General features: G+C 35.9%; 1 protein-coding gene across 3 annotated transcripts; it reads left to right on the top strand.

Annotated features, from left to right (window-relative positions):
• Window positions 1–48,713: 48,713 nt before the first annotated feature.
• On the top strand, window positions 48,714–259,087 carry LOC148940362 (uncharacterized). 3 transcript variants are annotated; one of them, XM_089106166.1, is made up of 17 exons: window positions 48,714–48,818; window positions 57,504–57,675; window positions 81,655–82,413; window positions 108,456–108,560; window positions 121,011–121,625; window positions 134,416–134,592; window positions 153,057–153,167; window positions 173,404–173,517; window positions 180,834–181,117; window positions 194,694–194,822; window positions 215,342–216,181; window positions 222,155–222,430; window positions 228,728–229,078; window positions 232,638–232,869; window positions 245,944–246,767; window positions 252,353–252,547; window positions 254,832–259,087. In XM_089106166.1, the coding sequence occupies exons 2-17, from the start codon at window positions 57,507–57,509 to the stop codon at window positions 255,027–255,029; spliced, it is 5,379 nt and encodes a 1,792-aa protein (XP_088962292.1). In that variant the 5' UTR covers window positions 48,714–48,818; window positions 57,504–57,506; the 3' UTR covers window positions 255,030–259,087. The 3 variants fall into 3 exon arrangements, with proteins under 3 accessions (XP_088962292.1, XP_088962291.1, XP_088962293.1); XM_089106165.1 differs by having other exon boundaries at window positions 232,638–232,935; XM_089106167.1 differs by lacking the exon at window positions 173,404–173,517 and having other exon boundaries at window positions 232,638–232,935.
• Window positions 259,088–275,000: the final 15,913 nt, after the last annotated feature.

Raw genomic sequence — 275,000 nt, 5'->3', positions numbered from 1 at the left:
AGTTGTCTTATAATTTATTTCTTCTTAAGAAAAACCCCTAAATACAATCTTCTTACCATAGAAGATGCATCCCCACCCTCCCCCTCCTAATGAGAAAAAATTTAGATATAGACTATGTACAAGGTCGGGGAATAGGGGATTTAAATGGAAGTGATTCCAAAAATTTTATTCATAATGAAATTTACATTACAGCTGAAAGAAAAAATATTGTTTTCCTGTCAATTTTTACTTTATTTTTGGAATTATTTATCACGAATTGTTGGTAAATAATGCAAAACTGTGTTAGTGTGAAGAAAGGGAATAAATGATTGTTAAATTATTTGTAGCTTATAGCTATCGTATCTAGGCACTGGATGGAGTGATGTAAAATGTTACTGCAATAAGAATTAAATTTGGGATATGGATGGCCGCAGGATTGATAGGACCATTGGTGGTTAATCGGTGAAAGAACTTGTGCATTATATCTTACACACCGCTATATACTTTACCGGAGAACACTAAAGGAAACCAGTCAAATGAGTATTTTTAATAGAGAAATGGATCACGAAGCTTGTTTTCTCATAGCATTTGCAATATTAAAACTATTGTTTTTGGGGGTTTCGGGGGGGGAAGGTACCGAGGTTAAGTTACGTATTTAATTTATGCTATGCTTTACCCCCACCCACCCCCCATAATTTGCAAATATATAGCCCAAACTTGTTTGTCAACTATTATATTTGCATCTTATTTTATTTTATTTCATTAGCATTAACCAAACTTCACTTCTTTCGTGTTACAGTTATAATGCATAAGTACCTCGGTGACTATATTGTAATTATGAGGTAGCCAAAAGAAAGGATAGCATAGTAGAAAGAAACAATGAAAAACTAGATATTCCGAGACGGGATTTTCCGCAGTGGGGGTGTTTATTTTTCGGGGGTATTTTTAGCGGGGGTACATTCCGTGGGGGGTATTTCCCACGGTGGTACTTTCCGCGGGTAGTATTTTCTGCAGTGGGTTTTTTTGTGAGGGAAGAGGATTATTTTCCGTTTTTTACGTGGGGGATTTCTGGGGGGGGGGGGTAAAGACTTAAGGCCTTAGAATCAGCAGGAAAAACCAATAATGTGTCAATGGTCGTAAACATTCCCTTTTTAATTTAAGATTAAATTTACTTATTCTTGTTACTTGTTAGTTTAGTTCTTGTTTGTTTAAAGTTTTAATGTTGCGCCATACTTATAGGTTTAATCTTATCTATTTGACTTACCTATTTAGAAACCTAAAACAATATTTGCTTTTGTTTTTAAATATTTTTAATGAATTACTGATATTAATGACAATGAAAAATTGTTACTGGTATTTACAGTTCATATGTGTACACTATTTTTTTTTTTAATTTGAAAACAATTTTGAAGTTCTTAATGCAATATAAGCAATAAACGTCTTCAGGTATGGATTCCAATCCCCTGCTATAGCTGTAAGACCGACTTTGTAAAAAGCTTAATCTACTGTGCGGCTCCAAGCCCCTCTTGAGCCTGAAACGGAGCTAAAGCTTCTTGGCTCCTAAACTTTCACAACAAAATCTCATTTTTTTTTTTTCCCGAAAATTCCCTGAATCTTGTAGACTTGTCCCCGAAAACTCCCCGAATGTTTAAGACTTGTCTCTGAATTTTAATATTCGAGAGTGGAAGCCCTGTCCACAGGGGCACTTTGATGTGCTCTTTCGAATGAGACTGGGACAGAAGCGATCCGACCATCTAAGAGGGGGAAACAGGGAGTAAAAGTCAGCCAAAAGATTGAAAAGCAAAAAAAAATTCTTTTTCCCTATTTTAGCTTGATATTCGGTGTGTAGCCTATACTCGGTATTAGAAAGAAATTGAAGCAGTGATGGAAAATGGAGTGTCCCACCATCAAATTGTGGTTTGGTGGGGGGAGGGGGGTAAAATTCACCTTATAGGAGGGAAACGGGAAACATTTGCTTACTTAAAATTTGTATTCGGTTTGTTTATTCAATTGTATATAGTCACTGATATAATGTCAGGTTGAAAATGCAGAGTATGTCCGGGGGGGGCAGAAACGAGGGTAAATATTTCTCCCTGAGGAAACGCTGAAGACGGGAAATTTTTGATCTGCTGTCTCTCAATTTGTTCTCGCCGTTTCAGGAGGCATTCTCAAGATCGAATAGTACAGTATTACATCCTAAATCCTGGATAGGAGTTTCGGGGGGAGGGCAGGGGAAAATGACAAAATGAGTTTCTTTTCAATTTTGGCTGCGGCGGTTATGATCACTGTACTGGGAGTAAGTGGCAAACACTGGACAAAAGAAACCGGGCATGACAGCTGTGACACGCAAAACTACCATTGCCTCCCCCCACCTCGTTGCCCCCCCCCCTTTAAGAGTCAAATCCACTACTACAAATGTCGTTTAAAGATATGACTTTAATCACTGAAGGAAGAAATAAAAAGAGGTTAATATAAGAAAAAAAAGAAAAGTGGTACGCAGTTAGTGCCCTGGTTGAGCAGCCTATTCGTTGCTGGCGTCAGATCTGTATCACGCTCCATTACAGGCACACGGATCAGTGCACGGTAGTGAAGCCTTCATGCACTTGCATGGTGGCTTGCAGGCTTTCTTGCAGCGACATTTGACCAGTTCTTTGCACGCCTTGGAAGCCTCGGGTAGCGTCCTCCAGACAGGACGCCACTCATCATTTACGAGCTTCCATCCAAATTCAGAGGGGGAAGCAGGATTCTGAATGGGGTCGGCTTCTCTTCCCAAAATTCGGCCAGCCTGAAAGTGTGCAACTCTGGTGTGCTGAAGAAGGGCATCGGATGTTGGTGGGATGTGGTCAAGCTGCCCTCCCTTGGCAACAAGCACTTTTCTCGCTTCGTCAATACCCTGGACTTCACTTGTCCGCTCATAGCATAAAACTTCAAATCTCTCCAGTAGTTCTTACGTTCGCGGTCTCGTAGCAGTCGACGCAGACGACAAATCCAAGAACGCGTCAGTTGCATCGGGATAACTTCTCCAGACATCAAAGGCTTTCTTCTTTCCAATGCCAGAAAAGGAAGATACTGTATTGCAGCCTGTAAACGCGTGGAAACCAGGAAAAACTTTTGACTTTTGGGGCCTTTAATTGGAAAAAAAGTCGTAAAAAACCAACCAGATTCTCCCACAACAAGCGTAAAAGACTATTTGACAACCTTTACAGACAGCAAGCCTAAAGGAACATCAGAGCGCTATACCAATTTACGAGGAGATATGAGCTTTAACGCTGTGTGAGGTGTTATGGGGACAGGTGGAGGCTACGCCACGCTATCTGAAATACTGGGCGTCTTAGGCATCTGCCCTATGTCAAAAGAGACTTTCATGAAAACTGAATCGGCAATTGGCACCGTATGGATGGAAGATGGAAACTGACGGAAATCTTACAGCAAAGCGGAGAGGAGTCACCGAAAATGGCAGTTCCCGAAGACAGGTTTCTGAATAGTTCCTATTGGACTATAGTAATGTGTGACGGGGGGTTGGAACAAACACAGGAAGGGCCATGACTACACAGTCAAAGGATGTGTAGGGGTCATTATTGACACTTTCACCAAAAACTATTATATGTGGGGATAAAAAATAAATATTGTTATATTTGCTTCAAAGCTGTGAAAAAGGGCAAAAATCTCGTCAGTCATCTATGCTTCATAAATTATAAGGGTCCATCTGAAAGTATGGAGACAGACATTCTTGTTGAAGGTTTTCGCATTAGTGAAGAGATGCACGGGTTACAATATCTTCGGTGCACTGGTGACGGAGATTCTAGTGTTTTTTATAGACTTAAGCAAAGCGTCCCGTATGGCTCGTTTATTAAAAAAGAAGAATGTGCGAATCGTGGTGCAAAAAAACTATACGAAATACCTCCACGACCTTGTCAAATCTCCTTTCATGGCAAAAAATAGCTAGGAGGAACAGGCTGTTTGAACAGTCAGCGTACAACAAAAAACTATGGAAACAAACCCTCGGCTGAGTGAAACTATACGAATATCCTTTGCCTCAGAGCAGTTCATCACCTAACACAAAGCACCGTAGATGCTAATGGTATAATTCCAAGTTCGCTGGTTGCAAAAGATGTCCTTATTTTTAAACAATAGAATTTATTTTGAAGAAGTTTTTTCTTTTTTGTGTACTCTATCTTTGAGCCTATCGGCTTTTTGTTGGATTAAAAATATAATTATTACCACTAGTATTATACTCTTGTAATAGATTCAATTTCTGATACGCAATGCTGGCCACGATCAAGCGAGTACCCAGACCCCTTCATTCAAATCCTCGGACTTAGGGTAGAACCGTTATTGATAGATTTTTGATAGAAATATCAGATCTCTCACAGCTTTGTTGTTTACTATTCATTGAAAATGTATCGCTGCTCCATGGCAAAGATGGTTCTAGACGTTTACCCTAAAAAAAAAACCCATTCCCCCCCCCAACTGAAAATATATCCCCGCTGACAAAACATAATTCCTGAAAATCCCCCCCTGGCAGAAAACTCCCCCGCGAATAATGTTCGCATGTTTCCCAATAACAAATACTATCTGTAAGCAATGGACAAATTACAAAACTTAAAAAGGCACTTGAACTTCTATAATGGGGTTCTATGATTTTTTGTAGTTAGGGAGGGAGAGAGATACCTCAAAGGGTGCACTTTGATGCCAAACTCTCTTGAGCCATCAGATAAATACAGAATTAGTTCTAACTGGAAGATGAGGAGAGGGTGGAGGTAGAAATTGATGTATAATCCCCAAGGCCATAACCAGGATTTGTTTTGGGGGAGGACGTATTTTTTTAGGGAGAGGGGATACAAAAGGAACTTTAAAAAATGTGAAATGGATGTATACTCCTTTAGGATTTCTGGGAATATTTCTAGTCTATGCTTTTATTATGAATGAAAAGAATAACATTAAACCCCAAAATAAGCATAATTTATTCCGTGTCCTTTGCCTGCTGGTTTGACAAGTGTCAGTCCCCTGTATTATTACCTCTGAAGACGTAGGTTTTTTTATTATGATACCGGCCTACCCGGTGTTTACTATTGACAGGTGATACTATTCGAGTTTTTGGGCTGTGACGTTGTCATCTGAAAGGCTGTCCCAATGAAACAGCTACATTGGCCTCAAAAAGCGGAGAAAAAACCAGAAAATTTTGACTCTGCCCTTGCAGAGCACATTTTTGAAAAAAAACAGATCATATTATTTTGTTTAATCAAGCTAGCCTAATTTCGCATGACAAAGGTATTGTCCAGCACTACAAAGAAGCTGTTGAAATTTATAAATACCAACATTTAGGTCTAGCTTCAAACAGAGATTCCGGTGATTTAAGAATAAACGAGTCATATTTCGGTTTTCTCAAAAGAGAAGCCGATACTTTTGTAATCCCTGAAATTCACCTTGCACCACTTTCCCAGTCATATAGTCAAACACGTTAACAGCCCCTTAGGTCTAAAAGGGTGTCTGCAAGAAATACAATAATTAAAATCCGAAATCAGATGACATAGTTCTCCAACTTATTTAATTGCTGGTTCGTTTTGTTTTTGAGTGAATGAATTGTTTTCTTTTCTTTTATCTCTCAGTTGTTAGCTAGTATCCGTCGATGGCAGTTCATAATTTATTGGATTTTGTGTAAATCGTGGATATTGATCAATAGCTCGCTTCTATGGTTGTTAGGTATTCGGTTTTAATTCTTATAATTTTTGGCTTTTATTGAATTTTATTAATCTTTGAAGTTTTTTTTTTCATATTGAATTTCCGCGTTTGTTTTTTGTTGTTTTCTTCTTCGGTACTTTCCTTGGATATATTATTTAGTTTCGCGCTGACGAAGAGAGGCGTTCGTACCTTTGAAATATTCCCTTTGTTGTTTATTGTCAGTACTTTCATTTTGCTTTTTAAAAAACTATTTTTTCTCGTTTTTCTTTATTTATGAGAGAATAATAAGAAAAAGAAATTGCTATTGTGACAGTATTAGCAGCTTTAATAAGGCTTTCCAATACTAATAAAAACAGATTATCTGCAAGGACAATACAGTGGAAATGTATTCCCTCTCGAGAAATATTTTCCATAGGCCTGAAACTCAAGAATGCTTCGCAGGTTTGAAGTAGCCGACACTGAAGAAGCTGTGACCTTATCTAATGATAAACATAATAGAAGATAGTGAACCATTACACCGGCGGATCTAGGGGGGCTGGGGGTCCACAGGCCCCCCAAATTTTTTCTGGCGCCATCTTTCCCGGTTTTTTCATTCTTTTTTAGAGTAAATTTTTCCATTTGTTAATTATTGGCACCTTTGTCACTTTACCCCCCCCCCCCTAAGATTTTCTCATTGGCATTCTTGTCACATTCGGCCTTCCCCAAGATTTTGTTATAGATCCGTCTCTGAGCCATTACAAGTAGAATTCAGTGATACCGCAGAGTGCTACTTTGACCGCTATTGGAAACACTATTTTTAACATTTTATTTTAAGGTAACTCTAATAAGAGGCCCGTTCTTTTGCATTAGGATCTTACTTCTAAGATCTCACATCTTTCTACAAAGATTTCCGTTCTTTTAACTCATTTTTGTTCCAAGATCTTACAGCTCACTGATGTTAGCAAAAAGTGTGAAATACGCCATCTTTCTACCATATAGAACAATGATGAGAGAACTTTGATGATATACTCATCATTGTTCTCAGACCGCTGATCAGAGCAGAATGATGAATGACGTTTGCAAAAGAACGCCATAAGATCTTAGTGCTAAGATTTCACTTTTAAGCGTTCTTTGTCAAAAGATGTTTTAATAGGGCCGTAAAAACAAAAATTCTCGCCAAAATTTATCCCAAGCCCTACATAAGAAAGCAAATTCTTGCACTTTTGAAGACCGTGATAGATGCCGCTAAATGAAAAAAAAAATAGTTACGTGTTTTCATTTGGCGTTCTACGAAAGAAACATCAAATGAACTCTGTTTTTCTGTGCTATTTTAGGAAAACAGTTTTCGTGCATCCAAATTGTTAGACCACAAAATAGAACCTAAACCTGGGCCAAAGAGTAGGGGCAATTACGGGGGTTTTCAATTTAGCATACGCTGTGAAAATACTTTGCTAGCCTGACCTTAAAATAGCTTGTTATAAATCAGGTTCCCAAATTCTTAAATATCCAACTCTGTTTTGAAAGTGAATGAATATGAGTAAGAAATAAATAGATAAAAAGTTTTATTTCGAGAAAAATAACCAATAATTTGTTTTGAAAAATTGATCATGGCCTTTTTTTATATTAGTTTCGAAATAATATTTATGCAACCGTAAGCCCTGGGGCTGAGAGAAACCTAATATAACACATTTTAATGTGAAGACATAATCAGCTTGTCCTTACCAAAATGGGTCATAGAAAGGGCAATTTATTTTTATTTTAATCGGCTAAAACCTCGTGCCCTGAAATCATTGGGCTAGGGATGACCCCAGCCAAAAAGAAAAAAAAACACTGGCTCCCCCTGAAAAAGAGCCATAAAACTTTTTATTTCGGACGGCCTGAAACTTACACTCGATTTCCTAAGCTAAGCGAACATAATGTACCCAATCCGAAGTCTTAACTGCTAAAAACAAGAAATACAGCAAGTAATTCTATCTAAACAAAGCAGATAAAATTTATGACGACAAAAATTTGAATTTAATTTTGGCTTTACCAATTCGTAAGCCCCAAAGAATTTGATTATTATTTGATAGCGTTGAAACTTGCAGGGCATGCAGATAAAATGAGGTAGACCTCAAATAAGACAAAGCCTTTTGAAGTTTGGTTTATCGACACATGAACAATGAAACTGGGTCAACAAATTTTTATTTTCTCCAAAAGGCTTCACCTTGCAGTGCATCATTGTTGTATTGATTATTGACACCAGTTTATGAAATTTTAAAGCCTAGGAATAAAAATCCCATCCCAATCTATACCATATTTCATAGTAAAAAAAAAAAAAAAATTTTAAACTTAGTATGCTACTAATATAAATGTCACATAGATTTACCATTCTACCACTTTCGACGGCCTCGGGAAAGTACACTGGTATCAAGGGCACATCCAGAATGTTTATTCTTGGGGGGGGGGGGGGGGTCTACATCGAAAAATTTAAAAAATGTATCAAAAATTTATTGATATGCATTTTTGTTACGGTTCTACGAGTCGGCAAAAAAAAATTGAGAAACTTTGTTTCGGACAAAGTTTCGAATCGGAAAACTTTGAGAAGCTTCCTAGACCACAACAAAGGAGTTACTTGTATCTAAGCAGAAATTTGAGGGGCTACTATAGCCAATTAAAGCGCCCCCTCTCCCCTAACTTGGTCGTCTGAATAATAGGGAAACTTTGAGAGCCTACTAAAACACCTGCCGCAAATGCCTCCACCATTAAACGACTAAAGAAGAAACAAGTAGTGGCTATGGGCGTCGTAGTAGCTGAAACCCCTTTACTCATGGGCGTAGGCAGGGCGAGGGGGGGGGGCATGCCCTCCCTGGAAATTTGGGACTACGAAGTAATTATAAAGAAACCAAAAGAAAAAAGCAGAATATGGAAAAACCATTGAAAAAAAATGTTTTTTGCCCTATTGTTGACTGCCTGCCAATAGATTTTGATCCTATAATGAAAGTGTAAGAGCCTAACTATTGATAACATTCAATTAAAGAGTCAGCTTTTTTATGATGATCCTAAATATGTATTTGTTTATTAGTAATTAGCGCAGTTATTAGTAGCCTACACAAGAAAATTCGTATAATTAAAGAAAACACAAAACAACTTAATAAGGGACAATTTTGGTAAAAATTTTGCAGTTATCAGGTATAAAGGTGTCAAATATATTGGTTTTTGGTATTCAAAATTAAATTAAAATATTTAATTAAAAATTTTTATTTGATTTTCTTAATCTTAGTTTTAACGTTTTACTTTGAACCAACTACTTTGATAATGCGTTACTTTTTGTAAACAATTGAGTCTAAAGGCATTAAATATTTTGGTGTTTGATAACCAAGTTCAAACTGTCAATATTGTTAAAAAATATTCGTCAAACTCTTCGGCATTGCTCAACAAAACTGAATGCTGGGACTTTATATCTTAATTTTTGTAAGTAGGATATTTTTTTGTGTCTTTTTTTTTATTAATTACTCTTTCCATTTTTATATACTTTTACTCTGATTGACATACTTTTTTCCCTGCCTTTAGAAAAATGTTTGTCTCTAAGCTTCATTAAATTGAAAAAAAAAGTTTTTTAAACTGAATGTAAGGAGTAACATTAAAACTTAAAACTAACAGAAATTATGACGTATATGAGAAGGGTTGTTCCCCTACTCAATACCTCGCTCTTCACGCTACAGTTTTTCGGCACTTTAAAAAACAGTTCCTTATTTTTCTTATTAAACGACCCTTGTGTTTCAGGATTGGTTTTGAAGAATTGGGACAAAATTTGAAGTTTAGCTTAAAGAGCGAGGTGTTCAGGAGGGGGCACCCCCCCCCCCCTCATACATGCCATAAGTTTTGTTCGTTTCAAGTTTTAATGCTGCTCCTTACTTTCAATTGAAAAAACTTGTTTTTTCATTTAGTTTCTGATCGATTTTTAAATAAACAGGATACCTGGCTCCACCTCAACGGGAAAATTCCCCTCCCCACATAAATGTCATCTGGCCAATTCAATCCTGGCGAGAATTTACTCCGTACAATTACCATTAACATCTCCACGCCTAAAATGAAATCCGTAAAGAAAAAGCAAGACATATAAAGAAATTTTGTATAGGATTTCTGGCAAATTCACCAAGTGTAAAATTTCCCCTGAAAAGTTAACCCCCTGAAAACTTCCCTCTCTATGGAAAATTCTCCCCTCCCCAGAAGATCCTTCCTCCCCTCCCCACTCGAAAAATGTACGCATATTCCCAATAATAAATAAAACAATGGGTAAATTTTATAATTTAAAAACCTTTCCCCAGGGGCTGTAGGGGGTCATTTTATTTCTAAAGACATAATTATTGGACCTTTCAACTATGCTGAAGAAAAAATCTATCAAAATGTTGATCGGGCGATTTTGGGATGAAGGTGGCGTGGGAAGGGGCCTTGTTGCCCTCCAATTATTTTGGTCACTTAAAAAGGGCACTAAAACCTTCCATTTCCATTAGAATTAGCCCTCTCTCGACGTTCTAGGCCTAATGGGTCGATATACTCAAATTTTGTATAGGATTTCTGGCAAATTCACCAAGTGTAAAATTTCCCCTGAAAAGTTAACCCCCTGAAAACTTCCCTCTCTATGGAAAATTCTCCCCTCCCCAGAAAATCCTTCCTCCCCTCCCCACTCGAAAAATGTACGCATATTCCCAATAATAAATAAAACAATGGGTAAATTTTATAATTTAAAAACCTTTCCCCAGGGGCTGTAGGGGGTCATTTTATTTCTAAAGACATAATTATTGGACCTTTCAACTATGCTGAAGAAAAAATCTATCAAAATGTTGATCGGGCGATTTTGGGATGAAGGTGGCGTGGGAAGGGGCCTTGTTGCCCTCCAATTATTTTGGTCACTTAAAAAGGGCACTAAAACCTTCCATTTCCATTAGAATTAGCCCTCTCTCGACGTTCTAGGCCTAATGGGTCGATATACTCACCCCTGAAAAAAAAAATAAAGACGCATCCGTGATCATTCTTCTGGCAAAAATTACAGAATTCCACATTTTTGCAGATGTGAGCTTGATACCTCTGAAATAGGGTTCTTTGATACGGTGAATCTGATGGTGTGATTTTCATTAAAACTCTATGAATTCGAGGGGGTCTTTCTCCTTTTTTTTGAGAAAATCAGACAAATTTTCTCAGGCTCGTTGCTTTTGATGGGTAGAACTAAACTTAATGAAATATATATAGTTGGAATCATTATCATAAGCCTATTCTTTTGATATATGAACTGGTATCACTGTTCAGTCTTTTCTTTTAGAGATTCGGTTATTATTCAGCCGGGTTGCTCCGTGCTTATAGTTCATTACCCCGATCTGTCTGATTACCCATCAAAATCCAAACACAGGTCATTGAAATATTGATCGTTGTTTCTGTGCCACCAAAAGTACTGTATTCATAAAACTTCACAGTTTCATGAAATGTAATTGAACAAATAGAAAAGGGCTTTCAATTAAAGTAAGGAGCAAGTTTAAAACTTAAAACAAATATAAATTACTCAGTATATAAAGGGGGTTGCCCCATCTCAACACCTTGTTCATTGAATAAAAGTATTTTTAATGCTTTGACAAATCTTATCTTTCCAATTGCAAATTTTCTTTAAAAATTTGGAAAAAATCCAAACTTCACAGTAAAGAGTAAGGAGCTAAAGAGGATACAGTCCACTTCATATAAAGAATAATCTGTTCAAATAGGTTTCAAATCTGTTTCTTGCTTTCAGTTGAAAAACCCTTTTTTTATTTAATTTCTAATTGTTTTCCAAATCATACTCAGGCCTAACCAAGATACAATTTGAGGTGCCTGTCCCTTAAATCCCTGGTTAATTGCTTTTAAAATGTGTAAATCAATAACTGTACGTGTATTAGCACCGTCCTACGTTTCAATTTTTAATTTCAATGTTGGATAAAATTTGATGATGACCTGACTTGGCTTTTCCACTTCTGTGCTCGTAGAAATGGGAATGTAACATTTTAGCTGTATAGAGAAATGTCTTTCAACATTTATCTGAAGCCTCGTGAAGAGTAAGCAGTTTGTCGATTAAAATATACCTTTTTAGGAATCTACCCTACCCCGACCTAAACAATTTCTCACCCCCCCACTCATTATAGCTGTTTCGCAATTATAGATCGCCAAACGTAGCCTAATTTCATTACAAAAAAAAGCAAATCAACTTGGTTGAATCCAATACTTTTACTGTGTGGCATTACTTCTTTTACAACTGAAAAGCCTAAATCATAGTTATTCATAATTTTAAATCAATTAGCTTCTCGAATTTTAAATTGATTGCAAATTCATCCTCTTCGGGGTAAAGTCCTGGTTTTGTGCCCTAAGATAGCAAGAAAACCAGACTTTCCCATCTGTATAGTCATAGGCAGCGCGCTAGCGCTGCCTAATTAAAGTACGATGTGGGAACAATGTGTTGTTTTTTTTTTTGTTTTTTTTTCTCCATACCCGGGCACTTCGTATCGAAGGACTCGTCGCAGAAACTTCGAAAATGACTCATTCGATTGGAAATTGGAGGGGCTATTGCCCTTTTTAATAGTCGAGAGTGGTTTGAGGGCAACTAGCCTCCCCCCTCACGCCCCTCCTTCCCCCAAATACGTCCAATCAAAATTTTGAGATAGCCATTTTGTTCAGCGTAGTTTATTTACAGTCAGAAAATATCTTTTTGTGAAGGACACTCCCCCAAAACCCTCGGTGTAAGGGTTTTAATTTATGCCCTGGGGTCACATAAAGTTTTTATAGATATTTTTGTTGTAGAAGCTTCGAAAAAGGCTCATTCGATTGAGAATTCTAAGGGCTAGTGCCTTTTTTAATAGTCGAAAGTGATTGGAGGGCAACTAGCCCCTTTTTTGTAAAAAGTCCTTGTTAATATTACTACAAAAGAATTTTGGTTTGATGAAAAGGAGTATTATTATTTGTATGGATGGAAATTCTATGAAACTTTTGATCTTCTACATAACTGAAGCCATCACAACCTCTACAATATGATTTTCTTTTGGATAAATGCATTACATACATTTGTTTACATACATTGACTTATTTCATATAAATAGAAAAAAATAACACCATTTAAAAGTGCTGAAAACTAAGTTCCTTGCGTTATTTGCTACCCCAAAGAAATTTCTTGGCGGGGCTGATGATCAGCTGACTTGCCTTTTCCACTTCTGTGCTCGTAGAAATGGGAATGTAACATTTTAGCTGTATAGAGAAGCAATTTGATTAATTCCCACTCTCCCCTACCTCTTTCAACATTTATCTGAAGCCTCGTGAAGAGTAAGCAGTTTTTCAATTAAAATGTACCTTTTTAGGAATCTACCCTACCCCAACCTAAATAATTGCTCACCCCCCCCCTCATTATAGCTTTTTCGCAATTTAGATCGCCAAACGTAGCCTAATTTCATTACAAAAAAAGCAAATCAACTTGGTTGAATCCAATACTTTTACTGTGTGGCATTACTTCTTTTACAACTGAAAAGCCTAAATCATAGTTATTCATAATTTTAAATCAATTAGCTTCTCGAATTTTAAATTGATTGCAAGTTCGTCCTCTTCGGGTAAAGTCGTGGTTTTCTGCCCTAAAATAGCAAGAAAACCAGACTTTCCCCTGGTCCAATCTGTATAGTCACTTAAAAAAGAGCTTTAAATTTACGTTTCATTGACCTCCCTAACAATTTTCTTGGACCTTCGGTTTGTTACAATCACCCCTGTGAAAAAGCAAAACAAATGAACATACATCGACGATATTTCTTCTGAAAAAAAGTGAAATTCCACATTTTGAAGATTGGAGCTTGAAACCTCTACGGAAGGGTTCTCTGATATGATGTATCTAATAAAGAGGTTTTCAATATGATCGCTTGCTTCTTTTTTTTTTTTTGGGGGGGGGGTTCCTTTTTCCAAAAATGAAGCAAATGTTCTCAGATATTTGGTTTTGGGTGGGTAACAATAAACTGAAAGGATTGTATATATTTAGAATCCGCACAAAAAGCCAATACTGCCGGTTTAGCAATTATCATGAGAATTCCATTTTTAGTTTTGGTGAATATTGGTCCTAGTCACTTTTTACTGATATTTTGGCGTATGCCCCCCCCCCCCTGGAAAATTTTCTGACGGCGCCCTTGTCATTACTACTGACATGCATCCACGATTTTTCTTTTGAAAAAAAAAAATAAAAAATAAAAAAAAACGAAAATTCCACATTTTGTAGATTGGAGCTCCAAATCTCAACGGTAGAATTCTCTGATAACATAAATTTAGTAAAGTGACTTTCACTAAGATCGCTGGCTTTGTTAGGGGAGTGTTTCCTTCTTTTTTCGAAAATGAGTCAAATTTTTATAGATTTATAGCTTTTGGTAGGTAATTATACAAACTGAATGAACTTTGTATATTAGTTAGCATAAAATGCCAATTATGTTGATGTGTCAATGGTCATGCAATTTCCGCTTTTAGTTGTGGTGAATATTGACATGAATTGCTCCTTACTTACAATTTGTTATCACAAATAATTTGACAAGATTCTCTTGTAATAACCAATTTTATTCAAAACTGTTCTTTTTATTCAGTTGAATTGAAGTATCAAAAGAAAGAGAGTCAATTTGAAAACAGGATTTTAGGTCTAGAGTTAGTTTTTCTTTCGCTACTATATTTTTTTTATGTGTATGAAGATATAAAGGATTTCAGTTCAAGGGGGAGAATTGCCTTGTTATGAAAGAGGTATATTTTACATGGCCATTATAAAATCAAAATGTTGTGTCAATTTTTTTTTATTCCTGTATTCACAGCTCCAGGTACATAAAGGTATCTGATATGCCGCTATTCATTTATCTCGTTCCGAAACCTCAAGGTTTTAAATGTCCGTTGAATCTTCTTTTGAAGAAGTTTTGAAGGGGCTAAGAAGGAAAAAGATCCCCAGGAAGAGGTTTTAATTGACCACTAAACCTTCTTTGAAGGAGTTTTCAAGGGGCTTTGCAGGAATAAGATCCCCAGGAAGAGGTTTTAAATGTTTAAGACCTTGAGGTTTTAAATGTCCACTGAACCTTCTTTTGAAGGAGTTTTGAAGGGGCTTTGCAGGAATAAGATCCCCATGAAGATCGTTCCAGATAGAAGTGCAACTTCAGATGAAGCTGTTCCTCAAATACTTTGTTCTTGGATTGTCCTCCATTTGATAATTGGACCGAGCTATGTGCCTTCATTTCCACCTTGATGGCTGGACAAAGGGATGCACAATGCGAAAAGCTGGTCTGAAGGAGGCGAATTCGTGTACTTGTAGAAATAGCCATCGACGCTTCATCAAACCTTTCATTTAGAGGCTGGAGCAAGTCATGTGTAGAAGCGCAGCCTGTTCTTTTCACCCTATTCTGGTCTTTTGGAATGGTGCCAACAGCGTTTTTGGACTAACAGCCAGGGCTTCCACTATCCCCGAACTTTTGAGGATTTCCCTGAAAATCTATCTGTCTCCCCGAAAAAAAATATAGTTCCCCGAAATTTCTCCAAAAATCACCCAATCGCGGTGTCACCCCTAGTGACTATCCCTAGCAAATATTACTTTATATACCATAATTTTTCACTACTCTCTTTTTCGTTAATTTTTGTCTCTTGTGTTTCTTCGCGTAAGAACCAGACCGATATAATTTAAGTGTAAACGGTTCTTTATGTGTTCACAAAAGTGTCATTTTCCTGATAACTATTTCGAATACAGCATTCCGAATACTATAAGATTCTTACATTTACATAATTCGTGGTCAAGACAATCTTGACAAGTTTAGCCAAAAAGTATGCTTGAAGTTGTTTAAGGGGACGCTCAGTTGGATTTTGGATTTTGAAATTGAACTTGTAAAGAAGGAGGATTGTTTTGAAAGCCAGATCGTGAGTTTAAATTTTTTTTTCTCTTGCTATTTTTGGTTTGGGATATACTGTATTAATGTTTAATACCGAATGCATAAACGCATGATATATTGAAGGAATTGAGCTTTTGTCAGGAATTCTTACTATTTAAATTTTTGTTTCATTCGGTGCGTAAAGATTAAGTTTTTTTTATCTGAGAATTGTATTTGTCATACCACTTTTTATCCTCAAACGTATTCACCTTCCACTCCCCTCACAATTATTATTCTGGTCCTTTCATCCATGTGATACTTTCAGTGAGCGTAACATTTTAAACTGCAGTTTTAGGATCTTTTTACGCTCTTGCAAAGCTGTTAGTTAGGCGAAGGAAATTTTACGAAAAATACGTTCTTCTCAAGTTAGGGGGGGGGGGCTAGTAAATTTGTTTAAAAATCTAGGCCTACCTTTACAACTTCTAATGATTGAATAATTAGTAATCCTACATGAAGGTTAATCCAGAGATAAAAACAAAAGAATTTGAAGAAAATTTGGTGTAATTGTATTTTTTTTAAAGCTATCCCTAGATACAATCTTCTTACCATAAAAATTGCACCACAACCCCTTCCCCCGACCCTTCCCAATGAGGCAAAATTTAGGCTTAGACTATGTACAAGGTTGGGGAATAGGGAATTGAAACGGAAGTGACCCGAAAAATTCATAAAAAAGGTTCCATCACAGCTAAAAGTAAAATTTTGGTTATTAGGCTGGTATTGTTTTCTTTTCAAGTTTTATATTATTTTCGGACTTATTTATCACGAACCGTTGGTTAATAATACAAAATTTGCACTTTACTGAAAAAAATATAAGTGTTTTTACTTTTATAAATTTAAAAAATCAAGTAATATTAACATTTTGATTACTAAATATCAGTATATGTATATTAAACTGACAATGCACATTCATTTGTATTTCTTCAGTAAAGTACAAATTCTGTTCTGGCCTTGGGAAGGCATAGGGGTTTTGTGTCCAACTTATGTTAATTTCTGCTCGTTTTCAGTTTGACTCGGATATTTATTGTAATTTCTGTTCGTTTTGGGTTTCATTTATTTATCGATGCTGATTTGTGGTAGTTTCACGCTTGGTAGATTATTTGATTTTATTTTTTTCCTCCTTTTTTGTTTAATGGAGTTCTTTACTTTTCTTTGAAAAACCTATTTTGTGGAAAAAGTTTTTTTAATTAATTTCTGTTCGTTTTATATTGACATAGTCTTTTCAGGGAAAAATAAAATAACACTTTAAATCTTTTCGTTTTTTAAGACTTTATAGTTTGGCCTTCTATTTGTATGCTGGAGAAAATTTTTCAGTCATTTTTAACAACATACACCCTTTTAAAAATCTGGACACAAATAGTGCTGTTTAATTTAGTTTCATACCTCCTCTAGTTGACCTGAAATGGAAAACTTGATACCATTCGCAAAAAAATCTGTTTACTTTCTTTGATGGCATTGATACACTTACGCTATTTTAATTTGGTTAAATTTTAAGAGCAGAAGTAGCCCAGAAAGTTTGAACATAATACCCTCAGTCGTTCTTGGGATACTGCTGAGACGCCTTATTTGGAATTAGCAATATCACAGTGCATTTTGATTTAATCTTAAGGCAACATTTAGTTTTTAAACATAATGGGCAAATGGGAGGGTGGACGTAGAGGGGTCGGAATGGAAAAGGAATTAGTTGCCATTCAATCACTTTTGACTATTAAAAAGGGGATCAGCCCTTTCTGTTTTCAATTGAGTGAGCCCCTTTCGAAGTTCCCACGACAACTCCTTCGATACGAAGTGCCCTGGTCTAAGTAACAACAACAACAAAAAATATCACAAATCACTTTCGACTATTAAAAATGGTACTAGTCCTTTGAATTTCAAATCGAATGAGCCCTTTTTCAAGTTTCTACGACAAAGATTTCAATAAAAACCAACATGCCCTCAGGGCATAACTTATAACCCTTGCCTTGAGGGTTGTGGGGGAGTGTCCTACTCAAAAACATATTTTCTATCTGGAAATCAACTACGATGAACAAAATGGCTATCTCAAAATTTTTATTGGATCTGTTTGGGGGAATGAGGGCCGTGGGGGGGGGGCTAGTTGCCCTCCAATAACTTTCGACTATTAAAAAGGGCACTAGCCCGTTGAATATCAAATCGAATGAGTTTTTTTGAAGTATCTACAGCAACACCTTCTATAAAAACCTTATATGCCCCCAGGGCATAACTTAAAATCCTTGCCCTAAGGGCTGTGGGGGACTATACTCCTCAAAAACATGTTTTCTATTTGGAAATCAACTACGCTGAACAAAATGGCTATCTCAAAATTTTGATTGGATGTGTTTGGGGGAAAGATGGGCGTGGGTGGGGGGGGGGCTAGTTGCCCTACAATCACTTTCGATTATTGAAAAGAGCACTAGGCCTTTGAATTTCCAATCGAATGAGCCTTTTTTGAAGTTTCTACGACAACGCCTTCTATAAAAACCTTAAATGCACCCAGCGCATAACTTAAAACCCTTGCCCTGAGTGTTGTGGGGGAGTTTCCTCCTCAAAATCATATTTTGTATCTGGAAATCAACTAGGATGAACAAAATGGCTATCTCAAAATTTTGAATTGATGTGTTTGGGGAATAATGGGCGCGGGGGGGGGCTAGTTGCCCTCCAATCGCTTTCGACTATTAAAAAGGGCACTAGCTCTTTTAATTTCCAATAAAATGAGCCCCTTTTGAAGTTTTTACGAAAACGACTTCTACAAAAACCTTGTATGCCCCCAGGGCATAACTTAAAACCCTTGCCCTTTGGGTTGTGGGGGAGTGTCCTCCTCAAAAGCATATTTTCTATATGGAAATCAACTAAGTTTAACAAAATGGCTATCTCAAAATTTAGATTGGATGTAAATAGCGACGAAGACCACACTGGCTTTCCATCATAAACAATAAGTAAAACAACAGGGAAATTTTTATACAAGACAGTGGAACGCAACTTTAAATGAATATTTTAACTTTAAAAGATTTAAAAAAAAACTTTTCAGTTTTAATGATTGAATTTTAATGTAAGTTTCTTTTATATTGTTTTTTTTCTCTTCGTTTGTTTTGCTGAGGACGGCCCTTGGATATAGGGTCGAAATATTCATTTAAAAGTTGCGTTCCACTGTCTTGTATTGCGTTCCACTGTCCTGTTGTTCTACTTATTGTTTAGATTGGATGTGTTTGGGGAAATGTAGGGCGTGGGCGGTGGGGGGGCTAGGTGCCCTCCAATCACTTTCAACTGTTAAAAAGGGCCCTAGTCCTTTGAATTTCCAATCGAATGAGCCTGTTTTGAAGTTTTTACGACAACGCCTTCTATAAAAACTTTATATGCCCTCACGGCTTAACTTAAAATCCTTGCCCTGAGGGTTGTGGGGGAGTGTCCTCCTCAAAAACATATTTTCTATCTGGAAATAAACTACGCTGAACAAAATGGATATCTCAAAATTTTTATTGGATGTGTTTGGGGCAATGATTGGCGTGGGGGGGGGGGTTAGTTGCCCTCTAATCACTTTCGACTATTAAAAAGGGCACTAGCCACTCCAATTTCCAATCGAATGAGCCCCTTTCTAAGATTCTACGACAACTCCTTCAATACGAAGTGCCTGTGGAAGAAAGAAGAATGCCCTTAGGGCATAACTTAAAACCCTTGCCCCGAGGGTTGTGGGAGAGAGTCCTCCTCAAAAAGATATTCTCTATCTGGAAATCAACTACGCTGAATAAAATGGCTATCTCAAAATTTTGATTAGATGTGTTTGGGGGAATGATCGGCGTTGGGGGGGGGGGGGGGCTATTTGCCCTCCAATCACTTTCAACTATTAAAAAGGGCACTAGCCACCTCAATTTCCAATCGAATGAGCCCTTTTCGAAGTTTCTACGACAACTCCTTTGATACGAAGTGCCTGTCGAAAAAGAAGAAGAAGAAAAAAAAAACACATGGTGGCCACATCGTTCTTTACTTAGGCAGCGCTAGCGCGCTGCCTATGATTATTTTTTTTCCCAGAGGCACTTCATATAGAAGGGGTCGTCGTAGAAACTTCAAAGGGGGCTTATTCGATTGGAAATCGAGAGTTCTAGTGCCCTTTTTAATAGTCGAAAGTGATTGGAGGGCAACTAGCCCCCCCCCACGCAAATCATTACCACAAACACATCCAATCAAAATTTTGAGATAGCCATTTTGTTCAGCGTGGTTGATTTACAGATAGGAAATATTATTTTGAGGAGGATATTCCCCCCCAACCCTCAGGGCAAGGGTTTTAAGTTATGCCCTTGGGGCATATAAGGTTTTTATAGAAGGTGTTGTCGTAGAAACTTCAAAAAAGGCTCCTTCGATTGGAAATTCAAACGGCTGGTGGCCTTTTTAATAGTTGAAAGTGATTGGAGGGCAACTAGCCCCCTCCCTACGCCAATCATTCCCCCAAACACATCCATTCAAAATTTTGAGATAGCCATTTTGTTCAGCGTAGTTGATTTCCAGATAGAAAATATGTTTTTGAGGAGGACACTCCCCACAACCCTCAGGGCAAGGGTTTTAAGTTATGCCCTGGGGGCAAATAAGGTTTTTATAGAAGGCGTTGTCGTAGAATCTTAAAAGGGGGCTCATTCGATTGGAAATCAAGAGTTCTAGTGCCCTTTTTAATAGTCGAAAGTGATTGGAGGGTAACTAGCCTCCCCCACGCCCTTCATTCCTCCAAACAGATCTAATCAAAATTTTGAGATAGCCATTTTGTTCAGCGTAGTTGATTTCCAGGTAGAACATATGATTTAGAGGAGGACACTCCCCCATAGCCCTCAGGGTAAGGGTTTTAAGTTATATCATTGAGGCATATCAGGTTTTTATAGAAAGCGTTGTCGTAGAAACATCAAAAACGGCTAATTCGATTGGAAACTTAAAGGGCTGGTGCCCTATTTAAAGGCGAGCGTGTATGGTGTGCTACTAACCCCCCTCCCCCACACGCCCATCATTTCCCCCAAAATATCCAATCAAAATTTTGAGATAACCATTTTGTTCAGCTTAAATGATTTCAAGATAGAAAATAACTTTTTGAGGAGGACACTCCGCCTCAACCCTCAGGGCAAGGGTTTTAAGTTATGCCCTGGGGACTTCTGAGGTTTTTATAGACGGCGTTGTCGTAGAAACTTCAAAGTGGGATCATTCGATTGGAAATCGAGAATTCTAGTGCCCTTTTTAATAGTCCAAAGTGATTGGAGGGCACATAGCCCCCCCCCACGCCCAACATTCCCCCAAACACATCCAATCAAAATTTTGAGATTGCCATTTTGTTAAGCGTAGTTTATTTAAAGATATAAAATTTATTTTTGAGGAGGAGACTCCCCCAAAACCCTCATGGCAAGGGTTTTAAATTATGCCATTGGGGCATATAAGGTTTTTATAGAAGGCGTTGTCATAGAAACTGCAAAAAAGGCTCATTCAATTGGAAATTCAAAGGGCTAGTGCTCTTTTTAATAGTCGAATGTGATTGGAGTGCAACGAGCCCTCCCCCACGCCCATCATTCCCCCAAACACATACAATCAAAATTATGAGATAACCATTTTGTTCAGCATAGTTGATTTCCAGATAGAAAATACGTTTTGGAGCAGTACACTCCCCCACAACCCTCAGGGCAAGGGTTTTAAATTATGCCCTGGGGGCATATAAGGTTTTTATTGAAGGCGTTGTCATAGAAACTTCAAAAGGGGCTCATTTGATTGGAAATCAAGAGTTCTAGTGCCCTTTTTAATAGTCGAAAGTGATTGGAGGGCAACTAGCCCCCCTCACGCCCATCATTCCCCACACAACTAATCAAAACTTTGAGATAGTCAATTGGTTCAGCGTAGTTGATTTTCAGGCAGAAAATGTAATTTTGAGAAAGACACTCACCCACCACCCTAAGGAAAAAGGATTTTAGTTATGTCCTGGGGGAATATACGGTTTTTATAGAAGGCGCTGTCGTAGAAACTTCAAAAAAGGCTCATTCGATTAAAAATTCAAAGCGCTAGTGCTCTTTTTAATAGTCGAAAGTGAATGGAGGGCACATCGCCCCCCCCCCCCCACACGCCCATTATTACCCACAACACATCCCATCCAAAATTTGAGATAGCCATTTTGTTAGGCGTAGTTGGTTTCCAGATAGAAAATAACTTTTTGAGGAGGACACTCCCCCTCAACCCTCAGGGCACGGGTTTAAAGTTATGCCCTGGGGACTTCTAAGGTATTTACAGAAGGTGTTGTCGTGGAAACTTCAAAGTGGGCTCATTCGATTGAAAATCGAGAATTCTAGTGCCCTTTTTAATAGTCGAAAGTGATTGGAGGGCAACTAGCCCCCCCCCCCCCACGCCCAACATTCTCCCAAACACATCCAATCAAAATTTTGAGATTGCCATTTTGTTAAGCTTAGCTGATTTCCAGATATAAAATAAGTTTTTGAGGAGGAAACTCCCCCAAAACCCTCAGGGCAAGGGTTTTAAGTTATGCCCTTGGGGCATATAAGGTTTTTATAGAAGGCGTTGTCATAGAAACTTCAAAAAAGACTCATTCAATTGGAAATTCGAAGGGATAGTGCCCTTTTTAATAGTCGAAAGTGATTGGAGGGCACCTAGCCCCCTCCCCCCACGCCCATCATTTCCCCAAACACATCCAATCAAAATTTTGAGATAGCCATTTTGTTCAGCGTAGTTGATTTCCAGACAGAACATATGTTTTGGAGGAGGACACTCTCCCAAAACCCTCAGGGCAAGGGTTTTAAATTAAGCCCTTGGGGCATATAAGGTTTTTATAGAAGGCGTTGTCGTAGAAACTTCAAAAAAGACTCATTCGATTGGAAATTCAAAGGGCTAGTGCCCATTTTAATAGTCAAAAGTGATTGGAGGGCAACTAGCCCCCCCACGCCCATCATTCCCCCAAACACAACTAATCAAAATTTTTAGATAGCCATTTTGTTCAGCGTAGTTTATTTCGAGATATAAAATATATTCTTGAGGAGGACCCTCCCCCACAACCCTCAGGGCTAGGGTTTTAAGTTATGCCCTGGGGGCATATAAGGTTTTTATAGAAGGTGTTGTCGTAGAAACTTCAAAGGGGGCTCATTCGATTGGAAATCGAGAGTTCTAGTGGTATTTTTAAAAGTCGAAAGTGATTGAAGGGCAACTAGCCCCCCAGGCCCATCATTCCCCCAAGCACATCCAATCAAAATTTTTAGATAGCCATTTTGTTCAGCGTAGTTGATTTCCAGATAGAAAATATGTTTTTGAGGAGGTCCCCAAGCCAATCCGATAAAATTTTTATAATAGCCACTTCATTGAAAATAGTTCAAAGGTCAGATAAGAAAAATTCCTGTGTCGACGGAACCCACCAGGGCCCGGAGGCAGGCGGTATGAGTAATGCTCTAGGGGCATATATAGTTCTTATGGAAGAGATGCTCTTATAAACTTCGGAGAGGGTTCATTTGATTTGAAATTGAAAGTTCTTGTTCAGTTTTTAAGAGTCAAAAGAGATCAGAGGGCAACTGCCCGCCCCCCCGCTTAGCCCTTTTTCTCCAAATACATCTGATTAAAAGTTTGATGTAGCCATTTTGTTAAAAATAGTTCAAAGATCATATAACAAAAACTCCTTTACGTATGGTCATTTCGTTAAACATAGTTCAAAGGTCAGATAAGAAAAACTCCTGTGTTGACATAACCCCCCCCAGGGCCGGGGCAGGCGTTGTAAGTATTGCTCTGGGGGCATATATGGTTCTTATGGAAGGTTTGCTCGTATAAACTTCAGAGAGGGTTCATTTGAATGGAAATTAAAAGTTGTATTTCATTTTCTCAGAGTGAAAAAAGATCAGAGGGCAACTAGCTCCTCTCGCCCTCCACGGCTTTGGGTTTATTGGGTGGATAAACCCATCCGATAACAATTTCAGGTGACCATTTTGTTAAAAATAGTTCAACCATCAGATATAAAAACTCCAAGGTCGACACAACCCCCCAGGGCCCGGGACAGGCATTTTAAGTTATACTCTGGGGATTAATATGGCTCTTACAGAAGGGATACTCGTATAAACTTCAGCGAGGGCTCATTTGATTGAAAACAGAAAGTTCTATTTCACTTTTAAAGAGTCAAAAGAGACCGAAGCTTAATCTAGTCCCCCCTCGCCCTTTTTCCCCAAACCCATCCGATAAAAATTTTGAGATAGTAATTTTGTTAAAAATAGTTCAAACATCAGATAATAAAAACTCCGAGGCTGACACAAACCCATTTTTTCCACTTTGATATTGTTACTTTGACATCAGGTTTGATACTTAGACGAATGTTCAATTTTTTTTTAAGTTCGATATTGAGATGAAGAATTTTTTAAAACCTGAAATTTTTTGAAATGAAAAACAAACAAAAATTAATTAAAAAACTTTCTGAAAAAAAAGTTTTTCAAAGAAAAGTTACGGCCATGTTAAACTTATGCTCAGCAGATACAAATACCTGATAAATTCATACTCAAAACGACCAGAAATTACTATTAAAGAATAAATGAAACCCAAAACGAACAAAAAATAAGTAAAAAATCATAGCAAAAACACAACAAGTAATAATATAAATGAATAAACAGATCTTAAAGCGAGTAATGCTTAGATTGAAAATCAAGCTTAAAACGAAAAACAATATTTTCCTATTGAAGTATAAATGAAACTTAAAACGAACAGAAATTAAATAAACAATCAATGCAAACAAACATACAATAGATATTAATGTAAATGATAAATAAACCTTAAAACGAGTGAAACGTAAATTGAATATGCAAATCAAGCTTGAAACGAACAAAAAACACTACAAACAAGAGTTTGGGTGTGACCTCCTTCTCTCACTGTAAAAGTCTAAAACCTACTGCGTCATTGGCGCTTTACTGAAAACTATATGCGTCTTAAACAATCTTGGAAAGTATAAACAAAATCAAATTGAATATTTGATGTATAATGATATTAATTGTTGAAAGATCCATCAGTTCAAGAATTTGTTTCACTGTGATTGTATTTTGATTTTCAATACTGTAAGAACTGGAAAAGAAAAAAATTGTAATATAATCCGTGTTTGTAATTAATTCCACACAATGAACTAACTGGATCATTACAGTGCGGTCGGGTGCTCGAAACTTTTCTCTGAAAATACTGAACAGAATGCCGCGAACATAAATCGCAAGCTATTGATGATCCTATGATAAATACAGCTAATAATCAATCAGACACTAACTCTTTCAAATAATTTATTTGGCAAAAACTGTAGGATATCCTTCTGCTGAAGTACATGGGAGACAAAACTTAAAGAAATTATCACTTATTACACTCAAAACTTCGTGACTATGAAATAGATAAAAGAAGGAAGTCGTCCAGTAACGCCATTTCAGAAAACCTCAGGGGGGGGGCAAAGATCAATTTTGGGCCCCCGTCCAGACTCAAAATGTAATTAATCAGTTTGGTAGATTACTCTTCAAATTAGTATTCGAATACACATTAAAGCAGCGTAATTTATTTAGATTTTACCTTTTGTAACCTGGCTAGGGACCAAAAAAACCGTTACAAGATGGAACATTTACCACACAATTAAAACTGAAAGTTACGTGCAGTTACTTAAGCAATGGATATCTCCTTAACTTTATTTTTGCGAAGTCGTCCACAAGCTTTTCAAAATCGAGCTCATTCACTGCAGCCTTTTCAGAGAACATAAAGAGCAAATGCGAAAGTCGCTCGTTGTCCACTGTTGTCTGAAGGTAATCCTTCACAATTGTCAACACAGAGAAAAATCGTTCATTTGGGCATGTTGTGAGCGGGAGTGTGAGGACTACCCTCACGACCTCAACAAGATCGATGCCAGCCTTATCGAAGTATGTCGCAATCTCGAGAAGTAAATCTGTGTTCATGAAGAAATGGGGTTAGTCTTCAGATTTGAGGTTAAATCTTCGTGTGGCATCTAATGTTGGCAGCTGGACAGAAAAACACTCTTCAAACTCATTTACCACTCTGTCCAAAACCTCGTAGAACTCTCTTCGCATTTCCTCTTCTGTTTTTGTGCCCTCAAAATCAGTGCTGTGCTTTCCAAGTGTTGATATCGTCAAATAGTCCCTAAGTCTTCTGGATATCTTCTGAACTCGTTTTGATTTTGCTGGTATGGTTGAAGCAAGAGCGTTTGTTTCCGACAGATCAGCTCCGACATTGATAGCCATCTCCTTAGACTTGCCGTATAGGACTCGAAAATACTTGACATCACGCATTGTCTTCAGTTGTTTTTTTTTGTTTTGGTGATTAAAGTGCAGGCTTCTGAAATGATCAGATCTGGGGCCTGCAGTTGTTCAGAAAGAGGGTTGATCACTGCAAGAACTTCGTGAATGACTTGCAAAATGAATATGGAGGGAAACAACTCTAGTTGATTCTTAAGACCTGTAGCTTCTGCTGCTTCCTCCCTGTCAGAAGATTCTTGAGCAACTGACAGAACTGCGAGTATGCAGTCATATCTTACAATAATTTTAGCCATTGGTCTATAACAGCAAGACCAACGTGTCACAACTGCCCTTTCAAGCGTTAGCATGGACACGTTGGCAGTTTTCTGGGCCTCGAGAGACAACTGGTTTCGAGTGTTGCTATTGGATACAAAATCATAAACTGTTTGCAATACTGAAAATACTGACGAAATTCTTTGTATTTTCTGCATACAATCGCCAATAACAAGGTTAAGTCTATGGAAATGACAGTGAGTGTACACTGCTTATGGTGCTTTTTACTGGAGACGGGCCTGTACTTCTGAAAAACGTCCGCTCATTGCACTCGTCCCGTTATAGCATTGTCCGACACATTTTGACCAGTCAAGGCCGATACCCTTTTTTTGTTGTAAATAAAGTCGGCCAAACTCTCAGCATCAAGCTTGCGCACGTGGTAACAGGGCTTCCACTTTTAGGGATATTACCCTATTTTAGGGAGAAATCACTTCTTTTAGGGACACTTATTTTGAATCTAGGGACAAAGGGGTATCTTGGGTAAAGTAAGGATTTTTAGGGAAATCTGGGGTAAAGTAAGGATTTTAAGGAAAAACTTTATGTTTTCAAACAAAAGGCTGAAAAATTGTCAAAGATTGCGTATGCTCGGTTTTTAAAAAAACTTATGTAGTAACACTGGATTACGGTGCTGTAATTGCCGAAATTTCAAAAAGCTGGACCCTGGAACATTATTTAGGTAGTCTAGTATTTATTTTATTTTTTATGCGATGGCTTTGATTGGGGTAAACTACCGACATAAGGGAGTATTGGTTTGGCTATGCAGCAATTGTGGGCAAGGTTTATATTAACGGATTATTCAGGTAGCTAAGAAATAAACTTACCTCTTTAGTCAAAAGTGCATCCTGAATCAAAATTTAACATGCATTTGCATCGGAAATAAACTTTATCCCCTGAACTTTACCATCACTAAAATGAATTTAGTTATGGATTGGCTGAGGGTCTTACTAACTAAATCTAACAAGTCATTGAAAAAAAGACTTAATTCCCTAGCAAAATACTGTTGGATTTTGTACAAATACTACTAAAGTCAGTTTAGAGGCAATAGACCTGCTTCAACACTAATGAAAGCCAATGTGTCCCATGTATTTAATGTGAAATGATTATGCCATCTTATTCACTTATGTTCATCATATGCATGCTTGTCACTTCCCAAGACACAAGAAGACTCGGCGCAAAAATATCTATGCCCACTTTTCGAGAAGCGCTTCCATACGAGATAAGTATCCTGAATTTCAGGAATTTTTTCAATCCAAAGCACTCTCATTTCTTACACCAGGATAAACCCGTTGGTTGTTCCTTCAGGCCTGCATAAAGAGGCTTATTAAGCATCAGGTTGCTATTACTCAGTTTTTCATAAAGACCAATTTTGACGACCCAACTGCAAACCAATGAGGTTATCTTGTCAAAATTGGAAATGAAGTTCACACAGTCGTATCTTGAATTCATAGAGTGCTCTCTTTGTCTCTTCAATGCATTTAAAAAGGATTTTTAATCTGAGCTTCCAGTTCTTCACTCCCTAAAGGCAAACTTGTGAATGATTTGTGATTGATTAAAAGCTGAACTTCTGACTGAAGCAAACTTGTGAATGATGTTGCGTCTAACTCCATGAAACTGGACTATATTCGCAGTTTTGCTTTGTTTACCGAACTGGATCCTTACCTTTCAAGTGAGTACCTGCCTTTAAACCAGACATATGTGGGAATAGCTGTAACCAATGCAATGCAAGGACTCGTAGATGCTCAAGGGCCAAGTGATAATATTGATCTCTTTTACCGGTCTTTTTTAAAATACTATATAGTCCTAATCAAGCAAATCCAAAACCCATCCAGGACGCTTTGGCTGAACCAAGAAATGCAAAAAATTTGAAACCAAAATCTCAAAGACAACTGTTTTTGAGATTTCCTGTTCTAAGAGAAAAGTGTTGTCTCCAGAAAATGGACGTAGAATGGAGGTCACAGTTAATGACTGATGTTACTGAGCTTCATTTGGGAGATGCCCAACTTGAAGACCTGTCAGTTGAGCAGTACTGGATAAAGATATTTAGTCTGGAGACTCGCAGTGACAAAATCAAGTATCCCTAATTAAGGAAGCGCATATATATCATTATCCGAAGTAAAATGATAACAATTTAATCCTGCGCTGTGCAACATCAAATCATGCAATCATGTAGATTGTGTGGAAATGTAAAGCAAAATATCTCTTCTTTCTAGGGAGAAAAATAGGGAGAAATCAGACCTAAACATAGGGAAAATAAGGGAGAATTGATATAAAAATAGGGAAAATTGAAATCAAAAAGTGGAAACGCTGCGTGGTAACAACCTATAGCTATTTCTTTGATTTTCATATCATGAACATAGCGCACTAAGATCGCAAGTTGTTCCTTTTTTGAGAGGTCTTTTGTTTCGTCAGCAAGAACGGCAAAATATTTTGCTTCTTCGACTTCTTTCTCGATATAACTTTAAATTTTATTTCCTATGACCTCAATGTATTCGTTTTGGTACTCGTGTGACAAGTAATGGCTATAGGCCTTGCAAGACTTGTCCATCAGGCCCGGGTTGATTTCCGTTGAAAGACCTACCGTCTCACCGAAATTCCCTCGATTGCCACTGGACTCTCCTTCATCATGGCCACGAATCGCAAGACTTTGCCATCCAAGTAAGACTGTAGTTTTTAGCAGAGCCTTTACATACCGTCTGTTCTCTAATATTTCCTTTCCCCGTTATTTGGAGAGGCAAGAGGCAACAGATTCAGCCGTCTCTGCTGAATAGCTTTGAATTTAGTCCAGGAAATGGTACATGCTTTCTGCTGGTCACTGCTTTTGTGCTGCCTTACCAGCTCTGAAATGTCTTTCCACTTTCTCAATCCTACGTCGATGAATGCTCTTGCGCCATAGATTTCGCCTGATCTTAGCAATGATCCACTGAAGTGTCGGCAACAGAAGCAGAATACCTAGTCCTGTTCTTTTGAATATTCGAGCCATGGATATGGCCTAATGGCCATGGAAATGACTTTACAGGCTGACCGGGTACATAAATTATTGGAGAAAGTATAATGTGACAGGCTGGACCTGATGAAACCATAACAAAGGAGATATTCTGTAAATGAATGATTTTGCTGCAAATCTTTGAGTGTCTTCAATTTTCTGTTTTCTAATGATCTGGTTTTTGGTTTTTCAGGAATAAATCGAAAGCAACCAAAAGAAATTGAAAAAGGAAGAATAAACTAAGAGCTTCAGATTTGAAAATTGGGCCCCTCAATAAATCAGGGGGGCCTTGCCCCCCCTCCTGTCCCCAAAAATGGTGCCACTGAGTGCGTCCAATCCTTTTTTGGTAGTGATTAATCAGCAGGTTTACAAAGTTGATGTTTTTTATGATGAATGTGATGGTGATGAAGCATAAGATTTATGATTAATATGAAGAAGCATAAACATAGCAATAGAGTGCTTCTGAATCTGAAAACAGAGAGATGGAAAAGGAAAAAGGATATCGATGCTTCAACATTGACCGTTTTCCTTCCAGTTTTTTTCTGAAAAAATTTTTGTTTGATAAAAAAGTGCTAATTTGAAAAAAAATACCCCTTTTACTAAAATGTGTCACAATAGTCACGTTTCCCCAAAAATGCCACTTTAAAAAAAGTGCCAAAAATGGTACAAAAGTGTCACAAAAATGAGACTACAATAAGTACTATATTTGGAACATTGACGGCCGCAAGGGTGGTGGGAGGAGTGGTGGTTAATCGGTGACTACATGGTAATTATGAGCTAACCAAAAGAATGGGAAGCATAGTAGAAACGAACAATAAAAAAATGCATGTTCCGAGGAGGTATTTTCCGCAGGGGGTATTTACAGCGGGGGAGTATTTTCTGCGAGAGGTATTTTCTTGGGCAGGGGTATTTTTGTTTTTTTCCGCGGAGAGGATTTAACGGGGGAGGGGGGGAACACTTAGAACCTTAGAATCAGCACGAAAAACCAATAATGTGTAAATTGTCATCAAAACTCCCTTTTTAGTTTAAGTTTGAATTTATTTTTTTAATTTAGTTCATGTTTGTCTTAAGTTCTAATTTTACCCCTTACTTATAGGTTGAACTTTGTCTATTTAATTTACCTATCTAGAAACGGCAAACAATGCTTGTTCTTAAATATTATCAATGAATTACTGAGATTAATGACTTAATGAAAAAATTGCTACTGGTATCTATAGTTCACATGTGTTGACTATTTTTATAAATTTGAAACCAATTTTGAAGTTTTTAGTATAGTCCAAGGTACTATTTCTATGGGTCCCCCGTACCAAACAGGTTGTGTGTGTACTTTCAAGTAATTGGGTTACCAGGGTCATTTGCCTATTACAATGAGCTCTACATGGCTTGGCAGACATGTTTTTTTATATTATGATTTACAGATCATTACACCTTTGCCAAGAGGAACGAGTATAACTTGATTGGTGATTAGGATTTGAATAAAAGGACAGTTTTTTTTTCCTGTTTAGCATTTGCAAAAAAGGGGTAATTAGTGAGTGGAAAATTTTTTAATGCTTTTACAATCGGAGATGTTTGATTAACCTTTGCAAAAAAAAGGGGTAATGGGATTTGTGAATTGGAGGAGATTGGTTGAAAAGTATTTTGAGGGAGTTGAGTTGCACGAGGGTTGACTTGCACGAGGGTTCAGTTACATACGGATTCAGTTACACGGGGATTAGTTAAATGGGGTCGAGTAGCACGGAGTTGAGAGACTCAGTTGCCTAATTCCGTGTGGTTTTACTTTACTTGGGGGTCATTAAAAACGAAATTTTTGTGTTAAATAAGTAGTTTTTGTATCTTTTAAAAGAGCTTTAAGGGGTTTGAGAGACTCAGTTGCCTGATTCCGTGTGCTTTTTCTTCACTTGGTGGTCATTAAAAACGAAATTTGTGTGTTAAATAATTAGTTTTTGTATCTTTTAAAAGAGCTTTACTGGGATTGAGAGACTCAGTTGCCTAATTCCGTGTGTTTTTTCTTTACTTGCTGGTCATTAAAATCGAAATTTTTGTGTTAAATAAGTAGTTTTTGTATATTTTAGAAGAGCTTTACAGGGTTAGAGAGACTCAATTGCCTAATTCCGTGTGGTTTTTCTTTACTTGGTGGTCATTAAAAACTAAATTTTTGTGTTAAATAAGTAGGTTTAGTATATTTTAAAAGATCTTTACAGGGTTTGAGTGACTCAGTTGCCTAATTCAGTGTGGTTTTTATTCACTTGGTGGTCATTAAAAACGAAATTTTTGTGTTAAATAAGTAGTTTTTGTATCTTTTAAAAGAGATTAACAGGGTTTGAGAGACTCAGTTGCCTAATTCCATGTGGTTTTTCTTCACTTAGTAGTCATTAAAAACGAAATTTTTGTGTTAAATAAGTAGTTTTTGTATCTTTTAAAAGAGCTTTACAGGGTTTGAGAGACTCAGTTGCCTAATTCCGTGTGGTTTTCCTTTACTTGATGGTCATTAAAAACGAAATTTTTGTGTTAAATAAGTAGTTTTTGTATCTTTTAAAAGAGCTTTACAGGGTTTGAGAGACTCAGTTGCCTAATTCTGTGTGGTTTTTCTTCACTTGGTGGTCATTAAAAACGAAATTTTTGTGTTATATCAGTAGTTTTTGTATCTTTTAAAAGAGCTTTACAGGGTTAGAGAGACTCAGTTGCCTGATTCCGTGTGATTTTTCTTTACTTGAGGGTCATTAAAAACGAAATATTTGTGTTAAATCAGTAGATTTTGTATCTTTTAAAAGAGCTTTACAGGGTTTTGGAGACTAAGTTGCCTAATTCCGTGTGATTTTTCTTCACTTGGTGGTAATTAAAAACGAAATTTTTGTTTTAAATTAGTTGTTTTTCTATATTTTAAAAGAGCTTTACGGGGATTGAGAGACTCAGTTGCCTAATTCCGTGTGGTTTTTCTTTACTTGGTGGTCGTAAAAAACTAAAATTTTTTGTTAAATTAGTAGTTTTTGTATATTTTAAAAGAGCTTTACAGGGTTGGAGAGACTCAGTTGCCTAATTCAGTGTGGTTTTTCTTCACTTGGTGGTCATTAAAAACGAAATTTTTGTGTTAAATAAGTAGTTTTTGTATCTTTTAAAAGAGCTTTACAGGGTTAGAGAGACTCAGTTGCCTAATTCCGTGTGGTTTTTCTTCACTTGGTGGTCATTAAAAACGAAATTTTTGTGTTAAATAAGTAGTTTTTGTATCTTTTAAAAGAGCTTGACAGGGTTGAAGAGTCTCTGTTGCTTAATTCCGTGTGGTTTTTCGTCACTTGGTTGTCATTAAAATCGAAATTTGTGTGTTAAATAAGTAGTTTTTGTATCTTTTAAAAAGAGCTTTACAGGGTTTGAGAGACTCAATTGCCTAATTCCGTGTGGTTTTTCTTTACTTGGTAGTCATTAAAAACGAAATTTTTGTGTTAAATAAGTAGTTTTTGTATCTTTTAAAAGAGCTTTAAGGGGGTTGAGAGACTCAGTTGCCTTATTCCTTGTGGTTTTTATTTACTTGATGGTCATTAAAAACGAAATTTTTGTGTTAAATAAGTAGTTTTTGTATCTTTTAAAAACGAAATTTTTGTGTTAAATTAGTAGTTTTTTTGTATCTTTTAAAAGAGCTTTAAGGGGTTTGTTGGGATGTGTAGTTTGCTTTTAGGACTTTTCAGAGCTATGATTCTTAGTCTCTCATAGGCGTTTGTTGTCTGAAACTTCTAATTTGGGATGAATAGTTTGCTGAGAAGTTAAATTTTAGTATTTTATGGTTTTATGTGCCTGAAATCATGAATTAGAATAGTTAATTAGCTGTTTAGGTTTTCAGACATAGTTTTTTAGATGTTCACGGGTGTTCGGTTCCTGGAGGGTTTTATGACTCCTCCTCTCAATGAATTCAGATGGTTTTAGGACTCGTCCCCCTAGCCATAACTCCGTTCAACCTTGAGCGAAGTTATAAAAGTTTGATGAAGTATTTCTCTACTTAAAAACTAAATTAATAACTTCCAAGATAATAGGACAGTATGACACAGAATTTATCAGTTACCGAGAGTTCAATGACTCCTCCCCACAATGAATTCAGATGGTTTTAAGACTCATCTCACTAGTCATAACTCAGTTCAGCCTTGAGCGAAGGTATAAAGGTTTGATGAAGTACTTCTCTACTTACCTACTACATTAATAACCTCCAAGATAATAGGACAGTATGGCGCTGAATTTATCAGTTTGAACAAATCATCTTGCGGTGTTCTATTTGAATTGACTTTTTTTATTATTGTCTATGGATCTCGAAGAAATTGACTGTTATCATTGGATAGTGAACTATAATCTGTTTGAGTATGATAAAAGCTTGTGGAGTACTACATTACGTTGTAAAAACACACTGGGATTCTATGATAGAGTGATTACACCACTTAATAATACTGGTCAGGAACTGAGAAATGTCCAGGAGGAAGTCATTGAAATTTGCAGCTTTTTCGGAGTTGAAGCACTCTACGTAAAGGGCAATGTACCTACAGATAAAGTTTTAATTCAAAAGTGTGACCCTAGGATTCCATTTTTCAATCTAGAAGAGTTTAAGTGTCCTAAATTTGAAGGGGGTTATCACCGTCCTGAAGACCAGGTTAGGTTCTTCGCACAGTGGATACCTAAGAACATTCCTGATCGTGATAAATCCAAAAGACATGATAAAAACTTTTTTATATCATGGGACCATCGTGTGTGGATGTTTAAGAGGTAAATATAAGTACTATTTTTACGTAAACATTTTTTGTTGTTTTTTTTTTCTCAAAAGAAAAAAATATTTTTATAAATTTAATAAATAAATATATGTAATCTTAAACCGTCCTTATTATTTATAATGTTTATATTTTTAGCAAGTAACAAACTCTTTCCTGAAGTCACCTCTTGGATACACAATGCAGAAACTTCATTTAAGAAACTATGAAAAAAATTGTAAGTAAGTAAGTAACAAATTCTTTCTTAAAGTCACCTCTTGGATATACAATACAGAAATTTTCATTAAAGAAATTATGAAAAAATTGTAAATAAGTAGCAAATTCTTTCTTGAATTCACCTGCTGAATAAACAAAGACATTTCGTTCAAGAAATTATGAAAAAATTCTAAGTAAGTAACAAACTCTTTATTGTTTACATGACTTAGATACACGATGTAGAAATTTAATTCAAGAAATTATGAAAAAATTCTCAGAAAGTAACAATTTCTTTCTTGAAGTCATCTCTTGGATACACAATATGGAAATTTCATTCAGGAAATTATGAAAATATTTGTAAGTAAGTAACAAACTTTTTATTGATTTCACCTCTTGGATATACAGTTCAGATACTTCATTCAAGAAATTATGAAAAAAATCGCAAGTAAGTAGCTTTTTTTCTCTTTATCACAAAAAATTTTCACTTAGTTAAATGATGTAGACATTATTGAAAAACTCTCAGTAACTAACAATTTATTTCTTGAAGTCAACTCTTGGATACGCAATACGGAAATTGCATTCAAGAAATTATGAAAAGATTTGTTGGTAAGTAACAAACTCTTTATTGATTTCACCTCTTGGATATATAGTACAGATACTTCATTCAAGAAATTATGAAAAAAATCGCAAGTAAGTAACTTTTTTTTCTCTTTATCACAAACAATTTTCACTTAGCTACATGATGTAGAAATTTAATTCAAGAAATTATTCAAAAATTCTCAGTAAGTAACAATTTCTTTCTTGAAGTCAACTCTTGGATGCACAATTTCATTCAAGAAATTATGAAAAAATTGTAACTAAGTAGCAAATTCTTTCTTGAATTCACATGTTCGATTAACAAAAATACATTTCGTTCAAGAAATTACGAAAAAATTCTAAGTAAGTCACAAACTCTTTAATTTTTTCATGAGTTAGACATACTATCTATACATTAAATTCAATAAATTATGAAAAAAATTATATGTAAGTGACAATATCTTTATTGAAGTCAGTTCTTGGATTAGCAATACAGAGATTTCATTCAAAAAACTATGAAAATATTTGTAAGTAAGTAACAAACTCTTTATTGATTTCACCTCTTGGATATACAGTACAGACACTTCATTGAAAAAATTATGAAAAAATCGCAAGTAAGTAACTTTTTTTTCTCTTTATCACAAACAATTTTCACTTTCCTACACGATTTAGAAATTTAATTCAAGAAATTATGAAAAAATTCTCAGTAAGTAACAATTTCTTTTTTGAAGTCAACTCATGAATACACAATAATGAAATTTCATTCAAGAATTTCATGACTTAGATACGCAATTTAGAAATTTGATTCAAGAAATTATGAAAATATTCTCAGTAAGTAACAATTTCTTTCTTGAAGTCAACCCTTGGATACACAATACTAAAATTTTATTAAAGAAATTATGAAAACATTGTAAGCAAGTAACAAACTCTTTCGTAACAAACTCTTTCCTGAAGTCACCTCTTGGATACACAATGCAAAAACTTCATTTAAGAAACTATGAAAAAATTGTAAGTAAGTAACAAATTCTTTCTTGAAGTCACCTCATGGATACACAATACAGAAATTTTATTACAGAAATTATGAAAAAATTGTAAGTACGTAGCAAATTCCTTCTTGAATTCACCTGCCGGATAAACAAAAAGACATTTCGTTCAAGAAATTATGACAAAATTATAAGTAAGAAACACACTCTTAATTGTTTTCACGACTAAGATATACGGTATAAAAATTTAATTCAAGATATTATGATGAGATTCTCAGTAAGTAACAAATTCTTTTTTTTTATTTCACCTCTTCGATATACAGTAGAGATACTTCATTCAAGAAATTATGAAAAAAAAATCGCAAGTAAGTAACTTTTTTTTCTCTTTATCACAAACAATTTTCACTTAGCTACACGATGTAGAAATTTAATTCAAGAAATTATGAAAAAATTCTCAGTAACCCCACCAGTTCCTACACATTGCAAAAAAGTGAGCTGTACGAAAACTCCACGTTTTCAACCAGACTGATTTCTTAGCTAAATCTTTGGAAACAGCCCAGCCTCTATTTCTGATCGTTTAAGTTTTGATGTTAGTGTTGTCCGTCAAAAGCTATGACCTTGAGAAAAAAGCTTGAGAAAATTGCCTGATTATCGAAAAATGAGAAGCCACATCGTGTCTCAGGGACAAGCATAGAGTACAATTCATTCAAGAAATTATGAAAATATTTGTAAGTAAGTAATAAACACGTTTTGAAACTACATTCTATTTGCATACCTTTCCTTGGCACCTTTCCAAATGAGCGGGGATACCCCACTGGTTCCTACACATTGCAAAAAGTGTGCAGTAGGAAAACTTGGCACCTTTCCAAACGAGCGGGGATTCCCCACTGGTTCCTACACATTGCAAAAAGTAAGCAGTACGAAAACTCTACGTTTTCAACCAGACTGGTTTTTTAGGGACCAATCAGGAGAGACATGCCAATCAGGAGAGAATTAACCTTAAAAAATGAAGTTAAAGCTATGTCGACTTTGCATGTCTCTCCTGATTGGTCCCTAAAAAACCAGTCTGGTTGAAAACGTGGAGTTTTCGTACTGCTCGCTTTTTGCAATGTGTAGGAACCAGTGGGGAATCCCCGCTCGTTTGGAAAGGTGCCAAGTTTTCGTACTGCACACTGTTTGCAATGTGTAGGAACCAGTGGGGTATCCCCGCTCGTTTGGAAAGGTGCCAAGGAAAGGTATGCAAATAGCATGTAGTTTCAAAACGTGTTTATTACTTACTTACAAATATTTTCATAATTTCTTGAATGAATTGTACTCTATGCTGGTCCCTGAGACACGATGTTGCTTCTCATTTTTTCGATAATCAGGCAATTTTCTCAAGCTCTTTTCTCAAGGTCATAGCTTTTGACTGACAAAACTAACATCAAAACTTAAACGATCAGAAATAGAGGCTGGGCTGTTTCCAAAGATTTAGCTAAAAAACCAGTCTGGTTGAAAACGTGGAGTTTTTGTACTGCTCACTTTTTTGCAATGTGTAGGAACTGGTGGGGTTACTGAGAATTTTTTCATAATTTCTTGAATTAAATTTCTACATCGTGTAGCTAAGTGAAAATTGTTTGTGATAAAGAGAAAAAAAAAAGTTACTTGCGATTTTTTTTCATAATTTCTTGAATGAAGTATCTGTACTGTATATCCAAGAGGTGAAATCAAAAAAAGAGTTTGTTACTTACTGAGAATTTCATCATAATTTCTGGAATTAAATTTCTACATCGTATATCTTAGTCGTGAAAACAATTAAGAGTTTGTTACTTACTTAGAATTTTGTCATAATTTCTTGAACGAAATGTCTTTTTGTTTATCCGGCAGGTGAATTCAAGAAGGAATTTGCTACTTACTTACAATTTTTTCATAATTTCTTTAATGAAATTTCTGTATTGTGTATCCATGAGGTGACTTCAAGAAAGAATTTGTTACTTACTTACAATTTTTTCATAGTTTCTTAAATGAAGTTTTTGCATTGTGTATCCAAGAGGTGACTTCAGGAAAGAGTTTGTTACGAAAGAGTTTGTTACTTGCTTACAATTTTTTCATAATTTCTTAAATGAAATTTTCGTATTGTGTATCCAAGAATTGACTTCAAGAAAGAAATTGTTACTTACTGAGAAATTTTTTCATAATTTATTGAATCAAATTTCTACATCGTGTATCTAAGTCATGAAATTCTTGAATGAAATTTCCGTATTGTGTATTCATGAGTTGACCTCAAGAAAGAAATTGTTACTTACTGAGAATTTTTTCATAATTTTTTGAATCAAATTTCTACATCGTGTAGGTAAGTGAAAATTGTTTGTGATAAAGAGAAAAAAAAGTTACTTACTTGCGTTTTTTTCATAATTTTTTCAATGAAGTATCTGTACTGTATATCCAAGAGGTGAAATCAATAAAGAGTTTGTTACTTACTTAAAAATATTTTCATAATTTCTTGAATGAAATTTCCGTATTGTGTATCCAAGAGTTGACTTCAAGAAAGAAATTGTTACTTACCGAGAATTTTTTTCATAATTTCTTAAATTAAATTTCTACATTATATATCTAACTCTTGAAAAAAATAAAGAGTTTGTTACTTACTTAGAATTTGGTCATAATTTCTTGAACGAAATGTATTTTTGTTAATCCAACAGGTGAATTCAAGAAAGAATTTGCTACTTAGTTACAATTTTTTCATAATTTATTGAATGAAATTGTGTATCCAAGAGTTGACTTCAAGAAAGAAATTGTTACTTACTGAGAATTTTTTAATAATTTCTTGAATTAAATTTCTACATCATGTAGCTAAGGGAAAATTGTTTGTGATAAAGAGAAAAAAAAGTTACTTACTTTCGATTTTTTTCATAATTTATTGAATGAAGTATCTGTACTGTATATCCAAGAGGTGAAATCAATAAAGAGTTTGTTACTTACTAACAAATATTTTCATAATTTCTTGAATGAAATTTCCGTATTGCGTATCCAAGAGTTGACTTCAAGAAAGAAATTGTTACTTTCTTAGAATTTTTCAATAATTTCTACATCATTTAGCTAAGTGAAAATTGTTTGTGATAAAGATAAAAAAAGCTACTTACTTGAGATTTTTTTTCATAATTTCTTGAATGAAGTATCTGAACTGTATATCCAAGAGGGGAAATCAATAAAGAGTTTGGTACTTACTTACAAATATTTTCATAATTTCCTGAATGAAATTTCCATATTGTGTATCCAAGAGATGACTTCAAGAAAGAAATTGTTACTTTCTGAGAATTTTTTCATAATTTCTTGAATTAAATTTCTACATCGTGTATCTAAGTCATGTAAACAATAAAGAGTTTGTTACTTACTTAGAATTTTGTCATAATTTCTTGAACGAAATGTCTTTGTTTATCCAGCAGGTGAATTCAAGAAAGAATATGCTACTTATTTACAATTTTTTCATAATTTCTTTAATGAAAATTTCTGTATTGTGTATCCAAGAGGTGACTTTAAGAAAGAATTTGTTACTTACTTACTTACAATTTTTTTCATAGTTTCTTAAATGAAGTTTCTGTATTGTGTATCCAAGAGGTGAATTCATTAAATTTTTTTTTACTTACTTAAAATATAAATGTTATAAAGAAAAAAGAGGGGTTACTATTACATATTTTTTTTGATTAATTTTTTTAAAATATTTTTTTTTTTATAAATAAAAAACAACAACAAATTTTTGCATAAAAATAATACTTAGAGGTAATTCTTTAACATTCTACAAACGATGGTCCTATGATATATAATAGTTTTTAACATGTCTTATGGATTTATCACGATCAGGTATGTTCTTAGGTATCCACTGTGCGAAGAACCTAACCTGGTCTTCAGGGCGGTGATAACCCCCTTCAAATTTAGGACACTTAAACTCTTCTAGATTGAAAAGTGGAATCCTAGGGTCACACTTTTGAATTAAAACTTTATCTGTAGGTACATTGCCCTTTACGTAGAGTGCTTCAACTCCAAAAAAGCTGCAAATTTCACTGACTTCCTTCTGGACATTTCTCAGTTCCTGACCAGTATTATTAAGTGGTGTAATCACTCTATCATAGAATCCCAGTGTGTTTATACAACGTAATGTAGTACTCCACAAGCTTTTATCATACTCAAACAGATTATAGTTCACTATCCAATAATAACAGTCAATTTCTTCGAGATCCATAGACAATAATAAAAAACCACATTCGAATATAACACCGCAAGATGATTTTTTCAAACTGATATATTCAGTGTCATACAGTCCTATCATCTTGGAGGCTATTAATGTGGTTGGTAAGTGGAGAAATACTTCATCAAACTTTTATACCTTCGCTCAAGGTTGAACGGAGTTATGACTAGTGAGATGAGTCTTAAAACCATCTGAATTCAGTGTGGGGAGGAGTCATTGAACTCTCGGTAACTGATAAATTCTGTGTCATACTGTCCTATCATCTTGAAAGTTATTAATGTAGTTGTTAAGTAGAAAAATACTTCATCAAACTTTTATATCCTCGCTCAAGGTTGAATGGAGTTATGGCTAGGGGGACGAGTCCTAAAACCATCTGAATTCATTGAGAGGAGGAGTCATAAAACCCTCCAGGAACCCAACACCCGTGAACATCTAAAAAACTATGTCTGAAAACCTAAACAGCTAATTAACTATTCTAATTCATGATTTCAGGCACATAAAACCATAAAATACTAAAAGTTAACTTCTCAGCAAACTATTCATCCCAAATTAGAAGTTTCAGACAACAAACGCCGATGAGAGACTAAGAATCATAGCTCTGAAAAGTCCTAAAAGCAAACTACACATCCCAACAAACCCCTTAAAGCTCTTTTAAAAGATACAAAAAAACTACTTATTTAACACAAAAATTTCGTTTTTAAAAGATACAAAAACTACTTATTTAACACAAAAATTTCGTTTTTAATGACCATCAAGTAAAGAAAAACCACATGGAATCCGGCAACTGAGTCTCTCAACCCCCGTAAAGCTCTTTTAAAAGATACAAAAACTACTTATTTAACACAAAAATTTCGTTTTTAATGACTACCAAGTAAAGAAAACCACACGGAATCCGGCAACTGAGTCTCTCAACCCCCGTAAAGCTCTTTTAAAAGATACAAAAACTACTTATTTAACACAAAAATTTCGTTTTTAATGACCACCAAGTGAAGAAAAACCACACGGAATTAAGCAACTGAGTCTCTCCAACCCTGTAAAGTTCTTTCAAAAGATACAAAAACTACTTATTTAACACAAAAATTTCGTTTTTAATGACCACCAATTGAAAAAAAACCAAACGGAATTAGGCAACTGAGTCTCTCAAACCCTGTAAAGCTCTTTTAAAATATACAAAAACTACTTATTTAACACAAAAATTTAGTTTTTAATGACCACCAATTAAAGAAAAACCACACGGAATTAGGAAACTTATTATAAACAACACTTAAAATAAAAATAAATATTAAAAATCTATAATTATAAATACAATTCTTTTCGTTTTTAATTTCCAAAAACTGAATAAAAACAAAACGGAATCAGGAAACTGAGTCTCTCAAACCCTGTAAAGCTCTTTTAAAGGATACAAAAACTACTAATTTAACGAAAAAATTTCGTTTTTAATGACCACCAAGTGAAGAAAAACCACACGGAATTAGGCAATTGAGTCTCTCCAACCCTGTAAAGCTCTTTTAAAATATACAAAAACTACTTATTTAACACAAAAATTTCGTTTTTAATGACAACCAAGTGAAGAAAAACCACACGGAATTAGTCAACTGATGCTCGCCATCCCTGTAATGAACTATTAAAAGATACAAAAACTAATTATTTAAAAAAAAAATTTCGTTTTTAATGACCACCAAGTTAATAAAAACCACACGGAATTAGGCAACTGAGTCTCTCAAACCCTGTAAATCTCTTTTAAAAGATACAAAAACTACTTATTTAACACAAAAATTTCGTTTTTAATGACCATCAAGTGAAGAAAAACCACACAGAATTAGGCAACTGAGTCTCTCAAACCCTGTAAAGCTCTTTTAAAAGATACAAAAACTACTTATTTAACACAAAAATTTCGTCTTTAATGACTACCAAGTGAAGAAAAACCACATGGAATTAGGCAACTGAGTCTCTCAAACCCTGTTAATCTCTTTTAAAAGATACAAAAACTACTTATTTAACACAAAAATTTCGTTTTTAATGACCACCAAGTGAAGAAAAACCAAACGGAATTAGGCAACTGAGTCTCTCAAACCCTGTAAAGCTCTTTTAAAAGATCCAAAAACTACTTATTTAACACAAAAATTTCGTTTTTAATGACCACCAAGTGAAGAAAAACCACACGGAATTAGGCAGCTGAGTCTCTCAAACCCTGTAAAGCTCTTTTAAAAGATACAAAAACTACTTATTTAACAAAAAAAATTCGTTTTTCATGACCATCAAGTAAAGAAAAATCACACGGAATTAGGCAACTGAGTCTCTCAATCCCCGTAAAGCTCTTTTAAAAGATACAAAAACTACTTATTTAACACAAAAATTTCGCTTTTAATGACCACCAAGTGAAGAAAAACCACACGGAATCAGGCAACTGAGTCTCTCAAACCCCTTAAAGCTCTTTTAAAAGATACAAAAACTACTTATTTAACACAAAAATTTCGTTTTTAATGACCATCAAGTAAAGAAAAATCACACGGAATTAGGCAACTGAGTCTCTCAACTCCGTGCTACTCAACCCCATTTAACTAATCCCCGTGTAACTGAATCCGTATGTAACTGAACCCTCGTGCAAGTCAACCCTCGTGCAACTCAACTCCCTCAAAATACTTTTAGCCAATCTACTCCAATTCACAAATCCCATTACCCCTTTTTTTTTGCAAAGGTTAATCAAACATCTCCGATTGTAAAAGCATTAAAAAATTTTCCACTCACTAATTACCCCTTTTTTGCAAATGCTAAACAGGAAAAAAAAAACTGTCCTTTTATTCAAATCCTAATCACCAATCAAGTTATACTCGTTCCTCTTGGCAAAGGTGTAATGATCTGTAAGTCATAATAAAAAAAAAACATGTCTGCCAAGCCATGTAGAGCTCATTGTAATTGGCAAATGACCCTGGTAACCCAATTACTTGAAAGTACACACACAACCTGTTTGGTACAGGGGACCCATAGAAATAGCACCTTGGAATATACTGTTTTTGCCGCAATATTAGCAATAAGCGTTTTCAGCTATGGGTCCCAATCCCGAGCTTTGGCTCTAAAACCTACTCTGTAAAAGGCTTGATTTACTATGCGGATCCAAGTCCTACTTGAACCTGAAAACGAAGTTAAAACCAATTTTGGCTCCCAAATTTTCGCAACGAAATTCCATTTTGTTTTTTCCCTAAAAATTCCCCGAATCTTGAAGACTTGTCCCCGAAAATTCCCCGAATTTTTAAGACTTGTCCCCAAATTTTAAGATTCGAGAGTGGAATCCCTACCACCAGAATATAGCGGGCATCCATATTCAATTGTTGGTTGGATTCAGGACTTGCATAGTGGGATGATTGTGCTGGATAGTTTTTGCAAGAAGGTTTTTGGAACGAAGATTAACTCCCAGCTTTCTTGCACAGGTTCTCACCCTATCAGGGTGATTATCAAATAGTTCGTGGCAACGAACTGTAAGTAAGGAGCGACATGGCTCAATAGTACCCGAAACTCTAAAAAACGGAATTTCGATATCAATAGATATATCGAAAGAATTGGCTTACTATGCTTAAGTAGGCTACACTTCGAAAGGTTAATTTTTTTTTTAGCACTGAGGACGACTTGGCGGAGGTCCTTGTCGAAATTTTGCTTGTTTTCGTCTTCATATTTATCACTGGCTGATAAAATTCCTCGTTTTCTCACTAATTTTATTTTTTCATTTATTATATCCTTTCCTCTCTTGGTCTCTTACGTCATGTATAGCCAGCGTGGTCTTAGATAGTACTTAAAAAATAGATTAAATGAAAGAGACAGAAAGCCCATAATAAAGGCAAAACAATTTTCTGTCAAATCTTGACAGGTGATGTATGGGTACTTATGTATTATATCAAACACACTCGAAAAGTTTGCCTAATGTAAGATCTGAGAAAACCAGTTTCATAGCCACAAAGACAAATAATGGGTGAAAGAATGCATTGGACTTGTATAATTTGGGCTATATATTTGCACATTGAGGGGGGGGGGTAATATTATAATATATAAACTAACGTATTGTGTTTTCATCATGTTTTGGTATATTTCACTATGATTAACCTAACTACACTTCTTGAGTGTGTTTGGTATAATACATAAGTATCCATTTATGTATGCGATCTTCCAAGATTTAGAAATGAGGGAAATTAGAGATAGATGCTTGAGAACTTCTTCCCAGAGTATATTTTAAGCCCTGGATTGATTCCTGAAAGGGTACTTAGTTTTTAGCCAGTACTCACTCGAGAATTTGGATATACAGGTACGGGGTTCAAACAACTGAGACACCTGGGAAATAGATGGGATACATATAATTTAGGCTGTATATTTGTACATTAGGTGGGGGGGGGGGATAAGTATAGCGGGACTGCATGCAAAATGTAACCTAACATAACCTAACCAAAATACCAACAAAATATTTATTAAAATATAGCTTTCCACTGTAGTTTCCAATGTAGTTTTCCACTGAACCGAAGCTAATTGTCTCCGTATACAAAGAGCAATAAACCGGTTATTTCCTGATTTTATAAATCCAAATTCTCGAATGTGTACTGGCTAAGTATAGATAAGTAGCCTACCCCTGAAAGTTTCATTCACCTACCTTAGCAACTTCCCATGAAATTAGGAGGTCTCTCAAATAGAAGTTCACCCAAATACCGTATTTCAAGCTACCTCATACAGCAGTGAAAAAAAAACGGTACTTATGTACTTACGGTACTTAGCGAACACACTTTGTTCTTGATCTGTAATGAAATTAAATAAAAAAAACAAGTTTTTTAAACTGAAAGTAAGGAGCGACATTAAAACTTAAAACGAACAGAAATTATTCCGTATATGAAAGGGGCTGTCCCCTCCTCAACGCCTCGCTCTTTACGCTAAAGTTTTTTATTGTTTTAAAAAATAAAGTTGTGAGACAGAGTTAAACTTTAGCGCAAAGAGCGAAGCGTTGAGGAGGGGACAGACCCTTTCAAATACGGAACAATTTCTGTTCGTTTTAAGTTTTAATGTCGCTCCTTACTTTCAGTTTAAAAAACTTGTTTTTTTTGTTTAATTTCTGATCGTTTTTTAGTTAATGCAGCTTTTATTTGCATAAAAATTTTACTTTTCTTTTGCTAAATGGATGTCTTTACAAATTAACTTACGTAACTAACTTCTATATTCTTATATTTTACTTCTGGCAAAAAATACAAAGTTGCAGATTTTTGTAGATATGAGCTTGAAACCTATGTAATAGAGTTTTTCGATGCCGTTAATCCAGCGGAGTGATTTTCATTAAAACTCTTTCACTTTTAGGGGATGTTTCCCCCCTGTTTAAGAAATCAGGTAAATTTTTTCAGAATCGTAGCCTTTGATGATTAATACTAAACTAAATAAAATTTATTTATTCATGATCAGTATTATAAACCAATTCTTGTGATCCATTTATTGACATCAAAATTCCGTTTTTAAAAGTTTCGATTACTAGTGAGCCGTATCGCTTGTTTTTTTATTGTTTTTTTTATTACGTATATGTTATTACGTATATGAGGGGGTTCTCCCCTTAGTCAATACCACGCTCTTTACGTTAAAAGTTATAAAAAATTTTGATTCACCAACCCCTGAATCACAAAGGACGTTTAATTAGAATAGATAGCTCTTTTGAAAGCACTAAAAAAAACTGTAGCGTACAGAGCGTGGTATTGACTTGGGGGAGAACCTCCTCACATAAGTTATAATTTCTGTTCGTTTTAAGTTCTAATATTCCTTCTTACATTTCAGATGAAAAAACTTGTTTTTTTTTATTTAGTTTCTGATCGTTTTTTAAATAATGCTTGGAAATCCAGGTCCCCTTCTTCGACATGTCCCTTCCCCCCAAGACACAACCTCCCAGGAACTATTCTCCAGAGTAACCCCCTCCTCTAGCCCCCCCCCTCCAGAAAAAATTCTTCCTGAAAATGGTTGTATACTTCCCAATAACCAATAAATAATGCTGGCAAGTCCGGCGCCCCCTTCATGGCAATTTCCCTTCTCCCAAGAAAACTTCCTTAATGAACAGATTCTCCAACATAACCCCCGACCCATCCTTCCCTCCCACTACCAGAAAAAAAACCTCCTGAAAACTTCTGTATACTTCCCAATAACCAGTACTATATGTTAACATTGGGTAAAGTTCATAACTTTTAGCCCTCCCTCTGGATACTTCGGGGGATTAAATCATCCTAAAAGACATATTTATCATATTTTTGACCATGCTGAACAAAATGGCTATCTCAAAATTTTGATCGGGTGACTTTGGGAAAAAAATAAGCGTGGGAGGGGGCGTAGTTGCACTCCATTTTTTTTGGTTACTTAAAAAGGGCACTAGAACTTTTAATGTCCGTTCCAATGAGCCCTCCTAAGATATTCTACGAGCACTGGGTCAATACGATTACCCCTGTGAAAAAAAAACAAAAAAAAAACAAACAAACAAATAAACACGCATCCGTGATCTTTCTTCTGGCAAAAAATGCCAAATTCCACATTTTTGCAGATAGGACCTTAAAACTTCTGCAGTTGGGTTTTCTGATCCGCGGAATCTGATGGTATGATTTTCATTAAGGTTCTACATTTACTAGGGGGTCTTTCCCCCTTTTTTTGAAAATCAGCAAAATTTTCTCAGGCGCGTAACTTTTGATGGGTAGCACTAAACTTGATGAAAGTTATATATTTAAAATCAGCATTGCAATCTGATTCTTTTGATATATCTATTGGTATCAAAAACCTGTTTTCTAGAGTTTCGGTTACCATTGAGCCGGGTCGCTCCTTACTTACAGTTCGTTACCACGAACTGTTTGATCTGTTTTCTGTTTCCACTCAGAGATAATCAACTTAGCCCGAGCGAGATAAAACATTATGCAGGTATATTTTAATGGAAAGCAGGCCGTGGAGAACGCATTATATTAAATACCTAACCTAATCTTCGACACATAATATAAATAATTCCTTAGACCACACTGCTTTTCCATTTACGAAACATTAAGCAAGAAAAAACGGGTTTTAATTTTAATAAAGCAGTGAAACAAAAATAAGTACAAATAAAAAAAAAACATTAATAAAAAAATATTCCGAATATTTGGCCCCACGTCCGGGAGCCTTTATCAGCGGAAAAAAAAACGTAAAAGCGAAAAAAAAACAAAAACTATTTTATAAGAAATAACACACATAAAAAAAGGACATCTAAACACATGAAGAAGAAAAATATAAATAAATAAGTAAGAAACAAAGTCAAATTAAACAAACTTCCAACACTGGCGTTTTTGGCGTTGTTGTTTGTTTCTTGTGTTAAAACAACAGTGCTGGAAGTTTGTTTAATATATGAGTTTGTTTATTACTTATTTCTTTATATTTCTTGGTACTTATGCATTATATGTAACACAACGCTATAGACTGTACAAGGAAATACAAATGGAAACCCGTCAAACAGGTATTTGCAGAGATAAATTGATGGCAAAGCGTGATTGCTTATTGAGTTTACAATATTTAAAATGTTCATTTTTGGGGTTTAGGAGGGAAAAAGGTACCTAGGTTAGGTTACGTATTTAATATATGCTATATTTAGCCCCCACCCCCCTGATATGCAAATGTATAGCCCAAATTTGTTTCTAAACTATTATATATTCATCCTATTTTATTTCATTAGCATTAACCAAACTTGACTTCTTTCGTGTATAGCAATGTGTTATATATAATGCATAAGTACCTATTTCTTTTCCTTCTTCGTGTGTTTAGTTGTCGCATTTTTTATATGTATTATTTTTTATAAAAGATTTTTTGTTTTGTTTTTTCGTTGTTTTTTTTTCCCATTGAGAAAGGCTCCCGGACATTGGGCCGAAATATTTTTTTTGTACTGTCGCATATCCGGACTTCTCTAAAAAGTCAATTTGGTTAATGCTAATGTAATAAAATAAAATAGGAGAATATATGATAGTTTAGAAACAAATCTGGGCTATATATTTGCACATTAGGGGGGTGAGGGGTGTAAGCTTTTATTTTGTTGAGAAATAGTTGGGCGAGTCCATCCAATGGTGCTTACAAACTAGTATACCATTCTGCAGAGCAATATATTCAAGTCCAATAGAGATTTCATATAAAAAGTCTTTCTTTATTTCAAAGCCATAGCTAGAACAACATACTTATCTCGTGTAATACATAAATTCGACTCTCCCCATCTAGGGGCTCAACACACAAATATATGCTTGTCTTTCTACAGGTTTATGAATATTTTCTAGCAATCTAATCACCTTTCTGGTTAAACATATATTCAAGGAAATCCCTTGGATTCCGTGACAAGCGGAAACTGTTACAACAAGAATATTGACAGCTAGGTTAATCTATTAACACAATTTAAATCAGGAAGAGACTTTACCGGGGTAAAGCATTGCATATATTAAATACGTAACCTAACCTAGATACCTTTCCCCCCCTAAAATCCAAAAAAAACACAGTTTAATATCGTATACACAATGAATACCATGATACCATTGCCTGCTCTACAACAGTTAAGACGTCACAAAACGGGTTTATCTTATTAAAGATAAATCCGTTTTTTCTTGCTTAATTTTTCACATAATATAAATAAGTCTTCGACGCAAATTTTGGAAACGATACCATGTTGAACCACAGTAGACCGAATATAAAGAATCTACAGTGTTGTTGAACAAAGTTTAAATATATATGCGAATATATTTCGTATTTATAGCGAGTGTTGGAATTACAACTTTTAACTGAGAAGAATGTAATGACTCATTTCGTTAGTAGGCGGCAATTCTTCGAAATAAATCGCTTTTATTGGCTAATATTGAAGTAGGCGGAGACAAAATGCTGACAGCCATGCTGCATGTCCTTGCCAAATTCCAGTTTTCGAGAAGAATCCAAAGTGAGAAGTTGTAGGTGAATCTATATTAAAAGAAAACGGATAATGCGCAGTAAATGGATACTTCATATTTTGAACAAATAACACTATTATAAAGTATGTAAAGACGATATTCTTCAAATTTAGGTATTTATTTGCAATGAAAAGCTTAAAAATGGGCTCGATGGGGCGCCCATAAGCAGAAATTTAGGAGGCTTAGCTGGTCTAATCGGCACTTCCTATGCTGTATAATAGAAAAGTAAAATTCTACTTTAGCTACTTTTGGCTATCTTGGAAAAGGGTTAGGTTAGGAAAATGAAACTTTCGGGGATGCATCTACTGGCTAAAATATGTCCCAGGAAAGTATTTTGAAGTAACTACCTCCACTCCTTCTCCCTCTAGAGGGTCCTGGCCTTTAAAAATCTGGGTAAAATTCTACTTTAGCTACTTTTGGCTATCTTGGAAAAGGGTTAGGTTAGGAAAATGAAACTTTCGGGGATGCATCTACTGGCTAAAATATGTCCCAGGAAAGTATTTTGAAGTAACTACCTCCACTCCTTCTCCCTCTAGAGGGTCCTGGCCTTTAAAAATCTGTGTTATAAATATGAAACCTTGCAAAATAGGTCTTATGCCTAAATGAAGTACACCAAAATTGTTTTCAGCTTCACAACTTTGCTCAATCCTAATTTATAAGGTTTTAAAGATGTGCAAATACATTTCCTAAATTTTGGAAAAAAACATAGATTTTGATTGAAATTCTACTCAAATATATGCATTGCATTTTCAGAACTAATGCCAGACAAAAAGAAACAGAAAATTAAAAAGAAAATTAAGGTAAAATGTTGTTTGGTCAAAATTTCAATAGGTAGACCTGTCATGTAGGAAAATTCAAGGACCCTCTAGAAGGAGAAAGAGTGGAGGTAGGTACTTCAATCCCCAAAAGTTTCATTTTCCTAACCTAACCCCTTTCCAAGATAGCCAAAAGTAGCTAAAGTAGAATTTTACCAATAGAAATCTCCAAACAAAAATATTAAAGTATTTGGCAGCATCATTCAGCCTGGGGGGTGGCGCCCCCCTACCCCCCCCCCCCCCCCATAGATGCGCCGGTCAATATATACGAAATCATATTATTCAGTTAGGACTAAAGTGAATACACCATTCGATGCCTTTTTTTATGCTGATTACAAATATAATAAGCATTTCTATCGGAAATGAATTTCAGACCCCCCCCCCCAAATCGGCTATACCTAACCTAACCTAACCCTTAATGGGCATGTTTAGGGGGGGGGGGGCTGAAATTAATTTCTGATAGAAATGCTTGTTATATTTGTAATCAGCATAAAAAAAGGCATCGAATGATGTATTCACTTTAGTCCTAACTGAATAATATGATTTCGTATATATTGACCGGGGCGCCCGCGGAAGGGCGGTTTATTGGGTAGCAGGAAGGCTAGGCTAAGGTAGCTTTGGCTAGGCCTAGGCTTCCAATATTTGGCTCAGCGTTGCCAATTTGTACACTTTCCTAGTTTTTGCACTTATTTTTACCTCATAGCACTCTTTCCCTTGACTTACAGGACTTGCACTCTTTTTGCCATTTTTCAGCTAAAATCACTCTTTTTTACACTCACTTACGTAATTACGATAGAAAAAGGGTACTTGTATGATCTACGCCGTACCGCTCTAGTTGATAGATAGATATTTTATTCAGCTGCTAGGTCATACACAAACATTACAATGATTATATAAGACAACGGCCAGCATACACTTAAATAAATGGTAGAACTACTAACAATAAACCTTAAACCTATTATTTACATCTTTTTAAACCCTCTTTTATAAGTCCAGTCACTGCTATAATCGTCTTCCGGGATGAAGATTTAAGGATCATAGAAAAAAAATTTCCCCGTCACCTAAATACTTCAATCTCAAATCTGAAAGCCCCTGGCACACCGTCAAAAAATGGAGCAAATGTTCTTCCTCCATACCACATAAAGAGCAAGTATAACAGGATCTCGGGCCCTGAGCATTTCTTTCAAATACTTTTAATCTATTTTTTAAGGGCAAACCATTCGCCCGGACCTGGAACCACAGACGTAAGTTTTCCGGTGGCAAATTCAGCTGAAAATAATATTCTAGTCTAAAAGACTCTTTTATCTTAGAATATTGGCGCAAGGTTTCAGAATTTCGAATCCGTTCATGCCAGAGTTGGATCTCTTGATCCTCCTTAACATGTTTTAGCTTCCGATAAATTTCCTCTGGATCGCCTGTTGGACCAAGACCTTCATTCCAAGCGTATGAAAGTCCGGCTTTATCAAGGAGGGCTTTAACATGGAACGGCCACGATCTTTTTCCTCCTTGCTGCAATAATTCAAAATATGAGGCTTTCATAAGCCTCTTATCTGGTAGTTGGATAATTTTCAGTCAAAATTTTACAACTTGTAGTAATCTTTCTTTATGCAGCGAAAACAAACCTAGATCTCCCTTAAGAGCCTGTGTATGAATTGTAGCATGTATCCTAACCAATCTTTTATTATATTGTAATTGAACCATTTCTAATTGCGGGATCATCTCATATCCCCAAAGCTCCGCACCAAAATGAATAGTAGTGCGAATTTTCGATTGAAATAAATACTTGTGCATTTTAATATTTTTAATCTCATTTAAAGCTGAATTCCTTAAAACTGATGAAGAAAACGCTTTACCTCTACCCACCATTTCTTTCACATGATCCTTCCAATTTCCTTTATTAATACAAGCCCTAAATACTTAAAGAGTTGTACTTTTTTTCAACTCAATACCCTTAAATAAAAATTTATCATTATTTTTATTTTTCCCAAAAACTACAATTTTTGTCTTTTAGATATTTAATCTCATTTTCTTTTTTTCCAAAGAAACATCTAATATGTTCAACAATATTTGCAAATCTTCGGCGATTCTAGCTATAAGCGCCGCATCACCCGCAAATAAAAGCAGAGACAAAGCTAAATTTCCTAAACTCACTGTTGGCGCCTAATCAAGTTGTTTATTCATTAACGCATTGCAGAACCGGTTTTTTTCTTTAGCTTCTTTCAGCTTAGCGTGAGACAAGATAAAGAGAAGTGACAAAATAGGTGGAAAATATATAATTTAGGCTATATATTCGTAAATTAGGGGAGAAGGGGTAAAGGTTATGTTAGGTATTGAATATGATGCATTCTGTCTGGCCCCTCTAGCACAATTTTTGGTTGTAGGTTTCCATAATTTTGTTACTATAGCATTATGTTTTCATCATACGTTGGTATAATTCATTATGATTAACCTAACTTCAGTTCTTTCGTGTGTACTGAATGATGCACAAGAACCAAAAAATGTATCAGTGGAACTATTCACATTTAAATCCTGGTAAAACAAAACGGTACTTATCTGTTAGACACTTGTTACACACTTGAGAATTTAGATCTATAAAATCAGACAATAACCGGTTTATTGCTGTTTGTATATAGAGACAATTAGCTTTGGCTCAGTGGAAAACTATATTATAACTGTATTTTATTTAATATTTAGTTTTGTATTTTGGTTAGGTTAGATTATAAATTGCATGCAGCCTCACTAATTTTACCCCCCCCCCCCTAATGTATAACTATACAGGCCAAATTATATATAGCCTATCTATCTCCCAAGCGTCTCAATTGTTTCAACCCCGTACCTGTAGATCCAAATTCTCGAATGTGTACTAGCTAATCATGGGCGGATCCAGGATTTTTTTAGAGGGGGGGGGCAAAACAGGTTTATCTGATAAACTTGCATTAGGAGCAAGTTTAATTAACGCAATCGTGCGTTAATTATGTAAATTACACTACTTTAGATTACGTTACGGGGCACGCAGCCCCCTCGCCCCCTGGATCCGCCACTGTAGCTAACAGATTAGTACCAACAAAACTCCTTATAGTTCTTGTTCCCAATGGGCTTTTCTGTGTGCTCTTTACCGTTGTGCCTAGACATGCCGTTCACAAATTCAAAACTAGCTAGGTTAAAATGTTTTTTTTTCTAAATTATGTAACGTTCAGTGCTGTAATCAAAATAGGACAATCGTGCGATTTCTTTTTGTTTTTCCAGTGTTTTTCTTACGTATTTTGTTGTGGCAATAAACCTACCGCATAATCATTTATGAGAAAAAACCCTGTTAGACGTGCTGTAAAAAATGTCGCCTATTCATACCAAAAGGGGGCTTTTGCTAGGAGGGAAGCAGTAACCTTAATTCACGAAATTCAGGGAAAGGGGAAATTGTTTTTAAAAACGTAGGGGGTACGATTTTTTTCAGTGAAAATACTGAAAAGGGTGAGTTAGCTTAAAAAACTCAAAAGGTATTGGTACTGTTCTATTAGCGAGGCAACACGCGAGACGTTAAGTTTGGTTAATGATAATTAAATAAAACAAAATATGATGAAAATATAATAGTTTAGAAACAAATTTCGGCTATATATTTGGACACTAGGGGGGTGGGGGTAAAGCATATCATATATTAAATGAGAGCGATAGAAAATTCATTTTTATTAAATATCAATATTCACAAAAAAAACCTATCAAACAGACCTACCACATGAAAATCTATACAGATTTGTTTGTGGCAGGACTCACTATTTTACTCACTCATATATATATATATATATATATATATATATATATATATATATATATATATATATATATATATATATATATATATATATATATATATATATATATTTTGAAAAAAACTTACTCGCATATATAATTGAAAAAAAAAATAATAATAATGCAATCATATAAATAAATATGTAGCCTAACCTAACCTAGGTACCTTTCCCCCCCCCCTAAACCCAAAAAAACTAAAGTTTAAATATAGTTCATAAAGTAAGAATTCAGCGTCTGATTGAAATTACCGGGTAATGCCTATTTGATCTTTGCTTTTCTCGAATGGCTGTCTCGCGTGTTGCCTAGCTAATAGAACAGTGCCAAGGTATTTTTCAAAGCCTAGGGTAGGGCAAATGCCTCCTACGTAGCCTACTTAATACAGACATAGTAGAATGACAAAATCTTGCATCCATGTCCAACAGAAAATTATTAGCAGAGGTGGAAGAAACGAGAATTCAGAAAATCTGTTCTTGAAAATATGTATATTCATCTAATTCCCCTGTCCTAAAAAAAAAATATACTATGTTGCAATTGTTTCGAAAAGTTAAACAATGCAGATGCTAGGTTTTGTGAAAGACTGAGAAATGGTTTTCAGTCTAGGTTTTGTGAAAAACTGAGAAATGCTACTACCATTTTTTAGTTTTCATTCCAACCCTTAAGACCCAGGGACGGATCCAGGATTTTTTTAGGGGGGAGGAAGGGCGCAAAATAGGTTGATCCGATAAACTTGCGTTGGGAGCAAGTTTAATTAACGCAAACTTGCGTTGCGTTAATTAGGTTAATTACACTACTTTAGAGTGCGTTAGGGGGAGGCGGTGCCCCCTCGCCCCCCCCCTGCATCCGCTACTGTTAAGACCATTAGGAATGCCAAATGATACAAATATATTTGAAGGAAACTTCCACCTTCTGTAATGTATTAAAACTGGTAGAATTTGACTTTTATTACCATGTATGCTGCTAATGCATTAGTCCCAATATGGTTATGCCCCCGAAGCAGCTATTTACTCTATTATACCCTGTCATCATCACAATAATTAGACGTCAGAAGCATGATAAGAAAAAGGCACTTTCTATTTTATTAATAAAAAAACAGCCAATTTCACTATTAGGGAACACTTAGTAATTGCAAGTCGTTAAGTTTTCGAGCTGATAAATAAACAGGCTGAAGACCAAGCATTTTAAAATAAGTTATTGCTTTCCTGATCCTTAAGGGTTAGGTAAACAATAGGTCAGTAGGTTAGACCTAGTGACGTCGTTGGGGGGCAGTTGGCCTAATAATTTGGAGAGAAAAAGCTGGTATATAGCCCATGCCCCTTGACTCCAGATGTGGACCCCTCTTAACCCCCCCCCCCCACCTCCTCCCCCCCCAAAAAAAAATGCTGGGGATACGCCTCTGGTTAGACTCTTCTGTCAGAGAAGTACACGCAGGATTTTCAGACTGTGAGTCACGGCTCGTAGGGGAGCTGCAGTTTCGTCATAAGTGTGGCGTCAAAATATTTAGCTAAACAATTCGGAAATTTTTCTGGAATTCCCGATTCTCGAAATTTTTATGAGAATATTTCAGCTTTTAGGAAAAAATTGCTGCAGAAAGTAAAAATTAATGAATGTGGGGTCAATTGTTGCTTTTCCTTGTTGCAGCAGTTTATAACTTCCAATGACATTTAATTTGTATATGATTTGGAGATCACGGGGTTTGAAAAATACTTTCAAGCTGATAATATCGAAAAATTTACACAGAGTCTGTTCCAGGTAGAAATATCCGTTTGGTTCGTTCACTTCAAATCTATGCGAATCAACTGCCAACAATTTCAATTAAATTTATTATGATTATTTTTTATTTTTCAATTTATTTTTATTTCAATTTATTTTTTATATCAATTTATTATATTTATAATTAATTTATTATGGCCTCTTGGGGAATGATTTTAACAGTTAAGTTATATTTGTTTAGTTGTAAGGTTTGTAGTGCCGATTAGGATATGCGGTCCAATCAATCAATCAATTTATTCAACCAATAAATTTACGACAAAAACACTTCAACATAGAATCCCCCTATGTTGAAGAGTAAGGCTCTGTGGCCAGGAAAAAACAGGGGAAAACAGAAATGATATAAATACTAAAAAAGGAGAAGAAAAGTATAAAGAGAAAAGTAAAAAAGAGAAGGAGGACATGAAGCGATTCATTCACTAATGCCTCCAAAGTTCTCTTAGTTTGGCAATTTGTCCCCATTTTTACCAATATGATGATAATTTTGCAGAAGTTCATGCACTAAAGATACTACTTAGTCTTATTCACAAAAATTTAATACGAACTTAATTTTCGATTGTTCCATCTGTTAATTCACCCTCGCCTGGAGTGAAAAACTTAATTTTCATTAAATATTAGAGACTTTTTGTCGAGCTTGAAATGCACTCATGAATTCAAGATTCATTTAGAGCCGAGGGTCCCCCTGTGAATTTGCTTCTTTGAAGAATCACTTAGTTGTCTCGCCATAATACATTGAAGGCTAATTTTTTAGCATGGAACTTCCGGATTTTTGGAAAAAGAGATTTTTGGAAAAGGAAAAAGAAAAAGAAAAAGGTAATTGAAAATATTCACTGTTTAGTGGTAAAGCTGTACGAATATTACAAATATTGATTTAATATTAATTAAATTAAATATTATATTTAATTTAATTAATATTTAATTTAATTTAATTATATTTAAAGTAATATTAATTAAATATTAATTTAATAATTTAACATCCCATTCGTCTGAGGCTGCCCCGGCAATAAAAATAAGAATCGATGGGAAATTGACATTGAACGAGAAATGAGGGTAGCCATACCCAATTTTCCCCGAATTTGAGAAGTTGTGTAGTGAACAACAAGGTCATCACTCAAATTAACAATTTTAATATTGGCAATCAAAGTTGACTAAATTGTTTCTGAATTTAAAATGTCTCTTCAATTCATTTTTAAACTATCTAGTGTATTTCAGCTGCGTGTCGAATCCTTATTGAAGGTATTTGCACCACAACCAGCCACTGGAAAAGACGATGGTGGCTGCCCAGATTCAATAGATATTACCGAAATAGTTGAAATTAGATATTTTATTACCCCGAGGGAAATAGCATCCTTTTTAATATTTCGCTGTTAAATGAACACTGTACTCGCTTTCAAAAAAGGCAAGTTTTCTAATTTCTCAAGAATGTCGAAATTTTTGAAAAATAAAACAAAAACCTGGTGTATTAAGGGAGCCGGGGGAAAATTAGATGTGTTTATGGGCTGCAACCCGAAGAAAATTGATAATGTTTGTTTTAGATTTTTTCGTCTCAAAATAAAAATGATGGAGATAATATTGAAGCCTATATCGAATTTTTGTCCGTTCATCTGTTGCACCCGACATGAACATGGCTTATTGCGTAAATCCCTGCAAGTTAGGGTTAAGTTGATGTGGTACCTTGAAGAATCGCCCTGTCTTATTCATCATAAATATTTTTGGTTTGTGCGATTTTTTGGTTTTTGCGATTTTGGTTTTATCTAAATTGATTAGGTGGTCCTGACATAACTTGAAGAGCGTGAATAGGAGATCCGAATAAGTGACAGAAAACTCAAAGCCCACACCTACTTTCTTGGAAATTTTAGAAAAAATATTTAACTTAGTTTTTCTAAAACCTTTTAAATCTTAGAAAAATCCTGGATCCTCTACTGCATACTTCCTTAATTTATACTTAATGCTGACTTTGGCTGCCGAAAATATTCATCAATGTTCATTTTTTTGGTACTGGTGCATTATGTGGGCACTGCCAACTAAGTCAAGTTTGGTTAATGCTAATGAAATAGAATACAATAGGATGAATATATAATAGTTTAGAAACAAATTTCGGCTATATATTTGTACATTATGGGGTGGGGTGGGGGAGGGAGGGGAAGTAAAGAATAGCATATATTAAATACGTAACCTAACCTAGGTACCTCTCCCCCCTCTAAACCCAAAAAATAACAGTTCAAATATCGTAAATGCAATGAAAACCACGCGTTGTGTTTCATTTTTCTATAGCGGTCTCTTGAAAATAACCCGTTTGACGGGTTTCGTCTCTCTTTAGTATATAGCAGTGCCCATATAATGCACCAGTACCTTTTTTTAATCAGTGCTCTTTCCTTATAGAATATGGCCCACTTTGATTTAAACAGAAGGGATATCTATTCAATTTACCCATCGTTTATGTACCCACAAATTCCTGTTGGCAATACTGGCCAGATGCCAATGAATGGAGTTCAGCAGCCGACACTTCATCCTGCATTTTATTCTTATCCACATTTGCCTGGATTATATCGAAGTAAGTGCTATGTTGATTGATCCTTAACAACTGGTTCTCACAATATTTAAATTAGCACCTACGCACGTGGGAGATTATAAGCCCCACCCACCGGCTCATTCTGACTCTCTTTCTGTCTCTCTCTCCCTCATTTTTTTTAAATCATCTATCTATTATATCTCCTTATCTTTGCTTAGAGCTTATGGCCTGTACTGTGTTTTTCCCACAGTATATAAATAGTAGATAATTATAATAGATTAATATATAATGGAATATATAATAGATTATAAAGATAATTATAGTATCTTTATGCAGTGGTTTTTCCAAAGCATATCAACTAGGGCCGTGATTCCCAGTGTGGGGTTCCGGCCCTACCGGTGGGGGCGTGGTATTATTTTTGGTGAGTCTCGGACAAGGACGTGCACCCTTCGGTTGACTATACTTCATGTGAATGATGTCAAATTCAAATACATTTAAAGAGTAAAAAATATGCATAATAGCACTATAATGACGTTATAATGACGTTATGGATTGTTTAAAGGTGTTGTATTCAGACAATATTTTCATAAGTATGAATTAGGCTATGCCTAGAGGACGACCCAAAAAATAGGTACCAAGTTAACTGCCTTTTAAACTTCTTTCAGATTGAATACATGAAACTAATTGAATAACAATATTTAAATACCAGGGGTATCAGGATTTTGGAAATGCCTCTGTGGGGCGTGGTCCAATATCGGCTGGGAACCACTGAACTAGGGTAATGCGGTCATTGTCTCTCAAAAGTGTTCGTGACTCTGGGCCTCAAAGCCTTCATTCAGACTTATGTTGCAGCCTTAAATCTGAGGTAAACCAAATCCCAAATAAAATCCGAATTATTTCAAAAATCTTGGAAATAATGGGAGAAATCAGAAATATTTCAAGATTTTGGGAAAAGGTATTGAATCACGGGGAGGAAGTGTAAACTCTCAAAAATTGTCCTTACCAGTTGCTTCATTCTAAACATGGTGGAAGTGTACCACGCGGGGTGCAAGGAGGCACCACCAAATGAAAGTGCGCAAAGCGTGGTAGCACACTGCGCAAGCATGGTACGAAATATGCCACACACGGCAGAACAATGAGGACTCTAAAATATGCACGGGCTGTTATTTTCACTTGACTCTGTTTGAACACTTTAAAATTCCTATTTTTCACTAATTGTTTAAACCTCAACAGTAAATCAAGATTCGCTTTATATGGGTCTTAGATTAGTATCCCCTCTTCAAGGAAGCAAGGGCGGATCCAGGATTTTTTTCGGGGGGGGGGGGTACTAATTTTTGACTCAGTTTTCGACTAATTTTACTGATTTTTACCTAGGTTTTACTAATTATCGACTTATTTTCGACTCGGTCAAAAATTCCGAGGGGAGTTCAAACCGGCTAACCCCCCCCCCTGGATACGGCCTTGCAAGGAAGACATGTCTGTGAAGCTGTTGAAAGAACAGCTGTTTCGGTCTGCAGAAATTTTGCCAACATAAATATCAGATAGCTGTTTATACATGGTTTTTACAAAAATCAGTTTATGATTTGGTAGGATAATACGAATATAATACATTCATGTTTTTTTCTCAATTTCTTTTTTATCTTCCCTTCGTTTTTGTCTTGTTCCTTTTCATGGTCGCTTCACATACTCAGTGAAGCGGGGACAAGACCCCTAGGAGCTTTCTGGTGCTCGAAGCCGATCCTAGCTGAGCCGTCCCCATTGCACTTCCTAGCTGAAGGGTAATGAAACGGAGATCAGCACCGCCGGTAAGGACTGTAAAGTCCAGTGCCTTATTCTTTACTTACCTTTTTAACCCTTTTCCTTTTGCTACTGTAATCTGTTGTGCGCCTTAGTATGTTCTGACAATGGTTCGATTTATTGTCATGTACTATTTATTTTTCTAAGCGGCAATCATTATGCTTAAATATCTATCAATTTATAAACACATAATTATTCTAACACATGTCCGGTTTGGTCTTGGTTAACTATGTCGCCAAGATTCTGAATTTAAAAAAGAAGAAAAAAAAAACGTTGCCTCCCAGGGCCGTATCCAGGATTTTTGTTCAGGGGGGGTTTTACTAATTTTTGACTTTTTTGGGGGAGTTTTTACTAATTTTTGACTCAGTTTTCAACTAATTTTACTGATTTTTACCTAGGTTTTACTAATTGTCGACTTATTTTCGAGTCACTAAAAAATTTCGGGGGGGGGGGGGTTCAAAACGGGTAACCCCCCCCCCCCCCCTCCCCCCTGGATACGGCCTTGTTGCCTCCACTACTGACTTTATAACTTCAATAATTTAGACTGAAAGCTTTTGCATAATTCGGCTGCAAACGAAGGGCCACTTCTCTGCCAATAAGTCGGCAGTGGGGCAACGCTAAACAACTTACGCAATTTTCAATGCTAAGTAGTTAAGTTACTTTACGTTGAGTATAGCCTTTTAGACTAGACTAACGCAGAAGTCCATAGAATCATCATAATAATCGTCTAAGATCATCAGAGTCAACATGAGGAAACTATTCAAAAGGTAAAAATGTGGAACGGAGATTCAAGCTCTGATCTCATTTTTATTGCTACTATATTTACTTTTCCATAACCTAACATAAATATTAACATTCCATGACGTAACAACAACAATTTTTGGTACTGATGCGTTATGTGGTCACTTGTAAAAAGTCAAGTTTGGTTAATGCTAATTGAAATAAAATAACATAGGATGAATATAGAATAGTTTATAAACAAATTTGGGCTATATATTTGCACATTAGGGGGTGGGGGGGGTAAAGCATTGCATATATTAAATACGTAACCTAACCTAACCTTAGTACTTCCCCCCCCCCTAAACCCCTAAAAACAACATTGTAAAAATTATAAACTCAATGAAAACTACGCTTTCAATTGTATTTCTATATAGCATTCTCTTACAATTAACCTGTCAGTCTGGTTTTTTTTGACTGGTTTCCTTGTACAATATATAAAAGTCACCATATAATGCACCAGTACCCATTTTTTTTTCTTTAAGATTACCTAATGTGTGGTAAGACTTAGATTATGTTAGTGTGAAAGGTTTTACGTGTAATGTGAAAGCAACATAAGTAAATGTTGAACTTGACTCGTTTTTACATTGAATCATGATCCGATCTATTTTCATTGTGCACCACAACAATTAGGTTGTCAACCCCTCGAAATTTTCAAAAGCTTAGTCTTTTTGGGGTGAACCTGTATCTTCCAGGAAATTAATGTTTTGTTTTTATATAATGTAATAAAACTTTCACCGACACAACAACCTTTACAGGCATCGTAGTTTCGACGATATATTTGCTAAATAGAAAGGCTGCATAAGGTTTAATACACAGGTAGTTTTCTTAAGTGGCGTTTTTGGAAGAATTTTAGTTTTTTTTTTTAGTTAGGTGATTTTTTTAGTTTTAGTTAGGTTTTTTAGTTTAGTCTGTTTTTTAGTTAGGTGATGAAATAGACGCATTGTAGTTTGTTGAAAACGCCTCTGCGTAAAAGTTCCAAAGGATTGGGCAGACGTAGCATTTTCTTCCACTGTTTTAACACCGTACGCGCTCGAACGATAAACCGATATTTCTAACAATAAACGATATTTTTCGACAAATATTTTGTATTTACAACACTTAATGCAGAAATTCCTTATTATATTAAAGCTTTCTTTCTGCCTTCAAAATTTTAGCTAACAACTGACTGTTGACTTTGGGAAAAAGCATGAGCGGTACTGCTGCGTTATATGGACACTTTTATATTTTGTACAAGGAAACCAGTCACGAAAAACCCGTCAAACAGGCTATTCTCAAGAGACCGCTATACATAAATGACTGCAAAGCCGTGGTTTCTCAATGAGTTTAAAATATTTAAACGATTGTTTATTTAACACAATCTTTTAATGCACGCTTTGAATTCCATTTCTCTAATGCAAATACTCGTTTGACGGGTTTCCTGTCTGGTTTCATTGTACAATCTATAGCAGTGTTTACCATATAATTCACGAGTACCTTAATATGCGTCTTTTTTTTAAAGTTTTGGAATATGTCGACGTAAAAAAGAAAAGAAAAATGTCCTTAATATTTTATTACCATTTCTTGAACGAGCAGGCGACCTGGTTAGGAAATTTAATGCAGTTTCTGCCATTGAAACCCTCATTTCAAGGAAGATATGTTATTTCTGGGATAGGGGTAATTCTTCCCAACCTAACATCGATTAGAAGGCCCCACTACCCCTCTTAAAAAATACCCCTTTTTCCGTGCCATCACTCTTAAGTCATGTGATTATCCGCTAAGCGTTAAGCCTGTGTGCCTTTATAGAATCCGCATAAAAAGTGAAGAATGAAAAACTATTTCCGCCTGTATAAATTTAGTGTTGAGTGAAAACCAACTTGGGATAGTTTGACGTACGAGGAAGACCAGTAAACATGTTTGCAACGACTTTTTTTTATTAATGAAATGTGATATTGGTGTAAGTTTTGTTGAACGACAAAAAGAGGTAAGAAATAAATAATTAGCAAAAATGAATACTTTTAATTCGTTTTTAAAAAATTCAGATTTGCAAGTTTATTGGCTCTTAAATATAAAAAATAATCCATAAAGCAATTCTTGTTGAATTTTCTATAAATGCAAGTCAGTAGGGATGTCGTTTGGGGGGAGGCAAAGGGGGAGAAATATTTTATCCAGTAATTTCGAGAAAAATTATTATGTAACCTATGCCCCTTGACTATCCGAATATGGACCCTTCTTGCCCCCCCCCCCCAATAAAAATGCTGAAGCTACGCCCCTGCAAGTCACTAGATTACCATAGTCCCACTAACACTAACGAATGGTTTCATGGTAACACATGCATGAATTTATGGTAAAAAGGTAAAAAATGTAAAAAATAGGTAAAAAATGAATAAAGGTAAAAAAAACTATTCTGAAGGCGACATGCTAGAACAAAAGGAAATAATTTTTTTATATTGCTAACTTTTTTTCCCATTTTCTTGGTTTTGCTCGCGTTTTTCACAATCCATCCTCAGCCCCTCTTTAATGGTCTCATATAGCCTTAGGCTATTTTGAATAAAAACTAACATAATAACTGATGCAAACTGATTAAACACATGTAAAAATGGGGAAGAAAACAAGGAAATATGACTCATTGATTCTTGCTGCATTTTGAATTCCATTTTTTTGGTTAGTTTCTTGTATAATATATGGCTATATTAGACCATTAGAGAGGGGACCTTCGTTGAATTTATTTCGGGGGTGGGGGGTAAAATCTTAAATTGGACAAAAACGGGCCATTTACATGAGTAATTTTAAGAAGCAATCCAAGAAGTGTTGACAAGGAAGGGGAACATGGTCGTAAAAATAACATCATCTCTTTGTATGTGTCTGTTAGGTCTGACAAGCATCAGGGTTTAATAGAGGGAAAAACCCCATGTTTCATTCAATTGTTTAATCATTAATACTTTTTTTTAAATATATCAAACAAACACACTTAGAAACAATTGGGAAAAGTTGGTACTTAAGTATTAAACGTATTCCTTGATATACTGCTAAAGAAGTCAAGTTTGGTTAATGCTAATGAAATAAAATAGGATGCATATATAATAGTTTGGAACAAATTTGGGCTATATATTTGCACATTAGGAGGGGGGGGGGTAAAGCATACCATATATTAAACACCTAGCCTAATCTAGATACCTTCCCCCCCTAAACCCCAAAAAACAACAGTTTAAATATCGCTATCGCAATGAAAACCACGCTTTGCATTGCATTGCTCTATAGCGGTCTCTTGAATTAACCCGTCTTTAGCAGGGTTTTCGTGACTGGTTTCATTGCGTTATATAAAAGAGTACGTTTAATACTTAAGTACCGAAAATTTCTTTCAAGACATATATATATATATATATATATATATATATATATATATATATATATATATATATATATATATATATATATATATATATATATATAATATATATATATATATATTGTTTAATTCACTCGAATAAAAAAAACTTTTTTCTTTGAAAATACCGAGGCTCCTTGAGACTATGAAATAATTTTCAAGCTTTAGAAATTCCTTCATCTCCCAAAAAAATCATTTTGTTCTGTCTACAAATAATAGCACATATTGATTTTTACATTTCTTTGTTTAAGTTCTTTAAAACTTATAACATTTCAATGTTATAATGGGGAGTCATATTTTGTGGAGTATGATACCTGAATCAGCTCCAAGGTGCCACTCTTTTAGGTTGTTCAAAAAAGTATTTAAATTTTTTCTGGCTTCTTAGAAGCTATTTTATTTTTTTATCTTTTTTGTGTAGTTTTTTTTTCTGTACTGGTGCGTTAAACGTACACTTTTATATACTAATGAGAGACGAAACCCGCCAGACTGGTTATTTTCAAGAGACCGCTATTGAGAAATGGAATGCAGAGTAGTTTTCATTGCGTTTACGATATTTAAACTGTTGTTTTTTGGGGTTTAGGGGGGAAGGTACCTTGGTTAGGTATGGTATTTAATATATGGTATGCTTTACCCCCCCCCCCCACCCCACCCCCTAATGTGCAAATATATAGCCCAATTTTTTTTAAACTATTATATATTCATCCAATTTTATTTTATTTCATTAGCATTAACTTTCTTTTTTTCTCATATAGCCTAAAGTATATTTAAAAACTACAAGAAAAAATCAAAACAACGAAATAATTATTTTAGGCATTTATTTGTTAGCCAGTGCACACTCGAGGGTACTTATCTGTTATAGCTACAACACTCAAGTTCTTCATCTCACTAGAACCGGTTTTTCTGACCTTGTATGAAATTCATTTAGTCTGTGATCTGTATTCATAGAAGATAGTGTTTGACCATGGATGTTAAAATGAAAATTTGGTTAGATTAGGTTAGGTTAGTTTCCATAGTTTTGATAATGAAGTATTTTCATCATATTTTGATATATTTCATTATATTGAGGTTCAGAGAAACCGGTTCTACTTAGATGAAGAACTTAAGTGTTGTAGCTATAGGAGATAAGTACCCACTCTAGAATTTGGATCTACAGGTACGGGGTTGAAACAACTGAGACGCTTGGGAGATAGATAGGATATGTATATAATTTGGGCTGTATATTTACACATTAGAGGGGGGGGGGGGGGTGCGTGTTAAGTATAGCGGGGCTGCAGGCAAAATGTATTCTAACCTAAACAAAATACCAACTAAATATTTATTAAAATATAGCTACACTGTAGTTTTCCACTGAGCCGAAGCTAATTGTCTCGGTACTGGTGCATTATGCGGGCACCGCGAAGAAGTCAAGTTTGGTTAATGCTAATGAAATAAAATAAAATAGTATGAATATATAATAGTTTAGAAAAAAATTTGGGCTATATATTTGCACATTAGGGTAGGGGTAAAGCATAGCATATATTAAATACGTAACCTAACCTAAGTACCTTTTTTCACCCCTTCAGCCCCAAAATACTGAAGTTTAAATATTCAGAAACCACGCTTTGCCATCAATTTATCTAGCAAATCACCCGTTGTCTGCTAATGAAATAGCAGTTTGACAGGTTTTGTGACTGGTTTGTTTGATACAGTATATAGCGATGCCCGCATAATGCACCTGTACCATTGTCTCCGTATACAAACAGCAATAAACCGGTTTTTTTCTGATTTTATAGATTCAAATTCTCGAATATGTACTGGCTAACACATAAGTACCTTGTTTTATAATATGCAGGATGTTTTTATTAATCAGATTACCATATTCCCCTCCAGTATTATCCACTTTTAAAAATCATTTCAAATAATATTTGATAAATTACGCCCTACAGAGATGAATTCCGGATTGAGATGATAACTGGTTTAACATAGCAGCTATAAGGTTCCTTCACATTGAAAACGTAAGACTTTACGTTACGTTTAGTCCTAAGGTTGTTACGTTTCATGTTACGGGTCTTACGTTTATGTTCCTTCACATCGAAAATCTTCCCTTCACACTGCAACGTCGATTTTCAGTGCTACCCATGCAAAAAAGTGGGTTTCCTTGTTGTGCAAGGAAGGGGGCTGTTTTTTCCCTATTCTAGGTTTTTACCATACTGATTCTAACGGTACACTTTTCATTTTGATCTGATGCCATTTTAGAGGGTCTTCAGCCCTTTTTTTAAACCACCATAGATTTCCTTTTGAAATTAACTTTTACTTTTAAGAAGACCCAAAATAATAGTTACCATTCCTGAATCAGTGTCAGATGGCATATTTTTTCACTAGGTTTTTTTTTCTAAACGCGTTTTTTAACTTTTGGTTACTATGGGCTGTAGCTCGCTCTTTATTCATCCCTGTGGGTATCCCAGTCCAACGCTAAACTTCTAGAAGTTAACACTGGCAAAGGGAAAGGACACTGCATGGCAGTTTCCAAATTTCTTTATTTCTCTAAATCTCTTCATTTTTCTCTTTAGTTTCAGTTTCATGACGGGCATGTCTTTTTACACATTTTTAATAACTTTATGTTAAAAAGCGTCTCTTTACCTTGTTTTTCACCATCTCCCATAGAATTCAGACACATAATTATAGCTATTAGATTTTTTTTTCAAAGAAAATCTAAAACCAGTTACTACATTTCAAAACAAAGCCATAGAAATGTCAAAAATATTTTCTCATATCATGTTACTACTCTGGTACTAGTGTTATTATTGTTAATTATTTATATTGCTGGAATATTTATTTTTTTTAGACCTACTAGCCATTTTTTCATATAATTTAATGCTTACCTTAAAGAGAGAAAAAAAAGCTTTATTAAGTTCGTCTATAAAACTAAAAATACACTGAATGACTAAATTACTTTTTGACTACCTTCATGATCTCCATCTGCCACTCTAACTTTGAGTCATCTGGTACTTTATTCAGATGAGGTAACAGTGATTGTAGAAAGTACCACTCCAGATCATGCTGTTCATCGCTGTTGTTTTTTTTTGTTTTTTTTTTCATGCTTGCTGTTCCTTCAGGTCTGTTTGATCTCTAGACACAATCTTTGTTCTATTATGAGACTGCTAGACTGCAAACAAATTAAACATATGTAATAAATAAGATTGAATTGATCACTACCTAACCATACATCGAAGGGGGGGGATTTCTACGGTATACATTTTTCAAGGGGAGGGATTTTGCGGGAAAAAATAATACATAATAAAAAAATATAGAGATAAGAAAATAATAAAAACTTGGAAACTTTTAATTAACAAACATTTTTATTGTCTTTTTATAGTAGCCAAAGTTATAATACATACGACAAAACATGGTCACCGCTTGATTTCTCCGTAATTTTTCCTGGCCATAATACTGCCCCATCCAATCCAATTTTGCCACAATGGCAATCTAAATTTGCCACTCTAAATTTGAGTCATCTGGTACTTTATTCAGATGAGATAACAGTGATTGTAGCAAGTACCACTCCAGATCATGCTGGTCATTGCTGTTTTTTTTTGTCAATTGCTTGCTGTTCCTTCAGGTCTGTTTGATCTCTAGACCCTGTCTTTGTTCTATTAAGAGTTTGATTTTGGCTTGTTGATGCATATATATGTTGCCTACTAGAAACTTGGGATATCTGTTTAATTGTTAATGAGAATTTCTTCGCTAGGGGTAATGTAATCAGCATCATTCACCTCATCATAGTTACAGGCTGCTAACTGCAGCATGTGAAAACATCTTGATCAGGAGATTTGGCGAAAATACTTGTTGTATAGTTCAAGGGATTCTCACTAGAGACACCCCCTGCACACTCTGAATAAATTTCCACTGATATATCTTGAACAATGTTCCCTGTTGTCTTACGGTTCCTTTCAATTTTGTGTTCAGAAAGTAAGTTCATTCTTTGTACAAACTTTTGGTCTTCTGGCCTTAAGCTTACACTAGCACCAAATCCACATGTAGATCTCCCTTTTTTCTTTAGGTGGACACAGTGGTCTCTGAGGTCCTCAAGCTCCCCCATCTTTTCATAACTAGAAAAAACCACAATGACTACTAAATTTTTCAAGTTTTAAACTTTAAACATACTCATTTTATAGCCCAATTTTTATTGCAGCTTATTCGTAAAATATATTTAGGTAATTTTTCTCCTCAATAGCAAGAACTCCATACCTGATTAATTCTATGGAGCAACAAAAAACGAATTTTTTGGGACCACAGAAAGTCAAGGATCACTTAGAAAAGAAGTAAAATTGATTGTGCCTTACATCAAATTTATTGAAACAAGTACTTTGCCTACACCCAATTATAAAACATTTGTAAGGGTACTAACTGAATTATTATCATTTCTTTGCTACTACAATACTTCAATGCATAAATACTCAATAGACTCTACTGTATTTCCATTTGTTTATCAAAGTTGAGTGTCACTTAAAACCTGTTCGTCATGGACCAAAAAACCATGCATATTCAGTGTCCTGATTGGAAGCTTTAAAATACAATACAATTTGTTGTGTTTGTATCCAATTTTAAGGTTGCTTTGGGTCCAACTAAAATTAGTCAAAATCAACTTTTACTTGAAGACAATATCCACACACAGGTGTTTGGGGAAATGATGACATTGTATTTACTATTCTCTTTTTTTTTCCTTTTTTCAAAGTTCATATTTTTCTATGACATTTTCCTTCTTTTCAGACTTAGTTCTTAAAGATCTCACATTACGTAGATCTAATGACCAAAAATTAATTATAACTGTGTCATTCAAATCTTTGTACTAAATGGTTTTATCCTTCATTTAAATTCATGTTTGGTAGTTGATATATCTTTCTGTGTCAACAAATCCATACAAATATATTTCAACACCACAAAAAAAATTGCTGTAGGCTACTGTGAATACGCTGGCTGTTGTGAATTCCATAAATAAAATTTTTACATATTGGAAATGTAAATAAAGTGGTGTTGTAAAAAAATGATTTAAAATATATAGCCTATGATATAAACAAAACTTTGCAGATCATTTATTCTTGTAATATTTTTGTACTTATTTCCAATCAAAACTTAGGTAATATTGTACACTTTTATCATTTTGAGAAAAAACAAATAGCCTTAAACCCAATCATGGGGAATGGCAGTACAATAGCCCGTATTGAACCCAATCATGAGGATTGGCAGTACAATGCAAGGTAGCATTACAGATCAGCAGCTTTGTAGGAGAATTAAATGAAAAAAACAAGTTTTTTTAACTGAAAGTAAGGAACGACGTTAAAACTTAAAACGAACAGAAATTAGTCCGTATATGAAGGGGGCTGTCCCCTCCTCAACGCATCGCTCTTTACGCTAAAGTTTTTTTATTGTTTAAAAAAATAGAGTTGTGAGAAAGTCAAACTTTAGCGTAAGGAGCGAGGCGTTGAGGAGGGACAGCCCCTTCATATACGGAATAATTTCTGTTCGTTTTAAGTTTTAACGTCGTTCCTTACTTTCAGTTAAAAAACTTTTTTTTTTTTATTTAATTTTTGAACGTTTTTGAATTAATGCAGGTTCTGATTTTGGCTCACCGTACACGAATAATTAATACAAAATTTGCATATTATATTTGGTTAAATGGCTTTCTCGAAACTTGTTTAATTTTATTTATGAACGTTTTTATTAGTAATAAATATACGTAACTTAGAATTAACTTACGTAACGAACTTCTATATTAATAAATTTTTAACACGTATACTAGGGGGTTCGCCCCCTAGTCAATACCCTGCTCTTTAAACTATAGTTCGAATTTTTTTTCAAGTTCTTTAAAAATGACCTCTTAATCACAATAAGTTGATCAGTTGAAAAACTTGTTTTTTTTAATTAATTCCTGATCTTTTTCTTTAATAATGCTGGGAAATCCGGCGCCCCCTTCATAGCAATGTCCCTTCCCCCATGAAAACTTCCTTCATGGAAAGATCCTTCCATATAGCCCCCGACCCTCTCCTTCCCCCACCTACCAGAAAAAATCTCCTCTGAAAAAGTCTGTATACTTCCCAATAACCAATACTATATGTTAACATTGAGTAAAGTTCATAATTTTCAGCCCTCCCCCTGGGGACTTTGGGGGATCAAGTCATCCTAAAAGACATTTTTATCATATTTTCGACCATGCTGAACAAAATGGCTATCTCAAAATTTTGATTGGGTGCTTTCGGGAAAAAAATGAGCGTGAGAGGGGGCCAAGTTGCCCTCCAATTTTTTTAGTCACTTAAAAAGGGCACTAGAACTTTTAATTTCTGTTCAAAGCCCTCACACGATATTCTAAGACCACTGGGTCGATACGATCACCCCTGGGAAAAAAAACAAAAAAAAACCAAACAAACAAACAAATAAACACGCATCCGTGATTTTTCTTCTGGCAAAAAATACAAATTTCCACATTTTTGCAGATAGGAGCTTGAAACCTCTACAGTAGGGTTCTCTGATACGCTGAATATGAGTATAGTCCTTCTATTGAATTCTGCCACTTTATGTTCCTTCCGGTTTTTCTGGTAGGTAAAGATTTCTACAGGTCATTACACCTTTCAAAGAGACGGGTTTTCTATTGTGACATCGATTTTTTGGAGGTCAAACTCATGGATACATGTTTATTTATTTTTTTTTTTTTAAACTGGTATTTTTGAAATGAAGTCAATAGCACTTTTCAGAAAACCGTGAATTTAGGAATGTAATTCCAATTAATAATAAACTTTGTGTGGACTCAATTTTTGATCTGGTTAAGTGGGTATAATCTGGTGTGGTTTGTTATTGCGAGAGGATTACTCAATTTACATCTTAGTGTTAACTGAGCAATGACTAAAGGAACATTTGAAGGTGGAAAAAAAAGGGGTAATTAGCGATTGGATAATTTTAACAAGAAATGACCGAAAAGTGTTTTGGTTTGCACAGTGCTGTCAATTTTAAATAGTTTAGAAATAAAAAAAATTAACAAGAAATGGTTGAAAAGTGTTTTGAGGGACTTGAGTTGCACGAGGGTTCAGTTACATGCGGATTCAGTTACACGGGGATTAGTTAAATGGGGTCGAGTAGCACGGAGGTTCAGTTGTACAGGGTTTCGGTTAGCCAGGGGTTCAGTTACACGGGGGGTTCAGTTGCACGGGGGTTGAGTTAAATGGGGATTGAGTTCCACGAGAGTAGTGCTTTGTCGTGGTTTAGCTTGTCACAGTTTTAAAAGAGCTTTACAGGGATTGAGAGACTCAGTTGCCGGATTCCGTGTGGTTTTTCTTTACTTGGTGGTCATTAAAAACTAAATTTTTGTGTTAAATAAATAGTTTTTGTATCTTTTAAAAGAGCTTTACGGGGATTGAGAGACTCAGTTTTACCTTGGCACAGTTACATTTTCTTGATTTTTCAAAGTTCATTTTTAATTTCTTTCGTTGAAATCCAAGAGTTGGAATATTTCAGTAGTGTTTGGTTGTGGTTTACCTTGTCACAGTTACATTTTCTTGCTTTTTCAAAGTTCATTTTGAATTTGATTCGCTGAAATGCAAGAGTTGGAATATTTCAGTAGTGTTTGGTTGTGGTTTACCTTGTCAGAGTTACATTTTCTTGATTTTTCAAAGTTCATTTTGAATTTCTTTCGTTGAAATGCAAGAGTTGGAATATTTCAGTAGTGTTTGGTTGTGGTTTACCTTGTCACAGTTACATTTTCTTGATTTTTCAAAGTTCATTTTGAATTTCTTTCGCTGAAATGCAAGAGTTGGAATATTTCAGTAGTGTTTGGTTGTGGTTTACCTTGTCACAGTTACATTTTCTTGATTTTTCAAAGTTCATTTTGAATTTCTTTCGTTGAAATGCAAGAGTTGGAATATTTCAGTAGTGTTTGCTTGTGGTTTACCTTGTCACAGTTACATTTTCTTGATTTTTCAAAGTTCATTTTGAATTTCTTTCGCTTAAATGCAAGAGTTGGAATATTTCAGTAGTGTTTGGTTGTGGTTTACCTTGTCACAGTTACATTTTCTTGATTTTTCAAAGTTCATTTTAAATTTCTTTCGCTGAAATGTAAGAGTTGGAATATTTCAGTAGTGTTTGGTTGTGGTTTACCTTGTCAAAGTTACATTTTCTTGATTTTTCAAAGTTCATTTTGAATTTCTTTCGTTGAAAAGCAAGAGTTGGAATATTTCAGTGTCACAGTTACATTTTCTTGATTTTTCAAAGTTCATTTTGAATTTCTTTCGTTGAAATGCAAGAGTTGGAATATTTAAGAAGTGTTTGGTTGTGGTTTACCTTGTCACAGTTAAATTTTCTTGATTTTTCAAAGTTCATTTTGAATTTCTTTCGTTGAAATGGAAGAGTTGGAATATTTCAGTATTGTTTGGTTATTGTTTAAAGTGTCACATTTAAATTTTATTGATTTTTTAAAAGTGAATTTTTATTTTATTTCTTTTAAATGATGTAGTTTTATTAGTTAATAAGTTTCTGTTTGTTTTTTACATTGTCACAGTTAAATTTTATTTATTTTTCAAAGTTCATTTTGAATTTCTTTCGTTTAAATGCAAGAGTTGGAATATTTCAGTAGTGTTTGGTTGTGGTTTACCTTGTCACAGTTACATTTTCTTGATTTTTCAAAGTTCATTTTGAATTTCTTTCGTTGAAATGCAAGAGTTGGAATATTTCAGTAGTGTTTGGTTGTGGTTTACCTTGTCACAGTTACATTTTCTTGATTTTTCAAAGTTCATTTTGAATTTCTTTCGTTGAAATGCAAGAGTTGGAATATTTCAGTAGTGTTTGGTTGTGGTTTCCCTTGTCACAGTTTCATTTTCTTGATTTTTCAAAGTTCATTTTGAATTTCTTTCGTTGAAATGCAAGATTTGGAATATTTCATTAGTGTTTGGTTGTGGTTTACCTTGTCACAGTTATATTTTCTTGATTTTTCAATTTTCAATTAGAATTTATTTAGTTGAAATTAAATATTTTTAATATTTCATTTGTGTTTTTTTGTTTTTTAACTTTTCACATTTAAATTTTATTGTTTTTTAAAAGTTCATTTTGAATTTATTTCTCTGAAAATCAAGAGTTGGAATATTTCAGTATTGTTTGGTTGTAATTTACATTGTCAAAGTTACATTTTCTTGATTATTCACAGTTCATTTTGAATTTCTTTCACTGAAATTCAGGAGTCTAAATATTTCAATTTTGTTTGGTTATGGTGTACCTTGTGAAAGCTCCTTTTTCTTGATTTTTCAAAGTTCTCAGTGACTTTCAGTAGATTTCTATCACTTGTTGGACTATTTCTGTGGTGTGTGGTCGTGGTGTACCTTTTCTAAGTTACATTTTCTTGATTAGTCTTAGTTCTGTTTGAATTTCTGTATTTGTAATGATAGTTTTGGACTATTTCAGTAGTGTTTGCTTGTGGTTTACCTTGTCACAGTTACATTTTCTTGATTTTTCAAAGTTCATTTTGAATTTCTTTCGTTGAAATGCAAGAGTTGGAATATTTCAGTAGTGTTTGGTTGTGGTTTACCTTGTCACAGTTACATTTTCTTGATTTTTCAAAGTTCATTTTGAATTTCTTTCGTTGAAATGCAAGAGTTGGAATATTTCAGTAGTGTTTGCTTGTGGTTTACCTTGTCACAGTTACATTTTCTTGATTTTTCAAAGTTCCTTTTGAATCATTCAAGAAACGTGATTAAACACGTTTTTAAACTACATGCTATTTGCATGCCTTTCCTTAGCACCTTTCCAAACGAGCGGGGATTCCCCGCTGGTTCCTACACATTGCAAAAAAGTGAGCAGTACGAAAACTCCCCGTTTTCAACCAGACTGGTTTTTAGACAACACACCCACAGAGATGACACACACACATAGAGACGAGACACGCACAGACACGACACACAAACAGAGTCATAGTGAGAGAGATATCCAAAAAGCTAGGTTGATCTAGGTTCACTTAGAGTTGCGCGCCACTCTAAGTGAACCTAGATCAACCTAGCTTTTTGGATATCTCTCTCACTATGACTCTGTTTGTGTGTCGTGTCTGTGCGTGTCTCATCTCTATGTGTGTGTGTCATCTCTGTGGGTGTGTTGTCTAAAAAACCAGTCTGGTTGAAAACGTGGAGTTTTCGTACTGCTCACTTTTTGCAATGTATAGGAACCAGCGGGGAATCCCCGCTCATTTGGAAAGGTGCCAAGGAAAGGCATGCAAATAGCATGTAGTTTAAAAACGTGTTTAATCACGTTTCTTGAATGATTCAAAATGAACTTTGAAAAATCAAGAAAATGTAACTGTGACAAGGTAAACCACAAGCAAACACTACTGAAATATTCCAACTATTGCATTTCAAAAAAAGAAATTCAAAATGAACTGTGTAAAATCAAGAAAATGTAACCGTGACAAGGTAAACCACAGCCAAACACTACTGATATATTCCAACTCATGCATTTCAGCGAAAGAAATTCAAAATGAACTTTGAAAAATCAAGAAAAAGTACCTGTGTCAAGGTAAATAACAACCAAACACTACTGAAATATTTTAACTCTAGCATTTCAACGAAAGAAATTCAAAAAGAATTTTGAAAAATCAAGAAAATGTAACTTTGTCAAGGTAAACCACAACCAAACACTACTGAAATATTCCAACTCTTGCATTTCAACGAAAGAAATTCAAAATGAACTTTGAAAAATACCACCCACGCGTGAAATAGTCCAACTCTTGCATTTCAACGAAAGAAATTCAAAATGATCTTTGAAAAAACAATACATTTTAAATGTGACATTTAAACCCTTGACCAAACAATACTTAAACAAACCATATCTTGCATTACAACTAAACAAATTCGAAATAAACTTTTAAAAATCAAAAAAATGTAACTGTGACAAGTTAAACCACGACCAAACACCACTGACAAATTACAACTCTTGAATTTCAAGGGAAGAAATTCAAAATGAACTTTGAAGAATCAAGAAAATGTAACTGTGACAATTTAAACCAAAACCAACATCGACTGATAGAGTAAACATATATATATTAATAGTAAGAAATACAACATGAAAAAAGAAAAATAAATACACATAACAAGTGACATGCACATCCAAAAAAAAAAACTACTGAAATATTCCAAATATTGCATTTAATATAAATAAATTAAAAATTAACTTTTAAAAATCAAGAAAATTTAACTGTGACAAGGTAAACCACAACCAAACACTACTGAAATATTCCAACTCTTGCATTTCAACGAAAGAAATTCAAAATGAACTTTGAAAAATCAAGAAAATGTAACTGTGACAAGGTAAACCACAACCAAACACTACTGAAATATTCCAACTCTTGCATTTCAACGAAAGAAATTCAAAATGAACTTTGAAAAATCAAGAAAATGTAACTGTGACAAGGTAAAACTGAGTCTCTCAATCCCCGTAAAGCTCTTTTAAAAGATACAAAAACTGTTGATTTAACACAAAAATTTCGTTTTTAATGACCACCAAGTAAAGAGAAACCACACGGAATCCGGCAACTGAGTCTCTCAATTCCCGTAAAGCTCTTTTAAAACTGTGACAAGCTAAGCCACGACAAAGCACTACTCTCGTGGAACTCAATCCCCATTTAACTCAACCCCCGTGCAACTGAACCCCGGTATAACCGAAACCCTCGGGTAACTGTACCTCCTTTAACTGAACTCTCATGCAACTCAACCCTCCATGCAACCCATCCCCCGCAAAACACGTTTCAGTCAATTCTCGTTAAATTGACAATACGCTCCAAAACATCACTTGTGTATTATACAGTACATCTCTCAAACCCCTTAAAGATCTTTTAAAAGATACAAAAACTACTGATTTAACACAAAAATTTCGTTTTTAATGACTATCAAGTAAAGAAAAATCACACAGAATTAGGCAACTGAGTCTCTCAAACCCCTTAAAGCTCTTTTAAAAGATACAAAAAAATTCGTTTTTAATGACCATCAAGTAAAGAAAAATCACACGGAATTAGGCAACTGAGTCTCTCAAACCCCTTAAAGCTCTTTTAAAAGATATAAAAACTACTTATTTTAACACAAAATACAAGCAAGCAAATAACATTGGAATTCCTATACACGCAAGCAAATAACTGAGTTATTTTTAAGTCACAATTTTTCAACTTAAAATCATTCTAATTATAGCATCCCATTCCTCATACTTTAATTACCTGTTACGCTTTCTTAACCATCGGAAGTTTAACCAACGTAAATTAAGTTATAGACAATACTGGTTTTTAGAAAAACTGGAATAAAGAAAAACCACACGGAATACGGCAACTGAGTCTCTCAATCCCCGTAAAGCTCTTTTAAAACTGTGACAAGCTAAACCACGACAAAGCACTACTCTCGTGGAACTCAATCCCCATTTAACTCAACCCCCCGTGCAACTGAACCCCCGTGTAACTGAACCCCTGTATAACCGAAACCCCTGTGTAACTGTACCCCCTTTAACTGAACTCTCATGCAACTCAACCCTCCATGCAACCCATCTCCCTCAAAACACTTTTCAGTCATTTCTCGTTAAATTGACAATACGCTCCAAAACATCACTTGTGTATTATACAGTACATCTCTCAAACCCCTTAAAGCTCTTTTAAAAGATACAAAAACTACTGATTTAACACAAAAATTTCGTTTTTAATGACCATCAAGTAAAGAAAAATCACACGGAATTAGGCAACTGAGTCTCTCAAACCCCTTAAAGCTCTTTTAAAAGATACAAAAACTACTTATTTTAACACAAAATACAAGCAAGCAAATAACATGGGAATTCCTTTACACGCAAGCAAATAACTGAGTTATTTTTACGTCACAATTTTTCAACTTAAAATCATTCTAATTATAACACCCCATTCCTCATACTTTAATTACCTATTACGCTTTCTTAACCATCGGAAGTTTAACCAACGTAAATTAAGTTATAGACAATACTGGTTTTTAGAAAAACTGGAATAAAGAAAAACCAAACGGAATCCGGCAACTGAGTCTCTCAATCCCCGTAAAGCTCTTTTAAAACTGTGACAAGCTAAACCACGACAAAGCACTACTCTCGTGGAACTCAATCCCCATTTAACTCAACCCTCGTGCAACTGAACCCCCTTGTAACTGAACCCCTGTATAACCGAAACCCCCGTGTAACTGTACCCCCTTTAACTGAACTCTCATGCAACTCAACCCTCCATGCAACCCATCCCCCTCAAAACACTTTTCGGTCATTTCTCGTTAAATTGACAATACGCTCCAAAACATCACTTGTGTATTATACAGTACATCTCTCAAACCCCTTAAAGCTCTTTTAAAAGATACAAAAACTACTAATTTAACACAAAAATTTCGTTTTTAATAACCATCAAGTAAAGAAAAATCACACGGAATTAGGCAACTGAGTCTCTCAAACCCCTTAAAGCTCTTTTAAAAGATACAAAAACTACTTATTTTAACACAAAATACAAGCAAGCAAATAACATGGAAATTCCTATACACGCAAGCAAATAACTGAGTTATTTTTACGTCACAATTTTTCAACTTAAAATCATTCTAATTATAGCATCCCATTCCTCATACTTAAATTACCTTTTACGATTTATTAACCATCTTAAGTTTAACAAACTTAAATTAATTTATAGAAAATACTGTTTTTTATAAAAACTGTAATAAAGAAAAACCACACGGAATCCGGCAACTGAGTCTCTCAATCCCCTTAAAGCTCTTTTAAAACTGTGACAAGCTAAACCACGACAAAGTACTACTCTCGTGGAACTCAATCCCCATTTAACTCATCCCCCGTGCAACTGAACCCCCCATGTAACTGAACCCCTGTATAACCGAAACCCTGTACAACTGAACCTCCGTGCTACTCGACCCCATTTAACTAATCCCCGTGTAACTGAATCCGCATGTAACTGAACCCTCGTGCAACTCAACTCTCTCAAAATACTTTTCAACCATTTCTTGTTAATTTTTTTTATTTCTAAACTATTTAAAATTGACAACACTGTGCAAACCAAAACACTTTTCGGTCATTTCTTGTTAAAATTATCCAATCGCTAATTACCCCTTTTTTTCTCCACCTTCAAATGTTCCTTTGGTCATTGCTCAGTTAACACTAAGATGTAAATTGAGTAATCCTCTCGCAATAACAAACCAAACCAGATTATACCCACTTAACCAGATCAAAAATGGCGGTCACACTAACTTGATTATTAATTGGACTTTCAGTCCTACATTCACGGGTTTCTGCAAAGTGCTATGGACTTCATTGAAAAAATACCGCTAAAAAAAAAAAAAAAAAAAACATGTATCCATGAGTTTGACTTCCAAAAAATCGATGTCACAATAGAAAACCCGTCTCTTTGAAAGGTGTAATGACCTGTAGAAATCTTTACCTACCAGAAAAAACCGGAAGGAACATAAAGTGGCAGAGTTCAATAGAAGGACTATACTAATATGATGGTGTGATTTTCATTAAGGTTAAATATCTTTTAGGGGGTCTTTCCCCATTTTTTCGAAAATCTACCAAATATTCTAAGGCACATAACTTTTGATAGACAGGATTAAAATTAATTTAACTTATATAATTGAAATCAGAATTAAAATCTGATTAATTTGATGTATCTATTGATATCAAAATCCTGTTTTTTAGAGTTTCGGTTATCATTGAGCCGGGTCGCTCCTCACTTACAGTTCGTTACCACGAACTGTTTGAAATGGCTTCATAAACTTAAAAAAATACCATTAGATTCCTTATTTTATGCTCTTTTCCTGTATCACACTTGTGTTTCTGAAAGTGCACCTTATCTTCCCTAATAAAGGTCCTGGATATATCCTTAAGATAGCCTATATAAAACTTCTACATTGCCAAAGAAATTAACTTCTCAATTTTTCTCAATGATCATAAATCCTTTTCATTTAAGAGGATGTTATGAAACTAGATCAAGGTATATATTTAAGTGTGCCAAAGTAGGTTATATCCTAATCTAAATTTATTCTTGCTTCAACCTCATAAAGAACATTTTAAATCCTGAGTTAAAGTTACAAAACTAATCTCCTAAATATCATTTTAAGTGATTAACCGTACCACAACAGGCTTTATTTTAACCTCAAACCCAAATAGAATTAAAAAACCTAGCAATATTTATCAAAGTATAGCCTATCCTAGCCTAGGCCTACAAATCAAGACAGTCTATACTTACGAATTTCTTCCCTGCTGATGAAAAAATTGGCTCAGACTTTCCAAAGAATTTAGTTTAAATTGCTTGTCCTTGAAAACAGGGTCCTTTGAGCTATATAACATTCTCTAGCTTCTACAAACTCAAATATTTTTTCATCTAAGTTCCATTTTGCTAAAACGTATACCATAGAGACGTAAACGTAAGAAGTTGAAATATTTTGAACTTCTTCCGTCAGAGCTCTAGCATTGCGTTTTGACTTACGGATACGTTAACTTAAGGTCTTACGAAGGGTTATGAGCCTTACGGAAGGCTTACGGAGTTCAGTGTGAAGGGGAGAACGGAAAGCCAAAATTCAATGTGAAGGAACCTATAGTGTATGACTTGATGGCTGTAATGGGGAAGTACATTATTAGCGCTGTATATGGGACAATCAGGAGGGGGAGGGTGCATTTGCCAGTGAATTTATTAGTATATTTTGAATGAGCATAAAAAGGAATCATCGGTAAATGTCAATTATACAATAACCACTCGAGAAGTGAAGTTTGGTGAATGCTAATGAACTTAAACAAAATGTGACGAAAATACAATAGTTTAGTAACAAAATTATGAAAACAACCACAAAGAATTATGGAAGGGGTCCGCCCAGAGCGCATTATATTAAATACTTAACCTAACTTAACCAAAATAAAAACTAAATGTTTAGTTAAACTATAGCTATAATGGATTTTGCAAAGGTAGCCATTGTCTGGTTAAAAAAGTTGCTTAACTAGTTTTTGTCACGTGTTCGCATCACAAATTCTCGAGTGGTTATTGAATAATTGACAAGTACCGAATCATCTAGTGTGTTCGCCTTGTCCTTTTGTCAATTATGGAATTCTTTTAATTTTGCTCATAGATTTCAGAGGTTTTGCCCCATATTTCCATAAGTCAAACACATCATTCCTTAAGCGATGTCAGAAATGAAAGCGAATTAACCCCATTTTTTCTGGTGTTCTGTCAAATTTAAAAATGTCTTAATTCAAATTTAAAATTTTCTTATTTCAAAAATTTCAAGCCAGAGAACGAAGAGTTTTTACATGTAAACTTTCCGTTTCTTAGCCTTATCTGGTGTTCTCTGTCAAATTAAAAAAATTCTGAATTTAAATTTAAACTTTTGTTTCTAACATTTTAAGCCAGAGAACTAAGAGTTTTTATATGTAAACTTTCCGTTTCTTAGTGTTATAGTAGAAAACCGAGTGAAAAAAATTGAATCTCGTCTTGATTCAATTTTTTGTTATTTCAATTGCTAACTTTAAATAATAGTAAACTTCAGTGGGGTATATCTTATTTATTTTATTTTTTCTATTCCAAATCCATCTCGAAAGAGTGCCCAATAGCCTGAATTATAACAACAGCTTTATTTGATTTTTGTTTGGGTATTAGGGAACCGATAATGGTACTCCTATGGTGACTGGTTTGCAATGCAAACCAGTCACGAAATAGACCGAGACGCGTGATGAAAAACAGTTTACGCTGCTTTGTGGGATATTAACATAGGCAAGAACTATATTTAAACTGTTGTTTTTTTGGGGTTTAGGGGGGAAGGTACCTAGGTTAGGTTAGGCTACGTATTTAATATATACAATGCTTTACCCCCCCCCCCCTAATGTTCAAATATATAGCCCAAATTTGTTTCTAAACTGTTATATATTCATCCTATTTTATTTTATTTCATTAACATCAACCAAACTAGCACTATATAAAAGAGTGCGTTTAGTACCATAAAGTCACCATAATGTCAAATAAAGTCCAAGTACCATAGTTAAATAATAGAGTACCATGAAGTCACCATAATGTCAAATAAAGTCAAAGTACCATAGTCAAATAATAGAGTACCATAAAGTCACCATAATGTCAAATAAAGTTCAAGTACTATAGTCAAATACTAGAGTACCATAAAGTCACCATAATGTCAAATAAAGTCAAAGTACCATAGTCAAATAATAGAGCACCATAAAGTCAAATAGCCTTCCAAGCGTAAAACTACCGCAATAAATCACCATCGATAAATAAACGAAACAGAAAACAAACAGAAATTACAATAAACAATCGAGTCAAACTCAAAACGAGCCAAAATTAACACGAGTACAACCCCCATGTCCTCTCAAGACCAGAACATAATTTGAATTTTACTGAAAACAAAAAACCAACGACCGTGGATTGGCAATTTAATATACATATACTGATATTTATTCCTTACAGTTTTAACATATTTTTTTTTATTTATTAAAGTAAGAAAAGTGAAAGTATTTATAATATATTTTTGTTTCAGTAAAATGTAAGTTATGTTCTGGTCCATGTAGTGTATTTACAATAGGTATCCACCGGTAAGAGGGGGAGACTGGAAATCTTACCCTCCTCCATATAAAGACTGATACTATATTTTGAGAAAAATGCAAAAATTCACAATATTTTGAGAAAAACTATTTTTTTTTTAAGCATTGGTATCACCAGGGATTAGAGGGACACAAGAAGGAAATTTTATTTTTGCTACTTATTGTATGATAAAAATTCGGTCTTTTTATATATGTTTTCTTTTTATTTTGGGGGGTAGGGGTGGAACACTTTCCCTAAAGCTGTTGGAATTAAATTAAGTTAGATATACATTTTTTCCCATTCATATTTTTGTAGGTGATACATTATAGCGTTATCATAATAAGCAATCCATGTGAATAGGTTGAGGTTGTATGAATACATTTATCCGGGAATCCCATTTTACCAGAAGCATATTTTAGCTTAGCCACGTGCCCCTATTTGTGACAGGTGGGATTTTTCCACGCATTAATGGTTTCCCCCTTCGCTCGTATTAATTATCTTTCATTTACAGATCAAGTCGTTCCCCAGTTCCTTCCATGTCCGGGTGCAACTCAGGTTGTTTACAATACAGTCCGTCAAATTTCACATTCAGCAGAGGATCTGACGCGTTACCCATTTGATATGGCTGTATTTGACCATCCTCGGATCAGCGATTTGGGATTTTCTCATGGTTTTGGTCCGCCAGGTTTAGCATATTCATCTCCCGTTCCGCCAACTGATACCAAAATTGAAATGCGTAGCTCCTCAGCACTTGATCCAAAGTTTTACGGATGCCATAACGAACAAACTGCGGAAAAAAGACCCGCATCAACTTTAGACATGAAACCAAAAAAGAAAAAACGCTCCAAGTCCCCAGTCAAAGAAATAAATCTAGAAACAAAGATAACCCTAAGTGCTATGATAAAAAGTGAAAAAGCAAATATTGATCTAAGTCCTTTACAAGTCACTCCAATTACTGCCTCTGTCGAAACGAGTCAAAATTCGGGGAACAAAGAGAAAGTCATCAATTCTAGTTCTGCCGTATCAACTGCCACCAGTGATAAGGAAATAAAAGTAGAGAATGTAGAATGGCGTGCAAAGAGCTGTGAGCCAACATTATCAGAACCCCTGGATTTAAGCATTCGACCAAGGAGTAAAACATTACCAACTTGTGCAAAAGACACATCAAAAACCTTTGTATCCAAGAGTGATAGACTGGAACAATCAATAAACAATATTAAGCAACACCAGCACAATCCAGAATCGCTTGAAGATATTCCAAAAGACATAGGTATGTATTATACTTTGATTGATAATTCTACTTCGTGGATTCAGATAAATTGCTCTAGTTTATTTTACTGTACCCTTTGGCTACTGACAGCTTCATGGGTGGTGTAGAGTAAATGCTTTTCACTGTAATAGCTTAATTTTTTGTTTTTGTAATTACAGTCCAAGACTACCGTAAAACTTGATCTTACCCAAGGCCGCCCACTTTCAAGACAAGTGTACATTAGGTGGCGCGCGCCACGGTAAGAGGTGTGTTGTAGCAAGCGGCTTCGCCGCTTTGTTGTAGCAAGCAAGTGGTAGAGAGGAGTTGAGCCCTCTGATCTTAAAGCTTAATCTCAATAGCTCGACTGAATTTTTGTTTGCGTAATTTCAGTCCATAACCTTAGAGCTTACGTGCAGGATTGCCACCAGTGTCTGAAACTTACTACCTTACCAAAATAAAAAATGCTGCAAGCCAAAAAGCTACTGTGTTCAGAACGATGGGATGTCCATTTTCAGCCACTTGGTGTATATCTCAGAAGGACACGTATGTCACATGGCTGCGCCTAGTTTGGCACAGTTTTCGCCACGCTTGGCATAGTTTCCGCCATGCTTGGCACACTTCCGCCACGCTTGGCAAGCACCACCTCGGGTACGTATTTTTTTGTAAATACGTTCTGAGACCGCACGGGCTATACATGACGTTCGACAAAAAAAAAGGAGAAAATATGATTAAATTAACCAAGAACAACCACATAATAACCACTGGCTGAAAATCTCCCTCGTTTCACCCCCTCGCCTTAGAATTGAAATCACCCCCTCGACTTAGAATTTTTCACGTGTGGTACTGGACGGACAAAGTAGCATAAAAACAGGTAAAAAATTGTTAAATTTGTGGATTTTTTTTATTCTTCAAAATCCACTAAGTTTATTGGGAAAATACTGCTTTATTTAGATCTGCTCATAACTCAATACTTTGGAAAAAGATACTACAAATGTGCTGTTTGTGCCATTCCTGCTTACACTACGCAAATTATAGTTGTTGCATTTTCAGATTTCTGTTTAAAATCAAGGTTATTTTTTTGAAAGTAAAGAGCAAACTTGAAACTTAAAGCGAACAAAAATGATTGCTTCGAAGTCAATGCAAAATACAAAACCAGCGCAGATAAACTGAGTTTCAAAATTTCTCTATAATTATGGAATTAAAAAAAACTAACATTTGTGACTTCTTTTTTTACAGTAGAATACTAAAGGACTTCGTATTAGGATTTGAATTTGCTTTATTTGGTACGACCTTTGATTTTGCTTGATTTGTGTGCCGTATTTTTATTTTGTATACAGACCTGAAGTGAAGGTGTCTGTCTAGGACCATAACCTGATTTTAGGATCCACATCAGACCCATGTCTCCCCTAGAATCTCAAGTTTTATAAAGTTTCTCCTACTTTTGTATTTATCATATTTGCCTATTTTTATTTTAATTAGCCCCCCCCCTTAAATAAATTCCTGCGTACATAGCTGGCTGGGAGAAAGAGAAATCACTATGTTGCACCAGCTGACTATGACAATGGGGATATTAGTTTCACTGGAGCAGTACAAGCAGGCACGTGTACATGAATTTATTTAATGGGGGGGGGGAGGTGAAAACTAGAACAGCAGGTGAACTATAGAAAAACATACATATCTGCGGGGGACTTTCGGGTCCTATTTTTGGTAAAAAAAAAAAAAACTATTGTTGCATTTGCGCAGCGCAGCGGTCCTATAAATTGCTTTGTACTTACCTGTCGGAATGCAAACATGTGAAGAGATACACGGCAACCGTGCGAAAGTGTATGGCAACCGCCAGTGGCGGATCCAGAGGGGGGGGGTGAGGGGGGTGCCCCCCCCTCCCTAGCGTAGTCTAAAATAGTGTAATTTACTTAATTAATTCAAGTTTGCGTTAATCAAACTTGCTCCTAACGCAAGTTTACTGCATCAACCTATTTTGCGCCCCCCCCTAAATTTATTTTTTTGATCAACCTATTTTGCCCCCCCCCCTAAAAAAAACCCTGGATCCGCCCCTGGCAACCGGGCATGCAAGGGTATTAGTTCAAAATCAATTGGCTGTTTATGAATTGTGGTTTAAAAATATTTTAAGTATGTCCGGGACAAAATAATCTCCTTTTTCATGGCTCACATTCAAGGCCGTATCCAGGGGGGGGGGTTCAGGGATTTGAACTCCCCCCCCCCCCAGAAATGTTTGTAATACTCATTTTTGTACAATACAAAATTTTGATGCGTTTATAAAGTATTTTTTTTGTAAAACTCCCCGAAAAAAAAAACTGGCACTGGTGCATTATATCCAACACAGCACTATAGACTGTACAAAGAAATACTAATGGACACCCGTCAAACGGATATTTACAAGAGATAAATTGATTGCAAAGCGCGGTTTCTCATTGAGTTTACAATATTTAAAATGTTGTTTTTTGTGATATAGGGGGGGAGGTAGCTAGGTTAAGTTAGGTTACGTATTTAATATATGCTATGCTTTACCCCACCCCCACCCCTACTAATGTTCAAATATATAGCCCAAATTTGTTTATAAACTATTATATATTCATCCTATTTTATTTCATTATCATTAACCAAACGTGACTTCTTTCGTGTGTTGGATATAATGCACAACCGAAAATCCTTTTGTAATCCCCTCCTCGTTCCCCCCGAGACAAAATCTTGGATACGGCCCTTATCACAGTAGCTTAAATTGGCACTTATTTGTGACGCACTCTTTTCTTACTTAAAAATGACTAGAACTTGAATTTTCCCTTCAAATGAGCCGGTTCCAAATGCTTAACGACACAACCGCAGTTTTGGTGCGACCTCCCCTGAAAACAAAACTAATAAACACATATGTATGACTGTTGTTCTAAGAAAAACGAAGTTTACTATTTTCATAGATTAATTAAAACACTTTTTTTTTACTGAAAAAAATGTGGATGTTTTTACTTTTATAACTTTAATAAATCAAATAATATTAACAATTTTGATGACTAAATATCAGTATATGTATATTAAACTGACAATGCACATTCATTTGTAATTTTTCAGTAAAGTGGAAATTTTCTCCTGGCCTTGGGAAGGCTCAGGGGTTTTGCGCCCAACTTATCTTAATTTCTGCTTGTTTTGAGCTTGAATCGATTATTTATTGTAATTTCTGTTCGTTTTGGGTTTCATTTATTTATCGATACTGATTTGTGGTAGTTTCACGCTTGGTAGATTATTTGATTTTATTTTTGCTCATTTTTTGTTAAATGGAGTTTTTTACTTTTTTTGAAAAACTTATTTTGTGGAAAAGTTTTTAAAATTAATTTCTGTTCTTTTATATTGACATAGTCTTTTCAGGGAAAAAGAAAATAATACTTTAAATATTTTCGTTTTTTAAGATTTTATAGTTTTGCCTGCTATTTGTATGCTGGAGAAAAATTTTCAGCATTTTTTAACAACATACACCCTTTTAAAAATCTGGACACAAATAGTAGGGGAGACTGGGGTAATGGCGGTCAGCGGGTAACGGCGGTCACTATGATTTCTCGTAAAGTGGATAACGCAGATTCACACCGATGGGTGCTGCCATCTCGAGACAGTTTATGGAAATACTACTAGAGTGCTCGGCATCTTGCCAGCCTTAGTTTGTCTGTTGTGTAAGAAAGACTGTTTTGACGTTTCACCTTATAAGACAGACAATAGTTTAATCCACTATCAGCTCTTTCTGTTTACATTTCACGGAACGAGACTTATCTCGCAATAACAAGGTAAGTCATATTGTTGTATCATGTACCATTTTATTAAGGTTTAAGTTCTGATATTCTGATTTTTAGTCGTTAAATAATAACCATGCGGTTGGGGTAATGGTGGTCACCGCGCTAGGGGTAATGGCAGTCATGACCGGCATTACCCCATTAGTACTCATTTTTTTTCTATGTTTCAGATGCCCAGAAAATACATAAGGAAAACAGATAAAGCTGCATGGACTGCAGAGGACTTAAAGAAAGCAAAGACAGCCATTTCTAGAAGATTATCCATTCGAAAGTCTGCTGATCAATTCAACATACCATTCAGCACGTTGCAAGAACGAACGAAGAGTGGGATTGATTCCGATTCAAGCTTAGGCAAGAAGTGTGTCTTCCATCCTGTTCACGAAGCAGCTCTAGCTGACCATGTAAAAACTTTATCAAAGATTTTTTACGGCATCCCTGCACTGAAGTTAAGAAAAATTGCATTTGAATATGCAGAAAGAAACCTATTAAGCCATAGATTTGATAATGAAACAAAAATGGCCGGCTTGGATTGGATGTAAGGATTCATGGACAGAAACAAAATTAGTGTGCGCAAACCTGAAGCCACAAGCATCGGAAGAGCCATTGGGTTTAATAAAGAGGAAGTAAATCGTTTTTTTCCAAAATTTAACAGGCTATGGATAAATACAAATATAAAGATACCAATTATTGGAACGTAGATGAAACAGAGATCACCACTGTGGAGGACCCTGGTCTAATACTGGTAGAACACGGCCAAAAGCGTATGGGTTCTATAACAAGTTGGGAAAGGGGAAAAAACATCACAGTTGTGTGTGCAATGAGTTCGGGAGGGCTTTATGCTCCACCAATGTTCATATTTCCTCGAGCTCGTATGTCCCCACTCCTAGAAAAAAATGGGCCACCTGGATCAGTTTACTCATGCTCTAAGACAGGCTGGATCAATGAAGAACTGTTCGTTGTTTGGTTAAAAGACTTTGCTCAGTTTACTCATGCTAGTAATGACACCGAAATGCTTCTTATTCTGGACAATCATTCCACTCATTGCTCAGCTGAAGCATATGATATTTGTAGGGAGAAAGGGATTGTTATGGTGTCACTATCGCCCCATACATCACATAGACTTCAGCCTCTGGATCTAGTATTTTACTCGCCTTTGAAGGCTGCTTACAAAAGGGAATGTGATTTGTTCACGAAATCCAGGAATTTAGTAAAAATAACCCCTTACGATGTAGCAGAGATATTCAATAAGGCATATTCACCAGTTGCTACGATTGCAAAGGCAACAAGTGGGTTCAAAAACACTGGGATCCATCCTCTTAATCCAGGAGTTTTCACAGATGAGGATTTTTTGGTAGAGGACATCCTCCAGAAGAATCAAGACTTAACGGCTGTTTGTGTGGACGTTTCCTTGAAAGCTACTGCAAATGAAGACATCGTAAAAGTAGGCCGATACGAGGTCACGACTAAACAAAACTTAGAATCCTCTGTCCTACGTGATGAAGTTCATATTCAGCCTAACACACAAATTAATGTGTCTATACAAGAGATTTCTCCTCTACCTGGATGCAGTAATTGGGCTGATAAGCCAAGAAAAGGAGCGATACAAAAGCAACATTCTCATATCTTGACTTCAACACCGATGAAAATCCTGCTTCGAGAAAAAAAAAAAGCGAGAAGAAAAAGAAACCAAGATCAAGGAAAAACTAAAAAGGAAAGAAGAAAAGAACTAAAGAACTAAGCGAGTAAAAAAAGAATTTAAAGGAGAAAAGAAAAAGCCTGCTGTTCCTGAAAGAAAAACACAAAAAGTGGAGCAAAAGAAAATGATCAGGAAACTTTTTGAATCTGACTCCGACACTTCAATTGATGAGAAAAATCATTTGTGAAGACGAATCAGAAAGTGAGCTATGTTTGACAGAGATCGGCAAAGAAACCTGTTTCTGTTGCGAAGACACCGGGAAAGATGGAGAAATGTGGTATCGGTGCACTTCTTGTGCATTATGGGCACATCAAGAATGTTCTGGATGGGACAATCCTGAGGGCTATTTATGTGACATGTGCTCAAGAAAGTAAAATTGACTTAAAGTTTTGCAAGCTCATAAGTTATGTGAATTTTTTTTTTTGGCGCTTTAATTATTTAAGCCGTTTTTTGCTATGGAAATATGTTTTTTTTTTTTTTTTTTAAAATAATTGATTTCTAATTATGCCCATACTTTCAATTACATTTTTGTAATTTACTAAATAATGAATTATTTAACAATATAAATATGATGATTTCAATTTAACGTGTTTATGTCATTAAAATTTCCCACATTTTTTTATTTACAGCCCTTTAGTAGAACATGACATTACCGACTGCCATTACCCCTATGATAGGGGGTAATACCGGTCAAAGCTGGTTTGGCAAAACAATGCTTAATGCTTATATGTAATCTTGATTAAGGCTCAATTCAAGTATTCAATAGGTAAAATATACTATGCTAGAGATTTAACGTGTTTAGGTTTGAATTTTATCTTTCTTTTAATTTTTATTCTCATTTTGCCTTAGGTGACCGCCATTACCCCACTCTCCTACTCTTTAATTTAGTTTCATACCTCCTCTAGTTGACCTGAAATGGAAAACTTGATACCATTCGCAAAAAAATCTGTTTACTTTCTTGGATAGCTTGGATACACTTACGCTATTTTGATTTGGTTAAATTTTAAGAGCAGAAATAGGGGGGTTGGGAGGGTGGGAGTGGAAGGGGGATTAGTTGCCCTCAAATCACTTTCGACTATTAAAAAGGGCATTAGCCCTTTCCATTTTCAATCGAATGAGCCCTTTTCAAATTTCCCACGACAATTCCTTCGATACGAAATGCCCTGGTCTAAACAACAACAACACCAAAAAATAATACATAATACCCATTTCGATCTTTACTATAAAAATGTCAAGCCTTCCAATCACTTTTGACTATTAAAAAGGGCACTAGGCCTTTCGATTTCCAATTGAATGAGCCTTTTTGGAAACGACAAAGCTTTCTATAAGCACCTTATATGCCCCCAGGGAATAAATTACAACCCTTACCCTAAGGTCAGTTAGGGGGATGTTAGGGTGTCATCCTCTAAGACCGAATTTCCAGAACTTTCAACTACGTTAAACAGCATGGCTATATAAAAATTTTGATTAGATGTGTTTGGGGAAATGGTGGGCGTGAGAGGGGTGTTAGTCGCCTTCCAATCACTCGACTATTAAAAAGGGCGCAAGCCACTCCAATTTACAATTGAATGAGAACTTTTCGAAGTTTCTACGACAACTTCTTCGAAATGAAGTGACCTGCTCTAAAGGAAAACATTAATAAATAATACATTGTGCCAACATCGTTTTTATATGCCCCTAGGGCATAACTTAAAACCCCTGCCCTGAGGGCTGTGGGGGAGTGTCCTCCTCTTCACTTAGTCCCCGTTTCTTGTCTCGTTCTCGAGTGTCCCCGTTCTTTATTTAGGCAGCGCGATTGTGCTGCCTATGATTTATACAACAACTTTCTATATAAACCATGAAAGATCTTAAGCCGAACTGGCCAGCCATGACAAAAACCAACAAAGAGAAAAATCTAAAAAAAAAACAAAAAAAAAAACAAACGAGACTGTGGCCAGTGGAGAGAAAAGAAAACACAAATGCAAAACAACGCCGATATTTCGCCTGTATCCAAACAAGGCGTCTTCAGAAAGAATGAAACACAAGAAGAACAGGATAAAAACAAAACAAGATAAAACTAAAAACCAATAAAACCACCACCAAAAAAAATGTACAATTGGCGCAAATTGATCCACGTAGGGATCAGTTTGCCCTTTTCCCTACGTGGATCAGTTTGCGCCAATTGTACAATTTTTTTTGGTGGTGGTTTTATTGGTTTTTAGTTTTATCTTGTTTTTCTTTCGTGCTGAAGACGCCTTGTTTGGATACAGACGAAATATCCGCGTTGTTTTGCATTTGTCTTTTCTTTTCTCTCCACTGGCCACAGTCTCGTGTTTTTTTTTTTTGTTTTTTTTTTAGATTTTTCTCTTTTTTGGTTTTTATATAAACCATATATGCCCCCAGGGCCTAACTTACAACCCTTGCACTGAGGGGCTCTGAGGGGTTTATCATCCTAAAAGACCTAATTTCCAGAACGCCCAACTACGTTGAACAAATGGATATCTCAAAATTTTAATTGGATGTGTTTTGGAAAATTGTGGGCATGAGAGCGGCGTTAGTCGCTATCCAATCACTTTCAACTATTAAAAATGGCACTAGCCCTTTCAATTTTCAATTGAATGAGCCCTTTTGAAGTTCCTACGACAACGCTTTCAATAAAAACTTTATAGGCCCCAGGGCATAACTTACAACCCTTACCCTGAGGGCTGTGGTTGGGGGGGGGCTGTCATCCTTAAAGACCTAATTTCCAAAGCTTTCAACTACGTTGAATAAAATTGCGATCTAAAATTTTTGATTGGATGTGTTGGGGGAAAAGGTGGGCGGCACAGGGGGGGGTATTTGCCCTCAAATCACTTTCGACTATTAAAAAGGGTACTATCCCTTTGAATTTCAAATCGAATGAGCCCTTTTTGAAGTTTCTACGCCAAGGATTTCAATAAAAACCTTATATGCCCCCAGGGCATAGCTTACAACCCTTGCCCTGAGGGCTGTGGGGGAGTGTCCTCCTCAAAAACATATTTTCTACCAGGAAATCAACTACGCTGAACAAAATGGCTTTCACAAAATTTTTATTGGATGTGTTTGGGGAAGTGATGGGCGTGTGGGGGGGCTAGTTGCCCTCCAATCACTTCCGACTATTAAAAAGGGTACTAGCCCTTCGAATTTACAATCGAATTAGCCTGTTTTGAAGTTTCTACGACAACGCCTTCTATAAAACCTTATATGTTCCCAGGGCATAACTTAAAACCATTGCCCTGATGGTTGTGGGGGAGTGTCCTCCTCAAAAACATATTTTCTATTTGGAAATCAACTACGCTCAACAAAATGGCTATCTCAAAATTTTAATTGGATGTGGTTGGGGGAATGATGGGCGTGGGGGGGGGGTAGTTACCCTCCAATCACTCGACTATTAAAAAAGGCACTAGAACTCTTAATTTCCAATCGAATGAGCCGCTTTTGAAGTTTATACGACGACCCCTTCAATATGAAGTGCCCTGCTCTAAAGGAAAAAAAAAATAATAAATATTACATTGTGCCAACATCGTTCTTATATGCCCTCAGGGCATAACTTAAAACCCGTGCCTTGAGGGTTGTGGGGGATTGTCCTCCTCAAAAATATATTTTCTATATGGAAATCAACTACGCTGAACAAAATGGCTATCTCAGAATTTTTATTGGATGTGTTTGGGGGAATGATGGACGTGGGGGGGGGGGCAGTTGCCCTCCAATTACTTTCGACTATTAAAAAGAGCACTAGCCCTTTGAATTTCCAATCGAATAAGCTTTTTTTGAAGTTTCTTCAACAACATATTCTTTAAAAACCTTATATGCCCCCAGGGCATAACTTAAAACCCTTGCCCTGAGGGCTGTGGGGGAGTGTCCTCCTCAAAAACATATTTTCTATTAGGAAATCAACTACGCTGAACAAAATGGCTATCACAAAATTTTGATTGGATGTGTTTGGGGAAATGATGGGCGTGGGGGGTGGCTAGTTGCCTTCCAATCACTTCCGACTATTGAAAAGGGTACTAGCCCTTCGAATTTTCAATCGAATGAGCCTGTTTTGAAGTTTGTACGACAACACCTTTTATAAAACCTATATGCCCCCAGGGCATAACTTAAATCCATTGCCCTGAGGGTTGTGGGGGAGTGTCCTCCTGAAAAACATATTTTCTGTCTGGAAATTAACTACGCTGAACAAAATAGCTATCTCAAAATTTTGAGTGGATGGGTTTGGGGGAATGATGGGCGTGGGGGGGGGGGGCTAGTTGCCCTCCAATCACTTAAGTTATGCCCTCAGGGCATAACTTAAAACCCTTGCCCCGAGGGTTTTGGGGGAGTGTTCTCCTCAAAAACAAATTTTCTATCTGGAAATCAACTACGCTGAACAAAATCTCAAAATTTATATTGGATGTGTTTGGGAGAATGATGGGCGTGGGGGAGGTTAGTTAGCCTCCAATAACTTTCGACTATTAATAAGGACACAAGCCACTCTAATTTTCAATTGAATGAGCCCTTTTTGAAGTTTCTACGACAACTCCTTCGATACGAAGTGCCCGGGTGGAGAAAAAAAACACATTCTGCCCATATCGTTCTTTACTTAGGCAACTTTACGTTCTCTGCCTATGAAAATGTCAAGCCTTCCAATCACTTTCAACAATTGAAAAGGGCACTAGGCCTTTCGATTTCCAATCGAAAGAGCCCTTTTGAGTTTCTGCGACAACACTTTCAATAAACGCCTTATATGCCCCCAGGGCATAAATTACAACTCTTACCCTAAGGGCTGGGAGGGTGGTTGTCATCCTCTAAGACCTAATTTCCAGAACTTTCAACTACGTTACACAAAATGGCTATCTCTAAATTTTGATTGGATGTGTCTGGGAAAATGGTGGGCGTAAGAGGGGTGTTAGTCTTTCTCCAGTCTTTCAACTATTAAAAAGGGCACTAGCCCTTTCAATTTCCAATCAAATGAGGCCTTTTGAAGTTTCTACGACAACGCTTTCATTAAAAACCTTATATGCCCCTAGGGGATAACCTACAACCCTCGCCCTGGGGGAGGGGGGTTGTCATCCTCAAAGACCTAATTTCCAGAACTTTCTTCTACGTTGAACAAAATGGATATATTAAAATGTTGATTGGATGTGTTTCGGGGAATAGTGGGTGTGAGAGGGGGGTTAGTTACCGTCCAATCACTTTCAACTATTAAAAAGGGCACTAGCCCTCTCAATTTCCAATTGAATGAGTCCCTTTTGAAATTTTTACGACAACTCTCATTAAAAACCTTATATGCCCCCAGGGCATAACTTACAACCTTTGCCCTGGGGACTCTGGGGGGGTTTGTCATCCTTAAATACATAATTTCCAGAGCTTTCATCTACGTTGAGCAAAATGGCTATCTCTAAACTTTGATTGAATGTGTTTGGGGAAATGGTGGGCGTGAGAGGGAGGTTAATTACTCTCCCCTCACTTTCGACTATTAAAAAGGACAATTTTAATTTCCAATCAAATGAGCCCCTTGTGAAATTTCTAGAACAACTTTCTATATAAACCTTATATGCCCACAGGGCATAACTTACAACTCTTGCACTGAGGGATCTGATGGGGTTATCATCCTAAAAGACCTAATTTCCAGAACTTTCGACTACGTTGAACAAAATGGATATCTCACAATTTTGATTGGATTTGTTTGGGGAAATGGTGGGCGTGAGAGGGGGGTTCGTTGCCCTACAATCACTTTCGACTGTTAAAAGGGCACTAGCCCTTTCAATTTTCAATTGAATAAGCTGTTCTTGATATTTTTACATCATCGCTTTCTATAAAAACCTTACGTGCTCCCAGGGCATAATTTACTACCCTTGCCCTGTGGGTTGTGGGGGGATGGGTTGTCATCCTTAAAGACCTAATTCCCAAAACTTTCTACTTCATTGAATAAAACGGCTATCTCAAAATTTTGACTGGATCTGTGTGGGGAAAAGGTGGGCGTGAAAGGGGGGTTAGTTGCCCTCTAATCATTTTCGACTATTAAAAAGGGCAGTAGCCCTTTCAATTTTCAATTGAAAGAGCCCTTTATGAAGTTTCTACGACAAAGATTTCAACAAAAACCTTATAAGCCCCCAGGGCATGACTTAAAACCCTTGCCCTGAAGACTTGAGGGAGTGTCCTGGTCAAAGGTATAATTTCCTGAACTTTAAACTGCGTGGCTATCTAAAAATTTTGATTGGATATGTTTGGGGAAATGTTGGGCGTGAAAGGAGTGTTAGTTGCCTTCCAATCACTTTTGACTATAGAAAAGGGCACTAGCCATATCAATTTCCAATCGAATGAGTCCTTTTTGAAGTTTCTACGACAACGCTTTCTATAAAATCTTAATATGCCCCAAGGGCATAACTGACAAACCTTGTCCTGAGGGCTTTGAGGGGGGTTGTCATCCTCAAAGACCTAATTTCCAGAACTTCAAACTACGTTGAACAAAATGGCTATCTCAAAGTTTTGATTGAATGTGTTTGGGGAAAAGGTCGGCGTGAGAGGGGGGTTAGTTACCGTCCAATCACTTTCGACTGTTAAAAAGGGCACTAGCCCTTTGAATTTCCAATCAAATGAGCCTTTTTTGAAGTTTCTATGACAACGCCTTCTATGAAAACCTTATATGCCCCCAGGGCATAGCTTACAACCCTTGCCCCGAGGGTTGTGGGGGAGTGTCCTCCTCAAAAACATGTTTTCTATCTGGAAATTAACTACGCTGAACAAAATGGCTATCTCAAAATTTTGATTGGATGTGTTTGGGGAAATGATGGGCGTGGGGGGGGGGCTAGTTGCCCTCCAATCACTTTCGAGTATTCAAAAGGGCACTAGCCCTTTGAATTTTCAATCGAATGAACCTTTCTTGAAGTTTCTACGACAACTCCTTCTATAAAAACCTTATATACCCCCAGGGCATAGCTTAAAACCCTTGCCCCGAGGGTTGTAGGGGAGTATCCTCCTCAAAAAGATATTTTCTATCTGGAAATAAACTACGCTGAACAAAATGGCTATCTCAAAATTTTGATTGGAGGTGTTTGGGGGAATGAGGGGCGTGGGGGGGCGCTAGTTGCCCTCCAATCACTTTCGACTATTAAAGCGGGCACTAGCCCTTTGAATTTCCAATCGAATGAGCCTTTTTTGAAGTTTCTACGACAACGCCTTCTATGAAAACCTTAAATGTTCCAGGGCATAACTTAAAACCCTTGCCCCGAGGGTTGTGGGGGAGTGTCCTCCTCAAAAAGATATTTTCTATCTGGAAATCAACTACGCTGAACAAAATGGCTATCTCAAAGTTTTGATTGGATGTGTGGGGGGGGGGGCTAGTTGCCCTCCAATCACTTTCGACCATTAAAAAGGGCACTAGCCATTTGAATTTGCACTCGAATGAGCCTTTTTTGAAGTTTTTACGACAATGTCGTCTATGAAAACCTTGTCTACACCCGGGGTATAACTTAAAACCCTTGCCCTGAGGGTTGTGGGGGAGTGTCCTCCCCAAAAATATATTTTCTATCGGGAAATCAACTACGCTGAACAAAATGGCTATCTCAAAATTTTGATTGGATGTATTTGGGGGAATGATGGGCGTGGGCTAGTTGGCCTCCAATCACTTTCAAATATTAAAAAGGGCACTAGCCACTCCAATTTCCAATCGAATGAGCCCTTTTCGAACTTACTACGACAACTCTTTTGATACGAAGTGCCAGGGTATGGAGAAAAACCAAAAAAAAAAAAAAACATTGTGCCCACATCGTTCTTTACTTATTGTTTATTTATTGATGGTGGTCTGTGGTAGTTTTACGCTTGGAAGATTATTTGAATTTATTTCTGCTCATTTTTGGCTTAATGGAGCTCTGCTTTTCTTTGAAAAACTTGTTTTGTAGAAAAAGTTTTTTTTTTTAATTAATTCACATAAACGTATTGAGCCCTACAAACGCTGACATTTCAAAACAATCCCTTCATTTCAGATATTGATTCAACCTTATAAGAATGGTTGGAATTGATCTCCCTCGTAAACTAAGGGGGGCTATAAAAAACTTACGTCTTAAAGCTTGGTAATAAACTGACTCCTTTCTTCGGCCTGTTTTTTGGCTGTTCAGAATCCGGGGAACGTGCGGTATCTAAATAACAAAAGAGAATGTGAAGGGTAATGTAATTTTGACCCCTTGGGTTCATTTATAACAGGCCATGAGTATATACACTCTTGGTTTCCCTATATACAGTTAAAAAGAAATTCCTAAAAAGAAATTCAACCTCACTAAAAATTATTGCTTCTCTATTGCGTTTGCGCATTGTAATCAGTATCTTCAAATTTTAATTTGTTAGTAGTTTCCTAAAATTGTTATTTTGCTGAGAAAGTGACAATGATTTATACTAAGACGATAGATATAAGAAGTCGACAAATGTGTTTAGTAATTATTAGGCTATTGATTGGGATGGGAGGTTAAACATTTATTCTTAATTTTGTTAGGTGCATTTCAAGACAGTTATTTTACTTGTTTCTTTATATTATTTTTCCCGCACAAGTGAGACCGCAAGGTCTACGTGAAAACCCTTTCTGAAGAAAATTCAGGGTAATAGTCCAGGACTTTTAGGGTTTGACCCGGACAAAATTGCAATATAAACGAAAATGGTACCAAAATGATCAGAAAAAAATTCTGTACAACATACTAAAAGTCCCCATAAATCCGAGTGGGCCGAGTACCCGAAAAACAGGGGAAATGCGGGGGAAATTGGGAAAAATGCTGAACATGCCCAGAAAATAGTTCAAAGTGAGTTTTCTGGGGCTTTCCCATACGCTGATCACGAAACTGACATCTAAAATTCAGTATAGAATAAAAATACTACGGAAAACGGGGGGAAGAGGGGGAAGAGGGGAAAAAATTTAAAAATACAGGGTAGGGGTAGAAAGCACTTTGAAATATGTTTTCTGGGGTCTTTCTATCTGCTGATCCCGAAACTCACATCTAAACTCAAATACCGAACAGGAGTCCCACCATAATGGGGGAAAAGGGGTAAAGATGGTAAGAAAAGGTACAACTGAATTCAGGGCGAGAAAGCAGTTTGAAATATGTTTTCCGGGGTTTTTCTGTCTAATTATCCAAACATTGACAGCTAAACTAAAAGAAGAAAAACAAGAACTATGAAAAACAAACAGAATTTGAGGATATCAAGGACAGGTGGAAGGGAAGCCTGACTCCTGAGACAGCTGATATTGCCTAATAATTGGGCCTATGGACAAAATAACTCTCTTAATTATCAAACTTTTACTTTCTTGAATCACAGACATTTCTTACAACAATTTGAATTACTAAACATAAAGAAAACACCCGCTTGGCAGTGATCACAGTATAAAACTTCAGCTATTATAGGTAAAATTTGTACTTTCAAAGGCAATATCGTTTAATAAAAAACTAAAAAAAGAACTTCAGTAACTATAGGTAAAATCTGCACTTTTTAAGGCAGTAGAGTTGACTTGAAAAACACAGCATTGATGTCACTAGTCGAGCTCCTCGTGTTCGACAATCTCGTTGTCCCTGTTCAAACAGTTGATACCCTGACATTCTCCGCACGCGAACATACACGCTAATCCATTTTTCTTGCAGCTGCATCGCGGGTTCTCGCAGCCTGTCTTACAGTTGCATCTCACGACACTCAAATGAGTCTGAGGTGCGGGCAACAAATCGGTCACCACAGGTGACTATTTATGGTCTCTGAGGACCCAACCCCAGTCAGCCGGATCGAGGTCAGCTGATTCCCCTTTCCAACGGGATACCTGGAGGCGCACTCGCTGGGAGTGGAATGAAGCTGCAGCTTCGGTTGGCAGAAGCCTTTCAGGCTTAACAAACGCCGTAGTATTTGACGAAGAGATTTTTTCCAAGAAAATTCAATCTCGCATCTTAGTGATATTTACGTTTGGTCGTGCTTTATACGAGCTGAGGAGAAGATATTCCCCCGCTTTCACAATTTCATCTCAAGACGATGATTCATTCAGAAACACTTCACATTTTTTTCTGAACACTTCGCTCTTCTTCAAAAGAGGTAGCGCAGCTTGCTTTCCAAGTCCGAAAACTCGTGAGGTCGTGTCACATCCCAAGAGTGCGTGCCCTACCAGAAGTAGCCTGGATACTTCTCCCATTTTATTTTAACTTCGTTGAGGCACCAGAACCGTGTTATTGCTTCTTTTGCGTTCGTTGACGATTCGAAGTAAAGTGTTTTTGCATTAGGCGGGAGGTGATACAAGAGTAGAATCAGAAGGTCAGTGTCGTTGCCAAGAAGTAATGTTTCAGAGTTTTCTGCTTTCGTTACGGCAGTCTTCACGATTAGATAGTCAGCATCGTCCTTCGTATGGACGACTTCAAATCCTTTGGCTCTGAGTTTTTCCCCGATGTAGCTTATAATTTGCTGTTTGTTCTGAGAATTGCTCAAAAACTCTTCCTTCTTTTTCTGGAGCTTCATCCCTAAACTGAAATCGATCACTTGATGCTGGCTTCCCTTGCACCGTCGGTTGTGGGTAGCATCTTTCGTGGTTGGACCAGCGCTGTATCCATCGAAGACAACAGTAGGGGAGGTACAGAGTCGAGTAACGAAACTAACATAGCTGTCATAGATTGAATCATAGGTATCACCAATCTTCCAAGTTACTTGCTGAAGCAGCCCACCTCCGTCAACTATAGTGACACGATTTGGCATTGGCAGGTGGTGAATCGAGTCCGTTTTCGCTTCTTACCATATTGCTTTCGCTAGTGCAGGTTTGTCTGGTTGACGTATTATGCCAGAATTCTCAAACAAAGCGGGCGGATAACTGCACAGTTCGTAACGTAGAGTTTCTGCCATGTCATTTTCAGATGTATGGGCAGCAGTCGAAAGACGTTGAAAAAGCAGTGCAGGGTCGATATGCAAAATCTCGCCATCTATCCTTATGTTCCCATCGGATACCAGTTTAACGACTTTGTCTTTCTTCCTGAATGAAAAACTTTCGACGGATTGGCCATCCATGCGCTGGAGGATCAGCTCACCTACAGCTTTAGCATCCTCTCCATTGACGCCTTTTTGGGCAATCAGCCCGGAACCTATACTTCTAAGCTCTGTGGAACTAGTGAAAGGACAGTTCTCTAGAAGGAATTCAAGAAACGTCAGTAGATAAGATAAGATAAGTTTTATTCTTCATTAAATACACATACAATATTACATGTTATTAATCCCTCAAAGGCTCATTGGCCTGTACAAAGAGGGAAGACATATGAATTACATACTCAGAGATCAGATATTAAAATTTAAAATGATCACTTACATATGAAGGAGAAGAAAAGAAAATATAGATAAAATAGAAACTATAGAAAAAATTAGAATAAATAAACTAAATTAATTAATTATATTAGATAGACTCAAAAAGAAAAATAATAATGAAAAAAAAAAAAATTATTACTATAAGCAAATTACTATGGTCGAAACAGAATTATGTGTATTGTCAGGTACAACCAACATCATAATAGCTGTTACGATATTATTCAAAACTCTTATCCAAGATATTAAAATATCATAACGTAAGCCATGTACAGCCCATTTAAGCTTGTATTTAAAACTATATAAATCCCAGTTCAATCAGCTCTGCTTAATTCTGAGGCTAGGTAGCAAAATTAACGTTTATCGGTTATTTCAGTCATAAGGCTTATAACTATTGGACTGTAATAAAATGGTGCGAAAGCAATAAAATTTAACCCGTCATCATGAATGCTACTCCTTAGTGAACTATACAAGTTTCAGCAATAAATATTGATAATCAAACCTGAGGCCTGGGAGTCATAGCGCAGAGAAGACCACCATAAAACAGAACTAAACATTCAGGGGACAAAAAAAAAAAAAACATTAATTATTCAGTTTTATTCTTAACTAAATGGTCCTTAAGAATTCTCTTGAAAGTGCCAAAAGAATGGCATTTCTGTACTGAAGAAGGCAGGGAGTTCCAAACCTGATGACAAGCGATGAGGGAAGTGAAATCTGACTACACAATGGGAGTAGGAGGACTGCAGATACTATGTGACGAACGAACGTTATATGGAGCTGAGTCAGAAATAAACTGAGGAGTTTTTTGAAGAGATTTTAGAATATTGCCATGAAGCTGATGAAAAATAAAAGAAGCACAAGAAAGAATGTAGATAGACTGAAGATTTAGAAGCGGTCTTGGTGAAGAACGGTTGGTGTCCATAACCAGACGCCGTGTTTTATCATACATAACAGAAAGTGACCGCAGTGTATAAGGAAAAGTAGACATCCATACTATGGGGCAATAAGAGACATATGATTGGACAAGGCAGAAAAAAAGAAGCTTCAGAATAGATCCAGGAAAGGTGTGTTTGAGTTTTCGAATGACACCCAAACTCCGCGAGACCTTAACCCTAATCAGGGCTATAAGGTTTCTAAACGCAAGGTTCTCATCAAGCAGGATACCAAGAAACCGAACCTACCGATTCTTTGGTCTACACAAGGAGCCTTGTGACACCTGATGCTGTGTCAGTTGAGGGAAAGCTACACCAATTCGAGAAAAAATAAGAAAATGTGACTTTGTAACATTCAAGGCCAAGTAATTCGCCTCAAACCATGAAACTGCTCTCTCAAATATTGCCACCAGATTAGACCTGATGTCACATTCCGTCCTCCCTAGAGTCCCAAAAGTGCTGTCGTCAGCAAAAGCAACGAGGCAATCTTCATTAGAAGTAGCATTGGGACACGAAGGACCATCCGGATGACACAGATTGCAGCATACTATAGGACTGGTGTTCTTGACTGCTGAAATCAGATCATTGACATAAATCAGAAATAAAACGGGGCCAAGAACAGATCCCTGGGGGACACCATATTCTACTTCAGAAGGGCTCCAGAAAACCGGATCAATTGAAATAAGTCTACCAGAAAGATATGATTCAAACCAAGAGAAAACATTTGATCTTATACCAATATGCGATAATTTCCAAAGAAGAATCTGATGAGTCAAAGAATCAAAAGCTTTACGAACATCCAAAAATAAAGCTGCCGGGATAAGACCAAAATCTATTGCCGAATGAATGAAATTCAAGAGAGATGCGCAAGCATGCTCTGTAGAGTGATTCGCCCGGAATCCAAACTGAAAATCATGAAAAATATTTTTGACATCCAGAAAACTAAGGAGCCTGGATAGCATAGCCTTCTCAAAAATTTTGCTGAAAACAGATAGAAGAGAAATTGGCCTATAATTAGCAGGATCACCCCGGGACCCACCTTTATACAGCACTATTACCTTAGCTCGCTTGAGTGATTCAGGGAAAATTCCATTCACGAAAGACAGATTAACAAGCTTAGTCAATGGTGACAGAATAGCAGGAAGAACGGCACGGATAATCCTTGTAGGAATTCTGTCTGGCCCTGAAGACGATGAACCTTTAAGTGCATTTACGATCCGAGCTACCTCAAACTCAGAAACAGGGTTCAAGACCATTGACTTTAAACATGGTTGTCCAAGATAGGCTCTGAAATCGCAACGAGGAGTTGTAGAGCTCACAGATGAAGCAGTCGTTTTTCCTATATTAGTAAAATAAGACGTAAGCTCTAGCTGAACATTTTCTTCTCCTTGGACAATTTTACCGTCAACTATCAGCGTTGTTGGAACTGAAGGCGGAGGGGGAGTAAGCTTAAGTACAGAATTAATAATTTTCCATGTCTTCCGAACATCTTTTCCATACTCATAAAATTTCCTGTGATAATACTGAGACTTGGCCTTCCGACACAGAGAATTAAATATATTCCTATAGGCCTTGAACCGCTGATGATGAGAAGCAGATGACGAAGCCTTGTATAGTTTCCACAGATTATTTTTCCTTTTCCAGCTTTTATGGAGACCTGGAGTCATCCACGGATTCAGCAGTACTATCCTTTTCGAGGTATGAGGCTTTGGATTCTAGTGGCAAACTTCTAGGACACCTTCCTTTACAGAATCATAAAAGAAATCAAAAGAGTGGTTAAAATCCGATTCAGACTCCAAACTATCCCATGACTGATCAGTCAAACAAGATTTAAGTAGACTGATCTCACTGACGCCAAAATGGAAAAAAGGGAGATTAGATGGCGAAACTTCACGCTGCGATCGATTAGCAGTCCTATACCGTGAAATAGCAGGGAAATGATCAGAAATATCACTAATCATCACCAAATTATCTAAGACATCTAGTGACGAAAAAATATTATCAATAAGTGATGCATGCATCTCAGTAACTCGGGTTGGTATACAAACTGAAGGTAGAGCTCCCGCAGAAAGCATCATTGACAAAAAATCTGCAGCCGAAGCAGAATTTTGATCCAGCAGGTTAAGGTTGAAATCCCCTATAAGGATTAGTTCGCAAGGATGCTTTTGGAGTAAGTCCAAAACCTCTTCTAGAAATTTCATAAACGAAGGAATAGATCCACTAGGGGATCTGTAAACCAAACCGACAACTAAATTCTTACAACCTGACTTAATCTCAATAAAAAGGGATTCAAAGATTCCTTCCTCATTGCTACTCAAATCACTTTGGAAATTATATACAAGATGATCGGCAATATACAGGGCAAGGCCACCTTTCGCCATCTGTTTCCGGTTCATCCTCTCCATCCTAAATCTTTGGATATCTAAAAGCATATCCTTTTTTGAATCCAGGAAAGTTTCACACAATCCAATAACATCCGGAGTTCCACCACTGACGATCCGTTTCAGCTCATCAAAAGAGGAACACAGTCCCTGAATGTTTAGGTGAAGCACAGAGAAAATACCATCTTGTTTAGAAGAGGCAGAACTACTTAATTGCGAAACATATTTACTTTCAATAACCGATTTACGATCATTATAATTCCTATTTCTACTTCCAAGTGAATTATTAATTATACTTTATGTATCTAAAGGATTATTTTGTAACTCAGCAAAACGTTCTCCCAAAGAGTTGACATCACCCTGGTCACTAAAAGAATTAATCATTTTACTTACGGTGAATACATGTCAAGACCTCCTTTAACCATCTTGCAGCGGTTTATACGTTCCATTTTATAACCATGGATATCCAATAGCATTTCATTGCCAGAATCCAAAAACGTCTCACATAAACCCAAAACATCAGGCTGTCCATCCGAAGCAATTTGTCTCAAATTATCTTTTGACGAAGAGAGACCCTGAATGTTAAGCTTAAGTGCTGTCAGAGAATAATTTCCTTTGGTAACCTCCTCTCCCCCCAAATCCAAAACATATTTACTATAACAAATAGGGTTTATATTAATCGGACTTTGATTAGCCTGAACCACATAATTATTTACGATACTAATTACATCGAAAGGATTATTTTCAAGCTCGCAAAGCCGACTCTCATGACTTAAAATATTCACAAACACAGGTTTTACTTGGAGTCCATTAAAGTCACCAGATGAACCAAAAAGAAATCTTTACTTAAATCAACTGCAAAAGATAAACCTGTCAAATGATTGCAAACAAACAAATAACTAATTGGACAGCAGGTATTATTGGAATGAACAATTAGCACGGAAAGAGAAACAAAAATGAAAAAATAAATAAATAAAGTAAATAAATGAAAATCAATGAACTGTGGAAGGCATTTACAAATTAAGAAAAATGCTAACAAGTCACATACTAATGCATTCATGCAAATAGTTTATTTTACGTATACGAGTTTCACCCGGAACTTTAGCTAGAACTTGTCCATGATCAGACCAAACACTTCTTGGACCAAAGGTGCTGCGAGCCGTGTTTAATAGATCGCAACGCTGTTTTGTTAGGTTTTCAGACACAAATACACCTGAATTAACCAGCTTACTTTTTCCTGCAATCAGTTTTCCAGCAATATCCTAGTTTGAAACTTTTACCAGGATGAGGGCAATTTTGACATTCTCAGTTTCAGTAGCATGCATACGGAATCGATTAGCCTTTCAGAGGTCCATTTTTTTGAAATCTTGCAAGCCCATTATTTTTTGTTATCACTTCAATAAGATTATCCATTAATTCCACATTGGGGTTTGGTTTCACACCGTAGAAAATTAGGGTGTCAAATGAGGTATCCTGCTCAAGTTGATCAATCCTGTCCTCTATTTTAGAAATTTTATTTTCAAGCAAGTTCAGAGTATTATAAAGTCTTTGAAGGGCTAATTGATTTTGTTTTTCAAATTTGGCATTATATTCAAGAGAAATGGGATTATAAACTTCGCTCACATTATCTTCGCTGATAATTTCTGAAGCTCGGCGATCTTTCATTGTGTCTGACAGGACACGAGAAATATCATTCATTAGGTTTGACTTACTGTTCATTAGTCCCTCTTGAGTTTCATTTATTATTTCCTTTAAAGTTGATGCTGCTGCGGAAGTCGGAGTTGACGGCGCTAGGCTGGATTTTACTTTAGTTTTAGTAGGTAGAGACAGGTAGGTTTTACTCTTAGTCTTGAAAATATTATGGAATAGGCGCTCCTCTTCAAAAGCCTTATTTTACTCTTTCTCTGCCTTTGTGCAGGCTTCTATAAAGTGCTCATTCCAGTTGCATATATGAGCTTCAGCTATATTATGCTCAGAGTTGGTACCGTAGAACAAGACTAGATCTCTAGCTTGATTTTTCTGGTCTGTGGTGGTTATAATACCTATTGATGGACATAAGGGGTATCCCTGAAATGAAGCTTGGACAAGATCGAACTGTTTGTATTTTGCCATTTTACAATCTGCAGTTACGAAGGGGGGGGGGGGGCACTTCAGGTAACAAAAATAAACAACAAAATTTTCCAATCTTCCACCCCAAATTACTAACGTTTGTAATATTTGCTTATTTCCTTAAACAAGTTCAACAAATTTCAGTAAGGACTATATCCGATTCAATTGAAAAAACAACATGCAACCAATAAAACCAAAAATTGATATTTTTTATTCAAAGCAGTCCCAGCATCCTTACTTCAGCGAAGTTCATCAGATCCTTAGTATCTCTCTTTATTCGTGCTGCGGTTGCAGTAACGTGCTGTTCACTAGAACTGTACTCTAGGCCCGTCAGTTTCTGCATTAGATCATTCACTGAAGCGAGTACTGTGTATAGACATTGTCCATATGTTTTTCTGAAACTCAGTCATCCTTTGTCTTCGTGTCAGCCCTACGTCTGTTCGTAGGCTCTTCATCAGCACTTTCTTGATAGCGATCTCTGCAGCCAATCCAGTCCTAAGTGATCTCCTCATTGGGTAATAAACTTGCTGCTTACACATTGTCCGAAAAGATGTGGATTCAATGTTTTAAGTTCCTGCATCATCTGAAGAAAAAGACGAAATAACTTGGCATAAAGATTATGCCCCGCAGCTGTAATTTATGGGAGAATATGAGAAAGATAGGGTAAGTTGGGATTCCAGTCTCTAGTCCTTTCTGCTTTCAAAAACTTCCGAAAGATCGAAACCATTTTAGAATACTGCATGAATAGTTTCTCAGTTCTGCTGGATTTCAGAGACGATTTTAAGGATTCGAGGCGTAGCGAAACTACCTGAAGGGCTTCGTGATTAGCCGCTTCTTCCACAGAGATCTTTCCATCCACCAAATCGTCATACATCTCGAAAGACCCTTTCCGAAAAGTAGATGTCGCTCTTGCTTAATCTTGACGAAACGCAACTATAACCATGAAGTCAGGCACCCAGGAAAAATAATGAATTAAACTTGGCTTAGTACTGAAAGAAGAGTTGTTGATACGCAAAATTATGCTTGACTTAACAACAAAATATAGTCGTACATAGATTTATCCTGCTACCATGTCACATGTGTAAGCATCCACGCAGACTGGGGACTATTGGATCCGCTAGATGTCATTCCGTCAGGATAGGTTTTGTCGTCGGCACTGGAACTCCGCGATGACTAGTCTACCTTGCTTCTCTTACTGAATGTCGAATTAGAACAGGATTATGATTATGTTGACGAACCCACGCGCTTGTTGATAACGGCGAGGAATACGGAATAAAGTAATTTCAGTATCTTTCCGTATTTCTTTCTCGAGTTTTTTTTTTTTTTTGCCTTTTCCGAACCAATGGGGTAGCCGAACCTCTATAGATCTCCTGTATTAACATTTGTAAAAATTTCCACATGCTTTCTACCCCTACCCGGTATATTTCCCTTTTTCCCCCGCCCCCCCCCCCCATTTCCCCGTTTTATGTTAATCAATTTTTTTATATCATTTTAGTTCTCAATTTCGTAATCACCAGATAGGAATACCCCAGAAAATATCTTTCAATCCGCTTTCTACCCCTACCGTGTATTCTTCTCTTTTCTTCCCTCTTTCCTCTTTTTCCCCATTTTCCTTAGTATTCTTTTTCTACAATTAATTTCATATGTCAATTTCTCAATCAGTGTATGTTAAAACCTCAGAAAACTCACTATAAAATATTTTATTGTCATGTTATGCATTTTTCCATTTTCCCCGCAGTTCCCCCTTTTGCCCTGTTTTTCGGGTACTCGCCCCACTCGGATTTATGGGGACTTTTAGTATGTTGTACAGAATTTTTTTCTGATCATTTTGGTATCATTTTCGTTTATATTGCAATTTTGTCCGGGCTAAAACACTTTTTTGAGCTAAAAGTCCTGGACTATAAATACACTACAATTAGTGACGGCAATTGGGAGGGGAGACGACATTTGCCCTCCTAGATTTTGGAAAATAGAATTTTGTGCCCCCACCCCCTAAAATCCGTGATACGCCATTGGCTAGAATCCAGGTAGGGGTGCTACCATTTCGACTAACCGTCACAAGCACTAAACGTCATAACATCTAACCGTCAGAACGACTAATCGTCAAAACACCGAAAAAAATTTATAAGTTTATATAATAGTTAATAGTAATAAGTATATTATAGTTTAGAAACATTTTGGCTGTATATTTGCACATCAGGGGGGTGGGGTAAAGCATAGCATATATAAAATACGTATCATAACCTAACCTAGGTAACTTTTCCCCCCTAAACCCCCTAAAACTAAAGTTTTAAAATTTTATATGTTATGACGGTTAGTGGTTCTGACGGATTTTTTTTTGTCGATGTTATGACGGATTTTGTCGATGTACTGACGTTAGTGGTCCTGACGGTTAGATGTTATGACGCCTTCCTATTCAGGTATATTAGCTTAACTAATGGTTTGTTATCTTAGAATAAACAAACTTCAATCCTAACAAGATTTAAACCAGCCCTTACACAACTTTGATTTTAAGATAGTAGCCTAATTACAACAGGCACTTACCCACGAACTTATTATGGAGATTGGTCAAGTTCGCCAAAACACCCAAAAAAGGGGATATGTATGGAATATCTTGGAAATCTAGGCTTTGGGGGAGAAGAAAGGATCGATTGTCAAGTACCCAACTAAGGATGTACTTGATTTTTTGGCCTGTAATGTTGTATTAAGATTTTCTCACATAGTGAATATTCCCTTTTTAATCCTACTTTGCTTTGTAGGGTTTTTGGCTTAAACAATCCTAAATGCCCAAGTATGATAAAAATATAATACTTTAGAGACCACTTTGGGCTATATATTGGTACTTAAGGGGCGGGGGGTAAAGTATAGCGGGTCTGCATGCCTACTGTGTTAGGTCCTATTCTGCACATTATGAAGTAAGAATTGTTTTCTAAATTCACACTGTCCAAATACTTCACCAACACCCCTCTCCCCTAATGTGTAAATATATTTTGCTCAAGACATTATCTAATTAAGGTTCCTTATAGAACAGAAATCTGATGGGAAACAAAGAAATATGCCGGTTGATTGCTCCTTCAATTGTCTTTCCAAATGTAAAATCTGTAGGCCTACTGTCAAAATTCATGGCTGTAAAATTGCATATGATAACCAGTCGCGTCAATCGACGGAAATGTAGGGAGATGTATTTTTCAAGATTTAGGGGGCAATTGTTTTTTTTTTCAAAATCAGTAAAAACATAAACATGGCATTTTTCAATGAAAATACCAAATGTGTATTTTCAAAATCCTAGGGGGGGGGGGCATATGATGATTCCCCATTGATGTCCCGATTGTTAACTCGCCCTTCCAGAAAACATTATCTTATACAAATAATGAAATTAGTATTGCGCATAATAGATGTATTATACAAATTAATACAAAATATACAACTTCATAATTGCACATGCACTGTATTTATTACTTTGTAATTGAAGATTGAAGACGAAGCATTGAAGACGACATAATTTAGATCCGAATTTTTTTTTCATTTGTTTTCTCTATTGTCCTAAACTCGTTGTTTGATAGTTTCTTTTGATACTTTTTTAAAGCTTTGGCCGCTTCCACTTAGATTTCAATATATATATATATATATATATATATATATATATATATATATATATATATATATATATATATATATATATATATATATATATATATTGAGAAGTCATCTATATATATATATATATATATATATATATATATATATATATATATATATATATATATATATATATATATATATATATATATATATATTTATATATATATTATATATATATATATATATATTATTAATATATTATTAATATATTTTAACCATTTTGCAGTACCTGAGAAGTCGTCTGAAATATCGCAATCCCTTTCAAACGCAGTTGAAGACAAAGGTTCTTTGACAAACCTATCTGAGAAGGAGGATGACCTGTTTGATAACAGTAGGTTGTTTATTTAAAATTGGTCTGTTGTTATGTATTATGTGGATGTGAAATCACTTCTGTTTATTCCATATCACGAAATTGTATCTTAAATTTATCACTGGTTCAGTAATCGATTGAAAAGAAGAGGTCGTATTCAAGGCTGCCGACATTGTTTTTGGGCCCCTCCAATCTATTCAATATAATTTTGCTAAATAGTCATTATTATTTAAAATGCAAAACTTTGATTTGTTCTAACCATTATATCGGTTTATTTCATCTCGAATGTTTAATTGAATATAAAGTCGTTTTGGCGTAAATTTTTTTTTTGACTGTCCATTCTGTATTTTGAATTTAGGCACTATTCTATTAGCTAGTCAACACGCGAGAAGTGAAGCTAATGAAATAAAGCAAAATATGATGAAAATATAATAGTTTAGAAACAAAGGTACTTGTATAGAACCTGGGCAACACGCGACAAAGACCGCATCGAAATCTCAAAGATGCTATATGAAAAACAGGTTTTCGCTGCCTAGTGAGGTATTGCTCACTCCGTGACAAAGATTTAAACTTTAGTTTTTTGGGGTTAAAGGGGCAAAAAAGGAGCCTAGGTTAGGTTACGTATTTAATACATGCTATGGGTTCAACCCCCCCTCCTTAATGTGCAAATATATAGCCCAAATTTGTTTCTCAGCTATTATGTTTTCATCCTATTTTGTTTTATTTCATTAGTATTAACCAAACTCCACTTCTCGCGTGTTACCTGGATTCTAAACAAGTAATGAAACAAATTTCGGCTATATATTTGAACATTGTGGGGGTGAAGTATAGCATATATAAAATACGTAACCTAACTTAACCTAGGTACCTTTTTTTCCTCTAAACCCCAAAAACTTAAGTTTAAATATAGTTTCCGGAGTAAGAAACCCCTTGCTTATTCGAAGTCTCATAGGAATTACCGGTTAATGCCTATTTAATCTTTGCCTTTCTCGACTGGCTGTCTCGCGTGTTGCCTAGCTAATAGAACAGTACCTGAATTTATAATGAAACATAAATTATATCTTTAAAGAATTACTTTTTTTTAGATCATAAAAAAAAAATTATCTTAAAATCTCCCTTTGGTTGGATGCTATTACACTAGCGAATGCATATACATCAATTAAATAAAGATCCGGCCCTTAGGAGGCGGGGTAAAAAAATTGAATTAGAAGTATTATCTCACTTTTCTGGGTATAGGTCCGTTCTTTGAGCCGATATTAGACAGACCACTCCCACCCATGTGCAGACCTAGCAGAAAATGATAGGAAGTGCCCAAAATATATTAGGATTCCGGGTGGTTGAGTTGTGTCGTCAGTTTTTTTTATATTATTGAAATATAAAAGATCGCTTTATGGCAACCTTTTTGGGTCCAATTTAGTTTTTCTTTAGGGAATATAACAAGATGCTCTCTCGGGAATTGGTTCATGGGGGATAAGTTCATGGCTAGTTGGGTAAAATCGTCGTACTAGGTAATTTTTCCAAAATAAAGAAATTTTAAGAAAACAACAGGTAAATGGCCAGTTGGAAGAAAATGAAAAATTAACAACATTTAGCTTGTATCAAACAAGGTGTCCTCAGCATGGAGAAGAGATAATTTAAAATAAAAGTGCATAAAAGAAGAAAAAACATATAAGGAAATAAATAGAATAAAAAGGAAATAAATAGAATAAATAGAAGGAAAAAATAAAAATCAATGAAGAATAAAAAAGAAAACAATCAAATCGAATGTATGCAATTGCCACTCCGTGGCACAATTGCAAGATGTACAATAATATACAATTAAATAACCCCTCAGTAGTTGTCTGTTATAGCGCCCATGTTATAGCTCCCATGTATATAGAAGCTAAATTGAATCGGCTTTCATTGAGTTTGCGATATGTATTGAATGAAATTTATTGAACCTGTTTCTCTTATTAGTCCTAATGAAATATCACAAAATATGATGAAAATATAATACTTTATTAACAAATTTTGGCTATAGTAGGCCTATTTGCACATAAGGGAGGTGCAGGTAAAGTATACCGGGTGTAAATTCAAAATGTATCCGGTACAATTATTCTGCATATTATGACGTAAGAATTGTTTTCTAACTTCACACTGTCCAAATACTTTGCCTCTTCCCCCCTAATACGCAAATATATAGCCCAAATTATATATATCCCATGTATTCTTTCACTTCTCTTTGTCTTGTCTCACACTCAGCTGATAGAAACTAACGATGGAACCGGTTCTACAGTGTGTCAATGGATGAAAAATTTAGCAAAGGCGCTATAACAGAACAAGTACCCCCCCCCTCCTCTGAACAACAAAGTAAATGTGTCGTATTACTTTTTCTTTTATTTTTGTTCCTACTTGCCAGGCCCGTTGTTTTCTCAAAAATTAATTTAAAAAACTTTTTCCACAAAATAAGTTTTTCAAAGAAAAGTAAAGAACTCCATTAAACCAAAAATGAGCAAAAATAAAATCAAATGATCTACCAAGCGTAAAACTACCAAAACTACGCATCGATAAATAAATGAAACCCACAACGACCAGAAATTACAACAAATAGCCTAGCCAAATTCAAAACGAGCAGAAATTAACATGAGTAGGGCTCAAAACCCTTATGCCTTCCCAAGGCTAGAACATAATTTGCACTTTACTGAAAAAATAAAAATATTTTTAATTTTATAACTTTAATAAATCAAATAATATTAATCAAAATTTTGATTGGATGTGTTTGGGGGAAAGGTGGGCGTGAAAGGGGGTTAGTTGTCCTCCAATCACTTTCGACTATTAAAAAGAGTCCTAGCCCTTTGAATTTCCAATCGAACAAGCCTTTTTTGAAGTTTCTACCACATAGCTTTCTATAAAAAACCTATTATACCCCTGGGACGTAACTCACAGGCCTTGCCCTGAGGGCTGTTGGGGAGGGTACTCCTCGAAAACATGGTTTCTATATTAAAATAATCAACGTTGAACAAATGGAAATCTCAAAACTTTGATTGGATGTATTTGGGGAAATGATAGACGTTAAAGGGGTGTTAGTTGCCTTCCAATCACTTTCGACTATTAAAAAGGGCACAAGCCATTCCAATTTTCAACCGAATGATCCATTTTCGACGTTTCTACAATAACTCCTTCGGTACGAAGTGCACTGGTCTAAGACCAAGAACCAAAAATAAATAATACATTGTACCAACATCGTTCTCTACTTAGGCAGCGCTATTGCGCTGCCTAATGATATATTTCTCCGTTTTGTCATGGTAGGCCATTTTGTCGTTAGATTTTAAATTTTCCCTGAAATTTTAAAACAAGCTTAATAAGTTGCCCACCTGCATTGAAACATTTTAAAGTGGAACTCCGTTAATTAGCAAAAAAAATATAGTTTTTTTGGAAAAAAAGAAAAAAACGAAATAGTTTTAATATAAAGTTTAGTTAGCGACATAAGTTTACTCCCATGGCCACTGCAATTGCCACTACTAACCACTTAAACTTGTCGTAGACTTTTTCTTTTTTTTTACATCGGATTTGATAGAGCGTTTTTGCAGTTTTGAAGTTTTAAGAGTTGGCTACTGTTGGTGCTTGTCTCTTATAACGCCTATGTACATAGAAGCTAAGTAGAAAGTAGAACCTGTTTCTCTGGTGCTCATTCCTAATGAAACATCACAAAATTTGGGGAAAATATAATACTTTAGGAACAAATTTTGGTATATATTTGCATATTAGTGGGGTGGGGGTAAAGTGTACTGGGTCTGCATGCAAAATGTGCCAGGTACAATTATTATGCATATTATGAAGTGAGAATTATTTTCTAACTCCAGACTGTCCAAATACTTTACCCCCCCCCCCCTCATGTGAACATATATAGTCCAAATTATATATTTCCTATCTATTCTGTTACTTGTCTTTGTTTGTCTCACGCTAAGCTGAAAGAAACTAACGTAGAAACCGGTTCTACTTAACTTGTATATACTAGGCGCTTTAACATAGGTGCTATAACAGACAAGTACCGTACTCTTTTCCACTGTATTCTTTTGTTTTTTGTTTTTTTTTTGTTTTTTTTTACGGTCTCATATACCCTGTTCTTAAAATTTCTGTTGCTTAAGGCCTAGCCCACTTATAACAACGTTTTGAGGTTTTTGCCATTGATAAATCACCGCAATTTATCCAAGTTTACTTTTTTCTGTATTGAGATAAAAATCACGTATTGCTCAATCCCAGAAATTCAGTTAATGATGAAAAATGCCACCTGAAGTGAATCAGCAGTTCTTTCGCCCCCATTCGTTAAGGCTGGTCACTTCTCTCATCATCACGAATGTTGGTTCGGCCATTTTGAAACAGCGGCCCTTTTATCTCTGCTGGAAGACGCCTTCATTATTAATGTTTTGTCTGGAAACAACAAAATTTCGTGATGAATGAAGGCTTGGGCAATTTAAAGGTGTTTATGTGACATGTTTGTAGCACAGAAATTTACAGTCAGTCCCATTAAACTGGGCAAGTTCTTTCAATTCGTTCGGTCTCTTTTCTCGTATCTTGGTTTTGAATATCAAGGGTCTACGCACTGGGAAAGGGCGGCCACCCTGTAATCCTAATTTCCGGGCACTTTTCATTCATACTCTCACATAATATTTTTTATCATTACCCCCCTCCTCCCCCGATCTTTATTATTTGCCCTCCCCTCCGATTTTGTATTATTGTCCGTCCCTGAAAAAAACATTCACGCCTGCGTTGAAGTGTTAAATCTTCTTTTCTTGGCACACATAAATAGTTAGGAATAATTAAAGTCGTCATTTTTATCGTAATTATTTTTTTGCGTCTTTTGAAGCCTAAAAAGCTCTCGTCTGAAATAATAGGTTAAAAATAACGGTACTCGTGCATTTTATGGTAAACACCGCTAAGTCAAGTCTGGTTAATGCTAATGAAATATAATAAAATAGGATGAATATATTATAGTTTAGAAACAAATTTGGGCTATATATTTGCCCATTGGGGGGGGGGGGTACAGCATGGCATATATTAAACACGTAACCTAACCTAAACTAGGTACCTTTTTCACCCTCTAAACCCCCAAAAACAATAGTTTAAGTATTGTAAACGCAGTGAAAACCACGCTTTGCATTCCATTTCTCTATTGCAAATACCCGTTTGACGGGTATCCATTAGTAGTTCCTTGTATAATATATAGCGGTGTGTACCATAAAGTGCACAAAAACCGAAATAACTTGTGGAATATTTGTGCTGTGCAGCATTACGCCAAAGAGAAAAAGAAAGATTGCCTTTTTTATGATTCTATGATTAAAAAAATAGTGCTTTAATTTCATTAAGCCAGTAAAAAAGGATAAGTTTCAAGAGGTTTTTTTATAGCCTAATTACTCACTCTGCTTCTCTGTAATGGCTATTTCACACTATGCCGTAGGACCTTTAACGTTAACATAGCCTAGAACTTGGCGTCACGGGATGTTCTCTTACACAGCAAGATATTATGTTATGCTATGAAAAAGTTAATATAGCTGCAAAAAAATTAAATTTTTGGATGATTAATTAACAAATTTTTACTGTAAATTAATAACTCTTCCTGTAAAGCCTATCACGCTTGATGAGATTCTCCATCTCCACTCCACATTTTTGATTTTTCAATAGTTTGCTTGTGACGACTAAAAAGTTTAGAGTATAATTATGATGGTTTTATGTATTTCAATGTTACCCTGTTGTGAAAAGGCTTGTTTAAGTGTGAAAAGATTACGCTTGACATACGTAACTTAACCAATTGGCATAGGAAATTACGTGCACAGTGTGAAAGCAGCTTGATAAACAGCTGCGTTATAAGGAAGTTTGCCCACGTCAAGGTTTCTTATTGTGTCAAGGAACAGCATTTGTCGATTTCTTTTTTTACCTCTTTTGATTTGAGTTGTGTACAGCTCGGAAACGACAACAGATTCAAATTGGACGTTTTCTTTTCAATGTGGAGAACGCAAACGGAAATAAGAAGTTTCTGTGAGCTTACAAAGTTCTTGTAATTCTCCAGAAAAAAGAAAGAAATCAATTGTTATATAGCCTATGAAATTCTATAATCAGTAAACAAAACAAAAATGTCTCATTGCTCTGAAAGTAAACTTCTAAGGGATCCACCTTTAGTGTCGGAGTTGTCTAGAACGTGGATTTATATATTCAAGAAATGGTATTGGAACTCTGCATCTCTTCTAAACTTCTAGGAAATTATCTGGCAAAGTTAGCATGGAAATCCCACATTCCGATTTTTAGAGTCTTAATAAAAGTTTGGATTTTGGTAAAGTTTTCAGGAATTCTATATCTGTAAAAAGCCTGGGCCCAGAACTAGACTGAAATGAGTCCAGGTGGGATCTCACTCAAATTTTAAGGAAGGGAGGGGGGGGGGGGTACCTGTCGGTTATTGGAAACACATTCAAGATTTACGCTTAGATTATATATCAGAAAACCGGTTTCATAGCCACAAAAATAAGTGGTGGATCCTACAATACATTGGACTTAGACAGAATTCATTGGACATTTATAATTTGTGCTATATATTTGCACATTAGGGGTGGGGTGGAGGTTAGGTTACGTTAGGTTGGGTTAGGTTACGTTAGGTTGGGTTACGTTTCCATAATTTTGTTTCTTAAGTATTATTTTATTACTAGTTTTGTTATTTTTCATTAGGATTGACCTAACGTTACTATTTTGGTGTGTTTCCAATAACCGACAAATACCGGTGGGAGAGTTAAGAATTTGGCGGGAAATAAAAGCTGGTGGCCTAGTTTGTTTTTTATGGTTTCTGGGCGCAATTCAACCTCTGTTAATGTCCTGAATATTCTTGTTACGATAAATGCCCCAGTTGTACTTTTGGGAATTGGATAAAATCTTATCATCAGAACATCTATTGAAAGAGTTGGTCGGATCTCGACCAAACTTGGTAGGAAGTCTGAGTGAATCTCTAGCTGAGTCTTTATATTTATCTGGTATCCATGATGTCAGAGGGTCTGTAAGTCATTTCCATTTCGGCATCGACTAGAACGGGTTGCCAGGTCTTAATGAAACAGGTGGGAGTTAAAGTTTTTCCAAGTCTGGATGCGATCCGACTCTACAGAGGGAATGGGTCACTGAATTTGTATCAGAGAGAGAGAGAGACGGATCTCTCTCTCTCTCTCTCTCTCTCTCTCTCTCTCTCTCTCTCTCTCTCTCTCTCTCTCTCTCTCTCTCTCTCACAGATTGACGGAGTCAATCCGACATCTGTGGGGTAGGGTGATGGGCGCTTAAATTTCGTTTTGTTATAGTATCTGTTTTTAGTCCTGGTGCATTATGCGGGCATCCCGAAGAAGTCAAATTTGGTTAATGCTAATGAAATAAAATAAAATAGGATGAAGATATAATAGTTTAGAAACAAATTTGGGCTTTATATTTGTACATTAGGGGGGGTGGTGGTGGTGGTGGATAAAGCATAGCATATATTAAATACGTAGCCTAACCTAAATACCTTTCCCCCCCAAACCCTAAAAACAATCGTTTGAATATTGTAACTCATTGAGACACAACGCTTTGCAATCATTTATCTATAGCGATCTTTTGCAAATAGCCCGTTTGACGGGTTTCGTGACTGGTTTCCTTGATACAGTATATAGCGGTGGGCCTGCATAATGCACCGGTACCCTGTTTTTTTTTTTTTTTTTTATCTCAGTCAAATTTAGTCAGAAGTTACAGTTAATGTCTTAGTTATGTCTTTTCAGAGGTCAGGATGTATTCGATCTTTCTGACGGAGGAAAAAAGAAAGGGGGGCATAAATCCTTGCTATGAGCACATTAATAGAAAGGAGAGCTGGACCACAACCAAACTCGGGGAAAAGAAAAGTTAGGCTCATAATCGTGCCTATTTATAGTCTGTACTAAATCTGACCTCTTTGGGAGGGGAGGAATAGAAGTTCAAAGTCTCGTCTGGTCAGTCTAACTAGTATTTAGAATAAGGGTGTCAATTGTGTGTGGGGAGGGGGTAGTAAATATTCCCTAATTCTCCCCCCTTAGATTCTGAAAGTACCTGTTTTTTGTCTTATATTTATTGAAAATGCTTTTTTTTTAATGAAATTGATAAAACAATAAATTTCCCCCTGGATTTTGAAAAATACACTTTGTCCCCCCTCACCTGGCATTTTCATGAACTGAGCTCACTGTTTGGCTGTGCTGGTGGAATTCAATTGACCAATTCTAGTCAGTAGACGGGAAATACCCAGACGGGTGGGCTTTTGACCCATGTCCAAATCTGAATATTTTTTTAGATTTTTACGATTTATCCCATAATTTCCTATGTATTTTGTACAAATTGTTTACTTTTTTGAAATCCCTCTCTCATCAGAAGTAAGTCCATGTATGTGTAATAAGTTCGTGTCATTACTGTACTCTCAAAGGGATTTGCTTATTTTTGCTTTTTTTCGAAATCCTTCATTAGATAAAATACTATGCGCATTCCTAAGCTTGTGTTAGTTGTAGCACAGTGGATTGATGCTCTGCTTGCTAATACGGAAAACCAGGGTTCGATCCCCGCTGCAGCAAGGTTGGGTGACAAGCAATGGACTATTTTCGGCTTTTTCACGAAGGGCTATTTTGCTTTTTTCGAAATCTTTTAATAGACAAGATACTGTATGCATTCCTAAGCTTATGTTAGCTGGAATAATTAAAAGTGCGACATAGGCCTACACAAGGCTGTATCCAGGGGGGGTTACCCGGTTTGACCCCCCTCTCCCCCCAAAAAAAAATTTGACCGAGTCAAAAATTAGTCTAAAATTACCTGTAGAGACAAAACCTTACCAGAAAAAAGATGTTATAAAACAAATCGGGAAAAAATTGGGTACCCCCCCCCCCGAACAAAAATCCTGGATACCTGCTTGGGCCTATACCATTTTTGTAACTTTTCCTGCACTATTTGTTTTTTGGAGAGCCCCCCCCCAGAAAGCAAACCAAAAAAAAATTATGTGTTGTGGTCGCTCTGAAGGATGAGGCTAATGGAGATTATGGGAACATAATCTAAACCAATTTTTTATGCTCTTTTCAGTGTATAAACTCAATTCAAATATTCCGAGCGAATTCAAAATTACTCCATTTTACTGTGTATGACATCGACATTTTTTTTTTCAAAATGTGTTTTTGAATTTTTGGTTACTATGGGCTATAGTTCGTTCTTAACTAGGTTGCGATGGATGCCGTAGCCATGATACTGCATACAATTATATCAGCCTGTCTAAACCATATATTATTGTCTGCGCATTGCTTGTCACTGAATAATTGCAAAAAACGTAATCAAACCTTTTCGCATCTGTGGCGTGTAACCGCAAAATTGAGTATTGTACATACAAAAAGAAAAGAAAACCTGCTGGATCAGTTAACAAAATAAAGATATGTTTAACATACCAACAAGCAAACACACATATCAATGACCTAAAAATATATCAACCACGCTACGATTTATTTGATTTATATAATTTTTTAGAGGTAATTACGTGGCAAGAAAAAAGAGAGAGAGAGAGAGAGAAGAAGAAGGAAAAGACTGTAATCCTAATGCAGCAATTGAGACAAACGTGTACTTGGACGAGGTTTTGACCTTACTCATCTATCTAACTGCGCAGAACCAAACTGTAACCGAACCATCAACCAAATAAAAATGTCCACATTCCTGCAAATTCGTCATCAATAATCGCTGTAAATTTACAAGCAAAAGCACCTTAAATCTAGCGAAATATTTCCAAGTAGTACCTTCCATTAGGGCTCATCAGAAGAAATACCATCTGCCTTAACGGGTTTCGAGGCTTTACTTTCTTTACCTGGTATAGTGGAGCCTCTACAATAAGATCTTTATGGTATCCCTATGTTAGGTAAAACTTGTGAAATACATGCATACTAGTAAAGCTATTCAAAATTACATTTAAAATGAGTCTCATTCTTTCCTTAATAAAGTCCCAGAGGTCACTGAACAAAGACCATTCTGGAACAAATAAAGACTGGTCCAGATGTGAGTTATAAAACAAAGTCTTTTATTGGTATCCGGAACCAATTACAGATTTAAAGTTCTTCAAGCTTGTTTGAAAACAATCTACAAATTCAAAATTCCAAAAAAGAAAAGCTAAAGAGAAATTATATTAAAATATCATTCAGTATTTCTTTATATTTTTTTGTATATTTACCTAAAAGTTCATGATACATAAAACTAAATTTTTTAAATTGCCAAATAATTTTTTTGGCAGAAAAACCTCTTAAGATCAGTTTTTCGCAAAGCTTTTTACATCTATTTTTAAAATCTGTGTAATTACTGCAAATTTTTGCATACCTAAATAATTGGGAATCCACATTGTTAATTGTCTCCCAGAACAGTGGCGGATACAGGGGGAGGGGGTCGCCCCCCCTAACGTAGGTCTAAAGTAGTGTAATTTACTTAATTAACGCAAGTTTACGTTAATTAAACTTGCTCCTAACGCAAGTTTATTGGATCAACCTATTTTGCCCAGAGGGGGCACAGATTTCCCACCTCTTGCTGTACATCTCGGACCGCCGGTTGTGTCGCGCAATTCCGCCACGCTTGACATGCGCCGCCTGGCTCCCATGATTTCTGAGAGAGAGCGACCCCTCCAATCTGAGCAATTCCATTTCTATTTTTTCTTATATAGTTAAGTGTTTGAAACTTGATTCTTGACTTGACCAGTTAAAAGAGCAATCCCTAAAAATAAGAGCCTATAGAAGAAAAAGCATAAAAACTGGAACATTTTTTAGAAGCCGATTTGAGTAAATCTAATCTAAGTTGTAGTTCAACACACGTGTATAATCAAATGCTCGAGCGAAAAAACATCTAGCAATAAACAGTTTCTTAGAAATCATTTTGACGAAGTTCACTCTAAGTTGTAGTTCATCACGTTCTGCATACTCAAGTGCATAACCGAAAATAAAGGCGAATCTTTTCCGTTCTACCTATACCACTATTTAATATGTTTTTTTGTCGTAATATGTTTTTTTTTAATATGTTTTGTTTTTTTCCGTTTATGAGTGTTAAGTTGAAACGAAAGAGTATGACAAAATACGCGGGAAACATATAAATTGGGTTACATATTTGCACATTGATGGGGGGGGGGATAAAGCTGAGTGAAGCGCTTTAGGAATGATAAAAGTTTTTATTTTAGGATTTTCAGAATTAGTTAAATCATTCCTAAAAGTGCTTCACTTTACTTTACCCCCAACCCACCCTAATGTGTAAAATATATAGTCCAAATTAAATATTTCCCATGTATTTTGCCATACGCCACTTTTGTTTCGACTTAATACTCGTAATTTGAAGCAACATAATCCATCAGTAAATAGTGGTATAGGTATAACGGAAAAGAAAAAAAAACTATCATTGGAATTTAGGAAATTTTTTAGAAGCCAATTTGACTAAGTACAATCAAATTGTAGTTCAGCCCATCAGAGGAAAAAAAAACTAATTTCTTTCCCACCAGTTGTGGAGTAAATAAGGATCAAGGTCCTTTTTGCTGCCCCATCCACATGTAACACAAGTAATCAATAAAAACGGTTGTTGTTAACCACAACCAGAAACCGATGGTTCATTCCTGGCACGTACGCAGTGGGGGGAGGGCTCTGGGCCTGCCCCCTCCCCCGAAATCTCATGATTTATTTTATTTTTCCATAATTTTCTGATACTTTTCACAGAATAAGGGATTTATAGACTTTGGGCCCCCTCGAAACAAATTCCTGCGCACGGGCCTGGTTCATTATAATGTATACCAACATAATGGGCATTAAACATAAGCGCCTAGGAACTTTTACTTCACAAAGATCAAACCAAACATATATCCATATAATTTTCTTATACGTATATAATGTACTAAATGTATATTGCACCCAGAAACTTACGCAGAGGGGGCTCAGGGCCCATCCTCCCAAAACAGGGATTTATATATATATATATATATATATATATATATATATATATATATATATATATATATATATATATATATATATATATATATATATGCACTTCTTGTTCAAATTATCAGTTGATGTTTGTTCTTTTATTATTGTCCCTCCCTCCCCCCCCACACACAAAAAAAAACTTGCGTATGTGCTTGATCAAAACTCAGAGAAATTGGAGCGTTCATACCTGGCTTTAATTAATTCCGCGGGTATATGGCAAGTAAGGGACAAGAGAAACCGCCCACAACTTCTGAGCGGATAGATGTTCTTCTACATTCTTTTCTAATTAATTAATTAATCTTTTAATGGCATTTTCTTTTTTTAGAGTGACCCCAATTTGGGTTACAAAATCTAAATATCAATTTTTTTATTGTATGTTTTACGGGCTTGGTCAAACTGACCCTGAATGGTTTACATTATCTATTGACTGTTCTAAGCTTTTTGCCTATTTATGAAGTACATAATCCTAAAGTATTTAATCTCTATTCAGGTGGCTGTAGTCGAACAACTCCTTTTGCGAAGGTCGTTTTGGCATGCAAACAAGCCGTTGAGAAGAGAACGATTTTTTGCACAGAAACACAAGCTCATGGCTCAGATTCCTTGAGAATAAATGAAGAACAAAAGATTGAAAGACCCGCACAGCTGTTGACCGGAATCCCCAATCGCCAGGGGGGCGTAAATGACACAGATCAAATGATCAGCGATAAAAACAGAATGACGTCAGCTATTCTCATAAAAACTGAGCGGTCTCCTGAAGTGTTGAGGGGCTATGAAGGTAGTGCAGTGGGTGTACTTGAAATAAAGGATTCTCCAGAAGTTTTGCGAAGTTGTAAAACGGCAAATGTGTGTCTGATGGAAGAATTGAAAGTTTGTAGAAGTCCTTTATTAGTAGAAACGGGGAAGCAAAGTCCGTATTGTACTAACTTTTTCTCACCTGGTCATGGAATTTATCCGAATTCACCTATACCGAAATTAAAATCGCCTAAATTCGAAACCGATGTGACTTTACCGGATAAAACTGGAATATTGGATACTTCTGTGAGTGTTAAAGTTGAAAAGGATGATGAACCGAAGAAAAGTGGATGTTTGCTATCAAAGAAACAGGGTAAGTTAACTTTCTTTATTTCAATTCGCTCAATGTTGAAATCCTGGTTATGTCTGTAAACTGATCGCTGAAACAATCAGTTGACGGTATACAATGGGTACTTGCAGCTGTCCTATCAAGTGAGTCTGTCTTACTTGAGTCTGCTAAGTAGGCTTCATTAAAATTAAGTGCCCAGAGAAGTTAAATAGTTTTTCCGAGATTTCTGGGAAACTAGGTGTCGGATTTTAGTGTTCTGTCTGTTATTCAGATCTCTTACCCAAGCTCTACAAGTTATGGCAAGATCGCCCAATCAATTTGAAATAGTTTACCCACAGAAAAAAAAAATTAATGGACAAGATAGGGTGATTCTTTCTTGCCAAGCCAAGCTTTCTTGTGAGCCAAGCGTGGCGGCACTGGTGGAAGTTGTGCGGGGACTCTGCCACGTTGATGGAACTGTATCGTGCGTGCTGGAACTGTGAAGCTCGCTTGGTGCTCCGAGATGCACACGAGGCTGTGGAAAGCGGGTGACCCCTCGGGAACTGTTAAAATATCAGGCCATTTTCTACAAAAATTGAATGGTAATTTTTTCTTTGTTTTGAAATGGAAACTGGAGTTACCATTTTAGGCTACCAGATTGACTTAAAAAGGGAAACAAAAGTTATACTTTTTCTGCAGAACTACAGAAAATGGAGCAGTTAAGACTGACAGGTTCTAGAACGTCTAGACAAAGAAAGAAAAAAAGAGATATTATTGTCCTGTGCTAGCATGTTGAGCAAAGTAATTTGATTGCATTGGTTTATTTTTGTGACGGATTGTTTTTAAGCCAATCACAATAAGTGTATGTCATAATGGGAAGCCAAATAGTAACAGATATTACTTTTAATAAAATAATAAGTAATAAAATAAATATTAAAAAACTTAATAATTTTTTTGACCACACTTCCTTTCCATTTACACTTGAAACAGAAGTGTGTCAATGTTACCGTGAATGTCCGAAGTCTGGTTAATGTTGACGTTCACCGGTAATTGTCCGAAATTCCTTTTTCTCTGCTTGGATTCAATTAGCTTTGTGAGTCGGCTTTTTCAGTCTTAAGCAACCTATGATGGTAAAAGTTAAAGTTAGGTTAGGGTAGATTGTGTGGTACTTATCCCTTATGGCCAACAGAATCAAGAAATAAAGTTACGGTTAACACAAAGGTATTTGCCTAAGTATAGTGGAAATAGAACAGTTCAAAAACACAATTATGGAACTCAAAGCTAAAGATTAGGGAAATCAGGCCCCCCAGAATACAGTATTCATGAAGATTTCTAGTCTAGCCAAAATACCAACTAGAACGCCTAAATAAAACGTAACTGCATAATAGCTTCTCTCTCCTGCTATGCTGATTGTCACCAGGTAAATAGTGAAATACAGAAAGAAACCGGTTCTACATAGACCAAGAACTTGAGTGTGGTGGCTTTAAGAGATAAGTACCAATTATGTTAGTTTAGGTTAGATTAAGTTAAATTTGGTTAAAAATCAGAAATGGATTAAAAACCTAAGCTAACCAAACCTAACCTAACATGTCATCATCAAACTTTGCATTAAATTGAAAAATTGACTGGCAACGCGACTAAATCCAAGGGAAAAACAAGGTATTTCGGACGTTCGCCGGTGAATGTCGACATTCACGAATCTCTAACATTCACGGTAACATTAATAACGGGTGGAACTTTTAATAAGACAAAGTATGATAGACATTTTAATTCAAAAATATAAATTAAGACCAAGCATTTCGACTTCACATACGCCTTTAAAAAACATTTCGCTTCTACGAAAAAAAAAAAAAAAAAAAAAACTAGCCGATGGCAAGCCGAAATGTTTGGTCTTTACTTTTATTTTTGTATTAGAACACTTTATTATTTTTCATTGTCTTATCAAACACTTACACGTTATTAATGCATTTCCGTTTCAATCCCAATTTTTCACCTATTGTTTGTTTTTGTCACTTTTACATTTGTCACATTTACATTTTGTCACATTTGTTTTTGTCAGATTTACCGGTTGTTTTTGTCACTTTTCGAGGCAGCAGAAAGAATGTAAACCTGATTTTTTATTTAATTTTTTTATGAAATTTTAAGCAAGTAAAAACATAAGGAGTTTTTTTTTAGTCCAGAGACTGTTTACAAGCAGACTTCCTGTTTCTCTGAAGTGTAGGCTAGGCATACAGATGAATAGAGTAGGCCTAGTCTGCCTACAACACAGCGTAGACCTACGTTTGCTGAAAATCCCAAATAAAGACTGCAAACTCATACTAGTATTAAGAAATCACCCAAGTATGTCCAATTACAGCAAGTCTACACACAGTTTGAATAAAGCAAGTCTGTACCCCAGGTTTGCCACCGTCAGTAGGATTTTACTAGATCTAGTAAAAAAAAATCTAGTAAATTTAGAGGATCTAGTAAATTTCCCAAAATCTAGTAAAAAGTCATGATTTATAAATAAAACAACACTTTTTATTTTCCATGAATTCAGTGGAAAAAAACAGGGTCCATTTATTACAAAATCTTATTTCGATTACGTTAGATATTATGTCTCCTATAGGTTTCCGGAATTTTCAATCATACTATAAAAACGAAAGAAAAGAGGAAAAGACATAGAAAAGAGGAAAAGAGAAAAAAGAAGAAAAAAGGAAAAAAGATTGTGAAAATTTTATTGATCATCCTCCTGTTGTAAAAATCGATGCTTGATTGATGGTGCGCGTGTGGCGGTAGCCGGACGCACAGAAATTTTTTTCGAGCATTTAGTAAAAACAGATGCGATTTAGTAAATTTTTCCTTTCGGATTTAGTAAATTCTTCCAGGCCAGGGTGGCAACGCTACTATATCCACTTTGTACATCTCAGATCGCCACGTCTGGCACACTTCCACCCCGCTTGGCATGTGCCACCTGGTATATGTGATTCCTAAAAATTAGTGCCCTTTCTTATTAAAGCTGATAACACTGTAATAAAGAAAAGAAGATTAAACGTCATTGATACGACTGTCGTTGCCGTATTTCGGAGAAAAAACGTTTTTTTGGAAATCCCCTGGTACAAAATGGCTGAAAACCAATGATTGAATTATTAATGAAATGGTTTGAAACTTTTTGTCGGCTATATATGGTTTCAGTAGAATTCCAAAGAGGTGGAGGTTAAAGAATAAGCTGTATCAGTAGGTTTTCTTGTGCATATATGGGAGCATCAGTAGTTCCACTACTTTTGCCTACTTTGTCCCTCTTCACCAAACATATGGCACAGTTTGCGCTCTGTTCATCAAACCCGCTACATACGGCGTGTGCTACTGTGTATATACCATTTTTGATTGTCGAATAATCCCTCAGATGTTAAGTGTCTTCTTTTATTTTTTAGAGTGTTGTATTACATAATACTATAATATTTGTGGGGGTAATTATGTATTATATCGCCAACACTCAAAAAGTATGAAGTTAGGTTAATCCTAATTAAAAAAAGGCATACCAAAACATGATGAACATATAACACTTTATAAACAAATTTGGGCTATATATTTGCATATTAAGGAGGGGGTAAACTAACCTAACCCCCACTCTTCCCCCATCCTAGTGTGCAAATATATTGCCCAAATTATATAAATCTAATGTATTCTGTCACCCACCACTTGTTTTCCACTGAGCGTAAGCTAATTGTTTCTTAAAACAGATAGACAAAACCGGTTTGTTCTCGAGTTATACGCAGCGTAAAACTTGAGTGTTGGCGGTATAATACATAAGTACCTTTGCGTGATACTATTTAGTTCCATCAGTGCTAATTCTAGCAGTTGATTCCTATATTATAGAGTGGGTAGCCCAATTCATAAATGTTTAGCACAAATACTGATTCTAGTGTAGCTTCTAGGATGTGTGGGGGCTTATCAAGGACCAAGCGAAGACCTTTCTTATTCCCCCCTCCCTTCCATAAATGCTGGCTATCTTTCGAAATGAAATTTTTGGCCACGGCCCCTTAACATTTCAGCCTAATGCCTCCGTTTAGTCAATTATTTAGTGATTTTTATCGCATGAGGTAGGAAACCATCTTTATAAGTACCCAAGTCGAAATACCGTAATTGCATTTAAAGCTTCAGAAATTACTAGTGGGAACGAAAAAGAATGAGATTATCTTTATTTTACTTTAATGATGGACTTAATCACGCTAACTGCCTTCATAATTGGACGTAATGGGACAATTTCAAGGATCAGCACAATATATTGGATGGAATCATCTGTCATAAATGTCGATTGAAGACTGGCTGGAGCCACTAAAAAAAACAAAAAAAAACTACAGGATATGTTTATTATTTCATAAACCAACCTGCCAAGTTGGTAAAAATTAACAGTTTAAAGTTTTTTTGTTGTCACCAAAAATGGACGTTTTTAAAATTAGGTCACTAATAAAACAGAAAACACATCTAGGATCTCGTGAATACATCTCGAGGGAGTTGCCCCCTGAGACGGGTCAGAAAGACGACCCTACCCCAAGAAAATTAGAATCTGTGACCTTAAAATGTATTTTCTTTCTGTGTTTCGGCCCCAGGAGAAATCCGCTAGCACCCCCCCCCCTGATGAATCAAATCCTTTTGGACATGTGCAAGCTGTGACGTGACCAGTCGTTTTATATCTTGCGTTCTCGAGGTAGAGAAACATTAGAGTCTATCGCTTTCGAAGTTTTTTTTTAGGTTTTCGGACCTTCAAAACTGACAGGTCGTTTTCGGGCCTTTCACTTCTGAAGTGACGTGTGTGACAATCTTTCTGGATGTGCAAAAACGGGGCACTTTTGCTAAAGCCCCATTCACATGAAATTTTACTAATACTGAGATTTAGTTAGCGCTAATTTGAGTTAATCAAATTTTTTAAAGAACTTTTTCAGCCAATCAGAAAATCCTATGAAAAACCCGATTGGCAAAATTAGCCCTAGCTTAAGTATCGGTATTAATAAAATTTGGTACTTTCGCATTATATGGGCATGTACAAGGAAAACAGTCACGAAAAACCAGTTTTTGACGGGTTAACCACTATAGAGTAATACAATGATAGCTTGGTTTTTATTGCGTATACGATATTTAAACTGTTGTTTTTTGGGGTTTAGGGGGGGGTATCTATAGGTTAGGTTAGGTTACGTATTTAATATATGCTATGCTTTACCCTCTACCCCCCCCCCCTAATTTGCAAATATATAGCCCAAATGTGTTTATAAACTACTATATATACATCCTATTTTATTTCATTAGCATTAGCCAAACTTTGAATTTTTAGATATGCCCATATAATGGGAAAGTACCTAAAATTTTGTTAAGAATAAGCTTTAAGTTGGCTTCTTTTGTCTGAGTGAAAAATGAAATATCGTGAATGTGATATATTCTGTGTCGACAACTACTACTTCTTTGGCATTTCATTTTTTGAAATCTTCTGGGCTAACCTTTTTGGGTTTTCAAAAGCTTCCCTGCTTAGTTTGTTTAAGTTTGAAGTGATTATTCATTTGAAATATAAGTGTACCATACTACATAAGTGTAAAGAAATTTCTTTCTGAAAACACACACAAAAATCCATTCACACTCACATATCTAAGGGTGTGTGCGCCTCGAATTGAAGATCTGGGCTAGAGAGGAATTTGGTGTTCTTTCAAAATCTTGTAAGTTCTTTTTATGAAAATATATTTAATGTTTTTTTTTATACTTGCCCAGATTTTGAAACTAAGTATATTCTGCACTGGAACAGTAAAGGGGTGGTTTGTTGTGCAATATACCTTCTTTCAATAGCTAATTGCGTCCCAAAAACATTCAAAACGACAACTATCAACCTAAATTGTGCCAAAAGCCAGTAAATAGGGGCATTGTGACAGCACTGGAAGAGACAGGAAAGTCCCTCCTCCAAAGCTTTATCCAGGATTTTTGTTCGGGAGGGGGTATTGTTTCTGGGGGAGGGGGTAAAAAACTTAAAAAACGTTAAAAAATTTCTTTATGTGCATTTTTTCAACGTTTTTACGAACGGACAAAAATTTCGTGAGGGGTTCAAACCTCCCAACCCCCCTGGATATGGCTTTTTTAGGGTTCGTTTTAGGGTTCATTTACTTATTAACGTTGTTTGTCTTCGTTATAAGTTTGATGGCGCTCAAATCAACATTGTAACGACACAGTGGAGTTTCTGAATGAAGAAATCATAAATCTTCAAAATAAATTGTTGAACTTTCCCACGAAAGCCTTTCACGCTTAATCAGAGTTTGAATCTCCATCTCCATCTCACGTTTTTTCCTATACGGTCATCATAGGCACTTCCAACACAAGTCATCCTGCTGTAGCAACCACAAGATCAAACAGTTCGTGGAAACGAACTGTAAGGAAGGATCAACTCATTCCAATAGTAACCGAAATTCTAAAAAAGATGATAATTTGATAACAAAAGAGTCATCAAAAGAAATTAATTTTTTATGCTGATTCCAAGTATATAAAATTCATTAAGCTTAATATGACCCATCAAAAGGTACTAGCCAGAGAAAATTTGCCTGATGTTTGAAAAAGCCGGGAACGCCCCCAAAAAGTTAAACGGCCATAATGAAATTAACATCATCAGAATCAGCATATAAGAGAACCTCACTGTAGAAGTTTCAAACTCCTCTATAAAAAATGTGGAATTTTGCATTTGTGTTTTTTTCTTTTTGCCAGAAGAAAGATCATGGATGCATGTTTGTTTGGTTTTATTTTTCTTATTCTCTTTCCCAGAGGTAACCGTATCCAACCAATGGCCCTAGAACAGTGGGAGAGGGCTCATTTGAACTGAAATGAAAATTCATTTTGTCCTTTTTAAGTGATAAAAACATTGGAGGGCAACTAGCCCCCTATCACGCCCCTTGCATCCCCAATCACATCTGACTGGAATTTTGAGATACCATTTGATTCAGCATAGTTAAAAGATCCAATAACTATGCCTCTGAGGATGACATAACTTCCAACAGCCCCTGGGGAAAGGGATGAAAGTTGTGTAATTTGCCCAATGTTTACATATAGTCTTTCTTATTGGGAAATATATAGCAATTTTTAGGGGGGATTTTCTGCGAGAGGAGGGGGAACGAGGCGAGGAAGGGCTGTAGGCTCTGCAATCTGCCCATTTTTGCATATAATATTTGTTATGTGGAAATATAAGGAAATTTTTCGAGGGAGAACTTTTTAGCGTGGGAAGTTTTAGCGAGAAGGAAATGGTCAGGGAAAAATTTCCTGGGGGTGAATTTTCTACGGGAAGAACTTTCCGTGGTGAAGAACTTTCCGGAGAAATTTCTCTCGGAAAGGGAGGCGGATTTCCCGGTAAGATTTGAAAAATGATGAGAAATTAAATTACAAAAAAGGTTTTTTTAATGAAAGTAAGGAGCAACACCTAAACTAACAGAAACTCTTCGGTATATGATGCGACTGCCCTTTCTCAACCTTCTCTCTTTGCGCTAAAGTTTGGTTATTTCGCCCACTTCTTTAAAAGCAGCTTCTGAAGCACAAGGGCCGTTAAATTGGAACAAGAAGCTTTTTTAAAGCACTAAAAAATTTCAGCGTAATGAGCGATGAGTTAAGGGAGGGGCAGGCCTGTTATATTCGGAATAATTTCTGTTATTTTTAAGTTTTAATGCTGCCTTATTTTTAGTTGATTTATTTTTATTTGATCTTCATCAAAGTTTGAATTTCCATGTCTATTACACGTTTTCAATTTTAAATAATTAGCTGTGATGATTGTGATGATTTTGAACGGTGATTACGATGATTTGTAGATTTTGCGTTAGCCTAATGTAAGAGTGTGAAAGGTATTTAAGTGTGAAAGGCGATTACTTGACGTAACGTAATTTTGTCACTTAGACTAGCAAATTACGTACGTAGCATGAAAGTCACCTGACTAATTATATGACTTTATTTCTGCTCTTTTTTAGGTTTTAACATACTTCAACATACGAGCCTGCTTACTTTTTATTGAAGTATTTTTCGCTGGAAAAGAATTTTTTAATTAATTACATGTAAGAACTGTGCTATAATTACGACAACTTACGAAACGTTGCCGCGATGATTGAACGACAAACACCGTTAACTGAGAAAAGTAGTAATTGCCAAGTACAACTTACGAAATGCTTTAGCAGTAGGCAACATAGGTAACTGTTAAAAAGCCGAACAATACGTTTGCAAAGTTTTCAACACTTCTTTTAATCTATTTTGAAATAACTCGGTTGTTATCAGTTTGAATTTTGGAGTTTATTTTTGGTGAAGATAAGCTAAAAGGGGTCTCTGAGCTGTAAATATTTATTCCTAAGACTTCTTAGATTCCCAACGTTTCGCTTCGGTTGCTGCGGCTCGTACCTGACAGTGCGGCTGTTCTATGCTAAAATCTAATATCTTATTTTTCAATTTCTTGAATGACTCGTAAAATAGTGATTCTATTCATGTTTGGAACGGGAAGAATACATAAAGATTCAGAATTTCAATAATATAGGTGTTTCGAAAGCCGTTTTCTTCCCGTCTTTGCCATTCCGTTTTTTGCGGGGTACCAGGTTTTGTAATTCTAATATATCTGTACTATTCTTGCGGAGCAAAACTGATAAGATCAGTCTTTATTCCTATAGATACTTGGTCATATGAAAAAAAAAGTATGTGATAGAAAATTTTCCAACTGCTTCGTTGGACTCGCCGTGTTGGCCCCTCCTTAAATCAAAATCGAATTTCATTTAGATACTAGGTCTCGACAGATGGCTGTCAAGTGGGCCTGACAAGAAGTATTATGATTAGGATGTGCATTTTGAAACATATTTCTGACAGTTAATCCTTTCCACAATGAACTCGAGGATTGTTAGTGTTCTTCTACAGTTATTGACCTTTTTTGTCAACGCACACAGACGTTATGCTTCCTTTAAAGTATAGATAGTTTTAAGATTCTCTGTGTAACTATTGAGTCTGGTAGAAAGTTATCTAAGAATTGAGGGATACCAAATTGACAAGTTCGACACATTTTTCTGCTTTCCGTCCTCCTCTGAAGTTGTCTTTTGTCCTTGAATTACTCATGCCAAAGCGGTTTACATCGAACTCCAATTGTTTTTCGATGTTTTTTTTATTTTTTATTTTTTTATACTTTTTTTTTACATCAAGAGTGTTATTTCCGCTTTAAAAGAAATTGCTGTACTGGTGCATTATATAATAGTTTAGAAACAAATTTGGGCTATATATTTGCACATCATGGTGGGGGGGGGGGGGGTGTAAAGCATATTATATATTAAATACGTAACCTAACCTAACCTAGGTACCTTCCCCCCTTCCTATACCCCAAAAATAGCAGTTTAAATATTGTAAACGCGATACGAAATCACGCTTTACAATCCATTATCTCTTGCAAATACCCGTTTCACGGGTTTCCATTTGTATGTCCTTGTACAGTCTATAGCGCTGTGTTATATATAATGCACCAGTACCGAAATTTGTTACTGTTAGTCTCTTCCACAATGAACGAAGGTCGTTAGTGTTCTTCTCCAGTAATTGACCTGAGTTTCCAATACTCACAGACGTCATACTCCCCCCAAAGCATAAGTAGTTTTTTATAACTCTGGATATATCAATTGGGTCGAAGAAAACGTTATCAAAGACTTGAGCGATACCAAACAGATAAACCCGACCCATTATTGATAATTTTTTTTGCTCTTTTGTGACATTTATGTAACTTAACGCCTTCTGAATTACCACGGCCAAAGTGGAATACGTCAAACTGCAGTTGTTGTTTTTCTCCTCTTTTTCGCATGGTAAGTGGGATTTCCATTTTAAGAGGAATTTTTTAGAGATAGTCTCTTCCACAATGAACGAAGGTCGTTAGTGTTCTTCTTCAGTAATTGACCTGATTTTCCAATGCTTACCGACGTCATATTTCCCTCAAAGTATTTGTAGTTTCTTAGAACTCTATGTATATCATTACGGGTACATATTTCTTTTTATTTGGTTTCGTTAAACAGTTCTAATTGTTAAAGAAATATTAATGATGATTTCTGCATGGAGCGTATTCCTAGCTTTGCATGATCGCCTAATGTCTTTTGAATTACTAAAGCCAGGAGGGTTATCGAGATTTTTTTTTTTATTTATTTAGTCAGGAAAGTAACTGGAATTTAATATTTTAATTTTTTATATCATGAGTAAGATTTCCGTTTTAAAATAAATTTTTTACGCATAGTCTCTTCCAAAATGAATGAAGGTCGTTAGTGGTCTTTTTCACAATGAATGAAGGTCGTTGGTGCTCATCTCCAGTAATTAACCTGATTAATAATGCTCAAAGACGTCGTATTCAGCCCAAAGTATTTGTAGTTTAAATAAATCCGACAGATTTTTTTCAATTTTTCCCGTTCTGCTGTTTAATTTACGTTATATAACATAAAGTCGTTTGTGTCACCATGGCCAAAGTGGTGTACGTTAACTGTCAGTCTTTTTATTTTGCATTTGGCCAAACTGTGTGTCATACGTGGCGCTCCGAGATGTGCACCAAGGGGCGAGAAGCCAGCGCCCTACTTCACTTTTTGAAGTAGGAAGTAGTGAATCTACTTCACTTTTTGACATTTTGTCCCTCCTCACTTTTTGGATTAGGTTCTGGATTGGATTAGGTACACTTTTTGGATTAGGTTCTGGATTGGATTAGGTTGGATTAGGTAAACTTTTTGGATTAGGTTCTTGATTAGATTAGGACTAGGTTCTGGATTGGATTAGGTTGGACTAGGTTCTGGATTTGATTAGGTTGGACTAGGTACACTTTGGATTAGGTTCTGGATTAGATTAGGATTGTTTTCTGGATTGGATTAGGTTCTGGATTGGATTAGGTTCTGGATTGGATTAGGTTGGATTAGGTGCACTTTTTGGATTAGGTTCTGGATTGGATTAGATTTTGGATTAGTATTCCCGGAGTAATCTTATTCGCTTTTATTAAAAAATACTGCAACTCTGTTAATAATTGTCGGAACCAAAAATTGACAGGGAAAGACCCCCCCCCCCCGGGGAACCCTTATCTCTTTTTGTAAATACTTGTGTCAGAAAGAGTTCACGAAGGAACTCTATGAGTGGGGTAAGTACTTTCGAATTGTCATTGCTGAAGTACGGTCTTTGTCAAACACTGGTCTTATTTCTTTCTTGTTTTTCTCTACCAAAAAGTTTTGAGAGCGAAGATAACCTCTTGAAAGACACTTCTTACAGATGATCTCTTCCACCAACAACTTGAAGGCCGTTAGTATTCTTGTCCACTTAGGTTTCGTCTCTAGTTAGTTTACCAATATTCTTCTCCATTTAGTTTTCTAGTTATCTTCTCCAGTAGTTTTCAACTTGAAGGTCGTTAATATTCTTGTCCCGTAATTGACCTGATTTTCCAATAATCACAGACGTCACAGCTCCCCTGAAGCATACGTATTTTCTAAGAACTCTGCATATCGATCGAGTTTGGTTAAACAAAACCGAAGAATTAACGGATACTAACTCGATTAAAAGTTAAATATGTTTTAGATCATTAAAGAAGAAAATCTTGAAAAACTATGGGCCTTTGACGAGTAGGAAGAACAAGAACAATCAAACAAATCGCCTCTATGCAACAAGGCGTTTCGTTGAGAAAGAGGGATTCCGACAACTAAACCACAACAGCTTAAAAAATTAAAGGAATCTAAAATAAAGGAAAAAGAAAGAGAAAAGCCAAATCAATAATATATGCAATGCATGAAAAAAATCACGGAAGTAGAATATATTTTACAATACAATCAGGTTTATCAAAATTTTCTTCTGTTTCGTCACTGTTGGCCAGTTCAAATTAAGATCTTGTTTCCAACGTTAACTTGGAGTTACGCTAAGTTTTGAGTTCATGACGAATTTCAGGTTTAATAAAATAATGCTTTTTCTTGTTGTTTGATTATTTCCTAACCTCATGATCGTTATTTCGTATTCATAATCTGAATACAGTTCTTTTTGATCGAACTCAGGCGCCGTATGGCCAAGCAGAGATCAATCCACTATGCTGCCACAGGGTTAAGTAAAGTAATATCGAAATTGTTACATCATTCTAAAGTATATTTTAAAAACAAGTAAATTTTGGTACTGGTATGTTATATGGACACTTTTATATATTGTACAAGGAAACCAGTCACGAAAAACCCGTCAAACAGGCTATTCTCAAGAGACTGCTATACATAAATGACTGCAAAGTTGTGGTTTCTCAATGATTTACAATATTTAAACGATTTTTTTTTTGTGGGGTTTAAGGGGGGGGGGAAAGGTTTCTAGGTTAGGTTACGTATTTAATATATGCTATGCTTTACCCCCCACCTCCCTAATGTGCAAATATATAGCCCAAGTTTGTTTGTAAACTATTATATGTTCATCCTATATTATTTTATTTCGTTAGCATTAACCAAATTTGACGTTTTAGAAGTGTCCATATAATGTACCAGTACCTCAATTTTTTACTAGCACATGTTTATTGGGTAATCTTATAAGTGTCTTCACTGCTAGGCCGAATTTCTCCTTTGTTGAATATGCAATTCAGGTAGTTTTTCTTTTTGTTCTTGAGTAAAAAATGATTAGGATAGTTCAGTAACAGATAACAGATTACTTGGAGGCAGGGCTGTATCCAGGATTTTTGCTTGGGATCGGATTTACCAAAAGAATTTTTGTTTAGTGGGGGCTTTGTTAGGGTTTTTGTTGAATAGCCGCGGCTACCGAGGACGCCATAGCAGGCACTTTGGCAGCCATTTACTTTTTGTGCATCATATCACCTTGGAGAAGCTGATTAATAAAACTGTATTTCCAGGCCCGATACCAGTTGGAATTGCCGTGGCTCGACAACGTGCAGCTGTTACAGCAATGACAGTTAATCATCCAAAATTGAAATCGCAATTAACGGAACGTCAAAATGTGCCAATTGCTCCGCGTCAGTCGGAACCGTTACTTTTTCAAATTGCTCCGGGCTCAGAAATTGCAGTTCAAAGTAAGTCTTTCGGTCTGGCGATTGTTCTTTGGGATGTTGCTACCCTTCTGCATTTTTTCTTCCTTTACCCATTTTCTCAGCTAAATTCGAAATTCTCCCAAAATTTTCCACTGGTCACTTAAAAGTTTCTCTATTATTAACATTGTCCAAATTAGATGTATTTTTGCTTTGTCTGCCTGCATTTTTGCTTTGTCTGTCTGCATTTTTGCTTTGTCTGTCTGCATTTCTTGTATATGTATCACCTGAATAAATATCTGGTAGCATAGAAAACTACTATTACTTTTATTATTAACAACACATCACTGTAGCACCAAGTTACCTAAGACCGACACAGCTGCGCACACTCCTCCACCATTCCAATATATCCGAAGTTTTCCTCTTTACACACTCCCAAGAAGTTATAATTCCCTTTAATATTCTTCCTTGCGACCTCTTCCCTTCCCATTCGGGGACGACCTTTTGGTTTAGCCCTGGATGGTTGGCCAAAGGAAAATCTTTGGCACTTTGCCATCGTTTCATATGCAAATCGCGTCCTAACAATCTCAACTATTATTTCGCTGTAGCCCTAGAAGGCGTGGTAAAACCACATTTTTTGTATAATTCACTATTTGAAATACGGTCAGTCAAACGGGTACACAAAACAATCCGTAGACAATTTCTCTTGAAAACATCCAACAAAGCCTCCTCCGTCTTCCTAAACGCTCACGTTTTTGCACCGTCCTTAAAAAGTGTCATCACTTTAGGTTCCAATACTCTAACCTTTGTTAGTTTTTTTTTTTGGGGGGGGGGGGGTCAAAAACTTGTTCATATTCATTTTTCTTCCGTTTTTACGAGTCCGACAAACAGTTCGGGTGGGGGGGGGATCAAATCCCATAACCCCCCTGGACACTACCTTGGCCGTCTCACGTCTAATAAGAATGATGGTTACGAAGGTAATGATCCATCAGTTGAGATAACCAAGCCTAAATAAACAGTGTTGCTACCAAGACCGTATCCAGGATTTTTTCGGAGAGGGGGGGGGGGGTTCTACACAAAAAAAACCTCAAAAAATAATACAAAATTTGTCTATTTGAATTTTTGTTACGTTTTTACGATTCGTAAAAACATTTAGGGGGAGGGGTTTCAAACCTCCTACCCCCCCCCCCTGGATACGGCCTTGGTTGCTACTAGTTCAAACAGCTATTGAAACCTGTGCTTATTAGACGAAAAAGTGCAAGGGGGTTGCGAAAACACTAAGAGTCCTCTTGTAAATTAAGACATCTGTAACCTTACCATAACGCTGACCTCAATAAGTTAAAAAACCATAGTTCAACGATTTTTAGATGTGTTTTGGCATCGATATCTTACCGATCTAAAAAAAATACATCTTTTATGGTATTAGGGACACCTAAATTCAATGCAATGGTATGGCAACTACCCCCCCCCCCCCCCCCAACGACGCCACTGCTGGCTATATCATTATTAACACAATTATACGAATCGATTGAAGTTGTACTTGTTGAATAGTTTTGACCATTGGTGTAAACGCGTCTGGACCTTGGGGTGTCGCAAGACATTCCCAAGGGGGAGTGGGGTGGTCAACAATTGGGAAAGCGAAATATTGTAAAAATTCAGGTCAAGTTTTCTGATTTTTCTAGAAGGTACCTTGACTGTTCGTGGGGGTGACATCCCCGTGCTTGTAGGTGTGCTTTTTTGTGGGAATTGTATGATTTGGTTCAAATTAGTATTTAGAAAAAAAACTAAATATGTTTGGCAGAAGGTTTTTTTTCAAAAAAAAAAAAATGGGTGAAAGCCATTTGAACGAAAATCCTTTTCAAATCAGGAAAGTTTCAAAGCAAGTACCGTTGGTTGATTTTTTTTGTGCTAGTAAAACGTTCCAGCGTTGCTTTTCAAATCGCCCTTGGCTTAGAAATTTTAACTCAAATGAAGTCTTTTCTGCGCAAGCTCAATATTGAATGTAGAAGAGAACCGTTAGGTAGGAGAATTTTGTTTGTATATTTCCCGGAGAGTCTAAATGTCGGTCGCGTCCAGGAACAATATATTATTCCTATTTGTTTAAGATAACTAGTTCAGTTAATATAAGCTAAATACACCGATTTGCGAAACTGAAGTAACAATATAGTCGCTTTTACGCATAAAGGTTATGACTGATATTTTTTATACTTCTGAAAAAGTTGCCAAAAAACTGTTTGTTAGCTTTTATTTCAAAGGGAGAATCAGGTTGACAATGTGTTTCAATCATACTCTGATTCTTCAAGTCCAAATTTTCTTGCTGACCCTTCATTTGAGGCAGCTTTTGCAAGCAGCTTTTGACAATTTTTTTCAGGGGTACCAAAAGGTCAAACATAACCTTAGTGACAACAACGACGATATTCAAAATTGGGGGAGTTGAATCGTATTTATAAAACAGAATATAGACAAATATAAAATCAGAAACGTTGGTATCTTGCCTTGCATTATATGGACCTTTCTAAAAAGTCAAGTTTGGTTAATGCTAATGAAATGAAATAAAATAGGATGAATATATAATAGTTTAGAAACAAATATGGGCTATATATTTGCGCATTAGGGGGGTGGGGGCAAAGCATAGCATATATTAAATACGTAACCTAACCTAACCTAGGTACCTTCCCCCCACCCCCTAACCCCAAAAAACAACAGTTTAAATTTCGTATACGCAAAAAAAACACGCTATCATTGTATTACTCTAGAGGGTTAACCCGTCAAAAACGGGTTTTTCGTGACTGGTTTCCTTGTAAAGGCCCATATAATGTAAGAGTACCAAAAAGTCTTTAAAACAGAAAATATGTATAAACTAGTTTTTTAAGAATAATTTTCAAAAATAATGGTTGGAAGACTAATGTGGGGGTCCCACGGCGCCAATAAAGTTCTTATCATTAGGTTAAGTTTTTACAGCAACTTTTTACAGTAACTTTTTATAGTAATTTCGTTAAAACTGGTTAAAACTAATTTCGTTAAAACTGGTTAAAAATAGTTAAAACTGTTTGTTAAAACTTTTTTAACTTTGTATGTCGCGGGGGCCCCGTATATGTAGTGGCTTAAATTAGGAACAAATGACGATGAAGAGATGATGGGAGCATTCCAGGTTCAACAAAAAGCTACTAAGAGCTTTTTTTCAGCAAGGGCCGTATCCAGGTTGTTCGGGGAAGGGAGTTTCAAAAAAAACCTTAAAAACGGAAAATATTGTTTATATTCATTTTTGTTACGTTATTACGAGTCGGACAAACATTTCGGTGGGGTGTTCAAACTCCTAACCCCCCCGGAAACGGCCTTGGTTCCAGCAGACGTTTTTATATAGCTGGAATGACTGGAATTTACTTTTATAGTAACTTTGGTACTTGTATCTTATAGCCACCACACTCAAGATCTTGTATCACGAACATGAGACAATAACCGATTTTCATTGTCTTTGTGCCAGACAATATTAGCTTCGGCTCGGTGGGAAACTACATTGAAGCTATATTTTATTTAAATATTTAGTTGGCATTTTGGTTAGGTTAGGTTAGTTCAGGTTACGTATTTGATATAATGCGATCTGGGCGGCCCCTTCCATAATTCTTATTGTTGTAGTTTACATAATTTTGTTGATAAAGTATTATATTTTCATCATATTTTGTTTTATTTCATTAGTGTTAACCAAACTTCACTTCTCGACAGAACTTGAGTGTGGTGGCTATAAGACACAAGTACCGTAACTTTTATTAAACATAGCTAACGGGCATTTTTAGTAATAGTAATAGTAGCAGTAAATTAATATGAGAAGTAAACATGCACATAACTTTTGAGGGGGAGGGGCGCATTGAAATTTCTTTAAAAGTCATCTTTTTACAAGTATGTAGGAAGCAAACTAACGACATGAGAATCATCTGCCTTGATTGCCCATATTTTTACTAAAACCAAAAAACGCCGCCAAGTATTGAGTCCTTGACTTCAAAGCGCCCTAGTTTCAGCTAGGCATATACGCAAAAGGAGTCAAAAGGAGGAGCCTTCCCTGTGTTTGACCCCTCTTGAAATCTTGAGTTTTTCTTTTTCTCCCCCATGGGCGTAGGCAATATCTTGTCTAGGGGGGCATCCAACTCTGTGATGGAAGGGGGAGCTGAAATTATACCGGCAGTTCACAAAACCCCACATCGCCATCAAGTTCTATCTTACCTTTTGAACTCTTTATTCATCAATTATCAAAAAAAAAAAAAAAATCAAAAATCATTGGTACTCTTGCATTATATGGGCCTTTCTAAAAAGTCAAGTTTGGTTAATGCTAATGAACTAAAATAGGATGAATATATAATGGTTTAGAAACAAAGTTGGGCTATATATTTGCACATTAGGGGGAGTGGGGGGTAAAGATTAGCATATATTAAATATGTAACCTAACCTAGATACCCCCCCCCCTAAACCCAAAAAACAACAGTTTAAATATCATATACGCAATAAAACCACGCTATCATTGTATTACTCTATAGCGGTTAACCCGTCAAAAACGGATTTTTCTTGACTGGTTTCCTTGTAAAGGCCCATATAATGCAAGAGTACTAAATCATCAATTAGCTTCAGCATTAGTCCTCTTGGATTACTATATTCTTATTATCTTCTTGCAATACTATAATATAATAAACCCACTATCCTACTACCAATTTCCAGAAAACATAAACACCATAAAAACCATGGGCGTAGGCAGCATATTGTCTAGGGGGGGCAGTCGATAGTGTGATGGAGTTTTATCAACTGCTTTTTCCAAACCATCTGCTTTTTCAGCCATATCTAATGTAAATTTGAAGGTCTAGGGGGGAAGGAAGCTGCCCCCCTGCCCCCTCCCTACGCCCATGATAAAAACGATTCGACAAAAACCTCATTATGGTTAGATAACAGCTTCTTGTATAAAAAATTCAATTCAAAAATTTTAAGTCGGGCAATATTAAATATCAAAATTGGTGTATCTATATATCGGACCAAAAATCAATATTAAATATCGAAACGTAAATATCGATATCGGAAACGACATTTGAAAATTTCTGTTTATTTCTAATCTTTTTCAACCATCTACCAATGTATCCAACAGAAAAATTTCATCATAAGAAAAGTTCTCGGTAATATCTAGTGTAAATTTGAAGTTCTAGTGGCGTAGCCGCCCCCCTTCCTTACGCCTATGTTAACCCCTATATTTTCTGATACTTTCCACCAAGGCCGTATCCAGGGGGGGTTACCCGGTTTGAACCCCCCCGAAATTTTTGATCGAGTCGAAGATAGCCTAAGTCGAAAATTAGTAAAACTTAGGTAAAAATCAGTAAAATTAGTCGAAAACTGAGTCAAAAATTAGTAACCCCCCCCCCCCCCGAAAAAAAATTCTGGATCCGCCCTTGCTTTCCACATAGGCTAATTTCAAGCTAAGAACTGGTAAGAATTTGAATCTGTCATTTTTAATGCGCATTTGTCTCTTCTGTTTTCCTCTTTTACGAACTTCCCGCTTGAAACCTAATTACTTTAAACGTCAATCACAAAAAAAGACGGATTGCCTACAAAAACTTCTGACACACTTGGCAGATGTTTTTGATATTAAGACACATTTATTGATATCCTTTGGAATTTGTATATCTGATGCTCTTACACAAATAGATGTAGGAGCGGGCGTGTATATTGGGAGGGGGTGGGTCCGGTTCAGGCTTCTAGAAATTTAAATATTTATGTTATTGTTATATTATTCACTTTCGTTTTTTTGGGGTTGGGGGGGGGGTGACGAATATGCCTTAGTAGGGATGGGGACTTCATCGTCTAAATCTTATGATCGTCCTAGCCCCAAAGAGCTTGTGAAAGTGATATTAGCGGCGTAAATTTTTGAGGCATAGATTCCCCTTTTGCTCCCCTTTTGATTTTGAAAAATGGTTCTTAAGTGGTATTTTCATTTAAAATGGCCTTTTTTGGTATTTTTGCTGCACTTCTTTTTTTGAAGGGCCTTGGGACGGAGATCAGCACTGCCGGTTTGGACTTTAATGGTCTATTGTCATATCTTTTACTTATCCTTTTTTTTGGTATATTCATTGATAAAACTGAAAAAAAAAACGCAAAATTCACCCTTAGATTTTGAAAAATACACCTTCCACCTTTCTTTCATTTTTTTGTTAGTTGGCGACGCTGGTTAGCATGAGTGAAGCCTAAGTTGATTTCTAAGAAAAAATAACAGCACCATCTAATAATCCCTTGGAAGATGCTTCAGGTGCATTCTTTGCAAAATGCGGCCAGTCCAGAAGTTGTATCAAAAGCCCTTAAGTTGTGATTGTTTTGTTTACAGGCAGCTAAATTGCTTGTTGTGGGGCTTTTCCTAGCTACCGTATATATTTTTTTTCAATATTATCCTGTGGCGGTAACAGCCTTCCGTAGCTCAATGGCGGATCAAAGGGGGGGGGGGGGTGGTAAACAACCCCCCCCCCCCAATATTTTTCTGGCGCCTCGTTCCTTGTTTTTTTTCTGTTTCTCACACTTTTTTAAAAATATATTTGTCAATTTGGTCAATCATTGGTGTCCTTGTAACGTCCCCCCCCCAAGATTTGGCTTATTGCGTCCGTGTCACATTCCTCCCCCCCCCCCAAGATTTTGGTCTAGATCCGCCCCTGCCCTAGCCAAGTGAGTTTTTTTTTATTTGAATTTAAAGTTATTTAATTCTTTATGAAGGATAAGAATGTCGTTGGTGCCAGTAGTAGCATAAATGGTACTTGTGTATTGTATGGTACATACTCAAGAAGTGAAGTTATGTTAATCCTAATGAAATATAGGGAAATATTATGAAAATACAATAGGCTACTTTAGTACCAAAATTAATAAAACTAAAACAAAGAATTATGGGAGGAGGAGGGGAGGAGGAGGGGAGCGCACAGAACGCATTATATTAAATACCTAACCCAACCAAAATACTAGGCTATCTCTATATACTAAATATTTAATACAAATATACCTACAACGTAGAATTCAAGTGAGCCTAAACTAATTTTCTTCAAATACTGACAGGTAGAAACAGGCTATTGTCTGATCTGTAGATCCAAATTCTCGAGTGTGTACCATATAATACACAAATACCGTATAAATTACTAACCTACCCATGTTAAAATCTCAAAGATGGTACTCTTGTCTTATAGCCAACACACTCAAGTTCTGTCGAGAAGTGAAGGCTAATGAAATAAAATAAAATATGATGAAAATATTAATGCTAATGAAATAAAACAAAATATGATGAAAATATTAATGCTAATGAAATAAAACAAAATATGATGAAAATATAAAACTTTATCAGCAAAATTATGACAAATACAACAAAGAATTATGGGAGGGGCGCCCAGGCCGAAGTATATTAAGTACGTAACCTAAAACTAACCTAACCAAAATACCAACTAAATATTTAAATAAAATAAAGATACAATGTAGTTTCCCACCGAGGCGAAGCTAATATTGTCTGGTATAAAAACCATGAAAATCCGGTTATTGTCTCATCTTCGCAATACAATCTACTTGAGTGCGGTGGCTATAAGACAAAAGTACGTCCTTTTCTTCTCAGTTTTATGTTACAGTCGCCTTTAAGCCCCCTCCCTTTAAATAAATGTACGTGTACATAAGAAAATATCAAAATATCTCCTATACAGATGTAGCATCATTGGAGGGGTCACCTACTCTCCGCCCTCGCCGTACATCTTTTTCTGACGAGCATAGCACACTTCCGCCATGAATGGTTAGCGTCATCTGACGATTTTGGTAAGCGGGTAACTCCTTAACGCTATTAAATAAAAAAAACAAGTATTTTAAACTGAAAGTAAGGAGCGACATTAAAACTTAAAACGAACAGAAATTATTCCGTAGATGAAAGGGGTTGTCCCCTCCTCAAGGCCTCGCTCTTTACGCTAAAGTTTTGTGTTGTTTAAAAAAATAAAGTTGTGAGACAGAGTCCAATTTTAGCGTAAAGAGCGAGGCGTTGAGGAGGGGATAATTTCTATATGGAATAATTTCTGTTCGTTTTAAGTTTTATTGTCGCTCCTTACTTTCAGTTTAAAAAACTTGTTTTTTTATTTAATTTCTGATCGTTTTTTAGTTAATGCAGCTTTTATTTTGGATAACCGTCATTGAATAAGTAAACGAAATTTGCATAAAAATTTTATTTTCTTTTGCTAAATGGATGTCTTTACAAATTAACTTACGTAACTAACTTCTATATTCGTATATTTTTCTTCTGGCAAAAAATACAAAGTTGCAGATTTTTGCAGATATGAGCTTGAAACCTATATAATAGGGTTTTTTGATATGCTGAACAGTATGATTTTTAATAAAATTCTTTTACTTGCAGGGTATTTTTCCCCCCCTCTTTAAAAAATCATTCAAATTTTCTCGAGCTCTTAGCCTTTGATGTGCAAAACTAAACTTAATAAAATTCATATATTTAGAATCAGCATTATAAACTCTTTCTTTTGATAAATTTATTGACATCAAAATTCCGTTTTTAAAAGTTTCGATTACTATTGAGCCGTATCGCTTGTTCTTTTTTATTGTTTTTTTCTTATTACGTATATGTTATTACGTATATGAGGGGGTTCTCCCCTTAGTCAATACCAGGCTCTTTACGTTAAAAGTTAAAAAAATTTGATTCACAAACCCCTGAATCACAAAGGCCGTTTAATTAGAATAGATAGCTCTTTTGAAAGCACTTGACTTGACTTGCTTTATTTACTACTAATTACAAAATAAACTATATACAAGCAACCGCCCGGGGAAGGCTCAAAAAGCCTGATGAAAGACGGCTGCAATCCTCTAATTCTCAACCTCTCAAAATTCTAATTATAAAAAAAAAAAAAAAAAAGACCTGAAAAAAGACCTGAACACTCTCTCAATTTAAACAATAATACCAAAAACTATGAAGAAAAAAAAAGAAAAGACATTAATGATGACAATAATAATAAATTACCTCCCCTCTCCCAATAAATGTTTTTTTGTTTTTACTTTAAACGACCGAATGTGTTCAGCTTCCCGAACGCCAACTGGGATATCATTCCAAATAGCCGGAACCAAATACCAAATTCCAAAACCTGCACGTGTGGTGTCTCTATACTCAACCGTAAAATTTTCTACCTCTCTAGTCGTATACCTGTGGAGTGAACTATTTACGCGAAAAAAATTTGTAAAAACTGGAGGACATACATCATTCCAACATCTATAGGCAAAAATAGCAGCTTGGTTATCGCGAATCTGACCAATGTTAAGCACTCTTAATTTTTTAAAACATGACGCGGTATCATTCACATTTTCTATATAATTCCCAAGAAGACGTACTGTTTTATTTTGTAAAATCTGCACTCTTTTGAAATTTGCATAAAAATTGCTAGACGAAATGACACAACCATAAGACATATAAGGCGCAACAATACTATGATACAATAATAAAAGAACCGATAATGGTAAAAAATGCTTCAAACGACGTAAAATTCCCAGACCTCTAGCAACTTTAGTTGCAACAAGATCACTATGGTGCTTCCAAGGCAAATTACAATCTAGCTGAAAGCCCAAATAATGCACCTCATGCACCTGTGACAAAGGATTAACATTAAAAAATATCTCCATCAACACTCGGAGACTTACCAACTCTCCAACAAATCATAAAATTAGTTTTTTTTAACATTCACTGACAATAGTCTGAAACTTGTAAATACATAAAATTACTTTAAAACCCTATTTACTTTCAACAATAGATCATCAATCATTCGACTAGACATAGTTAAAGCAGTATCATCCACGAAAGTCGTGATAAAACACTCCGGTAAGTTTTTTTTCTTTACACTAAAAAAAACTGTAGCGTAAAGAGCGAGGTATTGACTTGGGGGAGAACCCCCTCACATACTTTATAATTTCTGTTCGTTTTAAGTTCTAATATTGCTTCTTACTTTCAGTTGAAAAAACTTGTTTTTTTTAAAATTTAATTTCTGATCGTTTTTTAAATAATGCTTGGAAATCCGGCGCCCCCTTCATAGAAATGTCCCTTACCCCAAAGAAACATCCTCCACGGACAGATTCTCCCGAGTAACCCACTCCTCTATCTCCCCCTCCTCTAGCCCCCCCCTTCCAGAAAAAAATCTTTCCTGAAAATGTCTGTATACTTCCCAATAACTAATAAATAATGCTGGCAAGTCGAGCGTCCCCTTCATTGCGATTTTCCATCACCCATGAAAACACCCTTCATGAAAAGATCCACCAACATGACCCCTACCACCACCATCCCACCAACAACCAGAAAAAAACCCTAATGAAAACTTCTGTATACTTCCCAATAACCAATACTATATGTTTACATTGGGTAAAGTTCATAACCTTCAGCCCTCGCCCCTAGGACTTCGGGGGATTAAGTCATCCTAAAAGACATATTTATCATATTTTCGACCATGCTGAACAAAATGGCTATCTAAAAATTTTGATCGGGTGACTTTGTGAAAAAAATAAGCGTGGGAGGGGGCCTAGTTGCCCTCCAATTTTTTTGGTCACTTAAAAAGGGCACTAGAACTCTTAACTTCCGTTTCAAAGAGCCCTCACGCGATATTCTAGCACCCCTGGGTCAGTACGATCACCCCCGGGGAAAACAAAAAACAAATAAATACTCATCCGTGATATTTCTTCTGGGTAAAAATACAAAATTCCATATTTTTACAGATAGGAGCTTGAAACCTCTACATTAGGGTTCTCTGATACGCTGAATATGATGGTGTAATTTTCATTAAGGTTCTATAACTTTTAGGGGGTCTATCCCCCTTTTTTTGAAAATCAGCCAATTTTTCTCAGGCGCGTAACTTTTGATGGCTAGCACCAAACTTGATGAAAGTTATATATTTGAAATCAGCATTGAAATCTGATTCTTTTGATGTATCTATTGGTATCAAAAACCCGTTTTCTAGAGTTTCGGTTACCATTGAGCCGGGTCGCTCCTTACTTACAGTTCGTTACCACGAACTGTTTGATAACACTATAACGATCCTGTTTGAAGTGATCAATACACAGGGTTGCCATTCGGTGAAAAAATCACTAGATTTTTGTGGTTTTTGGTTGATTTTCTTCAATAATGTAGTGATTTATTTGCTGATTTAGTCATTTTTTTTTGTTTAGGCAACATAAAAATCACCAGCAATAGTGATAAATCACTAGGGGTGGCAACCCTGCCAATACAATGAACCAGTGCTAGGTTATAGTGAAAAAAAAAATCCCACGACTAATTTTCGCTGCTTGGTGATTGTAATCTCCCTTGATTATGGGCCTGTGTCTTTATGGGCCTGTTTTTTTTATCTCTGCCCCTAAGTATCATAAATTGGTACAAAAGTTGCAATCAGTTTCGACGGTTTGTTATCTAAATCCCGCAGCTTAATGAAAGTTTTTATCATTTTCTTTAAAATTGTATACATGCTTCCGAAACCGATGAGGGTATGTGTTAATGATTTATAATAACTTAAAAATCCTGATGTTTGCTATCATAGGCAGTGCGACAGCGCAATAGCGTTGCCTATGTAAAGAGCGATCTGGGCACAATGTATTTATTTTTTTTATTTGTCCTTTAGACCAGGGCACTTCATATAGAAGCAGTTGTCTTAGAAACTTCAAAAAGGCTCATTCCATTGGAAATTGAAGGAGATAGTGCCCTCTTTAATAGTCGAAAGTGATTGGAGGGCAACCAACTCCCTCCCATGCCCACCATTTCCCGAAACACATCCAATCAAAGTTTTGAGTTGGTCATTTTGTTCATTGTACTTGTAAGGTCCGGAAATTATACCTTTGAGAATGACAGCCCTCAAGAAAGGGTTGTAAGTAGAAATTTCAATGCTCCAGACACGTACCCCGGGTAGAATGGGATTTCTTCATCGGTACTGACTGGTTTGAAATTTAGTAGTTTTCTAGAATTTTGGGCGAATATTAGTTATGGAAATATGGCCCTAGGGATGTATGCAGGAGGGATGAAGCCTGGGGTTTGCCCCCCCCCCATACCGCTGAAATTGTAAACTTCCCGAATTTCTGGCAAGCTTATTTAAATTAGCAATTAAAAACTTTTCTTTTTAATATCCCCCTCCCACCCTGAAAAAAATCACTGCGTGCATGCCCTCTGTTGATATGTTTTTTTCAATCTTGACTCTGGCATTTCAGACTGTTTCTATATACTGTGTAAACTGACGCTAAAGTTTTTATTGTTTAAAAAAAAGAGTTGTGAGAAAGTCAAACTTTAGCTTAAAGAGCGAGGTGTTGAGGAGGGCACAGCCCCTTTCATATACGGAAGCGGGGGTTTGGGGGGCGGCAGACCCCCAACTACACCTCTTAATCCCTGTACGTTTTAAGGTTCGAACTTGTGACTCAGCCTCTTTAACTCTTTAGAAAACGTAGTTTTTTTCAAATAATAGATAATTAAGCCCAATACCTATATTGCCCTCATTTATTTGAATGTAGCACAGATCAGTAAGCAAGGGGGGTGATGGCCTTTGATATAGGTTTCCTTCAAGATCTCAAATCCTTCTGCTTCTATCATTTTGCGAATTGTTCATGTAAATTGCCTGTTTTCCCTCATTTTTTTTGCCAGTTGACTCCCCACCTGTCTTGGAATACATCCCTGTTTGTCACTGATCTAGGCTGATCTATGGAAAATGCTGGATTTAGTAAGGAGTATGGTTAGGCAAAATGAAATTATAGGAGTGTAGGTGCGCACAGTCCAGACCTTTAGGGATAAGTCCAAAAATTATTTCGTGGGAGGGAGTCTTCCACTTGAAAAGAGCGTTTCTATCCCAGCAAGCTGCCTGAGGCCAACACAGCTATGAACGCTCCTCCTCCATCCCAGTCTATTCTTTTTTTTACACCCTCTCAAGAAGCTCCAATTTCCCTTAAATCTTTCCTTGCGGATTTACTAATTTCTTGCTATTTTTTCCCTAGGGATGAATGTATCTTAGATTTAGGTTTAGAGAACTACTCCTATTACATTCTGTGAAGATGTGGCAGTGACCGTTTTGATGGAGATGCGGCACCTATCCATGGGGGTTGTTTGGGGGAGGGGGAAGTTGTCTCCCAATAATTTGGAGAAAAATATAATATATCCGATGTCCCTTGGCTGTCAGGATATGGAACCTTCTTGCCCACCCCCTCAATAAAAATGCTGGAGCTACGCCCCTGCGCCTATCTACTGCATGTTCCAAGTCCATTAATGCTTCATATCATGTTAGTCGTTTTATGTTATTTCGCCGCTGCTACTCCTAAAGATTACATCAGATACTTTCATACTTCTGATATAACTTCTGAAAACTGTTTGCTAATCTGTTCTCAAAGAGAGGGTCAGCAGGGAGATGTGTGCTGAATCACACTTCGATCCTTCTGATCTGCATTGCTCTGCTGAGTCTTCTTTGAGAATAACTTAAAGAGCTGAAGTGTTTTTAATATTAAAGACTTGAAATACTATTTTCATCTTTCTTGACAGTGTGTTTTTTGTTGTTGGTCATTCAGGGGAGTGTGTGGGATAAAGGCTCGTTCAACCCTCCACTCTAATCAGCTCCCTTGGTGTTAAATAAGCATAATTCATATGACAGTATGTCTGGACTATAAGAAAACAATAAAAAAAAAAAAAACTGAAACCCGAAAGAAATGAAGACTAAAATTTTTCAGCCAATATTTTCGGTCCTTGTCCATTATTCAGAACACACCCAGGAATTTTGATCTGTGATTCTGACAAAAACTGGTTTAGGTTTCTGTATTCGGAGACAATTAGCTTAGGCTCAGTGGAAAAAACTACGTAGGTATATTTTAATTAAACATTTAATATGTAGAGTTAATATTTTGGTTTAGTAAGGTTATGTGACGTTTTACATGCAGTCCTGCTATACTTAACCCCCAATCTCCCCTAATGTGCAAATATATAGACCAAATTATATATATCTAATCTATCTCCCAATGCGTCTCAGTTCAACCCATGTACCTGTAAATTGAATCAACTTGGGTGTGTTCTAAATAATGGACAAGTACCGTATTTTTCGTCATCAGATTATCTGTTCGGGAAAAATATTCTACGCCTTTAGCCGAGAGAGACAATAATCTACTACGCATTTCTCAAATTGCGTCATTTCCTGAAGGCCTATTGTCGGGTAACGGGAAGTTATGATGATTAATTGTTTTAATTGCATCTGTTCCCCCTTGTTTTTATGACATATATAACAAAAGCATTTTAGAAACAGCAGATTCTTATTTTTACTCCATTAGAACAAGTGGGAGAAACTATTTTCCCATTTGTAATTTTCGCTGGGACAGAGTAGTTGCCGAACATGAAAAAAGTGGGTACTTACGTATTATCCCGACCACACTCAAAAAGTTTGATCCGTTTGAAACCGGTTTTTCTGTGTGGGCTTTCAGATAATCATCTTAGCCTAAAAGAAAGAAACGGTAATTGTCTATTATATAAAACACACTCAAGAAGTGAAGTTTGGTTAATGCTAATGAAATGAAACAGAATATGATGAAAATATAATAGTTTACAAACAAATTTGGGCTATATATGCAGGTTTATTTTAATTAGATATTTAATATATAGTCAGTTAGGTTTTTAAAATAATGAATTCTGGGCGGGCTGCTTTCCGTAATTCTCTGTTTTCGATAATTTTGTTAATAAAGTATTATATTTTCATCATATTTATGTACATTTCATTTGTGGTCGGGATAACACTTAAGTACCAAAAATGTAATGTTTTGTATGGTTTTCAGTTATTTAGGCTATACGTTTGACAACCCATCGCTTAAGTCCAACACAACTGTAATAGCTCCTCCTCCTATTGAATTTTCAGGGTTTCAATATTTACTCCCTCCCTCGGAGTTTCCACCAGAGTATATTTAACTTAAAAAAGCGGAAACTGGTCCTAATTTTGAAAACATCACTAGCGCCATCTAGCATTTGCCATTTATTGACATTTTTGTGGTGGGGTAATAATGCAACATTAATGTAATGCTTGAGTCACATTATAGTCACACCTGTTGGTAAAAAAGGGCCAAGTTTTATGAATGACATGGAGTTTTTCTTGATTTTTGAGCCACAGTTGTATTACGTTGCGGAAAAATTAAAATTGCAAGAAGTTGGTTTAAAAACCCAACACTAATTTGTTTCCAACTGTTTTCTACTAATACTACGTCTTCTAAACTTTTGTCATATTTCTGTCACATATAGAAAAATCGCTGCTCCAAGCTTCCTTTTTTTCCAGTTTCAAAAAATAATGCCATAGATCTCGACTCTGATTGGTCAACTAAGAATTTTGGGTGCTTTTCTGTTATAGCACCTATTTTAAATTCTTCATCTAAGTAGAACCTGTTTCTCTTACTAATCCTAATAAAATATCACAAACTATGATGACAATATAATACTTTAGAGACAAACAAATTTGGGCTATATATTTGCACTTTAGGGGTGGGGGGTAAAGCATAGCGGGTCTGCATGCAAAATGTGTAAGGTGCAACTGTTCTGCAAATTATGATGAAGTCAATGGATGAAAAACTTAGTGGTACTTGTTAAGAATCCAGTAAACACGCGAGAAGAACCGCATCGAAATCCCAAAGATGCTTTATGAAAAACAGGTTTCCGCTGCATAGTGAGGGATTGTTCACTCTGTGAAAAACATTTAAACTTTAGATTTTTGGGTTAAATGGGCAGAAAATCGTACCTAGGTTAGGTTAGAATAGGTTTTCTTAGGTTACATATTAATATATGCTATGCTTTATCCCCCCCCCTCTAATGTGCAAATATATAGCCCAAGTTTGCTTATAAACTATTATATTTTCATCATAATTTCATTTAATTTCATTAGCATTAACCAAACTTCACTTATCGCGAGTTGACTGGATTCTTAACAAGTACCAACTTAACATAGGCGCTATAACAGAAAAGTACCGAATTTTGTGCTTAAATGTTGAACAATGTTTAACTGGAGAAATTACGAACGACATAGATAATTGGCGCTTAGTCGTGTGTAATTTTGATTTTATTATAAGTATGACTGTAATGTGGCTTGGGTGTATAGTGTTTGATCTCAATTTATGAAAATAATACGTTTTGACGTTTCAAAATAATGCCAAGAAACGCCAAACGCAAGATGGCATTATTTTTTGTTTTTTTTTCGACAATGCTACTAGCTTCCACTCTTATAAAGTACCCATACTCTCTGGCTTCAACTGCGTTAAAAATGTTCCGGTACTGTTGTATTAGCTGGAACCCACGCAATATATTATATAGGGAAGATGCTTAAGAAACTAGTCAAACGGGTTTCTTTCAAAAGGGAACTGGATAGCAAGCCGTGGTCTGTCCCTGCGTTTACAATCTTTAAACTTTTGTTTTTTGGGGTTTAGGGGAAAAAAGGTACCTAGGTTAGGTTAGGTTACGTATTTAATATATGCTATACTTTACCCCCACGACCCTAGTGTGCAAATATATAGCCAAAGTTTGTTTCTAAACTTATTTTTTCATCCCATTTTGTTTTATTTCATTAGCATTAACCAAAGTTCACTTCTTGCGTGGGTTCCAGCTAATACAACAGTACCAATGTTCGTTATACCTCTTCCCACCTGGTTCGAGGACACCCTGCCGTTTATATACCCCCAGATGAATGTACTATTATTGGCAAACTATCATCCTTCATCCGCGAAGCGTAGCTTAGCCGTCTTAGCTACATTTATTTTAGCCCTAGACTGTCGGACCGAAGTACATTTATCATTTAGCCTGTTGTTTGATCCCCCCCCCCTTATCGAAAATCGCGTTCATAATGTTCAGTATCTTATCTCTAATCATGCTATCACACCCAGGGTTGCCATCCTGTAAAGAAAACATCACTCAATTTTTATGATTTTTGGTTGATTTAGTGATTTTCGTTAATAATCTAGTGATTTATGTGCTGATTTAGTGATTTTTTGTTTAGGTGATATAAAAAGCAACCCTGATCACACTACGCCGGGAAAAAAATGTCAGGAGAATAACAGACTGTGCTACGTTATAGACAGTTCTAACACAAGCCAGTAATCATACAGCAATATATCCCGTGACGATCTTACACAGTTCTAACACAAGCCATCCTGCTGTAATAACCATAAGATCATCAACAGGGCTTGAATCTCCATGTTTATTCCACATTTTAATTTTTTTTTAAATAGTTTACTTATGATGATTGTGATGATTTTAGACAATGGATCTGACGGTTTTATAGGTTTTTACGTTAGCCTGGAGTGAAAGGAGTTCTGAGTATGAAAGATAAAACGACGCAACCAAATCAATTAGCATAGAAAATTACGTACGTACTGTGAAAGCCGCTTAACTGTGTATCCATCATATTTGAAAAAACTATGATCATTGTCAAAACAAAAAGAGGAAAAAATAACTAACAGAATTAACTTAATGGAATCCATATTGACACGCACAAATTTTAACCTCTATTTTCCAAATTTTCGAGGGGGGGGGCAGCCATCCTGATATTTAGTATAATCCCTGTTCTCTTAAGTTTTGAGGGTACTTTATTTTTGTTGAGACTTACATAAACCTTGCTTTTTTATTTATTTGGTGTAATCAAAATTCCGACTGACATTTTATTGTTTAGCCATTGTTTTACCTACTGTTCCAGTATATCCTAATCTAGTTCAATTTTTACCATTAACTGTAAAAAAAGAGAAATAAAAATACAGGAAATAAGCATAATGCATCTTGTGACCGCACCTGAAAATTGATCGAACACAGTATTGTGACCATATTCGACTCAAAGACCATTCCTAGACCTTCCCGATAAGTGCGGAGTATGGCTTCGAAATTTTGGGTTTTGCCGCAGTGGAGGTTCTGGTCTCTCTTGTGCCCGGGACAGAATCGTGATTAGCGCCCCCCCCCCGTCTCTCAAACATTTTTAGACCAAATTTTAACATAAATTGTATTTATTAACAATTTTTTTCAGTTATTAACACGATTTTCTATTTATTTTAAATCTGGCTTTTCTTTCTTTAGCCTCTGCATCTCGTCCCAATTGATTGCTTCTAATTTTGTGTTCTATGCTCCTAAAATTTCAAAATTCCAAAAGGATTATAACCGATAGATTATTTATTTGAAATTTTGCGCCTTTAAAATTTCTGCGTCAGGGGCAAGTGCCTCCTAAAACTAAATTTGGCCAACTGCATTTGGTTCTTGTCACGGCTCTGATATGGGAAATGTCTGCCAAACTGTCTAAAACTCAGGTAAAACTGTATATACCAAAGCGAAGGCCGTATCCAGGGAGGGCTAGTGGGTTTGACCCCCCCGCCCCCTGAAATGTTTGTCCTACTCGTAAAAACGTAACCAAAATCAAAAGAAACAATTTTCGATGCGTATTTAAGTTTCTTTAGCCCCCCCCGGCCCTGACCAAACCGTTTATACTTCTCTCTCTGCCACTTTTTTAAATGAATTGCATTATTTCCAGATACAAATGAGCCGTCAACCGCTTGGGCTACACAAACATGTACAGGAGTTGATCAACAAGTCGGAATAAGCAAACAGTCAGTTTGGGTGGGAACGGCTGCTACATTTTCAGGTGAGTCATAATGCTGGGAAGGTTTTATGCTGGTATTCAGACACAAAATAAGTTTTGTTTATAGACATTAGATCATTGCTGCTTTAACTGGCACGTTGCATTAAGTTGTAAACTGTTAACTAATGGGTTCGTGCTACAAGCTATTGCCCGGAGGCGTCACCAGCTAAAAAGTGTGTGTGGGAGGAAGGGGATCAGAACAAAATTTTAGCGACTGGCTGCTTGTTTTTGCCAGCTGAAATTGATGTTTTGGTGAAATTGCGGTAAGTCCCAGTAAATTTGTAAATACGTGTCTATTAAAGTGACCAAACCCAAGTGAGTTTAGATTAATCCTAATGAAATATACCAAAATTTGATAATATAATACTTTAGTTACAAAATTATAGAAACTACAGCAGATAATTATGGAAAGCAGGCCGCACAAAACGCATATTATTAAATGCCTAACCAACTCTATAAATTAATTATTTAATTAGAAAATATCTACATAATAGTTTATCTCACTCAGGATAAGCTGATTATCTCCGAGTGCACAAAGAAAACCGGCTTTGTTACAGATCAAGAATAAAGTGTGGTCGCTTTAATAGACAAGTACCATTTTATAAAAGTGTGGTACTTCCGGCTGAATTTTAGTACGAACTCAACTCCTTTCTTACGGTTTGCTGAATACACTAGGGGGGATTAGGCTACCCCTCTCCTTTAAGTGACATTTTTTCTGATGGCTCTTAAATTGGATTTCGTGAAGTTTGTCATTAAAGACGAAAAACCAGTGTTTGATAGTGAAATGTAGGCCAATTAACAATAAAGTGTTGTCTTTGACCATGAAACCTGCACGCAACTCGATAGCTTTGTATGGCTCGATGGCTTATTTGTACCAACTGTGCTAGTATAATTCATACAACAGGCCGCCCAGAATGCATTATATTAAATAACTAAGCTAACCACCTCTATCTATTAAATATTTAATTAAAATATACCTTCTCGCTCAGGCTAAGCTGATTATTTCCGAGTGGACACAGAAAACCGGTTTCATTACAGATTAAGAACAAAGTGTGGTCGCTATAATACCTAGGTACAAAATCATTTACGTACCCTTTTTACGTACTCAGTAGTGGATTCAGTGAAACTTGCTTTGTCGTTGCAGATCTTAAGACCCCTCCCCCGTGCAGTTTTCATTGTCAATTGCCTTTAGTTGTTCCCATTTAAACTCTCCGAACGTCCTTCTATATTTGTCATCACTTAATATAAAGCACGTATTCTTCATAGTTTTACTTAGGTTCAGGCCTTAGCAATTTTTCTAGAGGGACAGCTCGTAAAAATAAACGCGAAAAGGTTTATTTTTAGGACTGCGGAGGATGATCAACGACTAAATTAGGAATCGTTTATAGGCTACTCCGCTTGCCGCTGATAATATTATTTGAAAGCTTTAAACCGTTATTTATCTTATCATCATGGCTTTGGTGGTATTTACATGAATTTACACGAAGCTATGGAGAAAAACCACGTAGAAACTCGTGACTAAAAAAAAAAAAAAAAAAAAAAAAAAAAAAAAAAAAAATCCGGTTGAAATGTGAAAAGTGGGATCGTTTAATCAATCGTATTTATAACATAATATTTTCCACTTTTCAAGCTTTATTTATCTTATCAGTACAGATTCTGTGGTGTTTGCCAGATTTTTTTTTTTATTATGAATTTTAGAAACCCAGTTTACGAGGAAAAAACGAAACACAAAAGAAAAACAAAACCACAACAAACTTGTTGAAAAACCCAAAAGTGGAAATGTTGCTCTACACGTACTGCCTATACCGTGATAACACCACGGTAGCGGAAATATTTCGAAGAGGTTCTAGCAACAGTAGAAGTTTGTTATAGTGTTATTCCATGCTAACCATTATAAAGGAGGCCCTAGACGGTCAATCATTTTGATAAAAAGTTTCCGTCAATCGATTGACGTGTGCTTTGATTAATCTTCAATCGACCCTTCAATCTTGACCAAAGCTAATGTAGCACGCTCCTTTTTTTCAGAATGTTCGAGTCATTCAAACTTTGTAACAATCACCGTCAACGCTTGACTCAAGCGTCAAACAGATTCCTAGACGGTCAATCATGCTTGATTCAATCGATTGACGTGTGCTTTGATTAATCTTCAATCGACCCTTCAATCTTGACCAAAGCTAATGTAGCACGCTCCTTTTTTTCAGAATGTTCGAGTCATTCAAACTTTGTAACAATCACCGTCAACGCTTGACTCAAGCTTCAAACAGATTCCTAGACGGTCAATCATGCTTGATTCAATCGATTGACGTGTGCTTTGATTAATCTTCAATCGACCCTTCAATCTTGACCAAAGCTAATGTAGCACGCTCCTTTTTTTCAGAATGTTCGAGTCATTCTAACTTTGTAACAATCACCGTCAACGCTTGACTCAAGCGTCAAACAGATTCCTAGACGGTCAATCATGCTTGATTCAATCGATTGACGTGTGCTTTGATTAATCTTCAATCGACCCTTCAATCTTGACCAAAGCTAATGTAGCACGCTCCTTTTTTCAGAATGTTCGAGTCATTCAAACTTTGTAACAATCACCGTCAACGCTTGACTCAAGCGTCAAACAGATTCCTAGACGGTCAATCATGCTTGATTCAATCGATTGACGGAAGCTTTTGATCAAAATGATTGACCTTCCTGGGCCTCTTTAAAACTCAATGAAACACATGCCTCTATAAAATTGGGACAATAAACTCCAAGACGGTAGAGAACGGACCACACTGAGAATTGGCTCGTTTAGTATAGGAATATTTTACTCGTTTAGTAGGAATATTTTAATTAAATAAATCACCTTAATTTAATAAGGTGAGAAAATCCTCGTTTTCTCACCTTTTTTATTTTATTTTTCATTTATTATTTCCTTTCCTCTCTTAGCTTTATGTATTTTAATCAAATAGTTAATATATAGTGGTGGTTAGGCATTTAATATAATGCGTTCTGGGCAGTCGACTTTTCATAATTCTTTGTTATAGTTTCCATAATTTTCTTTCTAAAGTATTATATTTTCATCATGTTTTGGTATATGTCATTATGATTAACCTAACTTCACTTCTCGAGTGTGTTCTGGATAATACGTAAGTACCACCTGCACCCCTGAGCAGCTACGCACACGGGGGTAGAGGCAGTCGGCCCCGTGCCTCATCCCTGTTAGAAATTTCCAGATTTTTATAAACTTTCTTATATTTTTCACATTATTCATCTTTTTGTATTTTAACAAGCCCGCCGTTTTTCTCCCCTCTCCCCCACATAAAAAATTCTGGGCCTATATGGTACGAAAACATTTTAGGGAGCTCAAAGGTTTTGAGCCCTAAAAAAATCTTAAATGTATGAAAATATGAGAAATTATAAGATAAATCTTAAGTTTTTTTTTTGGGGTGGGGAGTTGAAGATTCCCTCACTCTGCTTACGTACCGGCACCTAAGGGATTCTGGAGAATACTGAAGCTTTATCTCTGCCAGATAATAAGCACGTTTTAGTGATGGTAACACATAAAGGTCATATCTGACCAGTGGCGTCGATTGAGGGGGAGGGGTAGTGGTAGGGGCATATGTCCTCAGCACTTCCCCCATCTATATATTGAATAATATAGTTTTGTATTTTCATTGAAAACTGAAAAAATACAAAATTACCCCTCTATCTTTTGATAAATACATCTGTCACCCTCCCCTCCTAACTTTCTTAAACTGGTGCCAATGTGTCCGCTTTCCAAATTCTGAGATAAGTACCGAAAAATTATTTACAAAGTTGTTCTCAAAAGGTAAATAGTCATATGCCAATGTGTGCGAGAATGTCTTTTCAGTCACACTTTGATCTTCTGATCTATATTGCTTTACTAATCAAGCCTTTGAGCTTGATAGGGCTTATAGCTTAGCAAAAATGTTCTGGGCTTCTGGCCATTATCTCAGAAATATTAGATTCGACCTTTAGGCGGCACAGCGACGGTTTGACAATTGAAGTGTGCGGCTTCTAGGCTCTATGGCCGTGACTCCCAACGTGAAGCGCAGGCGCCAATGGTGGGGCATGACAATACTTTGGTGGATCATGAGTAGGACGTACACCCTTCGGCTTACTATCCTTTAGAAGTTAGAACCTTAATAAAAAAATAAAAAAAAAAATGCGAAGACACAAAAAATTCACATTCATATGCATTTAAAGAGTAAAAAAAGGGTACTTCCCATTATGTGGGCCTCTACAAGGAAACCAGTCACGAAAAACCCGAGGCATCCTTGACAAAAGCAAAGATTTGCTATCTGATGTTGTGTAAACAAGTATTCAGGGGTTTCTCACTCTGGGAATTATATTTAAACTTTTTTTTTTTTGGGTTTTAGGGGGGTACCTAGGTTAAGTTAAGTTAGGTTACGTATTTAATATATACGGTATACTTTGCCCCCCTAATGTGCAAATATATAGCCCAAATTTGCTTCTAAACTATTGTATATTCATCCCTTTTTTTATTTCATTAGCATTAACCAAAAATTACTTTAGAAAGGCCCATATAATGCAAGAGTACCCCTTAATTTTTGAAAAAAAAATCATGGGACGACCCGACAAACAATACCAAATTAATAAGCTTCCTTATGGTAAATACACGTAAAATTTTTAATAACAAAATTTATATATAACGAGGGGGACATCCGGATTTTAGAAATGCCTAGATGTGGCATGGCCCAAAATTGGCTGAAAACCACTGGTCTATCAAAAACGATAGTGAACGGATCCGAAAAAAAAAATTGGTGTGTCTATTTGCGTATAAATTTAGACTGAATTGAAATAATGCTAAGAACGAAGCCTACAATTTCACTTGGCAAGCGTTATCTCAGCTTTCACTTCAACTGTTTTCTGGCAAGCGAATTGAGGATTCGAATTGAACATTATTTTCCTACTTGTCAAGATGTAATCACGCTTTGAACATAATACCCCGACAATGATGTCTATTTGAAAGTTCGGGATGATTTTTTTTTCTACTGCGAGCATGGTTGCCACAGGCAGTATATTTGTGCCATTTGTGGTACATTTTCCCTCTCCCATAATTAATGACACGAGCATATCCAAAATTATACTATTTTTTTTTTCATTCATTTAGTGCTCCGTATGTCAGTTTAACCTCACACGTACGAACAATTTATGAAAACTGTGCTTTTTCGTCTTGTAGTAGTATTTTGCTAGTAAGATAGTGGATTTCACAAAGTGAAGGCATTGCTAGCTCAGTGGTTTCAATTCATCAAAATGTAGGGTTTGGTGGCAAAAAAATGTGTTTTTTTTTCAGAATCTAAGGTTCTGTAATATTTTTGTTCCTTTTTCTTTTTTTTTTCAACGAAAATACTAAAGGCCATTTCCAACAAACTTACCATTTTTTCTAAATCTAGGGGGTGGTCAAAAATATGTGGGGGGGCAAGTGCCTTCCCATATTCCCAACCCAATTGATGTTACTGCTCTGGCTGCGACTTTCACAAAAATATATGGGGGGGGGGGCAAGTGCCTTCCCACATTCCCAATCCAATTGACGTTACTGCTCTGGCTGCGAATTTCATTTTATAGCTAATGAATGCAAACTTACATAACATTTAAATAATGAAGATAACTTTTTCATTTTAAAATATTGTCTCAAAAGTTAAAGAATTTCTTAAGACTGATTTCCGCCCGGTAAACCGATTCAGTCAGGGTACTGAAGCTCTTAATTTGAAAAAAAAAACGAATATTCCAGTCCAGGTCTTAAAGAATTATCTGTACAATAATTATTAATGTTGGACGAAATTTTATCCTAGATTCTTAAGGTGTATTCCTGAACTAACGCTTAGCCGGCCTAGAGTTTTACCATTTTTAGCAAATATTTTGGCAAAGAAAATTAGTATATTTAGAACTAGAAGCTCTGGGTGAAGCTTATTTGAGGTGGATCGATTCAAATGTTCAGATTCTCCTGTATTTTAAACAGGGCCGTATCCAAGGGGGTTGGCTACCCACTTGGAACCCTGCTAAAATATATCTCCGACTCGTTAATTGGTCGTGAAGTTGCCGTTAAAAAACCTCTTACTTGAGGCCTTTAGATTTATTTGAAAAATTCCTCTAGAGGAGGACAGGTCCATACAGGAATCTTTTTGGAAGGGCTACAGTATTAGCCTCTATGATCATATGTATCCAAGCCCATTCGCAAAAACTGTTAGCTTGGTAGTTGCATGTCGAGAAATTAAAAGATGACAAACACTTAAAATTTAAGTTTTGATGGTCAAACAATTATTTTCCGAAGCAAATAATTGAGAGGAAAGTTAAAAAAAGGAATATACTGCAAAAATTCGTCATGAACAACCACAGAACACGCCAAGAAGAGTGGGACCTGAAAACCAGGTGGGTGCAGTTCAAATAATGGTAAAGTTGATTCAGCCAAGGACATTTGTATATTTCAAGTCAGGAAAGGAGCCTGACTTAAGAGTACAATTAATCAAATTGAGTCAGCAAAAAACATAATAAAATACCATTAGTTACAATCAACGCTACAAACGCCGTCTTGAACTTGAAATAAGGATGCATATCAATCAGGGTAGCCAACTGGTACACTTTTCGTGTGAAATGCACTCTTTTTTTTTTACCTCAGAGGGGAAAGATAGAAAATTATTCTTTTTGGGTGTTATTTTTTTCATTCAATTTGAACGTCAGTAGTTGGCATCTTCGTCAGAAATGTATTTAACCCAAGGAACCATGTTACCAACTTGCACAATTTTGATTTAAATGCTCTCTTTTATACCGCAGAGGCGATGCACACGCTGTAACAGCCGTGCGCATGCAAATTCTTTGGTTTGCACTCTTTTTGAGCAAAAATCACTCTTTTTTGGCCTTGATTTGCACTCTTTTTGGACGTCAGCAGTTGGCAACCCTGATATCAACACGAATTATTTTATATTCCGTTTTTTTCCAAAACTTTTTCAACGTGTGCATATTTTCAAGAAAGATAAATTTTTTCATGAATTTCTTCCTTATTCTTTTGAAAATATGAAATTGAAAATATGCTGAAAAAAAAAACTTGTAGAGATTACTCTGATATCGTTTATGGCTCAATGCTTCCCAACTTACTTTAAAAGAGGTCCTAGACCCATGATTTCCAATGTTGGGCGCAGGCCCCACTGGTGGGGGATGGTAATATTTTGGCGGATAACGGGCAGGGTGTGCACCATTCGGCTAACAATACTTTAGAGCTTTAATTTTGCGATAATATTTTTCAAACAGTTCGTGGTAACGAACTGTAAGCAAGGAGCGACCCGGCTCAATAGTAACCGAAACTCTTAAAAAATAGGATTTTGATACCAATAGATACATCCAAAGAATCAGATTTTAATGCTGATTTCAAATATATAAGTTTAATCAAGTTTAGTCCTACGCATCCTGAGAAAATTTGGCTGATTTTCGAAAAAGGGGGAAAGACCCCCTAAAAGTTATAGAACCTTAATGAAAATAACACCATCAGATTCAGCGTATCAGAGAACACTACTGTAGAGGTTTCAAGTTCCTATCTGCAAAACTGTGGAATTTTTGTATCTTTGCCAGAAGAAATATGACGGATGCATGTTTTTTTTTATTTTTTTTTTTCCAGGGGTGATCGACCCAGTGGTCCAAGAATATCGTGGGAGGGCTCATTGGAACCCTCCCACATAATATTGGTTATTGGGAAGTATACAGACGTTTTCAGGGGGGATTTTTCGGGTAGTGGGGGGAGGGGTCTGGGGGCTATGTGTGAGGATCTTTCCATGGAGAAAGTTTTCATGGGGGAAGGGACATTTCTATGAAGGGGGCGCCGGATCAAGTTTTTCAACTGAAAGTAAGTAGCAACATCAAAACTTAAAACGAACAGAAAATATTACTTATATGATTGGGTTCGCCCCCTAGTCAATACCTCGCTCGTTAAGCCAAAGATCTTTTAGTACTTTCATAAGAGCTGTTTATTCTAATTAACAGCATTTGTGATTATGGGGTCATTCTTAAAGAATCGGTACAAAATGCGAAGTTTAGCGTAAAGAGCGAGGTATTGACGTGGGGGCGAACCCCCTAATATACGTATTAAATGTATGAATATAGAAGTTCGTTACGTAAGTTAATTCGTAAGTTACGTATATTTATTACTTATAAGAACGACCGTAAATAAAATTAAACAACTTTCGAGAAAGCCATTTAAGCAAATAAAAGTAAAATTAATATGCAAATTTTGTTTTAATTATTCATGTACGGTGAGCCAATATCAAGACCGACATTAATTCAAAAACGTTCAAAAATTAAATAAAAAAACAGGTTTTTTTAAAACTGAAAGTAAGGAGCGACGTTAAACCTTGAAACGAACAGAAATTGTTTTGTACATGAAAGGGCTGTCCCCTCCTCAACGCCGCGCTGTTTACGCTAAAGTTTGACTTTCTCACAATTCTATTTTTTTAACAATAAAAAACTTTAGCGTAAAGAGCGAGGCGTTGAGGAGGGGACAGCCTCTTTCATATACGGAATAATTTCCGTTCGTTTTAAGTTTTGACGTCGCTCCTTACTTTCAGTTAATTTTTTTTTTTAATCATGTGAAAAACATCACAATCAAATGCATTGAAAGAGCAAAACTATACATGATAGTATTGTAATGACGATTTGCATTGTGTAAAAGGTGGTGTATTCAGACCATATTTTTTTATTAGTATAAAATATGTCTAGAGGACGACTCAAGAAAAGATACCAAATTAATGGCATTTTCCGATTCGTAACATTTTGAATAACCATTTTTTTACGTCACAAGGGGACATCATGATATTAGAAATGCCTTGGCGGGGCGTGCCCCATATCGGTTGGGAACCACTACCCTAGATGGTCAATCATTTTGATCAAAAGTTTCTGTCAATCGATTGACTCAAGCATGATTGACCGTCTGTGAACCTCTTTGACGCTTGAGTCAAGCTTTGGCGGTGATTGATAGAAAGTTTGCATGACTCAATCATTTTGATCAAAAGTAAATTTGCTTAACCGAGATAGAGTTTCAGGAAAAGATAAATAGGAAAATGAACAAGTTTGTGATACTTGGATGTGAAGGGAGATTTGTTTTGTGAAGAGGAATTAGCGACAGTTCTAAAAGGATTAAAAAATAATAAGGCTCCAGGTGCTGATAGGGTGGTAAATGAGTTTCTTAAATATGGTGGCTCTGAGGCTAGTAATAAGTTACTGAAGATTATGAATATAATTTTTAAAAAGAGGAAGTCTTAACGATTTTAGGAAAATCTTAATTAAGCCACTTTATAAGAAAGGTGATAAAAGTGAGTGTGGTAATTATCAAGGCATTAGTTTGGTCTCTGTAGGCAGTAAATTACTTAGTAATATGATACTTTTTAGACTGGGAGATGCCGTAGACAAAGTTTTAAGAAAAGAACAGTGCGGTTTTAGAAAAGGTAGAGGATGTGTCGACCAATTTTCACTCTTAGGCTAATAATTGAGAAGTGCCTGAGTTTTCAAACACCTTCGGTCCTCAGTTTTCAGTTAGATTATGAGGAAGCGTTCGATTCTGTTGCAGCTGGTTTTGTATTAAATCAGGAGTTAAGTAGGGTTGTTTTCTATGCCCTTTATATGGATTGTTTTGATGGACTTTGTCTTAAGGAGCACAGGAAAGGCATTGGGAGACCACGGAATCAAATGGGAAGGAAAAAGTCTCCTGGACTTAGATTATGCTGATGATTTTAAGCATCCTAGATGAAAGTGTGACAAAATGAAAGAAGTTTTAGAGGTTTTGCGAGTTCAGGGTGCTAGAATAGGTTTGAAAATTAATGTTAAGAAGACTTAGTCACTAAGGCTAGGATTAAGTGAAGATGAAAAGGTGACGTTGGGTAATGAAAAGATTTTTCAGCTGGGCCGCAGCTTCACTTACCTTGGTAGTATTATTAATAAAGATGGTGGGAGCAGTGAAGATGTTAAGAGTAGAATAGCCAAGGCTCAGGGTGTTTTTTTCACAGTTAAAAAAAGTTTGGAAGGACAGGAAGATAAGTCTGCAAACCAAGATTAGAATATTAGAAGCTGCAGTGATGACAGTGGTCAAAATATGTCTCTGATGGGTGCTCCGAAAAGCGGATGAAGATTTGCTAGATGTTTTCCAAAGAAATTACTTAAGGATTGCTCTGGGTACCTGGCTGACTGACCGTATTTCAAACAATAGGCTATGCGAAAAATGTGTTTCAATACCACTCACTCTCTAGGGCTATAATGAAAGAAAGGCTGAGGTTGCTAGGGCACGTTGTGCGGATGAAGGAGGATAGATTGCCGAAGGTTGTCCTTTTCGGCCAATCATCGAAAGATAAACGGAAAGCAGGTCGTCTTCATCTGTGGTGGGAAGACGTCATAAAGAAGGTTTTAAAGGGAATAAGAGATTTCCTGGGCGGCTGTAAAATGGAAGGCTTTGAATAGATTGGGATGGGGGAGGAGCGTGCGTAGCTGTGTTGAACTCAGGTGGCTTGGTGCTGCGGTGAGTTGTTAGTAGTAGTAGCAGTAGTAGTAGTGTGTTAGATTAGCTTGATGGGTTCATTGAAGAGTCGATTGAAGGTTGATTAATGCACACGTCAATCGATTGATAGAAACTTTTGATCAAAATGATTGACCATCAAGGGTATCCTTAATCTACTGCTATGGTCGGCCTGTGGTCCTGGTCAATCACACAGAGAGCTGACGACTTGCTCGCGGAGCTCTGGAAACTAGTGTCTATTATATGAGCTGACCTACCATGCAGATGGTAATTGTCAAACTGATCACATTGGTGGCGTAGGATCAAGTAATTGGGGGTGTCGCTTATCTGGCTATAAAAAAGGGTACCGTTATCGGAAATAATAAAACAGCATCATTTTTCCAGAGCTACGGATTTAAGGCCTTTGAACGTTCAGACTTGTTGAAAATTGTGGTTACAGCTACAGATAGGTTTACTCTAGGCAGATCATCTACTAGTTCAGAGTCTGAACGTACTAATTAGCCGCCCATATGGAGTCTAAGGATAGTATGTAAAACTTGATGACACATTATTTCAGGTGTAAACAAGAGCTCTGTGGTATCGGAGAAGCCTTGGGACCTAAGGGCAATTTTCGTACGCTGGCTAGCACAATGGAATTTACTTTCCGCTTGCATTCACCCTCTGCTAATTATCTAGTTAATAGCATCTATCATAGCTCAGAGTGTGATCGTACTAATTAGCTAATCACATGAGGCCTAAAGTAAGCTGAAAGGACGGATCAACATCAAAACTTAAAAGAACATAAACTTAAATAGACAGAACACAAATAAACATAATGTGTTGAAATAAGTAAAGAAATTATTCCGTATGTGAGGGGGCTAGAGGGAAACTAGCCACTCTCCCATGCGTATCCTTTCCTCCCCCAAGGACTTACGATCAGCATTCTGAGATAGTCACTCGATTCAGCACAGTTGAAAGGTCCGATAACTGAGTTTGGGGATGACCTGACCCGCCATAGTCCCTGGGAAAGGGGCTAGGGTAACGAAATTTGCCCGTTGTTGACATATAGTATTTTATTGGGAAATATACGAGTTTTTTTTACGGGGGGGGGGGATTTTCCACGGGTGGAATTTTTATGGGGAGGAAAGTTTCCAGGGAAATTTTCCAACGAAAATTTTACACGGGGGGGGGGGTCTCGGTTGGGCTTTGAAAAATGGTCGGAAATTAATTTAAAAAGCATTTGTTTTCAACTGAATGTAAGGAGCAGTATTAATACTTAAAGCGAACAAAAATTATTCCATATGTGAGGGGGGCTGCTCCTTACTCAATCCTTGTTCTTTGTGCAAAAGTTTGACTTTTTGTCACGATTCTTTTAGAAAGACTGCTCGAACACAAGGGCCATTGAATTTGAATGAGAAGAGCTTTAGCGTTAAGAGCAGGGGATAAACTCAAGTGGTTACAGTTATGGCCACGGGTTTCCGTGCTCGATCGGACTTCTGAGAGGCAAGAGTTACGTTTTTAACATCTGCGTCTGTAACTACTGGCTTTTGAAACTTAATTAAATTTGGTAGAAATTAACATCTAGGACTTTTATTGCGCCTTTGAGAGTTTGAATCACAGTTTATATAATTATCTAATTGAGAATTATTATCTAATTGAGATAATTATATAAACTGTGGTTTGAATCCAATCCGATAAACATTGTCGCTTGGGTTACTTTGTAATTTTGATCCTTAGGTTACAAATTTTGCAATGCTTCAAGGGGCCTTGGCACCAGAAGTCTCAGATCAGATTACAGCAGTTATAAGCAGTATAGTGCAGGGTTGCCAACTTGCAAACTTTTTGTGTGAAATGCACTCTTTTTTACCTCAGTGGGGAAGCGGAAGAGTGAAAATCACTCTTTTTGGGTCTTAGTTTTCATTCACTTTGAACGTCAGTAGTTTGTAACTTCGTCAGAAGTGTAATTAACCAAAGGAACAGGGTTACCAATCTGAGCACTTTTCATTTGAATGTACTCTTTTATACCTCAGAGCTGATGCGCAAGCTTTGGCAGTCGTACGCGTACAAATTTTTGACTTGCACTCTTTTTGAGCAAAAATCACTCTTTTTTGGCCTTGATTTGTACTCTTCTGGACGTCAGTGGTTTGCATCCCTGGTCTAGCGTCTGGTAGTGTTTTATTTTATCAAAATTATTTTTAGCTACACAGTAGGAAATTTATTTTTTGAAGAATCTAAGCCTATTTGAAACTTATCTGCAGTTATGAAAATTGTTACTTACCTCTGAGGCATTACTGCCGGCTGCCGGTCAAAATCAGATGCATATTTATTTATTTTTTAAAGAGATTAATCAAAAAAACTTTTTGCACAAAATAAGTTTTTCAAAAAAAAGTAAAGAACTCTATTGAACCAAAAATGGAATCAAATAATCTACCAAGCATACAACTACCACAATTCAGTAGCAATAAATAAATACAACCCAAAACAAAAAGAAATTAAGCAAAGTCAAACTTAAGATAAGCATAAATCAGTATAAAAAGGGCTATCAAACCCTATGCTTTCTAAAAATTAGGACTAATTTTGTACTTTACTTAAAAATTTCAACAGCATTTACTAAAATGCAAATGAATTTTAAATTCAACATGTATAGACTAATATTTATTCCTTAAAATCTGAATTAAGTTTTGTTTTCTTAATGTTATAAGTGAAAACAATTAAAAGAATTTTGTTCAAAAACGATACTAGTCCTCTCAATTTCCAATCGAATGAACCCTTTTTGAAGTTTCTACGACAACGCTTTCTTTAAAAACCTTATATGCCCCCAGGGCTTAACTTGCAACTCTTTCCATGAGGGCTGTGGGGGTGGGGGGGGGGCTCTCCATTCACTTTCGACTATTAAAAAGGGCACTAGCTCTTTCAATGTCCAATCAAATGAGCCATTTTTGAAGTTTCTACGACAACACTTTTTATATATAAAAAAAACTTATATGCCCCAGGGTATAACTTACAATCCTTGCCCTGAGGGCTCTGAGGGGGGTTTTCATCCTAAAGACCCAATATCCAGAAGTTTTAACTACGTTGAACAAAACGTATATCTTAAAATTTTGATTGGATGTATTTGGGGAAAGGGTGGACATGAGAGGGGGGCTAGTTGCCCTCCAATTACTTTCATCTATTAAAAAGGGCAATTTTCAATTTCAATCGAATGAGCCCTTTTTGAAGTTTTACGACATAGGTTTCTATAAAAAACCTCATATGTCCCCAGGGCATAACTTAAAATCCTTGCCCTGAGGGCTGTGTGTGTGTGCGGGGGGGGGGGGGGGTTCATCCTCAAAGACCTAATTTCCAGAACTTTAAAATACGTTGAACAAAATGGCTATCTCAAAATTTTGATTGTGTGTGTTTGGGAAAATGGTGGGCGTGAGAGGGGGTTAGTTGCCCTCCAATTTTTTTTACTATTAAAACTCTTTTGACTATTAGAAGATATATTGAAAGGGTACGAACAGTACCCTTTCAATATATCTTCGCACCACGTGTGGCACACTTCGCACCACGTGTGGCACACTTCGCACCACGTGTGGCACACTTTGCACCACGCGTGGCACACTTCGCACCACACGTGACACACTGCGTACCACAAGTTGCACACTTCGCACCACGCGTGGTACACTTATGTCAATCGTGCGACGTGCCACCTGGTATTACCATTTTTGAAAGTACAGGGTAACCCCTCCGGTAGCTTTTAGCCTATAGGTAACGAAAATATGTTCGTAATCAAAGTCTGTCTCTTGACATCTTATGAAGCAAACATGCCCATTGGGACACTGCGACATACCCAAGAGATAAATGACTTTTAGAGAGCGTGCATTCATACTTCAGACGGCAATGGAGGATAACCCAAAAAACCGTGTGTAATTAAAATAAAAATTCATTAAATGAAATAGGAATTCATGATACAAAAAAATCGTGTACGCTATACAGTACTGGCCAAGCACGGTGGAAACGTGTGGTGCCCCGAGACCTACATCAGGAATGAAGAGGTGGCAATCCCTCGAGGTGAAATTCGAACATTTTACGGTAATTAGGAGCATAATTTCTTCAAAATACTAAACATTGAGCATTGACCTTATTAAGGACATTGTTAAGTATTGAACATAAATATTAAAAGAAGATTTTTATACAAGAAAAACATTTTGTTAAGACCCTTATTAAAAGTTATATGCTTTCACACCTGGAACTGAATTTGCTTTAAAATTTGGCGAGAGCTAGCTATACGGGTCCACAACAAAAAAAATAGTTTTTTACAGCCTAATTCGAAGAAGTACATTCTAAAATGTGAAAGTCCTACATATTTCGTTCTGCACAAAAATAAATAAAAAATTAAAAAGTCGCTTTTGTTGTCGCAACTAAGATAGGATACATCTGCAAAAAAAAAAAATAAAAAAAAATCAATTTTTGTTGAAATAAGCCCTCCACTGATATACTAGACACTGGCTTGGTAAGATTACCCCTGCCCAAAAAAAAAAAAAAAAAAAAACAAAAAAACTAATAGCTGTATCCAAGACCATTTTTCAAAGTAAAAATCGAAAATGAATTAAGGACATTGTTCATAAATTCAAAGGATAAGCTCTTCAAACACTTACTTATTTTCCCTTGTAAATTCCCTGTAAGTTGTAACACCCAAAGTTTATAGGGTGTATTCAAAATTTCGATACTGCTCTTCCTTTCCTACCCCCCCCGCTTTTTTGTGCAATTTCAATGATGACCATTCAATTTCAGGTTTGAATACTTATAGCATTAGCAAAAGAACTCTTTGAGTACTCTTCCCCTTTCAAAAATCAATCATTTATTAAATTAGTTCCAAACCATTATCACTAAATTCATATTGTCGCATATTATTAGCGCTAAATTCAAGTATTATCGCCTTTAATAAGAAATATATATAGCCTACGTATTTTATCGTATATTAAAACAAATTCACTCGTAAATGCCTGCTCGGTACTTATCGGTTACTTGAAACACATTCAAGAATTACGCTTAGGTTACATCTCAGAGAAAAGGTTTCATAGCAACAAAAACAAGTGATGGATGATACAATGTATTGGACTTAGAATCCATTGGACTTGTGTAATTTGGGCTATATATTTGCACATTAGGCGTGGGGGTTAGATTGCGTTAGGTCGGGTTAAGTTTCGATAGTTTTGTGTATAAAGTATTATTTTATCATCATGTCTTGTTATTTTTCATTAGGATTAAGATAAATTCACTTTTTGGGCGTGTTTCCAATAACCGACAAGTACCGCCTGCTCTTATGTGATCATCTTCGTCATATGTCTTGTAGCGCATGGTAGAAGTTACTATTACTTGCTGGTTTAGAGAATTTTTTATTACAAAAGCAAAATTCTTCTTTTCTTTAGACGCCAAAGAAATAGTATTTGATCCCGGTCCCTGCTTCAAATTTTGAAGTTACTTCCCATCGTTCCCTGAACTGGGTATGTGCTACTAATAAAAGGTATAGATTGTTATTATATAAGAAATTTGAAAAAAAATATAATTTCATTCTACACTTTGTTTCTTCCAAACAGACAATACTACATAGTGGACGTACCCTATATACAATAAACAAACAAAGATAATTAAATTTTGTGTCTTTTAATAATTTCATTAGCCTCGATAGTTAGGGTTCGTGACTTGGCATTCCTTATCACTGCCATGAATTATTTTCATGTAAGGCATAGAAAAGATAGGCAGCGCATCATAGGCAGCGCAATAGCGCTGCCTAGATAAAGAACGATGTTGGCACAATGCATTATTTATTATTAATTTTCTGGTTTTAGACCAGGGCACTTCGTATCGAAGGACTTGTTGTAAAAACTTTGAAAAGGGTTCATTCGATTTGAAATTGGAGTGCCTTATGCCCTTTTTAATAGTCGAAAGTGATTGGAAGGCAACTAACTCCTTCCATGCCCACGATTTCCCCAAACACATCCAATCAAAATTTTGAGATAACCATTTTGTTCAGGGTAGTTGACTTTCGGATAGAAACTATGTTTTTGAGGAGGACACTCCCCCACAACCCTCAGGGCGAGGGTCGTAAGTTATGCCCTGGGGGCATATAAGATTTTTATAGAGAGCGTTGTCGTAGAAACTTAAAGAAAGATTCATTCGATTGGAAATTCAAAGGGTTAGTGCGCTTTTTAATAGTTGAAAGTGATTGGAGGGCAACTAACCCCCCTCTCACGCCCACCTTTTCCCCAAAAACATCTAATCAGAAGGTTCAGATAGTAATTTTGTTCAACGTAGTTGAAAATTCTGAAATTAGGTCTTTGATGATGACACCCCCCCCCCTCACAGCCCTCAGAGCAAAAGTTGTAAGTTATGCCCTGGGGGCATACGAACTTCTCATAAAACGCGTCGTCATAAAAACTTTAAAAAGAGCTCATTCGATTGGACATTTAAAGTATTAATGCCGTTTTTAATAATCAAAAGTGGCTGGAAGGCAACTAACTCGCCTTCCACGCCCACCATTCATCCAAACACATCCAATCAACATTTTGAGATACCGTAGCTATTTTTTTCAACGTAGTTGAAAATTCTGGAAATTAGGTCTTTGGGGATAATAACCCCCTCGGAGCCCTCAGAGCAAGGGTTATAAGTTATGCCCTGGGGCATATAAGGTTTTTATTGAAAGCTTTGTCGTAGACGCTAGAAAAAGGGCACATTCGATTGAAAATTCAAAGGGCTAGTGTCCTTTCTAATAGTCAAAAGTGATTGGAGGGCAACTAACCCCCCTCTCACGCCCACCTTTTCCCCAAACACATAATCAGATTTTTTAGATAGCCATTTTGTTCAATGCAGCTGAAAGTTTTGGAAATTAGGTCTTTAAGAATGACAACCCTCCCCGCACAGTCCTCAGGGCAACGGTTGTAAGTTATGCCCTGGGGGTATATAAGGTTTTTTATAGAAAGCGCTGTCGTAAAACTTCAAAAAGGGCTCATTCGATTGAAAATTGAAACGGCTAGTGCCCTATTTAATAGATGAAAGTAATTGGAGGGCAACTAACCCCCCTCTCACGTCTATTATCTGTAACACACGCGAGAAGTGAAGTTTGGTTAATGCTAATGAAACAAAACAAAATAGGATGAAAATATAATAGTTTAGAAACAAATGTTGGCTCTGTATTTGTACTTCAGGGGGTTGGGGTAAATCATAGCATATATTAAATACTTAACCTAACCTGACCTAGGTACCTTTTTTTCCTAAACCCCAAAAAACAATAGTTTAAATATTGTAAACGTAATGATAAAGCACGGTTTTCGATCAAATTCTATATTGACCGATAGCCGTTTAACTAGTTCCTTTTATCATCTATTGTGCGTGTGTTACAGATAAAAGAACAATACCATTGAAAGTGGTTTATGAGTGGTGGGACAAGTAGCACTCCGAGATGTACACGTGATGACGAAGATTTGGTGACTTCTCGAAACTAGCTCTTGCAATTGCTTTATTTTTGTTAGGTTTCAATGCGCCGTCCCCTGTTAATATGCTTCTAATTTTTTTTTCTATACTTCTAAATGTTTGTTATACTCCTCCTAAACCAATAAATGAGAATGTTTTTGGATAAACTTTGTTAGATCATTGCACATAACGAATGTACGTCGAGCAAAGCTCTGTTTGATGCTAATCTGCTACGCTAACTGAACTGAATAGTGTAACTGAATAGCTACGCTATTCAGTTACACTGTTGTTTCTCAATTCTCACGCGTATCTTCTTAAAAAAAAATCCGCTACTTTAAGCTATGAAAATGTGAGATAGCACTTGGTTTTGAGTAGCCTACAGCGATTTATTCAATAAGTAAATTTTCTGGTGAGTAGTGTAATTGTTGTAGGCTATCTAGTTGTTTGTGACTCAATCAATACCGTTCTCTGTTCTTAGCGTTGAATACGCACACCAGTAATTTTTTAAGTTAGTCTTTGCCTATTTGTACATGTTGAAGATTCATTCGATATTAATTATGAATAGAAAGCAGTGGCGTTTCTGCCCTCTCTTGCACCCGGGGTGAATTCTTGATTAGCGCCCCCTTGTCTCCCACAAAATTTTCAGGTCAAATTTTTACAAATTTGCATTTATGAACAAATTATATTCAATTTTTTTAATTAATAATTAATTTTTAAGTTATTTAATTATTTTAAATTAATTAGTTTGATTATTTTTCTTAAAAATTAGTTTTTTATTTATTTTTATTTCATTGATTTATTAATTATTTTAATTTACTAACTGTAACCATCTACTTTGTTTGTTCAAAAATTACAAAATGATTATAACCATTAGATTATTTATTTGAAATTTTGCACCCCCAACGTTTCTGCTCCTCTGTTCCTCCCCTAAAACCGCACCTGATAAAAAGGCATATCTGACTTAGATTCATTCAGAAATTAGCACGTACATACGCAGATGGGGAGGAGAGTTCTGATGAATCCCCTTTTAATTCTTGAAATTTGTTGCGTTTTCTCATATTTTCTAAATTTTGTTCATGATTTGCCTCAGCATCACCCTTCGAAATAAATTCATGCAAACGGGCCTGATGCCACCAAACGCCACCAAATAAGACGCATCTTAAATGGCAGTGTCAAATGTCTTGACAAAATACTATTTACCTAAAGCTTCTTGGAATGGGCTTTTAGGCTAATTCGAGAAGTCAATCGACCTTCATCTTGAAAAGAAATGCTTTAGACTGTTTAAAATTATTAACAAAATAAATCTTAATTTGATATGTCAGACGGCTTTATTAAAATACTGAACACCCATAAACTGTGTTTATTGACACATTTCTATTTCGCTAAGCACGGCAGCATGTTTTGGATTGTTGAATCTAGCAAGTGCTTAATTGTAAAGAAAGGTCATTTACCGCCTTTAAGTGTTAACTATTATATTATATATTTATAAAAAAAATCACTTTTTTTGTTCTTTAAAATGTAATCATACAGTTTGAATTATTTTGAAAAATATTTTGCTACCTCGCAGTTCTAAACTTTGGACAAGTTCTTCATTGAGATAACCCAGAGAAGTTTGGAAATAGGAATTGCTTCATGTCAACGCCAAGGGTGTGGGCTTAGAATAAATTACAAAAAATGAGATTTGCGAAACTGTTTAAAGTCTAACTTCCTTCTGGCACTGAAGGCAGGGCCGTATCGAGGGAGTTGGATGGGGTGTGATGGGTCTGAACCCCCCTCTTCAAGATATTTCTCGGACTCTTGAATTAGTAGCAAAAAATTTGGTAAAATACGGTTTCTCTTTAAAAAACTAAAAATGTTTCTCTGTCTCGTAAATTTATCGTAAAAATGCAGGTAATAGGCCGTTTTTCAAGAACGTCTGACAAAGACCATGGGAGGTAAATACCTCCTGATTCATTCTTTTGGTACACCTCTCCCCCGGAAAATTCTTTTAGTAACCCCTTTTACCTGACTGAAAGGATTTCGTTCCAAGAATTCTAAAATATGCTATTTTTTGGAAAAATTAAATTTGGCCAAGATGCTTGAATTCTAGTTGAAAATAAGGTTCAAACTTCATAAGCTAAGAATTTATGCCTTTAACAGTATTTTTCATCAGATTCATCGTTTAAGCTAACTTTGAAAAAATAGTGTCAGAAAAACAAGATATAAAGGTTTATTTCGGAAACCTCTCTACTGATATAGAAAAAGCACTGTTTCAAATTAAATACGCGATAATAATCCCATAATATTACATTTTAGCCGGCAACGAGATAACACGAATGATACTACCACAAACGCTTCCCTTCAGTAATATTGGTTACCAAGTCCCTTCCGGTAATTCACCACTTCTCCTTATCCCAGCTGCTTGTCTTGGTAAGTAGCTCGGTAAGATACCTTATTAACGCGCTTGTCTTTTCTGCCTCAGAAAGCTTTTTATTTTATGTACTTTCCATAAGCTTACATGGTATAGCCAAGGAGAACAATAGAAATTACTTTCGTTTAATCCCGTGGTTAAAATGTAATTTAATTTCATTGGTTTACCTCTGTGACATATTTTTGTAAGCCAATCACATAATTTCTTGAGTGTATGTCACGAAGGGATGTCAAATACTTTCGCCCTTTTAAACCTGATTCGTTCTCCTGTAATCCGAGTCTGGGTGCCGAATGCCGAGTTAAATTTTAAGCGAGTATAAAGAGTGAAAAGTTGTGAGTCACAAGATTTATTTTGCAAGTATTTCCTCTGTTTTTCTGTGTTACAATTTAATGAAACTAATGTGGCTTTTTTTTTTGAAAAAAGTTTTAAAATCACTTTAGTGCCTTTTTTTACAAATATGTGTTTTTCTTTCGCTGTTCAAATTGTGTTATGGTTAAGTTGTGTTCTAAATAACGTAAAGTAAGGTAGTACCAAAGAAAGTAAGGTAGAACTGGGTTAACAGACGGCACAACGGCACAACTCGGGCACACTAGTCAACGGCACACTCGGGAATTTATGAAAATATAGCGCTGTGTTGGGCTAAATATAAGAAGAACTACTGATATTAGATGTTGCGAAAGTAGGAAAATAGCAAGTTGCAGGCTGCATTGCATGAAGCTATTTTTATGCCACTACCAAGCTTTTATAGACACACTATTGTTTGGGATTTTATTCTTTAAAATAGGAATCACTAGTAACACTGCTCTAGAAAGGATTGAAAAGGGCAAATTCAGCGTGACTATACTCAATCGATTTTATTGTTTAACGCCTTATGCGGTCAGGCCGATCAGTGGCAGTTCTTCTCACAATAAGAAAGAGGCACTAAAAATATATAAATCACAGCCACAGTCATCGTCATACAAAATTGAACTAAAAATAACACCGAGTCAAACTTAAGACATCCAACTTTCTGAAAAAAATTAATAAATTCAAGTTCAAATACAGCAAAACAACTTTAACATCAACAACAAATAAAAAGATAATGATCTTAAACAAATATATGTATACATACATATACAAATATATACAATTATTGACAAGTGAGTGTAGCATTAAAAACCTTGACGAACGAGGGAACGAGACTATTTGCGTAACGCATATGGCGTGCTGTTACTGGCTGAATCTTAGATACCGGTTCAGCTACTTGTCGTGCGAGCCGTTGGTGCAAAGGGAGACGTTCAGGGGGGAGGATTTCATGAAACCGTGGATTTGCCATAATACAGTTGTCGAATGTCAAAATTGGATAGAGAAAAGAACTTCTCATTGTAAAAAAAAAAAAAAAAAAAAAAAAAAAAAAAAAAATCTACAATTGTCAATCGATGTTAAATGAGGTAAAATCTTGATATACCTTTGTTCATTATTGCTTTTTTTTTAAGATAGTACGATTCTGAAGTATAGTTCAAATAATAATCTCGCTTTCACTGCTGTAAATGTCAGACTTACCAAGGGCGTAGTATGAATATTTTTTTTGGGGGGGGGGGGGGTGGAATAAGCCGGGACTGTAGTTTTCTTGTGAAATAGGAGGTCTGACAAACTGGCAAGGTTTTTGTAATATATTTGTTTTTACTATTCTTAAGGATAAACGAACTAGCTATTTCTTTCTAAAATGTCCAGTCTGACCTGTCGCTATTATTGTACAATTAAATTGGTGTAGAACAAAATTTTACCATTGCTAGAAAACTTTTAAGTGTTTCTGGAAATTATTTATATAGTTTAAATAATTTATTAGGCTACATTAAAAGCAGGTCTGTTAATGCAGTTAGGATTTCATTGAAGCTAAAAAAAGGATCATGTAGAAGGGGGGGCCCTCGTGGGAGGGTAACTGTCTTATGGTAGCATGTCAGTTAATAAAAAGTACAGTTTTTAGTTTTCATAAAAATATATTGCACTTTCCTGGTAAATTATCTTGATACTTTTCTGTTATAGTGCCGACCACTCAAGTTATTCATCCTTTGACGGATTGTAGAACCGGTTTCTTTCGTTAATTTCTTTCAGCTTTGCGTGAGACAAGACAAAGAGAAGTGACAGAATAGATGGAAAATATATAATTTGGGCTATATATTTGCACATTAGGGAGTGGGGGTAAAGTATTTGCATAGTGTGAAGTTAGAAAACAATTCTTACATCATAATATACAGAATAATTGTACCTAACACATTTTGCATCCAGATCCCATAATACTTTACCCCTATCCCCCTAATGTGCAAATATTTAGCCCAAATTTGTTTCTAAAGTATTAAATTTTTATCACACCTCATAATATACCTCAATAACCTCATACATATATAATAAATATACCTCATATTTAGGTATATTTCATTATGATTAACCTAACTTCACTTTTTGAGTGGTAGGCGCTATAACAGACAAGTAACATTAACTTTTTGTATCTATAGCCCCCACAAAATTTAAACTTCTGCGCCCCCTCTCTCTCAAAGATGTTGCTAGAGCCCTTGATTGTATGCCAATTTTTAAGTTAGTCTGGCAGCCGTGACTACTCATGTACTTCGAGTTGATTTATTTTGCAGAAACTTGTTTCCAAGTCTAAGCTAGTAGAATTTCACTGCCGAACTCTTGCTTTTAAATTTGCAACTGAACGTTTTATGGGCTATTCATTTGGGTTAATTATACGGGCGAACGAAAGCTTGTTTTCATTCTCGTGAAAGATTTAAATTTGCAGATTTTGCCTAGTCTGTTTTTTTGCCAACTCCTTTAATTTTAATTGAAATTTGTAGCTGTCCAATTGTTAGCCATTGTTTATTGCTACTAAAAGGGATAACAGACCCAGAGATCATGCATTAAGTCCATTTGCTTAAACCAAGGCGTGGAAGTGGAAGTGTGGACGTAGAAGTAGGCCTATCATCGAACTTGCAGATATTTGACACCGAGGGCGAGCAGCCACATGCGTAGGAATAACAGTTTGAAGAGGGCCATATTTAGATGTAAGGGTCAATTTTGATAGTGCAACCGATAAAAGGCCATTATTTGGAAAGCAGAGGAAAACGTTTACACAACTACGTGATCTCAAGAATGCCGTATCGATAAGGGGGGGGGAGGGGCACCAGGTTCGAAATCTTTCCCTAAATTCTGTATCTGACACGTAAAAACGTGACAAAAATACATATAAACAAGTTTTTGATGCGTTTTTTAGCTTGAAAAGACATTCATGGCACAAGCTTTAAATTGAAAATTGGTTAGCCATATTATGTTCCAGTTTTAAGTTTTTACAAAAATGAACAAAAAAGTAATAAATAATTTTGCCTTTATTTATAAAGACGCTAAACTTCAAAATTTCTGTCATATATGTCATTTTTCTATATCATATTATACACTAATTATTTTCCTGTCATATTTTTTGTAAACAACCCAAAAGGGTAGTTTTATCATTAAGACCATTACTTACCATATAGATGACACAGTTCCATGGAGTATGTGGTAAGCTAATTCCAGCATATTTCACCTTTGGTCTTGTCCAAATTTGGCCCTCTATATATATATAATATGTATATATATATATATATATATATATATATATATATATATATATATATATATATATATATATATATATATATAAGTTTCACAAATTTTGGGTTTGTTAATGTTATAAGAAAGAAACCGTTTAAAATGTATTTTAATACCGTTAGTTCTTCTATGGATATTGCACCGACGCTCTTACAATCATAATGTCTTCTTATTTGGCTTTACATCACCCTCAACATTCTTTGAAAGTTTAAAAGTTGTTTCTGAGATGTTGCATGTATGCCCTTTTGATACCCTGGATGCACAGTATCTTTTGCTTTAGGTCAACATCTTTCTCTTTATCGCCTGAAAGTTTCACCTTAATTCCTTAGTCTTTTGGACGCACCCAGGATCAAGCATTCTCCTTCCGGATAATAAATCTTAGGCGTAACCAATGAGTTATTTGCAAAATTTACAACCCTTACCGCAGGGTTTGTAGGGTGGTTGTCATATCACCTTCTGAGGCGTAGTTATTGGGCCCTTTCGATCATTTTAAACAAAATCGGTATCTCAAATTTTTGATCAGTTCTGAGGAGGGGAGCATCTAACAAGGGCAGGGGGCTGGCTACTCAACGGCATTTTTACAGGAGATGGGAAGTTAGTCTTTCAACTGTTATAGAGTAAACAGCCATTTTTAAGAGGTGGGCTTTTTCTTATGCTTCCCACAATATTTATATTTGATTTCGGAAGTTGTGATTCCTCAACTAGAAGAAAAGGGAATTGTTTGCATTTTGTAAAAAAAAAAAAAAAATAAGACAGTGTAAAAGAGATTAGGTCAATCTTTAGTTTGAGGCAGAAGGCTGTGAGGAGTCTCTCACTTCCAAAAATCTTGAACACCAGGTGATGAGTACCACGCTCTGAAGAGGTATGCCACGCGTGGTGCAAAGAATGTTGGCCCGTAAATTAAGTTTCAAAAAGTTATAACATTGCCTCTTTTTAATTACCTACCGCTTCTGATCTGTTAATCTAAACATCTTTTAGTAATTCTAGGGAAATTAAAGCTGTTTTGTCTAAAAATTGTATTTTTAGCTGAAGCAGCACTAATTTGAGTTAACCTTAATTTTTGAAAGATATTTGAGAGTTCAAATAATTTTGTAGTGCTTTTTTAAAATAGTTTAAACCAGAATATGGATTAAAATATGTTTATAACACTTTGTAATAGGCACCCGCTTTTTTCTCTACTTTTGAAAGATAGGTTTAGGTTTATTTCATCAAATAAACAAAAATCAAGCCAATATAATTAGAAAACACCGCGGTAGGGGAAAAAAATAATTTTTGCTAACGCGTAGCGATTACATACATAACTCTTTCTAAATCAACCTAAATTAATAAATCAATTCCACAAACAAATAATAAGGAAATAAAAACTAAGCCAATTCCCCTTCACTCACACACTTCCGATACAGTTTATGCTCTTCAGAAAACAGGCAAGAAGTAGGGGAAGGGGGTTGGACACATCTTCCCCCAGAATGATTTTCTATAATTTTCTCGCAATTTGTCTTGTTACGTAATTGGTAGGAGGACAACGCCGTAAACAATATGAAAAATAGGCAAAAATATATTGAACTTACATTAAATCGTAAAAATCTAGAGATTTCATGGGGTCATGGAGGGATACAGCCTAGGGACGCATCCAGTTTAGGGCTCTTTAGTTTGACCCCCCCCCGAAATTTTTGTCCAACTCGTACAAAAGTAACACGAATACATGTAATCAAATTTTCGTTGTGTTTTGTAAAGTTTTTCACTCACTGAATAAAAATACCCCTCCCCCCCCTCCTCAAACAAAAATCTTGGATACGGTCTTGATTCAGACCCAGAGCCCCTTTCTCCCCTCGCCCAAAGATTATTCTACATAAGTACCTGCTATTTAGTAATATTTATAAACTGAAACTTCAACTTAAAACCTAGTAATTATTATATTTTTTAAAATAATCTTTATCCTTTTTTTTCTACAAAAAATTCAACTGTTCAACTAATAATATTCAACTAAAATTCCATACACTCATACTATTCAACTAATATTCAATGCATTCATGTTATTCAACTAATCAAACGGTGATCTAATACTATTTCTAGTATTCGTATTTCTAAGTATTTAGTAAAGTATTTAGTACTAGTGTTAGTACTAATATAGTATTTAGTATTTCTAAAACTAATCTAATACTATTCAATACAGTCATACCACTCAACTAATCAAATGGTTGAAGTTTATCTTTTGCGAGCTTCAAACTAATGGCAAAAATCCTCATCTCTATTTAGTTTATTCAGTGAGGGGGAAAACTTTACAAAACGCAGCGGAAATTTCATTACATATATTCGTGTTACTTTTGTATGAGATGGAAACAAATTCGGGGGGGGGGTTCATGCTAAAGAACCTTACACTGGATACGGCCCTGGGCTTTATCCCTCAATGACCCCACGAATCTAGAATGTAGATGCTACCCGATATATATGAGATCCAAACATTATTGTTATGTTGAGACAGTAAGAGGTATAGCAGCTACTTTACCCAAACTGTTATTGATTGGTGCTGTGGGGGCTCTCATTATTCCTACATGCATTCATTAGAAGCAAGGATTGGACTCGAACCCACGAACTGATTACTATGAAGAACGAATTTTTCATCTTTAATAGAATGAACAAGGAAGTCAACTTGTGGGTGGCTTATCATCTCCTAATTGTTAAAGAACCAATGACAGTGAAAATGAGTTCTGATTCCTTTAATTGACTGTGGAAACTCCTACATTTAAAGTTTAGGAAAAATTGCGAATCCAGTTTTAATGAAAAGATATCAATATATAGTTTTTGGTAGTAGTACATGGTGGCAAATTAAAAAAGAACAAGAAACATGGTTGAAAATTAAGCAAAAATAACGAAAGTGTAGCTTTCCTACTTAAAAAGTCTAGCTTTCCTTCTAAATTAAAGAAAAAGAACAAGAAACGTGGTTGAAAATTAAGCAAAAATAACGAAATAATAGCTTTCCTTTTAGAAAAAGCTTTCGTTAAAAAAATAACAAACAAAAAAACATAAGAAACATGGTTGAAAATTAAGCAAAAATAACGAAAGTGTAGCTTTCCTACTTAAAAAGTCTAGCTTTCCTTCTAAATTAAAGAAAAAGAACAAGAAACGTGGTTGAAAATTAAGCAAAAATAACGAAATAATAGCTTTCCTTTAAGAAAAAGCATTCCTTAAAAAAATAACAAACAAAAAAACATAAGAAACATGGTTGAAAATTAAGCAAAGTAACGAAAGTGTAGCTTTCCGTTCAAGGTGTATTTGATTTTGGGAGTTACCAGATCGTTAACAATTGACGGTTTCTGCCGAAGAGTATTGTCAAATTAGTTTAACACATTAACTTTTACGGTTTAATGTGGCAACACTGACTGCTATGGGGTTCTGTGCTAGAACTATATTATTTTTAAACAACCAAGAAATATCTTAGGAAGATATTTTTAAAATATTATATATTTAAATAGAGCTAAGATGGGCCCAGAGTACACAAATATTTTCATCTTGGTGACATTGGCACTAACACCTTAACAAACTCTCCAGAATTATTTTTATTCTACAATTTCCGCATAAAATTTTCTTGTACTTGCATATAAATTTATCCTTATACTTCTTCTAATCTTCCAATTCCATTTATAATGCGTTTGTTTTATTTTACTCATATTTAATTCTTACTTCTCAATAGATTCGGCCCAGAGACCGAGCATATTATGGCCAGCATATCAGCCAACATGGACTACGGCATCACCAATAGTGAGTATAGGACCACCCCAACCACAAGGATTTCAGCCGACTGCTGTGACGATTCAGCACCAAACCTCTTATAAAATGGTAACCCCTGTGGTTCAGCAAGATGTGGGAAATGTTGGCTGTTATGAACAGTCAATTAAAGAGGAATCAATAGAAAAACAAGAGCTTGGATATGAGCCTGCAATACGACAGTCTTTTGTTGCTGAAGGAACAACTCAGGTATTACGTTTATCACATAAAAAAAACGAAAAATCCCCCCCCCCCCCTTCAATGAAAATCAAGCAAATAATAAGAAATTGAAACGCACCTTGAATGGGCTAGGCTATATCTGTTGCTGAATAAGTTACCCTGAAGCAGATTCCAGGTATATATATATATACATGATTTTATAATTGAGGAAGAGCCGTTGCCCACAGTTGTACCAAGTGGGGGGGGGGGGGGTATGGGTATAAATCTGGAAAAACAGTCTCCTAGATTCGAAAATACGTATTGTCTACCGTTAGGGCAGGAGAACGTAAAGATATTGTGCTATCAGTTAAGCAATTGCTTTTTAATGCCAAGGGTCCATATTCCCATGTATTTGACGCATTTCTCTTGAATTTAACAGAAGTTGCCACGACCTACTTTTCAATTCAAATTTTTGCTTGGACAAGGAAAATCCCGCATTCATTGAAAATTTGAATATGTGTGCATATTATACCTTTCTATATGAACATATGTGCCCCAAACACAGTGCTTAAGTTTCACGAAGAACGCCCCATTTCAAGCAGATATTCCACAGGTCTTCGGATGTCCCGGGGAAATGAATATTCTGTTCTTTGCTGCGCTGATTGGGAGTAAATCTGTAATAGTTTTTATTATTATAAAAATCTGTATATAATACAATACGAAAAAATGGAGGACAATGCACGAAACGAGATAATTCACAGCCAGGGAGAAAAGATGAAAATATTTCGGGCCAAGTCCTTTTATATTTTCTTGGATCGTCATACTTGGCCAGTGTTGTCTCAGCATTTGTTTGTGTATATAATACAAATTTTTACATCATTCGTCGAATGCATGTCATTGAACATGTAACTTGTAATTTTTCATAGTTCCCAATAAGTTTTGTAAAAAAAAAGTCTTCCCCCATAATTTCTCTGACAACAAGGCATTTTCAGCCCAAACGAAAATAAATAGTGTAAAAAAGTTAAAATTTAAAAATAATACTGACTTTAAATCAAGAAGATAAAAACGGAGGACAACGAAGAACTAAATGGATTTTGAAAATAAAATTAAAAGTAGTTGAAATATCTCAACTATAAAATTGAGTTATTCTTTCAAATTCAGAATGTAACTATTTTTCGCCACCCCTTCCTCCCAGGACCATCCTCTAATACATATTTAATGGCCTACTTAATTTCCAAGCATTATCTACAAATACTTTCCTCCATATCAAGGCCGTATCCAGGGGGGGGGGGGTACACGTTTTGACCCCCCCCCCCAAATTTTTGACCGAGTCGAAAATTAGTAAAACCTAGGTAAAAATCAGTAAAATTAGTAGAAAACTGAGTCAAAAATTATTAAAGCCCCCCTCCCCCCGCAAAAAAAATCCTGGATTCGCCCTTGCTCCAGATAATGGTAATTGCAAAAAGTAGGAGTTGGATTATTTTTAAGAGGATTCTAGCATTGAAAACACAAAATTCTCTCAACGTTCCCGAATATATAAGTTGTGTTCTGAGGCCCCCTGCTGTATTCAAGCTAAATTACTCTGCGTGTAGGCCTATAGGTGAACATAGATCCGGTATTTGGGGGGGGGGAGAAAAAAAGAGGATTTAATTTTTCTGGAGTGAGTCAAAAAGCCCCCGAAAGTACATTTTCGGGATAACAGTTTTCAAAATCCTTCGGAATTATTACTCCCCGCCCTCTTGGTTGGAGGTAAGAACGTTCTTGGTTGAACCAAGAACCACTCTTCTTGGTTGGAGGTAAGAACGTTAAATCTATAGTGAATAAAACCGCCATATTTATCACGTGCTAATATCCTCTTAAAATACTTAACTAACTCTTCCTCGCCCGATTTTGTTCTGCTTCTATTCCACTTTTGAGGCAAATAATCAGTTTTTAGACATATTACTGCTACCACTACTACAACTAACAACCAGGGACTGATCCAGAATTATTATTTTTTTTTTGGGGGGGGGGGGGGCGCAAAATAGGTCGATCCCATAAACTTGCATTAGGAGCAAGTTTAATTAACGCAATATTGCGTTAATTAAGTAAAATACACTACTTTAGACTACGTTAGGGAGGGGGCCCCCTCACCCCTCCCCTGGATCTGCCACTGCCGACAACTCACTGCAACACAAAGCCACCTGATGCCAACACAGTTATGCACGCTTCTACTCCATTCCAATCTATCTGTCTTTCATATTTAAAGATAACGGTACTCCTATCTTAAACGGACTCTTTTATATACTGCAATGGAAAACAGTCACGAAAAACCCGTTTTTGACGGGTTCAAGGCACCGCTATAGAGTAATACAATGTATGGCACGGTTTTCATTGCGTATACGATATTTAAACTGTTGTTTTTTGGGGTTTAGAAGGGGAAAATGGTAGCCTACCTAGGTTGGGTTAGGTTACGTAATAATATATAATATGCTCTACCCCTCCCCCCCCCAAATCTGCAAATATATAGCCCAAATTTGTTTCTTGACTATTATATATTCATCCTATTTTATTTCATTAGCCTTAATCAAACTAGCACTATATAAAAGAGTCCGTTTAAAATAGGAGTACCAAGATAACTATAACTAGTCAGCATAAGCCAATGAAACTTTCAGACATTTTTAGGATTTGATATTTAAACTAATTCCTAGAAATTTCATTAACGTCATTCTACGACCATGATTCCCAACGTTGGTCGCATGCCCCACCGGTTGGGTATTGGCAATGTATTGGTGGGTCATGGGCAAGAAGTCCACCCTTTGGTTGACTGATCTTTGAGCCTGAATTAATAATAATAATATATTATATTTAGTATTATGTTTATTATATTTTATATAGTTGTTATATTATTAAAATATAGCTATTATATAGTGCTATTATTATTATATAGTGTTATTCAGAGAATATTTTTCATTGGTATTAAATATACCTTGAGGACCACCCGCAAAAAGATACCAAATTAATGCCTTTTAAGGATCCTTCAGGTTAATGCACGTAATTTTTAAAAAACAAAATTAAATATCACAAAAGGGGCATCAGAATTTTAGAAATGGCTAGGTGGGACGTGGCCCGTAATCCGTTGGGAACCACTGCTCTACGATGTTCGTTAAAATATAGTTTGTCCACAAAGTGATTGGTACCCTAAAATCCCCCCTTCAGTTATTCCTCAAAAAGTAATCACCACAACTAGCTTATTAGACGTCAAGATAATATCCTTCTTTAAGCATGTCATTAACTTAGAACTGTCAAGTTTTGACTTTGATTGAGTTTTCTTAAAGGCGGTTACGAAAATGGCCTTGTCAAGAATACGATTACAATCTTTCCGGGTTAGTTTATAATGAAGGTTCTAATGCTGAAAGAATATATGCTGATAGGGACCTTTGGTGGGGGATAATCTCTTCCGCTAAACTTTCTTTCATTTTTTTTCGAATTCACACAGGAATGTAGGTATTTCAGCTATAGTAGCCTACAGTTTTTGAATTGAATTAAATAAAAAAACATGTTTTTTTAACTGAAAGTAAGGAACGACATTAAAACTTAAAACGAACAGAAATTACTCCGTATATGAAAGGGGCTGTGCCCTCCTCAACGCCTCGCTCTTTACGCTAAAATTTTTCATTGTTTAAAAAATAGAGTTGTGAGAAAGTCAAACTTTAGCGTAAAGAGCGAGGCGTTGAGGAGAGGACAGCCCCTTTCATATACGGAATAATTTCTGTTCGTTTTAAGTTTTAACGTCGTTCCTTTCTTTCAGTTAAAAAAACTTTTTTTATTTAATTTTTGAACGTTTTAGAATTAATGCAGGTTTAGATTTTGGCTCACTGTACATGAATAATAAAAAAAAAATTGAATATTAATTTTACTTTTATTTGGTTAAATGGCTTTCTCGAAACCTGTTTAATTTTATTTACGAACGTTTTTATTAATAATAAGTATACGTAACTTACGAATTAACTTACGTAACGAACCTCTATATTCTTATAATTTTAATACGTATATTAGAGGGTTTGCCCCCTAGTCAATACCTTCCTCTTTAAGCTTAAGTTCAAATTTTGTTCAAATTCTTCAAAAATGACCCCTTACTCACAAATGCTGTTAATTAGAATAAATAGCTCTTATGAAAGTACTAAATAATCTTTGGCTTAAAGAGCGAGGTATTGACTAGGGGATGAACCCAATCATATACGTAATGTTTTCTGTCGTTTTAAGTTTTTATGTTGCTCCTTACTTTCAGTTGAAAAACTTTTTTTTTTATATATAATTTCTCATCTTTTTTTAAATAGTGCTGGGAAATCTAGCACTCTCTTTACAGCAATGTCTCATCTCCCATGAAAAACTTATTTCAGGAAAAGGTACTTCACACTAACGGCTGCCCCCCGCCCCCCCCCCTCCCCGACAAAATCCCCGCGGAAAACGTCGGTATACTTCCCCATAACCAATACGATATGTTAACAGTGGGTAAAGTTCATAACTTTCAGCCCTCCCCCCGGGGACTTCGGGGGATTAAGTCATACTAAAAGCTATATTTATTATATTTTCGACCATTCTGAACAAAATGGCTATCTCAAAATTTTGATCGGGTGACTTCGGGGAAAAAATGAGCGTGGGAGGGGGCCCTCCATGTTTATGGTCACTTAAAAAGGTCACTAGAACTTTTAATTTCCGTTCGAATGAGCCCTCCCGCGATATTCTAGGACCACTGGGTCGATGCAATCACCCCTGGGGGAAAAACAAAATTAAACAAACAAATAAACACGTATCCGTGATCTTTCTTCCTGGCAAAAAATGCAAAATTCCATATTTTTGCAGATAGAAGCTTGAAACCTCCGCAATAGGGTTTTCCAATACGATGAATCTGATGGTGTGATTTTCATTAGGATTCTATAGTTTTTATGGGGCCTTTCCCCCTTTTTTTAAAAATCCGCCAAATTTTCTGAGGCGCGTAACTTTTGATAAGTAGGACTAAACTTGATGAAACTTATATATTTGAAATCAGAATCAAAATCTGACTTTTGATTTATCTATTGGTATCAAAATTTCGTTTTCTACAGTTTCTGTTACCATTGAGCCCGGTCGCTCCTTACTTACAGTTCGTTACCACGAACTGTTTGATAGTACATGAACAATTAAAGATTAGGTATTCGTTTGGTTTCTCAGCTCAGTTTCTTACAAGCGCTGGAAAATTTTAATGCATGCAGTGTTGTGTTTTTCTGTAAAAACTATGATGAAAAAATGGCCCGCAATCCGCGAAATCCCTCTGGTTTTCCGCAAAATGTAATATGTAGGATCTTGGGGTAACATTTGTGCTTGATAATGAGGGATGTTTACGGATTTTCAATTTTACTACTGATTTTTTCGTTTTTTATTGTTGCTTGTACTCAGTTTTTAAGAAGACTATCACTGAACTCAGTTTCCCAAACCTGAGTTGTAATTATTTAGGGGGGTGCCATATATATATATATATATATATATATATATATATATATATATATATATATATATATATATATATATATATATATATATATATATATACATTTTGAAGATACACCATTGTCTCCTAGTCGGTGCCACCTGTTTAGCTCCCTTTAGATGTGGATATATTGTGAAATATTGATCTTTCGGTGATAATGTATCTGCGGTGCGTGTACCAGCAGTCAACATGCTTCTTTTAGTTTGAATCTGTCACAAGGGCACCCGTATAAAATTTTCCAGGGGGGGGGGGCAGATACCAGAATAGCGGAGATTGGAGGAGAAATAAATTTCGTGGTAGAAAAAAAATACAAAGAAGCATATTGTTGATCAGTCAAGTATCATTTTTTAGTTTTAGCCAGTTAGCTACTATGTCAAACTTGTTGACAAGCTATTGTCACTATAGAACCATTGAAAAAAAGACAACTTTCGATAATGCCCTGTTCGGCATGTTCGTTCATTGCATGATCTGGGTAAAAGCTATGGATCTGGGTAAAAGCTTTTGCAAAAGTTCGAAAATATGTCGTATTGAGCCAGTTACAATCTTGAGAAGGATTTTCGTGGGGGGTATCTTCCAAGGGGGTAATCGCCGGGGGGGGGGGTAAACGTTAGTACAAAAGTGTGATTCTAAACCGGTAAAGAAAAACCAAGAGTTTTACTATAAAAAAAGAATGGTTACTATTTTACTAATCACTATTAATTTTACTATTCAATTTAAGCCATTTGATTTGTAATTTATTTAAAAAAAATTTTTGACTTATTAAAAGATCATTATTTTTAATTCGTAAATTCTGGTATCTTGACTAAATTCCCGTCCAGGTTTAAGCTAAAAGTTAAGTTTCATTATTATGAAATAAAAACAAGCAAAATTCCTAATAGGATAAGACCTTATAGGATACAACCAATGGGATAGGCACCAGATGATCATTATAGACTTGAGCAAAATTAGAATCTTACCCCTTAACTAGGATTATATTTTAAAAATTAAGGAAAAGAATAAAAAAAAAATTAAGACTTACGTTTTTTTTTCTTGACAAAATATGAGCCAAAACCAAGACCAAACTGACTCCTGGTAGGGCACGACGCTTTATATATATATATATATATATATATATATATATATATATATATATATATATATATATATATATATATATATATATATATATATATATATATATATATATATATATAATATATATATATACATAACTTTCTTTGTTTATTAGTTCCAAAATGCGGTAAGCTTTATCGAGCTTGTCGCACTATTGTTAGGGCATAAGAATGCCATTGAGAGTTTTTACTCTACCCCCTAAATCGGTTTCCGGTTTCGGTCTCCTTTAGGTAGATAAATAATGACCTATATTGAGTTAATCTAAGAATTGAATTAAATTCTGAATTGATTGAGTCCGTTTCATCGTTCCTATCACCCAGAACGTTTGTATGGGGCTTCGGTTCGAGGAAAAGACATCGGCTCTGTAAGCAAAACTCAAAATTGCCTGGCGTCACTGCGGCGCAAAAGGGGATTTTATGATATTTGATCAGAAAGACGTGTATACTTCCTCGAAAATAATAAATATTGACTTTGTGGCCTGTACAGCAAATATATAATAAATCGGTACTGTTCTATTAGCTGTAAAACATACGAGACATCCAATAAAGAAAAGCAAAGATCTGACGCTTTCTGATGCTGTATAAACAAGTATTCAGGGGTTTCTCACTCTAGGAACTGTATTTAAAATTTAATTTTTTGGGGTTTAGGGGGGGGGGAGGGTACCTAAATTAGGTTAGGTTAGGTTACATACTTAATATATGCTATGTTTTACCCCCACTCCGCTGATGTGCAAATAAATAGCCGAAATTTGTTTCTAAACTATTTTATTTTTATCCTATTTTGTTTTATTTAATTAGCATTAACTAAATTTCACTTCTATCAAGTAGAGCCCATCAAGTAGGGCAGGTGACAAGCGTGACGAAAACTGGGCATAGCGGGGCGGAACTGTGCAGCATACAAGGCTTTCTAATTTTTACTTGGCGGCGGAAGTGAGTGTCCCCTCGACTGTAATTATGTATAGATATAACACATATATATTAAATGTACTACAAAAAATAACATTTTTAAGTTTAACTCGTAGATATCTAAGCACGACAATAGTTGCATGCTACGTTCTCATCAGAAAACGTCAGGATTTCAAATTCAATACCTGCTATTCGAACCTTATTTTTTGTTTGGTTTTATGCTGCCGTCACAAAGATCATGCATTAAATGCATAAATGCCAGGTTACCATAATTTTTGGCATCAACATTCAATACACTTCACCACAAAGAAAGCGAATAAATTACCCTAGTCGAGGAGTTACCCACTCCCCGGTACTTGGTGTTTATGTTGGTGTGAAAATAATGGTACTTAAGTATTAGCCACGCAACTCGCGAGAAGTGAAGTTTGGTAAAGGCCAATGAAATAAAACAAAATATGATTACAGTATAATAGTTTAGAAGCAAATTCGTGCTATATATTTGCTTATTAGAGGGGGGGGGGAGCATAGCACATATTAAATGGTTTTAGGCGTTTAACCCCCCCCCCCCCCCCCGAAAAATAACCCCTCGGAAAATAACCGTTGGAAAATACCCCCGCGGAAAATACCTCTCCGATGAAAATATCTCCCGCGGAAAAATTTCCCTCCGATGAAAATACCCCCCCCCCCCCCCTTGGAAAATACCCCCCGTGGAAAATGAAGCTTTCCAAGTTTGAGGATTTTATTTGAGTTTTTTTTTTTTGTTTGCCGTAGGGGGAAGGAATTTTGGTACTTGTGTATTATGTGCCACTCACTCAAGTTTACGCTGTGTAAAACTCGAGAACTAGCCGGTTTCTTCGTTACTTTCTTTCAGCTTAGCGCGAGACAAGACAAAGACAAGCGACAAAATATATGAGAACTATATAATTTAGGCTACATATTTACACATAAGGGGAAAGGGCAAAGTATTTGGACAGTTTGAAGTCAGAAAACAATTCTTACTTCATAATATGCAGAATAATTGTACCTAACACATTTTGCATGCAGACCCACTAAACTCCCCCCTTCTTCCTTATGTGCGAATCTGTACCCCAAATTTGTTTCTTAAGCAACGAAGAAACTAACGAAAAAACCGGTTTGTTCTCGAGTTTTACATATCGTAAACTTGAGTGAGTGGCGTATACTACACAAGTAGCGAGATTTTTCATAGAGAGACCATCAAAACTTAAAACGAACAGAAATTATTACGTATATGAAAGGAGCTGCCTCTTCCAGAATACCTTGCTCTTTACGCTAAAGTTTTTACTTCTTGTCCTAATTTTTTTATGAACGATTCTTGAAAAACTAATGGCTGTTTAATTAGAACAATAAGCTTTGTTTTAAAGTTCTATACAAAAAATCTTTAGGGTAAAGAGCGAGGTCTTGAGGAGGAGGCTGTTGCTGCTTACTTTCAGTTGAAAAAACTTGTTTTTTTAAATTTAATTTCTGATCGTTTCCAAATAATACTGGGAATCATGGCTCACTCTTAATGAAAAATTCCGGCACTTGCTCATTATACATCACTCACTCAAGTTTACGATGACTCGAGAACAAACCGGTTTCTTCGTTACTTTTGAAACAAATGTGGGCTACATATTGCACATTAGGGGGGGGGGGTATTGCGGGCCTGCATGCAAAATGTGTTAGGTACAATTTTTCTGCATATTATGAATTAAGAATTGTTTTCTAGCTTAAAACTGTCCAGGTAATTTACCCTCCCCCTTATGTACAAATATATAGCCTAAATTATATATTTCCCATCTATTCTGTCACTTTTTTTGTCTTGTCTCGCGCTAAGCTGAAAGAAACTAACGAAGAAACCGGTTTGTGCTCGAGTTTTACACACAGCGTAAACTTGAGTGACTGGTGCTTAATACACAAGTACCAAAATTTCTTCCCCCTATGGAAATTAAAAAAACAAAACTCAAATAAAATTCTCAAATTTGGAAAGCCTTATTTTCCACGGGGGGGGGGATATTTTCCGCGTGGGGGTATATTTCTCGGGGGGTAATTCCTTTTTTGCCCCTTCCACCCCAAAAAACAAAAGTTTAAATATTTTTCAGGAAGTGAGAAACCCCTGTAGCTAGCGCATACCTATTTTTCCTATAGGATCTTTTCTGTATTTTATTTGTTTTATTTGTATATTAGAGCGGTATTTTGTAATTGGTCTAGGATGCTTCTAGGAAAATTTATTTAGTTGTCTATTATCATTAATTTAGGATGCCATTGAGAATGTTTATTTGTCAATCGCTACGCGTTAGCAAAATTTAAATTTTTGCCTAGCGAAGTGAGTTATATCTATAATAGTTCATATTTTTGTTTATTATATTAAATAAAAGTTTTAAAAAAAGTATTGGTCGCCTCCCGGGTAAAAACTTATGTTCTTGTATATTGACCCCCCCCCACCCCCCACCGCCCGGAAGATACTTTGATACTTCACAACCTAAGGGTTCTTTGCACGTACGTGCACTGGGGGTGGGGAGGTTTCCCCAATTGCTAGTAACATGCAATCTTTGAGTATTCTATTAATTGTGTTTGACAAGGTTTGCCAAATTCAATTCAAGAGTTTCAGCTTATTGACTTTTCGGAAACTTATTATAACAAACAACTTGCTGAGTTTCTCATGCGAGCAGTTCAAATAATTTAAGGTTTATGTTTCTTGTGGAAGTTTTGGCATGTGATTTTTTCCAGTCATAAGGTTTTATTGTCAAACAGTTTGTGCTAACAAACTGTGAGTAAAGAGCGACTCGGCGCAATAGTAACTAAAGCTCTAAAGACGGGATTTTGATAACAATTGATACATCAAAATAATTGACTTTTTATGGTGATTTCAAATATATAATATTCATTAAGCTTTTATGTTTCCCATAAAAAGTAAAGAGCCTGAAAAAAGTTGCCCTGTTTCGTAAAAGGGGAAACACCCCCAAAAAGTCAAGTTATTTTAATGAAAGTCATACTATCAGATTCAACACATAAGAAAAATCACCCGTTGTGACTTCAAGCTCCTATGTACAAAAATGTGGAATTTTTTTTTTTTTTGCCAGAAGAAAGACCACGGATGCGCCTTTAATTTTTTTCCAGGCAAATCGTATCAAACTAATGGTTCTAGAAGGTCGGAAGAGGGCTCATTCACGCGGAAATTAGAAGTTTTAGTGCTTTTTCTAAGTAACCAAAAAGATTGGAGGGCAACTAGCCCACCTCCCACGCCCCATTTCCCCAAAAGACATCCGATTAAAAGTTTAAGATAGCCATAAGATTCAACATAGTTGAAAGATCCAATAGCTATGCCTCGGGATGCCATGCCCCCCCCCCCCCAAAGCCCCGGGGGAAAGGGCTGTAAGTTACGCAGTTTATCCACTGTTCACACATGGTATTTGTTAATGGGAAATGGGCGTAGATTTTTTATGGGGGATTTTTGCGGGGGCATTTTCCACTGAGGTAATCTCCCGCGGGATGAAGTTTTTGGTTGTAATTTTCAATGAATTTTTTTACACTGGGGGGAGGGGGGTCCTGGCTTGATTTAAAAAGAAACGGTCAGAAACTAAATAAAAAGAACGACTTTTTCAACTGTAAGTAAGGAGCAAAATTAAAACTTAAAGCGATCAAAATTTATTCCGCATATGAGGGGGTCGCCCCTCTCTTAATTCTCGCTCTTTATGCTGAAATCTTAAAATTTCTTAAAGATACTTCTCATTCAAATCTAATGGCCCATGTGTTTGAATAGTCTTTCTTAAAAAAATTGCGACAAAAAGTCAAACGTTTGCGTAAAGACCTAGGATTGAAAATGGGGTAGCCCACCTCATATACAGAATAATTTCTTTTTTTCTGAGTGCAATTTTTAAGTGACCAAAAAGATGGGAGGGCAACTAATCCCCTCACAGGCCTGTTTTTCCTCGTTAACATCTGATAAAAATTTTCATATAGCCATTTGATTCAGCATGGTTGAAATGTCCAATAATTATGCTTTTGTGGATAAAATGAACCCCCGCAGCACCTGGGGAAAGAACCGTAAGCTTTGCAATTGCCCTTTGTTTACATATCGTATTTGATATTGGGAAACATACGAAAGTTTTTTGGTGGGGAGGGATTTTCCATGGGAAGGAATTTTTTGGGGGAGATTTTTACGCGGCGGGGCGGGGATTTCCTGGCTTTATTTGAAAAAGCGTCAAGAAAACTAAAAAAGTGTATAATTGATCAGATGGGATGATCCTTAAAGGCAGTGGTTCCCTAACTTATTTAGACACTGTACCCCTTTTTACCCACAAAACATTTTAGGTACCCCTTCTCAATTACCGGTACTAAGTAAACTATGGCTAAAATGTATTAATAAAATTGCCAGTTCTAGAGTAAAAGGTTTTTTTTTTGTTGATCGGCTGTGTACCTCCTAAAATATTTTACTTACCCCAAAGGTGTACGCGTACCACAGTTTGAGAACGACTGCTTTAAGTTGAATCCTCTTAAGGTTAGCGGCATAACTATCACAAGCAGCATGAACACATCAAGTGTAGCGGGCCAATTCGATGACACAACAAGGTCATCAGCCTAACTTCAATTGTTTATAAATAGAGTAACAGACCCAATACAGCAACCCAGTAAATTAGCTCTGATGCTTCATAAAGAAAGGAAGGACGGGGTTTTTAGGGAGCACAAATTGCTGAAGAAAGAGTTGAACTCATCTCGGGATTCAGAGAATCATAAGGCACTGCCTTATAAACCAAATGAAAACAAGTCGCCAATAGGGGGGCTACGATTCATTAATATGTCAAACAGCTTAAACTTGTTTACGCGGTCTACCACTTAACGCGCATTACCAAGACAAGCATAGTCATAAATTGAGCTTGGCCAGGAGTATTGGACAACAACCCTTAATGAAATTGACAAATTCCACTGAAAGGCATTTCTTATAAGTAGCGATTAGCACTAGCAGGTAAAAAAAGATGCTAGACGAAATCTTGACGCATGTTTAACTAGTTCTGACGTAGTTGAAGGCAAAGGTATAGGACAAGAATTGGTACTTATATGTTATAGCGCCTATGTAAAGTTTTTCATCCAAGTAGAACCTGTTTCTCTGACAAATTCTAAGGAAATATTACAAAATATGACGAAAATGTTGTATTTCAGAAACAAATTTTGGCTGAAGCCCAATACAAACAGATTGCCGAGGTTTACCGTCCAAACAAATCGAATCTTAAATGTTTAAAATGGCCCTAATTATCGGGGATGGTAAGCTACTCGCCGCCACTGAGGGAAGAGAAATAGAATAGATTTGACCAAAAAGTATCAAAATTCTCGCTGGAGAATTCTGTGGCTCGCTGATTACCACGTGTCGTAGATTTATGAAAACCGCATCCGTCGAAATTTAGAACGAAGACGGGATTTCCAATGACGACTAGTACGTTCAAGAAAATTACCATCGCTGCATCGCACGTTGTTCCATAACGTGCCAGTAACGTGCAGCTTCATACAATGTCTTACGTAAGATTCATTCGTAAAATCATGTTAAAAAATTTGACCCCTTCCTGGTTCACTTATATATTTCCTGGTTATCACCAGGATTCATGCTACTCTGTACATGCTTTTATCAGTGGCGTTGTTTCGGGGGGGGGGGTGCCCCCAAATAATTTGGAGAAAAATTTATTATATAGCCCATGCCCCTTGACTATCGGGATGGAGACTCCTCTTGCACCCCCCCTCCTCTAATAAAAATGTTGGAGATATGTCCTTGGCTTTTATTGTTTATCTAAAACGAGTGTTTGACATTATCGGTCCTTTCTTTAGCTTATCAAATTGCTAAGGTCTTGATCTTTTGGCAGAAAGCGATTTTAAAGAAAATCTGAGAACTTTGATCTTGCTTCTGAAGCCGTTCTTTTGCAAACATCTTTCTTCATTCTGCTCTGATCTGTGGTCTAAGGGCTTTAATGAGATTGTCATGAAAGTTCTCACTTCATATATATATTTGGCGGTGAGCTGTAAGATCTTAGCACTTTGATGAAGCAAAAAACGGAGTTTATGTTAGCATACCGCTGCAATTTTATTTTTTAAATGTTCTTATCTCTTGTTCCAGACAACCACTTCCGTTGTTGGATTTATGAGTCCGATTTGTCCGGAGACCATTTCTTCTGAAGCAGTGATTTCAAGTTGTGGCAACAATTTAACCATCTCAGGAAATGAGAAACCTGTGGTAAAAGCTGAGGTACCGACTTATTTTGGCTCTATAATGTTACCGATTTTATTGTGGACGTGTTTCTAAGGGCATTGTTTCTAATGTTTCTAAGAAAACATGAAGGGCATTCTTTCCATGAAATTGGAAAGAATTTGTACAAAGAAACAAAGAATGCATCGTATCTTCTTGGTATTATCGTATTAATTAAACAATAATTGGACGTAAATGTATTTAAGATATGTTTAGCCATCAAGGCCGTATCCAGGAGGGGGTTAGGGGGTTTGAACCCTTCCCCCGAAATGTTTATCCGACTCGTAAAAAAGTAATAAAAATTAATATAAACAAATTTTGTGTTGCGTTTTTTAAATTTTTTTGTACCCCCCCCCTCCCCCTACCGAAAAAAGTCCTAGATACGGCCCTGTTAGCCATATGAAAAATATCCCGATAAAACAATATTAACTTTAAGCAAAGTAACACTGACAAATAAAGATATAAAACAAATGAAACGATACAGATTAGGGGATTAGGGGATATCATGAAATTGGATCATTTTATTAATTTAAAAAAAATAAATTTCTAAAGGCAACTATATGTTTTGGTGACTTTGAACAGATAGGAGTAGATCGTCATTATCATACTCAAATAAGCATGGGTGTTATATACTTTATTTTTTTGGGGGGGGGGCAGTTTCCTCCCGATAATTAGAAAAAACATTATATAGCCCATGCCTCTTGACTATCTGGATATGGACCCCTCTTCCCCCTTCAGTAAAAGTGCTGGAGCTACGCCCCTGCAAATAAGCTCCCCCTTTTTGAAATCTTTTGACACCCACCCAGACAAATTCGGACTTGTATTTTCATCATTTGATTAACAAAAAAGGGAAGAATACTCCACTTCCCGAAATTGGGTGTCATTCTTGTCTGTACCCTCTTCTGTAATAGCAAAGGAATTGTCTAATTTGATTCCCCAGTCAACACTCTTTTGCCTATCATAATGGCCGTGATCGTGACTATTGCGTCCTATCTTTCCTCCCCCAATGGAACCAGATATAGCCCTAGGAATATATGTACCTATTGTTTTTCATTTATTGGAATCATTGAATCTGTTCGTTAATAGACGTTTTATTCTTAATCCGGTATATAGCAACGTTTTATTGTTAAATAATAAGAACATATATAATGTAAATAAATTATTATAATATAACGTATATAATAATATAAATATATTTAACAAGTATGATATAAAAACGTGGATGAAAATGGAAGGAAACATGGAAGTCTGCTCAATAGAGACTTTTTGTATATTATAAAGGAAGAATATCATTATTGCAGTGCTTTCTTGTAGTTTTGTAAATAGCCCAGGGCTATGTTTTGCCCCATTAGAGGGGGCAGGGAGCGATCGGGATGGTATTGATGGTAACATCGAAATAGCATTGACTGGGGAATTGAACGCTGCTTTTCTTCTGTTGGTGTTTCCTTCAGGTTCCTTCAGGACATAGACAAGAATGATGCATGATGTTCTTTCTTCTTAAGATTATTTTTAAAGAATGATAGACAGTTTTTCCGAGCCTGGAGCTACACGCACATGTATTCAGTGGTCTCAATTCACGAAAATATATGGAGAAGGCAAAACGTATTTCTAAAATATAGGGGGGGAGTATTTTGGAATATTTTTAATGGAAATACCAAAAAAAAGGTATTTTCAAAATGTAGGGTGTGAGGCAGTAAATCTAGGGGTAATCCCCCCTGCTCCCCTCCCAGTTGACGCCCCTGCATGTATTTACAGATTCGATTTAACTTACAATTCTGTAAAGACGTTGGCTTGATTTTACTATAGAAGTGAAGGTTCGTGGATTTCCTCAAATCATTATACCCCTTTGTTATATGTTTAACATAATGAATGGTATTAACGTAACATAAGATATAAAACTGTAACCATTCTTCAGGGTTTTACATCCAGAAAATAGTGAGCTTCTGCGGAAAATCACAGGTATTGTGCCGCAGAGTTGAAGAGCACCCTCGCTTCTTAAAAGCAAGCCACCCTGCAAGCAAGGTAAGAGGAAAGAACACATTTGGAAAAAATAGAATCATATATATTTTAGAGACCAAATACGATAGGAGAAAACTGATTGAATCGGTCGAGAGAACTGGTTTTGTTTGAGGGATGAGAAGTAAACCTAACTTTCCCAAAAAATGCTGCATAACACTTTTTGGATTACCAAAGCTCAAGGCTGTATCCAGGGGGTAGGGGTTTTACCCCCCTCCCTCCGAAATGTTTTTACGAATCGGAAAAACATATCATAGATGAATATAAACACATTTTTGATGTGTTTTTTTTAAGTTTTTATACTCCCCCCCCCCCCTCCCAGACACCCTAAAAAAAATCTTGGATACGTTCTTGCTGACGTTTTTTTTTCATATTGTGTAGTCGTATTCCTTGTTATTTGTGATTTATTCTATCAAAGGGTTGACAGGTATCAACTCTCATTTCTCAAAACTAGCCACCCAGCATACCAATTCTCTGTGCAAAAGTGTTTCCAGCTCATATTGTTGCTTGTTATTGAGTTCTTAGAAAAATTGCTTTTCCTCCTGAACGGTAGATGAATATCCAAGACGAATGCCTTGTCACGAATTCTTTCAAAATATAAAAAAAGTCATGTCCTTTAGCGATGCCATCTATGACAGGCTTTGATGGATACTCATATTTTTGATCTTTTAAAATTCAAGGTATTTTTCTTAATATTGCTTGAATAATTTGAAACAAAACTTTTTCATTTTTATGACTGAAATCTACTACTTATTTTTTTTTTTAGCGCTCAAATCATCAGAAGGGGATAACAGATGCATTGTATGGGAACTGGAAATTCTGAACAGTTTATAATATTGGAGTAAGGGGTAAGGGCAGACACGTACAGGGGAGTTTTTTTCAGGGAGGGGGATTAATAAAAAACAGTACTTATATGATAAGTTGAATACGAAGCACCCAGTAATTCGGGAAAACTTAGGATTTCGGGGGAGGGGGTGTCCCGACTCGAGACTTCATCCCCTGCCTTCTTGTAGCCCATTCTTAATTTTTTGTTCCAAAATCCTCGAATGTACTTTCCTTGTTTGTTATTCATTTAGTACACGGCTTTTTTTTCAGGCCGTGAATTGTAATATAGTGGAGGAAAAATACGGTTTGACCTCGGGAAAATTGCAACAGAATTTTTTTTCACACCAAAATGTTCAGAAAAATCAGCTTAATCACACAAAAAAAATCCCCCCGAACCCTCCTAGCACAATTACCCGAAATCCCCCTTGAAGGGGGAAAATAAGAGGGAAAATCAGAATTTCTATTTGAACGTATTTTGGGGTTTAAGTGGTCGTTTTCTATCAAATCAAGCATGAAGAATCCGAATCCGACGTCAGAAATCACGTTTTCCGTACCCCAGTATCAATTTTCACCTTCACGAAACGGGGAGGGGGTAAAGGACGCAGATCATTATGTGCCGGAGTTCTGCGACTAAAGGATCGTTTTATATCAAATAAAGTATCGTCTTGCCAAAAATAAGGTCAAAAAGTAGTTTTTTTTTTTACTATTTACCTCATTTCCACCTTTAAGGAGCCTGTAATATGAGGGGTTTCTAAGTATAATATCTTGAAAAACCACTTCTTTAATCGAGGTCAAAACTTCAGATCAATTAGTTACAAAAACAAACGTTTAGAGCTCAGGTAAATTAATCACAAAAGTATTTTGATTTTAAAGCACAACCTAAAGCTAATTCTTCTTCCTGCTCGTCTTCGTTATCGTCCTCATCCTGTCTTGCTGCACCATTAGTGCATAACGCCCCTTTACATTCCCCTCAGGCAAAGTTGCAGGGCAAACCGTTCCAACGGCAGCTGCATCTGAGCGACTCGCACTCGCTGGTGCACTGGCACCACAGCATCTTCAGTAGGCTCTCCGGTGCTGGTGAAGCATCTGTCATAATGGGAAGATACATATTCTGTGACGAATAGAGGCACCATCCCCACTCTTCGGGCTTTAACGACTTTGACGTGTCTTGCCACTTCATTATTTTAAAATAGCACCTGTAAAAGGGATACTTTGAGGCAGCCAAAGTCGGTGAAAGCCGCTCTGCCTGAACAAAAGCATTTGTACTTGCAACCCACATTGTGAATGCTCACACCCGGACGTCCTTCAGGGTCTTCTCATTGCTTTTCCCTTTGCATATGCGGAGCAAAGCTTTCTCTCCAGCTTCGACAATCTTCTGGTGGTTGGATCCTGGTGTCATGAAGATCTTACAAGCATCCTTAAAATCCCATCTTTGAGTGACAAGGAAACCGCTGCTGGTTTCCCTACGCCGTGAAGTCTAAATGTTGAATCGCAGCCGGACATTGCTTCGCAAACGAGTAGATTTTCTGCTGCTTCGGTTCCTAGTTTGTTCTTGATCCTTTTTATGTCGTACATTAATCCATTATTTCCATGTGTGTTTGTCAGTATAAAGATATCACATGCATCAAGCTTGGCATGGTACAGCAGAAGGACTAATAGGTCGGTATCATTCCCAATAAAAGTGGTCGATGAAGTTTCAGCGCAACTGACTGAAGTTTGTACAACTAAGACATCGGCATCATCTTGAGCATGTAGAACTTTGCATCCTTATTTCGCCAGCCTCTCAGTAAGTAGGTTGATGAAGCGTTGTTTATTTTTGGGATTTCTCAGAAATTCCTCCTTACTTTTGACGATCTTCATGTTAGGAGAGAATTCAATCGTTGCACACGACAGACCTTTGGTTCTCTTCAGCTGTGTGCAGTTTTTCATCGTCGGTGTATCAGTGTAAGAGTAAAAAACTACCGCTGCCTGGCCGAAATGTCTTGTGACTTAATCTACGTAAGATCCTGCAACCTCAGAATACGTGGATACGGCAGTCCAAGGGATTTTATGGACTAGCCATCCACTGTCCAAAACTCTCTGGGAGGATGGCAGTGTCATTCGACCCTTAAGTCCCTCAGTTTTCATCGGTACATTTGCTAGAGAGGCTTTGTCGGCTGTCCTCATCACCTCGAACGAACTAAAGAGCGATGGTGGAAAAGTACAGAGCTCGAACGACAGAACCTTATTCAAGTCAGAACCACTGTTGCTAGCCACTGCAGCTAGGCGTTGATAGATTAGAGCAGGGTCGACCATTACCCTCTCACTATTTTTTCACCACAGATGACTCCTCAGCCATATTTACAGCTGTCTCCTTTTTCCTGAAAACATATTTGTCAATGTCTTTTGCTTCCAAATCCTTCAAAATCGTTTCTCCCAGATTTGGCATCGTCTGCGTTTACAGATGATGAAGCACGGACACCAGTAACCACGTTCAACAGCTGTGATTCCTACCTGATGTGTTCTAGGGGCTCAATGTGTCGAACTATCTTTTCGATGTCTGCCATGTCTCTAGCTCTCCTCGAAGTTATCGCTTCTACGTGATTTTCAATAGTCAACTCCACGAGGCCAGTCAGTTTCTGCATGCGTTCGTTAACTAGAACCAAAGTAGGCATAGCAGATGTCCAAATTGTCTGCTGTAATTCAGTCAAGCCTCTACCTCTCGTTAGACCTCCACTCGTTTTCATACTTGTCATTAACGTCTGTTCGATCACCAAATCAGGAGAAAGTGCTGCCCAGTAGTTGTCAATTCTTCGGATGAACAGGTATTCCTGTAACGTTCTGTACTGCCCTGGATTGTCTTTCCTCAACTGAAACATCGACTGCACGAACAGCCATGTAGACTTCGTGTAAAGATTGTGGCCGGAAGCAGCAAAGTACGGAAGTAATTCCAACCACGACTGTAGATAAAGCTCAAGGTTGCCACTTCGTTCACCTCTCAGGTTCTTTCTCAGGATTCCAAGTAGGTCCATATACTGAAACCAAAGACGGGCAGTTCTGGACTCGGATAATCGTTCTTTTGCACTTTGAACTATTTCATAGATAAGCTCTGCTGCTTCCGACACCTGCACTTTGTCGACGTCATCTCCTTCAAGGAGAGACTCGTACGCCGTTTTGCTCTGGTAGCATGCCATTGCCATCAAACGCTCTGTTACCCATTTCTGATGATAAAAGGTTCGCATAAAGGGCTACCTCCAAGAGACCATGGCCTCTCACTGCACGAGAGTCAGCTTTGCCTTGTAACATACTATGCCCAGTGTTAGGCGCATATACTTGACTTAGGATTTCCAAAAGTCCCGAGTCAGCCATAAGGAAGCCAATAGCTCCTAGGAAACTCATGCGTGTGTGAAATCCACCCAGAACAACAATATCATTTCTTAAAGCACTTGTGGCAGGCTCTGCATCGACGATACACTTCGCCTTCCAGTAAAGTGGTGGGTCAAAGATAATGACTAGAGTTTTTTCCAGCTTGATTAGCGCGCTTGTTAGCATGCATAAGTGTAGAATAAACACAGGAGATATCGCTTGGGTTGTGGTTAATCCTTGGCAAAAAACGAATTTTCGAGTCCCGGATGAGGTAGCTTTTGGTGTATTGACCATATAAAGGCCGACCAGCTCATGTATGCGCTTTTGAAAAAGCCCGAGATGCGCCAGAGCGTTTCAACCTCCATTCATTGTCATAAGTGTCATCATTTTTTGTCAAGCAAACTAAAGTCCTTGGTTGTGACTTGGCAGGTTTTTGGTAAATGTAGAATGGCACTGTGCCGACTGACTTCATCCCATCTCCACTTACTTCCTTTCTTGGCACTGAAAGTTCCGTTACCGGAAAATCAGGTGTAGACACTTCAATAAGACCCATTCCATGAAAAGTATTCAGGCCGTCTATATTAGCAATATCATAATTGACGCTGTCTCCTACATACTGAAAAAAATGTGCTTTCTCTTTGGACTCTTCCAACAACGTTTGATATACTGCTCCACATCTCTCAAATCTGTTGGCCTCTGAGTACGAAGAGCAGAAGCCGAGATTGTGCAGTGTGTAAATTAAAAATCGCAGATCCCAGTTTATTCTTTTTTCTTTTTTTTTTGCGGAAGTAAAAAAAAAACGGCACAAACATTGTATATAGCCTCGAACACGCCAGTCTTCTATCAAGTACTATGGTAGATATCTCCACTGACTATAAAGAATGACACTAAGGAATGGAATCCGCAAACTGAAGGGGAGTGGAAGGGGATTCTGGAATACTGGTTTGAAATTAAACTGTTCGAGACTCGTATTCTAAGGTGCCATTCCTAGCTTGATTGAAAATGGTGAATCAACTGATAAGTGATTAAAATGACTAGTTCATGTTGGTCAACTTTCACAGCCGTTTTTGGTAAGATGGGGTACTTGACCACGTAAAATAAAGTTTTTAACTTCATTTTGGAATTCGCCGCCATTTATTTCATAGGAAACGACCAAATAATCCAGCAGCCTCATAATTTCAAGTTTTACCCCGCCACACTCTGACCTTTATGAGTGAAAATGGGCATTAGGTTTCTTACAAACTAAAATCTGAAATCATATTTGAATTAAATAAGCTTAGTTTGATAGGAAACAACTATTCAAACCCCAAAATATGAACAACCAGAACAATTGATGTAGCCCCCCGTGTTTCACCTTCAAGGGTGACTTTGAGATACATTTGCAGGGGGATTCGGGGGGATTTTTTTTTGTGCGATTAAGCTGTTTTTTCTGAGCATTTTGGTGTGAAAAAAAAATTCTATTACAATTTCCCCGAGGTTTGACCATTTTTTTCCGAATCTTTCCTCCACTATTAGAACTAGGGCAGTTTGAACAATTTATGGTATGCCGAGTTTGGAGGTATGGGCTAACGTGCCTCCTTGAGAAACACTTATAGCCATTTGAGTCAATTATTAATTCATCATTACAAAAACTATTTGTTTTCGTTGTTTTTATTCATTTAGCCCTAACAACAACAAAACCTACACACACCAATGTCAACTGACAACGTATGACCTTAAATTGGCAACCAAGCTAACATTTATCACTTGAACCGTTTTTTATTTACTCGTTTCTGAGAAAAATTCTAAGCAAACTCGAATAATGTGCTCTCTTATCGCTTTTGTGAGGTTAGGAATGGAAAAATTGCGTCTCTTTAAATGTTTTGAGCTAAGAAACTTTAGGCTTGTTTTCAGGCCACCCACATTCAACAGGGTGTTTGACATGGGTCGTGCAAATTATCATTTTGAGCACCATGTTCACGGGCGAATATTTTCTCAGAAACAGTGTTCAACCTTGCTATTCTGGCGCGTTACAATTTTGAGGAATCTGTGTCCAACACGCTTGGAACTCGTAAGCTGAAAACGCTTTAAAGGTTTGCTGGGTTGAACACCGAAAACCTGAAACCGATTTTTGTCGAACCCGCTCAAAACACGGTTCAAACCCCTTGCCTGAAAACACAACTGTTGTTAGAAGTTCAGACAAAACAGAGGTTTGTGTGAATCTCAGAAGAAGTAGAAGCATTTATTATTTGTCAATTTTAAAAATTTTTTGAATAGTTAGTAGAAAATGTTGTTTTTGTCAACTTTTCCTTTATTAGAATTTTGTTTAGTTGTTTCTTTGTTATAACATTTTGTCTTATACTCCAACCATATTTCTCAGAGATTTATGTTTCATTTCAACCAAATACTGTTCAGCTCAACGTTGCTCCTGCACCCTCACAATTTGTTCCGCATGATATTGGCGAAATTTCCTACAAAATAAATAATAATGGTTTTGAACTAATAATTAATTTGAAAAAAATAATTAATAGAAAATGGTTTAGAAACTGGTGAGAGAAGTGCGCTAACTGAGCTGCTCTTCGATGATTCCAAGATTGAAAGACAAAAAATAAGATGTTATACTTCTCATAGATAGTATATAGATATAGACTTGCCCCCCCCCTCTTCCGAAAAAAAAATGTTGGTAGGAGCCAATGGTTCAGGAGGGCAAGATTAGCTAAGAATAGTTAGGAGTAAAATTCAGTGTCGTCTATTCATGAGTAAGTTTAGTCTTCAGGAATCTGATATTACTCCAGGTTGTTTGAGCTTTTGTTACTACTCGTCGACTTGTCTACTTTGTTGAATTCATGCATTCGTTTCAATTTTTACTCAGTTTCTTCCGCATAGTTTTTTTTATTTAGTTTTTATTCAGTTTATTCAACTTGGTTTGGTTTCAATTATGCATTTCCCATATGTTTTTTTCACATTTTTGGCTCTTATATAAAACTTCCACAATCTGGTTCTGTAAACTGAGGAAATGCTGTAATGGATGATCGTATAACGAATACTGTCGAATCCTCATAATATTCATGAGATTTTGGTTGGAAATGTCCCCAAGAAAATGTAGAGGCAAAGAAATGTCCTCTAAGACCGACATAGAGATTTATGAGACATAGTCGCTAAAAATATGATATTAGTGTACTAATTCTGAAACACCGTCTAACCTGGTTTGGTCATGTTTTTCTTAAGCTAGATAGCGCTCTTACCAAACAGTTGTTGAACTGTAAACACCTGATTCACTTGAAGAAGAACAAGGGGAGGGCAGAAGTCTTGACTTATCCAGACAGTCAAGACCGACCTGAAGCCAATGGGGGCTTTTGATGCGACGGGTGAAAATGGAGTAAAAGTTGGTTGGAGATGACTACACAGCACACTGAAGAACTAGAAGAGCATGGCATTAAACCGTCTGCTTGATCATAGCAACAGGTAGAGCCAAAGAGCATGTGTCCTAAGACAAGTAAGTAGCCAGGACAAATTAAAACATAGACTGAGTATTTTCTTCCGAATCGGCAGCCTTAAGGAATATTGCCAAATTTGATTTTATTGTCTCGCAGTCAGTTTATTGTCTCATCTTGAACGTTTTTGTGGTGTTTAAGGACGGTCTTGGTTTAAAAGACGAATTTGGTTTGATAGCTAATAACTTTGCGTGCTACCTTCGCTGATAAGACGGTCCTCGTAAAAACAGTCGTTTCGCCCAAATTTCGACTGTGTCTCAGTCATCATGTTTTTACGACTCACGATAATTATGTTAATTGGATTCCAAGTCGTTGTGGAATTTTGCATGGTTTATTGTCAAATTACTTTTGACTAATTAGTTTTGCCAGTTAAACATGTAAAAACAAAACCAGAAACAAATTATCCACGCCAAAGCTACGAGAACGGCGCCAAGTTTTCCATCCTCCAGAGAAGGCTAGGGTCCATCAATGCGAGTCTAAAGAGATCTTGATATTCAAAAGTAGATATTTAATGTTTCTTTTTAACCTTTTCGAGCTATTTTTGCGAGAGTGGAAGTAGAAGTGGCTCTGGCCCGTGATCCTTACTAGGGGGCTGGGACGCTGAAAAATTGCGCACATCATGTAGCACATATCAAACGTGTTGGAAGGGGGTAACATGTGGTGCAAGGAGGAATAGCGTAATGTAAGTGTGCATATACCTAGCTTAGAACGTGCCATGCGTGGCGGAGAAAGCGGTGCTCCGAGATGTACGCATAGTGATGAAGAGTTGGCAACCCGTCAAATCTCTATTACTTGGTGGTTCAGGCTCCTTACTATTGGTTTTGGTTCTGTTTACTATATTTGGTCGCATGTATTTAGTAACAATGGGTTATAATAGCCTATTGATTCATGATATAATTACCAAACGTGCGTATACTACGATCTTTAAGCACGGGTACTAAGCTTTTTGTTCGGGGTGGTGGTGGTATTTTTGTTCGAAGGGGGCATGCAAATTTTTTTTTAGACAACTCTACAAAAACTAGTTTAAATGTGTTTTGCCACTTTTTTCGGGTCCACTTTTTTCATGTATATATACATATATATATATATATATATATATATATATATATATATATATATATATATATATATATATATATATATATATATATATATATATATATATATATATATATATATATATATATATGCGATCTTTAAGCAAGGGTACATCTAAGCTTTTTGTTCGGGGTGGTGGTGGTATTTTTGTTCGAAGGGGGCATGCAAATTTTTTTTAGACAACTCTACAAAAACTAGTTTAAATGTGTTTTGCCACTTTTTTCGGGTCCACTTTTTTCATATATATATATATATATATATATATATATATATATATATATATATATATATATATATATACACATGTATACATATAGGCATATATATATATATATATATATATATATATATATATATATATATACACATGTATACATATAGGCCATATATATATATATATATATATATATATATATATATATATATATATATATATATATATATATATATATAAACGTATATATATACGTACATATATATATATATATAGGTATATATATATGTATATATATGTGCTTATATATGTATATGTATATATTAGTTTTTAATTTTTATTTTAAGTATTTTTACTTTTTTTTTGTTTATTGTTTATTTAGCTTTTTTTGTTTCTTCCACTTAAACGTTTTCTTGCGAAATAAATTGATATGTTTAATTTAGTATTTCTTTCTAATTGACATTTGATTTAGAATTATCGATATTTAATACTTTCATAAGTTTGGATTTTTGTTTGGGGGGGGGCGGGTATTTTTGTTCTGAAGGCGTATGAAAAAAACTTTACACAACTCTGCAAAAATAAGTTTAAATGTGTTTTTCACTTTTTATGGGTTGGGGAAAAATATTGGCGGGGGGGGGGGGGTTATATTAAAAAAATGCATTTTCATTTTTTAATAAAAATGAAATTTTAAAAATTACAAAATGATTGTAACCGTGAGATTATTTATTTGACTGTTTAGATTATAATCAAAGAGGTACAAATAGAATCAGGTTATAGAAAGTATAAATACATTGATAGCGAAGATGGAAGCGGTCACTGCTTTCTTGGAAGCAGTGACTTGCATGCCACTGCTTATTTATGGAATTCGAAAAATGCACTAGAGCCTACAAATTATTTCCATTTTAGCGCATGAACTAAACAATTTTATTTAATTATTTGAATTATTTTAATTAATAAAATAATTTTATTTAACATAACTAAGTAATTTTCTATCCACCGAGTCCCGCCCATGGCGTTGACCGCCCATATTATTTTGTTTTGCTAAATATCTCTCGAAAACTTATAATGCATATTAAACAGTAAGTGGTTAAAAGGATATTATGATTTCACATTCAGTTTGGTAACGCCCCTTAATAGCCCCCACTCTCCTCCAAGTGACTGCGTTTCATTCTCTTAACATTGTTCATGTTGTTTGTACTCAGGATATTATTAGCCCATTTACTTTTTGTCTCAGAATTGCTGTCTGTAGTTGGTACATTTGTTGAGATACAGGGCATATTTATAGTTTTAATTCAGGGAGGGAGGGTGTCGGATAAAAGCTTCCAAAAGTTCAAAAACTTACTAGCAACTCAGTTTATTATTGTAACAGTCTTCGTCTCTGTGAGCATTCGCATGTAAGGTTATTACTTAGCTTATTTTTACTAGCCTAAAATTGATTATAATCTGATTGTAATTATGAAATAGCTAATTATATTTCGGCTTTAAGGCCTGTCCCAGCATTGAACACCCATACTATTTTGCTTCACTAAAAATATCTCGAAAATTCTTTAGCTCACATTCAACGGTTCGTACATAAAAGACTTGTTAAGATTTTAGATATAGTTTTGTAATGCCTGCTTTATCTTCCTTTTAAATGTCTTAATTTCACTTACTTGGCAGTATTTATATTATCAATTTCTAGGCCTCTATTGGCCCTTATATCCAGTTCTGAACGCCTCTTCCAAAATTTTTGGCCGACTCGTAAAAACGAAATAAAATGTATATGAACAAATTTTTGTTCCTTTTTTTAAGGTTTTTTGTACCCCCTAAAAAATCCCCTCCCCCGAACAAAAATCTTGGATACACCCTTTGCCCATACCCTGTATATTCGCTTTTGGCAATGCCTTCTTTAATGGCCCTTTAAATATCTTAATTTCACTCACTTGACATTATTTATGTTAGCAATTTTCACGCATCTATTAGCCAATATCCTTTTTGTCTCAAATGTTTTGTCCCGATTAGGCAAATGTGTTGACCTCACACCCACTTTTAAGTCTCACTTTTAAGACCTTTCAAGCTACTTTAAGCCACTGTTAAGCACAGTATATAAATATTAGACAATATGTTCGTGTTCCGGAGAACGTAAAAACATAAGCGACATTAGATCTTTTCACGGGTAGACAAGTCAAATTTCTCTTGAACGCGAAACTTGACTTCAACGTTGGAACACTAAATTTTGAAGAAACTAATTTTAAATTAATATATTTCAATACACATATGAAAATTGGTAATTAGTCGTGCATTGTTATCATTAGATGTTTTTAGGAATTAAAAGTAGGTTTCGAAGTCTCGAGTTGGTTTCAAAGGCATTTTGAGAAAGTTTCTGCCAAAATACGCGTTCCAGGGTAATTGGACCGCTGATGGCAGATCAATGAGAGGAGCTGTTTGTACGCGCTAATGAAAGAGTATGTGGGAGGAGCTATTTGTTCGCACCAAGAATGAAGAGCCAGAAATTATCTGCGGTGAACTTACTGCTAATTATCTTTATACAGTGCTTTTAAGCCTGCACGAAGGGAGAGCTTTTATGAAAAATAGTACTTTGGCACTATAGCTCTTGAAGAAAAAAAACTTAGCCACCTATCAAAAGAGTTACTTTGGGGGGCGGTAAAGTTTTATTTTTTTTATTGGTGGTGTTCTGATTCGTTCGCTAGCGCCGCCCAGGCTCGACTCTCCATATTGTTTTCAAAAAAAAAATCGATTTTGGTGATGGCTTATAAATATGTAATGTCTTTTGTCAATCAAAAAGTCTAATCTTTTTTTATTTCAATTTTTAGGCAGTTATTAGCAAAAATAATAATTTGGGCGTTCAGCACCAGGCTGGCGCTAAAATTGACTTGGATCAGGGCTAATTATGAATCCATCAATGATGTATGATTACCAATGTAATGGTTTGGTTGTGGTTTTGTAACTGCCAGAAAAAAGACAATTACGCTCAATAACTCTCATCATTATTGTTTCTTTCCTTAAATCTTTAAAATGACTGATTTTCATGTGAGATTTATATTTCTTACCTTTTTCCGACAAAAACCACGTAAAAAATGATTTATAGTGAGGTTATATCTTCTCTATACCCAAGTATGTTGGTATAGTTTTGCAAAGGCGGGTATACTTACCCATTCTACCTCAGAGAAAGGGAGAGTAATCCCCATTTTAATTCTAGAGAGCCTCAATATTTGCAAAGTTGGGCCTAAAACCGGTCTTGAGGTAAAAAAAAAGTTAGGTTCTCAAAAAGTACCGGTTCTCAGATATCTTTCAAACGGAAAGGTATGATAAGTATAAACAGGGTATTTTAACTGAGAGTGCCCTCTCACCAGCTGCAGATTGAGGGAAGGGATTGTCCACCTCTATTTTGGCTTGGGTGAACTTTATTCTTTTTTTTTTTTTTTTTTTTTTTTTTTTGCAGCTTTCCCTTATAAAAAAAAAAGAAAAAAAGTATATTGAAGTTCAAGCATATGAGTCTGTTTGACAAAAAAAAGAAGGCAAAAAAGGTCGAAAGTTCAAACCATCCTTACTATAATCCCGGATCTGACAGTGTCTGTGACTCTTTAGTAACCATACAAAGTGCAAGAGAAAGCATTTTTCAAATTGAAAATAAAAAAAAATCTAAAGAATCAATTATCAACCTGTTTTGTAAAATTATTTCTGATTCGTAGCAAATAATTAATGTATGAAATTTATGGTATATTATTGATTAATAAGTAAATTAACTGAATAAATCGAAATAATTTAATAAATTAAGTTAATACTATGAGAAACTAATGATTTAAACTTTGTGATTTCTTTTTGTATCTCCAAGACACTAAAATAAAGATTTCTAAGACCTGCTTGAATCATGGCCCCTTCTTTATTATTTGTATGGATGATATCTCTTCTTTTATAGGTGTGTTGAAAAATGTACCAAAATCTAAACAATTTCATATATTGAAACCTCAAAACAGAATGTTTTTGTAATATATATATATATATATATATATATATATATATATATATATATATATATATATATATATATATATATATATATATATATATATATATATATATATATATATATATATATATATATATATATATATATATATATTATATATATATATATATATATATATATATATATATATATATATATATATATATATATATATATATATATATATATATATATATATATATATATATATATATATATATATATATATATATATATATATATATATATATATATATATATATATATATATATATATATATATATATATATATATATATATATATATATATATATATATATATATATATAGCGTTCAACTGAAGTATCAGATATTTCATTTGTCATAAAGTAAAAAGTGATGATTATCAAAACAATAACTTTTTTTGTATTTAGGACCCTTTCAAACAGTTCGTGGTAACGAACTGTAAGTAAGGAGCGACCCGGCTCAATGGTAACCGAAACACTAGAAAACGGGATTTTCATACCAATAGATACATCAAAAGAATCAGATTTCAATGCTGATATTAAATATATAACTTTCATCAAGTTTAGTGCTACCCATCAAAAGCTACGCGTCTGAGAAAATTTGGCTGATTTTCAAAAAAAGGGGGAAAGACCCCCTAAAAGTTATAGAACCTTAATGAAAATAACACCATCATATTCAGCGTATCAGAGAACCCTACTGTAGAGGTTTCAAGCTCCTATCTACAAAAATGTGGAATTTTGCAATTTTTTTTGCCAGAAGAAAGATCACGGATACTTGTTTATTTGTTTTCTTTTTTTTTCCCCAGGGTTGATGGCATCGACCCAGTGGTCCTAGAATATCGTGGGAGGGCCCAATGGAACGGAAATTAAAAGTTCTAGTACCTTTTTTAAGTGACCAAAAAGAATGGAGGGCAACTAGGCCCCCTCCCAGTCTCATTTTTTCCCAAAGTCATCCGATCAAAATTTTGAGATAGCCATTTTGTTCAGTATGGTCGAAAATATGATAAATATGTCTTTTAGGATGACTCAATCCCCCGAAGTCCCCAGGGGGAGGGCTAAAAGTTATGAACTTTACCCAATGTTAATATATAGTATTGGTTATTGGGAAGTATACAGAAGTTTTCAGGAGGGGTTTTTTCTGGTAGTAGGGGGGTGGGGTCGAGGGTTATGTTGGAGGATCTGTCCATGAAGGAAGTTTTCATGGGGGAAGGGAAATTGCCATGAAGGGGGCGCCCGACTTGCCAGCATTATTTATTGGTTATTGGGAAGTATACAGACATTTTCAAGAAGGATTTTTTCTGGAGGGGGGGGCTAGAGGAGGGGGTTGCTCTGGAGAATCTTTCCGTGGAGGATTTTTCTTTGGGGTAAGGGACGTTTTTATGAAGGGGGCGCCGGATTTCCAAGCATTATTTAAAAAACGATCAGAAATTAAATAAAAAAAAGCAAGTTTTTTCAACTGAAAGTAAGAAGCAACATTAGAACTTGAAACGAACAAAAATTATAACGTATGTGAGGGAGTTCTCCCCCAAGTCAATACCTCGCTCTTTACGCTACAGTTTTTTTAGTGCTTTCAAAAGAGCTATCTATTCTAATTAAACGGCCTTTGTGATTCAGGGGTTTGTGAATAAATTTTTTTTTAACTTTTAACGTAAAGAGCGTGGTATTGACTAAGGGGAGAACCCCCTCATATACGTAATAAAAAAAAAACAATAAAAAAAAACAAGTGATACGGCTCAATAGTATTCGAAACTTTTAAAAACGGAATTTTTATGTCAATAAATGTATCAAAAGAATGTGTTTATAATGCTGATTCTAAATATATAAATTTTATTAAGTTTAGTATTACTCATCAAAGGCTACGACTATACGAGCCTGAGAAAAATTACCCGATTTTTTAAAGAGGGGGGAAACATCCCCTACAAGTGAAAGAATTTTAATGAAAATCACACCGTCAGATTCAGCGTATCAGAAAACCCTATTACATAGGTTTCAAGCTCATATCTGCAAAAATCTGCAACTTTGCATTTTTTGCTAGAAGAAAAATATACGAATATAGAAGTTAGTTACGTAAGTTAATTTGTTAATTACGTCATAACCAAATTTAGAGACATCCATTTAGCAAAAGAAATGTAAAATTTAATGCAAATTTTGTTTACTTATTCAATGACGGTGAGCCAAAATAAAACCTGCATTAACTAAAAAACGATCAGAAATTAAATAAAAAAACAAGTTTTTTTAACTGAAAGTAAGGACCTATATTAAAACTTAAAACGAACAGAAATTATTCCGTATATGAAAGGGGTTGTCCCCGCCGCACCGCCTCGATATTTACGCTACCTTTCGACTTTTTCTAAGAACTTTATTTTTTAAAACTATAAAAAAAACTTTAGCGTAAATAGCGAAGCGCTGAGGAGGGGACAACCTCTTTCGTATACGGAATAGTTTCTGTTCGTCTTTAGTTTTAATGTGGCTCCTTACTTTCAGTTTATAAAAAACTTGTTTTTTTTTATTTAATTCAATTAGAGGCCATATGGCTTAAGAGTATGAGTTTACTTGATTAAAACTGAATATTTTAATGCTGGAATTGTGGAAATGGACACTACAGAGGTTTAGACTCGTTGAATCTCACTTAATACGGGGCTCAGCCATATGGATTTTCTTGCTTGATCGGCCATGTCATACGAATTTATTTTGTTGTAAAAACCGAGGTGTCGTTCGTATCTGCGCACTCGTTAGATGAAAATTTGTGTATTTCTAGCTCATCACCCTGAGCATAAAAGGGTATCGTAAAAGTAATTTATTATCCTGGGTAAAATGTAATAATGAGGCCCCCTGCCTCAATACCAAGTTCGAAGTCCCTTTTCATTCCCAAAATTTCAACTCGAACTCCCATCCCTGAGGCAAAACAGGGCACACACATTTCAATGTGCTCATAATTCATTGAAATGACAAAACACTATACAAAGGTGACATCTCTTTTTAGTACCATTTGTCCCCAATAAATAGTACATTCAATAAATGAATTGTGTATCACCAATCTACGCAAAATGAGAGATAAACATGTATGATGCATTTAAACCACAGTTTCATTGATTCTGGACTTCTTAGTTCTCCTCTCTATCTTCCCCTCCCATCCGTGAGAAAGCTAAACCCTCCAATTCATACATCTTAGAATAACTCTAATTAAGACGGGCAGGGCTGTATCCAGGATTTGTTTTTGGGGGAGGGGGGGGGTTCAAAAGGATTTTCTTTCGGGAGGGTTTTACAAAAACTATAAAAACGCATTAAAAATTGGTTTGTATTCCCTTTGTTACGTATTTACGAATAGGACAAACCCTTTTTTTTTGGGGGGGGGATTCAAACCCCATAATCCCCCCTGGATACGGCCTTGAGGACGGGCTAATTTTTTCATAAATTACTTTGCAGAATAATATCTACTTATGACTACATAATTAAACTATACTGAAATGATTTCCTCATATATAAAATTTAGAATATTGTAAATTGTCATCAGTGTATGAATTTAAAACTTTTTAAATCAAGCATTCTACATAGTAAATAACCCACTCAAGAAGCATGGCTGTCCTCGGGAGGGGGGGGGGCGGCGAGAATGCTTCATTAACTTAACTTCTTAAAGCTATATTTGATATTCAAATATTCAGATTTTTTTCCTAATTTTAGTGACTATTCTCAAAACTTTATTATATATGACACCCCGTCATTATTTAGGAACCTTCTCCCTCCCCCTCTCCGTTATGTGCAGGCGTACTATTTATTTCATTCGTAAATCTAAAAAAAAAAACAGATCTTAAGATTATTCTTCTCGTGGAATACCAGAGGAAAGAGAATCCTTGAGTTATATTGATTCTCTTCGAATGACCTTCTTTCTTCAGCCAACCACGCTCTTGGTATCTCACGAGTGACACGTGTATATGAAGGGGGATTTATTACAGAGGTTCAACACGTGCTCTTGGAAAACCTTTCTTCGCCATTGCTATATTTCAGTTCAGACATCCATATATTAAATAAAGATAGAATCAAGGCCGTACCCAGGATTTTTTTTCAGAGGGTGTTTTACTATTTTTTTTTTTTTGGGGGGGGGGGAGTTACACAAAAAACCTCAAAAACGCCTACAAAATTTGTTAATGTTCGTTTTTGTTACGTTTTTACAAGTCAGACAAACATTTCGGGGGGGGGAATCCCCTGACCCCCTGGATACGGCCTTGGATAGAATGGCTTTTATCTCTCCTTTTCAATATTTTGCTTCTATTAACGATTGGCCTCCCTTAATTTGGAACCCCTTCTAGATTTTTTTGCTTTGAGCTTCTATGCCTAGTGGGTTTTACTTAGTCATCAATGGATATCCGCCTGGTTCTACTCCACACAATTCAACTAATCCTATGATGTTTAGGCATTTCTTGCTTCAAATTAATCCCCAAAGTGCCCTCGCTGTATTTAGTTTGTGAAAGGTGTGAAAGTCCGTCACTCAAGCTATTAGCAACCCCATCGCATGAGTTACGCTATAGTCAGAACTTTAATTTATTCCGAGTTTTGTTTTTGCATTATGGTCGTATCCAGGAAGTTTTTCGACGGGAGGGGGGGTACAAAAACTTTACTGAACATATTAATAATTTTTGTATATGCTTTCGTCACTTTTTTACGAGCCAGACAATTTTTTTTTGGGGGGGGGTTGACAAAACTTGCCATCCTCTCCATGGATATGGCCTTGACTCGCATTGTGTCTTTGCATTGTCGCCAGATTCAGAATACTTGTAGAAAAACTGCCTTGTTAAGCTACTGTCTTTTATAGATGAAGTACCCAAGGACATCAAGATAAAGATATTTATTATCCCTCCCCTGAACCTATCGTAGGTCGATTCACACCTAGAAACCGTTGTTTTCTAAGATTTCTCTTTGGTCGTTTCCAAATTATGAGTCTTTAAGACAGCATCCCATTTTAGTCAGTGTTGCCACAATATACCGGAAAATAAATCAGCAAAGGCATTTAGTCAATTTGACAGCGCTTTTTGTCCTTAGAAGGGTGGCAACCCTGTTGCTGCTCAGGCATAGGAGTTTTGCCGAGTGGCCTTTAATAGTTGCTATACGAGAATCTCGCCCGTTTAACCTGTTTACACAATGTCAATATTGATCAGGGAAAGGGGAAGGGTGGTCCATTGGTTTTGTTTATTAACTAATGCCTTGATACGCATTATAGTGATTATTAAAATATGAGTAATTTTGATGAGTTACGAGTGAAATATGAAGAGTATGAGTGTTAATGCCTTAATGCTTATTAACTCTCACAAGTTTTGTCATTTGCCTCCATTTCCCCCAATTTGATGATGACTGTACAGAAGTTAATACACTAAATATGCTAGTTAACCGTCAAATCCACAAAAGTTTGATGCAAAACTTAATACGAAGTTAATTTTCGATTGTGTCAGATAGTTATTCACTCTCACCTGAAACAAAAAAATTAATTTTAATTAAGTATTATTAACTTTTTGTCGAACATTTATTTAATATTTTATAGGATCTTGCACTTGATGTTAAGGTTGAAACGTCAGACGATTTAATCTCAGAAGAAGGAAAGGGGAACTCTTCGATCCCGTTTATTCCTCCAAGACAAGACGCATTAATCCAGACAGATACACCTGAATCCAGTGATAATGAATATGAGGTAGAAGGTGAGGATGATGAAAAAGATAAACTTGTGATTGTTGAGCCTCCAAATGAAGACGTAGTGTCAACATTAAATTTGGGGACTAGTCATAGTAGTAGTGAGTTTAAAACTTTAGAAGTGGGTGACATTGGCTTATCATGTTTTCCACTTAATTGTGATATAAAGAGTGAAAATTTAAGAGATGCAGAAGTACCTGAGAAATTGAAAGTACAAGAAGTTGAATCGACGACACCTGACTTAAGTGGCCTCAAATTGCTAATGGATAGTATAGACAAAGTGGAAGCTAGAAAAAGTTCGCCCTGTGAGGGGCTTGACCTTTTATCAACTGTGGCTGAAACGCGTTTGCTCCAGAGTTATTCCTCTGATAATAAAACATTTGACTCCCTTTGTACCGTAGCAAGTACTTATTGTGATAGTTCGTTGTCTGAAGATGTGCCGTCGTTAAAAAAGGATGATTTTGTTATGGATCCCGTGGAATTGGAGATGAGGATACGTATGGCAGAACTTCAGAGAAAGTATCGCGAAAAACGAAAGGAACTTAATCGATTAGATGAAAAGAGTCCTACAAAACGAGTGTCTGTTGCTCGTAAATTCTCTGTCTCGGAAACAAGAGTGAAAAAGAACATTGGCCTTGAAACTGGGAAGAGAAGGTCAAAGTCTGCAAGCGATAAGCAGGACAATGTCATATTGGTGAGTCATCTTTTTTACTTTTCTTGGAAACTTTTTTTTTTCAATTGCTGAGGTAATGAACAGTCATTCATTAAGTTGATAGACAATGTCCTTATTCGTCAAAAACGTTGTTCTCATTAGGATTTTATTCTGCAAAGTATTAAAACTTTTTAAATATATTCAAAGGTTCTCAGATCTAATGTAAAGTTTAAAATTAAAGAAATGAAAGAAAGTTTAGCTAACACATTCAAGTGGGGCTCGAGGATTTATTTGACTTAAAGTATCAAGGACAGTGAAAAGTAAAATTTGGTTGGGTACTTGTTGGTTATTGGAAACACTTTCAAGAATTACGCTTAGTTTACCTCTGAGAAAACTGGTTTCATAGCTACAAAAACTAGTAATGGATGATACGATGCATTGGGCTAACTTAGAATGCATTGGACTTGTGTATTTTATTCTATATATTTGCACATTAGGGGTGAGGGGGGTTAGGTTACTTTAGTTTACGTTAGGGTGGGTCGGGTTAGGTTGGGTTAGGTTTTCCATAATTTTGTTTATAAAGTATTATTTTATCATCATGTTTTCTGTCTAAGTCCAATACATTGTACCATCCATCACTTGTATTTGTAGCTAGGAAACCGGTGTTCTGAAATATAACCTAAGCGTAATTCTTGAGTGTGTTTCCAATAACCGACAAGTACGTTTGGTTGCTTAATTTGATTCAGTAGAAACTTTTTAATATCCAGCCCCAAATTTAAAGAATCGAAACGTCGGTAAAAATAAGCAAAAAATAATCAGAAACATTTGATCAAAGTAACTGTCATAGACCCATTAAAAATGCACTAGTGTAGGTTGCACTATGTACTATGCACTAGTGCTGGTAGAATGTTTCAGTTTAACTTGTTATAAACACCACCAACCCGAGCAACGGCTCTGGTTAAAAGCATATCGGACCAAACTGCCTAAGAAAGTGTAATTGTCCTTTTCAACCAACAAATTATTGATCTTGAAAAATTTACGGCTGAAAAGCTATGACAAATTTCACTAATTAGTCTTTAACTTTACTTAAAACTGACAAAAATGGTTCTAATGTTAAGGCCGTTCTATACTATAAAGGATCACCCTTCTAGAGAATGACCCTGTATGAATTCGACTACTCCAAGTGTAAACGAATATAAATATTATTTATGAAATCATTCGATCTTGAGTTTCATTTATTTACTGACAAATCAAAGGATTAGCTCCAAAACTAGTACAACACATTTGGATTTGAATTTATAATAAGACCTGATTCTTTCACTTTTTCATTTACTATTTCATTCCAGTTGGTTTCTGTTAGTTTCATTGGAAAGTAGGATTTCATTGCATTTAGGTAATGTTGCACAGTACTGTTCAAGTTATTTATTTATGTTTAATGCAACAGACAGATGTCAGTTTTGCTTCGGTACTTGTCTATTATATAAAACACACTCGAGAAGTGAAGTTTGGTGAATGCTAGTGGAATAAAACAAAATTATGATGAAAATATAACAGTTTAGAAGCAATTTTGGGCTATATATTTGTACATTAGGGTTGGTAGGAGGGGGGGGGGGTGTTAAATCATAACATATATTAAATACGGAACCTAAACAAACCTATTTTAACCTGACCAAACCTATTTAACCTAATGAAAAAAAATATGATGAAAAAGAATACTTTATTAGCAAAATTGTGAAAACTACAACTTGCAAATATGCTCCCAGAACGCAGAAATGTCAACAAGAATCGCGTTAAAATGAACCCGGCCTTCTATCTTTACTGCCGCCCGCCACATGTACTCTACTAAGTATGAATGTAAATGAGGGCGGGATGTACCTCGCTGCCGTTTGTTCCTCCACTTTGTGGAACCCTACATTCTCTCTACTTTTTGGGTGAGGCCCCGGTTTCTGAGTCGACAAAATTATTTTTGTGGTTCACTTTCAAATGAGTGAAACCTGCATGTTCCAGCTCAGTTGTGTTGTAGCCCTTCCAACAATCTAAAATGATTCTTGATCATCCATGGTGAGACACTATATTCTATCACTAGTTGAAGCAAACTAAGCGGTGTCCTCAAAAATCGTGTTAATAATGAAATAAAATGAATTAGGTCAAGAATCGCGTTAACACTGAACTTTTCTTTGTTTTTGATACTGTAAACCGACTTTAAAGCTCCCAATTGAATACTTTGCAAATGACCTTCACAATCTTCCAAATAAAGTATTCTGTTTTTGTCGTATTTTATTATCACCAACCTTCTCTTTTCAAGTGTATTATATATAATAGACAAGTACCTTTGCTTCTTATATCTTTTTTTTATTTAGCCTACATAATATTAATGTCAAGCAGTCATGTAAAAAAAGAAGTTATATTTTACTTAAAAACAACACAATATTACGAATCATATCAGAAGTATGACTACACGAGGTACAAGACCAATATCTTATGCAGTTAGATACCTTATACAGGCACGTACATGGCTGAGTGAGGTAATTACAACATTGCTCCATGAGGTGCATTAAACCCATGTGATGTGAGGTACAGGAAATGAGGTACTTAACTGCTTGAGCTTTCATTAAAATACCCATTACCAGAAGGCGTGGTTTCTTGGAATGTTTTGTTTAGGGTGTGCGTGTAACTGAACCCCGTTCAACTGAACCGCTGTTTAATTCACCCCCAGTGCAGCCCAACTTTTGACTCGTTTTCCGTTTTGGCAACTCAACCTAACCTATGAGCTGAATTGGACGAGAGTTGAATTAATGGGGGTTGAGCTGAACAGGGGTTGAGTGAAACGGGGGTTGAACTGTATGAATGTTGAGTTACACGGGGGTTGAGTCGAATGAGGTTTAGGTTGCTCGGGAGTTGAGTTGAATGGGGCTAATTTAAATGGGGGGGGGGGTGGCGAGAGTTCAATTAAATGGACTGAGTCGCAAGGGGTTCAGTTAAAGCAGGGTTTAGCTACACTGGAACTATTGTTTATACTTGGAAGTGGAGTTTATGGGTCCATTAACATATTTTTCTAAAGGGAAAAGCCATACTTCACTTATTAATGATTTAAAATCACAAATAGGGGCTATTTTTGCAAGACAGATGGCTTTATTAAAATATCCGGACAAACGAAAAATATGTTAAATTTCCTCGGGGTGGGATCCTTTAGACTTGGGACCATTCTCAAGATTATTAGATATCATTTATATTAGAAGCAGTAGTGCATAGTTTTAAAATAGGAATGTGTACAGGGGCGATGTAGAATTATTGTTTTAGGTTAGGGGTCATACCGGAAAAATCTGGCTCCCCTATTGGCATTGTTCACCCATCCAACTCTGTAATTGCTGTAACTTATAACCTTGGAGGGGGGGGGGTACTTTCGCCTAAGCCATCCACTGGATCTAACCCTGAGTGTGTAAGGATGTTACGGGTCGAAAGTTCTAACGTTAAGGCCGTTCTATCAAACAGTTTGTGTAACGAACTGTAAGTAAGGAGCGACACGGCTCAATAGTAACCGAAACTTTAAAAAAAAAAATTTTGATAGCAATAGATGCATCAAAAGAAGCAGATTTTTATGTTGATTTCAAATATATGTTTCATATAGTTTAGTCTTGCCCATCAAAAGTTACGCACCTGAGAAAATTTGGCTGATTTTCGAAAAAAGGGAGAAATACCCCCTAAAAGTCATAGAACCTTAATGAAAATCGCACCATCAGATTCAGCGTATTAGAGAATCCTACTATAGATTTTTCAAGCTCCTGACTGCCAAATTGGGGAATTTTGTATTTTTTGCCAGAACAAAAATCACGGATGCGTTTTATTTTTTTTTTTTTTTTTTTTTTTTTTCAGGGGTGATCGTATCAACCCATTGTTCCTAGAATATCGCGGGAGGGCTCATTCGAACGAAAATTAAAATTTCTATTGTCCTTTTTAAGTGACCAAGAAAATGGTGGTCAACTAGGACCCCTCCCAGGCTCATTTTTTCCCAAAGTCACCCGATCAAAATTTTGAGATAGCCATTTTGTTCAACATGGTCGAAAAATATAATAGCTTTGTCTTTGAGGATGACTTTATCCCCCACAGTCCCCGGGGGAAGGGCTGCAAGTTATGAGCTTTGCCCAATGTTTACGTATAGGCTAGTATTCGTTATTGGGAAGTATACCGGCGTTTTCAGGGTGAATTTTTTCTGGTAGTTGGAGGGTGGATCGGGGCACACGTGGGAAGATCTTTCCATGGAGTTTTTCATGGCCGTTCCCTAACGGCCTTTGTGATTAAGAGGTCATTCTTAAAGAATTGGAAAAAATTTGAACTTTAGCGTAAAGAGTGTGTATTGACTAGGGGGGCGAACACTCTTAATATACGTAATAAAAATATACGAATATAGAAGTTCGTTACGTAAGTTAATTCGTAAGTTACGTACATTTATTACTAATAAAAACGTTCGTAAATAAAATTAAACAACTTTCAAGAAAGCCATTTAGCCAAAAAAAAGGTAAAATTTATATGCAAATTTCGTTTCAATTAGTCATTTACGGTGAGCCAAAATCAAAACCTTCATTAATTTAAAAACGTTCAAAAATTAAATAAAAAAAAACAAGTTTTTTTAACTGAAAGTAAGGAGCGACATTAAAACTTTAAACGAACAGAAATTATTCCGTTTATGAAACGGCCTGTCCCCTCATCAACGCCTCGCTCTTTACGCTTAAGTTAGACTCTTTCTCACAACTCTATTTTTTAAAACAATAAAAAAACTTGGCGTAAAAAGCGACGCGTTGAGGACGGGTTGAGGACCCTTTCATATACAGAATAAATTCTGTTCGTTTTAAGTTTTAATGTCGCTCCTTACTTTCAGTTAAACTTTTTTTTTATTTAATACTATAAAGGATCACCCTGTAAACTTTTTTAGTTTATGTGACCAAATTATTCAGAATTGATTGGGTGGTTTTGTCATAATCAGTATAACTTTGATCAATGATCCGAATAACCGTCAGAAAACTAAAAGCCGACATTTAATTTCCTAGAAATCTTAGAAAAACAATTTATACATCCCCGGTTTTGTGCCAGAAATAGAGATATTTTCTTTAGAAAGTACTTTCGGAACTATGTAATAAATGCTAGGCCTATCTTAAAAAAAAAAAAAAAAAAAAAAAAAAAAAAAAAAAAAAAAAAAAAAAAAAAAGATTGCCCGTTCAAACAAAAATTGGTAGAGTTTGACTTTTTGTCCCAATTGTTTAAGAACGACACCTGAAACTTAATGACCGTTTAATTGAAATAAGAAGGGTCTTTAAAACACTAAAATATATTAGCGTAACGAGCACGGGGTAAATGAGGGTAAATAAATATATTATTCCCTAATATGCGTATTAGGTTTATTGTGTTTTTTTTTATTTTTACAAATAATAATTGCGTCTCAAATCCTAGCTAAAGTTCATCGTTCAATCACTTATCATATGATTCAATTGAGTATCTATGACAAATGACATATTCTAAACCAATGAAATCGTGGATGAATCTTGGATTAAACACTAATTTTGAAGTGATTTGATTAAATTTTGGAACAGTTTTTTTTTTTTTTTTTTTTTTTTTTTTTTTTTTTTTTTTTTAAGGTAAAACTGTATTCTTAGCAAATAGAACCAAGAACAGAGATTTCAAAAAGAAAAAATAAACATGATGTCGGAAGAATGTCTGCAGTGAAGATAATGTTACTGGTGCGGGGCCGATACTTTCCGCCCTTATTGATGGGAGAGAAGATAAGATTGTTGAAATCTAGTGGTTCGTGAACATGGGCGCCCATAAGCTGAATTCCAGGGGGGGGGGGCAAACCTCGGCTCATTGGCACTTTTAATGCTATATAATAGAAATCTCAGAAAAAAAAAATATAAAAATAAGGCAGCATCATTCAGCCAGGGGGGCGCTCCCCTGGCCCCCTCCTTATGGGCGCCCATGTTGGTGAAGGAACCAATATGAAGAAATGTAATCCTTTTTTTGTAGGAATTAAATGAAGATCAGCAACAAATAACCGCCGGTGTTGCAATATCTTCGTCGAAGAAACGTAAACTTGGCTTTCCGAAAAAAAATCAGTCTAAAACTCTACCAACAGAAACTATTGTTCCCAAAAAGTCCAAAATGTATGGAATGATGTTAAACAATAACGACGACGAGTGGAACTCAAGACCGAGACCAACGTTCAGAGCTGAACCAAGAAATACGCCTCTAGGATCAGATCTGGACCTGTTCAGTATCTCTACGCCTTCAGCTACACCTCCAGTAAGTGTTAAATCGTCTACCCCGATTCAGAATTTATAAGAATATTTTTAATTGTTCTTAATTAGTCTCTAAATTATTTAAAATACCAAGGACATTTTTTTTGGCCCTTTTGACATATTTTAGGTCTATTCCAGTGACGTTTCGGGCCTCTCTTGTGCCCGGGGCAAAATCTTGATTAGCGCCCCCCTTCCCTATTTGTCAAAAAATTTTCAGGCCAAATTTTAACAAAATTTCATTTATTAACGAAGTTTTGCCAACTGCACCCTCTACTCTCTTTCAATAAAAACAAAATTAAAAAATTCACAAAATGACTGTAATTGTTAGATTATTTATTTGGAATTTTGCGCCCCTAAAATTTCTGCGTCCGGGGCAAGTGCCCCCTCTCTCTCCCTCCTAAAACCGCCTCTGGTCTATTCATACCTGAAAACTGTGGTTTTCAAAGATTGTTTGTTCAATTGTTTCAAGATTGTGAAGTTTTTGGGGTAGTATAATATTTTCGTCGGTGTTGCCACTTTGAACCGTGAAAATAGATAAGCAAAATTAGTTAAATTTGACAGTGATTTTCGTCCGTAAAAATTTAAACATTAGCAATCCGCTGATTCTCAAAGACAACCTAACCTTCAAAGGAAAGCTGCATAGTTTTAAGCTTTTTGGTGCCATATGCTTTTATCAGATTTTTGGCGGATTTTTCACTCACGCTTTTTTTTAAATTTCAAGCTCCTTTAAATGTTTCAAGCTCCTGTCTGCAAAAATGGGGGATTTTGTATTTTTTGCCAGAACCAAGATCACGGATGCGTGTTATTTGTTTGTTTCTTTTTTTTGTATTTTTGTTTGTTTTTTTCCCAGGGGTGATCGTATCGACCCATTGGTCCTAGAATATCGCGGGAGGGCTCATTCGAACGAAAATTAAAAGTTCTATTACCCTTTTTAAGTTACCAAGAAAATGGTGGTCAACTAGGCCCCCTCCCAAGCTCATTTATTTCCCAAAGTCACACGACCAAAATTTTGAGATAGACATTTTGTTCAACATGATCAAAAGCTATACAATATTTGTCTTTGAGGATGACTTAATTCCCCAGAGTACCCGGGGGAAGGGCTGTTAGTTAGGAACTTTGTCCAAAGTTTACATATAGGATCGGTTATTAGGAAGTATACATACGTTTTCAGGGCGAATTTTTTATTGTAGTTGGAGGGTGGATCGGGGCATACGTGGGAAGATCTTTCCATGGAGGAGTTTTTCATGGAGGAAGGGAAATTGCTATGAAGGGGTGCCAGATTTCCCAGCATTATTTTAAAAAAAGATCAGAAATTAAATAAAAAAAAAACACATTTTCAACTGAAAAACTTTTCAACTGAAAACTTTTCAACATCAAAACTTAAAACGAACAGAAACTAATACGTATATGACTGGGTTCGCTCCCTAGTCAAGACCTCGCTCTTTAAGCTAAAGTTTTTTTTTAGTTCTTTCATAAGAGCTGTTTATTCTAACTAACGGCCTTCGTGATTAAGGGTCATTCTTAAAGAATTGGAAAAAATTTGAACTTTAGCGTAAAGAGTGAGGTGTTGACTGGGGGGGGCGAACACTCCTAATATACGTAACAAAAATATACGGATATAGAAGTTCGTTACGTAAGTTAATTCTTAAGTTACGTATAGTTATTACTATTAAAAACGTTCGTAAATAAAATTAAACAACTTTCAAGAAAGCCATTTAGCCAAAAAAAAGTAAAATTAATATGCAAATTTCGTTTCAATTATTCATGTACGGTGAGCCAAAATCAAAACCTTCATTAATTTAAAAACGTTCAGAAACTAAATAAGAAAAAACAAGTTTTTTTAACTGAAAGTAAGGAGCGACATTAAAACTTAAAACGAAGAAAAATTATTCCGTTTATGAAACGGCCTGTCCCCTCATCAACGCCTCGCTCTTTACGCTTAAGTTAGACTCTTTCTCACAACTCTATTTTTTTTAAACAATAAAAAACTTAGGCGTAAAGTGTGAGGCATTGAGGAGAAGACAGCCCCTTTAATATATGGAACAATTTCTTTTCTTTTCAATTTATAACTTCGCTCCTTAATTTCAGTTTAAAAAAAACTGTTTTTTTTATTTAATTTTTGAACGTTTTTGAATTAATGACGGTTTTGATTTTTGCTCACCGTACATGAATCATTAAAAAAAAATTTGAATATTAATGTTAGTTTTATTTGGTTAAATGGTTTGGTTTGGCCATTTCTTTTTTCTCATATTGACCCTGCTTAATCTTTCTAACTGTTTCTGATGTTCAGAGAATTTAAGACCCTAATTAACATCTTGGATTGTTTGGAACCATTAAAGTCTTTCAGCTGACATGCAATTGGTTGTTGCCTAAGTATGTTTTCATGAATAATTTTTTAGGAATCCGGCTTTTTTTTCGGTATCAAAATGATCAAGTCTTATTTTTCTTGTTTAATTTTTATAAGAGTCAAACATCCCCTTGATATTAACCTGTATGGGTACCAGAGATCCGTAAGTTGGAAAAGCTATGGAGCGACACGCGAGGACCGATTATTCGACAAGTGCCGTTAAACAACAACAAGAATCATCTTGATGTTACTAGCTAATCACTTATAAACAGTTATAAGTGATGATGATCTGTAGCAGAAAACGACAGAGTATGAGAAACTGATACGGGAGAAAAGGTTACCTTAATACTAACTTGCCTGAAAAGAAGATTAAAAATCTAATTTTTAATGGGAAGAAGATTAAAAATCTATATTTAAGAATTATATTTAAGAATTAATTTTAAGAAGATTAAAAATCTAATTTTAACAAATGGGTTAAAAATCTAATCTAACCAAACCTAATCTAACTAACTGAACCAGTCATCACCAAACCTTGCATTAAACTGAAATTTGACTGAGAAGGCTGACTAAATTCAAGGAGAAAAAAAGGTATTTCGGTCATTCACGGTAACACATACAAAAATAATAATAAAAAAGAAGCAAAATTGCACACAGTAAAATATAAATAAAAGTTTTGGTATGAATAACATCTGTTTCAATTAAAGATAAGAATGGAATTGTTTGGGCTGAGTGAGATGACAGGTTGTTATGATTTGTTCTATGATTGTTAATTTTCTTCTGAGATTTGGCTTCACTTCCAATTTGCCGTTCCAAGATAACTTTGCCATTTGAACCTTCTGAAGTTTGCAACGGACTTAAAGACTTTAATGGTAAAACTATTGGAATCCGTGAAGAGGAGACATACGTGCCCTTTGCAACTTTTGAGATAGTGTCCTTTCAATTAATAAGACTACTTTCATATTTGGATTTCTGTAAACTGTTTCAGCTGCTTTGTGTTGATGAGTTAAAGAAGAAATGTAGCGTTCCGCCATACCAGTTTGGTTTTCAGAATTAAATAGTGTGCGTTGATGCCCTTAGTGTTGTAGCTAATTCAAGATTCAAGATTTAAGATTTTTCAAGATTCAACAACTTTACTAAAAATGATTCATGCCGGCTTTACGACCGGTTACAAATAAAGCACATATATGCTTAAAAAGCGCAACATGTACACATTTACGAAATTATAAAACTAACCAAATCATCACTGAAATGAACACAAATAAAGAACAATAAAAAAAATAGATAATAATAATAATTACTGACTAATAAATTATGAGAGAGAGAAATGTTCTAATAGAGGCTGAACTGACCCAGTAAAGTCTGGTTCTAGGAGCACACGATGTTAGGCGTGCATTTGACTCATTGGTACATGGAGCCATGCTCCTTCATACGGCAAAAAGAGGTTTTTACCCCTCTACCCCTCGTACCCCTCTGGGTACAGTCTTGAGTAAACATATATACAAATCCAGTATTTAAGGAATTTCGCACTGGACTGAAGTGAAGCTCGACCTTTGGAAATTTCTCACAAACAGTTCAAATATTGGTTAAAATAATAGAAGGGTAAAAGTTACAAATCCTTAACTTGCCGGTTTCCAATTCATCTAATCTAACACGTGCTCTATGAAACAGACTTTCTTTTTTCAGCAACCTACCGAATGATTTAAATAGTTTTGTTTCTATTTGTGAAGGAACGCGCCAAATTGCAACCACATCACCTAATCTATTTAATAACGGTGTCTTAGACGCTTAATCAAAGTACATAACCTTTTGCATCGAGGCAGCATTGGGGGTCTAAAGAACTGGGCTCACCACTTATTGGTGCAAAAATGGCGCAAAAATGTTTCTACGCCACTTACTAGAGGGGGGAAGCCCCTTGTCGGCCCAAATGTTAGTGGGAGGCCCACGCTTACCCCAGTGGTTCCGTATCTATCAGGTATGTCAGTGCCCGATTTACAATATACCCTGCCTTAGGGTACGATAGCGTGATTAAATGGTCAAAGGGGCCACTTTAAGGCCAAGGGTACCCGTCCTGGGTTACTGGTAATACTTCTAACTATCTTCTTGGACTCCACCTAGGCTAAAAAGTCAAAGATTATATAGTATAACAAAAGTCTTACTGTATTCAGTCACGCTACAAAAGGAACTAAAAATTACACTGGGGGACAATTTTCCCCCAGTTCGCTCACCACGTGCCTGCGGTGGGTGGTGGTTGGATTTTTCCAGCCAATCCAAAGGCATACTAATTACTGCCCTATGGTGAATCATCCCCAACTGCGCAATTAATGCCTCGTGGTTTGTTTCACAAACTACGCAATTAAAGAAGGAAAGAAAATAGCGCGACCAAAATTAAAGGAAAACTGATAATTATTACTAGGGAGAAAGAGAATAATTAAGGGACCAAAAGAAAACAATCTGGGAAGGGCATTTATCTGAAACAAACTAGGACCAATGGTCCTAACAGGCAGCAACAAATGCGAAACTTGTCTGTTATTCGAATGATGTCCTTAATCTTAGCAGGTCATTATAGCGTATTGAAGAAAACTTCAGCATACTTGAGAGTGAATATTCCAAATTGGGGGTGGAATTTAATTCTGAGAAATCTTGAGGTTCTTCTATTTAATTGGTGTAATTTGAGTCCCACACCGTCAGTCCAACTGGGATGTTCTTGTTTGCTGCTGATTTCCCACATTGAAAAAAATGTGGTGCGTCTCATGTTTCAGTTGTCCCAAATAAAAAACGGTTCAACCGAATAATCCTCGCTAAACTATATATTCGACAGCACTACCACATTTTTTATACACAGCACCATTTTTGGAAGATTTTCTCACAAACAGATAAACGTAAACTCCGTCTAGTATATTTCAAATTTGCAAAATACTACTTCATTTATCCCTGTGTACCCGAAATTGGGTATTATTCCGCAAATAAAAAATAGCCGACCCAGCAATAGCTCTATCAAAGCGTATTTCAAAACACAATCGCAAAATCAGTTTCCATGGTATCCCCTTCTTATGCAGTGATATTCTAAGTTGGATGTATGTAAGTTGTTCAGTATTTAATAGATGTTCTTTATAAATTGTTCTGATAGTTGTGATATCTCTTTTTTTCTTATTTCTGTTTTTTTGTCGTTTTCTCTATGTAGTCCGTCTCTGTGTACTTTGTATTGTTTGACGGGTTAAATATAAATAAATAAATTACTAAACATATATATAATATTCCGCCCAAGAAAACTTTGTAGACTAGAATGCATGAGATTATTGCATTTAAATTGGGGGGGGGGTATCTTTCTTGATCTATAGATATTGTTTTTATAGCCTTCAACAGCCTTCTATATGTTTCTGATATTTTGGATGACACATTCCCCTCCCCCCCCTATGTTTTGGTAAATTGATGCCTTCAGTCTTCCATACTAAATGATGGCATAATACTATAAATAATGTAATGCTATATTAAGAAGAAATAAAGGAAAAACCGTTGAAAATGTAGAAAATAAGAAAATGTAATCTCAAAATCAATATAGAGAAAAGCTAAAACCGAGAATACTAAATTAAACGTAAAAAAAGAGCGACTACAAAAGCAGAATTAGTCTCCGTTTGATTTAAGTATTTATGGGATTATATTATTTTCTTTTAAATTAATGACACCGTGATTGGTGATATTTTATCAATGACATAGTGAATATATCTCACTGAAGAATTCGCTATTATATTAGTTTTTGTTATAAAAATGTGCCATAATACACCTAACAAACATTATATGTGTACGTTTTATTGATTCGTATATCTTGAACAGTAAAGTCAAGATTTAAATGCAATTAGCCAATGTCCTGGTGGCTGCCTTAGTTAGTATTTTTTCTTTTAAATGCAATATGCTTATGTTGCTTATAATGACAATAAATATTTTTATTTATTTCAGGAATCATCTGCTAGATCACCATCCCTTGAAACTCCCCCTCCACCACTCCCAGCCTGTTGGAAGTTCCCTGAAACCACTGCAGACAAAACAAAGACTAAGTCAAAGTCTTTACGCCCAGTAAAGAAAGCCATAGGACCTGAGGTGAGGGAGCGGCCTGAAAACACTGTTCCACGTCCTCCTCTTGCTGAAGAACTTGTTGATAAGCTAAGAGTATTAGTCCCTAATGAGGGCCTTTTAAGTGCGGGACATGTTACACCGTTGAGTCCACCTGATATATACGGTGTCGTTCTTGATGGAGAAAGGAAAAACAAACCACGAATATATTCAAGGGAAGAAATTTTGATGGAATCAGTAAGTGTGTTTTTATAAGGTTAGGTTGATTAAAATTCGGGATTGAGGTATTATGCCTAGTATGAGCAGGTTACCATTCCACTGCCGCTTGTATATTGACGTCTTTAGCGTCAGTTTTGGATAAACTAGCCAAAGAGGCCCAAAAAATTGCAGCCTTTAGTTTTCTATATGTACTAGAGAAAAATAATTTATCACTAAACACAAAATTAAGTCACCTAGTTCGATCCGCCGCGAGACCAAATAGGGTATACTTACTAAGGGGTCTGGTGAATTCCCCCTTCCCCTGTGGAAAATTACCAAACTGCACATGCAATTTATCATCTTTTAATGGTAGCTACTGACTGCATGTACTTAAACTCTAAGGAAAGCTCATGGAAAACTCAACTCGCGGTAAGTAATGTTTGTGCAGCAGCTAACTTGAGAAGGGATTCAATGTGTAAAGGGGGAGACGAATGAGATTACACCGAGGATTTTAGATGTGCAATGGGAAAATAAGGCTCAGGTATTTCTAAGTTGCTTTTTAATGAGTTGAGTTGTCTTATTACTTTGTCTCTTGTCCTGTTGATTACGAGATTATTCGTGCCATATTCTAATTAATGTTAGCCCGTCGGTAAGACACACATTGCATTATTCGAACTTGAAAAAGCTTCTCTGGTACTTTCCCATTATATGGGCCTTTACAAGGAAACCAGTCACGAAAATTTGTTTTTTACGGGTTAATTCAAGAGTCCGCTATAGAGTAATGTAATGCATAGCTTGGATTTCAATGCTTTTACGATATCTAAACTGTTGTTTTTTGGGGTTTAGGGGGGAAAAGTTACCTAGGTTAGGTTACGTTTTTAATATAAGATAGGCTTTACCCCCCACCCCCTTAAAGTGTAAATATATAGAACAAAATTTATTATAAACTATTCTATATTCATCATATTTTAATTTATTCATTATAATTAAACAAACTTTACTTTTTATAAAGGCCCATATAATGGGAAAGTACCGCTTCTCTAAAAAATGTTTTCTATGTCTACGTCTCACGTGCCAACAAAAGGGGTAACTAACCAGCCAAAAAGAGCAGGGGCGTCATTTCGAGGGGGTGCCTCCTAATAATTCGGAAAAAATTAACTAGTATAGCCCATGCCCCTTGACTATCCAGATATGGACCCCTCTTGCCCCTCCCCAATATAAATGATGGAGGCCTGGCTACTCCCCCGAAAAAGGGGAATAGCCTGGCCGTGTAAAACGCTCGCATTTTGTCATTTTATAATGACTTATTTTGTAGTTCTATAGCCAAGAAAATGGCACGATTTCTCGCTGTGCTGGCCCTTGTAGCTATGTGTTGCGTTATTTTATTTGTAGCAGCAGTAAACCGCACATTTTTTCTGTTAAAATTCGTCTGCGGCATCTCTTTGTCTAACAACTATCATGATGCTAATTTGCTCAATACTAAAATTAAGCTAATGCCTCCATAATTAGCACATTCACTATTATCATCTTCGTTATATAGAGGTTTGGTTAAAGTTTTTCTAATATCTACAGGCCCGTCCCCTTACCAAAAATATTTTTCATTAGATCATGAATCACACTCATAATGTTTAGTGATGGACTAGCGTAAAAATTCCGACTGGCCTAACTAGTTTTGACGGGACTAGGATTTATTTCTTATAAATACCTAAAAAGATACCTAAAAAAGATACCTAAATAAGAGCGTGTCATCAAGCCAACAACCATAGAACATCTAAGGAACCTCCCCCACAAAAGTCCGGGCACTGCAGTCTTTCATCTTGTTGCGTAGCTAGGGGGAGGCAAGGGGCGGCTGTCCCCGGGCGCAACCTCTGAGATGGGTCAAACTGAGGTTTTTTGTTTTTGTTCACTTATATTGTGTTAGTGATGGGGGGGGGGTGGCATTGTCCCTGAGCGCTGAAAACCCTAGCTACGCCTCTGCTTTCATCCTGAGAAGACTTATGTTGAACATTAATACTGCATTAATGGCTAGATGGTAGCACATGTTTCAATATAAATAAGATATAAGAAAGTTGGCAGTCTCTGGTTTGTTAACGATGAAACCGAATTACTTCTGATAAATCTCTGAAGACATTTTGAGTCTTTATATGGTGGGTATTGAAATACAATTTTTAATTCATAATCTTGAATAACCACCGTTAAACAAAAATTGAGGCTAAAGGCCAAAACATAATTCAACTGTCGTAGAGACTAACAATACTTTTTCCCTGCATATCTGGGGATATTCAGGGATAGTTTTAATTTGAATATGCAGGGATAGTATTCACTATCCTTACTACTTCTGATACTACTACTCCTAAATGAAACATCAGATTTCATTTTCACTGTCCTTTGTAATCTTCGTTATTTTTGGTTTGCCAGAATTTTTCGAGTTTTAATTAAACTTTTCAGTGCAACTTATTTTTTATTTGAATACCTTTTCACTGATAATTAGTTCCATGTTTAAGTGTCTCAGATGTCGAATTGAGCAAACCTACTTTTCTTTGAATCTAACACTAGAATATAGCCAGCTAGCAGCATTAGGATCCTTTGTCCGAGAGGACGAGGGTTCGAATCCTAGTGTACCCAATTATTTGGTTTGGGACGGGGGTCAGTGGCATGACTCTGTAAGCTCAGCCACAGTCGACCCAGCACCAAATGGGTACCTGGAGAAATCTGGGGAAGGTAAACAGGTAGGATGTGCGAAAGCACAGGATGGCTGGCCCCAGCCCCCCATTGCACTTCCTGGCTGAAGGGCCAAGAAACGGAGATCAGCACCGCCGGTAGAGACTGTAAAGTTCAATGCCGTATTCCTTACCTTTATCTTTTTTTAGCAGCATTTTATGTTCATAATGACTTGACCTAAAAGTATAGCATAATATAGAAAAATTATGGAAAATACGATTGTTCAGTACCTCTGACATTTTTATTACATATTATTTGACAAAATCAATCCTCTAATGTATTGAAGTACCCTCTTCACAATTCTCCATGCAGAGAAACAAGGTCCAAAAATTTAGGGCATTTTTTTTCCACCAAATAACTGATACATCAAAGTCAAAATAAATAATATACCTTTTTTAAATTTCTCCCCGTTGTTTAACGGACGTCCAAAACCGGCAATTTACCTTCTGGTTAATTTAACTCTCCGTTGTTTGTTACTTTCCGGCCAACCGTCTAGGGTCAAACGAAAATTAAGTTGTCCCCGGTTGGGGTAAGAGGATGTCGTAAGGAACTATTTAAGTGAAGTTGGAACTTCCTGGGAGGGTGTGAAGAGGGAGGTGTAGAGTTGATTGGGACGGAGGAGAACCATGCATAGCTGTGTTGGCCTCAGAGGGCTTGGCGCCGCAGTAGTAGTAGTAGTATTTATTTTTAATGGACATCAAAACCAGCAATTTATCTTTTCGGTAAATTCAACCGTTTTGGTAAATTGAAATTTAAGATTTTTGGTAAATTATTTTTTTTTCTCAGCTTAATAGATTTGACATTTGAACATCTTAGTTTTATCAGAACATTCTTATTCAATTTAAGTGATCCACTAATTATTTCTTATTAAATTTAGATACTTGAAGTGCATGCAGCTCCATCTACGGCTCGCCCAGGTACGAGAGTATGTGCATTCTGGTCTCCTAGGTCACGGGTTCTGTACCCAGGCAGGGTAGCTGTAACTGCCACACCCCTTGAGCAATCTAAAGGAAAAAGCTGGGTAGTTGATATTGAATTTGACGATGGAGATAGCGGTATAATACATATTGAGGATGTCAGACTATTGCCTGACGATTACCCAGTCAAAGGCGAGTTTTCAAATTTAATTGATAGCTTAAATGACGTAGGAGATTCAGCGACTGCAGTGCAGACAGGTTCGTAAGACTCCGTAATTATGGTGTGTTGAATGAACTGTCCTTCACAGGTAGCGGGGAATGATATTTTAAAGTCCATTATGCATCATTTGCCCAGTTAAAGACGCAACATATCCTAAATTATGTTGCGTAGGAATTTCGTACTAATATATTCTCTGTGCTTTTGACAGCATAACTAAGAATGGTAACAGCTACGTCTTGTAAAAAAAAAAATCAGCGAAGTTTAGAATTGGGGCTGTTGAGGAGGAAGCATGTTAAGAAAATATTTTTTTACTTCATAATATGCAGAAAAATTGTAGTAGTATGCGTCACTCTTGTAGAGAGAAAAAAACATAAGAAATATATAATTTTGGCTATACATTTGCACATTAAGGGGTTGGAGGTAAAGTATAGTGTAATCACATGACAAATGCGTTAATATAATTACGTGCTTTTGAGGCTTAACTTACCGTATATAAATGAACGAATAGCCTCTCAAGCCCGAGAAAGTCAGTTTGCACCCCCTTGTAATCGAGGTTTTCCTTTTTGAGATCGCAAAATTTTCAATTTCTGAATGACATGAGTTTCGACGGCTCTAGTTCATGAATGTTCGTAAGACTTAGTAATTTTTGTACTTTTGAGGCTTTGTAGGTTAGATCCCCCTTCCCCTCCCTCGAAATCTAAAAAGATGTTTGTACATTTATTTTTCCCCGGAAAGCACCTATTTGTTAGTTGTTTTTTTCTAATACTTGTCCCCTGAAATATCAGCCCCCCCCCCCCCTCTCGTTGGTCATCAATCCTGAATTGTTCACGTTTGGTGAACATTAGTTATAGTTATGAAGTTGTAAATAACTTTATGAATAGAATAATGTTACTAAATAAACCGCAATAGGTTAAGAGATAAGCCGAAAGGCCCAAATCATGCTAGGAAAAGGTCATTTAAAGGACTTAATGTTTTTTCGATTTAAAGACTTTAAGTTGAGGGGTATGGATGAGGAATGTTCAGCAATGAGTTGGCCTCAGGTGGTGTTGTGGTAAGTATTGTAGTTTTTAATTGGTTCCAAGTTATTCAACCCCCCTTCTTCCCCGGGGGGGATAACTTAAAAATTGATTGTCTTGTGGGGATTAGTTGCAGGGAGAAGGAACTTTTTGATAAGTCAGAAAGTTCTGCTCGAATGTGTCCCAATTCGGGCTGATGAAAGTGTCTTCATATCTGTTTCTGTCTAGGTCTAGGTCTGCCTTTCTTGGTCTGGAAGCTTTTGGTCCCAAGATTTGAGGTAGATGCTTAGCAGTTTTGATTATAAGTTTTTCGATTATTTTTACTGACCATCAAGCATCAAAAACAGGGAAAGGGTAGAAGTAGGCAACTTTTTAGTGTCTGACCTTCAATCCAAAAAAAAAAAAAATGATCTCCGCGAACTGATGTATCTAGCAAATGTCTCATTTAGACTATTTTTATTGAAGAATACCAGACCATGAAATATAAAGACTAAACTAATTATTAAATTGATTACTAATTAATAAATAAAAACGACTAATTAGTCTCAGTTTTTGGGAGTTATCTCCTCTATCACAGAAAGTGACTTTTTAGCAAGAATCGTTAAGCACGTTCATCTTCACGTACAAAGGGTTACATAAATATGCTAATTGGCCCTGCTTTATTCGTTTTTGTTAGATTTAAGGCTTGAAAAATTTGTTTTCATTCAGGTTGCTACGCAACAACTTTATTTTGAAAATTTCTATTCTAGCCGGCATTTTGAAAAGAGGGCAATGATGCTGTTAAAAAATAAAAGCACACAAAATTTATGTTAAAACATAAAATTTTTACCCCTCTTTAAAGGACTTACACAAAGGAGGTCCTTGATATCTTCCACCCCCTCCCCTTTCCGAGTAAAATAAAAAAAAATGTCCCAGTTTCTGGTCACGTTTTGCTACTACTATCAAATAATTTTTTATTTCCCCCCCCCTCCAGAAAAATTCCTGTGTAAATGCCTATCCTCTTAGTAATTTTTTTTTTATTGATTTTGAAGATGAAAATATGATATTTTTTTAAAATAAAAATTATCTTCAGCATTATTAAAAAAAAATTGTGTACGATGTTGAAATATTTCTTCATTTTCTAGTTCTTCCTAAAGGTCGCTGTCAATTTCAATTACAAATTAGAATATCTGAAAAGTTTTTTAAGATTTTTCAGTTTTGAAGACTGTCTTTGTTATATTGACGTCACTTTTTCCCCAGCTAGATATTAGTATTCTGGCCTTTTTTTCTATTGAATACCATAGCTCTTAAGCTCCTGAATGGAAAGACTAGAGGCGATCTCCTATTGTGAGATATTCTTTTCATCTTCTATTGTTTTATTAGCCTATTAGTCATCATTTTCCGAATAGATGGGAAAGTGAACTGGATGCTTAGATTATTTATTTATGTATCTCCACTTTTCTCGGGCCTTTCCCCCTTGCAGGATTTTTGTTGCCTCAGTCTACTTGCTAAGCTACGTGGAAGAAATCAAAATCAAGTTTCTGGATTTTTTTTTTGTCGAGATTCGTTTTACTTTTATAGTTATGAACTGTCGAGATTCGTTTTACTTTTATAGTTATGAAGATTATTTTATTTGTCTTATGATTATTGTGTAAAAATATGTTACTAGCTTGGATAGCTTAGCAAGAAATCAAACAGTTCGTGGTAACGAACTTTAAGTAAGGCGCGACTCGGCTCAATAGTAACCGAAACTCTAAAAAACGGAATTTTGATACCAATAAATACATCAAAAGAATCAGATTTTAATGCTGATTTCAAACATATAAGTTTTTTATTGTTTAAAAAAAAGTTGTGAGAGAGTCTAACTTTAGCGTAAAGAGCGAGACGTTGTGGAGGGAACATCCCCTTTCATATACGGAATAATTTCTGTTCGTTTTAATATCGCTCCTTACTTTCAGTTAAAAAAACTTTTTTTTTTATTAAATATATTTAAAAACCTGGCTGGCTCGATGGTACATGCTAATAGCAAATTTCTGTAATGTTAGTAGCTAATAATCTACACTACATGAAAGTAATCTAGTTTTTGTGACTTCTCGAATTTGGAATTTCAGATATGTAGATATTGAGCATAAGAATTTAAGGTGAATAAGAAAAAAATCTCTTATAAGTTAACTTAAAGCATCAAAACTTAAAACGAACAGAAATTATTGCGTATATGAAAGGGGTTGCCTCCTCCTCAAGACCTCGCTCTTTATGATAATTTTTTTTTCGAATCGGAAAACAAAACTTATTATTCTAATAAAACGGCAATTGTGTTTCAGGAATCGTTCTTTAAGAATCAGGACAAAAAGTCAAAGCTTTAGGGTAAAGAGCAAGGTCCTGTGGAAGGGGCAACTCCTTTCATATACATAATAATTGCTGTTCGTGTTAAGTTTTGATGTTGCTCCTTACTTTCAGTTGAAAAACTCGTTTTTTTTTTTAATTCAATTTCTAACTGTTTTTAAATAATACCGGAAAATCCGGCTCTCTACATGAAAAATTCCGGTACTTGTGTATACTACGCCACTCACTCAACCGGGAACAAACCGGTTTCTTTGTTAGTTTCTTCGTTACTTTAGAAACAAATTGGACTATATATTTGCACGTTAGGGGGGGGGGGGGTAAATTACAGCGGGTCTGCATGCGAAATGTGTTTGGTACAATCATTCTGCATATTATAAAGTAAGAATTGTTTTCTGACTTCAAACTGTCCAAATACTTTACCCTTCCCCCCTTATGTGCAAATTTATAGCCCAAATTACATATTTCCCATCTATTCTGTCACTTGTCTTTGTTTGATCTCACGCTAAGCTGAAAGAAACTAACGAAGAAATAGGTTTGTTTTCGAGTTTTATATAGCGTAAACTTGAGTGAGTGGCGTATAATACACAAGTACCAAAATTCCTTCCCCCTACGGAAGGTAAAAACTACTCAAACAAAATTCTCAAATTTGGAAAACCTTATTTTCCACGAGGGGGGGGGGGGTATTTTACGTGGGAGGGTATTTTATATATATATATATATATATATATATATATATATATATATATATATATATATATATATATATATATATATATATATATATATATATATATATATATATATATATATATATATATATATATATATATATTCCTCCTATGTGTGAAAGTAAATTGAAATTTCACTGGGAAAATATCCAGGAAATGTGACTAAAAATTACGTCAAGGCTGAAGACCCGAGCTGTTGACCAAGGGTGTCAATTGGAGGGGGGGTGATTCTACTCCTGACTTTCAGATTTTAAAAGATGTTTTTTGGTGGGTATTTCCATTGGCAAATGCTTTTTTTGTCATTTTCATGAACAAAATTGAAAAAAAACTACCCCCGTACATTTAGAAAAATGCATTTTGCCCCACACCTCTATATTTCATGAGTTGCTGCCACTGGATGACAGGACAAACCGTTGTGTGTGTGTTTCGGTATTTATCTGTATCCACCCACTGAAAGACCAGCGAAGTTTCGATCTTTATTTAGCTTTTTCATCAAAAAACAATTAACATGATTTTCTATTTTGATGGTTTTACAATGAAATATTGTATTTATTCCCATTTGGACGGAGTTCCAATCGGAATTTTGATAAATTTCCTCCTTACCCAACCCCGAAAATGTCCCATATTATGCGGCTGATTTCCATTCCACAAATTAAAAAAAAGAAAAAAAAGTTTTTTTTATACTCTAGTATGTTCGTTTCTAAAAAAGAAAGTTATTTATCTTAATTTTGTAATTTTGAGAACCTTTCTAATGAAACCTGCCGACTGGAACGTTAAGGAATGATCAAATTACATCCTCGCTGATTTTAAGCTCTGTAATATGTTTAAATATGTTCTGTAATTTCTGTCATGTTTTTTTTCTTTTTTCGAATGAAACTGAGGCTTATAATTGAACCTAAGCTATTTTGAATAATTTTGCCACCAACAGACCACCAGGCACATATACATGAATTCATTTGGGAACAAGTTTTAATCACAAATTAAAAAATTAACACCAAAAACACACAATTTATAACAAAAAAAAACTTAAAAAATAGAAATAAAAAAAAAGACAATTTATTAATAATGTAAAAAATATTAGAAAAGATAGTAAAAATCCCGACTTCATGAGAGGAGGAGGCCACCGGGACTGAAGGCTCACTCCTTTGTATTGCCTCAGGGTGCAGTTCCGGTGCTTTTTTGAATTATCAATGATTTGCTATTTATTGTCATCAGTGATATAATTACTATAATAACCTAAATATAAAATGAATAAAAATCGTACATCGATTTATAAAGTCTGTACAGCCATTTGTCGCGTCGTTTCTTCTGATTAAAAACAGAATATGCTTTACTATTTTCTACTGCAATTAAAACTGCGGAAGGTCTTGAATCTTCCTAGCCTTTAACTCTACTATAGCCCTAGTCCCAGAACGGCTTTAAATAGTCTTTTAAACTGCAATTTTGTACTGGCACAATCGATGGTATTCCGCATTCTTGACAGTTGTTTTTTTTAAATTGCCTTGACAGATCTGACAGTTATCTTCGATAACTGTCAGACAATTGCCATGACAAATTTAGACTTGCGTTAAGGGTTGAGTAGACGTAATGTTTTTCAAGGTAACGTTTCTTGTTAGGGTAATGGTCATTTTGAGCGTTTCTTTTCAGTATAAAATTTATGGGAGTTATTTACTCATTTAATGGCTCATTTGGCTCATTGGCTCATTATTTACTAGCTCATTTAATGGGCTACTTGGTTGTTTAGCCAAACAAATTGTCTTCCTTGAGTGTTCTTTCTTCTAGAAATTTAAGGTATTTTGCCAATAATGCGTAACGTTCTCTAACTTAAAATTCATTCTTGTACGCTCTTAGAACGATTAAAAAAAAAATGTTGCGTCTGTCTCTGTTTAAAAAAGTTTTAAGATATTCTTTGTGGAATATCTTTTACTTAGATACGCCTCACCCATATGTTCCTGTATGGTAACGTAGATTTAATGGCAACTAAACTCTCGATGAACCACTGGTAAATTTTATATGTTTTTGGATATTATTTATTGAATTTTTTTTACTAGTACTAATTAAAATCCAATTATTAATTTTTTATTCGATTTTGAATTTTATTCAAAGGTAATGTTTTAAAAATTTTGATGTCAAGCTGTTTATTTTTGGTTTAGGATGCGAATTCGGCTCTCTTAGAGCTTATGATAGCTCTATTGAAAAATATTATCTTATCTATAATTAGAATTAAGAACGTTTCCTAGCCATCACAACCTTTCTCTCATTATAGCCCTAGAGAGCGGGATTGAACCACAGTTTTCGCACAGCTTACTGTTTGAAATACGGTCAGTCGCGTACTTTTTTGGTAAAAGTGTTCCTTCTATCTTCCTTTTAATGTAAAACAGAAGTTAAAAAAGGGATCAACAAAAATGGGTCTAGAATTAACTTTATGATTTTTCTGGCAGGGCTAGAGGGTGTTAGTTGTTTATTTTTTGGAGACGAAATTGAGTTTCGTCTCCTAGTAGTTTCATACATTCTTTGGCTTACAAAATAGCCTTTAAACAATTGGATTCTCGTTTGAAAAGTTGACAGTCGGTGAATAACCTAAAAATATTTTGAGGAGTGTTAGCTACTCAACTAGTTTTTATCAAAGTTCATTTGTGTTACAGCAAAGATTGTTTCTGGAATGCAAAAAGAAATTAGTTTTAAAATTGACACCTGTGCGTTTTGCGAGGAGATTCTAACAAGTTTCGCATTTTAATGGGTCTCACTTAGTGAACTGGATTTGTCTAGTTCTTCTTCAGGTAACGATGGTAACTGGCACTATATCCTTCTCACAGATGTTCCCAAAAGAGCAATAATCCCTTGTAGTTGCAATTTAGTTGCGAATTGAAGCAGTTTAAGTTTCTTCCTGAAGTAGTTTATTGAGTTGAAAAGATTCAACTTTATAAGATATTTATTTTTGGTAGAATTTTATAGTGTATCCTTCTAAGGAAGGCATCCACTGCACTAGTACTATTTTTGTTTTCTACACAACAGCAACTAGTATTTAAATTCTTTTTTTGTAAACAAACATAACAACAGGCATGGAAGAGACGATCCCGCGTGAATGTAATGGCACCTAAAATCGCTGATGCAATTCAGAAATATCGCAGTATTATCGCAGGAATATCGCAGTATTATCAGTATTATCAGGAATATTGCAGGAATATCGCAGTATTTTTTCCCCGTCTGAACCTAAAGTCATTACTGTTCGTCATTGTATTGTCGTTACAGTTTAGTTTGGAATTTTAACTTGGAGATAACGAGAAGTCTTTCTTTTTTCAGGAGGAAATATATTTTTGGTTTTACTAATTAAATTGGTTTTAATATTTTGACTCATGGCCAGGAACTTACGCAGTTGTAGAGAAGGGGATAATTTTCAAGCTTTTCTTAATTTTTTGGGTCTTTTCCGCCATACTTATTTGAATTTTTTTTATTTTTTTAGTAGTTCGCTCGTAGCTTGAACAAAAAGAGAGGCATTTTTGTATTTTTAATTTTATGCACTTTTTAATGGTTAAAGTATCGTTTGCGACAGCCCCCCCCTTTATAGGCCCATATTAATAACCCTTTAACAGCCCTAGTCTGTATACGAAACTAATATACAATTAAAATTGTATTATTAAAATGGTATTTCAACATAACAGTCATTACCCTGACATAGCCCCCCTCCCCCGATGGATATATATATATATATATATATATATATATATATATATATATATATATATAGCCCTATTAACATATTTGTTTGTTGTTTTTTTCATTGTTTGATCCGTTGTAAATCTGATTACCCAGTGTAGGCACCAGATGCAGTGCTATACGTATAACGGAAAAGACCTATTCTTCCTTTGATATCTTTATCTTTATAATTTTTTATATTTATTTTTAATTTTTATCTTTTATTTTTATCTTTATTTATCTTTTGTTTTTATCCTTATCTTTAATTTTTTCATTCACCTATCTTTGGTGTATTTTTATGTCCCGCACCAAGAAATTCATGCGTGATTGTCTGCTCAGTATTGCCTTTTTGTATTCTTCTTCAGTATTTTCGCATAATACGATGTTTTTATTTACGTAAGTTGTCTTTAGATAATTCTTATCTTTTTAAACAAGTCAATTACGATTGCTAAATGTTTTAGCCAGTAGTAATGTCTAGACTAAATTCCCTACAAAAATTTTATTGCAATTTTAACATCCTAGAAACATAACTTGTAGTTATGTCTTTGGAAGAATCTGTGTAATCGAAGTTCAATGCATCTTTTACAGTATAATCCACAATTAAAAACAAATATTTTGCTGTATAATTAGTAAATTCTCTTGAAATGCATGTATACGTATATGTACGTTATACATACTCATGATCAATAATTATAAATGTGCTGAACAGGGGCGCCGATTCACAATTTTGTAGGGCGATGGGTTAATGATTTTTTTTTGCTTATATATGAAGATACAAAACAGGGTGAGATATTTTTCATTTTTTTTTATTCTCCTAAAATCAAAGAGGGTATAATTCCTGCAGTGCTAGAACCCCAAACTGTAAAGTAGTGTAACGCAAGATAGACCTAAATTACCGATTTCTTGCGTGCGACAAAACAAATGTGCAACTGAAAAGAAAGAGGGTGAATATACCCGAAAGCGTATTTGTGTTTTATTATGAATAAGTTTAAATGAAATAGCCGAATAATATTTGATCAAGATTTGTGAATGGCGGTCCTAAGAATCTCCTATTTAAATCATTAAAAAGCTTAGACAGCATTAGCATTTTACCAAAGAGAATCAGAGAGCTTACCTGTAAAAATGTATAATGACAAAAAAAAAATTATTATATTTACCAGCTTAAAATTTCATTCAAAAGAACCAGTCAGGTTTTCAGCAATTAAATTTTAACGTTTTATAATTGAAGTTTTAAGCATTTGACCACAGAGAAACAGGGAACTTACCTGTAAAACTTCAGAACTAAAAAAATCTTTCATTATATTTACCAGCTTAAAATTTCATACAAAAGAACCAGTCAGGTTTTGAGCAATTAAATTTTGTCTTTTTATAATTGAAGTTTCAAGCACTTGACCAAAGAGAAACAGGGAATTTACCTATAAAACTGTTTCACAACTCAACAAATCTTTCATTATATTTACCAGCTTAAAATTGCATACAAAAGAACCAGTCAGGGTTTGAGCAATTAAATTTTAACTTTTTATAATTGAAGTTTTAAGCATTTGACCAAAGAGAAACAGGGAATTTACCTGTAAAACTTGCAGAACTCAAAAAATCTTTTATTATATTTACCAGCTTAAAATTTCATGCAAAAGAACCAGTCAGGTTTTGAGCAATTAAATTTTAACTTTTTATAATTGAAGTTTTAAGCATTTGACCAAAGAGAAATAGGGAATTTACCTGTAAAACTGTTGCAGAACTCAAAAAATCTTTCATTATATTTACCAGCTTAAATTTTCACACAAAGAAACGAACCGATCAGGCTTTAAAAAATTCAAATTTTGCCCAGTTATAATTGAGTTTTTAAGAATTTATCACAGAGAAACAGAGAGTTTACCTGGAAATGTTCCTAAACTCAAAAAATCTCTCATTATATTTACCAGATTAAAATTTCACATAAAAGAAAGAACCGATCAGGTTTTGAAAAATTTTAATTTTGCCCACTTATAATTTAATTTTTAAACATTTACCACTGAGAAACAGAGAGTTTACCTGTGAAATGTTCCAGAACTCGAAAAACTTTTCATTATATTTACCAGTTTAAAATTTCACACAAAAACTGATCAGGTTTAAAAAAAATGAAATTTTGCCCACTTATAATTTAATTTTTTAAGCATTTACCACCGAGAAACAGAGAGCATTTACCACCGAGAGCATTTGCCACCGAGAAACAGAGAGTTTACCTATGAAATGCCCCAGAACTAAAACAAGCCTTTCGTTATATTTACCATCTTAAAATTTCATACGAAAAAAAGCAAGATTTTGAATAATTTAGGTTTATCGAACGAAACAAATTCATTTGATCCAAGCTTCCAGCTCAATGTGGTTTTAAAATCCATCAGGGGTTAAAAATTTAAATTTTGACATTTTATGATTTAAGTTTTTAGCATTTACCACAGAGAAACAGAGAGTTTATTTTTCCCTCCAGGAATAAAGAGTAACGCGATTAGGAAGTACGTCAGAAAAATTAACATTTGGAATTAAAGCACACATTTTAACAATAAAGTTGGACAGGCATCTCTCTTTTTCTTTTTACTATGCAATGCCAGCTCCTTCCACTTTTTCTTTTTTAGAGTTCAAGAGCTCTTTTACTGAGATTAGCTTGTACTTACGTAAGCCCTTCTAGAATATTGAGAATTTCCTGAGTTTTCCTATAATTTTGCATCTTTTCCATAGAATTTGGTTATTTTTTTAAAGTTTAAGTTGTGGTTTCAATACACTAAGTGTTGGTGTGGAGTGTATTTTCAAATCTAGGAGGGAGGGAAATTTGCTGCTCTTTCAATTTTGTCTCTGGAAGTACAAGAAAAGGCATTTTTCAAAGAAATTACCCCCAAGAAGTATCTTCAAAATCTAGAGGGGTTAGACAAATGCCTCTCCTCACAATGGACGCTGAGTTTGAGAAAGTGGTGGAGGAGCACGTAACGACGGATAATATTATTATTCGTCTGTTTAGTTCATAAAATAATCAAGAAATTTGTATTTACTTTTCACTTTTTCGAAGAAGAGCAAGGGGGGATTTTAACTTAGACAGAAAACCCAGTTCAAAACAGGAAAAATTATGGGTGCTTTTTTTCTTACCGGAAACTCAAGTTGTCGGTCTTATAAGTCTCCTGTTATATTTTGGCTTTAGTACTAACCTTATTGAAGAATTTCGTAAATTATGGGCCAAACTTAAATGCGAATCGAGGAGGCGCTGACGTCCCGGCATCTGGTGTACATCCCGGAAACCCATGCGTGGCGCACAGTTCTGATACGCTTGCCACCCACCACATGGTGCACATGATTTTTGAGAGAGAGAGAGAGTGACCCCTTGATTAGGCCAGCCGGATTATTCAGCATTATAAAATGGAATTTAAGCTCTCCTTAGTTATAGAAACTCGGGCTCATAGATGAAAGGTATACGAAACAGATGTGCAATTTTTTTGGTGACTGTTTATTTTGGTGCTTGTCTATCTTCTTTTTCTTCCAAAAAAGGTTTAATAAATGCTGCCTTTTAAAGGCAAACTTATTCAGAGTATTTGTCTTTACAAATGAATTTAAAGAGAATTAAGAATAACTTATAAAATAAGCAGTTTTAAATCTATGATTGCTTAATAAGGATTTTTTAACAAAAATAAATTGGCCGTTTTAAGAAATTTAGTGGTTAAGGAACACGGCAATAATCTTATCCTCATTTTTTTCCTATTGCAGGTTAGGCCAGTTGGACATCTGTATAATATACTTGTTATCTGTGCTAAGTTGGTTTTATTATTGTTGTTGATTAAATCGCGTTTCTACGCTGAAGTCCTTAAGATCCCTTCCATTGATATTCATATTCACCGATCGTCATCGTCAGGCATGTTAAATTTGAACATTTACGCCCAAATTCAACAAGTCTAATGATGGAATTTTATTTGAAATGTCGAATAATATTTTTCTCTCCTTGGGGGGGGGGGGCAAATTAAGTTTCTAATCTTGAAAGCTCTCTATCATATTTTGTTTTAGCATTAACTTTCTAGATCTCTACATCGTTAAACAAGTCATTTTTTAGAGAACATTTAGAAGACAGTACATCAAATACAATGAAAGAAAATGGAAAAAGGAGAAAGACCAAAAAAATGAATAATTTTCTAGCTGAAAGTAGAGCTCGAGATGCAGGGAGATAACTAATACTAAAAATAAATATAATCATATTTGATCATCAAATACCATATTGAGCAAAGACAATGAAAAAGAAAAAGAAAACTTAGAAAAAAAATAAAGTACCGAGGACATAAAAATAAAAACATTTCCCCCCAGGGCCCGTCTTAGGTCTGTTCATTCCTGAAAACTGCGATTGTGTAAGATTTTTAGTTTTGTTGTTGCAAAACTATGAAGTTTTTGAGCAATACTACATATTTGTCAGTGTTGCCACGTTAAATCGTGAAAATAAATATGCAAAACGAATTAGTGGAATTTGACAACGCTCTTCGTCTGTAAAAATTCAAATACCACCAATTTGTTCATTTAGAAAGACAACTACATCTTCACAAGAAAGCAAACATTCAAGCTGGTTGACGTCTTACATATTTAGCTTATCTTTTTTCGTTAGATTTTTTTACCAAATGATGTTTTGATTTTTTACCCATGTTTTTTTTTCTTGACTACGAAAAACTACACATCTGCATACGGAGGTTGTTTTCATTGGAAGTTGAATTTTTAGTGTTTCTGCACATCTGGTCTGAAGGTCTTTTTCATTGGAAGTTGAATTTTTGATGTTTCTGCATATCTGCATATTTCTGCGCATCTGCATACGGATGTCTTTTTCATTGGAAGTTCAATTTCTGGTGTTTCTGCACTTTCCGCATATCTGCACACTTCTGCGCATCTGCATACGGAGGTCTTTTTCATTGAAAGTTGAAATTCTGGTGTTTCTGAACATCTGCACATTTCTGCACATGGAAGTTTTTTTTGTTAGAAGTTGGATTTCTGGTGTTTCTGCACATCTGCATATGGAGTTCTTTTTCAGTACTAGTTGAATTTCTCGTGTTTCCTATATTTAAAAATATTTCAAATACTTTTTAAAGATTGTATAAGTTTCCACTGAACCGCTCAAAACAACCAGATTTCTTTTTCATTGTCGTTTGTGCGTCAAAAGAAAGAACGAGAAAAGGGGGAAAAAGAGTGAAAGAAGTATCGGATAGCGGGTAGATTGTAGAACACCCAATGGAGTATTATAATAAAGTTATATTTGTTTATTCTCCTAAATTTTCTGTTTCTCTTTTAGAACACAACACAGATCCTTTAAAAGCATTTGAGAGACATAGAAAGCGAAAGGACTCCTCCCAGGATACCCCGATCGCTAGTACCACCGCGCCAGTTGAGGAAGAATCAATTGTCACTAAAAAGGAAAATGACGAAGGAAAAAGTGCCAAGAAGAAGAAAAAAAAAGGAAAAGATAAGAAAAAAGATAAGCATAAACACAAGAAAAGCAAGAAGGAGAAGTCGCAAAAAGAGGAGGATATGGTTGATGATAGTGTGTCTTCATTAGTGGAGAGCTCTCCGGATAGCGAAAGCACCAAAAAGTTGAAGAAAAAACGAAGAGAGAAAATAAGAGATGAAAATCGTAGACGACATAAGTCTGATACCTCGCATAAATCGAAACACAAAAGCAATAATCCAAGCATAAAATTTAGCGTGGATGATCAACCATTGCTCTTTCAGTCTCTTATTTCCCCTCCAAGGCCAGATTTTGAAAAAGAAGATCACACTCAACCATTTTTATTAAATAGTCCTGCATTGTCTGTTGAACAATTTACTCCTGACGTTGAACAACAGATACCTGAAGAAACAGAGTTACCAAATGGAACTCCTTTGTCATGCCATGAGGAAGTCAAAATTGCTTCTACAACAGTAACTGTTCCAGAAGAAGCTTGTAACTTAGAAAGCATGGCCGAGCTATTGGACGAAATTCATTATTCTGATGATGAATCGAGTGATAGTGGTACACCTGAACTTCCAAGGAGGGCCTGGGAGTGGTATGGCCCAGGAGTTAAGAAAAAGAAGAAGACATATTATAAAGCAATTAAGCGTGGAGACGAAATCATAAGGGTAATTTCTTTTTTATTTTATCTTAAATTAAACTTATGGCTATTAAAAACAACGATTAGTCTACAAAAATACCCGAAAAGCTTAATTAAATAATTTGAAAGAAATTAAGGCACGAGATTAATTTAATTGAATTATGTTTGATTATTCTTTAAGTAGCTATTCTTTAATGTTAATTAAAAAAAACTTTCCACAAAGAACTTTCGCAAAGAAATGCAAAGACGAGGAGACTGAAATCAAATAATATTTCAAGCTTAAAACGCCACTAAATCACAATAAACAAATAAATAAAAAACGTGCAGAAATTATACAAATTTACCAAGTCGAGCTTAAAACGAGCGAAAACTACCACAAAGAGGAGTAGGGCTAACGTCCCCCGTCATATCGAAAGACTAGAACGTCGTTTGCACTTTACTGAAAACACTTTTAAGTTTCGAGCTATGTATTTTGTTTCTCGTAACATAAAAAAAAAATAACCAAAATTACTGAAAAGAACAAAGAATGTGGATTGTAAGTTTAATGCATATACAGATATTCATTAATGAAAGTCCCAACGATTTTGGATTTATTAACTTTATAAAATAGAAAATGTTTAAAAGGTATTTCATTTTCAATAAACTGCAAATTAGGTTATGGTCTTTAGAAGGCATGGTCAATGCCTTCTAATTAGGTTATGGTCTTAGAAGGTTATGGTCTGCAAATTAGGCTATGGTCTTAGAAGGGAAGGCATGGCCCCCTCAGAAATTTCTATGACAACGCCTTCCACGTAAAGTGGCTTGGTGAAAAGTTACTCTAGTAGTCTAGAAATTACCAACGCAGAAAAAAAAAGACATTTAGCTCACTTGGCTCTTTACTTAGGCAGTGCTACTCCGCTTCCTGTGATCAGGTTTCATTGTGCCGTTACCTGGGTGATGCGCTGCTTGTCAGTTCTATACGTAATTTGTAAATATTTGTTATTACCTCCTGTTAAAATAACAAAAATAAAAGTATTTTTGGATAATCTCAGCTGGAAGGTGGTTCTATACTAGACCATTACGTCGGATAATGCGTCCTTTATGGCACTCTTGGTGGGGAGCTCCAAGCTGGGGAAAAAACTATAGTGTGTGTATTTAATCATGATAGCTCTTCCAGGTACAAGCTCCATCTGTACTTAACTTGAGGTAATTGTAAAGAATTGCATATTAATGGTGGCCTTTTGACTGAATATATTCTACTATTATAACCGCCTATATTCTACTTCTGATATTAAAACCGCATGAAGTACTTGACAGTTTTGCTTGAATAGCAGATCATCGCTATATTCTCTAGAAATTTGACTTCTGAATATTTAACGTGTAAAATTTTAAAGACATCAAAACGTTTTTTTTGTAAATTTAAAGATTAATTAGTAATTGTTTCTTTGACAGCTAGCATTGATACGAATTTACACCTTACTGAATAATTGAAGGACAACTTGGTAAGATGCTGCACCTCCATCTAGAATGGTGTCTTGAACGCAAATATTTTGCTAAATTGTCTTCAGTGCAGAATTAATGTCTTCAGTGCAGAAATGTCTTCAGTGCAGCTTTAAGAATAAAATATTAAAATAAAAGTCCACAGGAAGAAAAAACCAGAATAATCACAGCCAAGGCCGTACCCAGGATTTCGTTTTTAGAGGTTTTACTAAAAAAAATGGGGGGGGGGGTATACAGAAAAAAAACGCATACAAAATATGTTTATATCCATTTTTGTTACATTTTTACGAGTCAGACAAACATTTCGGAGGGGTTCAATTCCCCCTTTGTATACAGCCTTGATCACAGCAGATGAAAAAAAGAACAATACCATACTTTTCACTGAGAGACAGTCTCAGAAATTGTTTACGTTGATTCTTTTAAAAGGAAATTCCACACAACTCTGGGGAGAAAACCCTAGATGGATATCAGGCTGTATTAAAAGTTTATAATCATTTAGCCATTTATGAATATATTTCCCTACTGGTCACATTTTCTCATGTGCATTGTCGTTTAAAATATGAACAGATGGCAGCAGCAAAAGTGGGCATCTTCTTCATAGATAGCAGTAGCTTTCAGTGGCGTTAAAATGAAAGATTCAGGATTGTAGTGTTAATAACTTCACGGGTGTTAGGGTCAATTATTCCAGGCCAATTTCTGAAAAATTCAGTGTTTTCTTGGAACTGATTTCCGTTATACTGTTTTCCTTGAATCATTTCCGTAATGCTGAAATAACATTTTTATAATGCCGTTGGCAAAGGCTTTAAGTTCCGAAAGTAAATCTTTTTACCAATCCTCATAATCTCTACCAATCCTGATTAAGCCCCTTTTTTCAAATTATTACGAGACGTGGGAGAGATAATCGGACACTTTTATTACCTTTTAGCAGTGGCGGATTTAGTGGGGCGGGGGACCCCGCTCCCACCCCTAAGACTTTTCTGGCGCCCTCTTTCCCTGTTCTTTTTTTTCACTCTTGTTATTAGAATAAATTTGTCAATTTGGTGAATTATTGGCACCTTTGTAAATTTGGGCCCCTACAAGATTCTGCTCATCGGTGCCCTTGTTACATTGGGCTTCCCCCCAGACTTTGCTCTGGATCTGCCCCTGCCTTTTAGGGCCGCAGATTTTAACTAAACGTATTTTTGGACGAGGTAAATGAAATGATCTAGATTTTTAATTTCACAGCCCCCCCCCCCCACCGCCCAAGTTTTTTACTTATAATTACCCATATTTTATTGAGTAAAAATCATTTTTCGAACAAAATTTCAGATTTTAACTCAAATACAAGTTTCTGAAAGTCTGAAAATTCCAGCGACCTAGCTCTGTGGACCTTATTTGCTTAAGAGCCATACATAAATATAAAATACATACCATAAAATGCCACACATACCATACATATCATAAATACCATACCATATAACCATAAAAATATTCTGCCTGTTAAATGTATAGTAAAACTTAAATATAGTTTTCTTTATTAAATTACGGGTCCTCTTTACAAAAATTCACTTCGTTTATCAAAAATATTTATGTAACAATTTAAGATTATAAAAATATATAATTATGAAAAATATAATTAAGGTTTATGCATAAAAAATAAGGAAAAACCTGAATCCACGTGGTTAAAAGAAATACAGTTTATTTGGGAAGTACCCAATTTTAACGCTCATTGGTGGGTAAGTACGTAAGGTAGAGGTTCTCAATCCTTCAACACTCCCTAAACCCAAAATATTTTAATTTTTTCTTAAGGTTTAGGTTATTTTCTATATAATATACCACTAACAAATTAATAATTATTAAATACCAACATAGGTAGAGCCTTAATTTTGGGGTGAAAAAAAAATCACATGAGTAATGTCATATCTATGAGCACACTTCAAGAGCGTAAATATGTTATTTCTGTCTCAGTCGTTTTTAGTATCTATGACGCATGCCCAATCAGGAGCGCAAAATTGGGGGAGGCCCAATGTGAAGGATGCCAATGAGCAAAATCTTGAGGAGGGGGGGGGGCAATGTGATAAAGGTGCCAATAATTGACCAAATTGAAAAATTTATTCTAAAAAAGAAAAGTGAAAAAAAACAGGAAAAGAGGGCGCTAGAAATAATCTTGGGGTGGGGGCCGGGGTTCCTTTGAATCAGTCAGTGTGCACAATTACACAAGAAACATAGCTGAGCATAAAATACCAAGTGTAATGAGTCTATTTACAAAAGGTGTTTTCATTATACCTAGAGGAAAAAACAAAACTTAAATTAACAATTGGTCAGAATTAAAAAAACTGGACCATCAAATGAGACAAGATCAAAAGGTCAACCTTAAAAATGTAAATTCACAGCGGGTGAAAATGAACAACCTATACCATCAAATGTGACATGACCAAGCAGCTAAGGTACAGGGCATTGAAAAATATCTGAAGAAATGATAAACGAAAATAAAGAGCAAAGAAATATGCGAATAGAATACTTGCAAAACCGGTAATTAGATCGAGTCGAAAATAAAGGTGAAGAATAAAGAAATATGTAGTTAAAAGATGAGCGGCAGTGAAAATTAAAACGAGTCAAAAAACGGAAGTAAAGAATAAAAAAATATACGGTTGCAAGACATGCGACATGAGAATCAGAACGAATCCAAAATGAAAGTGAAAATCAAAGAAGGTGTTTTAAGCAGTTTTATATTACCTAGAGGACAAAAATGTAAATTAACAATTGCTCAAAATGAACAAACTGAGCCGTCAAATGAGACAAGATCGAGTAAACGACCTAAGGAATTTAGATTGACGAGTGAAAATGAACAAATCTTCACCATCAAATGTGACAAGACCAATCCGAGCAGCTAAGATAAAGGGCATTGAAAAAACGTCTGAAGTAATGATAAACGAAAATGAAGATCAAAGAAATATGGAGTTAGAATAATTGCGAAAACGAAAGTTACAACGAGTCAAAAACGAACTGAGGTAAGCGGCAGCGAGAAACACAAGTAACAGAGAGAATCAGAGCGTGTCAAAAATGAAAGTTACGAACGAAGAATTGTGCTGTTAGAAGAAAAGCGAAAGTGGGAATCAAAAAGGAAAAAGAAGAAGAAAAAAATATTACTTTGGAAGAACAACGTCATCGCAATCTTCGACGCTAACAAACTGTGGATCAAATCCCAGCACAAACCTATAAAGATGCCATAAACCACGCAAATGTTAATTACAAGTCCTGAGGAAATAGTAGTCAAAAAAGGAGATTCATTTGGAGCTTTTTGCTTGTTTGTCCGAATTGCTTTGTCACCTTCACAATTTCCAAATGAATTGGTTTGGCCTTATATAGGACATCAGTTGCTCTCTAAAGATCTCCACAACAAATCCGAAACTTGAACTCTTGTTTTGCGTTAGCTTCATTCAACGTAAGCGACGATCAAACCGCCAATAGTCGGAATGTTTTCAGCTTCAAAGTAGTTGCTCAAATTTATCACAAAATCAATTTAGCGTTCCATCCATCTCAAATCCGTGAAGGTGATTTTGAACCACCTTCATATGGCCAAATGTACTTTTTAGACCCCGAAGAAGCTGTCAAAGAACGTCTTGCACAATCCTTTAAATTATGGGATCTTTTGTAACACAATGGGTCTCTTGGAAGAAATATTGCGAGACACAAACAACCCTACCGAGGGGTACATGAAAATTCAAGAAGCGGAGGATGATATAAATCATCCGCTTCATCTTCTGCTTCACTGGGACAACAGCATCGGTTAGACGTTAAGTGACAATGCAAATAAATATGTAAAAGCCTGCCATGCCAGGGACCGGCGGTGGAGTCGCTGATCCCCCTGTATTTTCATAGTCTTATTAAAAAAATTTATCCGTAATTAATATATTTCCGTTTCAATTATAAATAGAAAGACAGTTTGATCTAAGAAATTAAAAGGAGAGAAATGCAGGGGACTTTTTCAATAGCCCCTTGTCTGCTAAAATTTATGTATCATACCTTTGTTTTAAAAGGCATAATGTATGTAATTTTATCTCCTTTCCAATGTGGTTTCACGGGACATATCGCCCTCGGCTGAAGTTATCCTATCTTAAATTCAATTAGTTGATTAAATGCTCCCTATTTCAGACCGGAGAATGCGCATTGTTTTATTCTACCGCCTGTGCTACTGAGGAAGATGCAAGACCTTACATTGGCAGAATAAATTCCATGTGGTCTACCCAAAAGGGTAGTCGAGTCCCTGCTTTTGTCAAAGTGCGCTGGCTCTATTTCCCCGAAGATATTGACAAAACTGTGAGACCAGAACCAGGAACTATATTAGAGGTAAATCACTGGTGTTATGTTGAATATGTAAGCGGACTTGATGCAAGCGGATGTTTCAATGATTAAGTGGCAGGGTTGCCACCCGGTGAAAAAATCACTAGATTTTAGTGATTTTTTGGTTTATTTAGTGATTTTCTTCGATAATCTAGTGATTTATCTGCTGATTTATGGATTTTTTTTGTTTTAGGTGATATAAACAATTACTATAAATAGCGATAAAGCACTAGGGGTGGCAACCCTGTTAAATTGGTGTTCCATATTTAACTCTTAGCTATTCTCGAGTCTGTCCGACTCTCCCAAGGTCATGAAAATTACCCGGACGCGTTGTCTGATACATCTCAGTGTTAGTTTTGAGTTGTTGGCTCGTTGTCTGATATATATATATATATATATATATATATATATATATATATATATATATATATATATATATATATATATATATATATATATATATATATATATATATATATATATATATATATATATATATATATATATATATATATATATATATATATATATATATATATATAGCGTTCTTAGTCCTCTCATTTTCAAACATGCGATTTCCAAGATTCTGGACTGCATCTCGTTCTCCCTTCTACTTCACGGTACCGACCTGTCTTACCTTGCATACGCTGACGACGTCCTTCTGCTCAGTAGATCGAAAGCTGACTTACAAGATAACCTGAGTCGACTCCACAGTGACTTTCTTTCTATCGGGCTCTCTATCAATATAGAGAAGGGCGAGTTTTTAACCTTCAACGTACCTAAAAGTGAATATGTGACCCTCGGCAATCATGCAATCCCTGCAGTGTCTGAGCTACGATATCTGGGTATCATGATTACAGAAACGATCGTAAAAACCAGGCAATCCATCGTCAAGCAAACAACTACCGCCATTAAACTTGCTTACGGGTCTGTAGTACTGAATCGCGGACGCTACTCCAGGAAATCTCTAGCCTCAACTTATCGTTCAGTTTGCCAGCCACATGTAATCTACCTTGCCGGTGCATTCCATGTGCTGACAGTGAGAGACTGTGAAAAAATCCGAAAGTGCTGCTATAAGTATGCAAAATTTCTACTGTATATATACAAGCGATACCGGAATTCTCGACTGGAAAAATATGGACTTCCGGAGCCATCCAAGCAATGGTCGACCATTCGGGACAATTCAGTGTTCAAAGTCAGATTGATGAGACGTCGTTTTTCACCTGCATTTGTTTGAGTTTTGGCTTTTACACGGGGGGGGGGGGAGGGGTGTTTGACTTTTCCTCACAATTCTTTAAGAAAGACTGTCAAACACAAGGGCCGTTGAATTTGATAGAGAAGTAGTTTAAAAGAACTTTAAGACTTCAAGTCTATATTTTTAAATATATATTTAAATAGAGGGAGTGCTGAGGAAGCGGCAGTCCCCCTCATATACGGAATAACTTCTGTTCATTTTAAGTTATAAGGCTGCTCCTTACTTTCAGTTGAAAAAACTTGTTCTTTTTATTTAAAATGAAGAAAAGATGACAATTTCCCTATTGTTTTATAGCTAAAATCCAGTTTCTTATATCTACTGAATTAAAATCTTCAAATTTGGTGTACAGGCTTTTTTTTAGATTGAAAATGCTCTGAAAATTGGTTGAAAAAGCACAGTTTTACTATTTTTCAAGTAAGTTTAAAGCCTAGGTTTAAAGAAAAGTCTAAGTAATATTGTATACTTGTTGATATTATACCTGTTGATATACTTGTTGAATGGAGAGATCCAAGACTAATATATCCAATTATATAAGTATCTTATCCTTTCGGGGGAAGTTATATCTGCAGGTTTGTTATATTCACATGTTCCACAGGAAGTAGATACTTCAAATACCAAGGACAAGGCCGTATCCTGGGGGGGGGGGGCTGTTTTTTTTTTAAGAAAAAAATCATTAATGAAAAATACCTCATCTACAGTTATGTAGTTTTCGCAGTTATGTACTTTCAGTTTGCAGTTATGAAGCATTCAGACTTAAAATCCGGAGGATCTGAATTTAATTTTTCACTTTATTTTGCATCTCAATAATCACTTATTCTAAAGAGAATTGGATTAGTTTATAATATATCTGATTATGTAAATATTTCTTATATTTGATAACGTGTTTCTAAATTCGTTTTATAATATTAAAAAATATGTTTAATTTTGATATTTAATTACACTTTCTATTATAATATTAATTATTTAGAGATTTAAAAGTAAATATAAATGTATAAAAATTATATAGATATTTAATAAAAACTTTCTTATTTTTAGGGTGGTCTTTTTGAATCTAATCATACTGACGAAAATTCTCTCACGACAATCAACAGAAAGGTAGAAGTGATATCAGCATCAGAATACCGTTCTCGTATCCCATCAAAGGGCGAAGATTCATCATCAGATGTGTATTATAACGCTGGAGTCTACAATCCGGCCACAAAACAATTAGACATTCGGCTCGATATTGTGTAAATTTAAGTTTGACAATTTTAATTATCTTTTCAGCAAGGATTCCCCACCTTTTCTAGACCCACTCACGATCTTACAAACCTTTTGAATGGGCTATAAGATCTCCTGATATACTATTTTATTAATGTACCATATTATTCAACTGTGACGAAAACCTTTTGTAAAATCTTTCCGAAATCAAATCAAAATCTTTTTTTGTCATTATACGGGTGCGCAGGGGCGTCGTTTGGGGGTGGCTAGGGGGGCAGTGGCCCCTCCCAATAATGCGGAGAAAAAAATATTACACATCCCATGCCCTTTGACTATCCAGATATGGACCCCTCTTGCCCCTCCCCCAAATAAAATTGCTGGAGATTCGCCCCTGCGGGTGCGTGCACGCCTGGTTGGGAAACCTTGCTTTAAAGTGTATGTTTATTAAGCGTTCCTTTACCCATTCCTAAGTTTTGCTTGGCAGGCCAAAAATAACTGAATATTTACTAAAGAAGGTCGTTAGTTACCAAACAGAAAAATTTATCTGCAAATTGTGGAAATCCTTGATTTTTTTTTTTTTTTTGCATACTCGTAGGGTCGTATCCAAGATTCTTTTCAGGGGGAGGGGGTAAAAAAGGATTTTGTTGGGAGGGGGTTACAAAAAAATTTAAAAAAAAAGCATAAAGAATGTGTGGTACTATCCCATTTTATGGGCCTTTATAAGTCATGTTTGGTTGATGCTAATGAAATAAAATAAAATAGGATGAATATATAATAGCTTAGAAACAAATCTGGGCTATATATTTGCACGTTAGGGGTGTGGGGGTAAAGCATTGCATATATTATGCATAAATACGTAACCTAACCTAACTTAACCTAGGTACCTTTTCCCTCCATCTAAACTCCAAAAAACCACAGTTTAATATCATATACGCAATTAAAACCTTGTTATCATTGCCTGTTCTATAACAGTTAAGACGTGAAAAACGGGTTTTATCATTGCCTAGTCTACAGTGATTAAGCCGAGAGGCCCATAAAATGGGATTGTACCAAATTTGTTTATATATATTTTCGTTACGTTTTTACGAGTCGGACAAACATTTCGAGGGGGGAGGGGGGTTAAACCCCCCTCCCTTGGATACGGCCTTGCACACTCGTGTCATGTTCGAATCAGAGGCGCCTATTCACAAGGTGTGTTGGTTGTATTTTCAAAATTTTAAAGGGGGAGGGGGGTATTTGATTGCTTCCGTTTTTTACAATGAAAACAACAAAAAAGGCTATTTTGAAAAATCTAGTGGGGGCAGAAAATTTTTTTGCTCCTCCATTTCCAAATTGGCGCCCCTGGTTCGAACGTATTTTGAGAGGTTGTAGCCAAGTTTGTTTATGAAACACCGTTGTAAAGTTGCTAATTTACGTTGCTTTGAATCTCTTCCTTAGTCCCTGAATATGGCCTGGATGTAGTACTAAGTAAAGTCAGAATTTTTATTTAATTCATTCGCTTAGCGACTAACTAACTATTAGTGTTCCAGTCATGTAACGGTTTTTTCATTGTGATTAGTTTTTGACAAAGCACTGGCCACCCAGCTAAATTACGTATTTGTAAGTTGGTGAAATTTGATAAAAAAAAATATTGACCCAGACAGGCTTTGAAAGGTACCTTTGTGAGATTAGAAATACGCCAATAGTGTCCTTCTGATAAACTCTACTGATTAGCTACTTCTTTAATTCCTATGCCGTTGTTTAAAAATCATTCTGTAGTCTTATTTTGTTCATGGGATTATTTCATTTAAATTTAAAATTCCAAAGGCTTGAATTAAATAAAATTTTAAAAACTAGATTGAAAATTTAAAAATTACCTTAAATTTAAAAATATTTTAAGCTTAGTCTACTTCTTCTTGATGTTCACCGTCAACTCCAATAATAAATTGCAATTTGTGCAAAGCTTTATGGAACTTTGTTTAGGATTAACTAACTGAGATACTTTTCCTCAATCTAAGGATTTTTCGTTTTCTTAAGCTCCCGACTTAATAAGGATTATCCAAACTTTTGAAGAAAAACTCGTCAACTTCTAAAGGAAGAGAATTTATTTATTTGAAAGATCTCTTAAATTGTAGACGAAGAAGTTTTCTTTTGAGAGCAAGAAGATAAAAAATTATTGGTATTCAATGTTAGATAGAGATTTGTTCTCTGAAATTATTTGAATTTTCCTTGCTTAATAAAGATCAAGAATTGTTCCGGGGAAATATCAAAAATTGTTCCAGGGAAAAAAATGTTCTTTGGAGCTGAAATATGGATGCAATCATTAAGGCGTTTATGTCAAAGTCTGGAAATACAGGATTCGAATTTCCAACAGATTATAAAAATATCAACTCATCCCCATACTGACTGTAATTTTGAAATGTCTGTAGGCCCCATTGATTAATACTCTTCGGATACGAATTGTGCAAATTCTATCAGTATAAGATTAGTAGGGGGGGGGGGTAATCTATAACCCAGAGGCTTTATCTTTTGAATAAAATCTACGTAAGATGTTTTTGATGAATTTGTAATAAATTTTGCATTTTATCGGACACTTTTGTATTATATTTCGATTTTTTTTTTTTCGAAAATTTGAATTATATCCTATTGAATAGATTCGAATTTCTGTTCACACCATCAACGTTTTTTAGTCTTACAATGTTATCAGCTCGTACAATATCTTTTTGATAAAAATAAATCCAGCAAGTATTGCGAATTTCTTTTTCTTGCTGAAAAATATAGCAAAAATATTTTTCGCAATAGAAGTGCCTTTAGCGTGTCTAGACAAAGAGAAAAAGAGAGATGATTCTCCTATACTTCCGTGCTAAGTATTGTGCTTAAATTACATTGGTTTGTGACATATTTCCCTAAGCCAGTCGTATTGTTCGTTAAGCGCATGTCAAAAGGGAAGCCTGAAAGCTCCGCCCTTTTAAATCGGTATTAGTTCTCCTGTACTCCAATGTAAAATGTTTAGCCATTAGAAAGAACGAAAAGCTTTCGAGTCGCACATTTTTTGTTTCTGTCTTTTATTCAGGAGATAGTAAATTTAAAATCTTGGGAAAATATTTTAATTTCGGAATTATACTTGTAAAACACTAAGTCTGTTAAATAGGATTGGGGAATGAATATTGATGTGTCGCACCTCTATTCTTTGTATTGTTCATCTTTTTTTAGGGGGGGGGGATTGCTAGCTATTTGACTGTCAGACAATGCATTCATATGTTTATTGAAATGTATTTAATATCAATATACGGCCTTTTGATTATCGTTTTTTTTGCTAAAAGAATTTTGAGGATTATTTTGACATTTGTGTTTCCTGAAAAAAGTCACTTTTCCGAAGATCAAACTGTATCGTGTAAAATATTCTTAATTAAGATTAATTAATTAACCGATTAATATCGATTGAATTAATGTACTGATTTAGTACTTGTTAAAATTGATTTAGTCAGTATTATTATTAAAATATAAAAACGAATTTAAAAGACTAAAATAATATAGTTAATCTAAATTGGTAGGTTAATATAATTAAACTCGATTGACATGATCAAATTACGTATTGAATACACGAGGAAATTCTTTCAATGAATAATTTATGCGTACCTGAACCGTTGCCTTTATTTACTGAAATTACCAAAGAGCCTATATAACGACACGAAAAAAGATTGTGGCGTATACTCTTCGTAAGGATCGGAGAAATATATTTCACCCCTTCTCCCCAAACTTGGCTGTTTACCCCCCCCCCCGAAATTTTTGTTCGACTCGTTAACACGTAACAAAAATGAATACAAATATTTTTATTGGTTTCTTAAAGTATTTTTTTGTGACCCCCCCCCCCCCCGAAAAAAATACTGGATACAGCCCTGAATACCGATTATATCCAATCGCTATAATCCAATATAACTTTTAGGTTTCAAGGTGAAAATATCGAAAAATACACATGCCCTCGCATTAACATCCAAAGATTAACCGTCCCATGAGAAACTGATATGATAAATAGCATTACGTTGTAGTTTGCAGATAAGCCATTGGCTAATAAGCGTTACGGACATTTACAAATTATATAAAAAAATGACTTTTTAGCTAAAAGAATGTTGACATTTATTTTGACATCCTTACCATAAAAGTGACTCTTCCTGGGGTCAAACCTTATCATATTCAATATAGCCTACTGAAAGAATCCTCTCAAATGAATATTATATGTGTACCTGACTCATTGCCTTTAATTTACTGAATTCACTTTACTAGATTTTTCAGCCAATTTAGTAATTAATACTTATTTGCTGATCAGAACTATTGAGCAAAATTTCAAGGTAGTTGAATTATCTGTGACTATCACTGAAGTTGTATATAATTTGTATATAAAATTATATATTTGTGTATTAATATCCCTAAATTAACTATTTACTAATGTCAATATTATTGTCATAATGACGTCTTCCTTAAAAAAAAAGTTAATCATTCATTTATTGCGAATTTTTATTCGCAAATGAGGTTCCAACTTCCAATTGAAAATTCAGTGATGGCTTTTCTCTTCTAAAAGGGGGTGAAGAATGCCAATTTTATCTAACTAGTTCGCCCGTACCTCTCCTTCTTTACGTCCATATTTACGAATGCCCCTTCATTTTTTCTAGAGTTAATGTATTTTTAGAGTTCTGAATAATTTGGAACCCCTTCCCCCCTCCCGTCACCAAATAAATTCCTGCTGTCGCTCGCTCTATTATAAACTTATTCTGACTTTTCTTAAATTAATGCACTTATTTCAAACTTCTACTGGCAAGATTAAGACTGAATTCATATTTTAAATGTAATAGATTTTTAAAACTATATATATTTTTTTAAACTCGATTTTTTGTCGAAACTCGAATAAAATTGATATTTTAAACTATGTATTAGAAACTCGTCAGCTCCTTCAATATTAAAATAAACCGTTTATTGTACTGATATAACCAAATTCTGTATTCGTAGCTTCAACCGAATTCCGTATTCGCAACCGAATTCTGTATTCGTATCAATTCGTAGAAGCTGGCAATTCGTAGTTGGCAATTTAAGTTGGCAATTCGTAGAAGTCTTCAAGTAGTAGCCAATAAAAGTATCATTTCTTGCTTAAAGGTACATAACCATGAACTTACACGGGGGAGGGGGGGGGGGAGGGTTGGCAAAAAAAAGGTGAAGTACATGAAATTATAAGCAGAATTTTAACAACCTAGAGATTTGGAGAAAGGGTTGAATGTCCTCCTCTTTCAGCAAACATGTTCTCCTGGTCTAAAGGCCGTATCTTCCACGTTAGTGAATGGTGTAAAAAAACTAAAAGTCACCAAAAAATAATATACATCACTAAAGCTAATAAAGTAGGCTAAATTTAACCTAACACTAAAAACACATAATGTTTTATGGAACGCGGCATCTTTTCGTTGAATCTAAAGAACTTGGTGACAATGGTGTCAATTCACGAAAATGGTGGGGGCAGGGGGTAAAATTTGTTTTTCAAAACCTTGGGGAGATTTTAGTTTTTTTTCGATTTTTTCAGTAGCATACTAAAAACACTATTTCTTAATAAAAATACTAGAATGAAGGTATTATTCAAAATCTAGTGGAGGCAATACCCCCCCCCTCCTGGCCAATTGACGCGCCTGATTGGTAAATAGAGGTACTGGCAGAACTTTGGAGGTTTACCCCAAAGAGAACAGGAAACTTCCCACTCCCATTAGTTTACGTCACAATTCCTAACCAAATAATATACCAGTATTCTTTCTGCTTCTCTGTCGTATCCGTATATTCTTTAACATGACCATTTCCAGTTCTATTAAAATAATTTCATTCTACTTTAATTTTTTTCTAATTGCTTTTCTATTGTAGATACTGTTCCAGTTCTATTCTATTCCAATTCTATTAAAATAATTTCATTCTACTTTTATTGTATTTTTATTGCTTTTCTATCGTAGATATGCTATTCATTAATGGACAATCTTACAACTGTAGTAATGTTATTAAAAGTATATAAAAGTATAGGGCTTGAACAAAGGAGGAACAGCTCTGAACAAAAGCTAAAACAAAAATTCTAAAACCTTTTAAATGAAATAAAAATTGCCGAAAAGTTGTGACTCCGGAATATAGCATATTTTTAACAGCCTAGCCTTTTCTGTTCAAATAATAAAAAAAAACACTGTCCCTCGTGTTGTATTAAGCCTTGAAGTCAATCTGAACAAGTCTACTTTTACTACATTTTTCTCTTTGGTGTCAAAGTACTCAATTGACGCTGAACTTAATGCTACCATAAGGATATTTCCTTAAAAAAGGAAATATTGTAGAAAAGGAAAAAAAATGCCAGGAAGTACTCTATATTTTTTTTATGACCCAGTTTAATTCAAGACCTTTCTAAAATATTTCCAGATATAGGATAAAAAATTGACAGCAGAAAGTTTCTATTAATAAAAAATGAGTTTCTATAATAGAAAGTTTCTCCAAAAAAAAGAAAATTCCTTTACAAATTGAGCAGAAAATTCGGCGAAACTCATCTCCGTCCGTTTAACAGGAACACCTCCTCCCAATATTCGAAGTCTGTTCCTTCACGTTGATTTAGACCTGATTTTATTTAGTAAGACGTATAGCTAATTGTATCATTGTAATACGGCTAATTTGCTCACCTTAACAAGGTAATTAGCAGCACATCTGTCAAAACAACAAAAAGCATACTTCATGGAAAGCTACTTTGAGACATGGGCCCGTTTGTATTTCCCCCCTCCTGTTCTAAGATGAACCCTGCTGTGTTGGTTACCAGGGGTGTAGCTCCAGCATTTTTATTGAGGGGGGGGGAGAGGGGTCCACATCCGGGGAGTCAAGGGGCATGGGCTATATAATAATTTTATTCTCCAAATTATTGGGGGTGCAACTGCCCCCCCCTCCAAATGAAGCTACTGTTAGTTACTTAAGTCTGACAAACCCTCTCCTCTTTTTGATTTATTTCAGTTCAAAAATCAGTGAATTTTCTTTTCATCTAGTGACCACAGCTGCTCAAATTCAAATTTTTATTTTGAATCGTGGAAGCACATATTGACTAATAGCAAGTAATCAGTTATAATCTTTGAAAATGTGGAACGACCTTTCTTTTTAACTGAGGTTAAGCTTATAATTATTGTAAAAAGTTTGTTTTGCCAAGCAAAGGTTGTTTTAGAAAGTTTATTTAGTTTTGTTGTATAAAAAAGGTAATTTTTGGTTTTCAGATTTTTGAAAACTTTATTTGACTATTTACTTACAATTTCGTTCTCTCGTTTTACTTCTTATGATTGAAAGTTGTAAATTTGTTGCTAATAATCCCTGAAAAAAGGCAAATAATATTCAAATTTACTGCTTAAAGATTTATTATGTTGGGAAGATGCTCAGGTTGATCTTATTTAGTTTTTTTTTCGAAACATTTCACCAAACATAAAAACAAGACGTTTATTTCCTGTTAATATGTCTCTTTATTTCATTTAGTTTTCAGTTAATATTACCAGTGATCAAAGTCATTTTTGTCCTTTTCAAGAGTTAATAACCGTACGAAAAGATAGTTTTGGGCGTTGCAATTGTTAGAACAAGAAATTAGATTATTATTAGAAATTAGTTATTCTTTTCGTCATTTAAATTCGATATTATCCTCGGAGAAAGTTTTAAAGGTAGAACGGTTTCACACATGAAAATGTTACAACCATATTTACCAAATTTGACGTCTAATAAAGTAAATTTTGGACGTTTTTTATTTAAGAGTCGAAGTTTGACGTTTTTTAATTACAAAATTTGACATTTTACAAATTAACTTTATTGAGCAAGTAGTGAGGCAGATAACAGGGGAGTAAATTACTATGCAGTAGGAAGAGGGAAGATTACGACGACCAATTTTTGTCTCCCGTATTTCCGATTGCCCTTTCCAACGGTTTCAAGCATAAACTATTTTTATGACTAGATTTGTGATTATGAATGTATCACTATTTATGATATATTTTTATCCCTACAATAAAAACTACCGGCCATTCAATGTGACAAGTATGGTATGTCTCTTAGCCAGATTTACCAACGCTAAGTACAAAATTCATCAAGACATTAATAGAACCTATCATATACTGAAAAGTAACCATAGACGAATGGATGCCACACTAGACATGCAATCCTATGTATTTTGGGACGCAGGTCGAATCTGGTGTAGTAAATCTCAAGGTCTGACTTAGACGAGGCTAGTGCTGTGATTCTGCAAGCTCAGCCACCTGAGGTATAGAGGCAATGAACCTTTGAGGCCTGAACTTCGATCCAGTTGGGTCCGTCCCGTGACAAATTACTTCACAATGAGATAAACAAAAACTTTCTTGGCAGAGAATATCTTCAGGTCTCCGAGGTTTGACATTATACCATTGTGACATAGCTGGATTTTACAGACATGGTCAATTATTATATAAAATTTATTTGAAATCTTAATTCACGTCGCTAATTTTATTTATACCTCGCGAAAAATTGGGTTCTGCCACTCATTGAACATGCGTCAATATAACTTAAAAGCGACTTTTTTCATGCTCAACGCTTAGTTTATGTTTTTCTATAAATTCAAAATTTACTTGTACAAATGTCATATGCAACAATATTTCTTGTGTGAAACTATTCTTCCTAAAATCCAGCATCTCGTATCCTAATTTGTTTCGAGTAGTTTTCGCTTAATTTGTTTATATTTCACTTTTATTTACTTTTCAAGTTATTTTGTTTTTGACGCTTCTATGATAAAGAGTTCCAATGTAGAAGATAGTTCATTTGTGTTTTTGCCTCTTGGCAACTGTTATGGTGTCATAGTTATGTGATAATTTGAAAACAATAAGATTATATTTAAGTTGTGGAGGTAATATAATTATTCCATTTAAGTGTTTGTTATTTTTTTTTCTATCGACAATAGGGAGCAATGGGGCACCAGGACGGTGCCCCATGAAGGGAGTCTTCTTTAAAACTAGGGAGCGTTGAACAGAAAAAAGAAAAAGGGGAAGGCGGGGGTCTGGACATTTCCCCCCTTGGTCACACCGTGTGAAAAGGGAGTAAAATATAGAAAAATAAAAAAAAGGGAAAGAAAAAAAGACAACTGATTGAAACACATGACAATTAATTATCCTAGACAGGGAAAAAATACAGAAAAACAGAAAAAAAAACTTTAACCGAAAAGAAAAGGCATAACTATGCTTGGCCAAATAAGTGACAATAGACAAAGACTTAGCAAAGCTGGGGTCTGGGTATCTCCCCCTGACGCACACCGCGCGAAGAGGGAGTAAAATAAAGAAACATGAAAAAGAAACGAAAAAAGGAAAATAAAAACAACTGATAGATACATATGCACAATGGAATATCTTTGGCAGGGAAACAAAAATACAGAAATCAGCAAAAAAAAAGCATTAAACGAAAAGAAAAAGGAAAAAAAGGGTAAAAGAAAAGTCATAACTATGCTTGGCCAAATAAGTGACAATAGACAAAGACTTACTAAGGCGGCGGTCTGCCCCCCCCCCCCCCCTACGCACACTGCGCGAAGAGGGAGTAAAATGCAGAAACATAAAATAAAAGACAACTGATAGATACATATGCACAATGAATTATCTTAGGCAGGGAAGAAAAATACAGAAAAACAGAAAAAAACTTAAAACGGAAAATAAAAACAAGAAAAAAGGAAAGAGAAAAATAATAAATATGCTTCGAAAAATAAGGGACATTAGACAAAGACTTAGAAAGACGGAGGTCTCGAAATCTTCCCATTTGAACAGACCATGTAAAGAGGGTGTAAAGCACAGAAAAATAGAAAAAAAACGAAAAAAGGCAAATAAAAAGCGACAACTGATAGACGCAAATGCACAATGAATAATCCTAAACAGGGGCATACCGAAGCGGGAGTGAAGAGAAAAAAAAGGAACATTAATTGTTCGTAGTGCTAGCTACCGCTGGCACCAATGTTCGTGGTGTTTAGTTACCAGTGTTATACCGGTAGGTCACAACACCACTGGCGTGGTAATATACGGGTGTCACCACTTATTGGAGGGGAAAGCCCGGTCCCAAATTATAATGCTATGCCCGTGTCTACCACACCGGTTCCGCAAATATCGGGTTTGGTACTACCCTATTTACAGTATACCCTGTCCCAGGGTACGATAACGCGGTCGAGTGGTAAAACGACCACTTTCTAAAGCCGATTGTCTCCGCTTTGGTTTACGGATATAAAATCTTGGAGTCAAAAACCGTCCCTGGCAATATAATAACGACGGTACCTCGTAGCTCTATTCCTACCCTGCCTGGGTTACGGAAAATAGTACACAGTTTCTATAAAATACCTTACTTGTATTCTTCCAAAAGGGTTCACATATAACAACCTCAAAAACGGAACTAAAGGTAAAAATCTTACAATTAATCAATACACTTTCAGACGCGCGCTTGCGCGCGCACCTCTGACCAAAGGCGATGAATGGCCGAATCAAATCAGACTCCCAGCATCCTTTGAAGCTTTTCAAACTCTAAATTTAAGCTGTATGAGTCATCGCTCAACTGGCTTTTTCAACCACTCGCTAATTAGTGGATTCTTCAGACATCGTAATAAAAACTTTTCCTGGGGGTTTAGATATTCAACATAAATTAAGTTAAATTTATAAAAAGGACATTTTTCTGAAACAAAAGGGGCCAAAGTTCCCAACATTAATTGAGACAAAATTCAAGATACATAGGCTAAGTACAAGGAAGTATTATTAGGATAGTCCATAGCAAACAAATTGCTACACAAATGAATCTTTCCCTACCCGACTAAAACATATCTATTGATTTTGAATCCGAAAAGTCTGTCACTCTAGCTCTTTCAATTATTTGAATTGTCTAGGTGCTGAACTAGAACCTATCGCACTGGCATGAGGGAGTAAAGGGGTGGCAGCATAGCTAAAACTTATACAAAAAAAGAAAAGGTATAGTGTTGAAAATTTTTTGCGTACAGAAGTAGTCAGCAAGGCCCTACCCAGGATTTTTTTTTTCGGAGGGGGCTTTACTCAAAGATTGTTTTTCAGGGGGGGGGGGGTCACACAAAAAAACTCAAAAAACGCATACAAAATTCGTTTATATCCATTTTCGTTACGTTTTTACGAGTCAAACAAACATTTCAGGGGGGGGGGTCAACACCCATACCCCCCCCCCCCTGGGTACGGTCTTGGTAGTCAGTGACACAGTTAAGGTTACATTAGGGATTTAGCCGGGGGGGGGGAGATTTCAATATTCTGGGGACCGAGAAGGCAACATAGCTATAACTTATCCAAGGAAGAAAAGGGTATAACATTGTGTGGTAAATTTAATACCGTATGACCCCTAGAGAGGTAAGGGGTAAGTCTATAGGGTGACTAATAACTATGGTTGCGTCCTAATTTATGGTTGGCCTCAACTACTTATATGAGACGTTCCTTATACGAGAAGTCCGGTATAAACTATTGATTACTTGTAATGAACTCGAACAGTAATGGCACAAATTCCGAGCGCTCAACAAAAATTAGTACTGGGAATCTTGTCCCCATATATTTAAAAGCACAAGCTATAACTTAAGACTATAAGAACGGACACTTAGGCTACAGTAATCAAGCAATCCTAAAGTTTGGCAAAGACCAGCGGTCAAACGTGTATTACCGAGACAAGAAAGCAACAGTTGCAATCAAAAGCTGCTTATATACGATAGGCCTTACCACACGTATCCAGGCCGCACCTGAGCTAAGCAAAAATGTTGGTATTTCTTAATTTTATTTCAAAGCCAATACATATCCTGGAACCCAGGATATGTGGTACTTTTACGGTTAATTTCCAAACTCTTATCATAGGCAGCGCAATAGCGCTGCCTAAGCAAAGAACGATGTTTGCACAATGTATTATTATTTTTTTTTTTGGTTCTTGGTCTTAGACTAATTCAATTTTGATTGGTGCCTCATTCTTAGATCACAGGAAGTCAAATATTAGATTCATTATTTTAGTCCTCTCCTTGTCCACAATGGAATCCCCCAGGGTACTCACCTAGGTCCCCTCCTTTCTTCAGTTATGATTAACAGTCTCCCTAAGGAATTTTCTGACAGATGGAAATTTGCGGATGACCTAACGGATGCTGAAATCTGCTATAGAATTTTAATAAGCAACCCTATTTGCATCCTCAATGTCATTGCAGACGATGTGTCTGACTTGGGCATGAGAGTAAGCCCCTCTAATTCCCCGATAATGCCAATATGTTTCCCTAAGACCTCGCACTGTTCCTTTAACCCTCTCCCCCCTCCTCCAGAAATTTCTACGTCCTCCTTTAATTTACTTGGCGTCACAATATCTCCTAATTCAATGTAGGATATCCATTATAAAGATTATCCATAAAGCTAATGCGTCTATTTTCCTCCTTAAGCCCCTAGATAAATTTTGCGCCCCGTTCCTATTCTTAGTAAATTTATACTTCCTTTGTCCGCACGCATCTTGAAAAGGAAAATAACGAGACGAAAATAGCGAAAAAAATATATAAAAGATAAGACTCACAACAACATGCGACCAATAAAACAAAAAATTAAAAATTTTTCAAAGCATTCCTAGCTTGTAGAAAGAACACAGCGAATAATTTTCAAAGAAGCTAACTGCTAAGGTTCCGTACTCTCTTCAAAAAAAAAAAAAAAAAAAAAAAAAAAAAAAAAAAAAATGGAAACACTTAAGCGCAGGTGAGTTACGTTGTGACTCGGTTTTGGAAAAAATGCAATAGCAAACGCTCGCACGGAAAACATTTTCTCCAAAAGACTGTTTCCGAACCCGTTCCAAGTTTTATATTCGTTCGCTTGTTTTGTCCCTCCTTTTTAATACGCCCCTTTAAGAACTTTTTTTTGGATGTATATATTATTTAATTCCTTTTGAGTTTTACCAGTTTTATCTTTTTAACTTGTTCTGACATTTCGCAGTTCAATTACTTTGACTAACGGATGAGTTTTCATTCTGATATTGTTGTCTTGGCATTCTTTCCAGTTTTTTAGTTTTCGTATTTTTATCATAATTTTGCTTGCATTGTCTTTTGTGACTCTGAAATTCGAATATGGCCCTTCGGGGCTTGAGGAAATCTTTAAAAATAAATATCTTGTCTCTCCTACCTGACATTTTGCGTCATGTTCTACAGTGCGTCAGCAGGCGAAAATGATTTTTGAAAGTAAGCAACCCCTCCACTCCAACAGTAGGATGAAGCTGTTTAAAAAATGAGAACTTGCATGATGAGAAAAAATGAGCACTTTACGCTGAAGTAAATTGTCAGGTTTTCTTTGATTAACTAAGTTTTAAAAAAGCTAATTAAACTGAATTTTCGCGAATAACGAGCGAAAAAGCAAGTTATTTAAGCATTGATCATACTTATATTGTAATAATCAATTTTAATGTATAAACCAGTAGAGATGACCCTAAAGGTCCGAACCCCACACCATATATCGGCATAGAACTCCGAACCCCACACCATATATGGGCATAGCCTCCCTGGGGAGAACACGTGGTTAATGGGGTCAATGACCTAAATTTCCAAGGTCGATGTTGTTGTTGTTGTAAGTGCACGCTCTCAGCGAATGTCAAACACCTGTGCTGTCGACCTCAATTCACCTATCATGAATCAATAATTCCCCTTAGAAACAACAAATTAATTTCCCCTTTCTTGACAGATCAATCAACCAATGACATCATCTGTCAGACTTTAAAAATTTTCGCATAGAAACGATTCTCCAGGAATAGATCCAAGTCATTAATGTCTTTGCCTCGGAAACAGCTCTTTTGGTCGAACTCCAAAGGATATTAATAGCCAAAGGCCATGGAAACAATTCTCCAAGAAACATCTTAGCGATGAATTGTTTTAGCGCGGGAATCAAGTTTCTTATTAATTTGAAATGCATTAGCGCAGAGATGCCAAAAGCAAAAGGAACACGCTGAATTACGTTTAGGGATTATTTGGGCGAAACTGTTTTAGACAGGTTATGGAACTATTTCGGCGAAACAGTTAGAGACATTTTAAAAGATGATTTTTGAAGAGATTTTAGAAGAAAATTTAATGGTGAAACTCTGTGGTCGTTATAATACACAAGTTTCATTTGAACAGTGTTGTGAGGTCCTCTAACCCAACCCCAAAGGGTTCCAATCCTCCTAACCCAACCCCAAAGGGTTCCAATCCTCCTACCCCAACCCCGAAGGAAGCCCATGGTCCTCAAAGGCCCCCCAAGCTCCCAAAGGGCCACCGGCGCCCCCAAAGGCCCACCCAGACCCCCAAAGGCCATCCCCGGGCCCCCCAAAGGCCAATCGAGCTCCCAAAGGACCAACGGGTTCCCAAAGGCCCTCCGCCGGTCCCCAAATGTCCCCCAGGCCCCCAACTGCCCCCCCGGACCCCCAAAGGCCCTCCCTGTGCCCCAAAGGCCATCCCTGTGCCCCAAAGACCCTCCCACGGCCCCCAAAGGTCCCCCGGACCAGAGAAGCGTCGCTGGAAGGCACCGCAGGAAAGCGCTGCAGGATGTGCCGCAGGGATGCGCCGCGGGTCAGGAAAGCGCCGAAGGGGATGCGCTGCAGGAAGGCACCGCAGGAAAGCACCGCAGGATGCGCCGCAGGAATGCGCCGCAAAAAAAAAGTAAACTAAAAAGTAAAAATTTCGAAAGGGTATCCCCCAAACGCCCTCCTCAGACCCCCAAAGGCTCTCCCCTGGTCCTCAAAGGTCCCCCGGGCTCCCAAAGGGCCAACCGGCCCCCAAGGGTCCCCCGGACCCCCAAAGGTTCCCCCCGGCCCCCAAAGGTCCACTGGGCTCCCAAAGGCCCTCCCCCGGTCCCCAAAGGTCCCCCGGGCTCCCAAAAGACCCCACAAACCTCAAGGGCCCCCGGATCCCCAAACCCCCACCCAGGGCCCCAAAGGGCCTCCCCCCGTCCCCAAACATGCACACAAAAAATTACACACACACAAAAACTTACACACACACACAAAAACTTACACACACACATCAAAACTTACACACACACACGAACACTAACACACACACGCCAAAACTTACACACACACACCCAAAAACTTACACACACACACACACAAAAACTTACACAATCACACGAAAACTTAAATGCACACAAAAAATTACATGCACACAAAAACTTACACACACACACACACAAAACTTACACGCACACACACACACTAAAACACACACACACGCCAAAAATTACACACACACAAAAACTAACAAACACACACACACCCACACAAAAACTAAAACAAGAAAACAAAAAAAACACACACACACACACAAAAACTTACACACACACACACACACACACAAAACTTACACCCACCCACACAAAAAATTACACACGACAAAACTTAAACACACAAAAACTTACACACACACACACAAACACACACAAACTTACACACACACACACACAAAAAAATTACACACAAAAAAAAAAACACACACACACACACACACACAAACTAACACACACACACAAAATACTTACATCCACAAACAAAAGCTTAGACACACAAAAACTTACACACACACACACAAAAACTTAGACCCACACGCAAAAACTTACATGCACACAAAAACTTACATGAACACAAAAACTAACACACACACAAAAACTTACACACACTCACAAAAAATTACACACACACACAAAAACTTACACACACACACACACACATGAAAACTAACACACACACGCCAAAACTTACACACACACTCAAAAACTTACACACACACACACAAAAACATACACACACACACACACACACAAAAACTTACACATGCACACGAAAACTTACATGCACACAAAAACTTACATGCACACAAAAACTTACACACACAAAAACTTACACACACACAAAAACTCACACACACACTCAAAAACTAACACACACACACAAAATTACACACACACACACACACAAAAACTTACACACAAGAACACAAAAAAAACTCACACACACACTCACAAAAACTTGCACACACACACACACACAAAACTTATACACAAACACACGATAACTTAAACACACACGCCAAAACATACACACACAAACACTGACACACACACACACACACACACAAAAACTTACACATGCACACTAAAACTTACATTCACACAAAAACTTACATGCACACAAAAACTTACACACACACACACACACACAAAACTAACAAACACACACACACAACAACACACACACACACAAAAAAAAAAACAAACACACACACACACACACAAAACTTACACATGAACACAAAAAAAACTCACACACACACCCACACAAACTTACACACACACACACTCACAAAACTTACACACACACACACGAAACCTTACACACACACGCCAAAACTTACACACACACGAAAACTTACACACACACATACGAAAACTTACACACACACGCCAAAAATTACACACACACACACACACACAAACTAACACACACACACACACAAAAACTTACACATGCACACGAAAACTTACATGCACACAAAAACTTACATTCACACAAAAACTTACACAAAAACACACACAAACACAACTTACACACACACACGAAAACACACACACACACCCAAAAACTAACACACACACAAAAAATTAAACACACACACACACATACACAAAAACTTACACATGAACACAAAAAAAACTCACACACACACGCACAAAAACTTACACACACACACACACACACAAACTTACACACACACACACAAGAAAACTTACACACACACTCCAAAAATAACACACAAAAAAACTTACACACACACACATACACACAAACTTAAACGAACACACAAAAAAGAACTAAAACACACACACACACACACACAAAAACTTACACAAACACACAAAAAACTTATATCCACACGCAATAGCTTAGACACACAAAAACTTACACACACACAAAAACTTACACCAACACGAAAAAACTTACATTCACAAAAAAACTTACATGCACACAAAAACTTACACACACACACAAACTTACACACACGCACAAAAACTAACACACACACACAAAAACTGACACACACACACACGAAAAGTGAAACACACACCCAAAATATAACAAACGCACACACACTCACTCACACACACACACACACACACACACACAAAAACTAACACAATCACAAAAAAACTAACAAGCACACAAAAACATACACACACACACACGAAAACTTACACACACACGTCAAAACTTACACAAACAATATCTTAGACACACAAAAACTTACACACACACACACACACACACAAAAACAAGCACACACACTCAAAAAATTGCACACACACACACAAAAACTTACACACACAAAAACTTACACACACACACACACAAAAACTAACACCCACACTCACAAAAAAACACACACACACAAACACACTCAAACACAAACAAGAACACATACGAACAAACACAAAAAAACAAACACGCACACACTATTACACACACACACAAAAACTAACACAAACACACAAACGAAAACAAACGCACACACACTAAAACAAACACACACACACGCAAACACTTACACACAAACAAACAATTACACACACACACACAAAAACTAACACATGCACACGAAAACTTACATGCACATAAAAACTTACATGCACACAAAAACTTACACACACGCGCAAAAACTTACACGCACACACAAAAACTTACACACACACAAGAAAACTTACACACACACGCCAAAACTAACACACACACACACACACACACACAAACACACACACACACACACACACACACACACACACACACACACACACACACACACACACACACACACACACACACACACACACACACACACACACACACACACACACACACACACACACAAACACACACACACAAACACACAAACATACACACACACACACACAAACACACAAACATACACACACACACACATACCTACACAAAAACACACACACACACACACACACAAACACACACACACTTAAAAACACACACAAAAACTTACACCCACACACAAAAGCTGAGACATACAAAAACTTACACACACACACAAAAACTTACACACACACGCAAAAACTTACATGCACACAAAAACTTACATGCACACAAAAACTTACACACACACACACACACAAAACTTACACACACACACAAAAACTTACACACACACAAAAACTTACACACACACACACACACACAAAAACTTACACAATCAAATGAAAACTAACAATCAAACAAAAAATAGCAAACACACACACACACGAAAACAGACACACACACAAGACAAAACTTACACAAACAAAAGCTTAGACACACAAAAACTTACACACACACACACACAAAGACTTACACCCGCACGCAAAAACTTACACCCACACGCAAAACTTACATGCACACAAAAACTTAAATGTACACAAAAACTTACACACACACTAAAACTTACACACACGCACAAAAACTTACACACACACACAAAAACATACACACACACACGAAAACTAACGCACACACACACACACACATAAACATATAAAAACTTACTCATTCACACTAAATCTTACAATCACATAAAAACTTACATTCACACAAAAACTTACACACACTCACAAAAACTTTCACTCACACACAAAAAATAACACACACACACGAAAACTTACACACACACACGAAAACTTACACATACACACACAAAAACTTACACACACACACAAGAAAACTAACACACACACACGAAAAATTACACACACACGCCAAAACAAAAACACACACAAAAACATACACACACACACACACACACACACACAAAACTTACACATGCACACAAAAACTTACATGCACACAAAAACTTACATGCACACAAAAACTACACACACACACACACACACACAAACTACACACACACACACACACACACACACGAAAACTTACACACACACACACACACACACTTACACACACACACACACACACACACACACACACACACACACAAAACTCACACACACACACACACAAAAACTTACACATGCACACGAAAACTTACACACACACAAAAACTTACACACACACACACACACACAAAAACTAACAAATGAACACAACACAAACTCACACACACTCTCACAAAAACTTACAAACACACACACACAGACACAAACTTACACACACACACACGAAAACTCACACACACACGCCAAAACTTACACACACACACACAACAAAACTTACACACACACACAAACACACACAAACTGACAAACACACACAAAAACTTACACCCACACACAAAAGCTTAGACACACAAAAACTTACACACACACACAAAAACTTACACCCACATGCAAAAACTTACATGCACACAAAAACTTACATGCACACAAAAACTTACACAACACAACAGAAAACTTACACACACGCACAAAAACTTACACACACACACAAAAACTTACACACACACAAAAACTTACACACACACAAAAACTTACACACACACACAGACACACACACTTACACATGCACACGAAAACTTACATGCACACTAAGACCCCAATTTTCCAACTCTTGCATTTCATGACAGAAATTCAAAATGAACTTCGAAAAATCAAGAGAATGTAACTGTGAGAAGGTAAAGCACAACAAGTCACTACTGAAATATTCCAACTCTTGCATTTCACGACAGAAATTCAAAATGAAATTTGAAAAATTAAGAAAATTTAACTGGGAAATTGTAAGTGTGTAAGTTTTTGTGTGTGTGTAAGTTTTTACGTGTGTGTGTGTAAGTTTTCGTGTTTGTTCGTAAGTTTTCGTGTGTGTGTGTGTATGTTTTTGTGAGTGTGTGTGTAAGTTTTTGTGCGTGAGTGTTAGTTTTTGTGTGTGTCAGTTTTTTTGTTGTTTTTAGTGTGTGTGTGCTTGTTTTATTGTGCGTGTGGGATTTATTTTTTGTGTGTGTTCGTGTAATTTTTTTTG

The sequence above is a fragment of the Artemia sp. Qi Xiang Cuo genome, chromosome 20 (assembly GCF_049724085.1).
Source record: "Artemia sp. Qi Xiang Cuo chromosome 20, ASM4972408v1, whole genome shotgun sequence".
Taxonomy (NCBI): Eukaryota; Metazoa; Arthropoda; class Branchiopoda; order Anostraca; family Artemiidae; genus Artemia; species Artemia sp. Qi Xiang Cuo.
The sequence above is the reverse complement of the archived record's forward strand: the minus strand, read 5'-3'. Positions and strand labels throughout refer to the sequence as shown.

Bases quoted from the DNA above. Each gene is read 5' to 3' on its own strand.
- LOC148940362 (XM_089106165.1), top strand. From the start codon at position 57,507: ATGGCCCACTTTGATTTAAACAGAAGGGATATCTATTCAATTTACCCA. The intron at 121,626-134,415 runs GTAAGTTAACTT...CTGTATTTCCAG, and splicing joins TTTGCTATCAAAGAAACAGG to GCCCGATACCAGTTGGAATT. The intron at 229,079-232,637 runs GTAAGTGTGTTT...TATTAAATTTAG, and splicing joins AAGAAATTTTGATGGAATCA to ATACTTGAAGTGCATGCAGC.